Source organism: Zootoca vivipara, chromosome 6, assembly GCF_963506605.1.
Source record: "Zootoca vivipara chromosome 6, rZooViv1.1, whole genome shotgun sequence".
NCBI classification, from domain to species: Eukaryota; Metazoa; Chordata; class Lepidosauria; order Squamata; family Lacertidae; genus Zootoca; species Zootoca vivipara.
In genome coordinates, this window is record NC_083281.1 from 50,092,769 (window position 1) to 50,375,473 (window position 282,705).

At 43.4% G+C, this 282,705-nt stretch overlaps 3 protein-coding genes and 1 long non-coding RNA gene across 6 annotated transcripts; all 4 read right to left on the reverse strand.

The window, feature by feature from the left end:
- Positions 1 to 14,080: 14,080 nt before the first annotated feature.
- CMIP (c-Maf inducing protein) lies at positions 14,081 to 175,662 on the reverse strand. Of its 2 annotated transcripts, XM_035120939.2 has the most exons (21): positions 174,447 to 175,662; positions 87,976 to 88,101; positions 75,399 to 75,449; positions 56,308 to 56,469; positions 52,888 to 52,929; positions 47,343 to 47,405; positions 46,063 to 46,143; positions 36,872 to 36,975; positions 36,212 to 36,316; positions 34,325 to 34,678; positions 29,677 to 29,742; positions 27,068 to 27,094; positions 26,104 to 26,152; positions 25,035 to 25,142; positions 24,097 to 24,213; positions 22,291 to 22,431; positions 21,619 to 21,666; positions 20,012 to 20,158; positions 19,280 to 19,385; positions 17,365 to 17,435; positions 14,081 to 15,870 (listed from the first exon to the last, which is right to left on the reverse strand). In XM_035120939.2, exons 1-21 carry the CDS (start codon positions 174,741 to 174,743, stop codon positions 15,817 to 15,819), a joined length of 2,319 nt encoding a protein of 772 aa, XP_034976830.1. In that variant the 5' UTR covers positions 174,744 to 175,662; the 3' UTR covers positions 14,081 to 15,816. The 2 variants fall into 2 exon arrangements, with proteins under 2 accessions (XP_034976830.1, XP_060131944.1); XM_060275961.1 differs by lacking the exons at positions 75,399 to 75,449; positions 87,976 to 88,101; positions 174,447 to 175,662 and adding an exon at positions 66,709 to 67,481.
- Positions 127,027 to 151,607, reverse strand: LOC132592328 (uncharacterized). Its single transcript, XR_009557775.1, has 2 exons — positions 134,887 to 151,607; positions 127,027 to 134,676 (listed from the first exon to the last, which is right to left on the reverse strand). It is a non-coding gene; the product is annotated as an uncharacterized LOC132592328 (long non-coding RNA).
- A 19,936-nt stretch (positions 175,663 to 195,598) lies between the features above and the next one.
- On the reverse strand, positions 195,599 to 236,575 carry GAN (gigaxonin). The gene is made up of 11 exons (XM_035119938.2): positions 236,104 to 236,575; positions 222,551 to 222,665; positions 220,463 to 220,813; positions 219,320 to 219,537; positions 217,281 to 217,402; positions 215,869 to 215,981; positions 214,762 to 214,911; positions 214,197 to 214,333; positions 211,982 to 212,110; positions 210,370 to 210,479; positions 195,599 to 208,868 (listed from the first exon to the last, which is right to left on the reverse strand). Exons 1-11 carry the CDS (start codon positions 236,265 to 236,267, stop codon positions 208,687 to 208,689), a joined length of 1,791 nt encoding a protein of 596 aa, XP_034975829.1. The 5' UTR covers positions 236,268 to 236,575; the 3' UTR covers positions 195,599 to 208,686.
- Positions 236,576 to 244,322: 7,747 nt separating this feature from the next.
- Positions 244,323 to 277,841, reverse strand: BCO1 (beta-carotene oxygenase 1). 2 transcript variants are annotated; one of them, XM_035119380.2, is made up of 11 exons: positions 277,504 to 277,841; positions 273,009 to 273,137; positions 268,304 to 268,433; positions 263,900 to 264,047; positions 262,509 to 262,656; positions 261,397 to 261,623; positions 259,506 to 259,763; positions 254,357 to 254,462; positions 253,437 to 253,531; positions 251,274 to 251,385; positions 244,323 to 248,555 (listed from the first exon to the last, which is right to left on the reverse strand). In XM_035119380.2, exons 1-11 carry the CDS (start codon positions 277,586 to 277,588, stop codon positions 248,359 to 248,361), a joined length of 1,635 nt encoding a protein of 544 aa, XP_034975271.1. In that variant the 5' UTR covers positions 277,589 to 277,841; the 3' UTR covers positions 244,323 to 248,358. The 2 variants fall into 2 exon arrangements, with proteins under 2 accessions (XP_034975271.1, XP_034975272.1); XM_035119381.2 differs by lacking the exon at positions 277,504 to 277,841 and adding an exon at positions 272,353 to 272,424 and having other exon boundaries at positions 273,009 to 273,138.
- Between the last annotated feature and the right edge of the window lie 4,864 nt (positions 277,842 to 282,705).

Genomic DNA, 282,705 nt, shown 5'->3' on the forward strand with positions numbered 1-282,705 from the left:
CCTTTTCAGGGGAACTAAAAATGTCAAGAACACTGATATATATATTTGTACAAAGTCATGTTCAACATAAATTTGGAACAAGCTGACATTGTCTCCTGTCCCTGGTTGAAAGAAAGTGAACAACATCAGGTTGGGGATCCTAAAAGGCAGTACATTTGCTGTAGTATTGAAAGTACTACTGGACTATTTTTGTTGTTGTTGTTCTCTGCTGTAAGCCCTCCAGATGTTATTGAACTACAACTCCCATCAACCCTGGCCATGTTTGCTGGGCTGATGGGAAGCAACATCTGGAGGGCTACAGGTTCCTCGGCCATACTATAAAGCAGGCATGGCCAAACTCAGCCCTCCAGATGTTTTGGGACTACAATTCCCATCATCCCTGACCACTTAGATAGGGATGATGGGAGTTATAGTCCCAAAAACATATTGCGGGCCAAGTTTGGCCATGCCTGCTATAAAAGGTAGAAGGGAAAAACAGGACATACATATATATGTGTATGTGTGGCAGTGATATTCAAATTGATTCTGGTAAGCAAGGGAGGAGGAATTTTAGCATAGCTGGGCAATTCCCTACAGTGCCTGGAAAGTCCCACATTTGCCCAAATGCAGTGTTTTGCACCTGGGAAAATGCAATACAGCATCTAGAGAAGAGATACCGGTACTAGCAGTCAGTCAGTAAGTTGGATGAGGTCTCTGAGGCATACTCAACCATTTACCTCTAGAAGCGCAACCAGTTTTTAACAAATGTGTAATTAATTAACCCAAAGGTTTCCAAAAAACAGCGAGAGAGTCCATATATTTGTGGCTTCTCTCTCTTTTTCTCTCTTAGGGTGTTATGTCTAATATGGGTTAGCCAAATGCTCTACTCTGAGCAGCCATGAGATGCCACAATCACATTACATTGCTATCACATGGGTCCTGCCACCCACTCAGACAGTAATGATGTCATAGCCAGCTAGGAGTGGATGAATCTTTTGATTTTGGTTTTCCGCAGTTTCTCATTTTTCTAATCTTCACCACATTTCCACAAGTTGTTGTAATTTTTTTAAAAAAGTTCTTATGAAATCTCTTCAGCATATTAGGTCAATTTATCCCTAATATATACCCAGTTTCGGAAAGCAACCCCCCTTTTTCCCCCTCTATGCTATTTTCCAAAGCATATACCTTTTTGCAAACACTTTACCCTGGGATATGCATTTTTGTATATATATTACCTGACTGAAAAACTGCATTACAACATTCAGAGAGGTATGAATTTCCAAGGATGGCTTTGTTTCAGTTTGTATTTTGTTTCAGAAAGTTTGAATTAAGTAGCGTTGCTTTTAAATGCAAACTGAGTCAAATTTCTGCCCCATCGCTATAGCCAGCAAGCCCTTGTGTTCCATAATTGAAAATCACTTACTGCTAGACAGTGCTATTTTTCTAGTACAAGAGATGCTGGAACTCACCATGAACGCCTTCCCTGGTCTCTTATAATGGCAATGGCACCCACCTGAAAAATGAGGGAACTGAGTTCCGGCGAGTTCCGGCTGAAAAAGCCGTGCTGCTAGGGAGGATAAATGTTTGCTTTACAGCTTGATAATTTCCAAGGGGGTTGCATTGTGTGGCAAAATACCCTCCTAGTCCAATATCTGGGGAACAAAATGCTCCCCAATAATCAAAAGTGGCTTGCTGGGTGGGGCAGAGCCTCTACACTAGCTTCCTGGCAGGTGAGTCACCATGGTTAACCAGGAGGGTGATTGGCACCTCACCCCTCCTGCCAAGAAGCTAGTGTAGCAGCTGTGCCACACTCAACGAGCTGCTTCTGCCAAGAGTACAGAATATAGAAGAGCTTAATTGGGCAAGTATCTCAGTGAGTCGTTTCCCACATCCTCTTTCTAACCATTGCCTCTGCCTATTTGCTTTCCCCTCAGAGCAGGGCCTTGTCTATTGTGGCACCCCAGAAGTTGAATTCTCTCCATATGAAGATAAAGTTTCCCACATTGGCTGCTTTTTGGCATCAGAAGAACACACATTTTCTTTTCTTTTTTTCAGGCCTACCGTATGGAAATGATATGACACTGAAGTTGCTGCCCAGAGTTGTTGAGCTTTTTGGGGGGGAGATTGCCCACAGCAGCCAATCGCCAGCAGGCCTTGCTGCAGCAACCAATCACATGCCCAATCGTCGCTGCTGACAATCTCCTGCTCGCGGCTGCCACCAATCGCCAGTCCCCCCTCTGCACTATCCGTGTATAAGACGACCCCCAATTTTAAACATTTTATTATAATAAAAAACATCATCTTATACACAGAAAAATATGGTACTGTATGTTGGTTTGCTTATTTTGGTATTGAAAATGAGCTAGTGGAAAGGTTAAAAATATATGCTTTGGCTGATTGTGTGAAGGCTCTGTATTCCATAATGCAAAACTGTGTTTCGGTAAGCCCAGAGCTCATTTGTTTAGTTACATAGATCACCCATCAATAAGAAAGCAAGAACAATGCTAAATGATGTGGAGTATTTCACTTGCATACATGGGTAGTGTTTGTTGAGAATTTGAATATCAAATTTTCACACTAGATTCTTAGAGGCAATATCACTTCATGGAAAACATTTTATAAATAAATGAGCCCATATTTTGAATACCAAATTACTGTCACTGTCTACTGGAAGTTCAAGTTAAATTGCAAATTCGTTACCCAGTTTATAACAGTGCCACTTTAAACACATCAGGTTTTAACGTGACACAATTTGTGTATGGCATAAACATCTTATGTATTTATTTATGCCATTTGTATGGGTGCCCAATAACACTGCTCACTGGGTAGCTTTCAAACCTAAAACCATAAAATATAATTTAGAATGTTAAAATATTAAATACAAACCAAAGAAGCAGCAATTCCAAATGGAGGGGGGGAAACAGGGCTGGGGGAGAAATTGGATTGGTTTCCCCCCCCCCCCTGTATTGACCAATGTAATGTTTGGAGGTTCTTTGCAGAGTAATTTGTGTTTTAGCTAATATCATTTAACTTTAAATTTATTTAAACAGATTTGCAACCTCAATAATTCACCTGCAATTTGGATATGTTTTTTTCCCTAAAAGTGTGAATCAAACATATTTTTTCCACCTGTGGTAATATACATAAAGAGCTAATGTTTCATGGGAACGTGTGTCAAACTTTTGGTAATGGAAACTCTGGTGAAAGGGTTTTATGGCAAATTACCTATGACCAATGTAACTTGTGAAAATTCACTGACAGACCCCTCCAAAAAATGCCTCCAAAGCAAGACCCTGTGCATATGATACTTTAATAGGCATTCACAAGTTGCAGGTCAGTGTCAAGACCAAGTTGAAAAGCCCACTTAGCTATGGTAACACAATAATGACTTGCTTCTTTTCAACTCAACATTTATAATTTGCAGGGAAATCCCCATTTTTAAAAAGAGAATGTAGTACTAATTGCATCACCTGGCAAACCAATTTTATTTTCACTTTCCCAGTTTCAAACGCAACAATAACGAAGTTGCCCACTAACACCAGTGCTTCAGTGGTTATTTCTGCTTCTGCGCTTTCTTTCAGGCTAACCACCAATATAAGGTTCTACACTTAGGTAGGAAGAACCAGCTGCACTAATATAAGATAGAGAACATCTGGCTTACTAGCAGGACATGTGAAAAGGATCTAGGGGTCTCTGTAGACCACAAGCTTAATCATAAGCCAACAGTGTGATGCAGCAGCAAAAAAAAGCTAATGCTATTCTAGGCTGCATCAACAAAAGTATAGTGTCCAGATCAAGGGAAGTTATAGTACCACTCTATTCTGCTTTGGTCAAGGCAAGCGGCCTTCAGCTCCTGAGGTAAATTGTTGTATTTTGAAATCGGAGTGAGGAACCTCTGGCTTCTGGGCCAGCCTTGGCCTGCCTAACTTCCCAATTAGCTAACGAGGCCATTTTGGGCAAGTCATGGCCCCCCGCCATACACCTTATGTCATATAGGTAAAGGTGAGGCTTGACTATGAGGATGAGGCTTGCCCAAAGCTGCTTTGGTGCAGCTACCCAAGCTGGTTGCCAGGAGCCTTTGCATAAAGTGGGGCCACAGTGCTAAACAGGATTGCACCCCCTTCACACCAGCTGATGCAAGGAGCCATTGGGCCCACCCAAGCCCAGCACCAAGCAGGATCACTCTCTCCACATCATGAGAGCGGGGATGCTTCCTGGTACTGGCCTCAGAAAACCATCAGGTGTGCACAGGCTCCCTGCAGGGAGCTCTTGGGCCAACCCAAACTCAACACTAGAAAGGAAGGAAGGAAAAGCCTGATCTAGCTGCAGTCTTAAAGGGGAGGAGACTTGCAAATACTTTCTGTAGGTTGACATTTTTGTGGAATGGAATCCAATCTTTCTCCTATCGCCCACAGTCATTATTAATACCGTACATTTTCCACTACAGTACCTGAGAGGCTTCCTAGATGCTTCTTCCCATCTCCAGTTTGCCAGTCAAAATAACCAGCACCAGCAGGTCACAGCCCTATATATGGCTTTGAGTGCGTGGTAGAATCTTTTGCCCATTCCCCTCCCTCATTTTCCCTGTAAGGAAGCCATGGGGTGGGGGGGGGAGGGAACCTGGTGGCCCTCCTTGTCAATTAGCCCACCTTATACCAATCAGAGCCATGTGTGCTTCCTGCATTCACTAGCCAATCAGAACTATGCATTCTTCCTGCGTTCTGCAGTGCGTGGAGAAGAGAGAGATTTCACTCACAGTAGGAACCTTGTTTTACTTATATTTCATGTGTATTACGGGGGGGGGAGATAAGAGAGGAGTGTGAGCACGTTTCTTTTTCTTTGTTTTCTGGCTAGAATACTCATATCTCTTCCTGCCTTCCCCCATCACTTCTTTCTTTGGATTTCACCCCACCCCCAGCAGTCACTCCCCTCTTATTTCTCAAACATTAAAACTAAAAAGCACAGCCCAAACACTTTCCATGTTGCCCTGGTTTTAAGTACGTGCATATTCTGTTTGCAGAGTGTGTGTGTGTGTGCGCGCGCGCGCGCGTGCTAAAGTGGATTTTCTTGGAGAAGCCTTAACCTGAAATATACTTTTACTAACATTTTAAATTGAATACTGTGTTTTGATTTTAATTAAGTTTAAACTCTCGCTTTGGTTTGGGAGACACCCAATGAACTGTTTTGGGAGGTGATATGAATGCAATTAATAAACTAAGCTCTATTGAATTTCAGAGCAGAGAGGTAAGTCACCAGACCCAATAGAATTGGCTTGTTTTTGTTGCTACCTTCCCATAACCAGCTGGTCCGTCTTCAACCAATTAATACATGTGCCTGGTTTTCCTTTTGTGGCATTTATGATTCTCCTCTTCCACATTTTATCTTCACAACCTTAATAATAGTGACAACCACAAGGTCACCCAGGAAGCTTCACAGCCAGGTGGTGATTTTAACCTTGGTCTCTTACACCCTAGTCCCTTTAATATCCCTTCACATGCTGTAAAGAAGGCACGGAAGTAAATATGTTGGAGTGTGGGGATAATCTTTTCCCATAGTGCTGAAAGTTTAGGGAGAAGCCAAGGGATTCCTTTCACAACACAAGGGATGAGAAATTGCTCACTGAAATAAACTGCCTTCTGCTGCCCTCTTCAGACATAAAGCCAGAATACACAAATACTATTTTATTTTAATTTTGTTTGTGCTATTTATTTTTTATTTAAAAAGAAGCAGCTTAAAATAATAATGCAAAAATTGTTAAATAAATGAAACTATTATGGATTTGGACACATCCATAAAGGGACAATGGGAAAGAGATTTTGGATATGACCTATCACCAATTGGAAGTTGCTTTCGCAGAATGTCCCTCAGTAAACTTCTAGCCCCACCCTTATGGAAATAAGGCAGAGCAAGCAGCTTATGCTGGCAATATAAAATAATGAACACTGATATCTAGGTATATTTATTCGGCAGCGGGTTAGTGTAGACCACCCCAGCAAATGTTGTGAAATAAATAACAGTGTGTTGTCCCTTGTGCCCATGCTGCGCTGCCTTGCTACTGCCATGTAGGGAAATGCAAGCATAACTCTCTCCGAAGGCAGTCTACACCTCAGCATGCTTTTGGAAGAGCAGAGTGGGAAGTGCCATTACCTATTCATGCCCAATGAGGGCAGCAGAGATTGTGAAATGGAAATAAATTGCAGAGTCCAATTGGAGGGCTGCATCCAAGGTTAGTCCTACTCAGAGGAGACCCACCGAAATTAATGGTCATGATTTGTCCATTAATTTTAACGGGTCTATTCTGAGTAAAAATTAATGGGATGCAACCCAGAGGGCTTTTAAAAATTGTATTCAGCAAAGTCGACATTTAAAAAATGCAGAAGTGAGATTAATATTGATCACATTTGATGTTTAAATTGTAGATTTCTGCAGAAGTGCAAGTATTAGAGCCTTCCTCAAGAACACTGGGTTGTAACCAGCTAAATCCTACTCGAGGTAGGCCCATTGAAATTAATAAACCTGTTAGCCATGTCCATTAACTTTAATGGGTCTACTCTGAGTAGGCCTCATGTTCTATGCCAGGCACCCCCAAACTTGGCCCTCCAGCTGTTTTGGGACTACAGTTCCCACCATCCCTGACCATTGGTCCTGTTAGCTAGGGATGATGGGAGTTGTAGTCCCAAAACAGCTGGAGGGCCGAGTTTGGGGATCCCTGTTCTATGCCACTTTCTTTTCGGTAGCTCCCTTTCCATCGCAAGGGATGGCAATAGAGGGTGGCAGCAGAATTTGGCCTTCTCCAGCAGTAAGCTCTGCAGTAAGCTCTCCTTCTTGAACAGCAATGGGGAACCTTAGGCCTAGGGCCAGATGTGGCCCCCCAGTCCTCTCTGTATGGCCCTTTAGACTTTCCCAGAAGTAAACTGGTTGAACTGATTTCAGAATTGTCATTTTGCATTTGTGGTAGGTAACTAGGGATGTCTGATAATTTTGATGGAAACAGAAACAGGAGCAGAAATTGCTGACATTCGCTTATTTGTCCGATGTCTGGAACAGTCCACAAATTATTATTATTATTATTATTATTATTATTTATTTGTACCCTGCCCATATGACTGGGTTGCCCCAGCCACTCTGGATGACTAACGCCTCTGCCATAGGCGTTGAGTTTCCTTGGCATTGAAATTAACAGTGTGGAATAACATAATAACAGCGCAGTTAATTACATAAAATTCTGCCACAGTGAGACGAGTTCTGTCGTTTTAGTTGGAAGCTGAACTGGAACGGAAACAGCGCTGCGTGGAACGAACATGGGCCAGAACAGAAATCCAAGCCTTCTGACATCCTTCGTTGTAACCCACCCTGGGACCTTGTGGTGAAGGGCAGGTAAGAAATCCAGTTAAAAATAACACATAATAATGCCTTCAGTTTCTTGTATTTGCATTTATATACCTGTGATCTAGAGACACAGTGAATTCGTGCCCCTCAACATTCAACTGTGAAGAACAGGAAAGGGAACTGAACTAGGGTGAGTCCGTGTTCTCTACTTTACAGAGAACAGTCCTTTATTGAAGGGCTATCAGATGACTGTTCTCTGTGTGAAGGCATTTTCTATTAAAAGGACTGTTCAGTCAAAGTCCGGTTTAAAGATAAAGATTAGGAGCAGGGGGGCCCTTGAAGTTGCCCATCAACAGCGAACACCTGGACTGAATAGGCTGCCATCTGACCACAGTCTTCCCCATTATGACATTTTCTGTTACATTTCTGTTGTGTCACAACAATTTCTAAAAGTGCAACTATACACATAAATCAGCATACGACAATTTGATGAAATTGGATGAACCAGCATGTAAGTGGTTACCCTAGAAGGAACCTAAAAAACCCCTACTCTGTGCCCGCCCAGTGTCAACACTCAGAGCACTTGAGTAGCTGTCAGGACCCCAGGGTCCTGGCAGGGTTGGCTGGCAGTGGAGCCTGCACTGCATCCCTTGCTATGAGTTTGCCCAGATGTGATGGGCCACTTACATTTCCCACAAGGCCCTGGAGTGATGCTGTGTCAGGCGCTCTGGGATACTGTGGGGAGTGAAATGGCTGCAGCCACTGTCAGGTAAACCTCCATCTGGGGGCCCACTCTAGGAATTCATGTTAACATTTTTAAAAAGGCAGGCCCTGAAAACAAAAACGGGCAGAAATAAAGCCACTGGTTTTCTACAGGTAAAGGGACCCCTGACCATTAGGTCCAGTCGCGGACAACTCTGGGGTTGTGGCGCTCATCTCGCATTATCGGCCAAGGGAGCTGGCGTACAGCTTCCAGGTCATGTGGCCAGCATGACAAAGCCGCTTCTGGTGAACCAGAGCAGCACACGGAAACGCCGTTTACCTTCCCGCTTGGAGTGGTACCTATTTATCTTACTTGCACTTTGACGTGCTTTCGAACAGCTAGGTTGGCAGGAGCTGGGACTGAGCAACAAGAGCTCACCCCGTCGCGGGGATTCGAACCGCCGACCTTCTGATCAGCAAGCCCTAGGCTCTGTGGTTTAACCCACAGCGCCACCCGCGCCCCCTTTTCTACAGGTAGGGACTAGCAAAAAGATGCTATTCCCTGTGAAACAGGAGCAACTAGAAATTAATTTCTGAGGTTTAAGAAGGAAAAAAACAGTTTACAAATAGTGCCATTGCCAACACCAGGAAAGCTGACACACACACACACACAGAGAGAGAGAGAGAGAGAGAGAGAGAGAGAGAGAGAGAGAGAATTTTTCCTTGCAGCTGTGTGACTTAACTTATCTTTGCAGAGTCTTAACATGTTTTAGTCTCCTTAGATGGGGTGAGTCAGAGTTGAGGAGTCAAGAAGGCCAACAGAATCCCAGTCTGTTTCGCCACCATCCCCTGCTCCCTGCATATGATGCATCTGTTATGAGTCACTTGAAAGAGTGAGATTTCTTCCAAGGAAAAGTCATGCATGCAAGACCCTGAAGCTCGACAGCCGGGTTATATCAGAGTCACTCCACTCACTTTCCTAAACTGAAATCTCACTGTTCAGGCATTCCCCAGATTAGAACAATGGAGCAGAATGATAACAGGGTACTCAAGACTCCTGGCCTAGAAAGCTATCGTCTGTGGTGCAATCAGGATAGGACTTAAAGAACAGAAGGCCAAGGCCTCACTCCGAAGAATGAAGTGCCTCATATCTCAGGTTTTTACAAATACTAGAAACTTGCTTTTCTTTTTGAATGGAAGCTCAGAATTTAGGAATTAGGAATTATGGTTCATCGGGGGGGGGGAACTGCCCATCTTTATGAATCCTCATGCTAGATGCACAAATCTTTCAGGGGTTTTTGAAACCCCAAGCAAACCGAAATCATCAGAGAAAGGGTTGCAGTAGCACATCAAGCCAATTCATAAAGAGGCTGGGATACATTTGAATAGAGTTACTTGGTTTTCTGATTCAGGTCCATATACAGGGAATGGGAAGAAAGCCCCGACCTGTGCCAGGGGGCAATGTCTACATTGTCACTTACATTCATTCCCTTGGCAGCCAAGCAAGGGGGCCTAGGCCCTAGGTGAAAATGTGGTCGTTATGGCGACAGTGATGTCACGGCCTCTGAGGTGGAAAAGTGGAAGTATGACTTCCTCCCACACACACTGTGTTATAGTTTGGCTCAAAAATAGGGACGGTCCAAGCAGCAGCCTTGCAGGGGCAGTTTAGCTGATAAGTCCCATGCATTGCTGTATACAATACCCCTGGTTATGGGAATCCTGAACAGAGTGGTGGATTACAAATGCAGCACTGCAGGAGCTCTGTTTGGGAATGGGTACGAATGCAATGTGCCATTTAGTGGCAGGGACCACCTCCCCACCCTCAATTTCAAATCTCACGTGATTATCAAGGAATATTTTGTACCTCTAGAGAATTTGTGTTGGTAGTCAAAATATAGTAGAAATACACCGTCCGTTCATGATGTTTTGTACTGTTCCCAGGGACAGATTAGTGGCACACCGTGGCTGGCTGACTCTGACATAGGGTGGCCAACTGTCCTACTGTGAAGAGAACAGTCCTCTAGCTGAGGACACCTTCTCTTCCAGGATGAGGAACCTCTGGCCCACAGGCCGACTTTGGCCTGCCAAGCCATTCTTGGCAAACCACTCCCCACACCTGATGTCGTATGTGATGTCAGGTGCGAAACAGGTACTAGCATGACTCCAAAGGAACAACTGAGAGCTTAAAGAGAAACAATTGGGAGCTTAAAGTGATTCCGATCAGCTGATGGGCGGTGGGAGCATCCCTAGCTCCAGAATAAGGAAGGGGCTTGCCTTGACCCCCCTGCCAAAATGGAGGAAATAACATGTACCTTAGCAGTGGTTGCAATGCAAACCCCTTTGTGATCTCAGAGCAAAGCCCTCTTAAGGCATGCTCAAAGAGGCTTGTTACCTCCATTGTAATGTCAGATGATTGACCCTGTGTGGGGTGGGGTGGGGTGGATGCAGATCTGGCCTGCTTGCAGGGGAGTGGGAAAAGTTCAGGGTTCCAGCCAGCCAGCCATACCCTTTTTCAGGGCACTCTTTCCATTCCCATTCTCCCCTCCCACATCAAGTTAGGCAGCCACTGACCATGTAGTTTGGGGTTTTTCTCCCTCCTTAGGAATTCCTCCCCTTAAGTTTTTGTTTGTTTGTTTTTACTTCTTCACAACTTGGGGTTTCCCCAAACCAGCCACTATTTCCCATTTTTGTGTAATGGTCCTGCTTTAGCTGCCTTAAGGATCATCAGGTGGAGAATTGAGCTTGCTCTTAAGATTGTGCAATGACAGAATTGTCACTTTTGCCATTTTGTTTTCCTCATTGAATCTCTTATAGGTTTTGTGCAGCCCCTTGTTTTCAGAACAATTAATGATTGACCTTGTGATGCTTTACAAGTTAACATCTCCGGGTACCTACCTGAATCTCACTCCGGTTATTTTTAAGGCTCATGCACTCAGACAGGCCCTATATCATTTATCTAGATGGCAAAATTCACTGGGCATTTTGGTGGCAAAGTCAATAATTTATTCCAGCGTCTCCGACTGCCTTTTGAACTGGATCACTTGAGCAGCTGGTACTTGATCATGGCCTTCTGTTCAACACATTTAGGACCTTCCTCCAGAATAGGTTTGCAAATTTATAATTGAACTAGTGCCATTCAGCCCGTTTAATAAACGGGCGCTAGAACATTCAGCCTTTTTCGGTGGCAGCGGCGCGTGGGGGGCTTTTATTCCTTGTCTAATTGATTGTTCCTCCCCCTCCCTTTGATCCTTAAGTCATCCCTAATTCCCCCCCCCCCCGTTCCCAAACCCCAAGCCAAAGTCCCCCCTTTTTACCTTTACAGCCCGGGCTCGGCGGGGGGGTTGTGGGGGTATTTCTTCCTTTACCCCCTCTGAAGCTTGTGTTTGGAGTGCGGATCCCTCCCCACCCTGTTTTCACGCACTTTTTGCGCCTGCCGTTTGGTTCCTAATTTTTCCCCGTCAATAGCGCTGCTGCTGCCAGGGCCCAGTGGCCGAATTCTGGCTCCTGGACGGCCCGGACGGCTGCTCCGGGGTGTACACCCAGTTTTTTGGGGGGTGGGGGTGGCTCCTGCTACTTTTGTTGGCCTCCGCGGCTGTTTTTCAGTCGCCTGCTGCGTCCGGGAGGGAGCTTTGCCGTCCGGGGGGCTTGCGCCCACCCCGGCGCTTTCTGAGGGTCCCGCGGTTGGCGCTGAGCATTCGGTGGCCTCCCCGCGCCTTTCCTGGCCGTTCCGGCCCAGCGGGGGGTCTCCCGGTTGCTTGCGCTGTTTGGGCCTCAATTTTGGGCCCGTTAGTGAGAAGCCGGGGCCTCGATTTTTTGGTCGTCCCGGCTTCCTCCTCAGGCCCTTGGGCACGTTGAGAGAGGGCCTGCCCTGCTTAGGAACCTTGCTGCCTGCTCCTGCCTCCCACCTGGTGGCCTCTGTTTTAACTGCTTAGTGAGCCAGTGCAGGGCAGAGGGGTGGGGAGTGTGTGTGCGTGCAGTCTCTGCGTCCAATCCCTGTGTCCCTGGGGCACATGCTCAGTAGCGCGGAAAACGGGACACAGGGAATCTGGACACAGAGACACTTGCATATTATTATATAGGATATATAGCAATAATAAGAACTCTAAGCCTAACCTGCCTCACAGGGTTATTATGAGGATAATATGGAGAGGGGGAGAGCCATGTTCATGCCACTTTGCGCTCCTAGGATGAAAGATAGGGCATAAATGCAATAATTAAACATCTAGAGAAGTACTGTGCCAGTGTGGTGTAGTGGTTAAGAGCGGTAGTCTCATAAACTGGTGAACCGGGTTCGTGTCTCCGCTCCTCCACATGCAGCTGCTGGGTAACCTTGGGCTAGTCACACTTCTTTGAAGTCTCTCAGCCCCACTCACCTCATAGAGTGTTTGTTGTGGGGGAGGTAGGGAAAGGAGATTGTTAGCCACTTTGAGACTCCTTAAGGGTAGTGATAAAGCGGGATACCAAATCCAAACTCCTCCTCCTCCTCTTCTTCTACTTTGGAATAGAATTTTAAAAGAGTTAGAAAAGATGGTACTTACTGTAAACAAGTTCTCACCAGAGTATTCTGTCTCTTGTGCATAAACCAATGATCAAGAGAACCACAATACTGGTAGTTTAATTGTACTATTAGATAACTCTGAAGTCCAATGAACCCTTTCCATAAACACATTACCTGTTCTGTAGCAAACATGACGATCTACCTCCCTTTCTCACTCTGAATAAAGCCAATTCCACATATTCTGTCACTCTCTTTCATGACAGGAAAGAGGGTAGAGTTCTGCAGAATGGGAAAAAATGTGGCTTCCAGTTGCACCAATTCTTTTTTAAAAAATGGTTTTTATTAAGAATTTATTGGGTTACAAAAGTACATACAGCGCCTCTGCTTTCCATTCCTACAGATCAGTTATATTTGATGTGGGACACTAATGTTAATAGACAGTATGAGGTTGGGGGAGAAGAGAGGTGGGAATAGAGAAGAGGGGTAGCAAACTTTCATTCTTTTGCATAGTGTACGTGCAAGGTTTTTGTGTCAGCGTCTTGTGGGTAGGTTCTCTTTCTATTCATTTATTAGTTTTCATTGGTGGCAAGATAGGTGGGGGGGCCTAGGGCATGGTTGGTTGCCTTCAGTGGAGCGCAGTGAATTTTGTTTGTAAGGGGGAGGTGTTGTTAGGTCAAGTTAGCCGTATCGATTTGTATGCTGCCCACATTTGCCCCTGGCCTTGCCTGCCAGGGGTGTGTTACTCCCAGAAGGGAATTAGCCATCTTGGCTGAAAAAGGTTCCCTACCCCTACCCTCCAGGAAACATGGGCCAGGGCTAGGCCTTGAAAAGCAGGCCTAGCTCTACCTAAGGAGCTCAGATTGGTCCCTGTACCATTTCCAAGCAGCTTCCCTTCCAGAGCATTTACAAAGCTGATCCAATGTGCTATTCCCCTCAAGCAGCATAAGCCTTCCAATTGTTCTCTCAGCCATCTTGTAACATTCCCACAAACTGTACCAGGAAAAAATAATAATGATGCAATTACACAAAAAGAAAGGACAATGCACGCCACTAAAAGATATTCACTTACAGTTTATTTATTACCCCACCCCACCCCGCGCCTGAAATTATTTCACATCTTTTTTTTCTTTTTCTTTTTTTTACACAGCTACAGAACAGTAGTAGTAAACCATCGGTAGAAGCAACAGTGCTAAGGATAAAACGTTGGCGTAAGTTTCATCTCCGTTTTCTTTCGTTTCCCCTCACTGAGTTTATCAGACAGCTTGGGATATAAGGCAGAAACAAAACAAAAGCAAAAGCAAAACACAACCCCTGGCACCCTACATGAATTAAGACTTGAACCAACCATTGTTGTTGTTTTGTGAGTGTTTACAAAAAGTGGCAAAGGGAGAGATGACAGAGACTTGAAGTGTGAAGAAGCTACCTTAGCAACATTTTAAAAAAACAAACAGAAAAAGACAACCAGAACTGCAAAAAGCATCGCTTCCCATTTAATACAATTAAAATATGCATGCATGCATGTATGTGTATGTATATGTATATACATGTACATACATACATGTGTGTATAAGCACATTGCCTGGGTGTTAAATCTCTTCAGGTGCTCCAAGAACTGAACAAACATCTGCTAGTAAATTCAAAAAAGATAAACACATAAAATGCTTCTTTTCTTTTTATTTTAAAAAGCTGCTCCGTTCCAAGAATGCTTATTGTGAAAGAGAGAGAAAATAACCCAAAAGCATATTTATAAAAGAAAGCTTATTTATAAGGGTTTTTTAAAAAATAAAATAAAATAATAATATTAATAATATTTTTTCTGAGCATTTGTGTAGGACCCACCTCATCATCCTAGTGCCCTCCAGATGTTTTTGGCCCCCAGCTCCTAGGGCTGATGAGAGCTGCAGTCCCAAATATCTGGCGGGCATTGGATTGGCAAAGGCTGGTGCAGGAGGATCAGGGATATGGATAGTGGTCATACATATTTTGAGGAGCAGCTTAGCAACTGATCGTGGAATAATCTGCATCTCATGAAAATAAGAAGAATAGTAATAGTAATATGGCAAGTGATCTTTGTATGCATGGAACATAAGCGAAGCTCTTGGGGGGAAGGGAAGGAGGAGTGAAAGTAAAGAAAAATGCACAACACGGTGGCTGTGAGGATGAACTTGCCCTTGAAATATAGGACGTAAACAGAAAACCAAACAGGCACACCTTGGCAAATCTAACACAAATGGTTGACAGCTCAACTTAAGTCTAATCTTGAACTTAAGTTTTTAAACTAACATTTTTCTTGATTACAACAAAAGGTAGTTTCCTTACCACTCCAATTTCCTAACCCCAGCACAGTTTGAAAATGTATCAGATAATATACACAACCTCTTCTTGACTGCGCACACATCTTTTTGCTCTTGTATTCATAGGCATATTTTTTCTTTTATCTGAAGAAACTTTTGAGCGATTTGTAAATCAGAAATTGGTGGAGTGATGGGGCTGGACAGAGACTACGTAATACAGTAAGCTTTACTAAAAGACAGTTATTCAAAGAGGGTTTTCTGTTCTTTAAAAAACAAAAACAGTAAGACCAACTAGTTCATACAGTCTATATGCAAATCAGAATGAAACAAACGAACGAAAAAGGTAAAAGAATTAACAATTCATAAATAAAAGACAGGTCCCAGACCTGTTATTTGTGAACCATTTTTTAAATAGGTGCATTATGTAAATTGTATGTACAACAAAATTACTTTGCATAACGATCGTAAGAACAGAACGAGAGGTGAAAATCATGGTTTTTTTCTTCTCTTGATTTCTCATACTTTTTTTTTTTTTAAAAAAGAGAGAGCAGGAAAGATGGTAAAGCACCTAAAGACTGAGGGTCCATCCAAGAAAAAGCTCTGATGTATAACCCCATATTTTTTTTCTTTCCATATGGCATTTTAAAAACAACAACACAAAAAAGCAAATGAAAATTGAAACAGATTTCCCCTCCCTTTTCTCTCCCCCCCCCCCCGCACAATCTTTCTTACCCAACCCCCAACCCCCTTCATTTAGATGATGTTGAATTTCAAAGGATGAAGCTCAAAGAATTTGGCAGGGCCTGGGGCATGCTCAGTTTCCCCTCCCACACGCAAAGCCACACTCTGCTACCTCACAAACACAACTCCTAAAATTGAAGTCCTCAGAACTTGCTGCTCTCTATAGGTAGAAGCCAAAAGTTTATTTCTTTGCTTTTATTTTGTTGCAAAAAATTCTCTTTTCCCTCCCTCCCTCTCTCCTTGTCAAATGCTACGAATGCAGCCCACGAGATTTCACCATGCCTCTGTGTAGCGGACATCCACTTCCTTCAGGTTGGGCAATTTAGCCTGGTTGAAAGAGAAAAGGGTGGGGGTGGGGGGGTAGAAAGAGAAAGAGATAAATAACGAGCCAGTCCTTAAAGGTCCTTTTCAGATTTCCACCAGAACCCAGTAAGATTCCTTGTGGACCATCGCTAGGCATTTAGGTTCTGCTTGTATATTTTGTATATTCATATTAAATGAAAGTTTGTGATTTAAAGTGCTTAAAGCCATGGTGGCTAGCGCCCATTGGGACTGGTAGGGCAGAAGACCAGGGGCCCAGCAGCAGGTGGCGCTGGAATCAACTAATTCTAGTTTTCTTCCCCGCCCCCTCCTCCTCTCTGAGTTCTACTAGGGCAAAACTCAGACTAATGAAGAAGCTGACAGGCAGTGTCACCCCTTGCACTGGTTAGCAGTAAGAAGGCAAGCAGGTGAGGGGCTGGCTTAGGGCACACAGACTGGTGTGGCAGTGCCCCATTTGCCCCAACAGATCAGCCTTCGCTGATGTAAAGGGAGGTGAGTGAAAGGCAGGGCTGTCTTAAGCACATCCGGCGCCGTGGTGCAAAGCTCTCTCCGGCGCCCTGCCCCCGTTTCCCAGGGTTTTTTTTAAGGGAGGACAGTGCTGCTGGCAGGGCTGGAGGAGGCAGGCAGTGGCTGGAGGGAGGCTCCTCCGGCAGGGAAGAGGCAGAGGCTGGACCCGGCACCTCCTGGCTCAGCTGGCCGCTTCGTGCCACGGTGGCCACAGCAGACGGAGGTGGACATGGGCGGCAGCTGATGCCAGGAGGCGCCACGTCCAGCCTCTGCCTCTTCCCTGGTGCCCTCCAGAGCTTGGTGCCCTCCAGAACTTGGACGCCCCTGATGAAAGGAGCAGCTGCTGTCCAACTGCAGGTTTAAAGAGCTTCTCTGCCCTAGGCGGAGTTGGAGAAGATGTGGGACGATGATCGTAGCATAAGAAGGGGACATAGCTCAGTGGGGGAGCACGCAGAAGGTCCCCAGTTCAATCTCTGGCAGCTTCTCCAGGTTAAAGGATGGCAGCTGGCAGGTGATGGGGATCCTGGAATGCGGCTGCCAGTCAGTGTGAACAGCACTAGGCTAGGTGGACCAATGGTCTGACCTGGCAGACAGCAGCTTCCCACATTCCTGTAAGCTCATTTCGTTGAGTTCAGATTTAAAATTCTTAGGAATAAATTATTTCAGAGGTGGTGACACTGTTTGCTCTTTCAGATCTTGAACAGGATGGGGAATCTCTGGCTGTGCAGATGATCCCTGACCATTGGTGATGCTGGTTGGGGTTGATGGGAGATGGAGCCCAGCAAGCACCTCAACAGCCACAGACTCCCTGTCCTTGTCTTAGGTGCATCACATGATCACCACCTGGCCAGTGGCAGAGATACAAGCCATATGGGTTTCCTGGCAATTCTGCGACATCGTAAGAAGAGCTAAGTGTTTTACACGGGATGACCTGCTCCCTTGCCACTGGGCTCTTTTCCAGACATGTCCTGTAGCTTCAAAACTTTGACATACCTTGAGATCTTCATAGGTGTCTGCCGTAAGTTTCGTGCTATTCATATTTAAGCTACACAGGCTTTTCATGGCTAGGAAATAAATAAGCAATATGTTACACAAAATGCAAATGCTGCCATGTTGATATATAAGGGGGGGGGGAATCTCAAAACTCCATTAGGGCATTTGGCCAAACAAAATGCCACTAAATTGTGTGCAAGCTTTTTGAATTCTGGAGAACTCAAAAGCTTGCACATGATTTTATGATATTTTAGTAAGCCAAATAAAAACATTGTTCTAATAGGATTTTTTTATACAACATGTTGGTTGTACACACATGCTTCTGCATATTGAAAGATGGTGTGATAATGTCTGAGGGGTCAATACGTTATGGAGGCTGCTATGTTGCAGACCTTGCTTAACTAAAAACTTAACTGACTGGACTTTGGGTCACTGCTTAGCAATATTTTCTCTGCAAATATGAGAGCTAGAATCTTGCTCCCCCCAATCCCCCAAAACAAAGCTTTAGATTCTGAACATGAAGGGTGGGAGACTGATGTATTTTGCACTAGGAAAGTACTTTGAAATATTTTGTATGACACAGTGCAAATGAGCCATACTCATAATTCTTGCCATTTTTGCACTATTTTTCTTTCTTTTTTGATAAATGAGAATACAAAAAAACACCCCAAATAAAGAGTGTAGGCCTTCTGAAGCCTATAATCAGCAACCCAGTGATATCTCCCTTAGCTATGCTAAATGTGCAAAGCCCTACAGATAAACTGTAGCTGTCAGTCACACCTTGTCGCACCCAGCCAGTATCAATCCCTCACTGTCTATAGGAGGGATCCTGATGTACTCATATCATTTGAAAGCCTTGTAAAATCCATAGAGCACCCTCTCTGCTGCAGACAGTCATTCTCTAACTAGTGGAGCACAACCAGAAATGTGATGGAGTGGGTGGGAACATAACATGGAAGAACAAATGCCTGAATGGGGCTAATATGGTGCATCAAAGTGGGTTGTAAAATCATATTCACTACATATAAAATAGTTTGGTCTTTCCAAGGGAAAATAGGATCAACTGAAGAAGGGTTAGATCAATTAAGAAAAATGAAATGTGGATCTAACTAATGGAGACAGTTCTGATTACTGTATAGGTTATAAAAAAAGAATGGATGCTATAAAGGAAAAATTGGTATTACAAACTATAGTAGATTGGGCCATTACATTAAACAGAAGGTTCTCAATTTTATTAGTAGAATATATAGTGCTTTTAAGAAATGTAATCTGAATCCTGACATAATGTTCGGGGGGGGGGAGGCTAATTTTTATTTATATTAATACTTTAATCAATATTACTTTGGTATGGAAAAAATAAACGCCTTAAAACAAATGTTCACACAATGGCCTCATTTGCACTTTAGGTCAGGGCACAAAACCTGGGCACCTGTCCCAGCCCACCAAAGGAATGAGTTTTATGCCAACCTCATCCCTGACAGGTAGGAGGGCGAATCACTGCAAGGGAAGCAGATCTGAGAGGCTGGTTACAAAATAGATTTTAACCTGGATGAATCTATCTGGAACAGTTGCCCTCCCTGCAGACTGCAATCCCCATCCCCACTTCACTCATCAACATGGATTGAAGCAGGTATGCAAGTCACTGGAATTTGCAGTTCTCAAGTATGAGTACACCAAGGAACCTGTGGCTTCCCATATAAGATATTGTACTCCTGTCATTCCTGACTGCAGGCTATGCTGGCTGGGGCTGGTGGGAGTCCAACCACACCTGAAGGGCCACAGTACAAAAAGGGTGCAACACTGGGAGAATAAGCCCCCTTTCAAAGGGGTTCAAAACAGTCCTGAGGCAATAAAGTCTGAGCCCAGATGAATCCCCTCCCTGCCCTGTCATCGGCCTGCTTCTTTGCTTACTTACAGCTCAGTGCCAGCAGCCCAGCGTCGGTGACAGGCGTCTCACATAAGTTGAGCACTTGCAGCATTGTGAGGTGTTCAGAGAGAAGCCGCAAACCTGCATCTCCAAACTGGAGGGGGTGGAGTGGGGGAGACATGGAAATACTATACATGAGCAGAGCATTATGGGAAAAGGAAGAAGCCTTGCAAACACAGGGGACTGTTTATCTTTCTGCACTAGTTTACATCCCAGCCATGAAAAAGTCAGATTTTCACACCCACCTAGGCAAGCAAGAAGCATGTTTGTTGTAAGAATCATAGTATTGTAGAATTGGAAGGGATCCAAAGGGTCATCTGGCCAAACCCCCTGCAGTGCGGGAATCACAGCTAATGAAGCAAACTTAGTTGAAGGACACAATCCAGTATGGACAGCATGGATGAGAGATGTGCCCTGAAGAGTGGGGTGTGTGGCCTGAGCCATGAAGGCTATATGTGACCCACAGGGTGGAGGTTCCCTACCCCTTTGCTACCTGCAAAGCAGGTACTGTCCCCCAGAGCTGGACTCTTGCAGTCAGGCTAACAATTTTGGCTGGAAGCAGAAAAATTGGGGGAGGGAAGCAGCCTGCTTATAAATTTGTGGGGGGTTCTTTTGCAGGCAACTTGCACTGTCAGAAAACCTCCTCATATTGAGAAGGGCAATCTTGGGCATGTCTCAGCTCAAGCGACTCCTCTCTGCTGCTGCTTCCTGAGCTCGTACCTGAGTTGACCACAAGTTCAACTGCTTGAGCGAAGGCAGCTTGATGAGATGCTCTGCGCAGGCACTCGTGACGTTAGTGAAGGCCAGGCTGAGGTTCTCCAGGTTGCCGAAGGAACCTGAGCTTAACAACCGGGCTAGGTCTGCGTCCTGAGGGAGGAAAACAACATCAGATTGGCACAGAAACTGCTGTAGATATTGACAGGAACTTTCAAACCCAAAGCTCTTGCAACACAGGCCTTAGTTCCTGTGTTGCAAAAGTTGGCTAAATCCTGGGGGCAGCACCACTTAATTCACACCTATCTGAGCATTCTACTGCAGCCTTCGCCAACCTGGTGCCTTCCAGGTATTTTGGGCTACAACTCCCATGTGCCCCAGCCGGCATGAGAAGGGCGTGTATGGTGTGAGATGATCTTTTAAATATGCAGGTCCCAAGCTGTATAGGGTTTTATGCACCAGTAGCAGCACCTTGAATTCAGCCTGGTAGCTAACTTAAGGTTACCAGACACCCTCGTTTCCTGGGGACAGCCCCCGGATTTACAAATCAGTCCCCATAGAAAAATCCATTGAAGTTGAAGTGTCCCCTGATTCATTGAAAAATATCTGGTGACCTTAAGCTAACTTGTCAGCCAGTGGCAATTCTTTCAGCTGCTGAGTAATTTGATGGTGGTAGTCTGTCCTAGTGAGCAGTTGAACTGCCTCCTTTTGCACTAGCTGCATTATGGGAAATTTTAATGATGGCTCCAAACCAGATGGCGTGAGGCTCCTAGGACAGGCTGCAGTGCAGGGCTCGGACCTGGAACTCCAGCAGCTTCCTGCAGATGCCTTGTGCTGATGCCGGGCCTGTTCCACATACATAATGTAGACCAGGGATGTGCAACACATAGATCGCGATCTACTGGTCAATCCCTGCGATGTTATTGTAGATCGCGGTCGATCGCTGGCCCCCATCCAGCTCCGCCCCCTCTCTGTGTGCTTAGAAATGGAGGCTGTTATCTGGCCAGTGATCGTAATGTAAGTGTCTGCTTTTGTTCCTCCCTCTGAACCCCTAAAAATGGGGCACTTTCCCTCCCTAAGAAAAGCTAAACAACTGTGGCCTGAACCCCTAAAAACAGGGCTTTTCGCCTCCCAAAAAAAGGTCAACAACTGAACCCAAAAAAACCGGGGGTAGATCACTGCCAGATTTTAATTTTGAAAGTAATCGCAGTCACCCCTGATCTAGACAATCCATACAACCCCATAAAGTAGGGATAAAGTAGCTTTAACTCCTGAATAGCAAGAGTGAGAGTACAACCACAGGCATCCTGTTTTGCAGCTCAGACACTTAGTACTATGCTACATAAGAGAATGGCCACGGTCAAATTAGACTTTCAGCCATTCTCCAGAAGCAGTCATTCTCCAGAACCCAACTGTAGATTACTTGGCCTAATTCATAATCCGGTTCTGGCTCAATGTAAAATTCAGTGCCCTCCAATAACCCATGGTACCCTCCAGATGCTGTTGGACTACAACTCCCATCAACCACAGCATGCATGACCAATGGTCAGGGTTGATGGGAATTAGAGGAACAAGAAATGCTTTTCTGCTGTAACTGGAAAGCTAAAACTTACTGTGGATTTTGATGGCAGTGTTAACCTGGTAGGACCGCCTTTCCTTTGCTGTAAAAAATAACAACATGCTGATTACAAACAGGGGTGTTGCTTCTGTGTCAGAGCACACACTTTGCTGGTGGGATGCCCAAGGCTGAAATCCCCTCATTTCCAGATAAAAGGGCCTCAGGTGGCAAGGCAGGGCAGGACCTCTTGGTATTCCACATCCAAAGGCAGAACACTGCTGCTTATTTGAGTAAGTTGGTAAGTTGATGCAAGGGAAAGGATGAGGTCACAGGAGCATGGAGGGGGTTGGACGAGGAGATTCAGGTGCAGAGTGGCACTTTTTGGAACTTCAGAGAATGGGGGTGGGGTGGGTGGATTATATATACCATTGGCTCACTGCAATAACTATTGTATCACTTTCTATTTCACAGTGTTTTAAATATATTGTAGCCCCCCTCCAAGAACACTGGTTGGTAAGTGGGGTATAAATACTCCAAAATAAAGAAACAGAGCAGTACATCTTCCTTTGGGAAGTCCAGGCTTGTTAAAGTGCAGTCTGAAGAGCACTGTAACTTTCTGTGCAGAGCCGAGCCCCTCTTTAAATATCCGTTGTGCCTTAGGCCCCACCTGAATCTCCTCTGGTGCCTGTTTTTGAATAGTGACGGGGCTGTCAATACAGAGACTCACCAGTTCTTTCAACTCCCTCTGCCTGTCACAGAGCTGCTCGTACATTTTTTTCCCCACGTCGGTGCTCTCGAGGGTTGAGATGATCTGAAGCTGGGTGTCTTTGTTGTCAATGATGTTGTATTCAAGCATCAGGCAAAGAATCTGACAGTGGAAAGATAAGTAACATTTACTCTACAGCTTGTTCACTGGGGACGTCTGGATAGCTTGGCACAACATACCCCTCTCTCTTCTTTTTGAATGCTTGTTAAGAAGCAACTTTGGCCTGAGTTTTCTGCACTAAATGGTTCATCCCTCTTGTTTCTTGCAAATGCCCTGTTTGGTTGGTTGGGCTGTGGGATAGTGACTGGTTCAGCAAGCTCTGTGGCTGGGCGGAGATTTGAACCCAGGTCTCGAACATTCTTGTCTCCAACATTCTATTCATTCAGTTATGCTGGCTCTAAGAGGGCAAATACCTTATTCACTCCTTCATCTTGTTTTTCCTCGCCCTCCTCTGTGAAATCAGTAGGGCTGTCACTTAATTTAAAAAAAATTAGGCAGCTATCTGAAGCACACTTGCTGGAGACGATAAGCCCCACTGAGTAACCACGTGATTGCATTGTTAACCATAGAAGTTTTATTCAGTTAATTAATCAATTACACCTGAATACATCTGTGCGAGAATGGGCTCACCATTCTGAAGGGGTGGGTGGGAGCCCACTTCTTTTATTTTGAAAGGATGCAGGGACATATTGAAAGAAGCAGAACTATCAATGGGGCATTCCACAGGACAGTTTCCCTTAACATGCTGCCCTCCAGATATTTTGCACTCCAACTCCCATTATCCCCAACCATTAGTCAAGCTGGCTGGGGAGGATAGGAGCTGTGGTCCAAAACAGCTAGACTGGAAACAGGTTGGTGGAGTCTGCTGTTAAATTTGTTACTTAATGGACCATAATGGCTTCCTCCAAGAAAATCTGGGACTGCAGTCACATGCAGGGAATGAGAATTCTTTGTCCTTAATCATGGCAGGGAACTATTAGTTTTCAGGGTTCTTCTGTTGGAAAGGATTATCGTTAAAATAGCTTATGAAATTACTTTCAAAATGTAAAAATGTGCGCTTGGCTTTAGTTTAGCTTAATCTTTGCAGCTGCATTTCTGTTTTGTTTTGCTGTTTTTTGCTGCATTTTGATACATTTTCATTTGGAGTGTTTCAGAAAGACACTTTGGGTAGTCTTTGGGGCAAGGTGGGGAAGCATATACAGTTTCCAAATAAATACATTTCTTTATCTTTGTTTATTTTATTTTATTAAATTAAATTAATGTCACCTTTCCCTTTCAAAGGAGCCCAGGGTGGCTGGCACACAAGAGATGAAACTTCTAAAATCAATTAAATACCAAAAAAGGCTGGGAAGCATCTCTTCTTAGAAGACTTCAGTAGGCACCAAAAAGACAACGGGGTGGCACCTGTCTAATATTTAAAAGGAGGCAATTCCAAAGAGTAGGTGCCACAGTACTAAATTCCCAATTCCTATATTCTGCAGAATGGACCTCCTGATAAAATGGAATCTGCAGCAAGCCCTCACCTGCAGGGCATGCTGATCAACTGGGTATAGAAGGGGTAAGACAACCTTTTTGGCAACCTGATCCCAAACTGTATGCGGCTTTATACACCAAAACCAATACTCTGAACTTAGCAGTGTAGCTAATGGGCAACCAGTGTTGGAATGAAATACCGGGTTCCTAGTTTCTAGGCTATGTGACAGATTAAGGGGTTTGGCACCACTCAGTTCAACAAAAGGAAAAGAGCCTCATTATTTGATGCATTACCTCCACCATGGTTTGGTTGCCTCTCAAAGCTAGCAGCATGCAGGGCCCAAGTTTGTTCTCAGCCAGTGAAAGCAGGAACTTTTTTGTCTTATAGCAGGAGCCCATTAAAATGTGAACCTGTGAAAGCAAGAGAGAGAGAGAGAGAACCTGGTTAGAGGTGCAGGCATGAAGGAAGAATGCGGCACTCTTTAAACCAGTCATGTAAATCAGCCAACAAAATTAACAAATCTGTACATTATATATCAGAAAGAGGTGTAGTCTCCAAGCATCAGAGGAAATCCTTCTTTCAAAAATAAAAATAAAAATCCTGTTTGGTCATTCACTTTCCCCCGGAGTCAGGAGTGAGCCTACCAGCACAGGCCAGAGCCCTGGCCTCAAATCAATCCTCCGACAATCCAGGAGAGAGGTGGGGAAAATGAGTGAATTGGCTCAAAGAGCCGAAATGGATGCACATACGATTTTCACACATGGGGGTTCCCATGCACATATATCTACTTCCTATCCACAGTTATAAAAACCTTACGGGACTGGACTTTCAAATTCAAAGAAAGGATCTGGATTTTGCAAAGAAAAGATAGGGCAGTGTATATAGGGGGGGGGCATGCTTCAAAATTAGTCAGACAACCTTGATTCATAGCAACAGCAAGATATGTCACTCCATATATTTCAACACAGCGATTTCAAATATTCACAGTGCTACTGACATTGGAGAGTTTCGACTAAGGCTGTAGCAAAATGGCCCTATCCCATTTTTGTAGCTCCATTTACAGGCTGCGTCTGTAGGATACATTTTGGGCATCTTCAGGAGAGTGGGATGACCAAAGGCATGTGTATATCCGTGTGTGCAAAAACTCACCAGCACTCCTACTCCTACTCCAAACTTCTGAATATATGTTCAACCCATTCCCAGTTTATTCAGAGTTACAGCTGGCACATACCATGCTGGCAAACAACTCTCCATCATCATCACAGGCTACGCCACCAGGGCTGTAGAGCTGGAACCAGCCGTCTTTGCCAGCCCGCACACTCAGCAGACACGAGTGGACCTGCCAAGCAAGACACAAAGGCAATGAGGTGTTGAGGCTCTCTGCAGCACCACCTCTCCACTAGTCCACAGAGAAGCAAGTTAGCAAGGAAAGAAAATAGCAAACAGCTTCGGAAGCACCTCCAGGACTAACTAACTAATTTAATGTAGCATAAATTATTGTCAACTAAAGTCTACTTCCCTGGATGCAAGAGAGGTTTTTCCATATACATTTGGGAACACAGGGAGCTGTCTTAGGCTACATCAGACCATTGGTCATTCTAGCTCAGTGTCATCTTCAGTCACTGGCAGTTCTTTAGGGTTTCTGGCCAGAGTCTCTCCCAGCCCTACCTGGAGAGGTCAGAGACCTTCTGCATGCAAAACAGATGCTCTTCCATTGATAGAGAAGAAACAAAATAAGAACTCAGGATATGTGCATGTGGAACCTTTCCCTTGCTCTCAATTTGGTGTTGAAAATAATAGAAATCTACAGAGATCTACAAGTTGCAGTGTGGGACACAGCAAATGTGCTGTGTGCTTTTGCCTTGTGCCCCTGCAATATACAGACCCTGTACCCTTACAAACACCCTGCCTATAGTAACAATGGGAGCTTTGCTAGTGGTGTTGTGACATGAAGACTCCAGTGTGTCTGTCTTAGCTATTTCAACAGATGTGGAGAGGGGGAATTTATTTGCGGCATTTATTTAGCACAGGAAATTAATTCTTGCCGGTTGCAGTTCTCCCTGCTGAAGGGACATCAGCAACAGATTCTAGACATCCAGGGTGGGGCGGCATGTTTACGTAGGAGGAAAGAAGCCATTCATACTAAGGCTTATGCCCCCAAGCATTCTGGGGACAAACTCAAGGCAGACAGGCAGAGAGAGGCTGACAGTGCTTTGGAACGCAAAACTACTTAAAAGCCAGAAGTTTCTGACAAGCAAGTCTCCCTGTCCCTTTGATCATGATGCTGGAAAGGGACTCACTTCTTGTCTTGGATCTTCCGCGAATCTTTGAATGACGTACTTCAGCTCCCTTGAAAGGGCAAAAGAGAAAACAAAAAAGCAGAATGATGAGTGGCTATTGGTCGGTTCCAAAATTTACACAGCTGCAGCATTTCATTTTGGTTACGCTTTAAGTGATTGATGCCCCTCTTCTGGAGAGGGTGCAGGGAAACGAGAGGAGAAAACATTTCACAGGAAGGAATTATGAGGGCTTAAGGAGTTGCCAAGGTGGTGCATATAGACTAGGAAGCGGGTTTGCAAATGCCTGCAGGCAGTCCATCTTAAAACAACCCAAGCATTCAAGTCATCCCAGTCTTATAACTATTATTTGAGCAAGGCAGAATATGTACTGTTAGCTTTACAGATAAATGGTAATAACCCCTTGGTACAGACCTGCTTGGACTGTACCACTTCATACTGCAAGTAGGGGGTTTGCATGTTTAAATGCTCCTGCCTCACCATGTAAAAATCCTCACTGCATGTAGAAAATCAGCACTTCTCCTTAAAGGACCAAGCTCGAGCATCTCTTGCTAACCTGCTAGGTTTCTATATGCAGGGAATACAAGTTGCTTTTTTAATCGGTGGGTGGTAGTGGTGGAAAGATTCAAATGTGCAATTTCTCATAGCTGCGATCTAAAGTGGTGCAGCTGTCATGTGGAATAAGTGACTGGGAGAAGGTTTAATGGAGAAGTGCTTTCACACTGACTGGCCTAGAAGAGATTTCTCCAGTGACGGTGGGTTTTGCTCCACTTCCTCATTTTTATTAAGAATGTTTGTGACTCTTGTGGTGTGTGCGTGTGTGGCTCTAAGCCCTACCATTCTGATTCTATCAGCAGCTTTCAAAACCTCAGTGGTGAAGGATAAGAGGAACACAGACACATTAGCCTTTGCTTAGATCTGGCTTATTTATATCACAGGAAATAGCTTTAACCAAACAAGCACTTACTTTGTGAACTTCTCGTGCGCAAGAGCCCTGAAAATTAGACACAGAGAATTATTAATGATTCTCCTTTTTTCATGCGGTTCTTTTATTCCAAAATAACTGTGAGTATGTGGATTTGATAAGTCTAAAGAGGAGAGCTATAGTCTACATGACATCAACACATACATGAATGCAGCCTTTGCCAACCTGGTGGTGCCCATGGGTTCCAGGTTGGCAAAGGCTGCAGCAATGGACGGCCCTTGTGGTCTCTTCCAACTCTATGATTCTATTTACAAAACAAAAAGGGTGGGAGAGGGCCACGTTTTAATTATGTTGAATAATGATGGAACAAAAATAAATTAAGATTGGGGGTGGGTGGGCTCTGGATGAAAGATATCTAATGAGATGGCCCTCCATTTTGATGATTATTTTAATTTGTTTGTTTGTTTTTAATTCTGCCTTTCCTCAGGATGGAACGTGAGGTGAAGTTCACGGGGTTCCTAGCCCCTCATCCAGATGTGCTTAGTTTAGCTGTGTTGCAGGCCTTCATATCACTCTATGTATTGTTGCAACATCATCCTGTGATCCCTGACTGGGTGGGGTAACCCATGCAAAGAAAGGAAGGGAGGAAACCTGGCTGTGTGAGTAATCAATGCTGCAACTCACTTCAGAAATTTGTTTTAAGATCAATTGCCACTCAAGAATACCCCTGAAGAATAGTTTGGTTTGAAACATGTTGTGCTTTATTAAAAACACGTGGGTTTTTCTTCTTCTGCACTAGGAGATTTCTTCCCTTCTTTTCTCTGCGACTGGTAATCTTCCTGTTTCTCTTTGCAGGGAAACCCATGTGATCGAACCAGGAAGAAGGCAAAAGCCAATAGGGAGACAAACAGCACCGGAGCAGGAAGAGGCAACAGAAACAAGGCTGCTGAATGGGGACAAGAATGGGAATGTAAGCACTGCCTACATATTCCTTGCGGGAAATGTAAACCCCACCAAGTGCAAGTTTCTACATGAAGATTGACACTGTAAAGCATTTGGCTCAGCTCCAGATTAGGCAACTGACATTCTGTGTTCCAACAATGTGAGACAGATCGCTTCAAAAGAGGTCTCATGATAAGACAAACACATCTGACTTTCCAAGCTGTGCCCTCTTGATCAGGAGATCATACACAGCCCTGCTTTTCAGATGATGGACTTGAAGGAGCCTTACAAACCTGCTGTAAGTGTTGTTCATATCAAAACTGCTTTTATTCCTGCTTTCTGCCTAGCAAGAGAGCTGTGTGCTTCACCTAAGGATGGAGACTGAGCTGGGCAGCAGCTGGGTTTCTATATCCCCCCTTTCCTCCGAGGAGCTCAAGGTGGTGTATGTACATGGTTCTCCTCCTCCTAGCATTCTCACAACAGCCCTGTGAGGTAGGTTAGGCTCAGAGACTATGACTTGCCCAAAGTTATCCAGTGAGCTTCATGGGAGAGTGCAGATTTGAACCCCCAATCTCACAGGTCCAACACTCAAACCACTACACCACATTGGCTGCTAAAATATGAGGGACTGTCAGGCCAAGGCAAGATTAGACTGAGAAGGGTTTTCAGCAACAAAGAGCTCCTGCCAGAGGAAAAGTCAAAGCCAAAACTATTCTGCAGGGAAATTCTGTCATCAGTGAAGCAAATGGAAACTTTCAGGGCCCAGTGATAGAAACTGCACACTTTGTAAACAGGGTTTTTAGCTCCATCCTAAGTCCCAGGTGTGTTCATTAATTGCATTGCAATTAAGGCATGGCCACATCTAATTAGCATGGCACATTAGCGAAGCAATTAATGGTCACTCTCTCATACTGCATTGCATCATGATACAGATCTGCAATTCACCCCAGGGTCCTTTGCTAGAATCACCAACTCAGGTAAAAAGATGCCAGGTGTTGTTCTATCTCCCCAGCCGTTCCAAAGCACATGCAGTTTACGAAAGCGAACCCTTCCAAAGCACCCAGACACTGAAGGATGCGATAAGCTGGCAAATTGGACAATTATAGGCTGTAATGTTCACCCTCTGGGAACAGCATTTCATAAACAATGGTGTCATTAATAGGTTTCAGAGGGATGCCAATGCCAAACTCTTTCATTGCGTCCTAATACTGCTTATGGAACAATGTGCATTTTTGTAATTATTTCAATGGGTCACCTCAGCCCTTTATGCTTGCTGACACAAATGCTTGTTTTGCTATCTGATCCTATGAGATGACTGAACTTGTTCACTTCTTCTTCCAGGATGTAGCTAATAAACTCGGATGGCTTTAAAAAGAGGGCTAGAAAGGGATGGAGGATAAGGCTCAGAGTGTTATTTGAGGAATGCACTCTTTCTAAATATTTTGCACGATATATTTTGGTCCACTCCCGTGGAGACCTGCTACTCCAGCTGAAGTGTCCCCTTAAGCCCAGGTTTACTGTCCCAAAATATGTCTTTACTGGATATTTTCACTCCTTGAGTTTAATCAAAGTCCTTGGCATGCACTGCAACATTTCAAAACAAGTATTTTAAAATCTCCCATCCAACATCTTCTGGACTGTAAGAACCAACCAAAATTTCTCAAATTTTTTGCCACTAAAGGAGATAAAACTACCTGCCAAGAACTTACTCTTTAGGGAATGGGATGGGTTGAAGCAAACTGGCAAGAGCTGGTCTCCAATCGTCATAGTCTGATCTGAAATGAGAAAAGTGCTGTTAGTCCTGGACACAATGCATAATCCACTCTCGTTTATCAGCTGTGCATTTGTCCTTGTAGGTGACACATCCTAACACATCCACCACAGTATGTGTGAATGAGATCCATCTAGGGCTGGCTCTTGAACCACCTGGCGCCCCAGGTGCTGCTGAACTACAATTCCCACCAGTCTCAGATAGCATGCCCAGTGCTCAGAGGGGATGAGAGTTGTAGTTCAGCAACATTTGGAGGGCCACAGATTAGCCACTCCTGGTCTTGGCTAAATCCTCTCCCTATAGCAAGGAGCATTATTTGTGACCCCCCCTCCATTTGTTGTGACCTTTTCATTTTCTTCTATTGTTGTTATTGTTGTTGCTGCTGCTGCATCTATAGCCCATTGCATAACCTGGACACACAATTTGCATGCATGACTTATCCCTGTCTTTCAAGATGATATGATGTGAGAGGATCATAGATCTGATCACAAGAACACAGTTTTTGGAATGGGCGCCGATGTAAACTTCAAATTAAGGAAAGAAAACGGAAAAAAAAGGTAACCTAATACGGGCCATGCAAGTTAATCCACAGCATCTTCATGGGGTCACAGGCTGCAGGTTGTGGGAAAGAGCTCTTTCTTCCTGCCTGTGACCCTGGAGAGTGGCTGCCAGTCAGGATAGACCAGCATCTGCCAACCTGGTGCCCCTCAAATGTTGTTGGACTACAACTTCCTTCAGCCCCAGCCAGCACAGGTAATGGTGATGGGAGCAGCAGTCCAAAGCATCTGGAGAGCACCAACTTGGGGAAGGCTGCGATAAGCAAACACAACCAGAGCATTTTACATGCAAAAGAAGTTGTTCCTTGCCAACTGGAGTCCAAAACATCTGGAAGGCATCAGGTTGACAAAAGATTGGAACAGACAATACTGGGCTAAATGGACAAACAATCTGACCTGGTATCTCCCCGGTGCAAACAATATGACATTCAGAAGACATTTGGAACTCTTTATTTCCAAAATTAAGCTTGGCTCACCACTTACACAGGAAGCATCAATCAATCAACAGGCCAGCTAAGTGCTCCCCACCAAATCCCCTCCCAAATCTATTAGCAGTTGCAAATTCCTAATCATGCAAAACCCCCAAAACATACCCCCTGCCACCAGCAGCTGCACATCTCTGACTGTGCAAACCTTTCTGCCAAGGTCACAGAAAGCTCATGGCCAGCAGGGCCATCAGCTCCCTAAGACACAAAGGCTTACTGAGCTGCCGCGTGACACAGCCTGGTCAGTTCTCTTTCCCCACCTTCAAACCTGCAGCATGTCAGCCTGTAACTACAGTCAACTCAGCAAATCAAATAAGCCTCTGCCTGAACTGCATGTACATCCGTGTGTGTGTGTGTGTGTGTGTGTGTGTGTGTATGTGTACACCATGGGTTTCATTGCTCCATGGTCACCACCAGAGGCCTTTCCCCCTTTCCCAGTGTCGTCTTTCGGTTCAATAGAAAAAGCTGCCCTGCAGAGCCCATAGAGCCGAAACAATCCCAAAACATATTAGCAGCCAGGGGCAACCCCGATAAACATAACATCAGAGAATGCACACAGGGTATTTGAAGCATGCGGCTGACCTATAGGGGAATGTGGAGAAGGTGGGGCCAAGCTGAAAGAAGACCTAAGCGGCCGCCAATCTCCCCTACTTCAGTTTTCTCCTCCACAAAAGGAATCCGTTTGCAGTTTGGTCAACACCTTTTCATTGAAACCAGCCTAATTCTTTATTGATAGTTTTATATACCACTTTGTAGCACTGCACTCTTAAAGCAGCGCACAATTTAACAGTGGTACCATACCAAAACCTGTATATTCTGGGAGCCTGTAAAGGAAACCTGCCATTCAAAGACCTATATAAACTTCTTAGGCGTGATATCTATTCGATTTAAAAAAGAAAAAGAAACAAAACAGCAACGTATTAAAGGCGAAAGCATTACACTCAGTATCTCCTCTTCTACCTGGCTCTGCAAGTAAACACCGCAGCAGTCTCAGGATGAGCGAACCTGCAAATTTCAGTCTCTCAGTTTCTCAAATTTCCTTTGAAGTTCAGTTCCCCACATGAGTTTGTGATTTATTTATTTATTTTAAAAAGTCATCATGGAAGTTCATCAGCATTTTAATGTGAATTTCTCTGAATGTACCCAATTTTTGCAAAGCAGCTTTCCCTAATACAACACATTCTGTATGTTTTCCCACTAACATATGCATCTTTGCACACATTACCTGGCTGGATAACTGCATAGCAAAAGTTGGAGAAGCGCAGAGTTCAAAGGATGGCTGCGTTTCAGCTCACAAATTGCTTTAGAAAGTACAAATTGGATTGATTCACATATAAATACGAACTGGATTGAATTTCGCTCCCATTCCTATACCAGGCTTCAGTTTGAAAAGAAAGCCATTCCATCATGTGAACTACAGATCTCTGCAGTCAGTGGAGTTTAACTCTGCTCCTTATTAGAGACAGTGTTAAGGCAAACTTGTAGAAAGAACATCACAATCCATTTAATTGTTCTTTGAAGGATCTGACTCAGCACTCTCAAGCGTGATACAGGCAACAGAGACAGTGAGATTCTTTGTGCAATACTAAGCAGACAGCATATGATGGGAATAATTGCAATAATAAATTGTAATTATTCAAACCAAATCATGGATGCAGGACCCACCTATGGCTTTTTCGCTTTGTAAGCATTAGGCACTCCTATCAGAGAATAATGTGAATTATTCTTTGCCTACTCTGCAAGGTAACCGCCTTGCACTTGTAGTGCAATTCTATACATGTCTGCTCGAAAGTAAGTTATGCTGAGTTCAATGGAGTTAACTCCCAGGTATACATATAGAAGTGCAGCCTTGCAGCACAATCCTAGCCCTGTCTACTCATAAATTAAGTCCCATTGAATATAACAAGGCTTATTCCCAGTAGCGTTAGGACTGCATGCAGCCTTCGTCATTCTGAAGCCATGGTCATGAGGGATATCCAAAGATAATGCAGTAGCCTCAAACTTTTCGTCTTCCATTTATGGCTGCATCTCTTTTTATTTCTTTTGAAAGTGGATACAGAGAATTAGGTGGTGCCCAACTAAGTTCTACTTGGAGTAGATTCACTGAAATTAATGGACTTAAGTTAGTCATGACCATTGATTTCAGCCAGCCCACCCTGAGTAAGACTAATATATTTTCCTTCACTGATCAAACTGCTCCATCTGGTCCGGTGCTGTTGTCATTGACTGGCAGCTGCTCTCCAGGATTACAAACGGAGTCTTTCCATCTCAAAGGTAATAGGCAGGCCTATATATCCAAAGCCAGCTTAAGTTTTATTATCCACTGACAATTCGCACGCTCCCCTTCTGATCTATATAGAACTAGTATTCCTCCTCTTGGCTGCAGCGAGTGGCCATGTGCAAGAAAAGCCTGGAGGGTCCTCCACAGAGCAGGTGGTTTGACAAAATTTAGGAAATGTTTTTGACTGAAAAACTAACCCAATGCAGAAGACTGGTGGAGGGGACGGACGGACAGTGAAGCATGGCACATTTGACATTACATGCTTTCCTTTTCTCAGCTAGGTGATCATAAATGCTGCCTTTCCCTGCTCTCTGGGCACCCAGTCTCTTTATGGAGGGTGTACACACAGGCGACTTTTTACTTTGGAACTCTTTGCGACACTGTTGTAACTTAATAGTGCTGTTTATACTCCACATTTCTGTTGTAACTTTCAGGTTGTTTGAGTGTTTCCCAGACCTACCTGGAGATGCTGGAGACTGGACCTGTGATATTCTCTAATGCAAATCAAATGCTCTACCACTGAGCCACAACACTTCCTCTATCTAGCCCAGTACTGTCTACTAAGACGAGGTCTCGGCCAGAGAGGTGTCTTTCCCATCACCTGATCCCCTTTTAACAACTGGAGATGCTAGTGATTGAGTTTAGCACCTCCTCCTCCTCCTCCATGCCATGCAGGTGCTTTACCTCGGTCCAATGGCCTTGAGCACTACTGGGATGAGGGAGGAGTGGGGGAATCCACCCAAGATCAGCAGGGGGAGCTGAGAGAGCTGTGGTGAATTAGTGCACACGAGCTCCACCACACTCTCGAACCCCTGCACCTGTGCCTTCCGCTACACTGATCAAAGGAACATTCCGTTTTCTTCTTTGGCTGGCCCCTTATGAAGCCAGCCCAGTCTGAGAGCAAACTTGTCAGGATCTAATCCTCAAATGGAAGAAGCAAAGGGGTGACTGGCAGGCAAGGAGCAACCCAGAAAATCAGGCAGTGACATCGCTATCTTGTAAAATATCCTCAGGGGTCAACGGGCAAACAGAAACTGGCCATTTTCATTCGCTGGATGCTATTTGTGGCGCTCCGCTGGCCAGGCCAGATGCCTATTGCAGACATTAATGCCGGCATTAGATTTATTGCTCTGCTATTTGCATATCTCGCTGGATGCCTGCAGATGTGGAAGAGAAGAAGCCGGGAAGATATGCACCCCCCTCTCCCCTCCCCACCTGCACAGTTCAAGAGAGGCAGCTTCGAAAGGCATGGAAACTACTCACAGCATCTTGAGTATTTCCACGTAGCAACCGAGGATGCGATCCGCCTGGGCGCTGAGCTCAATGCTCATGGTGCTACAAGTGGGGCTGACCATCAAGCAGTCTATCAGGTTGGGCTCACTGTCGTTGCCGACGTTGGCCGTCATCTTCTGGTTGGCTGTGTTGTTGCGCTCAACTTCCACGTGGATTTCATTCGACGTGACGATGACCGACTTGAGGCGGGAGTCAGTCAGTGTGGCCTCTTGGGACACCAAGTCAGGACTCGTGTGGAGCAGCCGGAGAGGCAAATTGGGCTTACGGTCACAGGGCTGCTGGCAACCATTACGAATTTCCTTCAGGCTTGGAGAATTGTCCCGGCTGTGTTTCAAAAACATTTTTTTTTTAGTCTAAAAAAGCAACCTTTACTAGCCAGGCACAACAGAAATTAGTAAGGAGGAGGGGTAGCCTAACTGTCTTGCAATAGATGCCCAGCTTTCATCTTGGCCCCTTTGCAACTGCCACTGTCCTATTTATACCAGAGAAAAACAAACATCTCCCCAAAGAATTTACAGTATGGGCCGTATTTTTCTGAAGGCCTGTGAACTCGTTGCTAATGGGGAGGAATGTGGTTCTCTCTTCCAAATGACGCAAAAACTGTGATGAAATTCATACTCCAGTGGACAGCTGTCCAGCTTTGCTGGAGAGTTTACTTGAGGAAGGGGTAGAGTGTGGAGGCATCACCCCCAACACTCTCCCAGCCCAGTGGAAAGCTAGAAAATCCTACAGCTCTTGCCACCGCTCCCTGAACATCCTTTTCGTACCTCTGGGGGAGGCAGGGAGGAAATGGTTCACTTGGGGATGATAGTGAACTTGGCCTGGGACTTGTGTAAATATTAGCAAGCTTCCTACACTCCTGAGTCAGACCACTGTTCCATCTGCATTCAGAACCACCTACACTAATGGTTTTTCCAGGGATTCACACAGGCCATATTTGGTGATACAAGGGATTGAACTTGGGACCCACTGCATCAAGTCTGTGCTCTACCACAGAACTATGACTCCTTCCTACAGGAATCTGCCCTGGGCTGCTGTGTGGACCTTCTGTGTGTGCTCATTGGTTGGTGACAATTCATGAATCTGGGACAGTACAGAAGCTATACTGTGGTTAACTGCCATCCGCTACCACTTCAGGTTAAAATGGGGAAGGTGTGTGACGGGATGCAACCAGGCTGCACTCACACTGCAGGGCTCAGTTCCTCCGAGCATGTGTGGAGTCCCTTCCCACATACATACTTAAGAGTTAAGGCGAAGAGATTTCTGGGGCACATGACATATAGCTCTGAGGCCGGCCTCAATTCTGGACCTGGGCTTGAAGGGTGGGACAGAAGAATGTCTTACTTAGACTAAGAGGTTGGAAGTACTCTTGCAGTGCAGGTGTAAGGAATGTGGTGTTGACAGACCACAACTCCCATCATCCTTTATGACTGGCCTTGGTGGCCAGGGCTGATGGGAATCGCAGTCCTGCATCACCTGACACCATGTTGGCTACCCCTGATGCCATGTAAATTCAAACACAATTTAAATTGAACTTCATATCTGAAATGCACAAAGAAAATGCGCTGGTATTTAGGGAAAGGATATCAATGTAATGAAATAAGGTGCAGGAACCAGAATATACAAAGATACATGAATCACGCACATGTGCTTCAAAGGCCGCACAATAAACACGAAAGTGGCAATCCGATTTTTCTCCAATTGCCACTGTGAAAAAGCTGAGCCACGAACCTTTTGTGACTGGCAATGTACCAAATGAATTTTGTGATTACTCAGGCATCCAAAACCAAAGTACAAGTGAACTGTCAACCAAATGCCAAAGAGAAGACCTTCACTCCAGAGGCAGTGACTACTAACCTGTTGATGAATTCTTCGTAGCACGAATAAATGGCAGCTAAACAGACGGCCACGAGATTTGGCAGGACCCTGGGGTGGGGGCACTGTCCGGTAGGGCCATGCATGCTGGAAAGACAACACAAAGGTAGCAGCATGAGGGCACAACACAAGGCAACAGTGCTGTAGCAAATCAGAAGTGGGGAACCCTTTTCCCCAAAGGCTGCATTCTGCCAGGGGTAATTTGCTGGGGGGCTGCATGCTGGAGGGGGTAGAGTCAGAGCTACAAGTAGACAGGGCCATGTCCCAAGATGAGTACAGCCAGAACCAAAAGTAAGAGGGGCCATCCCATTTTCCCGTGTTTCCGCTATCCCACTTCCCTTCTCTCTTCCTAGCCTCTCCCACCAGAAAGTTGCTTGCAGATTGTAAGCCTGTAGCCTGAATCTATGGACACAAAATGCAGTGTAGGACTAGAATGTTGAGAAAGGGTTGCTCAGCGTATGCCCATGCACAAGGTATTTTTTTCCGCGGGAGAGCAAGGGGCCTAGATGTTTGGCAGTAAAAGAGAAGCAGCTCTGAAACTTACTACTGGCAACTCTACTGTGGAGATGAAGAAGAGAGAGGAGAATTAAAGGATTAACACCCTAGAAGGGCAGAGTGTTTGAGAGGGAACAAGCCACTGACCTGTGAATAAACTTCTTCACTACTTCCATGCCAGCGTTCAGTTCGTTCAAGGCCAGAATGTACTCCTGAGTAAAAAGCCTCAACCTAGGGCACTTCCCAAAATCCTGCCCAAAACAGGGGAGAGAGGGAGAGAGCATGAGTGCAAATAATGTCACAGAAGACTGGATAAAAGGCTTCATTCAAGCTGTGGATTTTAAGTGAGGAAATGTTCATCTGGACCTGTTTAACAATGTGAGGCAGCGTTAGTCACCACTTATAACCCCCACTTTCATTCATACAAACATAAGAAAAGTGCAGCTGGTATCAGGCTAAAGGCCTATTTAGTCCAGCATCCTGTTCAAACATTGGCCAACCAGAAGCCTAGGGGAAGCCCACAAGCAGCACCTGAGTATAGCAGCACACTCCCCACTTGTGAGTCCCAGCAAGTGGTATTCAGGGACATACGGCTTGCAAGAGTGTTGTTAGAACAGAGCCAACCAGATGGTCATTACATTTTCCATTCAAACAAGGCACAGATAACATTCTCCAGCCTATCTTTCTGCTTGTTGACTTCTGTCATGAGGCATTTTTTTTTCACATTTACACGTTGTGACGACCCTGGTCCCGCTCTCCCTTTCTATCACCGCGACCCAGGAATCTAGAGGGGAAAACACCCACCCTCTTCTCCTGCCGCCTCAAAACCAAACCCCTTTAACTAATGGGTTTCTTGGTAAGGAGAGCACTCCAGCCTGCGTGACCGGGTACCTCAAGGAACTCTAGGCTGTCCCACGGAATAACCTCTTGCCTCAGGGTCTCCCTCAGTTGGATTCCCCTACTGTAAAAGTTTGCCCTACACACTCTGGCAACTTCTTGGCGCCTCAGGTTACCCTTCTAAGCCTCCTCCGTGTGACTTCAGGACACCAACTACCACCTCCCTGCCTGAGGTGAGTTTTGTCCTCTCTTAAACCAGCACGGTTGTGAGTCCTGGTACCTCGCTGGAAAAATAAAGACGGACCTCTTTTTGACAAAAACAGAGATGAAGATTTATTGTGTTAAAAACATAAGGGTTTCTTTAACGTGTCATTTATTAATTAGCTTTGTTCCAGTTGTACAAAATAAACTCAGTTCAACATTTAACTTTAAGTTTTCCTAGCCTCTTCACTTTCTTCAAACAAACCACCACATCAAAAACCACATCCACACCCTCCTCCCTCACCCTCCTAACTCACTCAACAGACCTTCCCTCCTTTCCAACCGGGCACAGTCCCGCCCCCATCAGAGTTCTATGTCAGTCAGGCTGGAGGTGGGTTAACTCTTTGCCAGCCAGGCAGAAATAAACATTTTAAAAGTGTTTCAATTTGTCACATATCTCCCCCACCACAAAGACATTGCGTCGGCTTGCTCTTAAATAACTAGAGCAATGCCAAAGCAATGGGCTTGGGGTTAAAAATACTTCAATGCATTCTTATAACATTCATATTACAAAGTCAACTAAATTAACATCTCATAAACTTGTACACAGATAAACCATGTTTGGCATGTGTCAAATTATAACGCCTAAGCACAAATGTTCTGCTAGGGCTACCACTGTTTCATATAATAATTTGCACCATTCTATACCTCTCAAAAATACCTGGATAAAGCGTCCGCTATGATGTTTTCCTTCCCACTTATGTGCTCACCCTGTGTCTAATACATGAGTTGCTGGGCTGGTCCTCCCTGGGATGTTTGAGAAGATCTGAGCAAACTGAGCAAGGACTAATTTTAACTGTTCCTTTTGCTCTGGGGTCAGACTTTCACCGAATGACACCTCGGCTAGAGTTGTGCCCTTACTCAGCTCTCCCCACCCAGTTAAATGAATTCCTTGGGTCACCTTCCCCTTTACTTGCAACACCAACTTATTTCGGTCAAAATAAGGCTTAAGTAAGTTTACATGAAAGTTTTTACATCGGTTCCCTTCCCCATCTAACTCTACCAAATAGTTCACCGCCGATATCCTCTCGACCACTTTGAAGGGACCGTCCCACGACATCTCCAACTTCTTCCGACGTCCTGTTCTTAACACGAGCACACTGGCACCGGGCTGGAAAGTTCTGTCTCTTGCGTGTGCATCATACCACTGCTTCTGTCGACGCTGTGCCTGCTGCAAGTTGTGAGCAGCTTGCTCCCGTAGCTCTTGAAGGTCGCTCTGCAGCTCCTGTAGATACGTCACAACATCAGGGCTGTCGATCTGCTCCTCCCCCGACCACGCTGCTTTCATCAAGTCTAGGGGTCCTCGTGGCTGTCGTCCAAATAGGAGTTCAAAAGGACTGAACCCTGTGCTCTCCTGCGGCACTTCGCGATAACCAAATAGGAAGTGTTGCAGCCTCTCATCCCAGTCGTTAGGATGATTGATGGAATAGGTTTTTAGCATCCGGCTCAGGGTCGAATTAAATTTCTCCGTCAAGCCGTTCGACTGTGGATGATAAGCCGTAGTTTTAACATGTTTAACTCCACAAAGAGTTAAAAGCTCTTCCATGGTCTTGGACGCGAAGGATGTCCCTAAATCTGTTATAATTTCTTTGGGGAATCCCAGCCTTAAGAACACCGACATGAGGGCTTTTGCTACAGTCTTTGAGTCAATGTCCTTTAGAGGTATTGCTTCTGGATAGCGCGTAGCATAATCCACGAGGCATAAAATAAATTTATTCCCCCTTTTTGTAACTCTGGAGATAGGCCCAAGGATGTCCACTCCTACTCTGGAAAAGGGCTCAGTAATTACCGGAATAGACTGTAACAAGCCTCGCGTTTTGTCCGCTCTTTTGCCTGCTTTCTGGCAGATCACACAGGACTTGCAATACTCTTTGATGTCCTTGCCCATCCCAGGCCAGTAAAATCTTGCTTGGATCCTATCACTAGTCTTTCTAATGCCTAGATGCGCTGCTGAGGGTGCGTCGTGTGCCATTTGTAGCACTTGCAACCGGTAAGCTCTTGGCAACACTAACTGTTTCTTCCTTTCCCAAACCGCAGCAGTTTTCCTCCTCCTAGAAATTCTATACAGTCTTCCCTCAATGGTGGTAAATAAGCAGGGGTTCTCCACAGTTACTTCTGCAGTAGGACTTTGTGCTTTATCCCACAGCTCTTTTATAGTTTCACCCTCTTTTTGATCAGTCAAGAATTGGGCACCGTGCTCCTGGACCACTGGCACGCTAATCAGCCCTTCATCCTCACCAGGCTCTATGGGTGACTCTATAACTGCAGGAGGATTACTCTCAGTGACTTGAGACTGTGACCTAGTTATCACTTGAATACGGTGCTTCTGACTAGCTAGGTCATTCCCTATTAAAAAGGGTACCTCCAATTCATTTAGGATTCCTACTCTCCACTTGCCACAAAATCCTTTGTAGGTAATATCAACTTCAGCTAATGGTACTTCAAAATGTGGGCCCCATATGCCTTTTAAACTATAGGACTGACCCTTGAGGTACTGCTCCTTTGGAACAAATTGTGATTTGACCAGTGAGACTTCTGCTCCTGTGTCCCTCAAACCTAAAAAAAACTGACCATTTAATTCAATTGGCTCCATGTAATCTTGGTTGCACTCCTGCTCAGCCCTCCAGACCTGCAAGACCTTAGAAGTAGTCTCAGCTGGACTGTCTGCTTTCTCTGAGCCTTCTGTCTGAGGCGAGCTATTTTCCTGTGACTGCATTATCAATTTTACTTGTTTAGCTGCAGTAGGTGTAGTTTGCGACTTAACCAGCAGGGGGCACCTGGCACGTACATGGCCCTCACGATTACAGAAAAAACAAGTGATTTTCTTAGACCCTGTCTTGTCAGAAACTGATTCCCTGACAGGAAAATTTTCTTGCCTGTCTTTATTTTCTCTGTTTCTCCATGGATTACCCTTCTGTGAGTGTTTTGGGAATGCTATTTCATTGAAATCTCCTTGTAGTTCATCTAAGACCCCTGCAACCTCTGCCACAGTTTTCAGCTTTTTATCCCTTAAGAACCAACGTAAATTGCTAGGGATTTGCTTAAAAAATTGTTCTAAACAAATTAATTGTTTTAACTCATCAAAGTTCTTCACTCCACTCCCTTGAATCCATCTGTCAAGTAATTTATCTAAGCGGCTAGCTAGCTGGGCATAAGTCTCTTTATGTTCCTTTTTTGCCTCACGAAAAGCCTTTCTGCTTTGTTCAGCCGTGAGTCCACATCGAACCCTGACCCTTTGCTTAAATACTTGGTAAGATGACAGCTCTTCTTCCCTCAGGTCAGCATAAATTTCACTTAGTATCCCACAAATTTGAGGTCTTAAATAAAGCATCCAGTTCTCCTCAGGTATTTGAAATTCCACACAAACGCGTTCGAATGTGAATAGAAACGATTCGACATCATCGTCTTTTCCATATTTGGGGAACCTTTTTAAATTAATTGCGGTACTATCATTATTAACTGCACTCTGAGTTAATTCTGATCTCAAACGTATCTCCTCAAGCTTCATTCTGTCCTGTTCTAATTGAACCCTTAACCTCTCGGACTGCATTCTCTCCTCAGATGCCATCTTTTCCCTCTCAGCTTCAATTCTAGCTTTTCCCCTCTCACTTTCAGCTTCAATCTTTGCCCTCTCAGCTTCAATTCGGGCCATCTCAATTCGTAGTTTCATCAGTTCTACCTGAGAATCTGGGCTTCCCTCAGCCCCTTCCGTTCTTTCATCTCCTTTTGCCTCTCTGGGTTTTTTAACGTGAGTCATTTTCCTCACAGGAAAATCCTGACAGACTCAAACCAAACTAGGCGCGTGAGCTTTGAATTTCGATCCCACCGCTGCCACCAAAAATGTGACGACCCTGGTCCCGCTCTCCCTTTCTATCACCGCGACCCAGGAATCTAGAGGGGAAAACACCCACCCTCTTCTCCTGCCGCCTCAAAACCAAACCCCTTTAACTAATGGGTTTCTTGGTAAGGAGAGCACTCCAGCCTGCGTGACCGGGTACCTCAAGGAACTCTAGGCTGTCCCACGGAATAACCTCTTGCCTCAGGGTCTCCCTCAGTTGGATTCCCCTACTGTAAAAGTTTGCCCTACACACTCTGGCAACTTCTTGGCGCCTCAGGTTACCCTTCTAAGCCTCCTCCGTGTGACTTCAGGACACCAACTACCACCTCCCTGCCTGAGGTGAGTTTTGTCCTCTCTTAAACCAGCACGGTTGTGAGTCCTGGTACCTCGCTGGAAAAATAAAGACGGACCTCTTTTTGACAAAAACAGAGATGAAGATTTATTGTGTTAAAAACATAAGGGTTTCTTTAACGTGTCATTTATTAATTAGCTTTGTTCCAGTTGTACAAAATAAACTCAGTTCAACATTTAACTTTAAGTTTTCCTAGCCTCTTCACTTTCTTCAAACAAACCACCACATCAAAAACCACATCCACACCCTCCTCCCTCACCCTCCTAACTCACTCAACAGACCTTCCCTCCTTTCCAACCGGGCACAGTCCCGCCCCCATCAGAGTTCTATGTCAGTCAGGCTGGAGGTGGGTTAACTCTTTGCCAGCCAGGCAGAAATAAACATTTTAAAAGTGTTTCAATTTGTCACACACGTACATATAATTAATAAATTTATGGATTGGTCCCACCAACAGATCTCACAATAAAACTTATGCATCAATTAATGCACAAAAAAATAAGATACCAAATAATCAAACAATAAACAGGTAGGAAAACATGACTCTATTTGTTAAGATAAGATTTCTACTTGCAATCCTCATAGAATCATAGAATCATAGAGTTGGAAGAGACCACAAGGGCCATCCAGTCCAACCCCCTGCCAAGCAGGAAACACCATCAAAGCATTCCTGACAGATGGCTGTCAAGCCTCTGCTTAAAGACCTCCAAAGAAGGAGACTCCACCACACTCCTTGGCAGCAAATTCCACTGCCGAACAGCTCTTACTGTCAGGAAGTTCTTCCTAATGTTTAGGTGGAATTTTCTTTCTTGTAGTTTGAATCCGTTGCTCCGTGTCCGCTTCTCAATGCTCTCAACAAGAAATTAGTTGCAGTCTCTGTAACCATCTCATTTGTACCAATATTGATTTTAGGAGGTTTAAATGCCTTTACAAAATTGTTTTTTAAATAGTTTCATAAACGGCTTTGGGAATCTCAGAGCTGAAAAGCAGTATATTACTACTGGGTGATAATAAGCTAAATCATACTCAAGAGTAGACCCGCAGAAATTAACAGACATTCGTTACTAAAATCCATTGCTTGTCACAGACCTACTCTTCTTTGGCAATCACTCATAGATTGTCTTCCATACACGGTTTTAACAATGGGTCCGTAAGTGACTGTGGAGGCCAATTCTGGATCCACACGTCCTTCCACAGTGGAGACATTGGTTTCCAGGCAGGAGTGCCTTCCTCTTGGCACGTTTCTCCCTTGCATCCTGAGATCGAGCTTCTTTAAAGCCCATGACACCTTTGGTAAAGGCTGTTCTCCAACTGGAGCGCTCGCAGGCCAGGTTTTCCCAGTTGTCAGTGTTTATACTACATTTTTTAAAGTTTGCCTTGAGACACTGAGGATGACTGACACTGGGTACCACCCATTGCAAACAAAACAAACAAATATTCTAAACAATGTCAAGATCCAAGGATGGCAGTATCAAACAAGTAACTTGTTTGATACTGCCATCCTTGTTTAAAGTGTGGTGGGGTCAGCAGGGGACCAAGGGGTATGAGCGCTGGGGGGAGGGGGCAGGGAGCTTGTCACCTGCTGTGATTTGACTCTGTATGTGGCCTCTGCCTGGCAAAACACTTTGCTCTTGTTTCTCCATGAAATTCCTCAGTCTGTTGCCATTCAGTGCCTGACTATAAAGCCTCCTGGTTTGACTGCAAACAGAAGTGCATGAGATCATAAAAGGAATCTAGATTTATGCTTCCACTTATAACGCCATTAGAATAACAAATGCTCTTATGATGTCACGTGTGGCGGTGGTCCAATCCCGTCACAACTAATAAGGCAGATTGCAATAGCTGAGGCAGGCCTGAGCGAAGAAAAAAACATGGCCACTTGCACACAATAAATCCAGATTCTCATTATCTAGCCTGCCCACGTTGATCTTCTAGCCTGTAGCTAAAGAGCAATTTTACACCACACACACACACCCCAAGCCATTGCCAATTGTTTGCTCCAACCTTGAACTTAATTGCTACTTAATTGGGATTTTTAAAGGAATTGTTTCCTGCCACCCGTTCTCTAGCCTGTCTCCACCACCAAAACACCCAGGCTTGTAGGCCACAAAACCCCTGGCCTTCCACGCATTTAAAAACACGTGAATGAAAAATGAAATAAATCTGATATAGCGCTGGGTTCTTAACACACACATTGTTGGAGATTCCTGGTGCCAAGTGAGAAACTGACACCAGTGGCGTGAGCCTTTCCACACTGCAGTGACCTGCAAACAGCTGCAAGATCAGTCGATGTGCACTTTTTTGAAAATGGAAAAAAGGGGCGCGTCACTTACAAAGAAATTTGCTACATAGCATAACAAGGCAATAATTACATCCTGTGGTTTTGACAGCATTTATTCAGAGAAGGGCTGTCATCCAGTTAAAAAATAGTCATCATGTGTTGAGCAATCCATTGATTAACTCTGTATATGAGCAAAAATAATTACAAACCTAAGAGCCTGGCGGCTGGATCAGACCAAAGGCCTGTCTAGTCCAGCATCCTGTTCTCACAGTGGCTGCCCAGGTGCCTCTGGGAAGCCAGCAATCGGGGCCTGAGCACAAGAGCACTCTGCCCAACTGCAGTTTCAAGCAACTGGTATTCAGAGGCCTGCTGCCTCCAATAGGGAGGTAGAACACAGCCATCAGGATTAGTAGCCACTGACAGCATAAAGACATTGAGTAGCACAAGACAGTGTTTTATGTGGGAGGAAAGAAAGATAAGCACACGGCACATGTTATCACAAAGAGCCCTGCTGGGTCAGGCCATGAAAACATAAAAAGAACTCCCCTGGATCAGACCTTGAGACCAATCTAGTCCGATATCCTGTTTCCCGTAGTGGCCAACTAGATGCCCCTGAGCAGCCTACAAGCAGGACATGCAAGGGCACCAGCTCCCTCTGAAGCAAAAGGCGTCATTTCCTTTGTTTTTAGACAACACAAGCTTGTGCCGTAGGAGAAACACGAGCGCCAGAAGCTGCTTTTTAACAGGTCAGAGACTATTAGTCCATCTGACCAAGTATTGCCTACAGCGACATGCAGTTGCAACTCAGGGTTGTTCCCAGGCAGAAATCTTTCTGAACCTCTGCTACTGGATCCTTTTCACCAGGGATTCAAGTGATTGCACCTGGATCCTTCTGCATCCAAAGGATGCTCAGCCCCCTTTTTGTATTAAAAGAAGCAGTCTCTCCAGTTTGCAAGAGAGAGGGAGGCCTCTTTTAAGTTGGTGCCTGCTGTTTGTAATGACTTGCATTTGGGGGGGGGGGGGGAGACACGCCCCACAACTTTGGTTAAAAAAACCAGCAGCCCAATTAAACAGGAACATCTTTGTAGCTGATTAGACGTTTGGTGTTTGTTTGTTCGTATTTTTTTAAAAGGTGGAGATTGTTATTTCACTGTATCTGGGCTGGATTTGAAATGGTTTTTATATATGAAATGGATTTTGCAAATATAAGTATTTTGATTGTGTATGTTTGTATAGAATTTCTATCATTTTTTAATTTATTTTTTTAAAGATTTTAAATAGTCTTTATTTAAATTCTTTATTTAAATTATTTTGTTGTGTTGTGTTTTATGATGGGCGTAAAGCCGAATAAACATCCTGAATGTAAAAACAAATACACCATTTAAACAAATATTATAATAAAATTCAATAACAAACAAAGAAAACAAACTTCCCAATCCCTCCACATCACTTAACTAACACATTCTCGTTAATTTGCGTTACTATCTCCAAATATTACATCTCCAATCAAATTTATTCCCATTTAACTTATCTCTTTTATCTATTTCCCCATGACCACTTAATTTAAGCAAATCATCAGTTCCGTTTTTATACCTTTTTTCTTAAAATAATCTTCGACCAACCCCCATTCCAATTTAGACCTTTGTTTAGAAATATTCCTCATTTTTTAATTGTTGATGTTTTTATTGCTAAATCACTTTAAGAGATATTTTATAGGAAGCAGTCCATAAATGGAATAACATGAAATGAATAAAATAAGCAACTTGACTCACCATATTGTGTTTGAGGATTCTTTGTACAACCGGAGTGAACACTTCTATGACCACCATGGATCGAGGGCGTTCTCTGCAATGCTGCATTAAGAAAGCACACAGACACATATATTTGAAAAAAAAGAGTTGAGAAGAGGCAACTTGATCTCTCACCAATGATTATACAAAGCCATCAAATAAATCAACAAAAGAAAATTAGGTGCTCCCAAATTGGTTTTTCACATTGTGGGTTACAAGAATGCACCAAAATGGGGTATAACTGTGTGAAGAACTCTAAAAAGATAGCTCACTGGTAACTCTAAAAACAAATTTTGGCTATGGAAGATCTGAATATTATGAAACACGAGGGACAACCATAGTCGATACACGTTGAACTGTCACTGGGCAATTTGCCCTTTGTGACACAAAAACAATGCATGTATCAATAACGTAAGGAGAGCACTGCTGGCTCACACCAACAGTTTATTGTAACAACCCTGTGAGGCCAGTAGAGCTAAGATTGTATTCTTCAACCTTGGTACCCCAAATGTTGCCCCATCATCCCTGGCCGTTGGCTAAGCTGTCTGGGGACGATGGGCATTGCAGCCCAACAACATCAGGAGACCCAAAGTTGAAGAGCACTAGGTGAAAAGGGCAGTAGCTGGCCCAAGGTCACCTACTGAGCTTTCTGGCTGAGTGGGGTTCCAATCCTGGTTTCCCACTCTTAACCACTACATTGCTTTGTAGCTAGTTGTTACCCAGGGTTGCGAAATAACAAACTCCTCCACCAAGTTGCCTGCATGTACCAGTGAACTTGGGGAGGGTCAGTCTCTCACTCTGCACTAGGCTTTGAAGAAAAGCAGAGGCAGCTCAAGCCTATTTTGCTGCATCTGAAATTTCCCATGTATTCTGCCACTGGACTATGTCCCACTTCCTATTCCTGTATGTACAAGCTGTTTTTAAAAAATGTAATGGCTTTGCATTAGAATATCTGGAAAACATTGCCATAATTAAGTCCCCCAATACAACAGCTTCAATAAGCACATGGAGCCTGGCTATATGTGGAGGAAACCACCCATTTATTTCAACAGCAGGGAAAGATTCATGGTTATACTGGTGGCACCAGAAAGGAGCATGCCCAAACACTGAGGACAGGGAAGCTCTTGAATGCACAAAACATAGAGTGTATATTCAAACCTCCCGTGAAGGTTAAACCAGTTGAAGTCGGCAGCGTAGATGTGCACTGAGCATAGCAAAGTCTGGGGAATGTTTTAGAATACAAACACACATTTCAGAAATACCTTGCAGAAAAATTCACACAAGTCAGGAGGTGGGTGGTTGTTTTCCAGCAAAGGTGCAAGGGCCTAAAAATAGAGATAGGACAGGGTTATTCATAGATATTTGACTGTGTCAGGGACAGAAAGTTGCATTATTATTCTAAGTTAAAGGGGGGAAATCCAATTTGAACTCATATTGATATGCAATTCCTGTTTACATATTACATTAATATATTCTGTAAAATAAGTAAGTTCTCATTTGCCAATATCAATAAGTACATACAAATGTTGATTACTTATTATTTTTTCCATCATTCACACCAACATAATAAATTAGTTTTGACATTATTGCATAGCCCCATAATTTACTTAATCATTCATTCATCGTCTGTGTGTAATCTTCTTTCCAGTTTTCTTATAAAGTATCTATATGTAAAAGGCGAAAACCATTTAAATAATAATTAAAGCAGCATCTGCCTAGTATTTATTTGCTTGCAACCCAAAACAGAAAAACAAATGTTAGGGCTGTGGTACAGCAAACACTGTACAAACACTGTCAAGCCCCTAGACTAGGCATGGCCAAACTTGGCCCTCTAAATGTTTTGGGACTACAACTCCCATCATCCCTAGCTAACAGGACCAGTGGTCAGGGATGGTGGGAATTGTAGTCCCAAAACATCTGGAGGGCCAAGTTTGGCCATGCCTGCCCTAGACTCTGTCAAGCACCGAGGTAGACCATAGGGCCCAGAGATGGCAGGGGCCTGGGGTTAGGGTTCCAGCACCGGGAGAAAAGAATCCAAAGAGGCAGATAATGTAGACTAAGACAATAGTCAGGATACTAGGGAAACACACTAAAGTAAGGGGGGCCCCACACTGCTTACTTAGTTTGCTGGTTTGCCAAGGATGCTGGAGCACAAGTTAGTGGAGTAGAGGTAAGATGCTTGAGGCTGGATTCTGGAGGCTCTGGTTTGAAACCCCCACTTCTCCCCCTTTCTTGATGCCTTAGAAGCATCAACCCACTATAAAGTTTATAAAAAAAGCAAACAACTAATAACAAAACTGTGAGGGACAGAAGTTACAGGCAAGTCCCTCCCATCTTAAGTAGCAGCTTGTCTCCCAGCGCGAGTGCTAGTGGAGAGGGAGAGGTCTCCAGCGGAGACTCAGGAAGTGGTGACCGAGGCTCAGGCAAGGTAGCGGAGCCCATGTCCAGTGTGGGAAGGGAAGTGGGAGGCAAGGGAAGAAGGCCGATCCCGCCGACCCCGGAATTGCGCAGGAAACGACGGGGGCGGAGATTCAGGATGCCTAGACTACTTTGCTGGAAGAAAACGCGCGAATCTCCATTCGGAGGTTCTGACCCCTAACTGACAACATGTACATAGTACTGTTCTGCACTGTAAATAATCAGCACTAAATAAAAGAATGAAAAGACAACGCCTGGAGGAGTCGTTACTCTAGAGTAGCCGCTGCCGCGCCTGTGACAGCAAAGTAGTCTAGGCATACTGAATCTCCGCCCCCGTCGTTTCCTGCGCAATTCCGGGGTCGGCAGGATCGGCCTTCTTCCCTTGCCTCCCACTTCCCTTCCCACACTGGACATGGGCTCCGCTACCTTGCCTGAGCCTCGGTCACCACTTCCTGAGTCTCCGCTGGAGACCTCTCCCTCTCCACTAGCACTCGCGCTGGGAGACGAGCTGCTACTTAAGATGGGAGGGACTTGCCTGTAACTTCTGTCCCTCACAAAAACCATGTGACAGGCTGGTATTTAGGGTAGTTCTCCCTAATGCCTAACCACATTTGGTGCTACAAATTCATTTCTAACCTTCTGTGCTGCCAGTGCAAAGAAGGCTACCTGGCAAGGCACATTTGTGTAGGTGGATGATGAGACATTTTCACACAACATTTCACAAATGTTACTATGGCAAGTTAGAATTCCTGCTAGTTGAACATACAGAGGAAGCTGTAGTAAACTGGAAGCACACACAGGGATTTCCATCCCCTCTGCTTTCTAACTTTCACAAACTAACATTCGATAGAGGTAAGTAAGAAAATTTTCAGACTATTAACTTGCTAAGACTTATTTTCAAAGGCTGCTCAGGGATCCTTCTTGCAAAGCAGAACTGGGGGGGGGGGTTCAGCCTGGGGGCCACATGCTGCTGGTGAGCAGGACCAGAGGCAAAAGTGGGCAAAGCAAGAAATGCAAATTTTACCTTTATACAGTAGGCAAGTTTCTACACATGTTCTCACACACCCCTCTACACTACACCCAGGCAAGCAAAAGAGGCATTATCAGAGTTCAATGAATCCTTACAGCTAGGCAAAATCGGGGTATGAATCAGGGCCAGTGAGGGGTGTTGCCTACAGAGAGCCCCAAGGGCCAGGGAGAGAGCCCCAAGGAGCACACTTGGCCCCTAGACCTGGCATTCCCCACCCTGCTGCAAAAACAGCTAAACTCTCCATATTTTGTGCAGGGATAGTCTCAGAGCTTTGCTGCCTTTTGTGGAAATTACTCAGTCAAAACAAGATGTTTGCTGTACCCACACCCTGGGCCATCCTTTCTCTGCCCATCACTAAGCAACTCAATGTGGTTACATACAGTAAATATATTAAAGGTTTATAGCTGCTGTGGTGCATGTAATGACATTATGTCGCTGCTACCTTCATTGTAAATTACAGTGTTGCTGGAACAAAAGATTCTCAGTATCCGGGGAGGCCCTGAGGCCTTTCTATCCCTGAACTAAGGGATTCCTGGTATCAGTTTACAAAGTTGATCTCTTTAAGCACACAGCTGGGACAGTTTGTGTTAAACCTTTCAAACGCCAGAAGTTTCAGCACATTTATTTACCTAACAGAATTTGTATACGGCTTAAGAGTAAATGAAATCTCTAAGCAGCTTACAAAGAACGTACAATATGCGTGCATCTTTTTTCCTTTATTCTTGTTTTTGTATTTCAAATTATTAAAACAATAAAGAATGTATTAATAAAAAAGAACGTACAATATGCATCAAATTTGTCGTTAAGAGTCACAAGTTAAAAACAAGTATTTCTTTATATACTGTGATCCGTGCGGGAGGCCCGTTCGCAACCCACGTGCGGCTCGCAATTCGGCGCTTCTGCGCATGCACAAAGCGCGATTTAGCGCTTCTGCGGATGTGCGAGCACCAAAACCCGGAAGTAACCTGTTCCGGTACTTCCAGGTTCGGCGCAGTGCGCAACCTGAAAACACACAACCTAAAGCGTCTGTAACCCGAGGTGTGACTGTATATAAAAAAACCCAAAAACAGAAATAAACCCAACAAATTAAATACATACATTATAACCTAAAAATACACGTTGACTTTACATGTCTAAGTAGGCTTGCCTAAACGAAAAAAGCATTTTAGCAGGTGCTGAAAAGAGTACAGCAATGGTGCCTGGCTAATGTCAATGGGAAGGGAGTTCCAGAGGGCAGGAGGTATGACAGTGAGGGATCAGTTCCTTACAAGTGCAGAAGCAACACTGTGTGGCACAAACAGAAGAGGTCAAGTGGGCACAAATGGGTAACGGAATCCTTCAGGCAAACTGGCCCCAGGTTGTTAATGATTCTATAAGGAGGAGTAGATCTGAAGTTTGGGGGTGCTCCTGGATTCAAGCTTGTCACTGGAGGCTTAGGTGGCCTGGAGTGCCTTTTCCAGCTGTTCACACATCATTCTGTTTTATCAATTATTCTACATTGCCTCCCCCTATGTTACCATATTACTGCCACCTGGAGAGGCCCACTTGCACTATGGCACAATAAAAGCAGAACAGCACAATGTTTGTGGTATAAAAAGTTACACGATTTTTGCAGGAAACAATGGGGCAAGCGTCTTGAACCTCCATCCTGTTGCTGCTGAACTCCAAATCAGGACAGCAGAAAACATTTGCTCTTGTTTTTAACCCTCAAAGTAAGGTTACCAGACGTCCCCGTTTCCCGGGGACAGTCCCCGGATTTACAAATCAGTCCCCATACAAAAATCCATCGAAGTTGAAAAGTGTCCCCGGATTCATCGAAAAAATCTGGTAACCTTACCTCAAAGGGCATTCTGACTATACTGCTGCCAGGTAATAACAGTGAGTACAAATTAACCTATTTGGGATCGAAAGGAAATGTTAACTGTGGCTTTGGAAATGGATTGCCATGACAACCACCCAGCTCAACTGGTCTCCCGAGTGGTGGCTAAGTGCAAAATTCACACCTGGTTACAGCTGTGCTCCGCTGTCCTGCTGCTTTTGCTGGAAGATTTGCCGAGACATGATATGATCAGGTGATAGCAACATCCCATATTGGATTACCGAGTAAATCTCTTGGAAATCGCCAGTGGCCGAAATTAAATTAGAATGAGGGGAGGCAATTTTCACCTCTCTGACAAATTGCTAGCATCATTAGGGTCTGCTGTATTTAGTTATTTATTTATTTTTAAATGGCTCAGTGGAGAGGACAAATACTTACTTTTCCTCTTGTTTAACTAGCAAACCAGAAACATTTGGGATTAAGAGATTTATGCAGGAAACGGGTGAGGTCGGGAGTCAAAAATTGTGGATTTAGGTTTAGGCATGTTCACAATAGGAATGGAAGGAGCTGTCAATGTCAGTTCTCTCAGCATCTCATTGTTCCAATCTTAAATTCAGTTCTCCACATTTTGCAGCAAATTGCAAATTATTATTTTTTTAAATCCTCGTGAAAATTCACCAGCATTTTAGTGCGAATTTCTCCCAGCGAGCACATTTTTTATATGCAGTTTTGCCTAATGTAAACATTTTTGCAAGAAATTTTCCCTAATACAATGCATTATGCACACACCTTCCCCTAAAGTTTGCACTTTTTGCAAACATTGTTTGCCTGTGGTATGGTCTAGTGAGAGTTCCGAGGGCCAGACAGAGAGACTTGGAGGGCCACATGAGGTTCCCCACTGCTGTGCCGAGACAAGTCATGGCATAGCTTAGGGCAGTGTAGCATCAGAATGAAGAGCAAAGAGGCCACAATCCCCTCTCTGAGAGCCCACACATTTGCTTGCTTGAGTTCAGCCATCGCTTGTCTTAATGTTACATGTGAGGATGCTTTCAATGGGGTGCTATTTTTAAGAAATGTATTACATTTGCCCAACTGCAGCAGGTCAAGTCAGTAATAATGCAAAAACTGATAAATAAAAAAACTGCTTAATAAAGCCTGATGGAACAAACGCAAATTAACTAGGCAAAGTGAACATCTCATATGTATTTATGATCTGTCCCCATACCTGCTGGAACCAACAGTCGGGAGTGTGGCTTAGAGTAGAATTTATAACCATGGCTTCCTCAAACTTAGACCACTCCCATCAAGTGCCGTAATTTAGGAACTGCATTTTTGTTAGGATGTGCAGAAAACCTCTCATACGCTCATGAACCTACCATTCCAAATTTCTTTGTGGCAGTGAGGAGAAACCCTGAGAATGAAACCAGTTTTAGATCTATAGGAGAACAGTACAGAAAAATGAGCAGAAGAAAAAGAGATGGGGAAACGGTAAGCAAAACTAAATGAAGTTAACGACAAAAACATGTTACTCCATACTCACCACAATAATGTTTTCATGCTCTTGAGTGGTTAAGTTATTATTCTGAAAGGGGAAAACAAATAAGAAAATCAGCAAGCAAGCCTGCTTTGTTTTTGTTCTTTTTTAAAATCTGGGCAGGCTTACAAGTCCTTTCCCCTTAAGTGTCCTGTCTTGAAGAGTAGCCAATATAGCACAGTGTTAAAAGAGGGGCCCATCATCCCCCATACGTTCTAGCACCCACCCCTTTGTACATAGAGTTACAAGACAGGACCTGAAGAGCATCCTGTCCAAGCACAGGCCCCAGAGCAGGGGCTGGCAGAAGGTACCACAGCAGCACCTGGGTGATTTGCAGTGGATCTGTAAGTGATTCTAACTTCCAGTGTTCAGTGACAACCAAAAAGACTGTTTTCCACTAATTTTGGGCTGCTGGGGATAGGTGGGACCAATACTGGATTTTTGTGCGGAAGCAAAGACAGCGAGCTCAGCTTTGGTCCTGAATCTGTGGCCTGCAGGTGAAAATTTGCATGTGTATATGCAGGTCACCCTGGTCTTCATAACTGACTAATGTCTCCCATACCAAAGGTGTCTGCCCAAGTCAACAACCCACAATGAACATTTCTGGATCACCTATGCCCAGTCGAACCATGTAGCCAAGTACTCTGACTGACAAAAGCTTTCCAGTTATCCAAAGTTAGTTCTACTCAGAATAGACCCACTGAAATGAACAAGCATCACTAACTTAAGCCCATGGAACTATTCTGAGTACAGCATAGTTGCATACAGTCCCAGCGCTCTAGTAACCTTCCCCCTTACTATCCGAGATCTTTAACTGAGACTTTATGTCTAGGTTGAACATGCTCCACCACTAACCTATGGCAGGGATAGGCAACATGCTCCCCATCAGGTGTTGTTGGACTACAATTCCCATCATCCCCAACCACTAGGTTCATTTTGGCTGGGACTGGTGGAAGCTGTAGTTCAACAACAGCTGGAGGGGTGTTGGCTACCCCTGGGCTATGGCTTCTCCCCTTACACATTTTCCTAAGTGGGAGAAGAGGGAACACAGCTCAGCAGCAGAACCTGTGCTTTTAATGCAAAAGATCCCAGCTTCAACCCTTGGCAGCACTGGAGTTTACTCCCACAAGAAGCAGTGAAGGCCACCCACTTGGATGGATTTAAGAGAGGATAAGACGAATCCAGGGCGGATATGGCTACCAATGACTACTAGCCATTATAGCTATGTTCTGCCTCTGCTGTCGGAGGCAATTTGTCTCTGAGTACCAGTTGCTAAGAATCACAAGTGGGGTGAGTGCTCTTGTGCTCAGGTCTACCTGCTTTCAGGCTTCCCACGAGCACCTGGTTGGCCACTGTGAGAACAAGAAGCTGGACCAGATGGGTCATTGGCCTGATCCAGCAGGGCCCTTATTGAGTCCTTATTTCTATGGAAAAACGGGTCTCGAGTAAGATCTTGGGTAGCAGCTGACAGAAAAGGCCTCTGCCTAAGACCCTGGAGAGCCACTGCCACAGAGTACGTAGTCACTATTTATTTGTTTGGACATTTATATCTCACCTTCCAAAGATAAAATCGTACTCAAGGCAGCTCGCAATAAATATATCACAACAAAATTAAAAGCAAACCTGGCAGTAAAGCAAACTGCAGTAGCGCAGCATCATAAAATACCACCGTAAAAAAAGCAGCAGGCCAAAGCACTGAGCTAGATGGACCAAGAGTCTGACCTGGTATAAGGCAGCTTTTGGTATCTGACTACTCTGTGTGCATCTGCTCCCACACAGAAACACAGAAAATTGCCTTATACCAAGTTATGTCATTGGGCATCTAGCTTAGGATTGTCAACACTGACTGGTAGCAGCTCTCCAGAGTTTCAGACAGAGGGCGTTCCCAGCCCTACCTGGAGATGCCGGGGATTGAACCTGGGACCTTTTGCATACAAGGCAGATGCTCTGCAGTTGAGCTGCAGATCTTGCTATATTTCTATCAACCAAGTTTGGTCTATAGTGGCACAAAACCCACCTGCACATCTCATAGACAAATTTCATACTCAGAACGCTACCATGTTGCATGGCTGATAGTATGGGAGCAGGGACTTTCTCGTGACTCTCTGGAATCAGTTGGTCTAATGAGACCTGCTCCATCCTAACATTAACCATTTTTAGGAAAAGGTGGAAGACCTGTTTTTCTTTGCTCAAGCTCTGAATAGTTGCTTTTTCCCAAAAAAAGGGCATTTTTCCTTATAGCATGGACACGATCTCATTTATTTCAAAGGAGAGAGCCCGGCAATGAACCATAATCCCGATTCCCAGGCCTCGTTTTAAAAGAGGACTGGTTCCTGGCATTTGCAGAACCTGAGATGCAAGGCAAAATGTACAGACACTGCCCTTCTCATGCCTATTTCCCCCATTCAATGTTTCAGTCCCTCGCCAGTTCCCCTGGAAAAAGTCCTGTGGACACTCCTGCTTCAAAGTGCTTCCCTTTGGCTAGAACACGCCCCATATATCAGGGATGGGCAACTTTGGAGTTGTAGTTGACTCTTACTCTGAGAATATATACCAAAATGAATGAACTTAAGTTAGCCATGCCCATTAATTTCAGTGGGTCTACTCTGAGTAGGAGTATTACGGAACACCACCCACTGGCCCTGTGGTCACATGCAGCCCTCAGCTGAATCCCACGTGGCTCTTGTTTAATTTCAAAAGCCCTCTGTTTCTTTCCTGGCAGCCCACTAGTTGGGGATGAAGGGGGGCAGATGGGAGGATGGTCACCCACACAAATCTGGCCATCAGCCTACATGTGGCCCCCAAAAGACCACCCTCAAGATAGTGTGTCCCTCAACAGTTGCCCTATATATTTTATGCATCTGACTATATGAGCTGCAGTCTACAAAAGCCTGCAAGACAATAAATCTTTACGTCTATGGTTCTTTGTTTTCTCACTATTGCAGACTAACATTGTTTTTCCTCTGGAAGTTCGCATTTTGAAGGAATTGCCATTTATATTTATATAAATATAAACTGATTGCGCATTTACTAGTTTTATAGGTTTATTTGGAGCTTTGAGAGAGGAGGCAGGAGTATACGGCATTCAAAAAACAAATAAATGCCCAACATCTTTCAGCAGCTGTTCACATAGTCTGCTTTTCAAATCATTTCTTATCCTCTGCATGATTTGCCTCTGTTGTTCTAACCTTCCCACCTCCCTCCACCCAGCTCGTTAATGAATATGGCAAAACAGTGCAAAGATGCTCCATGTGTGCCTGCCTGCCTGCAAATTTTGGGTGACCCAACAAATTGGGAGTCCTGGTTTGGACAAGGTAAACAGCTGCATGCAATCACTTCTCCAAAGCTATTGTTTGGCATTGGATATCCAGGTACACATTTGAGACTTAACATTTTTTAAACAGAAAAGAGCAGCACAAAGTTTACCTCTGAGAGCAACTTGGAAACAATCTCCAGTGGAGCCTGATGAATTGATTCATCCTGCAAAGGTGATGTTAGCGCCATGTCCACCAAGGTCCGGATCTCCTTCAGAACCACCTCCAAGCGGCTTGGGTTACTCAGAACCTTCTTATACTTGTAGATCTTTTTCTAGGAGAATAAATAAAATAAAAGCCACACAAGTTCAGGTGTAAGGTTATAAAAAAAACACACGGGGAGACTGCAAGATAAACAACTTTCGACATCCCATATGGTCAAAAGAGACTTTTGCATTTGCTCTACGCTTCCTGCTTCTAGCTCTGCAGGTGGGGGGGACCCCTAAAAATGTTTAAGAACTAAGGAAAGAGGAAGCCATCTTTTACTCTGTGGTGGAAAATTACATTATTATTTTTCTGTTTTGGGGTTTTGCTTGTTTTGTTTCTCTTTAGGGTTTTAGAAACCAGATACATGATGGCCTGATTCACGCAACAAATATTTGGCTCAATAAACCCAAATTAAAGGTAACTAATGTGCATAGGGAATTCCACCCCGCCCCCTTTACATCAAGGATGGGAAACTTGGACTCCAAATGCTGTTAGACTCCAACTCCCATCAGGCCCATAAAGTGTGGGCAATGGTCAGGGATGATGGGAACTGTAGTCCAACAGCATCTTACAGGCCGAAGGTTCTCCATCCCTGCTTTACATTAAAATACAGATCAGGAATTAAATGCAATAGAAGGGTTCTGTTATTATGATTGTGATTACATTGTTCTGTATTTTGTGGCTTTAAATGTTGGACACCATGGGAAAATAGGGTATTTTGAATGGCTAGTAAATCCACTAAACAAACAAACAAACAAACAAATGAATAATCAAGTGTATGGTCCTCCAAACAGTTTTCCATACATTCCCCCCCCCCACACACATTGTACTAGTTTAGCTTGATGTAATCAGAAAACCAGGATTCTTAATGGATGTCATAGCTATTAGAAATTATAGGTAAATGTAGCCTCCCGTTTTCATAGACAGTATGCCTCCAACAAACATTTGCAGTAGGAAACTGTATTTTAGGAACAGCTTTGACATTTCTGATGCCCTTGAAGCAGCCATGGTGTCATATGGGTTTCACCATCATTTCTTAAAGCTTTCTGGTTTACCTGGGAGCATCTGATGCGGCAATATTCTTAGAACTGGGCAGGGATAGACCTGATCAGAAAGTTGGATGGTAGATCACTGAAGGCCCCATGTGTTAGAATTGGGGTAAAAATGAAACAAATTAGCCATGTTCAAAATGGGTTTTTTATATCCCAGCCACTGAGGCCCTTTTCAGAGATGGAAAACTGCTCAGCATAATAAATGTAAGCAATAATCTCTTCCATACCCACTCTTCTGAGGTGCCCACTTTTATGGTTCCGTTTTATCATTTACAGAGCAGAGAGCATTACAGCCTTTATCTTGTTCATCTTACCGTCTGATGTGATGAGTTTTCCATTGGCTAATGCAGCTTGGTTGATTTCGAGAACTGTGGATGCCTGATCTATGTTTATTTGCTCATCAATCAATATCCCCCCCCCCCAAAGATGGCATCTCGGTTTATGCTTAATAATAATAATATAAAAAGCGAGGCCATTTCTCTATCCCAAAGGCAGCAGAAAAACAAAAGAGGGAGGAGGGGAGGAGTCTGTGTAGCCTATGCCGCAGGTTTTCACTTTTATAGGTTTGGTCTTCGAAAACAACCAAGCTTGAAAAACCATGCCAACGGCTGATTTAATTAGAGTTGGCCTTTGAAATAAAATTCTATGCAAATTTTAAAAAGCACCATTTTAACCATCAGGCTGAAGGCCAGAAAACAACACCACAATAACAAAACCACACAAAGGCCTTCATGTTTACATACTGCACACCACCAAATGCAACCTTCAAGTTACATTGACCAGGTTTTGCAAAATTATTGGGATAGCTCAGTTGGTAAAGCATGAGACTCTTCATCTCAGGGTCGTGCGTTCAAGCCCTACGTTGCACAAAAGATTCCTACACTGCAGGGAGTTGGACACTAAATGATCCTCAAGGACCTTTCCAACTCTACAATTACAGAATATGATTCTAAGAGATCCCCTTACAGCAGCCTCCCCATATCTGGTGTCCTCCCAATGGTCTGGCCTACAGCTCCCATCAACCCCAGTCAGTACCACCTGGAACTGATGTGAGTTGTAGACTAAAACATCTAGAGGGCACCAGGTTGGGAGAGCTTTCTTTAAAGAACACAACTCTTTTACCCTGGCCTCTGACAACTGATATGTATATTTTCAGGACCTAACTTATATTCTAACTTATATTTTGTTACTGTATTTTTTTGCAATGTAAAGTTTTTAAAACTGGCTTCAATGTTTTATTTTAAATTGTTGTAACCTGCCCTGGGACCTTGGGATGAAGGGCGTGTAATAAACAGCAGCAGCAGCAGCAGCAACAACAACTATTGGACAGGTGGATGGAAATGTAAATTAGTGAAGATGCCGACCTCTTAGCCTTGTTTCTTTATCATCTCCCTTGCTTCCGGACAATTGTCTCCCTGTAATGTTCGCCATCCTGCCCTGAACTTCCCATATTTCTCTCACGCATGCATTATTGAGTCCTACAGACCAGCTCAGTGGATCTTGCTCTGAATAAGTTAGAAATTTGCCTTTTAGACTGCATCAAATCAGTGATCCTATGCAAAGCCATCCATCTATTAATGTATGCATTTATTTAGTCAAATGATTTACAAACCTTTTATTGTTTGCCAATACCAAAACAGTATATAATGTAAAAACTACAACAAAATGGAGATTTAAAATAAACAAAAAATAAATCAGTGAGCAATGAACAACAACGCTATATAGGGTGGGTGCCGTGTGCACGGTTATGAACAGGATTGGAACTAAACAAACAAAAACCATAACCTAGGATCAAACAGAAAAAGATATGAGTATTAGAGGTGACCTGCCCCGCTTTTGTAGTCTCCCCTTCAGAAGGTTGAATGCTTCTTCTGGTGTGTCCTTCACCTGCCCTGTAATGCCTCCTATTTACCCATTTGTTTGCCACCCCTCAGATTCCTCAATAGAATTCCCAGGGTACATTTCTATCTTCCCTTTTTCCCCACTCTTGAGGACAAGAGGAAATCACTTTTGGGATATCACAACAACAAACAACAACAACAACAACAACAACAACAACAACAACAACAGTAAAGATAAAATGCTATTTATTAATGCTGGAGGTATCAGTGTTAAGTCTTTTGCACCCAATGCAACTGTGTTGCATCTGAAAGACTGGCAAATGTGCTAGACATTTGTGGGGGGTCAGAGACCACTTTGCAGACAGCCCCTGGCCCAGAAAAGGCTGTGCCCCAATGAATTTCTTTGCCTTTAAAAGCTTCTACTTTAAGGCTGTTCTTAACACTATTAAATGTACTTAAATCACATTCTTCCATATCAGCTAAAAACACGATTCCTTTGACAATAAAGCAGAAATTGTCACTGCAATCCTGCAACAAGCAGTCACAATTTTCAATCAGTGCATCTATTCAACAGCTATTTCTGTGGTTACCCCATGCCCGAATTTTCTTTCCCAAACTCTTTCTAGGTTTTCCATAAAGCACCGAATAAAAGCAAATGGGTTTTCAGATTTGCAGGCTGTATATTTCTGCCTGATTGGAGTCTGGGGGAAGAAAAAGGCCCCAACAGATTCTCATCCTGTATACGCTCCCTGGTTCAGAAAGTGAAGCAGAACGAGAAAAGCTAAAACAGAAAAACAGACAATATATCTATAAAGCCAGTCCAGGCCCCCAACACTCCTCACCCCCAAATCCCCACCCCTTGCACCTCAGAATCCATTTGCGAAGCCGACCTCAAGCGCTGAATTTTCTAATCTGGCAGAGATCTGCTCAGGCAGAACTACTGGCACTGGGCGATGCTGGCCGTTTGGAAGCAGATGCCAAATTTATCCTTTGCAACTCTTTTTCTTTCTTTCTTTTTTTTTAAAAATGTTTGTTTGTTTTTAAAGGCCTGCACAAAGTTCTCTGCACAGCCTTACAAAAAATAACAATCCTCAGAGACTTGAAAACAAAACACCAAACCCTCTGGAGCTGCAGTTCAAAGGAAGAAGTGAACAAAACTGTCTGCTGTTGAAGAAAGACCTGGAATGACTGGTTGGCGATGCCCAAAAGATATTGTTTGAAGCAGAGCTTAGAGAGCTTCAGGGTTAATCTCGCTAGACTCCCACTGTGGAAGAGTCACAAGGAGAGGAAGATCAATTTCTCTCCCTCCCTTCTCTTTCCATTTCAGCTCTTGGGGCCAGAGGAGTTTAAATATGTTTGCACATTGCACTGTTATCTTTTACAAAATGTGGGCGGAAATACACAACAGCCCTCTAGAGACCTCAACCCCAGTATCTTGGATTTGCTCCTTGATGCAATTCTGCTTTTCTCAGCAGAAACACTTGAGGCACTCGGTGGCACTCAATTGCTATCTTGTACTCGCAATGTGCGAATACAGACAACCATTTACCAACTTCAGTTTACGCCGGGGGTTACATTCCAGGGATAGCATAAAAAATTGCATATAGTCAAAGCAAACCATTTAAAAAACGGAAAATGGCCCGTAAAAAGCAATGTAGACTCTTCATGCACCTACAAACACTCGCCCAAGGCTGCTCTCACTCTCCGATTACCCCTCCAAACACACTTCCAGGATGAGTGCAATGATGGGTGGGATTGCTGATTCCACCCCCTGCTCTCCCGCCCCCTGCCCCCTTTTTTCCTGGATGTCTGCCCCCCACCCCACTTAAGAAACTGGCACTAAGGCAGCAATTCTACATGTATGTCTCACTCTTGAGTAAACTCACCTAGGATTGCACTGCCAGCCTGATACTACATATGCAATGTTTGGGAAAGTATGTTATTAAAAAAACAAAAACAAAATAACCAATATTATTTAACATTTGACACTAGCTTCCAAAATGTACGTCCTTTAATTTCTCCCTTGTTATTAAAAAGGAATAAGTCAATCTCACCTTTCTGCCTTCTGGAAGGACTGAATAGAGCGTAAGATAGGTAAAAATTTCTGCAAGGCATATAATAATATAGAAGCACCACATGACCCTTCGTCCCTTATCTCCAAGCCTATTTTGTCAAGATGTGTGCCCAGGTCACTAGAGTATTGAATGACATCAGCAAAACCCTTGCCATGATTTCAATGCAGTGGGATGGGACTTGAAATGCACACAGATGGGAAGAACACTGTCATCTAGAGATTTGCCCTGTCCCCTGTGAAGTCACCAGGCCCTCCCATAAAGACGCACAGATCCTGACCTCTTTCCATTCCCTTTTCTGTCCCAAATCCTTTTTTTCCATTCGCTGCCAATCTCGCGTCCTACATTCTGTGTGTATGTGTGTGTCCTATATTCTCTCTCTCTCTGTGTGTGTGTGTGTGTGTGTGTGTGCGCGCACACACACACACACACACACACACACCCCATGTCCCAAACAAATTTCACCCAAGAGACTGAAGCATTTTTCCATGACTTCAGTATAACAATCTAAACATATCCTCTTCCCTGATAGAAAATCTTTGCCCACCCCAGCTTCCAACCATGACAGGATTTCTGCTGGGACCACTTCTCCTAGCAGTGATTCACTCGTTTTCTAGCAGACACGCTAATGCTACATCTGAAATGTGAGTCGCCTTCCCACGGGCTGTGTGTGCCAGAAATTATTGATTTATTACTGAGCACAGAGGAAATCAAGCTCCAGCAAAACGAGAAAATGCCAAGGGTTCTGCAGGGGGATTCCTTCTTCTCTTGCTGCAAGGCAAGCCTTAACTTGACAAGGTTCACTCGCAGCATCTTTAATTTCTTCATTGAGCTCTGCTAAGACCCAGTCTTCCATAATTTCACACAATATGATGTTACCAGTTTACAAACTTCTCACATTCCCAATAACATATACAAGCAACATATATACAAGGAGACTCCCATTTGTAGCTATGAGTTCAAACTGGGGAGCCAACACAATACATCCTTTTAAATAAACTTCTAGATCAGGCATAAGCAAACTCGGCCCTCCAGATGTTTTGGGACTACAACTCCCATCATCCCTAGCCAACAGGACCAGTGGTCAGGGATGATGGGAGTTGTAGTCCCAAAACATCTGGAGGGCAGAGTTTGCCTATGCCTGTTCTATATGGACTTTCGCACTACTACTGCATGTATAGCTTTGTAAAGACACACAGCTTTCTAGTATATGGTCCTGGCACATAGCTTGCCGCATCTAGAATCTGGATTGACCTTCCTACTTCCATGTGTTTGAAGACTGAATGACTTGTAAAGAATACCATTTCTGGTTCCAGCTGTGCTTTGCACTAGAAAATGCATTTCCTGGCATAGCCAGATCTGTCACAGAAGACAGACAATGGCCAAGTTCACTAAACCATGGTTTAGTGCATTCTGTTCCTCCTTTCCCTTCAACACGGCCAGGGTGAGATTGGAAGTTAATCTTTAGATTGACTGCAGTTTAGTAAATTCTCTGAACCCTAATCTATGGTTAATCTTAAATATGACTCGTGGAAACAAGTAAGCTTTAGACCAGAGATAGGCAACCTCAGGCCCGTGGTCCGGATGCGGCCCAATCGCCTTATCAATCCGGCCCACGGACGGTCCAGGAATCAGCGTGTTTTTACATGACTATAATGTGTCCTTTTATTTAAAATGCATCTCTGGGTTATTTGTGGGACCTGCCTGGTGTTTTTCATGAGTAGAATGTGTGCTTTTATTTAAAATGCATGCTATGGGGCATAGGAAGTTGTTCTCCCCCCCCCTCCAAAATATAGTCCGGCCCACCGCATGGTCTGAGGGACGGTAGACCGGCCCACAGCTGAAAAAGGTTGCTGATCCCTGCTTTAGAGTAACTACATTTGTCTAAATTTGGACAACACAAGCTGCAAGCTGCATAAAACAGAAGCGAAACCTTCCGAACCCTCATAATGCTAAACCATGGTTTAATTTTAAGTATGGACACAACCAGTGTGGAACAAAAACCAACCTAGCTATATTCCTTCAAACCTTCCATTCCTGTTTTCATTTCCTTCTGACAAACTTTCTTCAGATCCTGGCTTTTATGCTTTTGGTTGGCAAAACGTAAGCTCTTATCCGACTTATATCAAGAACACTTCCATATTTTTCCGATTATTATTATTTGGGAAATGGAATTTTTTCCTGTTACTGTTGAATGTCTCCAGCAAAAACCACAGCTGGGACCTTCTGCATAGAAAGCAGATGCTCTGTTGTTGTTTAGTCGTTTAGTCGTGTCCAACTCTTCGTGACCCCATGGACCATAGCACGCCAGGCACTCCTGTCTTGCACTGCCTCCCGCAGTTTGGTCAAACTCATGTTGGTAGCTTCGAGAACACTGTCCAACCATCTCGTCCTCTGTTGTCCCCTTCTCCTAGTGCCCTCAATCTTTCCCAACATCAGGGGCTTATCCAAGGATTCTTCTCTTCTCATGAGGTGGCCAAAGTATTGGAGCCTTCCAGTGAGCACTCAGGGCTGATTTCCTTAAGAATGGATAGGTTTGATCTTCTAGCAGTCCATGGGACTCTCAAGAGTCTCCTCCAGCACCATAATTCAAAAGCATCAATTCTTCGGCGATCAGCCTTCTTTATGTTCCAGCTCTCACTTCCATACATCACTACTGGGAAAACCATAGCTTTAACTATACGGACCTTTGTCGGCAAGGTGATATCTCTGCTTTTTAAGATGCTGTCTAGGTTTGTCATTGCTTTTCTCCCAAGAAGCAGGCGTCTTTTAATTTCGTGACTGCTGTCACCATCTGCAGTGATCAAGGAGCCCAAGAAAGTAAAATCTCTCACTGCCTCCATTTCTTCCCCTTCTATTTGCCAGGAGGTGATGGGACCAGTGGCCATGATCTTGGTTTTTTTTGATGTTGAGCTTCAGACCATATTTTGCGCTCTCCTCTTTCACCCTCATTAAAAGGTTCTTTAATTCCTCCTCACTTTCTGCCATCAAGGTTGTGTCATCTGCATATCTGAGGTTGTTGATATTTCTTTGTCCATGGAGTTTTCTTGGCAGGGATACTGGAGTGGCTTGCCAGTTCCTTCTCCAGGTGGATCACGTTTAGTCAAAACTCTCCACTATGACCTGTCCATCTTGGGTGGCCCTGCATGGCATAGCTCATAGCTTCTCTGAGTTATTCAAGCCCCTTCGCCACGACAAGGCATTGATCCATGAAGATGCTCTACCACTGAGCTATGACCCTTACACTAAACTGGGGAGTTATAGTTCAACATCATCTGAAGGGCGACCCCTGCTTTACTGCCATATGTTGTGAATTCCTGAACCTCTGAACAATCTACTCATCCACACCTGTTAATGTAGGATCTTAAACAGTGTTGGAGAGCATGCAAAGGTGTGATACTCCAAATAAGTCTCCCCCAACCTGGCACCCTCCACATATTGTCTCAACCAGAATGGTCAATGGTCAAGGACCATGGGAGCAACACTCTGGAAACAGACTCTGTAGGACCACAGGGAAATCAGTCCTGATATTACAATTTCACATTATGTAAGTATCACACACACATTTCCAGCTATGGCTGGTATGCCAGCTAAAGTTCCTTTGGAACAGAGATGACTTGGCCACAGTAATCTGTGCTCTGGGAACTTCCAGACTGGATTAGCGCAATGCCCTCTATGTGGGGTTGCCCTTGAAAACAACTCAGAAAAGTAAAGTCCAAAATGCAGTGGTCAGGTTATTGGCTGGGGGGAGGAAAGGTGGGATAAAAATGGCAATAAAGCTCATATAACCCCTGTTCCAGGGACCCAGGTGGCGCTGTGGGTTAAACCACAGAGCCCAGGGCTTGCCGATCAGAAGGTCAGCGGTTCGAATCCCTGCAACGGGGTGAGCTCCCGTTGCTTGGTCCCAGCTCCTGCCAACCTAGCAGTTCGAAAGCACGTCAAAATGCAAGTAGATAAATAGGAACCGCTACAGCGGGAAGGTAAACGGCGTTTCCGTGTGCTGCTCTGGTTCGCCAGAAGTGGCTTTGTCATGCTGGCCACATGACCTGGAAGCTATACGCAGGCTCCCTCGGCCAATAATGTGAGATGAGTGCGCAACCCCAGAGTCGGTCACAACTGGACCTAATGGTCAGGGATCCCTTTACCTTTACCTTTTAACCCCTGTTCCAAAACAGCTGGATAGTTTGTTTCCAGGCCCACTTCAAGGTACTTATTTTAGTGTTTAAAATCCTAAACAACTAGCACCTTAGGCCCCCAAATAGCTGAGGGATTTTCACTTTCTCTGCAGACCCTTTCAGGTTAATAATCAGAGGACAGGACCCTCTTGGTAGATCTCTACTGCCCTCAGAAGTTTAGGGTGCAGTGGCCTGGGAATTCTTTACAGCAGTCCCTGATGTGTGGAATTCTTTCCCAACAGAGTAGATCTGTCTTCTTCACTATAGAGCTTTCAGCAAATGCTGAAGACGCACATCTTTACCCTAGCTTTTGACACCTGAGATGTGTGTTTCCAAGGCCCATCCTATTCCTGTGACTGTAATCTGTTTTAACTGGTTTTAACCCTGAATTTTAAATGGCTGCAACCTGCTGGGAAAGGGCAAGTAATAAATCTAATAATAATAACAATACTTTGACTACATCTGAAACTAATTTATAGATGGTGGTTCTCCTTCTTTGAGTCATTGATGTTTGTTAGCTACCTCCTGGGCCTAAGTGCTTGTTAACTCTGTTAAAAGCAGGTACCAGCTCTGGCAAGCAGGGCCTTATCTTTTTGTACTTTGACCTGTTATTCATAGGAAAGGAGAGCTCATGGAGATTGCATAGCCACAAAGCATCCCGTTGCAGAGAAATCAGGCCCAATCTGCCTGTTGCCCAGGTAACCGGCCTCCTGTCTCAGCCACAAGGCTGAAAAATAAATGCATATATCTATCCACACACACACACCATTCCCTATAACTAAGAGGCTGGCTCTGAATAAAAGCAGAGATGTCTCGGCAAAGGAGCTTCCTTCTATTAGTTCTAGCTAATCTCAAAAAATCAGCACCTGATTAGCCAACAATGAACATTCATCTCCTAAGGGGACTCCTTTTCAGATCAATTTCTAATTTAGCAAAGACCATTTCACCACTGAGCATCATTCAAGGCAATTACATTTCCAAATCAGATTAAAAGGGATGCTTGTCAGTCCTGATTTTTTTTCCATTTTATTCTCCACTTTTTGCTATTGTTTTCCTAGCCTCCCCACCCCCCCATTCTCTGTTCCTGCCCCCACCCTTCTCCTTCCTTCCCAGAAGGTCTTTCAAGCACTGGGAAACGTGTTAAAAATATACATCTGTTTACCTACCTATTTTATCCTCCCTTCCTTGGAAAAACGTGCTATTTTGCTGTGCCTTTAACCCAGCTTCGCCAGCCATAAATGGCTGTAAAATGGACTACTCTTCCCTGTGCACCTGCATCATCAGTGTCGTCAGCAAGATTGCTCCAGAAACGTGTTTGCTTCGGAGAACTGCTTCTGCTGCAGGACCCTCAGGGATGCCGAAATTTGCAGATCCGATGCACTACAGCAGCTTTAAAAAAGACTTGAGAGCTGGCGGGGAGGGGAATAGGAGCTGCTGAAAGCAGAACTTCGCAGCTCTCAACACCCTTATTTTGCAAGGAAGTGTCACATTGCAAGAGGGCTGTTTTCAACCAAAATGATTTATATCCGCGCATCTTGATGCCAAGGAGCATCAACAGAGCACCAAAACAGATTCCTGTACACCAGCCGTTGAAATAAGCCAAACATTCTCCTCCTCTTCTTTTTCTCAAAGCAGTTGTAGGTTTTAAAGAGCAGCTTGCTCAGCTGCTGAGAGGAAGAGGCTCATTTGCTCTGGGGCTCTTACTGTGTTTGCATTCTTCCCCTTCCTTCCTTTGTGGTGCTGACAGTGGCCAGCTAAAATCTCTGGATTCCTGCTCTAGAGGCATCCATGTTTCAGGACCGGCTACATGCATATGCAGTATAGAGAGAGAGATTATATAGAATATCCTTAGGCGGCAAGATAAAATACAATCTGCCCCTGTTAGCAATCTCCCAGAGACCCTTTTTCAATGACATGTCCTCCATTATATACATACTTACTGGTTAATAATAATAATAATAATAATAATAATAATAATAATAATAATAATAATTATTATTTATACCCCGCCCATCTGGCCGGGTTCCCCCAGCCACTCTGGGCGGCTTCCAAAAAAACAGAAATTCTAAAATACAGAAATCCATCAAACATTAAAAGCTTCCCTAAACAGGGCTGCCTTGAGATGCCTTCTAAAGGTCTGGTAATTGTTCTCTTTGACCTCTAGTGGGAGGGCATTCCACAGGGTGGGTGCCACTACCGAGAAGGCCCTCTGCCTGGTTCCCTGTAACTTGGCTTCTCGTAATGAGGGAACCGCCAGAAGGCCCTCGGAGCTGGACCTCAGTGTCCGGGCAGAACGATGGGGGTGGAGACGCTCCTTCAGGTATACCGGACCGAGGCCGTTTAGGGCTTTAAAGGTCAACACCAATACTTTGAATTGTGCTCGGAAACGTACTGGGAGCCAATGTAGGTCTTTTAGGACCGGTGTTATGTGATCTCGGCGGCCGCTCCCAGTCACCAGTCTAGCTGCCGCATTCTGGATTAGTTGTAGTTTCAAAGGTAGCCCCACGTAGAGCGCATTGCAGTAGTCCAAGCGAGAGATAACTAGAGCATGCACCACTTTGGAGAGACAGTCACTGGGCAGGTAGGGACTCAGCCTGTGTACCAGATGGAGCTGATAAACAGCTGCCCTGGACACGGAGTTGACCTGTGCCTCCATGGACAGCTGTGAGTCTAAAATGACTCCCAGGCTGTGCACCTGGTCTTTCAGGGGCACAGTTACCCCATTCAGGACCAGGGAGTCCTCCACACCCGCCCGCCTCCTGTCCCCCACAAACAGTACTTCTGTCTTGTCAGGATTCAATCTCAATCTGTTAGCCGCCATCCATCCTCCAACCGCCTCCAAGCACTCACACAGGACCTTCACCGCCTTCACTGGTTCTGATTTAAAAGAGAGGTAGAGCTGGGTATCATCAGCATACTGATGGACACCCAGCCCAAACCCCCTGATGATCTCTCCCAGCGGCTGCATATAGATGTTAAAAAGCATGGGGGAGAGGACAGAACCCTGAGGCACCCCACAAGTGAGCGCCCAGGGGTCTGAACACTCATCCCCCACCACCACTTTCTGAACACGGCCCAGGAGGAAGGAGCGGAACCACTGCATGACAGTGCCCCCAGCTCCCAAGCCCTCTAGACGGTCCAGAAGGATGTTATGGTCGATGGTGTCAAAAGCCGCTGAGAGATCCAGCAGAACAAGGAAACAGCTCTTACCTTTGTCCCTAGCCCGCCGGAGATCATCGACCAGTGCGACCAAGGCAGTTTCAGTCCCATGATGAGGCCTGAATCCTGACTGGAAGGGATCCAAATGGTCCGCTTCTTCCAGGCGTGCCTGGAGTTGTTCCGCAACCACTCGCTCAATCACCTTGCCCAAGAATGGAAGATTTGAGACTGGGCGATAGTTGGCCATATTGGCCGGATCTAAAGATGGTTTTTTAAGAAGCGGTTTAATAACCGCCTCTTTCAGCGGGTCTGGGAAGGCTCCCTCATGGAGAGAAGCATTTACCAACCCGCGAAGCCCATCGCCCAGCCCTTCCTGGCTAGCTTTTATAAGCCAGGATGGGCAAGGATCAAGGAGACAGGTGGTTGGTTTCATTCGTCTAAGCAGCCTGTCCACATCCTCGGAGGTAACAGATTGAAATTGATCCCACAAAACTTGACTAGACAGGACTCTAGCACTCCCCCGCCCCGGCCCTGCTCCCACGGTGGAGTCTACCTCTTCCCGAATCTGAGCGACTTTATCTGCAAAAAACTTTGCAAAATCATTGCAGGAGATCATGTGGCCCGTACTGGGCCCGGATGGAGCAGGTGGTTCCGCTAAATTACGAACCACCTGGAAGAGTCTCCTGCTGCTGTTTTCTGCAGATGCGATGGAGACGGTGAAGAAGGTCCTCTTCGCCGTCGCCATTGCCACTTGGTAGGCTCGAAGTTGAGCTCTAGCCCGTGTCCGGTCTGATTCAAAATGAGTTTTCCGCCACCGGCGCTCTAGCCGTCTCAACGACTGTTTCATTGCCCTCAGCGCCGGGGAAAACCACGGGGCTGTCCGGGCTCCATGCAATCTGAGAGGGCGCTTCGGAGCCAGACAGTCAATAGCGCTGGTTAACTCCGCATTCCAGCGGGCCACCAGGGAATCAGCTGAAAGGCCATCGACATGGGATAAAACATCCCCTACCACTCTTTGGAAGCCAATTGGATCCATTAAGTAGCGGGGGCGGACCATCCGAATCGGTCCCACCTCCCTGCAGAGGGGAAGGGTTGCGGAGAAGTCCAGTTGCACCAGAAAGTGATCTGACCATTTATCTGTGTTTAATGTTTTTTAATTGTTTTGTGAGTTTTAGCTGTGTTCTATCTACGTTGCTTTATTTGAACACCCCTTGGTAAAGAGCTCCTGTTGAAAAAAAATTCTAAAAAAAAATCTAAGTAAGTGATTTGCAGCGGGGTAACCGCGTTGCTCTCTTGCAGCAAAACAAGGAAGGCACCTCAAAGACTGAAGGTGGTATCACAACATAGAGTCAGCCTTTGCCACTCTGGTGCCCTCCAGATATATGGGGCTACATTTCCCATCAGCCCCAGCCAGCATGAGACTTGTTTGTTGGGGATGATGGGAGTAGCAGGCCCGAAACATCTACAGGTCACCAGACTGGCAAAGATTGGACTCAGTCCAACTCAATGTAGATCAACTGAAATCAATGGATTTAAGTTAGTCACGCCATAATGCTTATGCCACAACACATTTGTCAAGTTCCCTACCCTCCTTTCTTAGGATACTTTATTTCTTTGAATAGAGGACTGTAGGACACATGACCATCGTAAGGATAGGCCCTATCAGTCATGCAAACTATTTTCTGGTCGTATCTGCACCATACATATGAAGGCGACTTACATCCTTTTAACAGTCATGGCTTCCACTTCTCTGAAGAATCTTGGGAACTGTAGCTTAAAGGTACTGGGAATTGTAGCTCTGTGAGGAGTTCCCAGGATACTTTGGGGGAAGCCATGGCTGTCAAAGTGGTATAAATGTGCTTTCAATGTAAGGTGCACCCTCTGTTAGGAAGACAGTCTGTGATTCAGGAAATAAAGGAGCGTTGTTTTCTCAGCAGATAAAAGTTTAAGAAGTGATGTCTCACGGGGCTCTGTCATGTGTTTTCCTGCCACTCAAAAAGCTCCTTGGCCCTGACATAAACCAAAGCTGCCCAATATTCAGCAGTAGAGTGCAGAAGCATTAGAACGTTATTTCCATGACAAAACAGTCACATCAGGCCACATCTTCTGATCCCAAGAATTTTGAAAACGTGTTCCTGCACAGATTTAAAGGCCGCAAATGCCTTTAAATGTTGTTTTGTTTTTGTTTTCAAATACAAAACTTTGTTCACTCAACAGCCCTATTTTTAAACCAGCACCATGGCAACAATTCAGTAAGGTGCATCACACGAGGCTTCACCGCGGCCTCCATCCACTTACCCTTGCCGCCTTGCAAGGTAGAGAAACAAACATACTGAATTTCTTGCTTACGCTGCTGAGCATCTTCCTCCCTGCAAGTCTATCAGAGCATCTTGTGGCTGGCTGGCCCTGCCCTGTCACATGAGCCAGGATGGGGTTTGTGCAATGTATATAAAGGGAAGAGGGTGCCTAAGCTTTCGCTCTGTACATTTCTGAAAACCAGAAATTGTTTTTTGAGAATAACGAAACTGAAAGTGCATATAACACTATACAAGCAGCAGTATTGTTACAGAGACGTTTAGGCTCTGGAATTAAGGGGTCTCACCTTTTTAGATGGCAATGTGTATTACAGGGTTGGGGACCTCAGGCCTGGGGACTGAATGTCTCTCTACATGGCCCTCAAGACTCTTTCCAGGCAACACCTCCTACAGGCCCAGCACATCCTCTTGTGTGTTTTTGCCTGGCTGGAATGTACCCTTAAACTCTGCTAGTGCATCTTGCAGAGAGGTGTGTGTGTGACTCTGTATAGAAACTAGCCTCATGTACAAAGGGAACATTCACATTCAGTGCTCCTGTAGCCCTGAAAAAAATTACCAACCCTTGTTATTACTTCCTTTCAAAATGTGGCAAGCCAGACCAGCTGAGCCTGGGGCCACCACTGCCCATTCTGTTGAGGGGGAGCCTGGACATCGGCCCCAAAGTCCTACCCTGACAGCACCATTGTGTAAAACTAATCTTGCCCCGACATGCCAAGCTGAGTAACTGAGAACCTTTAAAAATTGCTTTGCTTCTTTCCCAGCACATACCCATCATGGTCTCCAATATTTAGCAGAAGGCACAGTGAATCTTTAAGTAAATATTAGGGAAGCTCATAATACGGCAATGAGAAATGTGTGATGACCGAATCACTTCAACGTGGTCCAGCGTCCTGCCAAAGAACCTCAGATACACGTTCGTAACTGGACTCAAGGGGTTCCGATTTGCTATCCTTCTCCATCCTCCCAGCAAACATAAATGTAAAAATATAAACACTGCTTATCTCCCAGTGGTACTGCCCATAGCATAATGCCTGGTGCTCTAAGTACTGGAAACATAATGAGATGTAGAGCCAAGATCAGCAGGAAGGGCAGAACTTCCTCTTTGCAGAAGCCTGTTTGCTTAAAAGCCTGCCACTGCTTCTGGCCTCAACAGCAAAGTGATCCAATCTTAAGCCATTTTGTGCAGGAGAGACTCTGTTGGTTGCAAACACCTCAAAGCCCAGCAATTAGAAGTGGTCTATGACTTTTTTTCTTCTTCATGGAACGGTAGTGTGATCTTTTTCACACATTCATGGTCAACACTTTACTGGCAAGGTGCAATTACTTGCAAAGTCACATGCCTCAGGTAAGAATACAGTGGTACCTTGGGTTACAGGTTACAGACACTTCAGGTTACAGACTCCGCTAACCCAGAAATGGTACCTCGGGTTAAGAACTTTGCTTCAGGATGAGAACAGAAATCACGTGGTGGCAGCGGGAGGCCCCATTAGCTAAAGTGGTACCTCAGGTTAAGAACAGTTTCAAGTTAAGAATGGACCTCCGGAACGAATTAAGTTCTTAACCCGAGGTACCACTGTAAGCTACAAGGCATTCATTGGTGCTGGACAATTACCTGTGGAAATCAGACCCAGCCTCTGATTACCCATGTTCTAGTCTCTTCTAGGCTGGATTACTGCCATGTGCATTGCATAGGGCTGCCCTTGAAGACAGTCCAGATTTTTCAGATTGGTTCAGAAAGCTGTCAACAGACTTAATGGGGAGGCATTGTTCATGTTTGCTACTATGTTATGAATTTTTGTGTTTTTATACCGTAAACCATCCTGTGATCCTCAGATGAAGGGCAGTATAGAAATTTTATTAAAAAAGAAATTAGAAGAAGTAGAACAAATAATAAAGCCAATGTTGTCTTTATTTATCAGCTCCATTTACTACCTATTTATTTCCTTCTTCAATTTTTCCTAATCTGATGGCACCACTGCTCTAAGTGGCCTAGAAACAGCATCTCTCAATAATCACCTCCACCTACAAGGATGAGCTCAGAATATTCCCATGGCTTCTGAGGACCTTCTTGTTTCTCCCTACCAGCCAAAGAACAGCTGGTTAGAATAAGAGAAAGGGCCCTTTCACCTGCGGTGCCTGAATACGTTTGTTTGTTTAACAAATTTTTATATGCCACCAGATTGTAACCTCTAAGTGGTTTACAAAAATATAAAATAAAACATTATCAATAAAAACAGGTATTTAACAATATTCAAAATATGATTAAAATAAACAGCATGCTCTGGTCCATGGAGTCATGAAGAGTCGGACACAACAAAAAGACTAAACAACAAAAAAGAAATATAACACATGTAACTTCTACATGTCTGGATAGGCTTGCCTAAACAGGTACTGAAAAAAGTACAAATGCGTTTCCTGATGTCAGTATGCAGGGAGTTTTAAAGTGCAGGCGCTGCCACACTTAAATATGGATTTATTACCAATGTGAAAGAGCGTCCCTAGAGAAGTTTGTTTGGCCCCTCCTTTGCCCTGTTTTTAAACAGGGTCTTAAGACTGTTTATTTGAGTTAGCATTTTGCAGCCTCCAGAGCAGCCTCTGCCAACCTGCTAGTTGGGCTGATGGGAGTTGTAGTTCAAATCATCTGGATGATAAGGTTGTTGTTGTTTTTTAAAAAAAATGCTGTTCCTGGTATTTTTCATGATGCTGTTTTATTGCTGCTGTGGATATTTTTTACTGCTGCATTCTAAGGTCAAACTATATGTGACTATTATCATGTAGTTTGGTACTTTCTTTAAACAGCAACCAGTGCAAGCAAGGGAAGAGCTGTGCTGGCAGAGTGCTGAACCTCTTCTGGTATCGAATAAATGAGTTACTGGTTAACCTATACCAGTTGCTGACATCTGCAAGTGGGGAGAGCTGCTGCTGCTGCTTTCAGGTTCTGCTTGACGACTTCCTGGAGACATTGAGTTGGCCACTAAGAGAACAGGATGGTCTTACTCCCAGGTAAATGGGGTTTGGATCGCAACCAGAGTCTCCTGAAAGGGGCTGAGCTCCTGATGCAGTCTAAGCCAGGAGTGAGCAAACACTTATGGGGACTGTAGTTTGGTAAGGGGACTGGGGATCGTAGCTCTTTCAGGGGTAAACTAAATTTCCCAGGATTCCCAGGAGTGGGGTGGAGTGCAGAAATGCTTCCAATGTATGAGGTGATATTTAACCATGTTTTACAGAGAATGTAGCCACTGAAATTAATGAACCTGTCACCATTTTCTCTTCCAACTTCAAGCAGCTCAGTGTTTAGCGGAGGATGGAGGCTGCCTGGAAGACTTAAGGAAAGGACCACTTTCGTTCCCCTGGACGTTGTCCGTGGGCTGATGCCTTAAGACACATTCTCTGGAAATTCTCAGATTAATGTCCTGGCTGTGACGCTGCCCCCTGCTCTCTGAAACATGCCAGCCCTCTGCCAAGATAAACAGCTCAACCTTAACAACTCTTTGCTGGCAATAAAATGCCCAGATATAAAATACATTGGTCTTGATTTAAGGGGGCATGGGGGCGGGGCACAAACTTGCAATGTTTTCTCCTATTATTAAATTAAAAGGGGGCAGGCAGAGGCAATTTAGGAAGCTTCGATGGAAGACCCAGTTCCTATTACATGGATAATGTCTACAATATAGGAGGATTAGTCTCCAAAAACAAGTGCCTCATCTGTGAAAAATGTCAAGCCTTTCCCCCCCTTTGGGGGGGGGGGCTGTGCATCACTAAAATAATGCTCTCTTCCTCCTGAGTGACAGGAAGTTACAAGGGAGGAGCCACTGATGGGGGTCAGGTTCACAATGGAAACATATGGAGTCTTGTGACATCTGTGCATTTACTACAGGCCTGGTGCCAACAGTTGACAAGGTCAGGCACTGTCCAAGGGCCCTAGAAGGACCCTTCACTGACATGACCTGGCTGCACCACCACTCACCATCCTCCCTCCTGAGTTCTCCTGGGTAGATGTTTTAGCAGTGGGGCAGGTGCTACTGCTTTTGAATGGGAAAAGAGTGCAGCTCCCAACCACAGTGGCTGACTGCCTGGCTGCCATTTTTATTTACCCAACATCCAATGCCTTGCCCTGCATATATATAAACCTCTGCCTGTAGTTCCATAAAATATTTACATTTCACAAATCTACAGATAGATGGAATGATCAGAATTTTAAAAACACCACAGAATTCCCGCCATTACTTGAATAATACCTTACACTACCAAATAATAATAATAATAATAATAATAATAATAATAATAATACATTCTCAGTTTTGACTAGCAGAAGTGTTTTGCTGCCCAACTTTGTTTTTGCATTAGTCCCTTATTCAGTTTACAGAATACAAAGAGCTTACCTTCCATTGCAATGAATGAAACCACTGATCCCTCAGGTAACTGTTTGCAGCCTACAATATAAGGAGAGAGAGAAAAAAAACCAATATAAATGCAAGCTTTAGATTCTACTAATGCCACACACCATTAAACCAAAGCACAAGCTAATCACTCACAGAGTTGTTAAAAGCTGGAAGCCACCCCATCCTTTCATTTGGTTGGAACAATTACCCTTGCACATCCACTCCTGGATTTCTGCTAGCTTCACAACATGTCCTTTGCGTGCAGGAAAGACTGTTCTCTAAAAGCTCTGAGAGGGGACAACTCCTGCTTTGCGTGTGATCACTTTCAAAGCCAGCAGTAAAGGCGGAACTGCAGCACCAGCCTTTGCTAAAGTTGTAAAACACTTCCCAGGCCTTCCACAGCCACACTTACCCTTTCTAAAGAGCTGGCTACCATGAAATGCAGCTAATGCCCTTCTACCTCAACCCATAATGCTTCCAATCCAATGGAGCATAATTGTTTCTCAGCTGCAATTCCAAGTACAACAGCTGTGGCGGTAATAGTGAGGCAACATGCTGGGGTTATATTCAATGACAGCCTGCTAGTCCTACTCAGCGAGGAAACCCATTGAAGCTAATGGACACAACTAAGATAGGTTTATCAACTTCGATGGGTCTATTCTGAGTAGAACTTAGGAACACTGTAAATGTTGGGAGTTAAAGGGAAATGAAATGAAAAAAGCGCATCTATCGCAATTTAATTTCAAACTTAAATGTATGCTAAATAAGCACAGCGACTCTTCACACAAGTGCTAACACCACAATCATCTTAGGATTGCTGAGTTTAGTGAACCACTGGCTCTATTAGGGCGCATATAAGTAGAATTAAACTTATTGCATCTAAAATACATCAAATAATAAAAGCAAAGTGAGAACAGCAGCCAAGAAATCATCAGCTATAAACCCCACCCTACTGCTTAAAAACAGTAAGGACTTGTCCAAACCAGAGTATGCTATGTGTTTACAGCTGTTTGCATCCCCATTTAATTTGCACAGCCCACATGATGCTACCCTCAAACAACAAAAGATTATGTGCTTTCCCCCTGTAAATTTGGTTGCAGCCAATACTGGCACAGTCCCTAAGGGTGTTGCCCACGGCAAAGAGGAACTGAACAGGAAGGCTGGGGTGTGAGAGAGGAGGCAGGTGAAAAGACTGCCTGGGAGCACAGAGCAGCAGTCTTAGCACCCCCAGGATTGAGCTAGGCAGACTGAAAGTACATAACAGATACAGAAGGAAATGTTAGCTCTCTGGGAACAGCTGGCTACAGGATCAGGAAGAGCATGGCCCATGGTGGTAGTATCCTGGCTTGAAATGTGATGCAGGGAGTAGGAAACTGGCACAGTACGATCACATCTTACAAACATTTCATTTGCGCGATCTCAACCATATGCAGTTGAAGGCCGCCTGGTTGAAATCCTGCAAGCAAAGCGGAAAGCTTAAAAGCTCTTTTTGTGCCGGGTTTCCCCAAGTATGAAAAGAGCTCTCTGCCTTGCGTGGGGGTAGGCAAAGCCCGCACAGAGTGCAAGCTCTGGAAAGCTAGGGATGCTCACACAGGGACAGTTTGCATATGTACTCATTTTCCTGTATGCACGGAGCCCTTGGAACTGAACCTCTGCATAAGTTGATGCGGCTGTACTGTAGCTAACCTGATGCATCCCTGGGCCTGAGCGTTGTAGCAACCGACATCAGGAAATTCTGTGGAGAAGTGGGCTGGCTTGTGCAGACTTGGTGGGAAGCAGACCAAGAGAGCATGGCATGCTACAGGCCCTCTGACAGATGAGGCGCATTGCTAGACTCCGCACTCCCACCGTGCTGCAGCGTCAACCTCTGTTGACATCTGTATTACTCAAGAGGACTGCGAGGAATGGTTTGTGTAGGGAATAAATTGTTACAAAGAACACAGTCATCTTTGCTACAGCGCCCTTTGCGTAAACCATCTCAACAGTCGCAGTCTTCAGCATCAACTAAAAGAGGGATGGGAGAGGGAGGGAAATCTGTTAGGAATCAGCAATACATTTCTGCACACAAGCTGCCTTTCTTTTGGTGTGTGGCCCGTTTGCCACGTTTGCTGTAGCAACACTAATGTGGCTGTTTGTCCCACCACACACTAGATTAGAAGTGCGCAGACATCAGGCTTGTGGGGTCTACATTTAGGCTTAAAGAACTCTGAGCACAGGGACTTGTCTTGAGTACCAGACCAGAATGGAGCTCCCAATCCTTCCACACACAAACTTCCACTGCAGGTTAGCCCAAGCTTTCCTCATTTACACTGGAGATTTGTCCACCAGGGAAAATAAGGCACTGCCCTTCCAAGCTCAGTCTGCTCTCAGCCAGCCCCCCACATGCCTGCCTGCCTGCCTTCTCCTTACAATCACTCCAAGGGGTGATACCGGCTGTCAGCTTCCTGCTCTTTCTGTGTTGCCTTTGTCGAATTCAGCAGAGAGCAAGAAAACCAGAATTAGCTGACTCTGCCTGTCATTAGCTCTGGTTCCCCTACTGTTGGTCTCCCTGTCTTCTGCCCTATCAGTCCCAATGGGGACTGATCTCCCCAGCTCATTTCAGCACTGTAATTTCTTGCCATTGTCTGAAATCCACGCTGCCCTACTTGAAATCATCCAAGAATCTGAGTTATATTCATATCTACCTCCCTCCTACTCCTGTATTAAATTATGGACAAGTTTAATCTGTGCAGCCTAAAAAATTCCAAAGGGATGTGCAGCAATGAATTTATTCAATTTTCTTCTTCTATCATCATCATCAATATCTTAGGTTTCCACCTCTTCAGTTTCCCCACCAATATAATATTTCACCTGCCATCAGTCAGACATCGTGGCAGTAACGTCACAGGAGATAACACGCAAGGCCAAGTATACTATGATAAGGACCAGATGGACCTCCTATCTTCAATGGATAACAACTACTCAACCAGAAGACATTCAGTGGAAATTAAAGACATTGTGCCCGTGGCTGAGGACAACTGTTTGAACCCTTCCAATGGATATTGGGTGGGGGGGTGGGAAGGGAAAGGAAAGGAAAGGAAAAATGGTACGGGAAATTAAAAATTGGAAGGAGAGAATATAATGTATGTAAAAATTCTCGTACTTCAATAAAAAAATCTAATATTTCACCTGCCAGTTCCTACATTTGCCAATTCTGTGTTGGTTTGTATTTGTGACCTGCCTTAAGCTTGTTGGTAGCAAAGCAACACATTAACAGAAAAAAACAAAAGTCTTCAATCTAAAAAATGCCAGAAGCAATGTTTGATCATGATCCGTATGCAATTATTATTCTGTTTTGCCTATGAAACCTGAAAAACTACAAAAAGGGGAAAACCAAACTTTCAAGAGCAAGAAATAGACCCCTATATTTAGCAAACTATGCATCTCCTCTGACCTGTTTGCTTGGGCAAGCAGTGGTGCACTAACAGGTTTTGCACAACCCTTGTAATATAGCACTGTAAAGCATATTTACTATGCAAAGGAGCAAAGGAAGGAAATTCTGAAAGGTGGATATCAGGACTAGGACCTAAAATAGAAAACAGGAGCAAAAATAAGGGGACACGGAGATGGAAGGGACATGCACGTAATTGTATTCCTAATCTAGATAAACCTTTTCCCTGAATTTCCCCTGGAAGATTCTTTTGAAAAAATAATAAATAAATAAATAAAATTGCCATGGTGTTCAAAAACCGATGAACTGCGTATTATCTGCAGCTATTGTTATGCTTATCAGGAATTTCTGTTCTGTTTATTTTTCCTTCTGGGTATACTTGATTACCAGGAATAGACTTTTTTTTTTAAAAAAAAAAAAAGCAACACCATAGGGTATAACTGAGCCAAATTTAGAACCCAGTTTAAGCAAACACCCAAAAGGGGAAAAACTGCAGGTTTGGTTTCTTTAAGCCCAGTTTTCTTCCTAAACAGCCCTGAAGCAAAAAGGTAAGCTGAATCACAACAACAGCTACAAATCCTTAACATTTATGCAGGTTTTTCAAGTGTTCAAAATGAACCATATATATTATTTACAACAACCCTGCATGGTAAGTCGGATGTATTACGCCTATACTGCAAATGGGATGCACACTCATCTCAGAATAGTGACTATTCTGTGACTATTTTCCATGTCCCAGGCACTTCCTCACCACAAGTTTCTACCTCCCTGTGCAAGGTACATTTGATAGAGAGAGGTATACTTTACATAGTCATAGGAACCTAGGAAGTTGCCTTAATAGCTACCATGTTTCTCCAAAAATAAGACAACGTCTTATATTTATTTTTCCTCAAAAAAAAAAAAAAACAGTGGCTTATTTTCAGAGGATGTCTTATTTTTTTAATTAAGTATGGTAAGTAAGTAAGTATTTTTAAATAAGCCTATCACTATAGCTTATTTTCGAGGTATGGCTTATTTTCAGAGTATGGCATAATTTCGGGATAGGGTTTATTTTGGGGGTATGGCTTATTTTCAGAGAAACACGGTAGTCATACCTTCGGTCTTTCCAGCTCAGTGTTCTCTAACTGGCAGTGGTTCTCCTGGCTTTCAGAAAGGGAACACTCCCAGTCCTAGCTAGAAATGCTGGAGATTGAATTTAGGACCATCTGCATGTAAAGCAGATGCTCCTACCATTGAGATAACACCCTTCCCGGGAGTCAGAACCCACCCCTAATGCCATGTAAACTCACTATGTAGTGGAATGTCATGTGGCATTTGTGAGGTCCATGGAGCAGCTTGCCAAGCTCCCTTATATATGGGGAGGGTGTTATGACAGGAATGGCTGAAGAAGAGGGGAGACTGAGTTCTGTTGCACTCAGGTCCTGTTTGGGAGCTTATGCAACAGGCACCTGATTGGCTACTCTGAGAATAGGATGTGGGACAAGATGGGCCTTTAGCGATCCAGTAGCCAAGCTCTTCTTAAGCTCTTACTGAGTAAGGAGTAAAGGTGGCTGGTTCCCTTGAGCTAGAGGGCCCAGTTCTCAGGCGTAATAGACTGCTGGGGACAAAGTGCTTACCCGTGAGCAAGGCAAGGGAGGCAAGAAGTGGATATGACTAGAAACTTGCATATGATGGGCAAAGGGAGAGGTGATCAAGCCTGATCAACAGAGAACCAGTAACACAACGTGGAGAAGGAACAATACCAAACATCTGAGGTTAATGTTCCTGAGGTCATTTTATACCTATACTTGTGCCTAAGCTTCAATAGCAAACCAAATTCTATCAAGCCAGACTACAGTGGTGCCTCGCTAGACAAATTTAATTCGTTCCACGGGTCTTTTCTTATAACGAAAAATTCGTCTAGCGAATCCCATAGGAATGCATTGAATTTTTTTATTATTTTTTTGTGCCCATAGGAACGCATTAATTGAATTTCAATGCATTCCTATGGGAAACCGTGATTCACTAGACGAATTTTTCGTAAAACAAATTCGTCTAGCGAGGCAACCTCCGCTAGAAAAAACATTTCGTTCAGCGGAAATTCCGTTAAGCAGGGCATTCGTTAAGCGAGGCACCACTGTATTGGTTCATCTAGGTCACGCATAGGCAACCGCGGCCCACCAGATGTTTGGGGACTACAATTCCCATCATCCCTGACCACTAGCCCTGTTACCTAAGAATCATGGGAGTTGTAGTCCCAAAACACCTGACGAGCCGAGGTTGCCTATGCCTGATCTAGGTCATTAATACCTGCATTGGCTAGCAGTGACTTACCAGGGTTTCAGGCAGGAGTCATTTCCCCAGCCCTACCTGGAGATGCTGAGGATTGAACCTGGGAACATTTGCATGCTAAGCAGATGCTCTACCACTGAGCTATGCTTCTTCCTCAAAAAGATTTTGTCAATTGTTTAAAAACAACAACAACATTGCAATAGTCTAGTCCTTGAATCTGAAGTCTGATGTTTGTATTGTGTTACCACATCTTTAAATACAAATTAATTTCTTAAAAATTTGACCTCCCAAGTGTTTTAACACCACTATGTGTTAATCAGGCCACATGGACACAACTAACTTAGGCCCATTAATTTTAATGGGTCTACTCTGAGTAGAAATCAGTTGGCCTCAACCCAAAGCTTCTCTTTCTCTATCTCAGGGGTGAACCTCTTCCACCCCAAGGGCCTCATTCCCTTCCCAGCAACCTTCTGCAGTTGACATGACAATGGTGAGCAGAGCCAGAGGGAACAGTACCAAGAGCAAGGCATGAAAATTGTGCCTCAAAAGCCAGAAAGAAAGACCTGGAGGGCCTGAGGCTCCCAGTTCTTGAGATACATAGCGCATACACACTGTGATGTGTAGAGGAGCACAGAATTCTGACCTGACGTCCAGAGTCTCACCCTTACCTTCCATTTTGCCACACAGAAAGAGAAGCTGTTGCATTCCTTGTCTAACATACCTTTGTGTAATTGCCTTCTTCAATGTGTCATGGCTTAAATATAGCTTTTCCATCTGAATTCCCCAAGTAATTGGCTTCTATTTTAGTGTTCTACTCCTGGCTTGTCAAGCACCGGGATTCTATCCAGCAGAACCCACTTGCAAAGGGAAAACCCATTCTTTTAGCTGCATCCGCAGACGGTCACGCATCACAGATCCAGACGCAACAGCTCTGAGTGAAAACATACGGGAGCAATTGTGTCTGCGCTGCGACGCCAGCTATTCTGTATGGGAGCCCCATTCAGCCTCTGCTAGAGGAGTCCAACATAAACATTCATGGCAGCCCAGAATCCATTCAGTTCCATTATCGGTGCTGATGAAACAATATTATGACCTCAGGTCCCCAAGAGGAAAACATATCAGCAAATCATTCCTTTTCTGATGCCCATTTCTCACGACTGCTATTAATTTGCTTTCAGAACAACAGCAACAAAACACGGCCGTCCGCAGCAGATAAAAATCTACCAGGCCTGCCAAACTCCCTTTATACTTGGCCAGAGGCTTTGAATTAAAGGTTGTTTTATCGTTTTTCACCATAAACAGTCCCCTCCTTATCCCAACTCCCCTTAAAAAAAAAAATCAAACTAGGGGAAAAAATGAGAATGTAGAGGGATAAGGATTTTTTTAAAAAAGTGTGAAATCATTATATAATCATTTTTTAAAAGTTATTTCCAAGTTATTATGGAAATAACTTGGAGCAGATCTGGAATTTTAGCTCTTGACTACAATTGATATGTGAATGGTATTGAATGAGATGTTAAGAACTTAAGAGGTCTGCAGGATCAGGCCAGTGGCCCATCTAATCCAGCATCGTCTTCTCACAGTGGCCAATCAGATGGCTATGGGGTAAGCCAGGGGTAGGCAACTTAAGGCCCGTGGGCTGGATGCGGCCCAATCGCCTTATCAATCCGGCCCACGGACAGTCCAGGAATCAGTGTGTTTTTACATGAGTAGAATGTGTCCTCTTATTTAAACTGCATCTCTGGGTTATTTGTGGGACCTGCCTGGTGTTTTTACATGAGTAGAATGTGTGCTTTTATTTAAAATGCATCTCTGGGTTATTTGTGGGGCATAGGAATTTGTTCATTTTTTTTCTTCCAAAATATAATCCGGCCCACCACATGGTCTGAGGGGCGGTTGACCGGCCCACGGATGAAAAAGGTTGCTGACTCCTGGGGTAAGCTCACAAGCAGGACCTGAGCACAAGAGCAGTCTCCCCTCCTTCAATTTCCAGTGACTGCTCTTCATAAGCAGGGTCGTCAAACTAAGGCCCACAGGATCCGCCGACGGTCCGGGAATTGCTGTGTGGATTGGCGTGAATCTGATTCTGATCGGGCTGCGCCATTCCCCCCCCCTCCCTCACACACACCGCGGCGGCGCCTCCTCTCTCCCTCCTCCTGGCTTCTCCCCGCCCTGCCTAGAGGAGGAAGGCTTTGTTCAGCTGCAGTTGGCTAAGTGCCATTTTAAGCAGCCCCTCTCAGAGCCAGCCCTTTCACGCCGCCCATCATCCCGCTACCGCTGCCGCCGTCCACCCTTGCCACTTGCAAGAGACACAGGTAAGCAGTCACCAGGGCTCGTCTGGTGCTGTGGAGAAGGGAGGGGAGAGTTGGTCGGGTGGCGGCGGCTTACGTTTTAAAATTAAAAATGCATCTCTGTGTTATAGGTTTGGCCTGCCTGGTGCTTTTACATGTGTCCTTGCTTGATAGTTTATGTTGATTAAAATCATTCTTCATTTTAAATATTGTATTGTTTTAATAATAATAATAATAATAATAATAATAATAATAATAATTTATTTATACCCCGCCCATCTGGCTGGGTTTCCCCAGCCACTCTGGGCAGCTTCCAACAGAAAAATAAAATACAGTAATCTATTAAACATTAAAAGCCTCCCTAAAGAGGCAGAACCTCGTGCCTCATTCCCCCAAGCCCAGGAAGCCCTGGGACAGAGGCTCTGACAGGGTCCAAATGCCCTCCAGTTTCCTTTTTAAAGCCCGTCCGCCTGGCTTTTGGAAGGAGACAGTAGGGCACCAGGATGCTGACAGAACCTCGTGCCCAGGAAGCGCTTGCCAAGCTTGGGAATGAGGCACAAGACACAAGGCTCTGTCAGGATCCTGGTGTCCCACTCCCTCCCTCCCAAAGCCAGGCAGGTGCGGGGAGGGAGCAAGCAAGCGAGCAAGCAAGCGGGGGGTGGGGGTGGGCTAGCGGCAGCAGTGGCAAGATGGTGGCTGGGAAACAGAGATCGTGGTATGCTGTACTGGAACATGCCACCTCAAAAAAAAAAACCACTGGGTAGGAGTATTAGGAATACTTTTAACTCCCATTGTATTTGTGGCAAGAGGGCTTTTGCAAGAGGTTCTGGAGGTTGAACCTTTACACATTGCTAGTGGAGACCCTGCATGGGCGGATTCACTGCATTCACTACAAAGGAGCAAGAATGCAGTCTTTCCCGTTTTTTTGTGCACTACAAATACAATGTGCAGTGTGTATAGGAATTCTTCTTTTCCAAAATGTAGTCTGCCCCCCCCCCCCAAGGTCTGAGGGACAGTGGACCGGCCCCCTGCTGATAAAGTTTGCCAGCCTAAGCCTACTGCCTCCAACAGTGGAGGCAGAACACAGCCATCAGGGTTTGCAGCTTTTAAAGGCAACCAAGTTAGCAGCCATCACTCCCTCTTGTGGGAGCAAATCCCATGGCTTAACTCTGCACTCTGTGTCCTGAATCTTTCAAAGTTCAGTGCTGCTGCTTTCTGTTACATCTTGTGACACCCATGCATTTGATTTCCCTGTTTAACCTCTAACAGCTGATATTTTGCAGTACTGTACACTGGTACCTTGGTTGTCGAACTTAATCCGTTCTGGGAGTCTGTTCGACTCCCGAAACTGTTTGAAAACCAAGGTGTGGCTTCTGATTGGCTGCAGAAGCTTCCCGCACTCAATCGGTAGCCACGGAAGGTGCATCAAACGTTTGGCTTCTGAAAAACGTTCGCAAACTGGAACACTCACTCCTGGGTTTGTGCCGTTGGGGAGCCAATTTGTTCGGGAGCCAAGCTGTTCAAGTACCAAGGTACCACTGTATTTGATGCTGACATGCAAAGAAGCATTTAGCATTGTGTAATTCTAAAAGCCGATACTTGACGGTCAATCACAGTACTTGCAAAGTTTTATACCTTTATCTATGTGCGCCCGATGGACACATTGGCTTTGTCATTGGAATAAATGTTCATTGCAAAGGGAGATCAGCTAGCTGTGGGGGCCAAGCTGTCTATCACCTGTCTATGACTACTGAGTTACCCCTGATAAGCTCCCAAAGATGCTTCTCTTGCTTCCCCAGAAGATAGTTCAGAACACCAAGTATATGATCCTTGACAGTATTTGATTAATGGTATGCAGTATTAACTAATATTAGGTAACTTTTGGTAATTGAAACTTAATAGTTATAGCATTCGACATGTTGAAGGGTGGAGATATTTAGACTGTCTGTGTGGGATGAGACAAATTTTGAGGGTAGGTAGGAGTAGGTAGGAGTGTTACATTTCCCTGGCACTCCATTGACTCTGAGCATGTCAAGGAGAAGGTCCCATCCTAACCTTATTTAACTACTATTCCTGCATATTCTGCGATATCCATTTTTGTCAGCTCTCCAATTTTACATCTTATTAGTTAAACTGTTGAATTTATCTTAATGTTACCAGCATTTTCAAATGTGTACAGCTATTTCCCATATAATCAGCAAAGGTTTTCATTCCTCTTTAAATGTATATTCTTCTTGTTCTCTTAATTATTTGTTAAACCTGCTAGGTCCATATATTCTATCAATTTAAGGTGCCAATCCTCCTTACTCAGGACCACTCTCACTTTTCATTTTTGGGCTAACAGAACACGAGCTGCCATTGTTGCATACATAAATAAGTTTTGCTGATACCAGGGAACTTCCGACTGTACTATCCCTAACAAAAATGCCTCCGGCCCTTTTGGGAAAGTTGTTTTAAACATTTTCTTCATATAATTGTAAATAATTTCACTATATTCTTTAACCTTTTTGCATGCCCACCACATATGAAAAAAGTTCCTTCCCTTTTATTACATTTCCAACACAGATCTGATTCTGCTTAACCAACCTACTTGGTGTTAGATACCACCTATGAATCATTTCATATACTGTGTTTCTCCAAAAATAAGACACCGCCTTATATTTATTTTTCCTCAAAAAACCACACGGTGGCTTATTTTCAGGGGATGTCTTATTATTATTATTAAGTATGGTACAGTTTAACCTACAAGGTTAAACTGCCTATCAGTATGGCTTATTTTCGGGGTGTGGCTTATTTTCGGAGTATGGCTTATTTTCGGAGAAACACAGCATTTCTTTTTCAATGTATAGCATGCAGTAAATTTCAAATCATTCTTCCAAAGTTTCTCCTAAGATTTAGGTCTATGTTGTGCCCTATATCCATTGCCCAGTGTGTCACTGAAGCTTTAACCAGTTCATCTTTTGTTTCCCATTCCAGTAATAATTTATACATTTTAGACAATGATTTATCCTTATTCTGTATTAACTCTCTTTCAAATTGTGAGCTTTGGTCCAAAAACCCATATTTCCTATCCAATTTAAACATATGGTGTAACTGGTGGTATTGTAACCAATCTGTAACTTGGCTCCTTAAATCTTCCATTGGTTTCAATTTGGGATCACTCCCTGTAAAGTCCAACAAGTCTCTATACATGGCCCATTGTCTATCCATGTTGATTCACTTAATTGTAATTGCCTCAATCTGGGATAACCATAAAGGTGTTTTCCTTTCTAACAAATAGTTATGTTTCTCCCAGACTCGATACAAATTTCTCCTAATGACGTGGTTTATAAAACTTTTATAAATTTTAGCTTTCCCATACCAAATACATGCATGCAAGCCAAAGTTTAGATCATTACCTTCCAAATCTAAAATGTGTGCATTTTCCAACACAATACATTCCCTTAACCAACACAAACAGGATGCCTCATAATTGCAGTCGGGCAGGGCAAAACATCCTCTTTCTTTTGTATACAGTGGTACCTCGCAAGACAGAATTAATTCGTTCCACGAGTCGCTTCGTCTTGCGATAATTTCGTCTTGCGAAGCGCGGTTTGCCGCGGCAAAAAAAAAACCCGCAAAAAATTGTCTTGCGAAGCACGGCCATAGAAAACTTCGTCTTGCGAGTCACCAAAAACATCGCAAAACGCTTTCGTCTTGCACATTTTTCATTGCGCAGGGCATTCGTCTTGCAAGGTACCACTGTATATATAGAGATATCTTTTTTCCCCATTCTTAGAAGCAGCTAATCAATCAGGATTGAATGAAATAAAAACAACATTTTAAGAAGTATATTCATTTTGATGGCTGAAATTCTGCCAAGTAGGGAAAGCTTCATCCTGTGGTCTGTGGACCAGTTACTGGCAGGAGGGCATCCCTACCTGGCCCACAGCTTCCCTACCTGTCCCTGCCCTTGCTCAGCAATGAGACCTGAAAAAAAATCCAGAGAGTCCAATGGAAGGATTTCTGCAAGGGTAATTGCTACACATGTAGGTAGTGGTGTAACAGTCTTCTTGGAGACTGCAGCTGGGCAGGAAAAGCAAAAGTCTGTGTGAATGAATAGGTGTATGTGTGCTTGCGTGCAAAAGAGAGCGACTAGTGTGTGTGTGAGAGAGAGAGGGGGGGGGGACGACGACGACAAATGGGTGTGTGTCTTGTGTATGAAACACATGTGCAGATGTGTATGACTATATGGATATGTGCTGTGTAAGGGATGGGGTGCATATCCCAACTCTGTTCACCTTCACACTACCCTCTTCATCAATTTAGGAATTCAAACTGAATGGTCGAAACCATCTCTGTTTAATGGCAAACTCTTTCCCCACCAGCCACAGATAGATGTTTACTTGGCACTATTATCTCAGGGCAACCTCAGGGTCAAAACGCTTTCTCATCCTGGCACAAATCTGTTAGTAAATAACAAAAGCCAATCACAGGCAATGATCATCAGTTCATCCTCGCGTTCACCAAACAGAGAAATTGAATTCAGTACTGGAAAGCAGGGAGCAGGGTTTGTTTTTGTTTTGTTTTTTTGCGGTTACTGTACCTGCAACAAGACTGTGCCTCCGGGGATCGTGAGCTGTAAACAATACTTAGGGGCATTCTCCCAAGAGAGCAGCTGAACATCTTCAATTGAGCTGTAGGAAATTGAGTTTTCCATGTACCCGGTTGGCTGCAGGAAAAACAAATGACATAAAAGATATTTAGCTTAGCACATCAGGAAGAAGAAGAAGAAGAAGAAGAAGAAGAAGAAGAAGAAGAAGAAGAAGAAGAAGAAGAAGAAGAAGAAGAAGAAGAAGAAGAAGAAGAAGAAGAAGAAGTTCCCAATAAGGGTTTAGTCATGAAAAATACAGTTCTTTTGCAAAAAACCATTTGCCCAAATCGATGTGAAAGAGAAACATAAGAAAAGGTTTATGAAGTATTCTACTACTGTATTTTATATTTGTTGGGGGAGGGGATGAACAAAGTTGCCCCAATCTGTGCTAACCAAGCAACAAACACAGACCTACGTACTTGCTAAGTTTAGTTAGGGGCAGCACTGGTGAAGCAACACAGCCTGTCTTCATTTACAAGCAGGGTACGAAAAGAACAGGAAGGACTATGTGTCAGTGCTAAGAAATCATTGATTTCTTACGAGTATGAATCTTAGCAATATTTAAAAAGCCCCAAGACTCACAAACACATCCTGAATCTCAAAGGCGGGGGGGGGGGGGGGAAATCATTTGATGTTTATTTGGGATTAGCAAGTAAGTGGTAGAAGGTGTCCTGTACATGTCACACTGGATCTCTTCCCTCCTGTTTTTGTTCCACCATTACAAAGCAGCAGGGTCAAACACACACCAGGTAGCCAAACATTAAAGTTGTCAGCAAATCTTAGGCCTCCGAAGATGAATCCCACCCACTTGGCAGAGATCGGCATTTGCACATGTGGCAGGCAGCTTCACGATTTCTGGTATATAGGGAAGTCAAGGCAGCCCGGGTGCAAGCTGCAGCCCCTTCTCTATCAGTGCAAACCTCCACTCCTTGCAGGGGTCTCCATGACATCTTTGCAAGCAGGTGTGAGTCACAATTGTTAAAAATAAAATGCAGGTCACAGTTAAACTTAAAAGTAGGACCTTGGTGTGCAAGCAAGGCTTAGGCTGCCAGGAAGGTGGTAAGAAATGCACAGATCCCTTCCAAATTCCTCCAATGTATACATACAGTTGCCATCACAGTGCCCATGGATGCCCATGTGCCCCCAGAGGCCTTCCCTACTGCCCATAGGGTCGCATCCCCCACCATGGTTAATTCCACCCCAATACACTCTGCACATTAGCATTGGAAGAAAGTGCAAACACTTTCCTCACCAACCATAGTCAGTGCCAGCTAGACATACCTATCCTGTGAGAAACTCACCAACCAAAAGCTATAGTGTTGGACACCATTCTAACTCCAGGCAGAAATCCTGCAGCAGAATAAGGTGATAGGATCTTGAAGTGTGCAAGATGGACTGTACAACAGGTGGGAGATGTCATTGCTTAATGAAGCAGTTTCATTGGCAACAGAAAGCTAGCATACCAGGATGAAAAGTTATAGCCTAGAACTCAACTGGGAACTGTAGTGTAAAAATCCGGAGGGCACCAGGCTGCGCTATGGTATGTTGTCATGGCATGCATATAAAATCCCTGCTGAAATACCACTAATATTTAAAGACACACAACACAGTATTATATTTTTACTTTTGAGAGGCTGTGGTAGTTTTTAGTTTGGGGGTGGATTTTTTGTTTTTCTGCAATCACATAATTTCTTCCTGGCTTGGGAACCTCTTAAGTGGTATTTCCTAAATAATATTTTGTGTGTGTTATAATTTCCTTATTTGCACAATGTATGGGAAAAAGGGGGGGAGAAGAAAGACACCTATTTTCCCCACTTCCTTCAAACAAAGGCAACTGTTTTGCAGGAAGCTGGAAAACCTTCTGTTTATTCATTTACCCACAATATCATTCCACACTTGCAATTGAAGTCCCAGGGGTTTCTCCTGATAACTAACGTCATATACAACCTGCTAGAGGGCAATTATCTCGTTCTCACAGGAAGCCAGAGACCCAAGATCCTTTGGTGATCAACGGTTGCAACATTACAAACACTGAAGAATATAAAAGCAGCATGCTTAGGGTCTGCTTTGCTCAGGAGATGTTATCTAAAAACGTAAGAGCACCAGGAGGCAATAAATACCAGTGGAACATTTCTGGGAGGGGGAGCGTTTTTCCTTTCGTCTAATGAGTGCCTCGAATGATACCCACTCTCTCAAACGTTAAAAAGTAATTTAGGCTGCCAGGAGTTTGTTGAACAAGTTGGTCCCAAGACTGCAAAGTCCATATAGAATGCTCAAGATGAGAAGTGATTTGCATTTGCAGCATTTAGAAAACAAAGGAGATATATACTTCAGAGTAGCTGTCTTAAACCACCACCTCTGATGCATTTTCATGGGGTCCCATAGAGACCATGATGAAAAACACAGGGAATTGTCAAAGAACTGGAGTTTTCTTATAGGTTTCAACTGTGAGGTGACACGGCAGGTTGTTTTGTTTGTTTGTTTGTTTGCTTGCTTACTTATTGCAGACACTTTACTGCTCCCCTATCATTTTGCTGCTGCGCTGCACTGAGCTAAACTATGGTTGAGCTCATCATTTAGCTCTCCCAAATAAACCATAAGATGTAAACTACAGAAGAAACCTATGGGTTGAATCTCATGCTAGTCCTACTCAAGAGTAGACCCACTAAACTTAATAGACATGTCTAACTTAATTTCAGTGCGTCTACAGACCTCTCAGAGTCAAGAACAAAACCACCTTTGATGTACACACACAACCCTTCAATAAGGGGCATGAGTGGTAGTGATTCAAACCACTCTCCAACTCCTATGTACTTGTTGAGCAGTGCCTAAGATGGATCCTGTGCCAGAAACAGTTCGAGCTAAAGGAAAACCTGTGGATCTGAATCAAGCACAAACTAGTTCTGATGCCTAGGAATGGCAACGCCAATCAGCATGAATCATTGTGCTTTCATAAACAAGCAATCCAGGCAGTAAGCAGTTAGTGTGTGCGTGCTTTCCTTAAGTAGATGCAACAAATGAAAAAGCCACTGTAGGGCTAAGAAACTACAAAAGATAATAGAATGAAAGAGGTAGAAGGGAGCTTCCAGACCATTTGCTACATGCAGAAAATGCAGAACACTCCTAACAAATGGGCTTAACCAGCTTCTGCTTGAAGACTTCCAGTGAAGGAAAGCAAAAGACAGGGTAAAATTTTAAAGGGAGTTTCCCACTCACAAGATTAACTGGCAGCTAGTGTGCTATGATGAGCAGGCTGTCAACCTGCAACTGAATTCTGGGTTCATATCTCAGCCATGACGCTTACTACCGGTAGGTGGTCTTGCCCAAGTCTCTGTCTCTGTCTCTGTCTCTGTCTCTCTCTCTCTCTCTCTCTCTCTCTCTCTCTCACTCACTCACTCACTCACACACAGAGAGAGCATGTTAAGTATGCATTTTAACCACTGAGAAATGGTCTCCTTCCTTTTTAATAAGCTAATGTATTTTCCACATAATGTTTAGTTTAGTTCACTGTGTTTGCTTGTTTTTTAAAAGCAACACTTGCATTTCTTTCAGTTTCAGAGAGATTTATAAATTGTTGACATATAAATCTTTGTTGCTGTGAGGCCAAGGGATGTCTTTGGCTCATGACAACCGCAATGCCAAAAGACTGCGTAAATCATAGACTTGGAATCTGTGTGATGTGCTTGATACCCAAGTGGAACAGCCAGCCTCTTTTTCCTTAGAATTATTCCAGGAAGTAGCAACAGTATAGAGAGTTACACAGCAATTTTGTCCAGTTGTTTCCATGGAAAGTTAAAGAAATTAAGAAACAGGATATCTGATATGAATGAGTCCCCCACAGTAGTGATTTCAACCTTTCCAGATCAATGACCTGCCTCTAACTCCATCCGGAACCCACATTTATTTATTTATGTTATCTATCTATCTTGCTCTCCAAACACACACACAGCCTCGCATACAGATAGACAGATATTCAGTGCTCTCTTTTTTGGTAAAAACAAAAATGAGGTACAACCAGTAGTACTCCTTTCCTGTTCAAAGTTTTCTGGGTGCCAGCACAAGAAGGCTGCCAGGGGGAAGCAAAAATAAAATAAATGAATTATATATACAAGAGGTGACCATTTTGTGGGCAGCTTCCAATCCTGGCTCATGTGCAAGTCAGTGGAGCATGCCTAAGCCCACCCAAACCCATTACACCCCCCCCATTGTGCCCTCATCTGGATCCAAAAGGACCCATGTGTTAATTGGATGTGCACAAAATGGTTGCCACCTGCAATTATATCTCTCGGCCGGTCTACAAATCTTGTTCTATCTCTGTCTCTTCTCAGTCTTCCATTTATTAATTTGCAGTATTTATAGCCTGCCCTGAAACAAAAGTGCTAAGCATAGGACACAACAAGAAATAAAACAGTATTTAAAATTTGGTTAACAACAAATGTGTAAAATACAGAACAAGAAGAGCTGCAAGGATTAAAAGAGAAAGACATTGTAAAAGGCCTTGTATATTTTTAAAAAATTACTGTATTTTAAAAGATTTTTTAAATATTAAACACCTTTTTTTTAAAAAAAAAAGGTCTCCCCAATCCAAATCCAGTGCTGTGCTGTAGCACTAAAACAGGGAATCTCAAGCTTGCGGCGGAATGTGGCCTTCCATGCCTCTCAATATTTAGCCTTCGGGACTCTTCCCAAGCCATGCTGCTTCCCAGGACACACCTCTGTACCTTCCCAGGCCCTGCTCCGCATCCTCCTCAAGTGCTTTTGCCTAGCTGTTATGCTTTGCTGAATGGAGAGGTGTGCTTACGTAGAAACCTCTGGCTTTTGCATGGCGGGAAAGTAGCTACTGTAGGTACACACGCATTACTCTGCCCACTTTTGCCCCTGGTGCCAGCCACCCTTGGCATGTGGCCCCTGGAAGGTTGCTCCTGAGGGCCCTCAGGCTGAAAAGGGTCCCCCAACCCACGCCCTAATGGCTCCTGTGACCACACTGGTTTTCAGGAAGAGCTGAATAGAGACAAAGACATTCCTGGAAAAACCAAGGTCTCCAGAAATTCAATATTGAATTAAGAAATCAAAATCATACCCATCACATTTAAAGTGGTTACAAATGTGCATGTCTATTCCACCATAAAGCCCAAGAAACCCCAGTTAATTACATAGCCATGTCCACAAGTGGGATATGTGTCTATGTAACTTCTTGAACCAGTAGGGAACCAGTAGGTCTGGGAGTAATGTAGCAGTTAAGGTACCTTAAAACCATACAGAAAGGTGGAATTTGATACACATATTGTCCAAGTCATCCTGTAGTCTGGGGTAGCCAACATGCGCCCCCCCCCCCCGATGCTGTTGGACTGGAACTGCCAACATCCCTGACCATTTGCCAATGGTGTTTCAAATATATGCATTTTCACTTAAATGTGCAGTGCCTTGAAACATAACCCTTGTGTAAACTGGAAGTTGCCTGTATACCTGTTTAATATTTTAGCTCCATCTTTTAAAAGAGAAAAAGTGCTTAAGTTTATGCTGATTGTTATAGACTACCTTTGGCCTATGTTTTTCAGGCACAGGGCCTTCTCGGTAGTGGCGCCCGGCCTGTGAAATGTCCTCCCATCAGATGTCAAGGAAATAAACAACTATCTGACTTTTAGAAGACATCTGAAAACAGCCCTGTTTAGGGAAGTTTTTAATGTTTGGTGTTTTGTCGCATTATTATTATTATTATTAATAATTCTGTTGTGAGCCACCCAGAGTGGCAGGGGAAACTCAGCCAGAAGGGCGGGGTATAAATAATAAATTATTATTATTATATCATCACCATCATTTTATCATTTATACCCCACCCATCTGACTGAGTTTCCCCAGCCACTGTGGGCGGCTTTAAACTTTAAACATTTTAAAATTTCCCAATCACCACACCATACTTATGGGCTTTATAGGATGCCAAGGCTGCTGGAATTCCATGTACAGTATCATGTTGGGTGGCTGGGTCTAAATATATGGGAGCTATATTCAAGCTACTATTCTGTACCCATTTGATTGTCTCTTCCCTTCCCCTCTCCTCTTGCTGATCTTAGTCATAGTTTCCCGATGACTTGTTCAGATACTAAGGAAGTTGAGATGTTTGTTCAAGAGTCTAGAAGATCACTGCATCACAGAATGTCTGCCCCACGCAGGAGTTGAAAGAAAATAAAAAATCTAGACAAGGAAATTGGACAGCCAGTCCCAGAAATGTGCATGTTCAGAAATACAGATGATGCAACAGGATTTCAACCTGATGTTGTAAGGGTTCTTTCAAATGGAGAAACTCTATGACCATGAGCATTGATGATGCAAACAATTATTGGATCCAGACTAACTCGCTTTCACTTAGTTCCAAATGAACTCAATGGGGCTTCAGCTAAGCCATGGCTGACTTGTCCCATTAATTTCAATGGGGCCTAAGTTCAATGGCCTTAGCCAGTTTCCAACCCAATTCCTGTAGACGCAATAGGGCTAACATTAAGAGCTGTGGATAAACCTCTCCGACCTCAGTGAATTAGTCTAATCTCTTGGGAAGTCACCTGTACCAATGGCCATCACAACGTTTAGTGGTAGTGTGTTCCAGAAGACAATTATGTATTGAATATAGGAAGACACTCCGAACCCGGCTGAATCTCTTACCCATCAGTTTTGCCAGATGTTCCAGAATTATTAGGCATTATGGGGACAGGGGGAGCCTCCCTTGCCCATTTCCTTTAATATTGTGTCTATTACAGTATAAGCCTGCAGGCAGGCTCTGTCTTATGCTTTTATCAAGGGATAGGCAATTTCACTCACAGACACACCAATGTTATTGGACGACAACTTCCGCCATTGATGAACAATGGCCATACCAGTTGGGGCTGATGAAAGATACAGTCCAAAAACACCTGGGTGCAAAATCGAAGGGCCAACTGGCCTGGCATTCCTTCTGCTGCCTCCTTCACCAGAACGAAGGAGACAGGCAGCTTGGAAATCCAACCTCCGAATGGAGCCAGCTGACCCATTTTGTTCACTTTCATCTCTATATACAGCCTCATTCATTTTTAGGCACTTGATAAGGTGGTAACTGAAAAAATACCCAGAATATCCCTCGCAGAGGTAGTCCTTGCCAAAGCCCTGTATTCCCCGGGAAAGAAAACAAGGGAGCGGGAGAGAGAGACAGCTCTTTATCCTCACTCTCAAATTGTACAGTAACAAGAGGAGTGAAAACAAACAAGAGTTAGGCTTGATTCCCATGGCGACAACGGGCTATTTCATCTGCTTTGTTCTTGGGGGCTTCTGTGGCAACAAATGCAAAAAAGCTGAGGCCAGCAAACCTTTGCTTGCTTGGGAGTTATCTGCCTTAATATCATCCCGGATGAAAGAGGGATATGAAATATGGAATGCCACCATTATTTTCATTCCTTGCAAAACTGACAAAAGCCAAGGATTAGGGATGGGGAAGTAGGTTGCTTTTGCTTCCTGTTTCTCATCTAAATGGTTTGATTCTGAGAAGGGACTTAAATTCAGTTCTCCACACTTCTGCATCAGTTTAGAAATTATTATTATTATTATTATTATTATTATTCAAAGTCCTTATGGAAATTTATCAGACAATTATACACATTTTTGCAAAGCAATTTTGCAAAGCAATATAATGCATTTTTGAATGTTGTTTCTACTACTATATGAATGTATATGCACACTTTACGTCAGGAAATTTCTTGACCAGAAATTTGCTATGCAAAATTAAGAGAAGTGTGAATTTGGAAGAATGGCTATGTTTCAGTTCTTGTATTGCATCAGAAAGTGTTAATTAAGTAGGTTGGTCTTTATTTATTAACTGAATTGAATTCCCCCCGCCCCCATCCCTAGCTGAGCCCAGCTGCCTAATTCTATACCAAGGGTTGCCAATGTGGTGCCCCCCCCCCCATGTCGATAGACATTAGCTCTCATAAGACCCAGCTAGCATGGGTGTCTGTAAGGGATCATGGGAGCGATATCTGGACAGCACCCCATTGGCTACCCCGATCGACACCATTCTACATATGGTGATCAAAACTGCAGCTGCTCTTTTGAATGCTTGGAAACAAAACTTAGGAAGAACAGAAACTGTATCTTACACCTCTTGCCACATTTTTTTTTATTCTGAGGAGGAGAAGAAAAACCCCTACATTTTGGAGAAAAGATGTACTGTACAACAATGTCCTAAATCTGCTTCCAACCCTGCCCTACATATTTTGAAATTGTAATTGCAAAGCAATTCCAGTGGCATATGTTGCCAGACATCATTTCTGGTTCTTCTGCTTGCCTAACACACATATTTTATTTGTTTCATCTCATTGCTGCATTTCCTGGAAAGGAGTTCAAGGTGATGAGGTTATTCCATGTTTATCCTCACATCACCCCTGTGTGGTAGGCTATGTTTACAGCCAGTTGTCCAAGGCCAAAAAACAAGCTACATTTATCTATCTTGTATGCTGCTTTTTGTCAGATGCATGAGGTAAGCCAATACTGCCCTCATCTTCTGTCCTTCCCCTCTCTCTTTACTTGTAATATTTGGCTGCTGCTAATGCAGCAAACCTCTCCTCCCCTCTGCCTTGCTCTGAGGAATGGAAGGAGGTTCCTTCCTCAGAGTGAGGCATTTGTGAGAGGAAGCCTGGGAGGATGCCTAAGCCCACCACAGTTTTCCCCCAGGGTGGCTAGATGTTTCTTTTAAAAATTATTTAAAAACTATTAAATCACCACCTCAGCACCTGCCACCTGAGGCAATCGCCTCATTTTGCTTAGCGACTACACCAGCCCTGGTTTTGAATCAAAGTCTCTGTTGGGGCGCCCTGTGTAACACCAAAATTTGGTGCTAATTGCCTCTTGCGTTCCATTCTACATCAAAGTTGTGGTGTCCCTGAGGCACTGTGCCCAGTGCAACTGAACTGGTTGGACTCTGCTTCTAGCACTATCCTGCTAGTGAACTCCTTGGTTCACTACAGTCGTACCTCGGAAGTCGAATTGAATCCGTTCCGGAAGTCCATTCGACTTCCAAAACATTCAGAAACCAAGGCGCGGAACCCACATCGGACGTTCAGGTTCCAAAGAACATTCGCAAACATTCACTCACTTCCAGGTTTGCAGTTTTTGGGAGCCAAAACATTCAAGTCACAAGGCGTTCGACTTCCAAGGTATGACTGTATTTACATTACCCCAAGCACCTTGCAGAACTTGGGAGTATAAATTATTAAATTTATATAAATTATAATTATTAATTTTATAACCAACCTTTCATTTCAAGAGGAAAGAAATGAAAGCCAATGGCAAAATAACAAATTAGGTATCTGTAGAAGTGTGCATGCACACAAAAGCTTATACCAGAACAAATTTACAGTAGTTGGTCTGTAAGGTGCTACTGGACAATTTATTTTATTTTATTTTTATTTCGACTGTGTCAGACCAACATGGCTACCTACCTGAAGCAAAATAGCAAGTATAATAAAACAAATGATAATTTTTTTTGGATACGTGCAATTATAATGCATAGTAAAACAACTACATTAAATAATTAAAATATATGTAATAAACCAGCTTATGGAAACAGCATAACAGTTAAAACAACAGTCAAAGCAGGAGATCAGAGAAAGGCTTATCTAAACAGGGTGTGTCTACCAAAAAATGACAGAATGCTAATAGTGATGTGGGGCCTCCCATATTTAAGCAGGGAGTGCATTCCGCAATACTGGTGCCACTATGAAAAAGCTGGTTCCCATTTAACACAAGCTGATAATAACCAGGCCATGGCAATATACCACCTGGTCCAAGTTCTGAAGATGGGGTGGATTCAAAATCTAGGCTAGCAGTAGAACACCTACATTGCATGCAAAATATCCCAGGTTCAAGCCCTGGTATCTCCAGCTGGAGTGAGAGAAAATTCTTCTCCAACCTGCAAAGCAAATCAGTGTGTAGACAAATAGTGAACAAGATGGAATTAATTGACTCAGTAGAAGGCAGCTGCCTATGTTCTGAAATCTAAAGAAAAATGAGTGATTTGTTGTTGTTTTAAGGAAGTTGGAACTAATATCCTCTGTGCTACACCCTGACTTCTGGCACAGTGTAGTTAATATGCTTTTAGAGCCGAAAATGTAAGAATAATCAATGAACATTCCTGGCTTTGCTAATTGCCAGAATGAAGGCCAACAGGCAAGCATCCCACTGGCTTCAACCTAAGAAAAATCACAAGCAGTTTGGGTCACAAACGGCCACTCTTCTGTGTGTATATACATATAATATATATTTTTATATTCTGAGAATGTTGCAAAACAAGTTTAGTCCATTTCCCTCCCACTCTCAATAATCTGTGGTTTGGCATTAACTGCAGTGGGAGGGAAAGAAAGATTTGCAGATGATGACGATGATGATGATGATTATTATTATTATTATTATTGGATGACCCGTTTCTATCAATTAATCGCAAGGATCAAATGCCCAGTTGTTGTATATTTAGGATGTGTGGATTAGCATGTACTTGCAAGCCAACCCAAAATCAAATTGCATCAGCTAAATAAGCTAAATAAGCTCAAGCTGGGTCAGCAATGGGTTGGGAAAATAAATTGGGAAGGTGTGGGCAACAGTCTCTCAGATTTCAATACAGTATAGCGAGTCATTACGATGGCACATCTGTCTTGAAACCTGCGCTGTCATGATCGGTGCTGGCAAAATCATATTTACAGTATATAGGGTGTATTAAAGCCATGCTAGATGCCTGCAACCAACATCCCCACCCCACCCCGCACACACAAATAACTGGGCTGGTTATTCTTTACTGCAGTAATAATTATATGAGAAGATGGTACAGAGTTATGGGATAAGAGAATAAGCTGTCAGCTAGGAAGTCCCCAACTCAAAGGCTACCCCTGCCATTAACTCTTGAGGTGGACTTATGCTAACTGTTCTCTTTTAGCCTCCATCCCTCCCCATTTGCAATATGCAGGGACATACCGGTAATACTGACTTACACTCCAGGGTTGCCGTAAGGATTACAACTAGGTAATGTACATTAAAGGAACTAGTTAAGAACATTAAATATTCCTAGACACAGCAGAGTGCTTTCAACAACTAGGTGTCTCAATGTTCTGCCATCTGTGGTTATGGAAAGTTGATCTACAGTACCAGGTTGCCTTCGCATTGGAGGGTTTGCCTTGCAGAAGTTAAAAATCTTGCCCATGCTCTTCTGCATCAGCCTTTGTCAACCTGGTGCCCTCCAGATATTTTGGGCTATAAGCTGTCTGGGGCTAATGAGAGTTGTAGTCCAAGGTATATGGAGGGCACCAGGTTGTTGGAAGCTGTTCTACATTATAATTTTTGTCGTGCTATAGCAGCCTGATTTATTTCCCCAGGATTTCCTTTACACTTTGGGAACTCAAAGGACAATTCCTCCAGTGTCCCTATTTTCCAGGGACAATACTGGATTTACAGAAGTTGTCCTGGTCCTTTGATCCCAGAATGTCCTGCTTTTCCTTAGGATGTCCCTATTTTCATCAGAGAAATGTTGGAGGATATGGAGTAATGCGATCCCCAAACCAAGGAGATAAGTAGCTATACAACCTTTAGAAGACACCTGAAGGCAGTCCTGTACTGTATAGGGATTTTTAAAATGTTTAATGTTTTACTATGTTTATATATCTTCTTCTTCTTTGGCGATCACTCGTAGCCGAGTAAGATTGTCTTCCATAAACATGATTTTAACAATGGGTCCGTAAGCGACTGTGGAGGCCAATTCTGGATCCACATGTCCTTCCACAGTGGGGACATTGGTTTCTGGGTGGGAGTTGATCACGTGGTTTCCGGGTGGGAGTTGATCACGTGGGAGTTGATCACTTGGATTTGCCAAGCGTGCCTTCCTCTTAGCACGTTTTTCCCTTGCGTCCTGAGATAGAGTTTCTTCAAAGCCCATGACACCTTTGGTAAAGGCTGTTCTCCAACTGGAGCGCTCGCAGGCCAGGGTTTCCCAGTTGTCAGTGTTTATACTACATTTTTTAAGATTTGCCTTGAGACAGTCTTTAAACCTCTTTTGTTTTTATATATGTTGGAAGCCGCCCAGAGTGGCTGGGGCAGCCAAGTCAAATGGGCAGGGTATAAATAATAAAATTATTATTATTATGGAACAGGAAATCCCTATTTTCATTGGAGAAATGTTGGAGGGTATGAAAAAAAATTGCATTTCAGTTTTAATGGCAGACTCCAATACTTAGTTTACAAAATATACAGCAAAGTTCCTTGCTGTAGCTTTCACAGCTAGGACACAATTGTTAAAAGGAAAATGAGTTCTGAGTCAAAATTGTCTCTATTTTTTAAACTCTTTTTGATTGTGGATTGTGTGTACTTTGTGTTTCCACCCCTGCTGTGTTGTCTTGATAACTCTGTACTGTATCTGATGTTTATGGTCTGTAGACCAAATAAACTAAACTACTGGATAACTAGATATTGCATGTGAATTGCTCTTAATACTTGAAATTTGCTATAAGTACCATTTTACTTTTAATCTGCTTTTCAGACAAGATTGACTCACAATGTAGCTCACGGCTGCCCTCCCAACAAATAAAAATCAATCAGAAAATCCAGATTTATTAGCAGTAGAAAGCTAATATATAAAAAGTATAGACACGTGAGGATGATGAAAGTAGAAAATAATAGACTAAACTATCTCGTTCTCAGAATGTCTCAAAGTCTAATATGTGAAATGACCTTAGCTCCCTATCTTTTCTGCCCACTTCAACCTTCTCGCCTTACCCTATTCCCTACCTTTAGTTTCCTGTTTCTCAGGACACCACATTATTTGAACCCTTCCTTCCTTCATCCTCTGGGCTCCCTGCTTATATAGTTTATCTAGCTCCTGGAATTCTTTCCTAGTTCTTGGCCTTTGCCAAAAGTGAGAGGGTTTTGATCCCATCCAAACAGGCAACTTCCCCTTCCTTCATAGAAGCTGCACTGCAAACATTCTGGCAATAAGAAGTTTGAATATTGACAATGGAGCAGTTTGTGCATGATGCTAAACAATGGTTCGGGGCTAGCTGGACAAGCCTCCACGAGCCCATGGGAAGTGATGGACTCATGTGCTCCATCCTCCCCCTTCTTTCTCCTATAGAACTAAAAGGATGCCTTCTGCCGAGTTTAGTTTCACTTTCAAAGAATCTCAGTTTAGCCTTTTGTATGAACCAAGGATCCTGGTTTAAAACAAACAATGCTTAGTGAAACAAGCCAGCCCCATTACCCATGCTTTGAAGTTGGCTTATTTAGAAAATGACCCAAGTTTGTTTTAAACCAGGATCCCTGGTAGGTATGTAAACTAAGCGAAGATTCTCTGAAGTTGAAAATAATCTTGGGAACCAGGGATAGGAGAAGTACACATGAGAGCTCAAAGTTTTGCTCAGGCTCAAGGAAGCTAGCCCATGTATCAGTAAACCATAGAATTATCAATACTGTATGTGTGAATGCATCCAATATAAATTACTAGCTCCCAGAGTCACATCATTAATTGGCAAATGTTCATTATTTCAGATTGAAGCAGCCTCATAAATCACAAAACCAATGCAGACAGATTTTCAAGGTTTTCTTCAAGTTCTTTTCTGTTTTATTTATTTTGCTATACAAACTAACATGGATCCACATTAAAAAGGAGTAGCTACCACCACTGTCATTTCCATGTGGCCCTTCTTCAGAAATGAAATGTTCACATGAGCAGGCAATGAGAGCAGGGCCACCTGGTGTAACCTCTCTCCCCAAATGACTCATCAACACACGGAGGAGGTGAAAATAATACTTGGATGCCCTGATTCGGGCAATACAGCCTTGCTTCCTCCACATACACCAGCTGTCCAATGGACTTGGCTTAGAGCAGGGGGGGGGGCAACCCTTTGTATCTGCAAACCGGAGAAACTGTTGTAGGCACCGCACCACAACCATGTGCATATCACAACTACTCTGTTGGCTACAATAGGATGCTTCTTCCAAGCCTAATTTCAGGAGAGGCAGGGGAACCTCTGGGTGCCAGGGATGGTTATTGCAGGCACATTTCTGCCCACAGGCACCATGTTGGCAACCTAGCAAGTGAGGAGGTAGATGCAAGACTGACAGCCTTCTTGTTTCTTTGACTCCCCTTCTCATTCTGGCCTGCTCCAACCTTGTGTCTTCCAGATGTCAGGTGCTTATGGGAATCCAAGTCCTAAATACCCGAGTAAGAAATTTTGTCTCACCTAGTCTTTGCCCACTTGAGATCCGTGCATGGTCTTTTAACCCTCCCAACACTTAGTGCACCTTCCTCAGCTGTATTATTGGGAATGGGACTGTGCAAGTGTCACAGCTCCCTACTGGATAGTAGCTATGCCTTCATCAAGAATGAAACACCAGCACCAGCCTTCCCCTACTTGGGGTTGTACTCTAAAATGTCTAAGGAAGGATGGTCCCATCTGCACTGTGCATATCAAGCCCTATTGCACCATTTTAAACAGTCATGGCGTCCCTCAAAGAACCCTGGGAACTGTAGTTTGTTGAGGCTGCTGAGAGCTGTTAGGAGACACACAGACACACCAAAAATCCGCTCCTAGAGCTACAATTCCCTGAGTTTCCTGGAAAGAGAGGTTAATTGTTAAACCACTCTGAAAACTGTGGCTCTGTGAAGGGAATAGCTGAGTTGTGTCTGTGTTTGTTTGTGTTTTATTTTTATCAGCTGATGAGTGGGAGAATTGTAGAATTGTAAAATAATTAAACTCCTTGGGTGCCCTTGCAAGAAGCGATATGATATTGCTTTATATGTATAGTACAGATGGAACCTAAATTAAACAAAAAACCATCAAACAACAACAACAAAATCAAGCAAATCTCCTGCAGCACCCAGTACTTTAAAGAACAGTCAAGACTAGAGTTTAATGCATTGATCAAAGAGATCGATCTATCAGCTTATCAATCCAAAACACAATACTGTTCTCTCTTGCATGAGCACGTACACACAAATAATTCAGAAAACTCATAATTGTAGCACCCCGTGCCAGACGCCAAAAAAGAAAAGCTGTCCATTGTACAGTATAAGAACTAGGTTTGAAACAGTTCCCTGGGGAGGACTTTGAATCCCTTCCCCATGAATCGCAGTGTTCACACAATGATATAATGAATTAGAAACCTGTCTCGCAGATACACTAACTCATTCATTCCCTTGTAACAAAGAGATGCTGTTTGTTTTGCCTCTCTTTGTGGTGTTTTCTTCCAAAACAACCACCATTGCTTCAGTCTTCTAAGTGTTTTTCCTCTACTCCACAACTCAGTGTTGAAATTCTAGATTATTAACCTCGAGTTAAGAACTTAATTCATTCTGGAGGTCCGTTCTTAACCTGAAACTGTTCTTAACCTGAGGTACCACTTTAGCTAATGGGGCCTCCTGCTGCCGCCGCCGCATGATTTCTGTTCTCATCCTGAAGAAAAGTTCTTAACCCGAGGTACTATTTCTGGGTTAGCGGAGTCTGTAACCTGAAGCGTCTGTAACCCGAGGTACCACTGTAATGCTTCTGACATTCTTATGGGGTTGACTGTATGATCCGACTGACAGACTGGATTCCAAAATCTCACTGAGAAGCTGTAGGTACATGCCAAGAGGTGTTCAGATTAGGGACTGTGCATATGTAGATGTGGACAATCTGGGTGGAGGGAGGGTTGTATTATTTCAGTCTGCTTTAAGCCACCTTAATAGGATCCAGGGTTCCACTTGCTAGTCCTCCCCTCCTCCAGCTGGCCATTACATTCCCTTGATCCCCAGTTTTTTTTCCCAACTGAAAGTTAACATTCTGTAGCTGTTGAGAATGCTCATTTTTATAGGACCATTTACAAGAAGGGTCCTTTTCCTCTTAAAGTTCTTTGAACTTCTGCAAATCTCAGTTTTGTGGGAACATACTGATACCCTGCTCTTGTTTCTCAGTGGCTTAAGTCTTGTGGGCACTCAACACCTGAGACTGCTGATAGGAGGAGGAATGCCACCAGCTCTCAAACAATGAGATCCTCAGGATTCAAAGTTAAGACACTCAAATGCTTTATAGGCAACTATATTTTGCAGCAGAAATCACCATTCGAAGTTGTGCAGCATTTCCCAGCCTTTTTTTTATGCTCATTACCATCAACCAAATTAAGCCATCTCAATGTTGGTGGCCCTCTGAACTCCAGCCACGCTTTTAGCTACTGCCGTTCATAATCCCACAAAGAACAAAGTATTTCCAAACACATTTGAAAAAAAGAAGCCACTGTCCATTTTTCTTTGCTGGGAGGATAACTCTGAAGAACTGCAATCTAAAAGCATCCAAATGCCAGAGCTAGCAACTCTTGTGTGTTTTTCACAATCCTTGGAATGGAAAAAAGGGGCCTGTGGTTTCACGCTTTGTTTTCCACTTCAAACTAAACACTTCAGCTGTAGTTTTATTATTTGATATACGAAGCCAATTTTATTCCATCCTGCTGACAATTTCCGTGGAGAGGAGCTGCTAGGTTCATTTTTTAAAAAAAAGCACTCAAAAGAAAAATGCAACTTTCCCTCTTCAAATGGATGTAATTACATTTCTTCATTATGAAGAAGAATGTTACAGCAAGTTAGGAACACAGGGAGCTGCCTTGTGCCAAAACACACCATCTAGCTCAATACTGTCTACACTGTCTGGCAGCTGGTCTCCAGAGTCTCAGGCACAGCATCTGCTTTGCATGCAGAAAGCCCCAGGTTCAATCCCCAGCGTCTCAAGGTAGGGCAGGGAATGTCCTGCTTGAAAACCTAGAAAGATGTTGCCAGTCAGTGACAATACCAAACTAGATGGATCTTGGTATAAGGCAGCTTCCTAGGTCCCTGTGTTCCTTCAGAAATGCATTTTCTAGCTCCACAGAAACTGTTGGCCTCCATAATCTAAAGGTCCACATTAGGAATGTATCAAGGAAGACCAGTTGTGGCAATTGCCAAAAACGGAAACCACATCTCCATCATAGTGAAATCCAGCCTCATATCCCACTTTAAAAACATCCTGTTCGTGCAGGCGTTTGATAGCTGAAAGATATTGTTCTGGGCAACCTTGAAATTATTGATTGTGAGGGTATGTGATTGTTTAAAAAAAAATTAAATGTGCTTTTATCTTCTTCTTCTTTTAACATTCTTGTTTTAACATTCTGATGTTAGCCACCCTCAGCTCCTTTGGGAGGAAAGGTGAAATAGAATTTTTTTAAAAAATCACTGTAGTCATCCTCATCAGTAGGCTCTAATGCCTAGTAGGCAGAGACCCATGAAAGATGAGGGCTGAGGGCAAGGAATGCCACTTGAACAATCGCAGCACCAAAGGGCACTAAGTTATTTCTCTTCTTGATACCAGGCCTCGGTCCTGTATACCTGAAGGAGCGTCTCCACCCCCATTGTTCTGCCCAGACGCTGAGATCCAGCGCCGAGGGCCTTCTGGCGGTCCCCTCACTGCAAGAAGCAAAGCTACAGGGAACCAAGGCAGAGGGCCTTCTCGGTAGTGGCGCCCGCCCTGTGGAACGCCCTCCCATTGGAGGTCAAGGAGATAAACAACTACCTGACATTTAGAAAATACCTAAAGGCAATCCTGTTTAGGGAAGTTTGTGGGAAGTAAAATACCTGTGATATTTTAATATATTTTAATGTGTGTTGGAAGCCGCCCACAGTGGCGGGGGGGGGGGGGGAACCGGCCAGCTAGTGAACTTTGCCCCGGAAAACAAACGCAAGCCGACCAGTGGAAGGGCACCGGTGGCGGGAAGCCTCATTGGGGAAAGCGCACCTCGGTTTAAGAACATTTTCGGTGTAAGAACGGACTTCTAGAATGAATTAAGTTCGTAAACAGAGGTACTTATTAAGTGTATTTGGTTAATATTGCATTTTATTTATATGAGTGAAAAATATATATACGATTGAACATCATCTTGGAATTCTACAATCCAGTTAACAAATTGCCTCCATTTCCAAATAAGTTAACCTATATTTTAAATCAATCATTTAAAAAGATTTAAACAATTTTCAATACTTAGCTGAGAAAGGAATAGGTTTAAAATGGAGAGTTGTTTCTACCTGTGCCCATTTCCCTGAAGTACTTATTCCAGAAGTTATCTGTTGCTTGATAAGAAAGGGAAGGGAAGGTATCCTGCTTATGTTTTTCAGCATCTGAAGGGTGCTTACTGTAAGGACCATGAGACCCCTGCCTACCCACAACAGTGGAAATAAATATTTTTGACTTTTCACAGTTCCTTCCTATTTGCCCACCCCTCCATATACACTTTGGTCTCCAGAGTCCCAGAGGGAAAGCATGGGTGCAGATGAATTTCGCCATTAACATTCCCTAATGACTTTTGCAGAAACCAAAAGACACACATGCTGCCTTCCTTTTTCCACTGGAAGACAGAGTTGTAAGATGGTTTTTGTTTCTGAAACTGCAGCAAAAGTCAAATGTTTAATGCAAAGGGATAGTGAACACATCTTTCAGGGCAGATTCCTAAGATCAGCATTTCTCAACCGCTGTTCCGCGGCACACTAGTGTGCCGCGAGATGCTGGCTGGTGTGCCGCGACGTGCGGCGACGAGAAGGGTAATTTGCATTGTCACGTGCCTGGCGGCCGCCAATATACAGCACTAACCCGCCGGAAAGCAATATTTCTCCTCCTCTTTCCCAAAGCTCAGTGCAAACGAGCCTGGTGGCCGCCAATACACAGCACTGACCCGCCGGAAAGCAATATTTCTCCTCCTCTTTCCCAAAGCTCAGTGCAAACGAGCCTGGCGGCCGCTAATACACATCACTGACCCGCCGGAAAGCAATATTTGGCAAGTGTTTCTTACAGTCATAATTATAATATAGGGCGGCACAGAGTTAAATTTTTTAACTTTTTTAATGGTGGTGTGCCTCGTGATTTTTTTCACGGAACAAGTGAAACACTGCCTAAGATCACAGCTTTAGCAAAGCAGGGACTGTGGCCAATTCACCCTTGTTTCACCACAAAAGATGCAAGGAACCCATGCAGAGGGGGGCTACTGAATAAGCTTGACAGGAACTTAGGTCTGAATGCAGCTGGAGTGATCACCTGTCGACATCCCTTGGCAACAAGGTAGCCGAACTGATGAAATGCAGCAGCTTTCTCCCACCTTTATAGCTGACAGTGGCACAGGATTGGTTGACTGGAGTCACCTGATTCTGAGTACCAGGAGGACTCTGGGCTATGGTGCAAGCATCCAGGACCGAACTGCCTGCAGTTACTTCCTACAATCAGTAGGCTGTGCTGCAGGGAAAAGGCATCAACGCACAGCACTCCTGGTATGATCCCAGCAACACATGACTAATCCAAACTGTTGACCGCAATGTATCACTTCTGATGTAGTTCTTCCTGTCCTTATACATGGCGAGTCTGTGATGCAAGACTACATTATGATGAGAAAGCCTGCTGTTTGACTGCAAACCTATGCCCACATGCTTGAGAGTAATTTAAGTCAAGCTTTACATCTGAGTAAAGGTGGCAGGGGTCTGGGCTGTTCTATTTTAGTATCTTAACCATGCTCTTCCATTCAGAGTTAAAATTTTAAATTCCTTCTCAGGGCTGGCCCTACGTGCAGGCTGGGTGGCGCAGGGTACCATGACGCCGGCCCGCCAGGAGGGCGCCGCGAGCTGCACCTGCCCGCTGGCCAGCCGGCCCGCCGGTCCGCCACGCAGCTGCACGCTGCACCCACCCGCCCACCGCGCTGGGAAATGGGGCGGGAGGGCACCGGAGAGATCCGGCACACCACGGCGCCAGGGGCGCTTAAGACGGCCCTGTTCCTTCTTTTTTGAGAAAGTTTTGGTTATTTTCTCATGGTGAATGCTTTTTAGCTTCAGTATGGCCTTTTAGTTTGTGTTCGATATGCATCCTGAGCTCTCCTATTCATAGAGCACCCAAGGAGCCTTCAAAAAGAAAACAAAATGGGTTGAATTGAATTTTGCACCAGTAGACATTTTTTCTTAGAGGGCGGAGGGAAGGCGATATTTGCCAATTGCTCATTTTAAAATCTGCTCCAGTAGGTTTTGGAACTAGGCAGAATAGCATGGCATGGACCAGGGGTAGGTAGCCTCAGGCCCGTGGGCTGGATGCGGCCCAATCACCTTCTCAATCCGGCCCACGGACGGCCCAGGAATCAGTGTGTTTTTACATGAATAGAATGTGTCCTTTTATTTAAATTGCATCTCTGGGTTATTTGTGGGGCCTGCCTGGTGTTTTTACATGAGTAGAATGTGTGCTTTTATTTAAAATGCATCTCTGGGTTATTTGTGGGGCATAGGAATTCGTTCATTTCCCCCCCAAAAAATATAGTCCAGCCCACCACATGGCCTGAGGGACGGTGGACCGGCCCACAGCTGAAAAAGGTTGCTGACCTCTGGCATGGACTATGGGACAGGAGCTGGAAGGGGAAATGGGGGGTGGGGGGTTGCCTCCCCTCCTTTTCCATTAACTGTGGCATCTACTGAATCAAAAGCGCTTCCACAAATGGAACAGCGCAACTGAATTCAATCCAAAGCAATTAAAAACATTCATATCCGTCCAATATAAATTTTAAACAAAAAAGTCTAAAAGCAGCAATAATTAAAAAAACAACAACACCTGAAAGCAGCCAAGGAGATGGCACATTAAAAGCCTGTTGAAATAAACATGCCTTCAATTTCCAAGATATAGCAAAGCCAGTGTGTTCCACAGCTATGGGTGAGGCAGCCCTGATATATTCTGCTGCCCGGGGTGAGGACAAGATGGAGCCACCTCCCATTTCCACGTACAGAAGCAATTGAATCTGACTTCAACACAGTTCACAGGGCAACATTCCCCATCACATTTAAGGCAGCAGACCAGATTAAGAGGGTGAAGAGACAGAATTAGGGGGCCCCAAAGAGATCATGGGCAACAGAGGGAAATAGCAGAGGACTCTGAAAGAAACAGCCAGGGGCGGTGGTGGTTGCCCTCCAGCATTCGTTACCCAAGGCAGATGTTTCACTCTGTCTAATGATAGGGCCAGCCCTGGCTATTGGGTTTTCAAGGCAAACCTTCATGCCTAGGCAGGTCTATATAAGACAGGAGAGATGCACCCCTAGCCTGATGGACAAAATGCCTCCAGGACTCTCCTTGACTTGGACTGTGTTTCTCTACTGCTGCTGTTGTTTCTATGATGTATTATTATTATTATTATTATTATTATTATTATTATTATTATTATTATTTTACTGTTTGTACTTCCGTGTATGCAATTATGTCTCCTTAGCTCTTTGTACTCCCACTGGGGATACAGTACAGTACAGAAGAAGAGAATAAATAAAGACCAACACTTCAAATTGAACCTGGAAATAAACAAGTAATTTGTTAGCAAAAAGAGAGAGAAAGCTTTAATGCTATGTCATATGGTGTAGTTTTTTTTACCTTCAATTTAGGCCTTTGGGCTACAGTTGATATGAATTCAGAGCTGCAATCATTTTGCAGTCTTTCTGTTCATGCTTCAAACTTTTAAAAAGTTGTTGTTGTTGGCAACTGGGCAGCACTTAAAAGTTACTGCAGCCTAAAGACTGGTCTGGAAATGTCTATGTCTATGTCAATGCTACTGGGAACAAGAAAGTATTCATGTGTTTAAACTCTTCTGTGCTATGAAATGTATATATTTTATGTATGCCAGGCCGATCTCTCCCCCCCCCCCCGCCCACCAAGGGCAGGTTCACACCTCTCACGGACAAATAAAGTCCTTTGTGTTGAGACTGCATCCATTGGAAGAAATGCAACCAACTCCCAAACAATGTTAACGGTCAATCTAATTCAACAGCAACCAAGCCATAAATTGTGCTTTTGTCCCATTTTCACTGAGAACAGGATACTGCACCCTTGGCTCAAGAGGAGATTAATGTTCCGAAATACACAATACTCAGGGTTGACTGCCAGGGGTGTGTTTGTGTGTTTGTACAGCTTTTCAAGAAGCTTTTCAAACTGCGCTTCACAGAAACCCCGGAATTCCTTGGAATTGGTAAAAAAAAAAATGGCAGATTTCCTCAAAAATAAAATACAACACAGAAAAGCAATTTACACCCAGGGGTGAGGAAGATGCAAAACAACACAAAATACATAAAATGCTCAGCTAGCTTAATAAGAACTACGCAAACTAAGAGAACTAAGCAAACTAAGAGGACATATTAATAAGAACTAAGAACCACAATACCGTAGGAGGCAACATCAATTAGCCAAAGGCCTGGGTAAAGTCTTAGCTTGGTGCCTAAAAAACCAACAAAGATGGGCACCACACATGTCCCCCTAGCAAGATAATTCCACAGACAGGGGCCACCCCTGAAAAGGCCCATACTCTTGTGGCTATCCCTCTGCACCTCCCTTGGGCAGGGCACATAGATAAGATTATCTTATGAAGACCGCAGAGTCTAGGCTGGTTCATACAGGGAGAGACGGCCCTAGCAAGAACAAATAAAAATGCATTCTCCCCCCCCCCCTTTCTAAATCAGGTTTCTGAGGTGAGGAGTGGATGTAAAATTGTATAACTGTATAAAAACCATATTGTAAACCACTCCATACTTTAATAAATAAATTATTATAAATAACAAATTTTAAAATGCATGATGGATTTCAAATAAGGAGTGGATTTAAAAATTAAAACAGTGTGCAACAGCACTGTGAACTCAGTTCTGGTACTGAAAACAAATTCCTGGGCTGAGCATGTGCTGAGTGAGAACCTGGTCCTTAATTTCTAAGAGGATGTTCTGGGAGGGGCTGTATGTAGCTTAGTGATATAGCATCTGCTTTGTACTGACCGGCAAAGGCTCTCCAGGGTTTCAGGTAACAGCCTCTCCTAGCCCTACCTGGAGAGCACATACACATGCAGAAGATCCCTGGTTCAATCCCAGTAATCACCACGCAATAAAATCTCAGGTAACAGTGCTGGGGGAGGACCTCTGCTTAGAAAGTTGCTGCCAATCAGAACAGGCAACACTCAGCTAGATACACGATGGACTGTCGTACTGAGACAGGTCAGCATTAGATTACCTTTCCAGAAATAGCAGTGCAGGTGCGCAGAGTACAGAGCTGCATGGAGCAGAACCTACGACCCATACATTTCCAAACCAAGCCTATGTTCTTCTTGGCTAGAAAGGTCGGGTGTGTGGTTTAAGCAATTAAGACAGGTACAGAGTGTTCAATATGCCAAGCACACATAAAGGGTTGTATCCAATGGTGGCTCTACCCAAAGTAGCCCCACTGGAACATGACTATAGTAATTTAGATGAATTACTTTTAATGGGTCTACTCTCAATAGAACAATGGGTGGGTGGGTGTGATTTCAAGTTCCTCCCAACTGCATGCAAGGAACTAGTCAACAGCAAGTCTCTAACTGTCCAAATGACAACATGGCTATTCCTTTCTGTAAAACTGGTGCTTGAGAGTAGGGGAACAGGGAAAAGAGTGATTGAAGTAATGAGAAACTTTCTAAATATCATGTGAATTGCAGAAATTGAGTGTGCATATTTTTTTTATAAAAAATAATAATACCCTCTTTCAGTCTGTAACCTTTAATCTCATATTCCAGGAATTTGCTTCCTTTCTAGTAAATGTCACTATTTAAAATTAAAGAGGAAGCGTAGAGAATACAGCTTGGGTCTACATAATTTCCTGTAAGCTATGATTTGCTTTACCAAAAACCTTCGTTTGTGCTAACACATTTTTCCTCTCGCTTTAACCACGCAATGAGCAAACCTTAAGAAGAAGAACATTTTCTTTAAAAAGTTTCTTTCAGGAAATGATATTTGACAATAGTAAGTTCGGTCATTTTATTTCCAGATCTCAAAAGTGCAAGTACTTCCAGGGATTGTTGATTCTCACAAATTCAGTATAGTAGTTCAATATAATGGTTAACAATTTGATATTGGACAAGTGAAACCAGGGTTAGAAGCTTGGCTTGGGTCTGAGCCTCCCACCCTACCTCAGGTGGTTGTTCTGAGGGAAAAGCAACATAGGAAACATGTCCTGAGCTCCTTGCCATAAGGGTGGGATATAAACGTGAGTAATGAATGAGTATGTTTGTGCACAGAGCACATGTTTTTATGCCTGTAATTCTAGCTTCAACCCTGGCCACCACGGGGTGGTTTGGCTCTTTCGTTTCTATCTTTCACCGGAGATTGGCTCTTTCATTTGCAATCACATATGAGCCTGAGAGGAGATGGCTGGTCCAAGGCCATTTAGGGAACTTCGTAGCCGAGAGAGGAATCAAACCCTGGTTGCCCAGGTCCTAGTCTGGTGCTCTAACCACTGCACCACCACTGAGCAGGGAGGTATAACTATTAGGGTGGGTCATAAAAAACTTTTTTGGGAAAGTGTTTCCTCCCTTGATCTTATTTCAGGCGTATGGTATAAACATGGTCAAATTTCAAATTTGGGACAAATCGGTTAATATTTAGACCCTGCTCCTACAGATTGAAATTTTGCCTCACTACGAGTGATGAAAACATAGGAATTTGACTCATTTATTCTCAGTATGTTAAATTGTGAACTAATAAACAAAAATTTTAGACTTTATGTAGAGCAATAATAGTTGCATACTATTATTTTCTGCAATATTTATTTATTTAAGATAAAACATGTTGATAATTTACATGAAAAACCAATGGTTTTGAACAAATTATATGGAACAATTAAGCAAACGGTGTACTAAACAAGTAAACATAAACATTAAACAATAAAACACCACTCATATTATGTGTTGCATCAAAACATCACATTATACTTAATTACTTAGGTATAAATTGTACTAAATGCTTACATTTTGTGTAATTAATAAAATTATGCCTTATGCAATATTATACATTGTACATGTACACCATATTATATCATGCAAAAAATATGCTTTTATGCCTTACACCAGGGGTCCCCAGACTTACCGTGCGGCGGGCCGGTGCCCGCCGCGCCGACCACGCGGCGGGCCGGAGGGCAGGGGAGTGTGCGCGCAGCGGGCCGGAGGGCGGGGGAGTGCGCGCCTGTGCGCATGCGCACACGCACACGGGCGGGGGAAAAACCGCCAAAAATCGCTTGTGCGCATGCGTATGGGCCTCCCCCGACCCGGAAGTGCACCAGAAATGACCTCTTCCGGGTCGGGAGAGGCCCATACGCATGCGCACAAAGGATTTTCGCCGATTTTTTGCCGATTTTTTAGATCGTCGCTGCGCCGCGCACCGTGAGAGCGGGCGGCGGCAGCGGGCGGCGGGGGTCGTCGCGGGCCGGATTGGAAGGCCGATTGGGCCGCATCCGGCCCGGGGGCCGTAGTTTGGGCACCCCTGCCTTACACTAAACATCTATTTTGGTGCAAAGTCCTTATTTGTCTCTTGTTTTGGGAATTCAGAACGATTGTTCATTGTTTTGATGGTAGCATCACTCTTTTCTCTCCAATAACTATCCTAGATGCTCTAGTAAGCTCCTTCACTGCACGTTCAACCATTTGCGAATGGCACTTGAATTTTGGAATTGTTAATGGAGTGGTCACAATATTTAACAGTTCATTGTTTGTCATGTTCCTGATTATTGGTGGCTCGTATGTGTCAGTTTCCGACCATTTTATCATTTGTTCCATACAGCCGGCAGTTACGACAGGCACTAGTGAGCCACCTGCTATGGCTGCATGGGCCAATTCTGAGTAGCTGTAAGTCACTGCTGAATTCTCCAGAGATGAGTGCAGGTGTAACTTGCCAGAAATACTTTTTGTCAGTAGATAGATTTTTCCAAACTACTTATGGCATTTCTGGGATTGAATCTGATCGTGCAAAGCATTTATATTCAACAACTGGCAAATTGGTGACACTGGGCAGTAATTTCCCAATATGCCCTGAAAAGGTGTTAGCCCCAGATGTGGGTCCATCTAGTTCAATGATGAGATGTTGTAGAGGCAGTTCATTGGCAGGAAGGAGGCAAATATTCCATTGCAATGGCCGGCCAATGTCTATTTCAATAAGATTTCCTCCCGGGGCACCTATATTTGTGTTTGTCCCATCACAAGCAACTGCTGCAAGTCTACTCACACATTTCTCTGAGAAATGAGATAAGAGAATTTGCAATAGATTTCACCTTGCTATCAACCGGTGTAACATGACCACCAATGTAATTTCCATCAGGCAATGAAACAATTGAAATATGCTCATTTGTTAAATTTTATTAATTACACAAAATGTAAGCATTTAGTACAATTTATACCTAAGTAATTAAGTATAATGTGATGTTTTGATGCAACACATAATATGAGTGGTGTTTTATTGTTTAATGTTTATGTTTACTTGTTTAGTACACCGTTTGCTTAATTGTTCCATATAATTTGTTCAAAACCATTGGTTTTTCATGTAAATTATCAACATGTTTTATCTTAAATAAATAAATATTGCAGAAAATAATAGTATGCAACTATTATTGCTCTACATAAAGTCTAAAATTTTTGTTTATTAGTTCACAATTTAACATACTGAGAATAAATGAGTCAAATTCCTATGTTTTCATCACTCGTAGTGAGGCAAAATTTCAATCTGTAGGAGCAGGGTCTAAATATTAACCGATTTGTCCCAAATTTGAAATTTGACTATGTTTATACCATACGCCTGATATAAGATCAAGGGAGGAAACATTTTCCCAAAAAAAGTTTTTTATGACCCACCCTAATTATACCCCTCACAGAGGTTTAATTTCCAGAGCTCCCTGGGAAGTGCTTTGAATTTATACTGCAGATGCAGCTATAGTCTCCAAGATAGGCAGAGGAAAACAGGCAGAAGGAACCTGAATATGGCAAATGTTCACATGCAGCGAGTGTTTTGTTCCAACTTTCCCATGTTCTAATCAGCAGAACTACCATGACAAAGCTTAAGTAAACATTTGCTCCCCCTCTGAAGCCAGACTTTACTCCTTTCTTGTTTGCATAAAAGCTTGACTGGATTCCATACCCAGTGACAAAGAGACCTCAAGGAAAACAGAGCTGGGGTCGAGTGTGTGCACATGGATGATTAACCAACAGTTTGTCAATGGGTGCCAGAGCCAAGCCAAGGGCATGGCTGCAAAGAAGCAAGCTGTGGGCAGATCACTTTAAAAGCCCATCCTGTTTAGGGCCACCATCCTCCCCACTTGTGAATCCCAGGAACTGGCATTTGGAGACATAATGCCTCCAGTAGTGCCTAGCTCTGCTTTTAAATCTGCTGCAGGGATTTTTAGCAGGTGTTCACGAGAAACTGTGTGGGTTCAAACTGTATAGGGTGTTCACCATTCCTGCTCCCAACACAAACATTTTAAATGTACACTCATACATACTCACACAAGAAGAGCCCAGCGGTTGCATCTGAGCAAAGGCCCATTTAGTTCAGCATCCTGTTCTCACTGTGACTAATGAGATGCCTATTTTGTGAAGCAAATAACTAGGACCTTAGTGTAGCAGCCCTCTCCTCACTTGCGCTTCCTAGCACCTGGTGCCTAGGGACATATACAGTGGTACCTTGGTTTACAAACTTAATCCTTTCCGGAAGTCCGTTCTTAAAACAAAGCGTTCTTAAACCAAGGCGTGCTTTCCCATAGCAGCGGAGGACTCAATTTACAAATGGAACACACTCAACAGGAAGCGGAACATGTTCTTATTCCAAGGCAAGGTTCACAAACCAAAACACCTACTTCCGGGTTTGCAGCGTTCTTAATCCAAGTTGTTCATAAACTAAGCTGTTCTTAAACCAAGGTACCACTGTACTGCCTTTGGCCGTGGAGGCACGGCATAGCTGTCACAGCTAGTAGTCACTGACCTTCCATGAATTTGTCTACATCCTTCTAAAGCCATCCAAGTTAGTGGCCATTATTACATCTTGTGGAAGTGAGTTCCAAAGTTCGATCCTTCTGCAGTCAGCAGGATGGGGACGAGGAGAACTCAGAAAAGTGAGGGGGCAGGAACAAGGAGGATTTGAAGCAAAGTAACAGAAGAGGCTGTCAAGATAAAGAATAAGAAGCAAAGATGCACCAAATGAATATATTCACCCACTTGGTAACAGTCTCTTTCTGCTTCCTTTTGCAGGGTGGTGGGAAGTGGAGCCAAGAGAAAACATGGAAGTTTATGTGGCCTCAGATGAACCTGCCTCTCAAAGTAGGAAGGGGCTGGGGAGTTTGTGTGGGAACGGCTGTAGCTCAGTCATAAAGCATTTGCTGAGCGCAGATAGAAGGAACGCCACGGCACACCTGTAGCAGCAAAACCCAGACACCTTCCTCTGCCCCACCTGCAATAAAACATGTCTCTCCCATCTTGGTCTCTGCATCCACAGCAGGCACTGTAACTCTCCAACAGTTTAACTCCACCCCCAAAGCTGCACTCTTCCATTATCTCCCAAGACAGATGGATGCTAACAGCGGGGGGGGGGGGGGGTCAGCAAGTTGCATGAGAACCCGATTCCACTTTAACTGCACAACCTGAATTCACTGGTATGCACTTGAGTCCCACCCACAAACAGTAAAAGTTTGGAAGCACCCAAAATTAAATATTCCATCTAAACCTCACTATTATTTCCTGTACCACATCAACAACATTCAGTGTGAGACACTGCGAGCAAAGAGAGCTAAATTGGGATCTAGATCTCAGACTCTTTTGGTTCAACTCCCACCTACAACTTTTAAGATTTTCAGCAATTGACAGCTCAGTAATTAGCACCATGGGTTTTAAAAAGAGTTTTTTTAGTTAATTTAGATCTGCCCCCCCCCCCACACAATACAATTCCTTTTGGGGAAAAGTGAAATATGTCTTGTGTTTACGTGACTGTACAATACTGAACATAGCAAAACATGTTCAGTTCAGAAAGAAAAAGTGTCAGAAATAATTTGTGGGCTGTCCTGAAGGCACTAATCATGTGAAACAAGAAGACTAAACATGGGAATTGATATATATTTCAGCTGCAGTTCTAAAACACAATTACACAGGTGGAACATGGAAACATGCATAAGTCCGCAAAGTTAAACACATATTCCATGTCTGCATTCAATTCCTGGCACCTCCTGTTAGCACAGCTTGGAAGGACTCCCTTATGAGAGTTGCTCCCAGCCAGATAAGCTAGGAAGATCAGTTATCAGATTCAGTATGAAAACCACTGTTACAAACACCAGCACATTTTGTGCTAAAAAGCTTCTCTTAGAAAAAAAGGGAAAAGAAATCACAGCTTGTCCTAGAAGGCTTTCTGTGGCTGCACTATAACATAATGAAAATGAGCATATCCATTTTAACAGGGCCAATAACTCCTATTGCTGTTTCACACAATAGATTGGAAGACCAGTTTTTAAACTACAGTACAACCCCAGAGTCGGTCACGATTAGACCTAATGGTCAGGGGTCCCTTTACCTTTACCTTTACTCCACTTGGGGTTGGGCATTTTAAAAAAACAACACTTTAATATAATAGTTGCAATGCAAGTGTAGAATTGCTTTTGTGAATCCACAACATCAGAGAGATAAAGAGGTGTTGTTGTTGTTTTTAAAAAAGATACAGTTAATTTCACATTCTGTATGCAAGAGGGAAGGAAATGGAAAAGTAGTAATAAGAGTTTCTTCTGATCTATCACAGAATTCCCATCAAGTTATATACTTGCACACCATCTTGTTCATACTTATTGAAATATATAACAAACAATGGTAATTTTAAAATAAAGATTTTACTCCCTTGCCATTCTTCTCTAATAGTAGCCTCAAGCCTGTGGGCAGATATTCTCTACAACGACCCTGTTAGATAGGTTAGGAAACTATGATTGGTCCAAGGTGAGCTTCGTGACTGAGTGGGGATTTGAACCCTGATTGTCCAGGCCCTAGTCCAACACTCTGCACACTGGCTTGAGTATTTCTGCTATAGGGCAACTCTATAAATTATGTAGGTAAATAAATATGGGGAAAGCAAAATGTCATTTAGGGAAGGATCTGAAATATTTTCCTTGAAACTTTTATTTGCTTTATTCTGGATTGCTTTTTCTGATGTTTTAATGTGTTTTGTAAATCACTTTGAGGTTTTAAATATATATATATAAAGTGGTATATAAATTAAAGTAATATTATTTTTCTTCTTTTGTTACTGTTATTTGTTACTTGTTTGTATGTCATAAATGTTTGTCAGCATATGAATAAACTTAATAAAAAATTTAAAAAGAAAAGAAGTAAAAGTAATAATAATAAAGTTTGGGGGAGAGGGGGACAGTGCCTAGACTTACTGTTGTGGTGACCGCAACCCAGCTTTAAGGTGCCATTTGGCAACTAGCTTATATATCTGAGTTTTGAACACTGGTTGGAAACAACGAACCACATAAATTGACTCAAGAGTTAATTCTGTTTGTGTTAAAGTCAACCAGCCAAGGAGAGGATCGGTGGAGGTGTTGCTTAGCAGCCACCGAGCAAAGTGGCATGGTGTTTACTGAGGTAGCATGTGCCCTGATTGGCTGTGTAGTTCTGAGAGGGTTTTTTTATGCTGTATGTTTGGTTGACTGTCTCCCTCTTATGCAAAAGACCTGAATAAAAAGACAAAACCTCTCTGCGTTTTTCTCCTCAAATGTACACGGTTTTTGTTTGGTTTCCTCAATAAAGTGTTATCAGGATTTCTTTTCAATCTATCAGGACTCCGTCTGCATTATTTAAGTGGCATTACTAACATGAGTAAACATTCCCCCCCCCCAAAAAAAAATATTTCTCACAATGACTTATTTCTTAAGCAGTGGTCCTGATACTCTTTCATGCATTCTATATTTGCCCAGACATAAATCAGACCAATTCCACATTTGGCACTGTCTTGTTGTTGTAACTGACAAATTTAAACAGAGGCCTGAGACAGGCATTCCATTTTCAAGTGAACCCAAGTTGATGTAGCAGAAGTGATGGTGTGCGCACTAAATTTCCTTCTGCTTTTGCAAGTTTTTGAAGTACCACCAAGCAAATATGCTGCAATGGACATGTAGCCTATACTGCTGGTCTCATACTGAATTACTCCTTCATTTTTCTGGAGAGCCCATAATTTGTCTCCCGCAACAGATCACTCCCTCTGACAGCGAACTCAGGTTGTGACTACTGACAGATACGCTGCCACTAAGAAATGAGAGGGACATACTCAGGGGCAAGGCCTTTTTTCAACTGGAACCAGTTCCAGCACCTCTCAGGTAGACGCCATTGCCATTGTAAGAGAATAAGAGAGGTGTTCATGGTGAGTCCCAGCACCTGTTTTTTCTAGAAAAATAGCACTGCTCAAGGGAACCCCAAGGTTTGCTGGGGTACAGAAAATATCCCTCCCACCAAAAAAATAGCTAAGGGAGCAAAAATATCAGAACAGAGCCCAGTGAGGACTAAGCATCCTTGGTAGCCACAGAGCATTGATTGTTGACTAGAAAATAAATTTTAAAAAAAAAACAGGAAGAAAATGCAGTCAGAGAATTAAAAACATGGAATGCCTAGCTGGAATCCTGAACAGGAGCACTGCTGCTTTTGGGTGGTTTTTCTTTTGTTTGTTTGTTTGTTTTTTGGAGGCGGTACGCCATAACACAGATTTGAAAAACCTTTGTCCCTCCTGAACCCATCAACCCCAGCAAGCACAGAAAATGGCCAGGGATAATGGGAGTTGCAGTTCAACAACTGAAGGCACAGAGGTTCCCTACACCTTCTATAACATGTCACTGCAGGTCCCAGATGTTACTCTAATAAACTGAGACTATGCTTATTGTTACTCTATGCTACTGAGACCTTTGAGCTATTTACTAGTGATTACTAGGGAAAGGATAGGAGGAATAGCTAGCAGACATAGGTTCCCAGACTTGGTGCGTGAGAGGGTTTCAATGCACAAGGAAGTCCACACTTCAGAGCATTTGGCAGGTCTAAGTGATCTGGGGCTGGGGACTGCGCTGGTTGAGTGCCTTTTTCAGAATAGCTGCATGAGGGAGACAAACATTGAGGAAAACCTGACAGATTACACATCAGGGACCATCTGGCGCAGAGGGGGTGGGTTTTGGCAGTGCACGGCAGAAAGCGAGTTAGCAGGAGCACAGAAACCCTACTCTTTTGTTGTGGCTAAAGAGACTACACATCAGCAGAAGATGTAATTTTTCATGATGTAGTATGCAGAAATCCTTTGAATCTATGCACATCTTGGAGAGGTTTTGCAGTACTTCCCTTGCAACAATGAATATATTTTTTTTGTCACAGCTGTTCTGCAAAAGCTAGAGATTACCAGGGCATTAACCCCTACCCCCAGAGATGTGGGTGGCGCTGTGGTCTAAATCACAGAGCCTAGGGCTTGCCAATCAGAAGGTCGGCGGTTCGAATCCCCGTGACAGGGTGAGCTCCCGTTGTTCGGTCCCTGCTCCTGCCAACCTAGCAGTTTGAAAGCACGTCAAAGTGCAAGTAGATAAATAGGTACCGCTACAGCAGGAAGGTAAACAGCGTTTCCGTGTGCTGCTCTGGTTCACCAGAAGTGGCTTAGTCATGCTGGCCACATGACCTGGAAGCTGTACGCCGGCTCCCTCGGCCGGTAAAGCGAGATGAGCGCCACAACCCCAGAGTCATCTGCAACTGGACCTAACGGTCAGGGGTCCCTTTATCTTTACCTTTAACCCCCCCCCCTATCAAAAAATGGAAATGGCAACCACAGGGAGACAGCAACTTAAACGGGCCATGCTGTGACTCTGCCAATGTCAATTTAATTCTTCCCAAATGAGTGCATTTAACAATCAAGCCCACTTCCCAGGAAACTCTAAAACTGTAGCTCTGTGATAACTCTCAGCACCCTTATCAAACTACAGTTCCCATGCTCCTTTGGGGGAAGCCATAACAAAGTGGTATAACACTGCTGGCGGGGGGGGGGGGGGTGGCAAGAACGGCCCATCTAGTGCAGCATCCTGTTCTCACAGTGGCCAACCAGATGCCTGAGGGCAACAGTGCTCTCCCCACTTGCAATATCCTCTGATCTGCTTATCCTCCATGAATTTATCTCAGCCTGCTATAAAGCCATCCATGTGGGTGAGCCGTCAGCACCTCCTCTACTTCCTTCTCCACTCCTATATGCTCAAAGCCAGTATTATCTAGTGCAGTGTTTCTCAACCAGTGTGCCTCCAGATGTTTTGGGACTACAACTCCCATCATCCCTAGCTAGCAAGACCAGTGGTCAGGAATGATGGGAGTTGTAGTCCCAAAACATCTGGAGGCACACTGGTTGAGAAACACTGATCTAGTGAAGTAGCAACAGTGGGCAAGGAGATTTACTGTATTCTCCTTCCCAAGCTTTAGAAGAGAGGTTCTCTTCCCCACCCCACCCACCAACCAAAAATGAACTCTTGTAGGTTCTGGCAAATCACTGCAACAGTTGCCTACCCTACAGGAAGCACCTCTGCCAATTTTGCACCACAGAAATAGGAAAAAGGGCGAGCCAGTGCTATTTTTCTAGAAAAAGAGGTACCGGAACTCACCATGAATACCTTCCTTGTTCTCTTACAATGGCCCACCTGAAGAGGTGCCGGAACTGAGTTCCTGTGAGTTCCCCCTGAAGAAACCACAACCCTGGGCAGACTGAGGCTGCCTCATTGCTAGGGGGGAGATGGGAATCATTCATAAACATGGCTGACAGGTAGAGGGGGACCTAGGGTTTCTCAATTAAAAAAAGGAGGGTGGCAAGGATTTTGCTAAGGCTTAGTTTCTCAAGCAGCACAGACAGACACTGGAGGGAAAGCTCATGGAAAAAGTAATTTGCTTGCAATTTACAGAGAGAAAGCTTTTAACGACTGTTGACTTCAGAAGGAAAGGCCAAGGATGTTTTGTTTTTATACCAAGGCAACTTTCAGAGCAGTTCTTTAGGGGAGACGACCTCAATGTTATTTTGGATCATTCACTTATATTTAAATATTTACATTTACAAGCGCCAGTGAGGTGTAGTGGTTAGAGCAGCCTTTCCCAACCTGGTGCCACCCTGATGTTTTAGACTACTGTAGTCCAAGGCATCTGGAGACCTCCAGGTTGGGAAAGGCTGGGTTAGTGTCGGACTAGGATCTGGGAGACCAGGGTTCAAATCCTGGCTCGGCCATGACGCTTACTGGGTGACCTTGGGCCGATCACTGCCTTCCAACCTAACCTACCTCACAGGGCTGTTGTGGGGATTAAATGAGAAGGGGGGGGGGAAGAGCCATGTACACCACCCTGAGCTCCCTGGAATAAAAGGTGGAATATAAATGTACTAAATAAATAATCAATCAATCTCTCACTTTTCCTCCAATGAGCTCAAAATGGCTTCTTCCCTACTCCATTTTATATTCACAACAACCTTGTGAGGTAGGCTAGATATAGTCACTGGCCTGTGGTCACCCAGTGAGCTTCATGACTGAGTTGGGAGATTTGAACCCTGGTCGGACACTCCAACCTCTACACCACACTCAAATGAACACTTCTCACATCTGACTACCTGCAGAATGGAGGGCAGTGGAGGTGCTATTTGCAAGAATAAATGGAGCAATGTATGTGACGGAGGAGTTAAGTGGGCTTTCCTGCAGAGCCAACATCAGCACCAGCATCCTTTGGAATCAGCTGGAGCTCAAGCGGTCCAGCAGGAACCACCAGTGCGGCCAAGCTGGTTTATTTCTTTGCCTGAAGGCTTATTTGATAGCACCAGCTGGGTCCAGGAAGCCGCTGGCTGCTTTAAAATTCCTCTGTGGTGCCCCAAGGGACCCATCAAACGTCACTCTGGGACCTTGTTGGGAATTATTATTTATTTAGAGCCTCTTCAGCCATAAAGGCTCCTATTGTAGCTTACATGCAGTCAATTAAAACAAGGGAGCATCTTGTAATATAAAATGCGTGACAAACAAGGGAAAAGGTACAGGGTGGGCAGAGGGGCGGGAAGCAACATGGCTACCTGGACAGGTTCCTCCAGTGTATGATTCCATGCAACTTAAAATAGACATCTTATTATGGGCTCAGTTTGAACATCACCCCTGCATGTTGTTTTGCTAACCTTAGTTAAGAACCCACACTTCCAGATGTACAACAGGAAAGCCACGGTTTAAAGCTTTCACCCTCCAGTTTCCTAAATTCATATCCATCTTCATGGTACAGCAGCTTCTTGAGGCTGTAGAGCAGCAATTCAGTTAGCACAAACTGTGGCCAGCAAACCAGCTTCAAACCATGGTTAATAATAATAATAATAATAATAATAATAATAATAATATTAATATTAATAATAATTTGAACAGCTGGTTTAGCAGCCCTTCATAAACCATAGGTTCAGAGAGGTATCAAAAAAACAGTCTATATTTACAAACCATGGTCTGGTGTTCTGTTTGAATGCAGTCTATTACGTTGGCCTACAGCAGATCTGACCCACCAACCTAAATGCAGCTCACCGGGCTTGAATCCCAACCTGCCATGTATTTGCCAACTCCCTAGTTTTTGCAATCCTGGGCACGCAGCAAAAACAGTAGGGTTTACTGAGCTGCTGCCAAGCTGCCATGCAGGACGAACAGGCTGTTCTTCTGCTTCTCGGCCAACAGAAACCTGAAGTAGCATTACACGCTTCCCGCTGCAGCTGCTCGCAAGAGATACCAGAGAACAACATCTATTGCAATGGAGAGAGATGCTGAAGTTTCTGCTTTTGTTGCATTAAGTCAAGGTGCATTCGCTGTGAAATGCTGTGGTCGCTCCAGAAGGAAGAGGTTAACAAAAAGGGAGAGCAGGCCGAAGTTTAGTGTTGTTTATTTAGGAGCAAGAGAGAGAACAAGATGAGAACACAGGCTCACGTTAACCAGCAACCTTGCAGTGTTACTGTACTGGGTCAGAGGGATTAGGGAAATAAACTGCGTGTTTGATTTGAGAGCTGGTTAATGTACAATACTGGGATTGCACAGGGGGGTCAGTGGCTAATTCCCAGCCACCCTCTTCCAGCTGCTATCAGAGCTGTTAATGACTGCCAAGTACATTTCCATACATGCCCTTACTGTACTTCTAGGCATCAAAGATATATTTCGCAGTTGTAGCTAGCAGTCAATTGATTTATTTTTAAGCAGAGGAAACACATTAACCACATGGGTATCATACAAAAGGTAAGCCAGTTCAACTCCAAGCTGTGCCTCTTCAATGTCCCCATGCATTTGCAGAAGTTAGAGAAGTTGGCGGCAACCAGTGAGTGGGGGAAAAGATCTCTGACCACTTTCTCACTGCTCACTCCTAGCTGAACAGCTCAAATAGCTGGCATGGCACACTGACTGAACTCTACATGCCTCCTCAGGCTAAGATTGCATGGGAAGACAGTCTGAACTACAAATCAGGCAGCCCTGAGTTCAAGGGCTACCTCTGACAAGGGCTACCCCTCAACTACTTCTGCTACCCCTAGATATGCGACTCTCCCTCTCTCAGTCTCATCCCCACCCATCTGCAATGTGGGGATAATAGTATTCCGCTCCCTTATAGGGTTGTGATAAGGGTGAAAGGCACCAAAGTATTTGAATTGGGGGCCTCCCAAGTAGCAGGGCTCAGGCACTGACTCCCTGCTCGAGAGAAGCACTTGAGGGCTGAAGGAGTTTCAGACCTGATATCCCATGTGTTATAGCACCATCCTTACAAATGGCCAGAGAAGGTACTGCAGTTCATCACAGTTCAGTCAAGGCCAGGTGACCTGAGGAACCTGAGTAGCTTGTCACTGAGTCCTTGCCTACATAATCCAGAACCTGATGTTTCTGGCTGTCTTCCAGCACATGATCTACCTCAGACCCTTTAGACCAGGCACTCCCAAACTCTGCCCTCCAGATGTTTTGGGACTACAATTCCCACCATCCCTGACCACTGGTCCTGTTAACTAGGGATGATGGGAGTTGTGGTCCCAAAACATCTGGAGGGCCAAGTTTGTGGGTGCCTGCTTTAGACCCTGGGCTGCCTGTATAAGACCTGGTCCCTCCATCTGTGGCCTCAATCTTTCCCCCTTTATGTTTTGGCTACATACTGAGTTTGCAAGGATAGAATAAGTAGAAAGTTGTCTGTTGCGTAACCACAGAAGCAGAATCCACAGACCCCCCTAAAGTGAGATATCCCCAGAGAACGCAACCAGGGCTGCAATAAGGGAATTTGCAGCAACAGCTGTCTAGGGCAGGCATCCCCAAACTGCGGCCCTCCAGATGTTTTGGCCTACAACTCCCATGATCCCTAGCTAACAGGATCAGTGGTTGGGGAAGATGGGAATTGTAGTCCAAAACATCTGGAGGGCCGAAGTTTGGGGGTGCCTGGTCTAGGGTTTCTCAGGGGAGAAGAGAGACAGGCCACATTCCTGTTTGCCATACAGTTTTCGATACGCGGTTTAGAAGTTCCTGTTCCAAGCACAGAACAGAAAACATGCCAGTGCTTCACAGCAACAAAGCGGTCTCGAAATTTGCTTGTTATTCTTCAATGCAACTCCAATTTCCTAGACCCTGTTGCTACCATTTTAATGAATTGCCTAAATGCCCATCTTCACCCATATCAGTCTGCCCATGAGTTAAAACCATGACTAGAGGCCCTTCAACAGAGGCTAGCAATGACTAGTCATGATGGCTATGTTCTACCTGCACTGTCAGGAGGCAGTATGCCTCTGAATACATGTTGCCAGGAAACACAGGTGGGGAGAGTGGTGCTGCGCTCAGGTTCTTCTTGCAAGCTTCCCCATTGGGGCATCAGGTTGGCCACGGTGAGAACAGGATGATGAACTGGATTGGCTTTTGACCTGATTTAGCAGGACTCTTCTAACATCCTTATGTTCTCACAGGTCTGCCTGTGACAACAGTCAGGTTGGCAGGCACAGGGGAGAGGGCCTTTTCTGTGGTGGCCCTACAACTTTCAAATGCATTGCCACTGGGGTTCCACTAGATTTCATAACTACAGGCATTCTCAAAAGCCTTCTTCCAGGTTGGAAAAGGCAATTCCTACTGTATCACTGAGGGTTCTCAGTTGTATTGAATTTTTGTAGATTTGGGGCTAGTGGGGTCTTTTAACTATTAGTGGGTTTTAGTATGCCTTTTCAAATCATGATAGGATTGCATTTTACCTTTTACCCCAAAAAAGGAGGCCCAAAAGTTATTCTAAGTAAATAAATAAAAAACATTTTTGCCAAGTAGAGAAGTTTTCCCCCCTCTGCCTTATGTACGTGTCTGGCCTGTTCATAAACACAAAATGGGCATAGCATACAAAGAAGAACTGATTTTCTCCTCTGTTAAGAGGAGCAAGGAAAAGAGGCCAACCACAGGCTGTTCATAGTCAAACATTACCAGAAAGGCAAGGAGTGTCAAGTTCTGCTTAAGCTATTTATCTGCTTGCTATTTATCCAGCAAATACTGTAAAGGTATACTGCCACCCCACCCAAACAACTTTGTCAGTGTCATAAATGTAGGGAGAGTGAAGCCATAAACTTTGCTAGGACACAAAGCTTAAGGCGCCACATTATACACATTATGCATTTCTAAGAACTCAATCATTTAGTGCAGCAGCTGTACTTTGGAATTCCCTGCCTATTGAGACCAAGCAGGCAGCTCCACTGTACTCTTTTCAGCGACTGCTAAAAACATTCTTGCTTTAGACAAGCCCACCCAGATGCTTAGATAATTTAAACTGATAATTTAAATCTGTTTTAGTGTTTTAACTTCTGCATATTTTAAAGTATGGTTGTGAATTTTTCTGGCTTTTATTGTTTTATCTTTGAGGGTTTTGTTGTTGGTTTTTATGGTACAATCAAGTGGTGTATACATTTTATGAATGAGTTACATACAGGTAGGTAGCAGTGTTGGTCTGCCGTAGTCGAAACAAAATATATTTAAAAAACCCTCCAGTAGCACCTTAGAGACCAACTAAGTTTGTCATTGGTATGAGCTTTCAGCCAGACTGATACCCAGAGAGAACTTGCTGCAAGACAGGCCCAAAAAAGAAAATAACAGAACACCACTAGTAATCACATACAGCTCCTAAGTTAAAACAGTACAACACATCATCAGAGATCTACAACATCTCCTAGACAATGACGGCTCTCTTTCTCAAGCTCTGAGAGGAAGACCTTTCATTGCCTACAGGCAGCCACCCAATATTGAACAACTCATCACCCACAATAATACAACCACCAGACTTAACATGGACACTGGTACCAGAGCCTGCAATAAACCCAGATGCCGACTTTGCTGCCACATACACCCGGACAATACCACTACTGGCCCCAACAACAGCAACAGGACTATTTAATTGCTCATCTTCTAACATTGTGTATGCCATCAAATGCCAACAGTGCCCTTCAGCTCTCTATATTGGACAAACAGGCCAAACACTAGGATAAATGGACATAAATCTGACATCAGGAACCACAAGACAGAGAAACCAGTAGGAGAACACTTCAATCTCCCAGGACATTCTATACAAGATCTCAAAGTCTTATTACAAAAGAATTTCAGAAATAGACTGGAAAGAGAAGTTGCTGAATTGCAACTTATTACCAAACTTAAAACCATGGAGAGACCTGGTCTAAATAGAGACATTGGATTCTTATCTCATTACACATTATAAAGCTACTTTTAGCCATCTCACCCCTTGCTTTTTCCTGTAAAACCAATTGCAGTCGTCAGCAGGATTATCACACCTATCAGCCAATCACCCATTCCCACCACCCTTCTGAGTAATACCCCTCCCTACCCTCTCACTATATATAAGGGTCTGGTGACTTCTGTTTCAGTGTATCTGAAGAAGTGTGCATGCACACGAAAGCTCATACCGATAGCAAACTTAGTTGGTCTCTAAGGTGTTACTGGAAGGATTTTTTTTATTTTATGAATGAGTGAGTGAATGAATGAGTAAGTAAGTAAGTAAATTGCTGCATAATCCCTGTACATGTTCTGAGGCCTAATTCACATGCACAGGTCGGAATGTATTGGGGGGCACAAAGGACCTGCTGCAATTTGATTCACACTTCATGATGTTCCACATTTGAAAGCAAAACCAGCAGTACAGATCGAAATCACTATCACTCAGCTGTGCATCACGTTCCCTCTTTCCAAGGCACAGACAAGCAACACGGATCTGAAAAACTGTTGCACACCGCATGCATAATTGGCGTAATTGCACACTGTGTTCCTTGTTCAAAAGCACAGCCAGCAGTGCCGATCCAAATCACTGCTCCATATTACATGCACAATTGGCTTAGCTGCACACCATATTCCCGGTTCTGTAAGAAACAGAACATCACCAATCTAAATCACAATTATGTGTCATGTTTCCCATTCAAAAGCAGAAATTCGTGGAAATTGCTGGTTGCCACCTGAGGATCTTGGTGACAACATGAATCCAGTTCACCACACTTCTCCCACCTTCAAATACTGTACCCAATACTGTACTAACATTCTCAAACTTTATGCCTGTTTAGGAAACTTAACCCCAGCAAAAATTAGCAGTTTTTGCACCAAGAGTGACTGTTACTCCTGTTTAGCATTTTCCACTAACTGCAACCCCCCACAGCGCACATTACAGTAATCCAATCTAGAGTGCTCTGGAAACTAGAAATGTAGGAAGCTGCCTTGTATTGAGTCAGTGGTCTAAACCACTGAGCCTCTTGGGCTCGCCGATTGGAAGTTTGGCGGTTTGAATCCCCACAACAGGGTGAGCTCCCATTGTTCGGTCCCTGCTCCTGCCAACCTAGCAGTTTTGAAAGCACACCAAAAAGTTCAAGTAGATAAATAGCTAGCACTGTGGTGGAAAGGTAAACGGCATTTCCATGCACTGTGGCACTCGTCACAGTGTCCCATTGTGCCAGAAGTGGTTTAGTCATGCCAGCCACATGATCTGGAAAGCTGTCTGTGGACAAATACTGGCTCCCTCGGCCTGAAAAGCAAGATAAGCACTACAACCTCAGTCACCTTTGATTGGACTTAACCATCCAGGGGTCCTTTACCATTACCATTACCATGGGTTCATCCAGCTTAGTATTGCCTACACTGATTAGAAGACACTCCAAGATTTCAGAAGTTTTCTACCAGCCCTACCTAGAAATACCAGAGATTGAACCAGGCATCTCCTTTTATTTTATACAGTATATGTATTTTAAACAAATGCTTGTAATGCTTCCACCAATTTACAAAAACAACCTTTAAAAACTTTGTGCATCATCCAAAAGATACCGAATTCAATACACATTGACACATTGAACATGTAACTTAAATGTTTACAAGGCATCCCTTATAACAACAACAATTCCTCCTATTCCCTGTTCTTTCTTAACATACCGTATTCTTAACCGGGTTCCATTTGTTTAATACTTCATTGGAGGTTTTAGCTTAATCACTCCCGACTGCTCTCATGATTTCCAGATTAATTCCTGTTAACTTGGTGGACCAACTTTGCTTCCTAGTCCTGGTATATAATATTCTAGCTAGGGTTAACAACACTGGGATCTGAATCTTCTTAAGAACTTCTGTACCTTGCACAAAATTTTAAAAGGGCTGCAATTGATTGGCAATTACATTAACCGGGAAGAGTTCTTTAAATTGTGGCTCTAACCATTAACCAAAAACTTTTGGTCTTCTAGCATTGCCACCAAATATGAAGACCATCTTCCTTTATTTCTTAGCAGAAGGAACATTTATTCTGTTGCTTTCCCAGTCCTCTTACTCTCCGTAGGTGTACAATACCATCTGCATTATAATATAATAATAATTGTCATTTAAATGCAATTCTACATATAGTTTGTAGCCAAAAAGTTTATTTCTTGAATAAAACTCCCATGCCACTTTTGGCACACCTTCTTATAAGTTCTTGCTCTATTTTTACTTATAACCATGCTGATTGGTGAAAAGTTGGGAGTCGTCCCCCCCCCATCATTAAACAAACAAAACACCCTCTCTAGGCACAGAACATACACACACACACACACACACACACACACACACACACACACACACACCCCTTCCATGACAGACTCCCACTTCTGAAGTGGCAATAATCTGAAAAGGTCCACAACACAAGATCCTGAACATGCTGGTCAGCTCTTGTGTCTGTCTGTCTGTCTGTCTGTCTGTTTACATAACTCTGTGTCTCGTTGCAGCACAAAGGACATTTTCACAGAGCCAGATAATTACTTCTGATTTTCTTGGAGCAAATATCTGTGGCAATTTGCCCTAGCAGTTTCACATCTGATCAAGGGACAGCTGAACTCATGGACAACCTCCACTTAATCTGACAAGACTCATTTTCAGATTAAAGTACTCCCAGGAGAAAGTATTGAGACCAAACAAAAAATACCGTCATTATCCAAACAGGACATTATAGTGTTGCTGTTTTGTTTGTTTGTAGAAAAAAAAGTAGATTGAGATTTTAAAATTCACCCAAAAGAGGTAGTTCTCCACTGTCTATGTCATTGTGACTTGTAACCATAGAAACCACATCCTGCACTGAAACTATGGTAACATTGCAGTAGCCTTTTCTATCTTTTCCTTTGCAAATAATGATCCAAAGAGACAAACTATTTTGGAGGCTTTTGGGGAGAGTGGCAGGAGGGGGAACAAGAGAGACCTAAAAGTCTGATTTAGATAATAAAATCCCACAGCCTTTTAACCTTAACACAGGCATCCCCAAACTGCGGCCCTCCAGATGTTTTGGCCTACAACTCCCATGATCCCTAGCTAGCAGGACCAGTGGTCAGGGAATATGGGAATTGTAGTCCAAAACATCTGGAGGGCCGGAGATTGGGGGTGCCTGCCTTAACACATAGTCACAACACAATGAGCATGTAATCTGGCGAGGCTTCTTAAAATAATAAAATAAGAGTGGGGTATACTCAACTGTGCTGCCCACAACAGTTTCTTCAGTTTGCAGATGTGCCCTCGAGCCCCAAAAGGATGGCAACTCCTGCACAAGATCGTGATGCCTCATGCGGTAGATCTGCAAGGGTTTCTAGACTCTGGTTTAACAGCAGCAACACAAAAAGGCTTCCCTGGCCCCTAAATTAGGTGACCTACAGTAACCCAGATGTAGATTTGTGCTTGTAGAGGTACGTCATCCCAGTGCATGACTCATGAGGTGCTGTAGGTATTTGGCACCATTTCCTCAGCACCATTTTGAATCTGGCTCTGCCCTGTACTGTACTCATGACACTACTGGGTGGACCTCAGTTTTCAAAGGAAAAAGAAAAGCTCCACAAAGTACTGTATATCCCTTGGCTCAAGGAAAAGTAGGGATTAAGTTTGCTGGTTCATAAGGGTTTTTTAAAAAAACAACAACTATCAAGTGGTATATAAATTTTGAGAAATAAATAACCCAGAGACCACCTGCTGAAATTGCTATGGGGTGGTAAGACTGCGAACTGTGTTCTGGGGAATCCTGGGTTCACCTGTAAGTACGTCAGAGCCTCAATGAGAAAATCAGTTCTGGTGGACTGAAGTGGCATAATTCATGCTTGCCCCAGGTATGACCTGAAGGCACATGGTAACACCAACAGCTTTGCTGACACTGAACAAGTCTGAATCTGGCAAGAGCGTAGATAGGGACGGCCTGGGAACCCTCAGCACACCTCCCTGGATTTCCATGACAGAAGAAATGTGGAATGTAAATATATACACTTTGGACTCAATATCTTTCGACACTTCCTTTTTTTAAAAAAAAAAGTGGTTACCACTTAATTAATTCCAACATCATCCCATCCAGTAAAATTCAAGACCTGAAGATGAATACATGGCCTCCTTGCTTATGTTCATGAGCACTAGGCATGTGATCCATGTGCACAAATGCAAACAGCTGCCAATGAGTGGAAGGCAGGCTCTGCCTTTTTCTGACTTAGGAGGGCTTCTGCTGCTGGAGTTCTGAGTGCACTCTGCCCAGCAGAAAGCATAGCCAATTCCATCAATAACACAAAGCAATCTGTGACAGTGGACCAGACCATGGACCAATGGCATGAGAGCTAGAAACATGGTGGCATCAGTCTTCTAACTGTCTCATGTCTTTTAGCTGAAGAATGCCACAGGGTCTGTTGTTGACTGGACTTGATGTTCATTTGCCTTTGACGGGCAGTGCCTGACTTGCAAGCAAATATATTGGGGATGAAATCATCGCTCTTGTGCATGAAAATTCCACCAGAACTAGTGTTGTGTTTTGCATGATTCACATAACACATACAAAGTTCAGTCTGGCGAAAGTAGACGAAATTGCTTTTTATCCAAAAGCAGTATTGACAAAAAAAAAAAAAACCTCTACAGATTCTGCTTCTGCCTGCTGCCATTAACGACTCAGAGTTTAAATGCCTAATTGTTTTAAATGCCCTCTCCGTGGCACACTAAGTTCAAGCTTTGGTCATTATGCTTTGCTAATGACTCATAAATTCCAAAACCATGTTGTTCTTGGCATGCACTTTTGCATAATTAATTCTTTTTGTGAAAATGCACTCAGCTTGGTAGAGATTTCTGGGCACCTTGCAAACACCACTTCAGCAAACACGCCCCCCCTCCACTAAAGGGTGTAGATTCCACGTTTGCTCAGCCATGCAGACACCAGACCTTCTCACCAATTGGCACCCCCATGCAAGCACAGCAGTGTATTAAGGCACAGGGCAAGACAAGGGCAAATTCACAGAGCAGAGGGAAAGCCAGGAGAGTTTTGGTGAAACATTTCCAAGGCGACCTTCAGAAGGGAGAGGGTGTTTCCCAACCCCCCATTCCATCCTACGCTACAAGAGAGATGAATGTTTGTTTTAATTTCCCTCATGGCTCTTCTATGCAACATGGTACTGCTGTGTCAATAACAATGGCAGATAAGATGACAGAACTGTGTTAGCTTTGGGTATCAATTTACTACTGGAATCAGCAGTTCTAAAAGCAAGCAAAAGGCAAAGTGCCTTTTCTTTGTAAGATGGGATCTTCTCCACAGCTTGATGCCCCGAGGAGAGAATTTTGCTTCATATCTTTTGAAAATCCCCTCAAAAGAGCAATTTATCCTTATTAATAAATTCCTAGCTCTGTATCCGCTGCCTGAGACCTGGTATAATGTACTGCACATTCAGATCCTATTACAAAACCAGGTCAGAACAAATGTATGGACCACGAAGCCAAAAACAGCCCATCAACCACATAGGTTTGCATCAGTTTATTGAGCCACGCGTGGGTCACATTCAGATGATTAGATTGCAAATTACTCCAAGTCTGTTCCAAAAACAAGTACCCCAAAATGTCTCCATACTGCCATACTTGTAAGGCAGAACAGCTCATTGGCAATCTAATTTAATGCTGGCATTATACATCAAAGCAGAGCTCCAAAGCTAAGAATGACTTTGCTAAACATGAACTGCCATATAGTTCAAACCTGCAGTCCTGAAAGCAGTTCACAGACCACCTTTGTACCTCTGACTGCCAGCTAATTGAAAGATAAGGTAAAGGTAAAGGGACCCCTGACCATTAGGTCCAGTCGTGACCGACTCTGGGGTTGCGCGCTCATCTCGCATTATTGGCCGAGGGAGCCGGCGTATAGCTTCCAGGTCATGTGGCCAGCATGACAAAGCCGCTTCTGGCGAACCAGAGCAGCACATGGAAACGCCGTTTACCTTCCCGCTGTAGCGGTACCTATTTATCTACTTGCATTTTGACGTGCTTTCGAACTGCTAGGTTGGCAGGAGCTGGGACCAAGCAACGGGAGCTCATCCCGTTGCAGGGATTCGAACCGCCGACCTTCTGATCAGCAAGCCCTAGGCTCAGTGGTTTAACCACAGCGCCACCTGGGTCCCTCAATTGAAAGATACCAAGATGAAAATCCGCAACAGTGGATGAAGACTGAACTCTGTTGCATTTCAGAGAACGTTTCCTGATGTGTAAAAGACAGAAGTAAGCTGTGATATATACCTCTTCAAACAGAGAGAGTGACTAGATCTGGTGGGCAAGTCATAGGACAGGCATAGGCGAATTCGGCCCTCCAGATGTTTTGGGACTACAACTCCCATCATCCCTAGCTAACAGGGATGATGGGAATTGTAGTCTCAAAACATCTGAAGGGCCGAGTTTGCCTATGCCTGTCATAGGATATAGGGGAGAGAGTGAGTGACACAGCAGCAACCTGGCATTAGTGTAGCACTGGGCAGTGGGGGGTGGGGAGGATGGCATGGACAGATAACACTAACCTTGAGATGGACCACTGAACCAGGGTCAATGGCAAATTCTTTTTGCAAGGTTTTGCAAACAGTTTCTTAAACTGAGAGAAGGAAAGGGCAAGTGAAACTCTGAAGAGTATATCTGGGGTGTGACTTTTTTATATATATATACTCTTCCTGGTCCATTTTCTTGGCCCACAGAAAGGTGCACTAGCAGGGCCCCAATTTTATTGGCTATAAAAATGTTGGATTTGAATCCATTTACATATAATTCCCAGAGCCTGCATTTGGCTCAAACTAGCTAGTGTAATGGGAGCAGCTCTGCTCTTAATCTTTAGAACATCAAGATATCCCAAGTGTTTAGAAATGAGCAGGAACATACCATATAGATGGGAGGTGCCAAACAATACAGGGCAAAAAAAATAAACCTGGAATTTTCCGTGCACAAGCGTTCTTGAAACAGATTTTGGGGTTTCGTGCAGCTTCTATACATTCCAAAAGGCCTCATACAGCAAAGGACCCCAGGTAACTGTCACCTGTTGTTGTTGTTTAGTCGTTTAGTCGTGTCCGACTCTTCGTGACCCCATGACTAAACGACTAAACAACAACAACAACAACAGGTGACAGTTACCTGGGGTCCTTTGCTGTATGAGGCCTTTTGGAATGTATAGAAGCTGCACGAAACCCCAAAATCTGTTTCAAGAACGCTTGTGCATGGAAAATTCCAGGTTTTTTGATGCATTCACCTGTAGAATGCATCAAGTCTCAAGGAGACCTGGATACATCTTCAGGTTTCAAGAAAGTACAGTATAGTACATTTGGTTTTGGTTAAGATAAATTCTGCAGCTCACTGCTGCATGCAGAGAAATTCAAAATTTACACGCTTTGGAAGCCATCTTCAAACATCAAGATAGAAACCCTACCCCCTAAAAAAAAGGGAAAGATTTTATTAAGTATTTTATTGCCCAGCATTGTATTTTCACATGAGTGTGCCAAAAGGGATTGCCACAGCCTGCTTTTAAGGGAACAACATGACACATTTCCCTACTCTCTTTGGACATCTCTTTGCTCAATCAAATGCAACACACGCATAAGCGTCCAACTTATCCTTTGTTCACAGTACAGTATGTCCCTTTCATGTACTCTTAATGATATACTGAGTTGGATTTCTGTTTATCTGTAGTATTTGAGTCAGGATGGGCTGTGCAGGTCCTGAACCAGTGTCCGGATGCTGTGGTGGGTTGAGAAAGGTCTAATAAGGAAGGAGGCTATATTTCAGTTAAAGGTAAAGGTAAAGGGCCCCCTGACCATCAGGTCCAGTCGTGTCCGACTCTGGGGTTGCGGCGCTCATCTTGCTCTATAGGCTGAGGGAGCCGGCGTTTGTCCGCAGACAGCTTCCAGGTCATGTGGCCAGCATGACAAAGCTGCTTCTGGCGAACCAGAGCAGCGATGGAAACGCCGTTTACCTTCCCGCCGGAGCGGTCCCTATTTATCTACTTGCACTTTGACATGCTTTCGAACTGCTAGGTTGGCAGGAGCTGGGACCGAGCAACGGGAGCTCACCCCGTTGCAGGGATTCGTACCGCCAACCTTCTGATCAGCAAGCCCTAGACTCTGTGGTTTAACCCACAGTGCCACCTGGGTCCCTATATTTCAGTTATTTGGGGCCTAAGTCGTTTAAACAATAATGTTGGGCCCCAAGAAGAACTGGCAACCAATTACAGAAGTGGCCTGATCTGGACAGGGCTGCATTCTCTGTGAAGGGGCAGGTGCAGAGTCTCTGAGCAGGTGGGTATGGGTGCGGGTGCTCCTAGATCCCCCACTGCCAATACAGACACAAAAGTGGCTTTTACCAGCTACTGCTGCTGCACAAGTTACACCCATTCTAGGACAGGTATAGCCTGACTGCTATGGTCCAAACCGGTTAAGTTAAAATAAAAGTGAACGCTTTCCAACACCTGCTTCTAACTACACAAAAGGAAAAGAGGAACATGGCATGCAAACATAGACAGCGTCAGTGTTAGAAACTGGGGTAGAAAAGCTAGGAGCCAAGTGGCTTCTGGGACCTAGGTTGTGGGCGCCAAAACAGAATGTCTAGTTGCCACTGGGGGAGGGGACGGTCAGCAACACTTTTTATTTATTATTTTGATGAGCATGAATTAGAACGCAATTCACATAAGTGACACATTGTTATTATCACCTTTATTTAGCAGAAATCGTTAATACCTGTTTAATTTGGTGTTTACAATAAAAACGTTGGTACCATACTTCAGTTTTCAAAACACACTACACTTTATTGTTAAACTCCTTAACATATTGTCTAAACATACACATTGAGGCTTCAAAGCACGTATTCAATTCAGTAATGCTTGAATGGCAGCCAGGCACAAAAAATGGCACCCAGACTTTTTGAGGTGCTGGCAAATGGAGAGTCTTAAGGCGCAAAATGTGCCTGGCGCCCTGCTAATTTCAAACCCTGGCCAGTGTACTCATGTAGCACTAAACCATGGTTTAGCAGGACACACAAACATGCCCAGTGCTTCTGTGCTACACTCCCTCACTGCCTGATCTCTGCAAGTGCATCCAGTTCCCAATAATTCCAAGTGGCACCTGAGGACACATAGCATCCCTTAGTACTGCTCGGGATCCTTCTAGATCAAGTCTTCCTCACCCAAAATAGGCAGACAGACAGCATTTCTGACATAAACCTGTATGCCAATTAATCTGTTCAGTTGTTTTATGCAGAGTAATGGCCTTGCGCTTTAATCCTATGCCAAATACTAAGCATGGAGTATTTGTAGGATTGTATTACATGACGGACCTCTGAGACAGGAATATATTGGATGCAGCTGATTTTTTTTTTATCCTAGCTATTTGGCACACAGGCTGAGGCACGGACCATGCTCCAACACTCAAGTGCTAAAATAACACTGGTGGTCTCCACATTAAGCAAAAAAGGTTGCAATCCTTGGTTGCAACAACAGTTAAGCGTTAAGATCAGATGTATACCATCTCTGAAAGCAGCGTGGTTTATGTCAAATAGTTTGATTAAATGACTGAGGGCTGTATTAAACTTTAGGCTAACTCAATGAACAGTCATTGAAATTAATGGACCTAAGATAGTCATGCCCATTAGTTTCAATGAGTCTGTACTGCTACTTCCAAGTATGACTAACAATGGATACAACCCAAAATTTCCTTTTTGCTTTTGCACTATCAAAAAAATGGAAAAGATCCTTCCAGGAACAATTCCTTGTAATAAAAACTGAAAACCAACAAAGTGGATTTTGCACAGCGTTCTAACTAGGCCACCTCAAGCTTCTGCTTCTCCCTGGGATCATGGTGTGTGTTTGTGTGTCTGCGCGCACGTGCACACAAACACACACACACACACTTACTTGCATGTATCACTTAATTAAGTTCTGCTGAAACTGAACAACTGTCTATTATCCAGCAATGAAGGATGTGAAAAGCCAAATTACTAAGGGCACAGAACATTTCTTTATGCAGTGTTCCAGATTTCTGCGGTTAGGAAAGTGACAGGGAAATGCATCTTAAAAGTGTGGGGGTGAACGAATGATTAGCAAGGGTAGTGAATACATATGCACAACCCTACAGGTCTGCCCCAGATGTAGACAGCACTGAGCTAAATGGATCAGACAAAGTAGCTTCCTATGTTCCTGTTCATTCAAATGGTATAGCAGGCCTATTTCAAATATTACCTTTTTTAATGGTTACACATAAAACAGATTATATTGCTCTCCATAAAACTGTAATGTGTGCACACTGCGACGTGATCTCATAGAGACATGTACCCTGCAAGTACATGTGCCAGGATGTCAAAACTGCTTGAAACACCTCCCTGTTGCATGTACTGTACACACAATAGCAAATGGGTGTTGGCTGCCGGAGGACGAATAAAGCGTCCCCAAGACTGAAATAAGATGCAAGGTGGGGTTTGTGTGTGCAAGAAATTCATGCCGCCACCAAGCCCCATGAAAACATTAGCCACGGGCAGCATAAGCACCCATCTTTGCAGACAGCGACAGAGAATGTGCACATCAGATGCAAGTGGCAAACAAAACAGAACTGGTGTGCATTTTGATCAACTGGTTTTAAAACATGCAGCACAGCCTAATGGAAGGAAAACTCAGTTGTAAAAGGGCACCAAAGAAAAGGCACCCAAGCTTCCTCCTCAATGATTCTAAAATTATTGACGTTTTTTCTCAATCCTCACTCTCTCCCTTGGGGTTCACTATTTATAAATTTGGGCTGGTTTCTCCCACAAGAGTGCCCCTGTCAGTCAGTGTAGACAATACCGAGCTACAATACCGAGCCACGTACCAATAGTCTGACTCAGTATAAGGCAACTTCCCATGTTCCAGTGCCACAGGATACCTCCCAAAAGAAAAAAAAAAACAAGAACAAGAAGAACCTAAAGGAGCTGGCTAACAGCAGTGGAGGACAGACTTCAGTTCCTTGGATCTACTAGAACACAAAGACCTACCAACCAGAGCTGGGGGCAAGTGACACACAGAATGAAAGTACAGTATAGGGTTTCTCTGAGAATATGCTGAGACCAGGAATTTGCTTTCAGTACCAGAACTGAACTTTTATAAACTTTTAATGATATAGAATCATAGAATCATAGAGTTGGAAGAGACCACAAGGGCCATCCAGTCCAACCCCCTGCCAAGCAGGAAACACCATCAAAGCATTCCTGACAGATGGCTGTCAAGCCTCTGCTTAAAGACCTCCAAAGAAGGAGACTCCACCTCACTCCTTGGCAGCAAATTCGACTGTCGAACAGCTCTTACTGTCAGGAAGTTCTTCCTAATGTTTAGGTGGAATCTTCTTTCTTGTAGTTTGAATCCCTTGCTCCGTGCCCGCTTCTCTGGAGCAGCAGAAAACAACCTTTCTCCCTCCTCTATATGACATCCTTTTATATATTTGAACATGGCTATCATATCACCCCTTAACCTTCTCTTCTCCAGGCTAAACATGCCCAGCTCCCTAAGCCGTTCCTCATAAGGCATCATTTCCAGGCCTTTGACCATTTTGGTGGCCCTCTTCTGGACACGTTCCAGCTTGTCAGTATCCTTCTTAAACTGTGACACAGTACTCCAGGTGAGGTCTGACCAGAGCAGAATACAGTGGTACTATTACTTCCCTTGATCTAGATGCGATACTCCTATTGATGCAGTCCAGAATTGCATTGGCTTTTTTAGCTGCTACATCACACTGTTGACTCATGTCAAGTTTGTGGTCTACCGGGACTCCTAGATCCTTTTCACATGTACTGCTCTCAAGCCAGGTGTCTCCCATCCTGTATTTGTGCCTTTCATTTCTTTTTTTGCCCCCAAGTGTACTACTTTACATTTCTCCCTGTTAAAACTGATCTTGTTTGCTTTGACCCAGTTCTCTAACCTGTTAAGGTTAGCAGTATACAAATATTTTACAAGGGGATATATTGATTGGAAATGTATTGTAACTGTATTATAACTTTTGAATAAATGTTTTATTTAAAATAAATATAATAATAATAATCAATCATCATCATCATCATCATCATCATCATCATCATCAATATATTGGCTCATGAAGTCCTTATTTCACAAACATCCACTCCTGGTTAGCTTTCCTCATTTCAGCAGTCCTAGTTTAGGTGGAAGAAGCGATTTTGGCATTGCTGTTGTCAAAACAATCTGGTTGTCAGAAACCTTTTCCGGATCTGCAGCAAATCAACCTGAGATCTGACCCTAACATAGCAACAGGGATAAGGGCTGGTGGGTTTTCTTTTACTGCAGGTATCGGATCACAGCAGAGTAAAAACCAACACACACACAGGAAGGGGACCCGCTGCTTTGAACCTGAGCAAGACACACGTGATCACATTTCAGTCGGCCTTGGAGAAAGTATCTGCTTGACCCTCCAACTCAGATTCTGAACTCTACTGCAGCTCTGACGTCGGAAGGTGTCACTCAATTCCCCCCCCCCCCTCCAAGTTACCACCACCTCCAATTAATCAAAGAATCCATCTGGTAGAGCAGGCGTCTCTCAAGAATCCTCAAGATTTCTTGGCGAAGGACTCGCCAACCAACTCATCTCGTTTCTGGCCAGGGAGGGGGCAGAGGAGAACAACCCAAAAGACAGATAAGAAGCTTGATTCAAGAAAGAGCTTCAGGAGGGCCTCTGCCTAAAAGAACAGGGTGCCTCTGAGCACATTCTGAGCCTGGGGAATTACTGAAAGCTGAGATACTGCTGAAAACAACTATTTTAAAATATCTGAGTCCATATGGGTGAAATGATATACTTGAGAGTGTGCAGACAATACCTACTGAAACCTCAGAAGCCTGAAATCTCAGAAGTCTAAGTAAGATTTCTAGTGGTTAAGGATCAGGTCTCAGTATCATATCCTTGCTCTTTCTCTCATGACTAGCAGTACAAAATTATTTGAGGGGGAAACCATAAAAATTGCAGAATATATTATGCAAAACATCAGGAAAGTTTGCCAAATTTACATCAATTATAGAGAAAGGAAATCTAGATTGCCTAGAAGCACATTACTTTTTAAAAATGCACCCAGGCCTCCTAATTCAAAAATGTATCAGGCTTTTTTTGATCAGGCACCACCACATGATCCACACCACCAGATGATGCCCAAATGCCCAAACCATGCCTTTAATACACAAACCAACTCTTGGATTCTAGGCATGGCCACCTGCCAGTCTTCTTTTTTACCTTGGCTGCATTACACCACATTAAATGTTGAAAGGATTTACACACCACCAGTACAAATTGTCACTGCTCATCCCACTGTTGGTGTGCAAAATAAATAGGTAATTAAATACTGTTCCTGGTTAACATTTTGGATCCGAGTACAGCTAGAATCGCACATCCATGGCAGGGGGTGGGGTGGGGTGCATGTCTGCAAACAGCAGGAAGAGATGCTATTTCCAATAAACAAATTTAGGCTCACACAAGATGGCATCAACTCTGCTGCTATTTCACCTCAGCACACAATGTGGTACAGGGAAGAGTGAAGAGCATGAGAATTTCAGGTTTGGGAGCTGCCATTTTGGTTTTTAAAAAGCAAGCTTCTTGCCTTGCTGGAGATAAGAAGAAAATCAAAGTATGCAGAAAGTGCCCGATGAGAACCCAAAAAATACTTACCCAAGTCTATCTCAATTTAAAATTTTTTAAAAAAACTGTGTATTTTTAAATGCTGTTGAATTTGTTTAGGAACTGTTTTTGAGTACAGTAATTTGTTTTACCCAAAAAAAGTCGTTTTAAACAAATTTGTCCTACTGGTTGCAATTTATACATATTGATTTTTCTTAAGCAAAAGCTGCCTAGAGGGCCTGTTGACCAAATCAAGGACAGAAAGTCTAGAAAAAAAGAAAATCTAAACAAAATGCAAGCATCTCCCGCCTTCCGTACTGCACAGCATGCTTGGTGGAGGGAGTTTGCGGCAGGTGACAATTGACCATTTCATCAGCAAACACGAGCACATGCCCTCAGAGTCCAAGGTGGTGGGAAGACTTCTCCCCAAACGTATTTCTCAACCTTGGCTGAGAAGGCTTTGCAAGGCAGTGCCACCCACAAAGGCAATAGAAAAAATGGGACATTCTCTACACGAAAAGCTTCTTACAGCATTCAAATAACCCAAGAGCCAGAACACACCAGGAATTGGGAAGGATAATTGCTGTATGTGCGTCATTCCTTCTAGGTTCCTCTTTTTTTCCTTCTTCTTTTGTTGTCGAATTGCTTCAACTCGCACACTGTTAGGACTTTCCTTAGTCTCAAAACAACAGTGTCATTCTCCAAATCCACTAAGCTGAAGAGTTATCATCATCCCCCATGGAATTCCACTAAACAACTGGTTTTGATTTGGGGTGGGGGTGAGGGGGTTGAAACAGAAGTACTATAGTAGCTGGCACAGGGGAACACGCCTGTTTTTTAAAAGTTAGGCTGATAAGCCCCTGCTTATAGCATTAAGACCATGTGGTTCAGTTTTCTGAAGTGGATCCGTCAAGGCAGCCAATTGCTGCTTTGAATCTCAACCCCTGCCTGGCTTTGACTGCATCCAGTCCTACTGACCTTTGTTTGATGCTCCAGAGTTTAGAACTTATATGTTTTTTGACTCATTCAAACTGGTACCGAGTTTCGCCATGTTATGGAGCTTTATGGCATGGAACCTAAACTTTGCAGGTGCCCAGAACCATCTCAATATTAGAGAGATGCTCTTAACAAAAAGTGCTCTTTGCTGGTCCCCTAACCATGGGGCTGACTTGGCATCAGTGTCCATCTACAAGCTACCATTATATATTTCTCACAATGCCCTGCAGCAATGCTATATCAGGGGCATTGTGGGAAATTATTAAGTGACAGTTCGCAGACCTAGGCCAGGCATCACATGGGTCCACTGCCCAAGCGTGTCCGACAACAATGGCAGGCAGCCTTGCCGAGAGGCAGCAAACAACGGTACTTTGTCCTACAGTGAGGTAAGATCTAAATCAGGTAAGGTCACCAAGCTATTTGACAGTGGAATGGACTCCCTTGGGAAGTGGTGCACTATTGTTCCTTGGAGGTTTCTCAGCAGAGGTTGGATGGCCATCTGTCATGTATGCTTTAGTTGAGATTCCTCCATTGCAGGGGGTTGGCCCTGGGTCCTGGCCCAGGGCCCCTTCCAACTCTACAATTTGGAATTTTGAGAAACTGTTGTAAACACCAGTCACAAAACGGCTGCCACGTGAAAAAAAGACAGGACAAAATGGTGTAGCCATGCCCCCATCCATCATTAAGTAAAAGGTGCCTCCTGTGCTCCGAGAGAGGTTATTTGCATCTCATTTCTGTTCAAAATAGAATGAAAAGTACATGTCCAATCCTGACACCCAGTTACATGGGGGGCATAATTATTTGTGTTTGTTTAATGCAAGAGACCAAGCAAGTGCAAACAGAACTGGGCAGGAACAGCATACAGTGGTCCCTCGACTTACGAATTTAATCTGTTCCGAATGCACATTCGGAGGTCGGAAAATTTGTAAGTTGAAAAAAGTGGTTTCCCATAGGAATGCATTGGAAACAGAAACATTCGTAAGTCAAGTAAACCGCATCTAAAATTCATAAGTCAAGTAAACCGCATCTAAAATTCGTAAGTCAAGTAAACCGCATCTAAACCGCAATGGTTTTCCTTTCGGATGTCAAAAAAAATGTAAGCGTGTGGCCATTTTTTTTTCATTCGTAACTCGAAATTTCGTAAGTTGAGTACTTCGTAAGTCGAGGGACCACTGTATAGTATTTGGTGCAATTGTGGTTTGTTGAGGGGATACTTACTGAGACCTATCATGAGTTCCATGTAAAGTATTGATGAGAACTCTGACAACCATGGGTGTCATGTTGGTGACCCCGGAATTGTAACGCAGCAGAACTGCAGAGCTGCAAACATTATTTCCAAGTCACAGGCATACTTCCAGATAATGTATGGGTTTATTTAGCTTTGCAGTCATGCAATGTTAAAATGTATCACATTCAAAACAATCAAGCTAAAATTATATATGTTAAAAAATAAAGGGGGAAAAAGCCACCCCCTTTTGCAGACATATATGAGAAAGTAATAAATAGCAGGATTTCAATTTGGGAAACATATAAAAGGCTAGGTGAATAATTCAGAGCAAAAAAAAATGTAGGGACCAAATGATGTTCCAGGGATTTTGGCAGAGCTCAAAAGTTCCTATTTAAAAAGCCACTTGCATGAGAATCATAAGGGCTATGACCTAGAACAGGTGATAATCCCTTAAAACAATGGTATATAAAATGGAAGGCACAGGAGAAGGCTCGGCTGGGGCCTGCCCTTCTTCTCTTTCTCAGATCTTTGTTGCTCCCATAATGCTGTGTGGCAGACACACATAAACAAGAGGAGGCAGTTGATTAAAATGGAGCACACAGGGGGATTTAATGCAGGACGGGCACCCACAGCAATTGCACGGGGAGACGGTGGATGTTATGAATCACTCACATTTGCAGCAGTGTTTTAGACTTCCTGCAACAGGCAATAAAAGTTACAGATCAAATAATGAGGCTAAAGTTGATAATGCCATATTCTTGCACGTCAAAGAGGTAAAACAATATTAAATCTTCATTGATACTGACCTATTTTCCTCCTGCCTCTATTCTATATTAATGTCTGCAGCAAAGAAATGCGGGATTTCTTCAGAAACACACTTTTTCTGTTAATGAGAGCAAGCTGAAGAACCTCTAAGTAATCGTCATTTATAGACATATGCCAGAACTTCGAACTATGCACCTCATAAAACAGAACATCAGTTTCAGCGATGCCTTGCCTCTTGCAAAAAAAATCATTTTCAATGAACAAAACAATGTAAAAGATGATGGAACTCTGAAATGCATTGCCACTCCTTGTGTTTCGCAACACACCTCAAAAGGAACAGTCTGGGACTATGGCTAAGGAACCCAGGCTGGGCTTTCCTTGAACCACCCACATTCCTCAACCTCATCCTTCATGCGGACTCATGAAAAATGTTCCTGCTCAGTTGCATACCAGATATAGATCAGGTGTGAGCAGCCTATTTTCAGTCCAGGGGCCACATTCCTCCATGGGTAGCCTTCCAAGGGCCACATGCCAGTGGCAGATGAGGTCAGGCTGTTGCTCTAACCTCTGTACAGCAGGCTACATTCCACACACACACACCTCTATCCAGACAAATAAGAGGCAGTATTGCAGCACAAGGGCACATTGCAAGCAGGCAAGTACTTGAGAAAGGCACAGAGCTGGTGAGGGGCTGTGGCCCAGGGAGTCCTTAGGGCTTGATTGAGAGATCTCGAGGGTCACATTCAGACCCCCAGGTCTGAGGTTCCCCTACCTCCTAGATGATCAGAACTGGGGTCACCAACCTGGCACCCATATGTACCATGGCACCCACAAAGGATTTCTCTGGTGTCTCCTCTTCTCCAGGTGAAATATATCCCATTCCCTCAACCATTCCTCATAAGGCTTGGTTTCCAGGCCCTTTATCATCTTGGTCGCCCTTCTCTGCACATGTTCCAGCTAGTCAATATCCTTCCTTACTGTGGTGCTCAGAACGGGATGCAAGACTCCATCCAGGTGGGGGTCTGGCCAAGGCTGAATAGAGAACTATTATTATAACTTTCCATTATCTAGATATTGTATTTTGCTGCTGCAAAAGTCTTCTGTGCATTTCAATGAACTCAAGATCCAGAATGACAGGCCTGTGAAACACCACCTGTGTTTTCACATGCATAATAATCCACAACAGGTTCCATGATTTAGTCCTTAGTACGTCATGGCTTAGATCAAGCCCTAAAGTATTTGTTGCTACAGTTTACTATCATGGCCATGACGGGGTGCAGAAGAAACACATTCCTCCTACTACTTAAGGGACCTGAAAGAGGAACCTGTTGTGTGTTTGGCATTAAGCGGACATGCTATCCGTTTTCCCACATTCACATTTTCAAATAAAAATCCTACTGCCAGTGAAGCTTCCTAGAGGCTTGGCTGCAAAACGGAGAAATTAAACCCAAACCTCAAAATATGTTTATCACACTACTAATATGCAAAGGTATATTGAGCTTCCTATGGTTGGCCAAAGCCAAAGCCTAAAAAAAAAAAAAACCAGCAGGAACTCTCCAAAATATTGTAATCTGTAACCTGACAGAAACATTGAAATTACAACCCTCAACCTATGGAAGAATTCTTTTACTCAGTTGATCAATCAGTTAAAAGGCCAACAATTATTCAAATTAAACAACAAAGAATCTTGTGGCACTTTACAAGACTAACAAACTTATTATACCATAAGCTTTGCTGGGCAACATCATAAAACTGTTGGTCTTTAAAACCTCAACATGGGTGCCTTTCTGATATACTGAAGGAAGCGCAAAATTTACAAACAAAAGCTGCCACATTATGAGAAAGAAAGGTCCTTTTTAAATGTTCTCCCCTTCTTTGCACTCTCTAACACAGTAGTATGCCAGAATAAAATACTGTCAAAAATTAAAACTGTGCCCTTCATTCTCAGCACCACCAGTTAAAACTGATCCCCTTGACCTGCGCCAACAGACTCCTATGCTTATATGTTAACAGCATCCAGAGAACAGATTTGCACGTGGGTTCTGCAGAAATTCTGGGGCAAGGGGAAAGGCATCACAGGAAAGAACAGATGCATGCAAACCGGAAAAGTGATGAAAGAATTACAGGAAGGGCCTTGGGCTCTCACATCATCTGTTTCCCAAGCATTTTATGGGTTGTTGGGAGTTTTTTGTGTAAATGATTCAGTTTATCAACATCCTTGTTACTGCATAATGGGTTCCATAGCTGTCGCTGGGCTGTTGTCACACACCCTGCTAGCCAGTATGCTTGCGTGGAAAGATTCCATTCCCAGCTAAGACCAAGCATATCTGTAACTGGGAGGAACAAGAGACCATTTCCTCATGCATAGAACATACGGCTTTAGGGAAGAACAAGTTTTACTCAGAGTAAACCCACTAACGTTAATCATGCCCATTAATTTCAATGGGTCTACCCTATTATTGGATGCAGTGGTGCCTCGCTTAACGAATTCCCTGCTTAACGAAATTTCCGCTTAACGAAAGGTTTTTTTTAATGGAGGTTGCCTCGCTAGACGAATTCATTTTATGAAAAATTCATCTAGCGAATCGTGGTTTCCCATAGGAATGCATTGAAATTCAATTAATGTGTTCCTATGGGCAAAAAAAAATTCAATGCATTCCTATGGCATTCGCTAGACGAATTTTTCGTTATAAGAAAAGACCCGTGGAACGAATTAAATTCGTCTAGCGAGGCACCACTGTATAACCCATTTACACTTCCTAGGGAGGGTAGGTGATTATCATAGCCTGAACCGCTCTGCCACACACACACACACCATGCAATGCAGAGATGGGATGAAAATCTGAATGCTGTTTACCTTGACATTTACAAGAAAAAAATCATAATGACACATGAGCTGCACAGAACATGATCCTTCCCCACCCACCCCTTTTTTTTTTGCATAATGTTGGCACAGGAGTATCTGGACTTTGCTGGATCTCACACACATAGAATGAAATCCAAAATGGCACACTTGGCAAGAACAGGCGGTTGCTTCACTGATTCCTGGTTCTGGCAAAGCAGTGGCAAGACTTGTATCCATGGGTACAAGAGGAGTTTCCTGCAATAAAGTGCTTCAATCACTTCTACATTGTTCATGCTGCCAGCGCTGTTTACTCCCCGCTAAGTCAACAGCGTGGGTATGTCAGAAGTGCTGCAGAAGTGGCAACGTATGGTAGCCAGCCCAAACGCGTGCTTTCCTTTCTTTATTATTTTTCTTTTCAAAAAATATACACTGCTTTTTGAGAACCCTCTTCCACAAAGCAGCTTACAATCTCCAATAAAAAACAACAACAACAAAATACAAATATACAGAATACAGTAAAACTAAAGCATAAAACCTAGAGCTGGAAAAAATGGGAGTATGGAAACAAAACATAATGCAGAACATGCCAACCATTGATACTGTTAAGACATTTTTAAAAAGTAAAAACTGTGAAGATAAAATGTGTTGGAAAAGTTTGGGAGAAATGAAAAGTTTTCAGCCAGCATGGAAAAACATGATGAATGTAGGGACTTGCTTCACTTCTAAGTGGAGAGAATTCCAGAGAACTGGCCCCACAATGCTTAAAGCACAGGCCCAAGTCTTTTACCTCAGGAGTGTGTGGCACCACCAACAGGTCTTGCCATGATTTACTCCTTCAACACTGAGGGTAAAGGGAGAGGTAGGTCTCCACTGTCAGTGGTGGCTGGTGTCCTCTGTGACTGGTAGGGTGGAAGGCAAGGAGGCCAACAGTAGGTGGAGCCAGAGCCAATGACAGGCGAAATCAGACGCAGTGACAGGCAAAACTAATTCTAGTTTCCCCCAATCCTCATCCCTTTTGAGTTCTACAAATGCCAAGAATGAGACTAAGGGGGTGGAGCCTGACTGCCACTGCAGTCCCCCGGATTGGTTATAAGTTAGAAGGCAGGCAGGTGGAGATTGGCTAAGGACAGGTAGTTGCCTGGACAGTGCCCCAATCGCCCTAATGGACAAGCCTCCACTATTTTATTGCCATATTACTGTGCTAAAGGTTTAGGGTGAGCAGCACACTGTCAGGCAGAATCTCCACTCTTATCCAGGTTCAGGAGTCAAGACAAATGCAACAATACTCTCCACGGCTGTGCTTGTTAGGTCAGTAGGCAGCTGGCGACAGCAAACAATGATGGGGAATCCTGAGTTTCATATGGACGCCATCCCCTCTTCCCCAGGAATGTTTTGCCTGCTGTGAACTGCTGCCCCAAGGGATGCAATTGCTTGAGCTGCATTGGCTATTGCACAAGCCGTCTGTTTAAATACCACAAAGTGGCTATCTCCGGCCATTTGCTGCTTTTGAGGCAAAGGAAACTATTTGAACATGCAGGCCTGAGGTTAGACCAAAAGTTTGATTTGGGTTGCTCTGGATTAGGGGAAGGCGTCCAAGAACAACTTGCTGATTTACTTTATTTCAGGACTTGCAATACCAACTGGACAGAGTTCAAAACCAAATTACACTTTGGCCAAAGGAAGATCTAGCAAGAGGAGACATCTGGATAGCATTTGGAAAAGTCAGAATCAGAGAGTTCTTCAGAATACTCTTGCTTCAAGTGAGGATGTTTCTTGCTTTTATTTCAAACAGCTGGAATGCCCAGGCTGCATTTCGCACTAACCTTTTTTAACTCTACCCCTTCCCTCCCCTCCCCAACACACACACACACACACACACACACACACACACACACACACACCCCTCAGATGACCAACCAGAAGACTCTTGTGAAAACACACTCAATTTATAAACCAAGAACAATGGCATGACAACTACTCTGTAGAGGGAGCTATGTAGATGATCTTACACTGAACCTGTTCCCTTTCCAATTAATTTCGGCCTTTAAAGCCAAGCGCTATTTTTCTCACAGAGCACTACACTCAAGGCTCCAACACAGTTTAGCAACATTTTACTTCTCCTCTCTACACTTCCCAAATAATGACTGGGACTCCCCCAGATGACCCATTTCTTGAGCATCAGTCCTGTCTTAACTAAGCATTTATTCTGATTTGTTTGGGGAAAAGTTATATGGCAATGAACATCCATCCGGATTTGGTTGTGGGATGTTTATACACCTTCCCACTAATCATTCATTCATCCCACACTTTTGAGTGCATTTCCCCATCACTTTCTTAACTGCAAAAGCCCAGGTGTTGTCATTTTTAGTTGATTTGAGTGCTTTAAAGCACTTTAACTGCACAAACCTACATTTCTGGTATGAGCCAGAATACGTCCCACAAAATGATGACAGTCTGGATGTGACCTAAAAATGCTGACCAACTGAAATTACAACTTATAGAACAGTCAAGTTTTGCACAGTGTTGTTCAAGAGAAGTCAAATGGCTATTATTGACTACATTACTATTTACCACGGCAGTTTGTTTGGACAGGGAAAAGTGGGGTTCGCTTCTCCATCTCATGCTACAAACACCAAGGAGTAACTGTGCTATCAAAGGCCAACAGACGTGAGGTATTTTCCATTTCTTACAAAAAATATGCACACAGAAACACACACATATGGAAGTAAGAGCAGGCCACCAGCATAGTTATATACAAACATTAGAAAATGAATTATTAGATCAGAAAAGGAACTATTACATTAAAATGTAAGCCACAGCCCTCATTTCCTGAGAATCACATGTAGTCATATGAAACAACATTCAGGAGGACTGTGAGTATTGTTGTTCATAGGCCTTTCCTACAAAGGAGGCCCAAAACATTAAGAGAGACAAAAAAAAGTGTGACACTCAATGTAATACAACTTAATAACACACTTATTTTTGTTTCACAAATTTATGCCCTGCCTATCTTTCAAAGAAACTGGAGGAGGCATATAGTCCAAAACACCAAACCAATAATAAAAATGCTAATTCTAGTTTTGTCTCCATCCTCTTCCTTGATGAGTTCTATAAGAGTAATATTAGTAGGTGTGCACATTTGAGATATAGATTTGCAAGCAGCACTATAGTGATAACAAAACAAGGGACAATAAAGGCATATTGATCAAGTGGCCATGGCACACCTGCAGGTGATAATGAAGTGGGCATAGCCCTAGGCCAATGACAAAAACCACGTCTGTCACCATCACTTTTCTCTGTGGGGCTCATGATGTGTACGTTGAACCACTCTCTTCTATTTGGGGGAATGTTTTGTCCGCACAGTGGAGATTTCCAGTTACACTGGCCATGTCTCCAGCTCTCCTTTTTGCAGCGGAGAAAACTGCCAACAGATAAGCAAATGTTTAATATTCTTCCTCCGGTCACTGTCTGGCTTCTAACCTTTCCCCAAACATTTATTTGAGGAATTCCTCAATGACCAATTCTAAATTCTTCCACCCCAGCCATCCACTATGAGGAAATGCGTCTTCTCTGCATGCAACCGAACTACCCAGAGCAGTTTCCAAACACATTGGACAGGCAAAAATAATAAAATAAACTGGAGTTCTCAGAGCACATCTCCTTCCTTGCTACAACCTCCCACACCAAAGAGTTCGGCTTCCAGTGAAATTTCCTAACAGTGCACTCAAGGCAAAAGAAACAAGTAAAAACTCAGATCAACAGCAAAGCCAGCACAGATGTGTTTAATGCTAGGGCTTAGCAGCATTCAAAACAGACCTAGGTGGAAGTCTTAAAAGCAGCTTCATCAACAAGAACCTCCCAGAGCATCACTTCTAATGGCCTCATTTGCCACAGGCTCAGACAGGTCTCTTAAGGTCTGCCCCCACCCACAAGTCTGTTCAATTCAGCCTGGATATAGATTGTTTCAAACATTCTGCGTTGCATACTCAGGATTGCTATAATATGGATCCTGTAGCATCCTTCAACCTCTTCGTGTGCTCATTATCAGGATGGTAAACACACACACACACAACAATTTTCCAGCCGCAACAAGTGAAATGGAGATACTGTAGTATGTTTTTTGGCCTCATCCTGAAGACCTTGGTGCATGTAACAAAAGAAACCCCAAACTGGTAACTATTCTTCCTTCACAGACACCCTGGTGTTGTAGCGGCACTGAGACCTCTGTTCTGATTGAGCATAAATGCTGCAGCTGAAACAAGACCCACATCCCCGCTTAGCCACCCTTTCTATTGAATTCATCTGAGAAAAACACAGACTGGCACATTTCCATGACAACCAACAGGGGAAGGGGAGGGAAAGAGGAAACTTGGTACAAAGTTACACCATAGATGCCAAGTCTCCCGCTGAAAAATGCGGGATCAGCAGTGGCGCAGCACCGGAAATCGCTTCTATGCATGTCCAGACATGCGTAGAAGCAACTTCCGGTGCCGCTCTGCCCAATTTTTGGTGCCCAGGCATGGGCAGAGCAGCACCGGAAGTTGCTTCTATGCATGTCCGGACATGCGTAGAAGCGACTTCCGGTGCCGCGCTAGGACCCAAAATGGAGCCTCCCTGGCAGGTAGAAAATCTGGGGGATTTACGGGATTTTTCCCAATCCGGACTGCCAGCCGGAAACAGTTTAAAATACGGGGGTTTCCCACGAAAAACGGGAGACTTGGCAGCCATGAGTTACACAACTTCTTCCAGTCCCCTGACCCTCACTATTTCTGAGGGACAAGAGTTAACTTTCCTTTATACATACATGCTGCCAGCATTTTGAACAAACATGACACCCCCTTCACAAAATACATCATTATCCATTCAAAACAACACAGATTATGGGCTTCCAAACAACTTTTATGCAGAGTAGACCCATTAAAGTTAATCGCCATAACTATCTTAGCTCCATAAAATTCAGTGGGTCTACTCTGCATAAAGGGAGATCCTGGGGGAGGGGAGAGAGAGAGAGATGAGATGTAAACCAACAACTTGAGATATTTACACTACATAATTATGTTCTTTAAAATGTGGAATCAATTATTATTAGCAGCTGCTTAATTATGTTACCCCAAATGTGAATTCGTTTCAAAGTGTCTAATCCAGTTGATTATGGGGGGGGGGGGAAACAACCCTCAAATTCATTTACAGAAATAAAACAATGGTATTCTTAATAAAAACAGTTAAAGCAACTGAACAAAAGCAAAGAACAAAAAACAAAATCAGCAAATCAGCAAAAAGCTAAAAACAAAATTAAAGCACATGCCAATATTCTACATACCTGGGTAGGCTTGCCTAGACAAAAAAGTTTTTAGTAGGCTCCAAAATAAGTACAGTGAGGGTGCCTGCCTATGTCAATAGACAGGGAGTTCCAAAGTGTAGGTTCTAGCATACTAAAATAAAAATTTCTTGCAAATGAAGAATGTGTATAATGTGCCACCTGTAACAGTGCCAGTTCCACAGACTGAAGCAGTTGATATGCGGTAAAGACAATGCCTGGTTGATACAAAACTCTCACCTATCATATTTGATCTGCAACAGGTCTGCAAGTTAACGTTCTGCAAGTGACAAGTATGTATAATGGGAACTGGCCCAAAATTGTGCACAGTTCACTTCAAAGGAGGATTTTTATATATACACAGCCATGCAAACTCGTGGAATTAATTGGTCCCTTGATACTTGCTTATTTGCTAAAGAAAAACTCACATGCATGGTTGATGTTGTTGTTTATGTTATGATGTTCCTGCGGCGCACACCCCACTAACGAAAGCGAGACCCTTGGGGATTTTCAAATTCCCTGTCTCATATTCCCAGGTCAACAATAGCCAGCTACCAGATTCCTTCATTCACAAGCAGATAGCCAGGGCAGCAGAGATGAGGGCAGATTTATTAGTGGGGTTAAGACATCTGATTACCAGTGGTGGAAGATGGATTCCCAACAACAGCAGCAAAAGGGATGAATGCTGTCAGCAAAAACAATGGAGAGGTCTGCCAAGCCACAAGTGCTGCCAGACACATATTTTTAGCCATCCCTTCCTATTTCTTTCCCCAAAATTCCACTCCAACTCATCCTGATTTAGCAATGCAAAACAAACAAACAAACAAAGCAAAGTTTGACACAGTATTTTGCTTTGCAATCTCCACAGGCTGCATCCCATGTGACTACAGAAACAATAAGGCACCCTAGAAGAAGCAGAAGTACAATGGTATCTCTCCCCCTCCCTTATTATTATTTTGCAAAAGGCCACTGAAATCCCCAGAGCATCAATAGCATCCAGCTCTCCACGTGGTCCAGTCTTGGTCTGTTTTTCCTCCTTTCACGAGGCTCTCCGATTTACGAGCACTGTACCCATCAGCTCAAAAAGGATTTTTTCATGTTGACAGTGTTTTGACGTGTTCTTTTAACTGACAATTCGTTTACTTTGGGGGCCTAATCAGTTTAAGACTTTTTTTTTAACACACACAACTTGAAGCACTTCAGCTGCCTATGATTTAATGCAGCCCAACCCCCTTATAGGACACATAAAGGCCAAATACGTACGCGGGGAGAGGCTTAAAAACATTTTTAAAGCTTTAATAAAAGGGGCAAGTAAGAATCAGCAAAAAGAAGAAAAAATATTTTTTTTAAGCTGGAAGCAGCATGGAAACAACAATGCACAGGGGAGAGGACATTGCTAATGCTAGAGCACAGGCATTTGCTGAGAGAAGGTCCTATGCTGGGTCTTCTGACATCTCCAATCAGGAGGATTTCTGGCAGCAACTGCAAAGGAAGACCTCATTCCCTAGGAGCCATTGTCAATCAAAACAGGCCAGAGGTTCTCAAACTACAGTCCACAAGTTCCATTCAGGTAGTCTGCAGAGCAGCATACATGTCCCTGCATTTGATTTATTTATTTTTCTAACACGAACACTTTCACCAGGGCTGGATTATCAAACAGCCTTGAAGGCCCTGGCCTAAAGCCTGTGTTTTTTGTAAAACAGAACTAATTTGCCAGTGGAAAGGGTCTTCTCGGCAGCCAATAGTTTGCATAGTATGATACTGCTTTTGATCATTATGCCAAAGCTGATGGGGAAAATGTGCTATGTAAATGTGTTGTTCTGTAGAGCGCATTAAAAAAAAAAAGTATTAATCAATCTGGTGATTTTCAAATCCTTCACCCTTTCACCCCCTGAAAAATTATGAGAAGGCAGCTTTTAGATTATGTTATATACAGTATGGTCTCGTTTTGCAAGTGTGGGGTGCAGAACCTTAGTTATCATTCCACATAATTTAGGGGGTTGGAATGGTGAAGACCATGTACATGTCCAGTGACAAATGATTGTAAATCAGTTTGGATTACTACTTCTTTTTAAAAGAACCACCAGTTGCAAAAATCCTAAGATTCGGTTATTACAACGTTGTTGTTGTTTTGCAACAATGCTGCATGGCATGTCTGTGCAAGCAAAGCAAAAGTTCCACAGAACTCAAAAGCCTCCCTTACTCAGCCATTGCTCAAGCTAGGCTTCCCTCACTCTCACAGGGATCTTGCACTCCATTTCAAGCAAACTGTGCTGGTTGCTTAAAGCGAAAACAAAAATGAAGCCAAAAAGTTGTATTGCACACGCACTTCCCCTTTCACCCCTCTGACTGACACTCCCATCTGACATTCCAGTTATTTACTTGCAAACCAGACATCACCCCCCACCACAACCACCCCAGTTCAGTCAAGACTCCATTTAAACTACTAGGGGAAGGAGGAAGTGAGAGAGTCTCTCTCAATTTCACGGTGCCACTGTCTCAGTTTCATCATGATAAAGCAGGCAGGAATCATAATGAGCATTAGCCAGTAGAGCCACTGGTAGAATTCTACAGAAGTCACAGAGGAAACGGCAAAAACAGCAAACACTGCTGGCATTGCCCCACCATCAAGACAGGTTATTTGAAGGCCACTTCAGGGTGGGACCAAGGAAACATCAAGAATCACGGGGCACTGCTATCAAAGAACTGCAGTTGTTCATATGACAGTTATGGCAAGACAAACCACTGGTGGCTTCTTCCTTGCAACCCTTTAAGCAAGCATTAGAGACTCGTAAGTTTCAGGTGGCTGGCTTTCTTGTACAGAGATACAGTCTAGTGTATATGGCTTTAACCTATGCTGGCCTTGTTTGCACATCATGCTAAGCCAAACCATGGCTTATTGTGAGTGTGCCAGCACAGAAGAGCAGACTGCAACCAACCGGTAGTGGTGTCCGCTCTTTGGAATGCCCTCCCATCAGATGTCAAGGTAAAAACCACTATCTGGCTTTTAGAAGACATATGAAGGCAGTCCAGTATTGGGAAATTTTTTATATCTGGTGCTTTACAATTTTTTATATATACTGTAAGCCATGCAGAGTGGCTGGGGAAACCCAGCCAGATGGGTGGGGTATAAATAATAATGTTGTATTATTATTATTATTATTAAGCTCCTCCTCTGTCTTTCTGCTTCTGCAAAGAGCTACGCCAGGGGTCCCCAAACTAAGGCCCGGGGGCCAGATGCGGCCCAATCACCTTCTAAATCTGGCCCGCAGACAGTCCAGGGAATCAGCATGTTTTTACATGAGTAGAATGTGTTGTTTTATTTAAAATGCATCTCTGGGTTTTTTGTGGGGCATAGGAATTCTTTTATTCCCCCCCCTCCAAAATATAGTCCGCCCCCCCCCCACAAGGTCTGAGGGACAGTGGACCGGCCCCTTGCTGAAAAAGTTTGCTGACCCCTGAGCTAAGCCATGATTTAGCATATCAAATCATAGCTCTTGCTTTAGCTGTCTCCAGACCAGGGTCAGCCTAGCCATGATGTGAGGTGAAGCACCCGCCTCAGGCGGTAGAAGTGCAAGAAGCGGCACTCTGGCCCCACCACCATCACTGCCACCACTGAGAGAGAGAGGTGTTCCATCTTCCCCGACCTTGGACAGAGAAACCAAGTGAGCAGCAATACTATGAGGAGTGGGGTAGCTCCCACAGAGTGTACCGATTGCCGCTAGGAGGTAGGGAAACTGATCGGCAATGGTCTAAGGATCACCCCAGCACAGCAGGCTAGGATGCAGAACCCCCTATTTCGCCTCAGGTGGCAACCTGCTCCAGACTAAGCACGAGCTATGAGCAAGGTTTGTCCAATAGCAGGGGTAGGCAACCTAAGGTCCATGGGCCACAAGCGGCCCATGCGGGTCGTTTAATCAGCCCACAAGCCGCTCGCTTGGTGAGTTCCCGCGCGCCGCGCTAAATGTGCGCAGCACGGTGCGGGGACTCGGTTCCATGGAGCCGAAAACCACATCTGCACAGATGCAGATGCCGGAAATCACATCTGCGCAGGCGCCAGAAATTGTGAGCACACACACAATCCAGAGGGCTCTCCACTGGAGGGAACTAGCCTAGGCGAGGTAAACCTTGCTGACCCCTGTCCTATAGCTTATGGCACAAAGTATCACAGGTATTCTGTCTCTCTCCCAAGTATTTAATTTGTATTACCTTTCTGTTCCCTTTTGGAAGACCAGGGGCTCCCACATACCGTATTTACTGTACTTCTTTAGAGACTGCCCACCCTCCAAAAGGAGTTCCAGGAGACATCCAACTAATGTAAATACAAAAGTACATCAAACATCAATAACCATATATACGAACTAAACATTTTAAACAGCAAAACATTAAAACAATGACTCACATATTGCTTCTTGGGATTAAACCTCAGAAAAAGTCCTTCATGTATCTGTTCACAGGGAACACAAAGTCCCCACCGCCATCTTAAGGAACAAACTGCCTGTAACAGGAAGAGGTGCTCCTGCAGATATATGGGCCCAAGGGCTCTTGAGGCCTTTTCTAACTATTGCCATAATTTTTTAAGGCTGTAATCTTTTATGCTTGCCATGTGGCCAGGAAAACAAGTAGACTGCTTCTGTGCCTTTAACAGCAGCTAGGTATTCAGGACTCAGCAGTACTCAGGCATACAAGCATTATCACCTGCATGTCAAAGGTGCTATGAAGTGGTACACGGAAAAGCTACTAAAAAGAAGCTGGAAACCTATTTAATTTTCCATCCAGTTACTGGTCAAACTAAGACATCTGCACCAACTGGTTTAATAAGCATTCTTTCTCTCTCTCTAATAAATTTATAAATCTACAGGGAACTCTGTACTTTTTTGTTGGGAGGAGGTGTTAGGAAACTTTGGTGGAGAATTCTCAGAAACAATAAGGCCCACAAAATCAATTTCAGCACTTTGATTAAATATTTATATGACACTTTTCCAACAGCCAAGTTGAGCTGAAAGTTAGAATAAAAAGCGTTGAAGCTCAATAAGACTGTAGCATAGACAGCGCCTTTCTTAGCTTTAAGGAATGCAAACAAAATCCCTTGCTGAGTTCCAAGTCACATCTTTCCATTGCTGTACACACCAGAGAAATGGCAAGGATGTCTCCATCTGGTGTTTATTACCTGATTTGTTTCCCCACAACATACACACCTCAACCTCCTATTCAATGAAGCTGTCAGCTGCGCATGTGCAACAGATGCTTCAAATGCACACACCCCAGCTTAGCCATGGCTTACATTTTCAAACTGGATGGAAGCTGGCTTAAAGGAAAATGCATCAAACAGCTGTGCTTCTCAAGAAAATACAGGGTACATATGGACCATGGGTAATGCCTTGGGTAAAAAGGTAAAGGTAAAGGGACCCCTCACCATTAGGTCCAGTCGTGACCGACTCTGGGGTTGCGCGCTCATCTCGCATTATTGGCTGAGGGAGCCGGCGTATAGCTTCCAGGTCATGTGGCCAGCATGACAAAGCCACTTCTGGCAAACCAGAGCAGCACAACTCGGTTTCAAATACTAGTGGCAGGAGCACACTGGAGACAGTGTAAATGGTAATGCGTACACAGCCTTGGGACATGGGACACTACATTACACCAGGCCAGGATATTTATTTATCTAACCCAGTATTGTGATCTGGCTGGCAATGGTTTTCTGGGGGCCTCAGGCAGACTTCTTCATCTACATCATCTGCCACCTGGTTCTTTAGCTGGAGAAGATGCAGACTGAAACTGGGATCTTCGCATGCCAAGCATGTACTCTTCCACTGAGCCGTGGAATGTCTACCGAATTCTCTAGGTCAGAGTGACCCTCATTCGATTATAAAGGGGATAGATTCGGCTCTGCCCTTTACAACATCGCTTATTGTTTAAAGGTTACCTTGACTGTGACTTCACCCCACTGCTCACAGCTCTGACTGTGCACAGGTTTGGTCACATGGTTAAGTGTCTCACTGAACATACATTCAGTTGCAAAGCAGAAAAGCTACCCATCCTCATCCATTTACTGCATTTCCTTTACAAACATTTCCTACATTTGAGCCTTATGAGCAACAATGAGAACAGAAAGAGAGGTGCTCAACTTGAGTCAAACCAATGACACATTTGGAACGGTATTGTTTGCCCATGAGCAACCTTGAGATCTCAAAGCCAGCTCTCAAAAAGAACTCTTGCCCAAACTCGCTAGCTAGGAATCATTGCAATGTGAGTGCTAGGGAATGAACACATTCTGTTTCTCTCTCCCCACAATCTTACCACTGAACTAGGGTAAAAAGATGCTCCAATCCTTCCACAATTTTATGCTCTAAAATGAAACTATTGAACAGATTGATGGTTGGTGATTTGTTCATGACTTATTGTAATGAAGGTGGAATCTGGAGGGGGCTATAAATCATTAGCCTCTTGCTGCATTTTCTAATTAGAAACTAAGTCTCGGCTGCATAATACAAAGGTTCAACAAGGCTGCTCCACTCCTTTTTTGAGAGGGGAAATAATGTTAAAAGTTTAGTGATAAAGTTGGGACATCTCATCGTAACAAATCATTGTGGTGGTGGTGGTGGGTGTTAAAAATTGTATACTACCCTTCATTTGCAGATCTTAGGGCGGTTCCCAACATAACATTCAGTTAATGTTTTGCAAACTCCTGGTTTGGACAGGCAACATCCCAACTTAACCCACCTTTCACAGTTGTTGCATGCTGACAACAGTTATAAAGCACTCTGTAGAGGGGAAATTGGTATTAAACCAATAAACCAATATAAAACAAATTGGGACCCAGTTTCTCTCCAGAGATGTTGCTGAACTACAACTCTCATCATCCCTGACCATTGGCCATGCTGGCTGAGGGTGCTGGGAGATGGAGTCCAGCAACATCTAGGACAGCCACAAGTTCCTCCTCCCTGCCAAAAAACAAATATGACTGCAAGCTTCAATCAATCTACCTGACAGATTAGCCAACTTGAACTTTAGTTGATTAATCAGGTGGGAGCAGTTTAATATCAGGATGGCCAAGAATCTAGGGCTTGGGGTTAGTTTGCTTTTAGATTGTCTGGGTTGGTGTGCTGTTGCAATAAAGAAAGCTTTCATCTAGCAATGCATGGTGGCTGTTTTAAGACTCCCATACTGTACTTTCAACATCTCAAAAAGTCACCTACCCTGAGATTTCAGTAACATGGCAATATATTTTAGTGTCAATAAATTAAAGGCAGATATTTCCCAATTACAATTTGTTAAAATAAAGAATAGAATAGAAAAATGTACAGAGCAGACCTAGGAAGTGTGGAGTAGCAGTCATCACACTCTGGATTGGGGGGTACCTGTTAATTTATCAATACTTTCATCACAAGTGCTTGCCAAATATTTTTTTCAAGCCACCCCAAAAATATATCAAACCTTTCCCCTAATTCTGAGGGATCAGCTCAAATCAATTCATTTTAGAGCAACCTGAAGTCTTTTTACTTCCTCCTTCTTTTGCAGGAAAACAAAACCCAGAAGGAAAACAAAACAATAACTTGGATGATTACCACACATTTCCTACCATATATTTAGTAAAGGAACATAGTCTATCATCTCCTGTCTCTACTACCTTCGGGCATTGTTTATTGTATTAAGTGTGATGTTCTAGTACACCAGGTTTTACAAACCCCAATTCCTAGAGAAACAGTTCAAGGGGTTGGTTTTCCAGTTTGAAAGAGAGCTTTGATTTGCTATCTTCAATTACACACCAGCTTTTGTAGCAGCATTAAAAAACACCCAGACCATCTTCTGAACGTTTGGTGCTAGGCAGGCGCATGAAGCAGGAAAGCAAACTAACCAGTTTAGGTTTCATAATCTGGACAGAAGGAAACATAGAGGCAATATTTCACTGGTGATTAATCCTGACAAACCAACAACAACTCTTTTCCAACTTACGCAGATCTTCATATGTACTCCCCACCCCCTACATTCCACCTCCGAGGATGGCATACACAATAAAGTAATAAAAACTCACGATTAGGGCAATCACAACAACCCAAAGCGAAACAGCAGCATTAAAACTGAAATGGCAAACACAGCTTGTGTCAGACGAGTCTCCCCGGGCCGTCAGGTAATCTGTAAATGGGGTATAACCACCCAAAAGGTGGACATACCTTTTTTGAGATGGGGATTGAAAGGTTGGGACAGAGGAGAATCCCAGGAGATGGATGCAGGCTCATGTTGTATTAGATATTGTCGTAGGTTTATTTATTTGATAAGTTGAGATGGGTTACCATATGATCCTGGGGCCAATGACAGCAGCATAATATATACGGTAGTTATAAAAACAGACAGAACAGTTAACTACTATAAAAACAAGTAAAGCTGTTCAAAACGGAACAGAACAATTGCAAATTCAGCAAAAGAGGTAGATTCCTCCAAACGAAATATTTTAACTGATTAAAGCCAGGGTTAAGAAATGCATCTAGCATACAGTGAAAGCTGAACAATAATGCTACTAGACACACATCTGTGGGGAAGGAGATCCATAGCTTGTGGGCTGCCACTCTCTGTATTTCTGTTTGTTAAGGGTGCTGAGAATTGTTAGGAGATCCTCTCAGAGCAACAATTCCTAGAGTGGTTTAACAATCACTTCCCAGGGAATTCTAGAATAGGCTAGAGCAGGCATCCCCAAACTGCGACCCTCCAGATGTTTTGGCCTACAACTCCCATGATCCCTAGCTAAGAGGACCAGTGGCCAAGGATGATGGGAATTGTAGTCCAAAACATCTGGAGGGCCAAAGTTTGGGGATGCCAGGGCTAGAGCGTGAAATCCCAAGGGCCATCTCATATGCCCATCATGAGTCTGAAACCAGGAGAGAACCTGTGCAGTTGATGCCTACATAGGCACAAGGTTTTCAGAGGAAGCTGCAGCCCTCCAGGGTTTGGGGCAGGGAGTCTATCCCAGCCCTACCTGGACATGCCAGGGATTGAGTCTGGGACCATCTGTGTGTAAAGGAGAAGTTCTGCCATGAGCTATGGTCCCTCGCCTAACTTGACACCTGCAAGAGAGCAGCAGGAGGACGTTGGCTGCCACTGGTAAACATGAGACCCTTCTGTGGTGCCACACGAGCCGCAAACCTTTGGCTCTCTGCCTTGCAGAGCGTCTCGTTTTCAGGAAACAATCCCTGGCTTGCTGGGATATGCAAGGGGTCCTCTTTCGCCAGCTGAGTATTTCAGCCAGCTGAAGTGGACGGGTGTCCCCAGCTACTAACCCCAGTAGGCTCAGATATTTTTGAAAAAGTTTCTTCTCGAAACAACTAAAACTAACAATGCAATCAGATATCCTTTTCTAACTCCTCCCCAGACTTCTACCATCACACCTGCTTGTTTTCATTCCCTACCTCAACCTTGGGGATGGTGGCGGAATAGAGAAACAAAAGAGGTTCTCAACATCCCTCCAAAGCAGAAACACTTGAAGTCACAAATACCTGATGCAGGTTTCCACATCCTCACACATCTCTCCAGTGAAAGGATTCCCTCTTACTCCGGACTGAATTTTGGGAAGACTGGCTAATGAGTCCAGAGGATGACTACAGTCTCCTTAGCATGTAACTTAGCCCACTAGCTCAACTGATTGACAGGTGGGCACAGTTTTGAGGAAATACCTCACAGGCGAAATTGCAACCGGGGGCAGGGGCATTAGTTCCAGAGGTTCCCTTTCCGATTTACAGAATGAAAGAGAAGATACAAGCACCCCTCAACCATCTCAAAAGTAAGGTAAATGCAACAAAAACATGGCACCCCACCACGCATGAGAATTTCACCAAATTTTCTGGGGGGGTGGAATGCAGAAGAAATGTTCAGCACAGCACTAAATCTAAACCATCAAACCCAAGGGGATAATGCAGCACAAGCCACAACTCCCTGGAGTTAATAGAAATCATGAAATGTTTTGCATATGTCCCACAATCAATCTAAATCCTGGACTAGATGAGCTAATGCTTCCCTACCCCCACCCCCTTTGAGCTGCTTTGCTAAGAAAAAGCAAACAAATGAGCTCACCATCCTGGAGACCAGACCCTGCGAGGTGCAGCTTGATTCCTGCTCCCTCCATCTGCCAGACACACGACAATTGGCATAGGAACCATCATTACAGTTCAACGCCTGGGCCTGGATGTTCACTCCCATGCCAAATAAGGTTTAAAAGCATATATAAATGTCTCCTATGCAGGGAAATTATACTGAGCAGTATCGTCTGAATTTGTACACTTTGGATACAAGTCATTCTTACTTTACTTGGTTTCTTCCAGGGAGCATTTTCCTCCTGTGCCATGTAGTTATTTCCAATCATTTTTTTCTGAAAGCCGACCAAGGCTGCTCTTATAATTAAGAGAGCAGCTATGCTGACAAGGCACAGGCTGAACTGACAAGGGAAGACTGTGGCTCAATGACAGAGCACAAGCTCTGCATGCAAAAGGTTCAAGGATCCATACCCAGCAGGCAGGGCTTGAAAACTCACCCACCTAATATCTTGGAGAGGTCTTGCTAGACATAGACAATGCTGAGCAAGATGCAAGATGCAAAGCATTTCCTGTTACATATTTTGCACAGTGATAAACACAAAAGGTCCCAGGTCCAACCCCTAGCATCTCCAGGTAGGGCTGGGGGAAATCTCCTGTCTGAAACCCTGGAGATCTGCTTCCAGTCAGTGTGGACAGTACTGAGCTAGATGATCAGCAGTCTGACTCATTATAAGGCAGCTTCCTATGTTCCTAGGACCAGAACCCACTCAAATATAAATTTCACTCCTTTGTCAACAATCTGCTAGCTGGACCAATGCCTGATGAAGCAGATCATACTCCACAAAAGCTCGTTCTATTAAAAAAAAACTGTTATAGTCTTTTAAGGTACCACAAACTTGTTTTTTTGTATGAACAGACTAATGCAGCTGCCCCCTCTAGAATTAGACCCAGGTTAGTGGCCCGCTGTTGCTGCTAACAAGAATTACTTCTCAGAAGAATTATCTCCAGCTTTGCCTCCCACAACTTCAGAAGTGAAACTAGAGACAATGTATCAACATCCACTTTTCGCTTCCTTGATGGAGGTTAATTGGCAACTTCGTTGTTATTGTGCAATCACACCCCGTCCTTATTAATCACAGGCAGAGAGTTGACCAGATTCCTGCGAGTAAAAATATACTGTATATGCTTTTTCACCCTCTCAATTTTTCCCAAGCTGTCAGCATATACATGCATGCAAGGACTAAAAGCACACAGCGTTGCAGCATTGCTGAAGCCAAGCAGATCTGGGTTTGGGCTAGTATTGGGATGGGAAACTAGGGCATAAAGAGAGCCCTACTCGATCAAGCAAAAGCCCCAGCTGGTACACCAGCCTGTTCTCGCAGTGGTCTATCAGATGGTGCAAGCAAAATTTGAGCACAGCAGCCCTCTCACTCAGAACCCCATGAGCTTCACCTGGAGTTTAATGGCAGAAGAGAAGCAGGAGAGAAAGCTATACTATTCAGCACTTTGGGAGAACTCTGAAACTTTTAACTGGAAAACAGTTCATGGCAGCTGCTGCTCTGTACTATTAGATAATTCTCTTTTGCAAGAGAGACCACCAATTTAAACTTTTATATGCATATGATTTACATATACAAAAAAGCAACTCATGTCAAGTGTGAAAAGGGGGTGATTCTGTCAAAATTCATGGCGGAGGTAGGGATGGCTGGATCAGTCTAATTCCAATGTGTGTCAGTTCTGCATGTGTCTATTCACACTTCTTATATTGTATTTTTGCTTTAATCTGCCATTTAAAAAAATATATACAGAAAAAATATTTCAAACCTATTTTTTACTTTTAAAAACCTGCATTTTTAATCAATTATTTTATCTCATCAAATACATCTAAATTTACTTTAAAATATTAATTTTGGTACATGTTTTGAGCCAAAACCTTTAACACAAAATTATAAGACTGCACAATATGAAGCATAATTACATTCTGATCCACACAATAGACCAAGAAAACATCAGGTCAGGTTGCATCGGAATCCATAGAAATTGAATCCCTAGGTGGATAAGAGAGAACTAAACAAATGCCGCGTGTATTTTGAGCCATATTTTGTCTAATTATATGTAGACCTTAAGAAAGATTCATATACAGTGGTACCTCGGGTTAAAGTATCTGTAACCCGAGGTACCACTGTATATAGCAACACGGGAAGCTGTGTTATACTGAGTCAGTATTGTTTACACCAGGGGTCCCCAAACTAAGGCCCGAGGGCCGGATGTGGCCCAATCACCTTCTAAATCCGGCCCGCGGACGGTCCAGGAATCCACATGTTTTTCATTAGTAGAATGTGTTTTTTTTAATTTAAAATGCATCTCTGGGTTATTTGTGGGGCCTGCCTGGTGTTTTTACATGAGTAGAATGTGTCCTTTTGTTTAAAATGCATCTCTGGGTTTATTTGTGGGGCATAGGAATTCGTTCATATTTTTTTTCAAAATATAGTCCGGCCCCCCACAAGGTCTGAGGGACAGTGGACCGGCCCCCTGCTGAAAAAGTTTGCTGACCCCTGGTTTACACTAATGGCAGCAGCTCTCCAGGGTTTCAGGTCAAGACTCTTTCCCCAACCCTACGTGGTGGGGGTTAAACCTGGGAACTTTTGCATGCAAAGCAGATCCTCTACCCACTGAGCTACAGCCCTTCCTTGCACTTGATCACAGTACTGACCAGAGGAGGCTTACAACTCTGGTTTAGCGCCATATGCTCCAACTGCTCCTATTTAATAGGGGACAGTCCCTATTTTTCAAGTCCTTGTGCTTGCTAATTCAGTCAATGTGAATTGCTAACATCACCATTCTTTAGAGTTCAACCTCCCTCCCTGAGGCTCCCAGTGATTACTAAATCACTGGGGTGTGTGTGAGCACATGGACACGAAGGCACCAAACGTCTATCCAAAGAGCAACCTCGCTCTTGGCTTTTTAAGTCACAGAAGCACAGGGTCACTGTAGAATAAATGAACGCTTCACACAAAAACAAAGAGCTTCAAGTTACAGGTAGGTAGCCGTGTTGGTCTGGATCGAAGTAAAATAAAAAAATTCCTTCAGTAGCACCTTAAAGACCAACTAAGTTTTTATTTTGGTATGAGCTTTCGTGTGCATGCTATCTGAAGAAGTATCTGAAGAAGTATCTGAAGAAGTGTGCATGCACACGAAAGCTCATACCAAAATAAAAACTTAGTTGGTCTTTAAGGTGCTACTGAAGGAATTTTTTTAAAGAGCTTCAACTATGTGTAAAGAGGGCTCGGGAAATCATTGCTGGTGGGAGAACAGAGATTATAAGCCTGTCTTCCTTTTCATCTGCGGGGTGGTAGAAGGTATGCATCACTCAATGCTGCCTCAATTGGACACCAGATGATTTCCATTCTCACCACTCAATCACTCACAATATGAGGAGTCACAGTAGAGAATGTGAATCAACACCATTGAAAGGAGTCTATATAGTGTCTCTTCTGCTGTAGCTCATTCAGCAGTTAAAATCCTCCATATATCCAGCACACATGAACCAGCCTTTAGCTGCCATTCACAAAGTGCTGAGTTCATCAAGTGACCTCCATACCTGTGTGAACCAGCCGTAGCTCAGTAGCCACAGAACACATGCTTTGCATGCAGAAGGTCCCAGGTGCAACTCCTGACATCTCCAGGTTTTGTTTCTATGGATTAGATAGCAAGTGATGGAAAAGAACCAGGCCAGAGATCCTGAAGAGCTGCTGCCAGTATTAGCCAGGCATGGCCAAACTTGGCCCTCCAGCTGTTTTGGGACTACAACTCCCATCATCCCTAGCTAACAGGACTGGTGGTCAGGGATGATGGGGATTGTAGTCCCAAAACAGCTGGAGGGCCATGTTTGGCCATGCCTGGCAAGATGAACAAACTGTGTGCCTTGCTCTAGGGCAGCATCCTATATTTCAACATTTACAACAGTGGTAGGAAACCTTCTTCAGCTTGAGGGCCACATTCCCTTCAGGCAACATTCCAGGAGCCAAATGCCAGTGCTAGGAGGAGTCAGAGGGAAAGGTAGGTGGAACACTTAATGTAATCCAGGCATCCCCAAACTTCGGCCCTCCAGATGTTTTGGACTACAATTCCCATGATCCCTGACAATTGCCCCTGTTAGCTAGGCCAAAACATCTGAAGGGCCGCAGTTTGGGGATGCCTGATGTAATCCATGAATTTTCCCTCTATACAGCAGGCACACACAAACCCTTTCTATTCTCCATCCAGGCAGGAAAACAGGCACTATCAGAGTTCAAGAACACATTCCTGCCAGGCACTCAAGGAGGGTGAGAACCAGGGCCAGTGAGGGGTGTGAACTGGGGGGGGGAAGAGTCCTGAGGGCCAGATCCAGAGGTCTGGAGGTCTGCAATCAGCCCCTCCACCCCCACCCAGACTGAGGTTCCCCATCCCTGCTTTACAAGCAGAGTACAATACATGAATGTTTCTATCAAACTGGTAAAAGAGACCACTTGACTTGGCCATTTTCATTTCACAGCAGTGGGGATTTAAAGCTACTAAGCTGGGCACAGGAATAACATAGTAAAAGCAAAGGAAAGAAAGAAGAAACAGAAGTATGTAAAGAATCTAAAAATATCAAAGAAGGGGCAAATCGGGGAGCAATACCGTAAATCTCTGGAATCCTAGTGACGCTGCTACCTGGCCTGTTACTGGAATATAATCTACACGGATCTGAAAATAAATGTTGGCAACTTTTCCAATGAAAATGAGACAATTTCACCAATTAAATAGAAGGGAAATACAGATTAGTGTACATATCTGACACCCGTTCTTGGATTCTTCATGCCTTGTCTCTGAGACACACACACTATAGCACAGGATAACTCTACTGAATGAATGAGTAAATATATAAATAAAGGTGATACCGAGTGTGGGTTTTCTTTTACAGATTTGTGTGCAACACACCCAGCTCATATGTACCAAGAATTCCTGAAGTCTGAGCTGGCTTCCTAGATGCAGGAGCTAACCGCTGCATCAAATGACTGAACCAGGCTTTCAGGTTCTGATCCTTGGGAATATTTGGCTTTTAAAAATGCATCTCTACACTTGTGAGGGCTAGGAAATGGTTTCAAACAATCTAAACTGGAAGCTTTCTATTTGCATTTGCCGGACCGAAAAGTACCTTGGGTAGAGAAAGCCTACTGCCATCCCCATATTAAGTGCAGACTCAAAAATGAAAATATTAGGCAGCAAGGCAGAAGCAGGAGTATTTGCATGAAGTTTTTATTAATTTTGTTGTATTTTAGTTTATTAGTTTGCTACATTGGTTGAGGTGCTGCTGCTGCAAGGAATATGAACACTATAGCATGTGCACGAATGCCGTAATGGATTTTAGAAATAAACAAATACTTAAGACTCCTCTGGTGTTTGCTTTATAAACTTCATCTGGCCCAGAGGAGAAAATTTGTCTATGTCCCTGAGCAACCAGTTATACAGAAAACAAAAGTTTGTAAATATTAAATTGTTCTATTGGGACATTAGGCAGTGGAGCCAATAAAAAAAAACACAACATGTTTCTGCTCATTGGCACAAAATGAATTTATTATTATGAATTATCTTCCTGCATGACAGAAAAGCAACCCACCCAGGAGTCGTGCATGCCTTGCAAACCTGCATCTTGTTTGAAGTGTCTTGCACAATGAGAAAAAACAGATAATAATGCAGATCAGGAGAACACACACTATAATAATTTATATCCCATGCCGATAACCACATTCTGAAAAACCAGTTCTCATGGAATAGTTGAACGGGCTATTCACTAAATCAGTGGCAAAACTATGATGGGTTCTAACAGAAGTTATCTGTATCCAATACAGTCATATCTCATGTTACGGACGCTTCAGGTTATGTGTTTTCGGGTTGTGGACCATAGGAAACCTGGAAGTACCGGAATGTGTTACTTCCGGGTTTCGCCGCTCACGTATGCGCAGAAGCACCAAATTGTGCCGGCGCCTGTGCAGACGTGGCGCTTCAGGATGCGAACGATCCAGGTTGCGGACTTACCTCCATCACAGATTATGTCCGCAACCCAAGGTTCCACTGTATACAATGGTACCTCTACATACGAATAACTCTACTTACGAATGTTTCTACTTACGAACGGAGCTCCGTCCGCCATCTTGGATGCGGTTTAGATAGGATTTTTTCCTACTTACAAATTTTTAGATAGGGTTGCTTCGACTTACGCTTTTTTTCTCCCAATGCATTCCTGTGGGATTCGACTTACAAATTTTTTCGACTTATGAATGTGCGTTCGGAACGCATTAAATTCGTAAGTAGAGGTACCACTGTATATGAAATACTGGATACAGGTAGTTTTAGGCCAGCCTTCCCTAACCTGCTACCCTGCATATGTTTTGGACTATAACTCCCATCAGCCCCATGGGAGTTGTAGTCCATAACATTTGCAGAGCACCAGCTTAGGAAAGTCAGGCCATTGGGTCCATCTAGCAAAACAACCTCTAATAATGACTACAGCAATTCAGGATTCTCCCCATTGAACTGGAGATACCAGGGATGGAACTACAAATCTTCTGCATGCAAAGCATGCACTCTACCACTGAGTGATGGCCCCGCTGTGTAGCGCTATATTTTCTGTGTCATTCACCCAATACAAAGAAAAATATTCTGGTAACTAATGTACATGGATGTAAATGTATTAATTCTCCGTCATGGATGTGGGTCAGAGTGGGAGGGGAAAGAGGTGGCTAGTATCCATCAAAACAGTTTGGATAGTCAACATCACTTTCAACTGAAATAGGTATGGCATGGGAAAATATATTGGAAGGAAGCAAACAGTCCAACAGATAACCCTGAAAGACAAGAAAGAACAAAATCTAAAAAGTTGCTAGTTTATTGCCTGTGTTTGTTGAGAGCTGGGTGCACCTCAGAGGTAATTGCACAGCTTCCAAGAGGCCTCTGGTTGGCCTCTGTGGGGAACAGGATGGAGAACTATACAGTGGAACCTCGGGTTACGTACCGTCCTCCAACGCTTCGGGTAACAAGCTCTGATAACTCAGAAGTAAATGCCCCTAGTTGCGAACTTTGCCCTGGGATGCGAGCGGAAGTCGCGCAGGAGCGGCGCAATAGCAGCAAGAGGGGGCTGCTAGCGAAAGCACGCCTCATGTTAAGAACTGTTTCGGCTTAAGAACGGACCTCCGGAACGAATTAAGTTCATAACCGGAGGTACCACTGTATAGGCCCCTTCTCAAGAGTCACCTTAAGAAATTTCTGTCTAACAAGCCATTGTTAAGAAGAGGCACCTAATCTGGCCATCTCCTGTTAACAGGCCTACTGTCTTTTTAATGCTGTACGTTGATGTAATGCTTTTGCATCCAAAAGATCATGCAGTGAACATTTTAGTTTCAATACACTGTCATGGACCTGTCAGGGCCCACACCCTGCAAGGGGCCTCACTGCCGATCCCAGGGCCTCCTACCCAGCTTCTTCTCACCATGCAGTGGAGGTAGAAGACACCCTCACACCCCATTTGCCTGACACTCGCCTTCTGGGTGGTTCTGCTGGCTGGACAAGCAAAGAAGCAGAAATGACATGAGTGAGGAAGATGAGGGTCCAGTAAGGGCATCTTACCCAAGGTCCCCACCCCCACCCCCAAACCTGGAAACTCTAATACTGGAAGTGAACCAAACCAAGAGAAAAGAACTTGGGAAGACAAGCTGTGAGGACATCAGCAGCAGGTAAAATGGAAAACACTGGACACTCTTGACTGACTAGGAATAGATGGACCAGGCATTGCAGGGAGTTGGGACTACCCACTGGCAATCCCCAGCAGCTGGTATTCTGCTGCAAAATGCTTCTGACACTGGAGGAAGAACATAGCCATAGTGGCTAACCTTCGTGAATTTGTCTATTCTCCTTTTAAAGCCATACAAGCTAGTGGCCATCTATATCTCTTGTGGGAGAAAATTCCACAGTTTAACCATGCATGGTATGAAGATGAAGATGATCAATATTAAGACTGCTTCCATCCTGCTTCAACCAGCATTTGTGCGCTTTAAACAAAAATAAAAACCATGCAAAAAAAAACATTTTAAGAACTTCTTCAGACAATTTGTGGGCTGCCACTGAATTTTTAATTTTACTTTTTAAGGAGGAGAGGGGGGAAGTTCTACCAACTGAGTTGAGCTGGGACCAGAAATGCCCAGAGAATGATGGGACACGATTGTGTGCTGTTCCTCACGGGGGGGGGGGGAGATTGTCCCCATACTTACATGAGGGCAGCCATCTTGTGCCCCCCCCAAATGATGTCCCTGTGAGGAACAGCATGGTCCCACTTCTAGCAACTCCAAGCTGTAATGTCAGGGGGTGGGGAGCATTTTTATTTTAAAAAAACAAACAGGTGTCAGAGGATTCACAGTTGTGCAGATTCGACAGCAGACCATGTTCTGATCCACAAATAAAATCAATGGCTACAGATCAGGTGAGTTCACTGCTGAATTGTCTCCCACACAAATTCCTCCTGGGATCGAGTAATATGAAGCCATTGGACTGGCCAGGTCTGGAATAAATATTAGGAGTTTGGCCTTTCTCCCTCTCCTGGTCAAGTTCTGCCCACTATAGCTTTAGCCATGGCAATTCACTGCATGCACCCTGGGTTGCATCCTACCTCAGATTCAGACTCATGCAGGGCTTCTCTAAGGCCCGGGACAGGAGTCTCCACTTGGTTGGGAGGCACAGGGCATTCTTGGCATGACAGCATAAGTCCAGCAGACTCCTAACGGAGGGCCTCAACCAACCTCCAAGACCCGGGACAAGTGTACCTAACTGCCCTTGACTCTGCATGGGCCTGCCCACATCTGCTTCCTGGCATGACTGATTTTGGCCTTGGCCTGGCCCTATTTCTTATTAAATCTTATTAAAATGATGCCCAATGTTATAGGTGCTGGAATGGCTGACAAAATGGCAGTAAACAATGACATCACCCACAGCTGCTTATTTGGCATGACATTAAATCAGGAAATGTATTCAAGAAACATCTTATCCATGCTCCATCTCTAGACCTAGAACAGGGCTGGGGGACTCGTGGCCCTCCTCCCATCAACCAGCTATCAGGGATGATGGAAACTGTAGTCCAAAAACATCCGGAGTGACATAAGATTTCCCACCCAACTTAAAATTATGGGGTTATTTCGAAGTCAGTTGTACTCAAGAGTAAGTTAACTCCATTGGGTCTACTCCAAGTAGGACTAGCATTCCATATAATCCAGAAATTTGGGAGGGGGCTTGCAGGCCATCCAGTCCGTGTGCTTTATGCCATAGTAAAACTATTACTATGTAATAGTAATAACTATTTCTAAACCACCTGTTGGTCTTAATAACATAAGAATAAGCCTGTGGGATCATGCCACCAGCCCATTCTAGCCCAGCTTCCTGTTCTCACACCAACCCACCAGATGCCCACAAGCAGGACCCCAAGAACTGGTTTTAATATGCCCCCCCTCCAAAGCAGCATGCAACCATAACAAAGCATTTTGTGAAGAAAAAAAAGGGGGGAGAGCTTAGAGGCTTTGACAACTAAGTGGTATAAAAATACTGCGAAATAAATGTAAAGACCTGTCACACAACCACCAAGAGAAAGAAGTCTTCCTAAAAAATCATGGAAGGAAAATTCAAAATCATGTTTCAATGTCAAGAGAAACCAAGGCCTGCACAGATGTTCTACACTGTATACAAAACTGGGGAGTGGGAGAAATAAGCAAAGCTTTGATAAAGCAACCAATGTGAATTCACCCATGTTTGCAGTTCTACGTTGTAAACATGTCAAAGGTCACTACAATTTGATAAGCTTGTATCATTTACACGTTGTGCCAGCTTGTCATTTAAAATATATCTTTACATTCAACTGGTAGGGGTCACAATCCTCAAACTGGGTTTCAACTTGAACTGAAGATGGGCTGTAACCATATTTTGTAGGCAGAGAAAAAAATGGATGGGGGAAAACACACAGATGGAAGGGAAAGGGTGACATGGGACACAGACTGCGACACACACAGTAAAGGTAAAAACAACAAGGAGAAAATGAGGACTGCATCTATGCACACTTGCTTAGAAGGAAGCCAATTGATTTTTAGGAGACTCCAGGGCTGTAAAAGTGGCTTTCATACTGCTTGTGCGAGTCAGAAGTGGAAATGAAAAGCCAGTGTGACTGTAGTGGCTAGAGTGCTAGGCCTAGGAAGACCCAGGGTCACTTTTCCACTCAGCCACAAAGCTCACTGGGACTGCATACACATTGTACATTTAAAGCACATTACTTCCCCCAAAGAATCCTGGGAGCTGTGGTTTAAGGGTGCTGGGGGGCTGTAACTCTGATACACGGCAGCTCCCTTCGTGACCTACCACCAGTCACTGTCTCTCGGCCTAACCTACCTCACAGGGTTGTTGTGAGCATAAAATAGGGAGGGAACCATGTGCATCACCTAGAGCTCCTTGGAGGGAAGGTGGGCAAAATAATAATATTTTAATAATAAAGAAAAGTTGAATGGCATGGATTTACAATGTTGGCTTAGCTGTATGGAATATGCACCAAAAATTTTACATTACTTACAATCTACAGCATGCCATGTTATAAAAATGGGAAAGGGCTTCTTGGACTCACAGTTAGGCAAGCTTTGTTCTAATGAATGGGAGAGGCTCCATTCTTCCATTCATCTCAATGGAGCATGTGCAGCAGAAGGAAGTTTTGGAGGCGAAATGCACCTTTCTGTTGTAGTTTCTCTTCCTTTTCCTGACTAATCCTCAATGAAAGATGGGGAGAGGGAGGGAGGTGGTGATTTAAATTCCTGCGCTATATCTCATAATGGGAATGGGTCGGAGACAGAATACACACAAGGGGGGGGGCTAGAACCAAAGTCAAGGCCCAAATCACTTTTACCACTCATCATAAAAGTACTGCACAGCACAGCAACATTACAAAAGTCCTATCAATCCATTCAAACTATACTATGCCTTTCCACATTCAATATACATTATTTTCAGCTGCCACTGCTACTCACATTTATCTGGGAGTAAGTCCCATTGAAAATAATGAGGCTTACGTATAAACAGACATATAAAGGCTTGCAGTTCTCCTCTACAGGTTATTTGTTTGGTTTTCAAGTCAACTTTTAATTTCACATCACAGTTCTAAACCAATGCACACTTTATTATTTCAAAGGTTAAGACCTTTTACAAAAGAAAAATAGATGCAGTACTTTTTTTGGGGGGGGGGGGTTAGACCAAAAACACAACCTCCCACCATGAGATGTTACTTTGGGCTAATTCTCATTAACAAATATGCTCAGGAAAAAGAGAGTCATTAAAAGACAAGACCTCATCAACCTACAGTAACATCAGATATCCCAGTTGCTCAAGGGCAGGAAGAGTTCTGTAAGATTTTATTTTATTAACTTGGCCTAAGGTAGAAACAATCTTCAGCTAAGTGCTGCCTCTTATGTTTTGGTCTTTAGATAAGATCAGACAGATTTCTGCATGCATATGCACTCGCAGATTTTTAAATTTTGCATTATTTTAAAAATTCGGCGTGCAATATACAAAAACAGATTTTAAAAAGAAAAAAACTGCATTATTATTTTGAGATTCCCACATTTACAAGCCCCATGGACAGATAGCCAAAACCACTTAGAGCAGCTTCCTAACCAAGGCTGCATGGCAACGTTTCCTCTATAAAAGAAAGGTTTGCACAACCTTCCGATACACAACCCAATAATCATTCGTGTGGGTGGGTGGGTGGACATCCGTTGCTACCATTTTCGCCTGGCACCACATCTCTGGCTTGTATTAAGGGGGAGAACGAAGTCGACGCTTCAATATCGAGATTGTGAATACGGTACACACAGACAGAGATCCCTCCCTTCCCAGAAAGGAGGGAATCCTATTCTTTTAAAGCAGGGGGGAGGGGGAGCTCTCACATAGGAGGAGAGAAACGTGTTACTTACTGTTGCTGACGTGAGGCTGTTATCCGCCAGGGTCAAGTGATGAGGTTCCCACCTCCTCAAAAATTTGGAGGTGAGGATCTTGCTGAGGAATGTCCGGGGGTGCCTGATGACACAAACCTGGATATCTCCTTCTTGAAGCAGTTTATATCTCATCCCACTGCAGTGGACGCCTCGCCTGCACAGCGCGGCCCCCATTTTATTCCCTTCCGTTGCAGACATTTCGCCCAGCAAAGGCTTGCTCTCCTCGATCTGTCTATGGTCGCTTCCTCCACCACCGCAGCTGCTACTGAAATCCATCACAGCTTAAGAGGGAGACGGTCCGCTCGGCTTCTTTATTTTATTATTATTATTATTACCCTCGGGGGTATTTTTTGGCTCCCCACCCCTCCCCACCACTCGCTTGCTTGCTCTCCCCCCCACCTCCTCCCCCGAAATCGTCCAGGAAATTTAAAAACGTAGAAAAACACACACACATATACAAAATCCAGGGGTTTTTCTCCCCCCTACAAAAGAGCAAGAGAGAGGAGGAGGGGAGAGAAAAGCAACACCCCCCTTTAAAACACACACACACACACCACCAAACAAACCCAATAGACAGACGCAAAGAGGAAGCGACCAGAGGGGAGAGAAATCCTTATTGGAAACTTCAAAAATTAAAGCTTCTTTCTTTCCTTGCGTCGCTGTTGCTGCCGCTTTGATCCTCGCCTCCCTTTTCTGTTTTCTGACTGTGGTCTGTGGGGCTGCGGGGGTGGGGAAGGGGGTGGCGGAGGATCTTGTTGCTCAGTTTCCCAAATCCATGCTGGAAAGGAAAGGTCGATCCCGACGCACAGGAAGCCGGAGACAAAAGGCAGGCTTCATCCAAAAGGCAGGCGAGGAGAGGGAGGGTGTGGGAATCCTCTTTTGTGCGAGTGGACGCAGCGGAAGGGAGGCGCGGGGGGGGGGAGAGAAATGGGGGAAAGGTTTCTTTCTCCCCGGCTCCTTCCTTGTTCTTGCCGTGCACGTCTGAACGGGCTCCACAGACGCGCGTTGCGGGGGACGGAGGGAAGAGCTGGCTGGGCGTGCGTCGGGATAGACGGGTGGATGGGTGCGCGTGGTGTGGGAAAGGGAGGAAGGCGCGTGGAGCCGCCGCCGCCTCTTCCTCCTCCTCCTCCTCGCCGCCGCCTCTCCTGCAGCTGGGCAAGGAAGAGACACGAGCTTCGCTGAAAGATTGTTGCGGGAGCAGCTCCGGAGCCTCGCCTGATTGGTCCCCTCGGTCATGTGCGGCCCGCTCTGACGTCAATGCCAGCTGGAAGAGCCGCTTTGCAGGGCTGCTTCTCTCTCTCTCTCTCTCTCTCTCAAGGCAGACTGTGGGCGAAAGGGGGGTCAGCGCCGCGGGGGTGCGCGGAAGCTCTGTGGCACGCGCGCCGCAAAGTGTGTGGGGCGGGGGGTTCAGCTCAGGGGCATAGATGGAGAACATTGCTCTGGGAGGAAAAAAAGGAAGGCGCGGCGGGGGGGAGGGGTATAATGAATCGTGGTCTTCTTCTTTTCGTTATTATTGTTGTTGAATCATAATAAAATGTAAATTATAATTAAAAGAAGAAGGTATCTCACCTTGTTTGGGAGGGTGCTTTTTAATGTGAGTTTCTTTTCTTTTGTTACTGTTGTAATAATCAGCTTGATTGTTTGAATGGAAAGGTGGGTTTTAAATATTTTATATGAAATCAGCAAGCATTATTATCAGTCATATTATTAATCACTATAACTATTGGCCATATTAAATGCTAGTCCTACTCAGAATAGACCCACTGAAGTTCACTAAACGTGACTAACTTAGGTTCATTATTTCAGCAGGTCTACTTGGAGTAGGACTTAGCTGAATGCAACCCATTAGTACTAATAGTGGTACTACTACCGGTACTACTACTATTTATTACCCTTTTTTTTTTACTTAAGTGCACAAGGCAGTTTAAAAAATAATACAATACCAAATAAGCTCCATGTAAAAATCAAAATATTATATTTTATACCCTGCCTTTTGTAGAAAGCACACAAGGCAGCTTACATTAATCTAATGTAATACCAAATAAATATGTAAAATAATAATTATTATTATCTCCCACATTTTTGCAAAAATATACATGGCAGCTTACATAAAATAAATAGAATTCCAAATTCATGTCATGTTGGATTTTAAAATATCATTTAAGATTTCTTTTTAAAAAAAACCAACCTAAAACAAATGCAGACTAACAAGCAAAACTAAGGTTGTATACACACCAAGGTGTTAATGCAAACATGGATAATACAGATCCACTGTCCAATATGGTTTAAATTTGGGGTGGGTAACCTGTGGGCCTCCAGGTGTTGTTAGACTACAACTCCCATCATCCTCAACTATTGGCCATGCTAGAAGGGGCTGATGGGAATTGGAATCCAACAGCATTTGGGGTGCCAGAGGTTCCCCAACTCTGATTTACATGTTATAGTCAAAACAAATTCAGAACTCTTCATGGGAACTATTTTTAGGACATGACAACTCATTACAACTTCCCCTTTTTAAAGGAAAAAAAGCACGAAGACAATGAAAGCTGTTAACATACTGATGTTAGCATGAATGAAGAGCAGTGCATATAAATATCACAGCTGCCAAATTTGACTTGAATTTTGCTCAATCATTTTGCTACTGATCAATTTTATGAAATAACTAGCTGGCCCTGCCACACATTGCTGTGGCTCAGTCTGTTAAATGGAGCCTCGGAGTCCTCCTTCAGACTCCCCTCACCTTCAGAGTCCCCCTGTTTTACGTGTGTTATGTTTACACAGGCACATCCCTGTGACTCCCCCCACCCTGTCCTGACCCATGACCTATCCCGCCCATCCCCCATCCCCCACCTAAGCAAGCCCCCACCTCCATAGCTGCCAAGTTTTCCCTTTTCTCGCGAGGAAGCCTATTCAGCATAAGGGAAAATCCCTTTAAAAAAGGGATAACTTGGCAGCTATGCACCTCCACTCAGCCTAGTCTGGAAAGCAGTCTAGTCTGCAAAGCCAAGCCAAGATACTGTGGAGAGAGAAGCTTTCGTAGGTGCAGTACCAGTGTAGCCGTCGCTAGAGGGTGCTGTTGTGCAATCTCTCCTGTGCTCCCAGCATGCACTTTCATATGATTTGTGAGTTCTGAAACACTGGGTTTGGGGGTTTTTACCTGGCGTAGGTAACAAATCTGTCTTTGAAAACGGTATGGGGTCACTCGGGTAGTCACATTTGACTTTACGTCCAAATTTCAACGCTATCGGTCAAGTGGTTTTGTTGCACATTGGAGACGAAGGAACATACCCAGTTTACATTATATATATATATATATATATAAAGAGAGAGAGAGAGAGAGAGAGAGAGAGAGAGATGCATTTCCAAAACTTAACATGTTTCCAGGGAAAAGGATGTAGTGTGGGGGGGGATGTTTTGGCAAGAATGATTGTCAATTCATATCAGCCTTCTACAACCTGTTGCCCTCTGATCTGTTTCTTTAGGCTTGGTCAGGGTGGTGGAAGTTGTAGCCTAGCAACATTTAGAGGACGTCATGTTTTCTACCTGTGACCTAGTTACTTTGGGTTGAGAAAATGCTCACCTGAGACAGTTTAGACATCTGTGTGGGTTTGCTGAAATGCAGTAACCACGCAAAAATCCCAGCCTCACAAGCTGATTTTCTTACATTTTGCATCAGGGTATGTCACAACCATTGCAGAAAAAGGCATAGGAAGCCGGTATCTGTGGTGAGCCTTTTGACCACTGTTCTTCCTCTAAATATTGCCTTACTGAAATACTGGAAACAAAAATACCACTCAACGTGTGTAACTCATCTTCCAGCCATGTGCGACCCTGTCACCTCTTGATTTGGTAAATTAAAATATTTTTACTATCTTTTGTATTGATTTCAGAATAATATAAACTGTATTACACAAAGAAAAAGGAGAGGAGGAAGAAAACAAAAACCCAGTAGGAGCTACAGGAATGATGGATGGCACAAATCAGATGTCGTATTTTGTAATAAAATAATAATAATTACTCAAGCATTCCAGATTTTACAGGATTCCAGTGTAAGTTGCTGTTGTAAGTGCTGTTTGTTCATGTACAAAATAAAATTTCACCAATTACATAATAAATATCCAGTGTAGCTGTGCCTAGCAATGTTCAAAGATGGAGTGTAACTTTTTCCAAAATAGAAATATTCAAAATGTTCTTGTACCAAATCATAAGGCCCAAGTCATGAATTTCCCACCATGTTTTTATGATGGATAAGGATGCAGCAACCAATAAAAATATTACTAAATATTTTAATATTACCATATTATTATAGGAGGGCAAGAAGGGGAAATGATTGAATTGACTCCTTAACAATTGCAACAATTTCTTTGGAAACCAGGGACCAAAATTATTTTGTATACTAAATTTGTGTTGATATCACTTAAGCACATGACTGGAAAATTTGGAAAACATCTGAATGCATGACCCAACTCCATGTAGTGGGGGAAGAAGAAGAAAAACACATGTTTGAACTGTTTGTGTAACAATTGGGGTTTATGTTGTAAAAAATGGGGATCAGCCACTGTGTCTACAAGTCAGTGTGCAACCTCCAGCTTAATGGGAACTGAAGCTATGGGGAGGTAAATTGTGCATGTGGGGAAGCCCTTCTCTCTTCACCTGCAAACTTCTTTTCCCGTTAAAGCCAGACCACCAACACCACCCACTTATGATCTAAGTGAGCTGGGACACTTCTGCATTTAACCACAGAGAAATGTCGCTGTCACTTTTGTCTTTGGTTCTTAACTTGCTGGAAATGTATTCTGCATTGCAGGTTACATGCTGGGGTGGAATTCTGACTAAATAATAAGGCTGGTCCCTCACATATAATACAAGGCACCCAACACCTTACAAAATATGGCTTCTTGAGAGTCCATGCCAAATGGTGAGCCAAAGGAACATGGAACAGAGAATCTGGTGCATTCTGTAGCACCAATAGATCCCAATAGCTTAAGATCATTTCAGAAGGTTTGATTCCAATCAAAACAAAATCTTTGGATGAAGGAGGAGGAAGTGGTGGGGCTGGATGGTTTATTTAAGTTATTCAGAGTTTGCAGACTCTTAGGTCAAAGCCAGAAGGATAATAAAGTACTGTACTTCACACTCCCATAAGCCCTCTTGACTAATGGAGACTCCTGTGATCAACCTTTCAAGGCAATTGTGGTTGAGCCTTTCCACCCTTTGTGCTTGGCCTTTAGTGCCTATTTCCTCCTTCCAACAGGAAGTCCTATGGCATCTTCCTTGCAAAGCGATGGTACGGGTGTTTTTGTTACTAGACGCAGGTCCTGCTATGTGCACATACAGTAATTGGTTTCTAAGAGATGGTTCATAAGGCAAGCATTTGTATAGTGAGCTGGCAAATTCCATTATTTCCTATGGAGAAAATGCCAAGGCGTTCCTGTTAATTAATGCTCGCTCTCTGACTGCGCTTCCCAAGATTGCACTAAGTTGGAGAATGTTTCCAGGTGCTGAAAAACTGCTCACTGATTTGTGTTCAGATACCCGAATCAGAAACTTTTGTAGTGATTCAATTGTGTATTGGGGGGTGGGGGGTTGTGTTATGTTGTAAATAAAATTCCAATAATTTTTTTTTTAAAAAAATAAACTTTTGTAGTGATAATAGGGTAGAAATCCTTTACGTGCAGAAAACTGAAGTTTTGTATGCATAGCATAGCAGAACCTTTGTGTATTTGTTTTAGGGTGCTTCCAGATGACATTCCTATCTGGTTTTCTCTGTGTGCATGTTTGGTGCATTCGCTTCCACATATATTCCCATTCTTTCAGCCATAACATTCATTGCAGTGGGCGGAGCTTGATGGAATGTATCTGGGTGGTTTGGGGCTCCCTACCTGCCAGCTTCTTCTCTCAATCACTCCTACCTTTAAAAAGGAAAAAAAATCCAGGTACTCTGCAATAATACATGTTACCAACATGGTTTCACATCAGGCAAGTCAGAAGTGACCCGCCAGGTAGAGTGGAGCCACTACGATAGCTTCATGGCAACTGGGTCACTGGTGGAATCTACATACATATAAAAAAAGCGCTGTGAAAATGCTTTTTAAAAAAAGTTTTGAAAAATATATTGAGTTTGCCATAGCTCACCGTCACCATCTAGTGTCACATTAGTATATTGCACTTTACAACACACTTTAAAAGCTTTTATTAGCAGCTGTATAGCTGAATCCACTGTTACTTACCGGTACACTGGGGAGGTTAACATGGTGCATAGGGCTCTTTTTCAGGGTTCTCTAGTCGCCTGAAGCCATTAGCACTGGCTCCTTTGACACATTTTAAAGACAGATCACTACTGATAGTACAGTTTCTGGCCCAGGTCCAAAAAGCCCAAAGTGCATCGTGTAATTTAAGGACAGGCTTGGGGCAGGTCCCGGAAGAAGCAGAGGGAAACTGAAGGATATTATAAAACAAAGGTAACCAAAATGGTGCCCTCCATAAAGTGTCATGGTAGAGAGCGTGGCTTGCTGTCTGCAACCCTAAGCAAGAAAAGCAGGGGTGGGGGAGAGTTGTACATGAAATGCTGTTGCAGGTCACTCTTTGTAGTAATCTTTGCCAATTTTTCTCAGCACATCATTTGCATCTTCACTTCTCTGGAATCCGCGTCCGTTGTTCATCCACTTTTTGCTGAGAGTCATATAACATCCTTGCCAAATTTCTACAGTCCATTGTTTTCTGTGTGGCCCTCTTGTGTTCTTTTCAGACCTGACTTGTGGTGATTGGTGGGGTTGTAAAAAAATACAACCAGAGCAGTTTGTCCAGTGTCAACAAGCAAAGTGCTATTGAAGCTTTTAAGGGCTACTCCGCCTGTAACCCAAAGCTTTCTGTTTGCAGGTTGGGCCTGTTTTATTGTTTATTGATTAGTACAGCTGCAGGTTTAGTGATGAATTGTCCCTTAATTAGTCAGCTGCTGTTCCCCCTCAGTCTTCCTGTGTGTGCTTTAGTTACTGGCTTCCTTGCTTTGCCCCCCTTTTCCCCTGAAACAAAATTATGCTCTTTCACTATATAAGAAATAAAAGGAGGGAAATAATGAAAGAAAGCAAGTGATTAAAGCACACACACCCGTTACAAAAGACGTCAGTTGACTAATTACAGTAGAGGGCAATTCACTCCTAAGTACCCCAGCCACATTGAACATGGAGCAATAACATGAACCGAAGATGCAAAGAGAAAACATTTAATTAGCATTTCAGGGGGACTTTGCTGAATAGATGTCTTTAATAATAAATATGGCAGAAGGGTTTTGACCATAAAGAAAGGCATTGCTGGATAATAAAGGGCATCCATAGAACAGCCATTTGAATGCCACTTCGTTCTACTGAGAAAAGCATAATTGTTTCTAGTGAAAAACAAGCCAATATCAGGAATATTGCACAGGCACAACAAAATGATATTAAAATAAAGAAACATGGCACAAATATTTAACAAGTGACATCCTTGAAGAGGAAGTTTTCCATCCTCCTTTGGAAGGTAAGCAAAATCAAATGAGTCTCTTTAGGGATGGAATTTCATGACTGTGGTGCTATAACAAAAAGGTTTGCCACTCCTCACAGCTTCCAGCTTAGCTTTACAAGATGATGTCACACTGTGGAGTGTGGCCTCCATAGAAGACCTGAGATCGTGAGGAGGTTTAGTTGCTGTGAAATAGCTTAACAGAGATCAGCTGAATCTCACTGGGATAATAGAAGAATGAGCTGAGCCAGATAGATATTTCTTCTCAAAAAGGAGAGACTCCTGTTCACACTGGTTCAGCCTCTCCTAAATTGGACACCCCACCTTAAACAGGCCCACATTTCATTGGATCCCAAGACTGGACACCCACTTTCCTATCTGCCCTACACAGAGGAGAGGTTATCTCAGTGAGTGAGTGTGCAGTGACTGACATAGGTGTCATCCCCACCCCCCACTTTGATAGGGCAGCTGAGTGTGGGCATTCTCCTCAATTGTGTCATACTGCCTCTTTTAGATGTGGCAGCCATCATGCCACGCACCCATGGCAGCCATTTTGTAACTGCCCCCATGGCAGCCATTTTGTAACTGGCTCTCACAGCACTTCCTCAAAATTCCAAATGTGCCCACTGGCTCAGAAAGTTCAGCAATCCCTGGTCTACAGAATAGTTGTGAACCCATTTGCCGAATGTGGATCTTTATGTAGCAAAAATGGCACTACCCATGTACAAAATAGGTATCAGCAGGGTCAGGGGAACACAAAGTACAAGCAATATTTTGGGGCAAAGCCCTAAGGGGGCAGGGGCAAGACTCAAAAATAGCACAACGAAGACTAAAAGTGCTCTGTGGGCATGGAATGCTGGATGACTGGGTGGGTGGGAAAACTGAGAAGGAGGAAAATGGAATAAGGTATGTTGGAAAAGGTCGTGGCTGGCTGGAACCCTGAACAGGGGCACTCTAGGCTATACAACAAAATTTTGCTGCAGCCCTTATTTGTGTTCAAATAAGAACAGATACAGGTATAAGTAAAACATTAGCCTAACATATGTTGATTCTTTCATTTGCAATGCACAATTAACAAACGAAGGGAGTATGCATCTTTGACCCTGTGCTGTCAACTGTGATAGAATGGCGGGACAGCAGGACCTGTCTGTGGGGAGGGCCCCAGGATTGGAGTTTAGGCAGTGAGAGGGATGGGGCTCTGTCCTGCCATCACAGAACACCATGAGGGAAAAGTTGGTTGAGTCAGTCTCTACCCTGCCTTCAGAGAATGACCTTCCCAAGGGAGCTGAAAAGCTGGTTGGCCAATGGATGGAGGCAGCTAGAGGACTGGTCCGGTCTGGACTCAAGACCCTGTTGCTGTTCTTTGCACTAATGTGAACAGATCTAACAACCGCCAAAGAAGCACTTGCTCACAGCTTAGTCTTTTTGCTTAGCATAAGAACCATACAAATAATGTACTCTGCCCCACTCTTTAAAAGTGGGTGTGTCAGCTGTTGGGAAGATGTCCTATAGCTCTGCATGTGTCCGCGCTCTGAGCAGAGGTTCAGACCGTGTGCTGATTTCTGAAGTAAAGCTTTCAGGTTTCCTTGAGCCGGGAGTCCAAGTACTGTGTCTCTGAGGGCAGGAGCCAGAACAGCATGTTTCTTTCTCCTGGGAAGAGTCGGAGCGTCTCCCTCGTGTTGCCTTGCTCTAGCGAAGGATCCAAACAGCACACACATTCTCTGAGCCTTCCTGCTTTTTGACAAAGAGGCGGGTGATTCCCATTAAACCAATTCCAGCTCTGGCTGATATGTATGCCAGGCAGAACTCGGAAAGACCTAACAGAAACCAGATCAGTTTCTTTCTGGTGGGGAAGTAGCGTGGAAATCCCGAGAGGATTAGCAACCTAGAGATGAAAGTCTGTCGAGTGCGTTTCTGGACATTGCATAATGATTCCTGGACTCTGATCTCAGCGACGAGCATGGCAGGAGTATATTTTTTTTCTGGAAAGCTCCATAACCTTTTGCTCATCTCTGGCACTTACATGTTGCTTAGTATGAATGATTAATACCAGTTGCTGGGAATTGCAGGTGGGCAGAGGGCCGTTGTGCTCATCTCCTGCTTGCAGGCTTCCTGCAGACATCTGGTCAGCCACTGTGAGAACAGGATGCTGGGCTAGGTGGGACATTAGCCTGATGCAGCAGGCTCACTTTAGGTTCTTATGCTGCCAGCTTTCATCACTGCATCTCCAAGATCCCTTTGCTTTGCTAATTGGGCATGGGAAGGAAACAATATTTCATCCCATATAAATTGTGGGTTCCTTTTAAACATAATAACTGACTTTCTTGGATGATTCCAAGGACTAGAAAGCCCAGCATTTTCTTTCCAACTTCTTTCTCACAAGGGAGGCTTAAGAATCATAGGATAACATCTGCTCCATCAGTAGACATAGCCTTATGCATCAATAGGATAGAATGTACACTTCCAATATCCATCAATTTCACTATAAAAATCAATATCTGCAAATATCTGCACTAACATAACATACATGTTAAATTCTTAAAGCAAAGTACTTTTGCTCCCACCTCCCAATGCGAGTAAAAGGGTATAGTAGCTAGGGGCACTTTTAGAATGCAAAGGGTGGAATATTTAGAAGTGCAATTAGTCACTGTAATAAATACATGATCATAGTGATTAACTGCATCCTTCTGGGATCTAGAACAAACTTGTCTGAAGTGCTGCCTGATGCTTAAATATATATACGTATATATCCACCAACTTGGATGCCTTTAAAATCAGATAAATTTAATGGATGATAGATTATCACAGGCTAACAGCCATGATGGCTGTGTTTTACCTCCACTGTCAGAAATGGTATGGCAGTTGCTTGGGAACCACAGGATAGGGACAGACCAACTTGTAGATGGAGCCAGATCCAGTGACAAGCAGAGCCAACTAGAAACAAAATCACAGGGCCTCTTGAGTTACCGTTGCTCCTTTCACAGCTCCTGTGCAACAGGGTTTCCCTCCAGATGCCGCTGGACTACAACTCCCATCATCCTTGACCACTGGCCATGCCAGCTAGGGTTGATAGGTGTTGGAGTCCTACAACAACTTTTGTAAGACTACAGGTTTCCCTTCTCCGACCTAGAAGCTAAGAGATTTAGTGGGAGGACGGAGGCCTTTTGTCTGTACCACACATCCATGGCAATACATGCACGTGAACACACATAAACCCCAAGGAATCATGCAGTGCACAGCCTGCCATTTCACACACTCCACAGCTGGCTGCTAAGGTACATTTTGAACTGTGGGTAAAAGATTGTATGACAATTGCCACACACACTCACCACCGCCAAGATATCATTTCCCAGATGAACAGACACCCTCTGAGCTTTGAAATCAGTGGAGGATACGTGTTGACAAAGTATAATGCAGGTGGGACAGAACCTTCTGCAACTTGTAATAGTGGCCATGCTTGCTGGGTTCAGCAACATCTAGAGGGTCAAAGGTTCCCCGCACCTAGCTTGGGGGAACTGACAGGGTTTAAGGGAGGAAAATAGGAGTGAGTGGTGCAATAGAATTCCTGGAAAGCAGGAGCACTTCATACTGCAACATTATGTTGCAGCTCTCACTTATTGCACCTGCTTCCGTATACGAAATGTCAGAAGTCAAGGTATACAACAGGTTTAGGGAACCTCCAATCCTCTCTGTCTAGCTCTCAGGAGTCCCCTCAGTCAACAGCCCCTCCTCAGCCACACCTTCTGTTGACCTTGCTTTGCATCTTCTTTTAGAGTTTTTGCCTGGCTGCAATTGGTCCTTGAACTCTGACACAGCTTTTTGCTTATCTAGATGGAGGATAGAGTATAGAGTGCAGTCTGTAGAAACTAGCCTACTGTACAACAGTAACATGTGCATTTGTTGCTCCGCCCACTTTTGCCTCCAGCCCATAGCTGCCAAGTTATCCCTTTTTTTAAGGGATATTCCATTATGCTGAATAGGCTTCCTCGCGAGAAAAGGGAAAACTTGGCAGCTATGCTCCAGCCCCACCCAGCACTGGCATATTACCCCTGGAAAGGAATGCAGCCCTTGAGCTGAAGGGGGTCCCTGGTATACTTGTAACCCATCTAGATGCAAAGGCTGGGAGGTGGACTGATATGCAAGTAAGAAACACCCCCACCCCCAGGGCTTTCGCTTTGCTGTTGCTTCAGAAGTATGATTCAGAGCATTGTTTTCAACAGGAAACAAGTTTGGCCACTGAAGCTTAGATTGTGGGAGAGGGGAAGGAGGGGTGTGGTGTTACGCATGTAAGGCAAACATATCCAGCCCAGGCTAACAGTTCTTTGCAGTACCCAAATTCACTTTCAGGCGTATTTAAGGGGTCCAAACTTCTTTGAAAACTCAGCCACGGTAAACACAACTACCGTGTTTCTCATATTATAAGACACGTCTTATATGTATTTTTTCCTCAAAAAAAACACACTATGGCTTATTTTCAAGGGATGTCTTATTTTTTTCCTCCTCCTCCTGCCGCGGCCGGCATTGCTGCTGCACCTACCACTATGTCTTATTTTCGGGGTATGGCTTATATTCCTTGAATGCTTAAAAATCCTGCTATGGCTTATTTTGTGGTTATGTCTTAAAATATGAGAAACAGGGTAGCATACCAACCAAGGTTTGGTGTTGGTTTGCTAGTTGTATTTAAGGGGTCAGCATGATCTAATGGGACGACATAAGGTTGCTCAATGCTGCCCATCAACACTAAGGGGAAGATTTTAGCTTTTGCACAACCAGCGGCAGGACTATGGTGGTATAGTCAGCTATGATGGTACAGTCAGATTTTTAATCTTTAAAATGCATCTCCTATGTTTCTGTGCTTGGTATAAAGACATGAGAGTGGTGCAGTGGTTAGAGTAACAGGCTGGGAGCTGAGAGGGCAGGGTTTGAATTCCCAGCTGGCCACGAAACTCGCTGGGTGACCCTGGGCCAGTCACTGCCTCTCAGCTCAATCCTACCTCACAGGGTTGTTTGTGGGGATTAAATGAGGAGGGAGAGAACCATGTATGCCAACTTGAGCTCTTTGGAGAAAAAAAGGGTAGGGGTGTAAATGCAATTATAAATCAATAAATAAGAAGAGCCTGACTGATCAGGCCAGTGACCCATCTAGTCCAGCATCCTGTTCTCACAGTTGCCAACCAGATGCCTATGGGATGCCAGCAAGCAGAGCCTGAGCACAGCACCACTCTCCCCTCCCGTGGTTTCCAATGACCTACAACAACAAAGGGAGAACGCAGTTGTCAAGGTTAGCAGTCCATGGTGTTTCTGTTCTCCCTCCACAGTTGGAGATAGTGATAGTATGCTTCTGAATGTCATTTGTTGGAAACTACAGCCAACAGCAATTGTTCTGTGGTAGTTTCACATTCAGTTTTCAGCTGGTTTTGGTCTTATTGGTTTGACTCTGGGGCACCTTTAAAATCATTCTGTAGGCCTCTCCCCTCCCTCCCTCCCTCCCTCTCTGTGCATCAAGAGAAGAGACTTTATCAGGCATTATCTTCAAAGCCTCTCCCGCTTATCGTGATCATGGGGTTTTATGCTTCTCACAGCATCAGAAAAGCGTAAATACTAATTGGCCATGGACAATAGTAACGAGTGCATCAGGGTTGATAACTATGAAGGCTACAGAGAGCAAGCCAGCAGAGAGAGAAACTTGTTTTGACTTGCAAAGGGAGTAAACATGTCAAAGGAATGATGGCAGTCATACAGGCCAGCAAGCCTCCGTAACTCTTCGTGGCCAGAAGACAGTAAACGCAAATCATTCATCTGGAACTAAGTCAGTTTCGCAACTGGCTTTTGAAGGAAGAGGTACAAAGGGATTGGGCTGGGGGACTGGAGGAAGGCAGGATCAGAAACCCTTTTGAGAAATTCTGCAACAACTTGCCAGGCATGGTCTACTAAAGCCGCAAAGAGACTGGGCTGCAAATCAGGCTGTCACTGGTTCCAATCTTAGACCCAGCAGACAAACAACGCACCTCCCCAATTTGCTAAATGATAATATTAGGAGAATATTTCCAACTGGTAGTTGCCGCATCACTGGGGCTACATAATTTACTGGCAGGGCACTCTAGTCCAGAGCTGGGGAACCTTTTGTGGTCCTAGGGCCAGATTTTTATCTGGCCAACCTTTCAAGAGCCAAGTGGACAGGCCCAATGGAAGGCAATTTAAGTAACACACACCATATTCTTGAACTACTCTCCCACGCCATTGCTGTGTTTGTGTACAGGATTTATGCCTTTGGGATAGTAATGGATAGTGTACTTTACTGCAGTTTGTTTAAACTTGAGGTGGACAAAGAACTCCCCACCACCAATAAAAAGAAGACAGACCCTACCCACAGACCTATGGAACTTAATGGACACAACTAACTTGTGCCCGCTTCTTTCAACAGGTCAATTCTGAGTAGAGCTTACAACCCACTGGTTTCAGAAAATTTGGTCTATTGTGACATTGATTGAATTAACTTATTAAAGGAGAGCACAGATTTTCTAGCGAAACAAATTCATGGAAAGATTGTCTATACTCCTCCAAGAAACTCAGAGCTGCATGTGTTTTTCCTTCCCATTTTATTCCCACAAAAAGCTGTGTAAGGTAGGTTAGCCTATAAGAGTGACCAGCTCAGTGAGATTTGTGGCTGAGAAGGGATTTGAACCTTGTTCCTGCTACCTAAAGCCTACTATTGAAACTTTTTGTCAAAAGCAGATGCTTGGCCTCAGCCCCCAGTTCAAATGAAATCTTGAGAGGTTCACATAAGGTGTCATGCTAATCTTCCTTCTTACCTCATCTGAAACAATCAGGCGCGATAAATGGTTAAAAGGAGAGGTGAGTTTCCAGGTAAGCAGCTCACCATTCATCAACATGGATTAAGGATGATGGAGTTTCAGCCATAATTTCCACCGATAAAGTTATGGGGGTCATAAAGATACCTTGTGATTAGAACACACCTGAATCATTAACCTAGAGAACCATGTGGGTGTGGTTCTGAAACTGACTGGCATTGCGTACGGAGGGCTGGAATGCAAGTGGATAAAGGTGCTGTGTCTCTGATTCATAAAACGTCCCGGGGCTGATGCAATGTCATGAGTTGTGCTAGGATGCAATGAGCAGATAGCGCAGCATATTTCTCCCCAGTGAAAAGTGCTTGCCCTAATAATAATAATTTATTATTAATACCCCGCCCATCTGGCTGAGTTTCCCCAGCCACTCTGGGCAGCTCCCAATTGAGTGTTAAAAACAATAGAGCATTAAATATTAAAAACTTTCCTAAACAGGGCTGCCTTCAGATGTCTTTTAAAAATAGGATAGCTGCTTATTTCCTTGACATTGAATGGGAGGGTGTTCCACAGGGCAGGCGCCACTACCGAGAAGGCCCTCTGTCTGGTTCCCTGTAACCTCACATATCGCAATGAGGGAACCGCCAGAAGGCCCTCGGTGCTGGATCTCAGTGTCCAGGCTGAACGATGGGGGTGGAGATGCTCCTTCAGGTATACTGGGCCGAGGCTGTTTAGGGCTTTAAAGGTCAGCACCAACACTCTGAATTGTGCTAATAAATGTACTGGGAGCCAGTGAAGATCCTGTAGGACTGGTGTTATACTGTCCCGGCGGCCACTCCAAGTCACCAGTCTAGCTGCCGCATTCTGGATTAATTGCAGTTTCAAAGGTAGCTGCACGTAGAGCGCATTGCAGTAGTCCAAGCGGGAGATAACTAGAGCCCTTAGCCCTTAGCAACCTACACCTGAAGGGGTATTGCAGAATGCTCCCTTGTGCTGCTCTCGCTTCTAAAAATGTGGGCAGTTACACAATACACAGCAATCTGAGTTTTGCTTCTGTTTCACTTAAACAAGCCATCTATACTCTGTCTCTCTGGCTGGAGGCACTGCATTCTGCTGCCGAATACCAGTTGCTGGAAGCTGCAGGAGGGGATGGGGTTCCTGTGCTTAGGTCCTGCTGGCACGCTTCCTATGGGCATCTGGTTGGCCACTGTGAGGACAGGATGCTGGACTAGATGGGTCATCAGCCTGATCCATCAGGCTCTTATGTGGTTTAGTGGTAAGAGTGTTGGACCAAGACCTGGGAGAAACAGGGTTCAAATCCCCACTTGGCCATGAAGCTCATTGGGTGACCCTGGGCCAGTCACAGTCTCTCAGCCTAATGTTGAGATTAAAATGAGAAAGAGAGAAACCATGTACTTGAGCTTCTTGGAGAAAATATTGGGATAGAAATGCAATAGGTAAGTAAGTAGGTAAGTAAGTAAATCAGTAAGTAAAATTTTCTTATCTTACCATTTGGATTTCCATTTGTAATACGAAGTTTTTAAAAGGAGCCAGGGACATGCTGATATTTCTGCTCTAGTGATCATTTTATCACCGAGTTTTTCTCCTTTTCTCTTTCAAGATGATCAAAGGAAGAACATGGAACGACGTGGGGGTGGGGAAGGATCACACAAGGATCACACACACACACACACACACACGGAACTACAAACTTGATCATTGCTGCTATTATTGGACCCCAAAGGAAAGGGTTGCATTATTTTTCACTCACTGTTTTTGTGTATGTGTGATTTAATAAAAAAGAAAATCAATGTTTTCCCCCCTTTAAAAATGAAATAATGCAATTTAAGCATTGGTCAGATCCCAGGAAAAGATAATCAACAGCCAAATAATGAACCAATTTCCAAAGAAATAGGGTAACATCCTAGCCAGCTGTGCTCGCTCCAAACTTCCTGTATATGTCCCAAGAAGTAACATGTTCTGCAGCCTCTCTCCCAGTTTGGGGCTTTAGGAGTAACATAAAGATGTCTCCTCAGGCAATGGATGCCAAAGGGTTGCCATCAGTGTCGGATCTGTGCACAAGCTACCTAAGTAAGCTACCATGGAGAACAAAAATATCCTAGCCAGATGGATGGCAAAAGTCAGGTCTGTTTTACTGTTGCCACCTTCCAAACATATTGGGTGTGGGGCGGCACACAGAGAAGGGCTTATGGGGGGAAAGGGACGCATAAAGACTTTGTTTGACTAAAAATAAGAAGGAAATTTGTCTCGCGGTCCGTTAAAAAATGGCACCGATTTGTGAATGAGGTCTCTTTGTGAATGAGACGTTTGTAAGTAGAGCACATCCATTTACAAAAGGGACACCTCACTGAGAAAATGTTAGAAGCTTATGGTTTTGGCAGCCTCTCTTTCTGAGGAATTTCACAAGACCTAAGTGAAAGGAAGGCCAAAGAGTTTACCCCTCACCGTCTCTGACCTGCAGTCCTCTGTCTAAAAAGATGCTGAGGAGAAGATGCACAAGCCAAAACCTCAAAACCACCCCATCATTTCCTATACAGGCTGTTGGAACTGAGAGAAGGGGAGTGGGGGAAAGGGTTTCTCCCCCACTCCCTGCCATGCAATCCCTATCAGGATACCCAAGCAGAATAGCTGTGTGGCTTCTATAAATAACCATAAAGCTATTTTTAAGCCTCTGGCGGGACTTGCAATTCAACACTGTGCTTTGAAATGCTAAATCCTGTCAGAATGAGGATCTGGGCTACAGGGAGTGCATCGCTCTAGCTGCAGCAACTCCGCGTGCAGAGGACTGTGGCCCACTTCCTCACATGTCGAAAGGAAGCTCAGACGCAGCTTGCCTGTCCTTAGACAACTCCCAAGTCTCTCTCATTCATGTCAAAAGGAGCTTTGCCTCGTTTCTTTCCATTCATCCCCTTCATTCACATTTCTTCTTCACTTGTCTGGAGAGGCAGAGAAGGCGAGAGGGGTGGAGGGAAGAGGGAGAAATCATTTCTCCATCACGACCCACGGGCAATTTCCACACCAGCGGTTTCACAAAGCTCTTCGTGGGCACATCACATTCCTTCAAGCTTGTCTGTCTCGTGCAACTTTCACCTCATATGTTATGGACAAAAGGGTTGCTTTTGCCCAAAGGGAAGAGGGTGGCTATGCTTTTAACTAGTGCCTGGTGATCTGGGCAAATGACAGATGCATAGTCTAAGGTAGAGTTACCAGACGTCCACAGTTCCCGGGGACAGTCCCTGGATTTGCAAATCTGTCCCCGGACAAATTCCGTCCCCAGAATTGCAAAACTGTCCCCGGGAAATGTGGCAGCGGCAGCCCTAGCAGCCCAGAGCCAGCCTGGTAGCGCAGTTGGCTCTGGCAGGCTTCAGGAGCTGCTTGCTGCCATGGCGCCCGCCATTTTTCCTCATTGGAAGTCCCCATATGAAGTGTCTTGTGCACAACACATCATATGGGGACTTCCGGTGAGGAAAAATGGCAAGCGCCACAGCCGTGATCAGCTCCTGAAGCCAGCCAGAGCCAACTGTGCTACCAGGCTGGCTCTGGGCCGCTGACTGCTGCTGCCGCTGCCAAAGAGGAACCGGGGACGTCTGGCGGTACAGATCTCCTTCCCCCTTTGTTTTGACTGATTGGGGGAGGCTCAGGAGTTGCGGCCGGCCGGCCAATGCCCAGTTTTTTTTAAAAAAACTGCACATTTATGTTTCACAGGGTGCGAAAGAAGGGCTTTGCACCTTGCCTGGCAGAGAAACCGCTCACCTTGCGCCCCTCCTGGGCAACGCCCACCCGCCCCGAGCCTCCCTCGATCTGTCACAGGGTGCGAAAGAAGGGCTTTGCACCTTTATACAATATACATGTGTGCTTGGGCCCTGGGTCTTTTGCCTCACCATCCCCACTACTGACACCCTGTTGCTACTCAGTTTCAAAAAAGAAGAAGAAGAAAAGTGTGTCCCAGGATTCACTGAAAAAAAAATCTGGTAACCATAGGGTGTGGTGGAAGCTCAGTGGTACACACATGCATTACATGCAAAAGGTTTCAATCTCCATGTAGAGTTGGGAAAAGACTCCTGTGTGAAACCTTGGAGAGCCACTGGCAGTCGGTGTTGGCAACATTGAGCTACGTGGAAAAATGGACTGCCTTGGTATAAAGCAGTTTCCTATGTTCCAGTTAGGACACACCTTTGCAGCATTCAAAGGCATTTGTTTTTTTTTTCTCGAGAGGCATTTGTTTTAAGGAGAAAGCATGCACATTTAACAGAGTTCCATTGCATTACAAAAAGGTTTGTTGCCACCATTCAATTACCTTTATTTTGTTGTTGTTTAGATTTTGAGTGCAAAAAGATTTAGATTTGAAAGACCCCGGAGTCTCTGGAGATCCCAAATATGGAGATCTAGGCAGACTTCAGTATGTGTACATCCTTGGCTGAAACCAACTGCATCATAATTCTTATGCAGTCTGTCCCTCCAGCATTTCAATGTGTACCTCCACATTCTTACTCAACTAGCCACATATTTTACAGGTGGAAACAGATACCAATTGTTCACACATGTGCAGAATGAACACGTGGCAAACAATGCAGTATTTTAACCCTCAAATTCCATGAAAACTTTTTGTAACGAAATAAGAGGCCTTGGAAACATGGTTCCTGATACCATATCTGGGACATCTGAATGCTTGAAAGGTGTTCAGGGGTAATTACTATCATGAGTCTTTGTGCTTCCACAAATATCAATATGGGGAGCTTCTTGGGCCAAACTAGCCACCAGAATTGTGCATGTGGTACCCTAGCCATCATTTCTAAATTGAGAAGCAAAAGGTAAGCATGGTAGAACAACTTCTGCGGCAATGCCACCTGGCGGCAGACCACTCTGTGGCTGGGCAAGGGGCCATGTTCTGCAAGCTTCCGCTTCCTTGTCAAAGCAAGCCACAGGCAAAATCAGTTGCTGACTGAGATCTCACAGGTATACACTAACCCAGGCGAGGTCAATGCAGTGGTCTCTGTGTGTTGTTGGGCTCCAACTCCCATCAGCCTCAGCCAACATGGCCAAAGGTCTGGTCCGATATGACCTGTAGGCCAACATCATTTGGAGGGCACATGTTGGCTACCCCTGCACTAACCATTCATTGAAAGGAAACCTCCTGCTAAACACCTGACATGCCAAACAACCCTATCTATTCAAAATCCACATGTAATCCCCAGATTATTCTCATCTCATTTCTACAGCAGAGTAATGGCTGCTTGGGTCCCAGGTTTGCACTCAGTGATGCTGAGCTCTGGTGCCATCTTGAGGAGACGAAATCAATAGGCCCAGTTCAATGGAACAAAGCACAGTAATGGAAGAAAAGGCACAGCCTTTTTACGGTCTTAATTGCCACAACATTTTTAAATTGTTTTAACTGCTATGCAAAAGAATTCAGGATTGGTTCTGGATCACAGGAACTAATAACAAAAGAATAGTAAGAGATATACACTCTGAGAATGCCCAGATTTAAATATTTCTGGTATCATGTGAACGCACAGAGCTTACTACTCCTGTAATTTCCTGTGAAGTGAGGTGAAAGGAGGTTTCTGTTCAAGAAGCAAGGATCTTTGTGGGATTGAGCATCATAGAATTGTAGCGTCAGAAGAGACCCTGAGGGCCATCTAGTCCAACCCTCTGCAATGCAACAATCCTGCCCCCAGTTTTCCCTGGGTTGGCTCGTACAACCAAATGTTCTGGTTAACAGCCAGATGCACTGACCCTTTGGGCCACTATTACTTCTCTCCCTCACCATTACACACACACACATTACACACACAACTCTCCCTCACCATTACACACATTACACACACAACTGTGGACACACAAAGCAACAGTACTGTATGTATCAAACTGTGTGGGTATGGAGAGTTGAGATATCAGTGGAAATCAGCACTAAACATTAGTGTCGTAATTCTATTGAATATCCTGCATATCAATGCTGCTTCACACAGGTTATTTCAGGAACTCGGTTTGAGGGGGGGGGGGGAAGAACTGTGACAACTTTTATTGGTAAAACCTTTATTTTGCTTACAAGTGTAAGCAAGACACAACCACACTCCATTTTCCTAAAATAATCCAGCTGTACTGTAACAGGAAAGCTGTGCCAGTGGGAATTTCAGATCTGGGGAATGGACTCTTACCCTTTTCCCAAGATATAATGTTCAGCCTTTCCTGCTGATAAAAAGCATCCTGATGGATAAACATCAGTGCAGCAGTTTCTTTTGCTCTTAAATGATTATTGACCATTTCCCCATCTTTACCCACAACTGACTGCAGGGTGCTCCTTATAAATTGATTAATCTGCAAGTTTTCTATGTAATGCTGTGGCCAGGCCTGAGCACGTGTGCTCCTCAACTATGACATGCCTATAATTAGTGGTGCTGACTTGATTATACAGGTTTTAGGACAGGTTGGGGAAGCTGTAGCCCTCCAGATGTTGCTGGACTCCAACTCCCACCACTAATGCCATGATGGCGGATGCCAATGGGAGCTTGAATCTATTAACATCTGGAAGGCCACAGGTTCCCCAGTCCTGCTTTAGGAGATTGAGAGGCAAAACACACTTCCGTTTCCCGGAGCAAGTAATTGAAAATATCAAAACTGGTCTCCAAGAAGATAGATGCTGGCCATCTCTGCACCAAATTATGGGAAAAACTGATTCTACAACCACTCTTTTCTTGATCAGGGTGGCTCTCTACATAACTTCAGCTTCATTTCAAGACCATTTAAACTGTATCCTTATTTTTTTAGTAAAAGAAAGAAAATATTTAATGCAAGAGACAATAAATGTACGCAAACCATAAAATGTTTATTTGGTTAGTTCAACTTTAAGACAATTCAATTTTGGTCTGCACCCTTCTATAAAATAGTTCAAGTTTTCAACAAACCTCCAATACATAAAGCAAAGTGACTTTACCGTACACAGATTTCAGGTCAAAATACAACACTCTTTTTCTTACATTTTATAAAACCCGGTCAATACAAACTACATTAAAAAATATCACACACTTTCACCTGTCCTTAAAACATCATTATACCAAATTTACACACAGTGGCTACAAAGCCCCTGGAGCACAATTTATGTGCTTTAAATTAAAATAAAAAAAATAAAAGACCCTTACTTGCCCAACATTATACTGAACATGTAAACAAAGTGCTACTTAATCCAAGAACTGTTTTGTATCCCTTTTTTGCATCTTTACAATATGTAAACCTCAAAAGTATTACCAACAAGAATTAAGGAATTTTAATTTTTAAATGGCTGCCATGCAAAGCTATCCATGAAAACAGATTGATGGACAAAGGACATGTGAAAATGATCCTAAAGCAAATAAGCTCAGATATTCAGCATGATCCAACACCCCATAAACTCTGATTCACAGACAGGATTCTCTTTGATGACTGAAGGCTGACATAAACTTTGCAGAGCAACAAGCATGTGTATTTATCAGTTTAAGGCTATCGATGGCTACTAGCCCTGATGGCTATATTCTATCTCCACTGTTGGAGGCAGTATTGCTCTGAATACCAGTTGCAGGGGTACACAGGTAGGAGAGTGCATCACACTCATGTCCTGCTTACAGATTTCCCATTGGGTGGCCACTGTGAGAACAGGCTGCTGGATTAGATGGGCCTTTGGCCTGATCTAACATGGGAGGAGGGTTGGGAGCATCCGAACAATCCAAGCATAAAATTTTCCGTCCCAGGGCAGGTGCACACAGAAAAGTCCTAGGTGAACAGTGCCAACTGGCTAGTACTTGAGATGTCACCAACACACTCCTTTCTTCCCCACAAATTCACTGTAGCAATACTGCAGCTGTTCATGAAATATTTGTAGTTTTGCTTTAGATAAGATTAAGATATGGGTGAAAGACCTTTTGTGACCTTAGTTCAAATGTTACATCTATATTTATTCTAGGAAGAGAAACACATTACGAGTATAAGGCAATTTCCCACTGGGAGCAGAGAATTCCACTGGTCAAAGAATGGGAGAAACCCCTGTACTTAAGTGTTACGTGTGCGCATCACATTGAATCACAGCCACTGTTTTTTCTCAGCTAATTAACAAAGTTGAACACGATTTCTTAGAAGCACAACATTTTAAAAAAAGAGGCATTGACAAAACACTTGAGAAGGATATACAGATACGGTAGCAAAGACAACACTACTTATTAATTAATTACGCATTAATATCATATGTTCCATTGCAAAGCCCATTTTTCATAAACTGATCACAAAGTGCCTTCAGAATTGCACGTTTTTCTTCTTCTTCAAACATAACCGTACAAGTTAGCATGCTTAACATTCAAATTAGCCCAACTTCAGCTGTTCTTACATTTTGTTTTTTTAAAAAAATAACCCCCCTCCTCAACTAGCAAGAGATGTGGGATCCCTTACACAACAAAATCACGAAAAAACAAGCCATGCATACTTAACGATGGATTTGTTCAGATGCCATATGAGTTTACCAAGAACCTGCTGGAAGCTTAAAATCACAGCCAGCAGCATTCCACTAACTTTTTTTAAAAAAAAAATTTTTAAAGCAACTTCTTCTGCCTGGCTTTGTACTATGTAGATGCAGATGTGGTATGGTGGAATGTTGGCTAGTGAGGCTAGGGGGAAAAAAAAACTGACCCCGAGGTGATGGGAAAGTTGCTAGTGGTCCAAGTCTGGAGCACTGGGCCTGCTAGCTCAGGATTAACTCCACCCAACAGCTTTCAATGTAGTTTCTAGCCATATCTGCACATATTGGTTTGGATCTTCTTTGCCATCTATTCAGCACAGGAGAGGGTTCCTCGGAGTGTCTTGTGGAGACATATGATATCTGAACAAACCCAGTTGACCGAGCAGACAAAACAATGATCTTGGAGGTCCACTAGTAAACACTGACTTCCCTTATGGTTTGCAGAGAATTGTGAATTAGCATCGACAACATCAAGGATATTAATATTATTACTGCTATTATTTTCCGCAATCTAAAGGCCTTACTTAGCATTGCAAACACTCCAGTGGAACTGCATAAATAACTTAAGGGACATTTACATCCCATTTAAAAATCTAACCCAGAAACCTATTCTTGTATGACTCTTCCAATTATTCAGTTTGCCAACATTTCCCCTAATGCTATCTAGTAGAATCCATAGACGAAAGCAAACTGAGCACTAACCAACAGAATATATGCATAGATAATTTTGTGTGATTCCAATTCTCATACCATTAAAATTTCTGGATTTTTCATGTTAACTGTCAAGATGGCAAGTACAAGCAGCAGCTATAGCAAGAAAAATAAAGTTTTTGGAAATGCAGCAGGTCAGCCATAAACATCAAGAACCAAGTATCATGAATTTTAAAAAGGATAGAAAAACATTTGTTAAATACATCCCCCCCCCAATTATACTCAATTCCTATTTCTGGTGCCTTATTCTGTTTTTGCGTATTATCAATTTTATTTTATTTTTATGGCCAGGGGTCTCAAAAGCTGGGAGTGGTCTGCATCCCCCAGGCTGGTTATGTGTAGTGATAACGTCTTATTTTTGCAAATTGCTTGCGTCTGACAACTCTGAAGCTTCTCTCTTCTTCCCCCAATGGAAGACATCATACATTTATGAGATAGTTCTGTACATCTAGGGTCTTAAAGCTGCACTTCATGTCTACGATTCACTACCTTAATATTGTAAATATACAAACTAAGTGGATGGAGTTAACAGCCTTCTCATAGACATCTAACAGCCCTGATACTTTGCAAGTCTCATATTGCATGGGAGGAAGGAGCTGGTCCATTCCCTTCACTACTAGGGAATAGTCTGTAGAGGATACACATGCCACTGTAGGCTGTGGGGTGCCCATAACATATACAGAGCCAAGCAAAATATATAATGATGGGAATTGTGGAATGGACTATTTTGGATTTTGCCCATTATGTCTACACACTTCTAAACAAAAGAGCATATTATTTTGAAAAATGTATACAAATTCTGTCAATACAATACGAAAAAAGTTCCTCTGCAATTATACAGCTACACAACGTTAATCAATGTACTGTGTGCTTCCTCTAAAAAGGCCACTTTGACAAAGTACAAAAATTGCATGTTTCCTTAAATAACCTGCATTTCTGTTAACACACACTGTGGATGTGTCGGAAGAGTAAGAAATGTATAATTACCTTTTGGCTTGGCTATACAGAGTCAAACTACATTTAAAATCCTAGTATCTAATGCATTTTTCAATTAAGAAAAGAAACATGGTATTTAAATCTAAGTTCTCTTTGAGATCATTGAAAGAAAGCTGTGAGCACAATCCACAGAAAATTAGCTGCACTGAAGTCCTGTTGAAACAAATGATGCTATAAATACAGGGTTAAAAACAGTGCTCTCCCATTTATTTCAACAAAGCTTATATGCATACAACTTTCTCTGGAACGCAATTTTTAGATTAACAAGAGACAACAAAAAAACAATTAATTTCATTTGTGCTAAGTGAAACAGTGAAGCAGCTCAAACACCACAAATGACGTGAAATACTTGCTCATGAAATACTTGCTCAGAGGTAAATGGAACACAAAAAACCACTAGCCAGTCTGCCTGCCTGCCCCTCTGCATTTCTGAATGCATTTCAGCTGAAACAAGAAACCAACTCCCTTCCAAATCTGGACTAATCACTTTGACTGGAGATGCTAAATAGCCAAATGAGGTGAGGCAGAAGGCATTTCTTAGCACAGGTATTTAGAGAGAAGTTAGAGGTTGTTGCTCTCTTTTGTCTGCGTAGCCCTTTCAGAAGAGCATACAAACAAAAGTTGCATAGCTGAGCTGAACAAGAAGGTGGAGAGGTGGTTATGGTTTACTAACTTCCTCTTCACAGAAATGCATACAGTTCTTCACAGAAATGCATACAGATACACTATGGATCTGTATAGGAAAAAAGAGATTTACCTGAATTTGCTATAAGCTGGCATTAGCTTATAAAGATAACATACGTAGGTCTTTCTAAAGTTGAATAAACATCTTAAGTTCCAACTGGAAAAGAGAGGGTTGAATTAGATGCTGCATTTAAAACACATGCAACAGACACCCAATAACCCCCCCCCCAAATACACAGCTGCCTGGCAGAGGCCTACTAAACCGTTTTTCTCTGAAAATGGGTGGGGTGGAGATCTATTGGAGGTTTGTTACATGCATGTTTATTTATCATTAAATTGGGCCCATATTCTTTATTAAAAAAATTAAACCACACAATCTGTCTTTTTGCTATGATGTCCTCAGACTTTTCTAGTATTCAGGATATTTCATTTTTGTATCCAGTGGTTGGATGGATGCAAATGTGTAGCTCAGAATAGCAGGCAGCCTTACAGCACAGAGCAAACCAAACCTACACTGATGAAATACAGATCTGATGGGAAACATCCTGCCAAAGTATGAACCAGCCTCCAACTGGTGGGGTTTCCTGTGCCAACCAGGAATGTATCTGTGCTTGAAGAAGACAAACTATAATTGTTATTGATAAAAACAAAGTTTCAAATCCCGGTGTAAAAACAAAAAACAAAAACCTAGTCAGAGAGGTGTCAATAAATGAGAGGTCCCACTAAGAGGGTTCAGAACACATGAACAAATTATTGATCCATGTTAAGTTCTAGTTCTTTCTCTCCCTTATCAGGCAATGATAAGAAAGTTACTAAAATAGCAGCCTTGCCTTGATGCAGTGAAATTGCAAGGACAACCTGAGGACAAAGAAGGAATCAATTTAACTGTATTGTGTTTTTCACCCCGATGGTTATAACATCTGGTTAAAATAATAATAATAACGAATGACTGAAAGGTTTTCCCCACACCGAGCCTACCCGGGGAGATCATAAATGGCATGGAAGATTAAATTCATGTTTCTCCACTGTCACCAAAATTGGGAAGGGAACCTAAAGTACTGCTGCCTGCTTTTATCTTACCTCTACAAAAGCCTCCCTCTTCCTCAACTAGGCATAACAGGCACAACTTCCACTCAACTTCCTCCAAAAGAGACAAGTCACTGTTGGCCTGCCCTTTCTCCTTTTTAAGAAGAGCAGCTACAGGTAGGCTTCAATCCAGAGTGGGACCATTATGCAAACAGGGGGAAGTGGGTGGGGAATAATTTTGCCACCAAAAATCAACCTGCCTAAAACTGCTCTGGACACGTTCCTTCCCCCATTGAATAACTTCAGAAAACTTGACGAACTTTCAATTTTCCACGCATTAATATCCTACCTTCACTGTATTTGGGGATGGGCAGCTTAACTTTCCATCATTAATTTGGTGAAATGGTATAGGACTTCTCAAAAGCCTACAAGAGGAAGGTACTGTGCATTCAAAGTACCAGTAACTTTTTTTTTTTTTTAAGAATCCATCAGGTAAATGTTTCATACTTATCTGACACCTCCTGGGAACTGGATGCATCTCAAGAAAACTATTTCACAGGAATGAAATACATGAGGAAAGATTCCTCATGTAAATTGAACACTTCAACATTTTACAGCAATACTTAGATAAAAGCCTATTGTTCAGTAAAGGGCAGCTATTTTATTCCATGAAGAGTGTAAGTATGGACAGTATAGAGGCTGTTCACAGAGAAAAGTTGTACATTAAATATGGACAATTTCCCTGACCTCAACTAAGAAAGAACAAAGGAGCAACCGCTCACCATCAACTGATAGCTAACATTCAAGTAAAGGATCAATTCAATTTTTTTCAAGCACAGTGTTAAAGAATTCAATAGTTATGTCAAAATAGCACCTTTAAAGAATAGAACAAGGCTCTTGGTATCAAGCAGAACAAAAACACAACTGACTGTACCACACAGGGTAAGCAAAGGTTATCTTTGCACACATGTTAAGCAATCGTTCTGCTTTTCCTGAGAAGCAAAGGCTGGAAATTCCTGCTTTAGCCTGTTGGTTGTTTTATTTTGCTATAGTTAATAGTAAAAATTAAAGCTATGACATAACACTAGTAATTTTTACTTCAGTGCAGTTGAAGTCAAAACATGATATGGAGCAGAATGCTGAATTTCATTTTTACACTGTACAGCTAACTATAGCTTTTCAGCTTACCGAGTTATATTTATACCCAACCACTTTTCAGTCTCAGTTGATTAACAAACTAGATATAACACAACTGGGTTAATGGAAACGGAAGGGGTCTTGCTCTCTCCCCTTTTTGCAGAGGGGTTGGTAAGTGATGGAGACTCAGAGAAGAAGGTCTGGATGGCAGCTGGAGCAGAGAAGTAGAAGAGGATAATGGCACAGTAACACCAAGACCTCTCTTCTGGGTGTCCTGCACACTGTATTCCTGGCAGGATTCAACATCTATGTGGTTCTGCACCCTTTGGAATATGCAAAGCCTACTTTCACACACACACCACCACCACTATAATGACGGGCCTTCTGCTAGCTTCTAAAGAAAGAAGAAAAAATGCCACTCCTCAATCTTCTTCCTGTTAAGCTAAGTAGCTGTTCCTTTTTGTGTTACTAAGAGTATTAAAGGGAACCCACAGGCCGCCTATAGAGAAATACCCAATTAACACATTAACTATCCAGCAAGAATACTTACAGTGCAATTCTATGCATGTCAACTCAGGTGTAAGGCCCACTGTGTTCAAGGAGGCTTACTCCCTGGTAAGGGCTTATGGGACTGCAGTGTTAAATGCCAATGATAACTGGCATTGCCAAGCTTGTCCCAGGTGATTCAAACACACTAAATGGTTACATTAGCCAAAGCAGTATTAAAATGGTGAATTCTAGCAAAGAGGATAAGGAATGTTTTATTTGGAGAATCTAGTGTGCATTAGGTATGGAATCTGAAGGGACAGCTAAACTTTCATTCCTAGTTAACAAACTTTCAAAACCAACCAAGACTTTAAAATCAGTCAGTATGATTTTACAATAAAAAGGGAAAGACCACAACATTAAAATCCTATGCATATCAAGTTGATGGTCAAACGGAAGACCGACTTTAATGACTCTGGATTGCACCCACATCAAGTAAAACATTTGTAATTTAAGCAACCAGACAACAGATCCATCTGGTACTTTTATACCAGATAAGTTGGATATAGACCACTTGATAAAATAAGTTAAGTAACAGTTAAAAAACCTACCTTCCTGTTTACTATTGAGCCTTCTTTAGAAGAAAAATACCTCAAAACTATTTTAAATGTTGACAATTTCATAATGTTAACAAGTTAATAACAGGCTAATTTAGGATTAAGAACAAATTGCAGTTCTTTTCAGTTCCTCATTTCTGCTCATACTGATATTGCAGTGGAAAACCAAGGCCAATAAATAAATAAAATAAATAAATAAAATCAAGACACGACCCCATCTCCAAATATGCCAGAACTCTCTGGAAGCATTTTCAACGTCTGACAATCAGGCTAGGGGAGAAGCACAATGATGCATACTCATTATGAGGTCCATGAATCTTATAGTTGATCCGTTCTTCGTGCCCCTTTATGGTAACTCACATTTAGGGTTACAGAACCTGAGATGCGCAACTTTCCTTCTGTAAGCAAAATCAGTTAAAATAAATTGCACTGGACATGATCTGTTGCCCAGTGGAAAGAGCTGCAGATTCAGGAGGGGACTGACATGGGGATCAAGAAAGGACTCTCTTCTTTTTCGCTCTTCCTTGGCGTATGTGGACTGCTGCTCTCAGCCATAACTTGCAACGAGAGTCCTGTATGCAGCTCTCACATACACATCCAGCCACACCTCTCTTCTTCCAAGGGCCCTGGCCAATGAAATACTCATTGCGAGTAACAGGCTCTCATTAAGAGCAATTGCTGGCATGCCGCAGAGCACATGGAAAGGAGATGGAGAGAAGCAGGCTGCACTGAGCCCTATGATGAAGCCTTCCCATGAGTCCAGATACACCCACAGGGAATGGATCATGTTCACACTTTTAAATATTTATACGAAGTTAAAAATAAAAATGGTCAGCTGCCATTTACTATTTAAATGCATGGCACTAGAATACCAATGGGGCAGTAGAGTGCCCATAGGCAGCGATGTTTTCTGAGGCAGTTTTGGAGTATAAATTAAGACAAAATAATAAGACCCTGCTGAACTTTGATTTGAACAGTTCTAAGATGTGCAAAGTTTCTTCACTAAAGAATTCCACCATTCTTTTTGTCTTAAACATCCCTGCACTCTAATGGATGAGATCCACAATACCTGCATAGAAAGAGGGCTCTTGGCACTTATTTTCGTTATTGCATACTGCATTATGTGCAACTAATGCTTTCAGAAGCTTTATATTGACAAATGTATCAAGGAGAGAAGCTGTAACAAACAAATAAATAAATGTTTGTACCACTGGCTGTCTCTTTAAGGATTCTGACATACATCCCATTCTTTGCAGATTGCGGCTCATATTCTCTCCACGCTTAACTTTTAAAATTGTGAAGATAAAATTGATTATAACTGTATTTTAAATCAGGATTCAGAGGTGATTCCAATCAGATTTTTAACAGGCTTTGATTGCTCTTTCCAAACTGAACATAAAGCAGTTTGCATAAGATAAACAAGTAGTTTTGATTTACATCCAGAAGCACACCTATTGTACGATGCTAACTAAGGCTTACTTCACAATCAAAATGAAGCATAAATAGTTGCTATGCAACCAAAGCACAGATCAAGCCATCATTGTTAGTGCAGGCAACATATGCTAAACTCAAAACCAAGGATTGGATATTATTCTGTGCAGGGTCCAGTGGAATAAACAGAACCTGCACCCTAGTCTTTAAGGGACCAAAACTAGTACCACAAGTAGAAAACCAACCCCTTTTCCAATGCCTTTCTCCTTGAAATTGCTTCTCCCTAGGAGAAAAACACACAGAGAGAGATGATGGGGGGAGAAAAGGTGGGGGCAGGTTACTTTCTGCCCTCACTCCCACCAGCTTTAAGTCACTGCTACAATACCACTTTATGAGGCAGCAATCCAATTCCAAAACACAGGTCTGCTGTCACAACATCTAGTTTGGCTCCAAGATCCAAGGTGGCAAAATGTTTCTACATATTGACATGGCCATGATGGTAGACAGAGAAGCTTTTCCTTGTGTAGCTAACTGTAGGATCCCAAGGCTGGCAAATGAGACCAGTTAGTCGTACTATACTAACTCATCAGCTGGAAGTTCCTCTAGAAAAGCTCAAAACCAAATATTAGGTACCTAAAATTGAACTGACTTAATTGCTCTGCAGTGACTGTCAATGGTACCCGTGTATGCAACTCATTACTAGTCATTTCCCAATCAGACGCTGCCTCTTTGTTCAACTACATGCACCCAACAACAGCTTTTTGTCAACACTGGTTTGAGTGATTGCAGTCTGCAGTTACGGTAAGTGTGCTTTAACAATGCAATACATAGCAGTAGCAGCATCTCACCCTAAATATTTCCTGTGCAGCAGCTCAAAAGCAAGAAGACTAAGATATCTTCCTTAGGTATAAATTATGTTTTCTGTTTCTCTTTCAACAAGAACCTTGCATTTATTTTAAAAAGAAAACCAACACTCTGAAATGTTAGCGAAATCAAAATGAGATTCCTCCTCACAACATCATTAGATTCACCGTATGGAATTTTGTTCCTTAGTAAGGTGCAATAGCATTTCACTAGGGTACACATGGACAGGGCAAGGACAGCCTCTCCAAACAATTAGCAACCCCTCTCTCCAACCTGATGCCCTCCAGATTTTTAAACTTCCAACTCCCATCAGCCTGTGGCAGCTAGTCAAGGATGATGGGAGTGTAGGTCAAAACAGTTCCAAGGATGGCACTGGAAGGCTGAATTAGGATGTTCCCTGCTGCTTGGGGAAACTGGCAGCCTTGGGCCATGGAAAGGAGACTTCTTGGGGTGGTTTGGCCACTCCTGCACTCTTCCCAGTTTTTAACTTCCAAAGGGACAGACATGCAGAAAGCAAATTTAAGAGGGCAGAGCTGCAAACACACCAAAAACTCCACCCAAAAGAGCATGAACGAAAACGGGAAGTACCCTTAATCACCTCTAATGAACCAGCTTCTCACGAGCTAAGCAAACAATACACACATCTCTGCCTTTGTCAGTTGTCTCCCTCTTACTTGTACATAAACTGGTCTTCTTTGGTCCAGATGTTTAGACTGGAGTGCATCTCAGTTAACTCCAAAGGGAGGACAACACACAGGTAAGTTGGAAACTGTCTGCTAAGTTCCCTATGCTGCCACTCCAATAGGATCATAAGCAACTCAAGATTATCCATCACTAGTCCTTTGTTCTGCCTGAAAATGTTTGAAGAAGCCCTCAACACAAAAGCACAAAGCATAACAGGGTGGGGAATAGCGGCCTGTAAGGTATAAGTAGCTGCTACAGAAGAAGTTGGCCACTTGCTGATGAGGGGGGAAATTGGGAGACTGTAAAAGAGGGTGGATTACTCAAGAATGGCAGCCTTTGGATTCTCTGCTAAACTTCTTAAGTTGACGAGAAAATAGTTTATAGTACAGGGGTTCCCAAACTAAGGCCCGGGGGCCGGATGCGGTCCAATCGTCTTCTAAATCTGGCCCCCGGATGGTCTAGGAATCAGCATGTTTTTACATGAGTAGAATGTGTCCTTTTATTTAAAATGCATCTCTGGGTTATTTGTGGGGCCTGCCTGGTGTTTTTACATGAGCAGAATGTGTCCTTTTATTTAAAATACATCTCTGGGTTATTTGTGGGGCATAGGAATTTGTTCATATTTTTTTCCAAAATATAGTCTGGCCCCCCGCGAGGTCTGAAGGACAGCCCCCTGCTGAAAAAGTTTGCTGACCCCTGCTATAGTATTATATGAATGCACTTAGAAGCATCTCTCAGCTCCCACTGGGGCAGAGTTGTGGTTCCATTGCTTGCGTGAGTCAAGCCAAATGTTATTCTCGATTGTAACCTCTGAGCAGAGTCAGAATTCTGATACTTCAATTTCTGAATTGTATCCCCAATGGCACAAATGCATAGAATACACTCTATGTGTAAGTGTGACATGATTGACCTATCTTATTAAAAACGAATGCCATGATCAAGCTAACATGCAGTGGACATATTGCGCATGTGCTTAGGGCTGCAATTTTTAACACAGTTACTGAAGAGCAAGACCTACTGAACTTAATGGGACTTATTTCACAATAGACATGCACAAAATTGTGTGGTAAATCTCTTCTCTTGAACTAAATGAGGCTTAAAGGGTAAAGGTAAAGGGACCCCTGACCGTGACCGACTCTGGGGTTGCGGCTTAAGATGTGCTTAATCTTGTCAAAACTTCCTAGATTCTGGAGTGTCTCTTCCAACAGAATTAATACAGCATTGTTGTGTGGTACTAGTTGTCACTTCTCTTTCAATGTTACCAGAACAACAGGCACCCCTCTGGGTTCATGGTAGCGTAAACAAGAGCAACATCTGGCCCTGCAACACTGCAGTGCAACAGGCACAACTGAGGTCCTACAATTTTCCAAAGTGGAAAGCACTAAATCTTATAAGGATATAGTTTGCAAAGGTTGTAGTGCAAGACTGTGCCCTTTTCCATTTCGTGTTTTTTTAAATTATTGTGTTTCACTAACAAAGTAACAAAATAAAGTTTAAGTAGTGAGGTAAACAGTGTTCTACCAGCAAAAAATTGCTATCAATTAAATATTATTATTTGTGAGCAAAAAGTTACAAAAAAAACCCAGAAAAAAAATCTTCACTATAACTGCACTCTAAAGTTCAACAGTACTCAGTAAAACTATATCTTAGAAATAGGTCATTTGTACACCAGCTTTTGATCCCAATATAATTCTCCAGAGCAAGTCTGAAATGTATTACTGCTTAATAGTTCCACCCTCCCCACAAGTTAAAAATCAGTCTTTTACATTCCTCACTTTTTGCACTAGTATAGGTATTAAAGTTTTCAGCCCTGTAAACCTGCAGCAACTTTCAAGTTGTTTGGAAAAATACTCCTTATTGTATTTCTCTTAAAAAAAAGAAAAAAAGAATCAGAATCAGATTTGTGTGCTGCGTAAACTGGCTGATAGTAATAGCATGGCAATTCTGGAAAGCCCAGCCTTCACCTACCCACCCACCCACCCAACCTCACTCACTGTTTTTCAAGTGAGCGGTTACTGCAGCATGTGGCTTTGTGCTGGTCCACATATGACACATCATCTTAGATCATTTGACATACACAAGGTTTACAAAAAAAATCTGTATCTCTCAGTTCTCTACTGTACCGAAATCTTTAGCTCAGTTTAGTCCATTTTAAACATGTTTTTAAAAAGATTATTAGGAGTGAAAACACACTGAAAAGTGACATATGTACAATTCTATCCTTTCAGGCACAGGCCTTAAATTGTCAGGAAGGCCTTGAAGTAAAAGGTGCAACTGCCCATCTTTCTCCACAGTAGAGTTAACAGTCTCTTTTGGCATACTAGTGAGATCGGTTTTCATACAGGATTTCCTGTGTTATCAATGTCATCTAATGTCAACACACCATAGTTATTCATAACAATTCTCCTTGATGAAAATGTCCCTTACTGATTCCCCCACTGTCCCAATTTCAATAGGTTTCATTTTTTAAAAAATCCACTCCTCCTGATTTGAAGCAAAGGAACTGCTTCAATAGCATGTTTTAGTATCTTTAGAAAAACTGAACTTAAGATACCTCCTCAACCATGTTTCTCAATGTACAATGACTTGCCCCAAAGCAAATGCTGAGGCTTAAGCATTTAAGCAGTTAAGAAAAACAGGACAGATACCATACCAAAGCCGAGCATACAGTTTAAGTTTCTGCCGCAAGATGTTTGTTTCTCCTTTATATAAAGCTACATTGTAATGGTGGAGTGCCTCTCAAATTCTTCCCATCTCCTCTGTTTTCTGAAGTTCTCTCAAGGAGAAGGAACACGGATGCGGAACAATCCTTGCTGGAGCTGGAGCCGGAAAAGCTTGCAGTTTGCTATACGCAAAGCTGCACATCCAGTACGGCGAAGATCCGATGGAAAGAGCGGCTTAGTATGGTGCCAAGTTCCGGTGCTTCTTTTAAATTCTCGAACATAATCATAATTGGTACCTATTAGGAAATATATTTTTAGCTTTAGGATTTAAACAACACATGGGAAAAGATTTACTCAATAGCATCAGTGGAATTTGAAATGGAAACCTGTTGCCAAACTGGGTTCCCCGCACTTTAAAAAATTGCAAAGCAATAGCAAGTTCAGAAACAAATGCATTTTGCATCTCACACTATTATTATATGGGAAGGCTCTATTGCAAATATGCAGATTAAGGTTATATTTATTTCTGACATTTTTACCCGACCCCCTCCCCTACTCGCTGTGCCCTAAACACACCAAGAAAGAAATAGTTGTTAATTGTAAAGTGATATTTGAGAAGAGAATACAGAATGTGGTATTTCAATGATGGACTATTTAAGAACAGGAGCTACCAACATATAAACTATTCAAATCCTAAGGACAACCCCTCCCCATTCAAGTTTGTATAGCACAGGTCTGAAAAGGTTTTATAGCAAAATGTTAAAAGGCTAAGATGCAACAAATGCAACTCTTGAGATGACATTTGGGCTTGTCTTTTGGGAAGAAGCCAGACAAGTGGTTTAGCAGTGATACTGCAGAAGGCTTCAAGATTTCCTTTTATGTCATAGTTTTCAGTGACTGTTTTTAAAGACGTGAGGAAAACACTGGATGGATGAGTAAGGCTGAACATGACCAACAGATGGTTTTTGGAGCCTATGTTGACTCCCTTGCCAAGCTGATGAGAGAATCCTGATATCCTAATCCTTTGGCCAGATTAACTGCTCTGAATATACAAAAAAAAGGCCTTGGCCAAAACAGATAAATGAATGAGGCAGATAAATGCAATTCAAGTAGTACATGGTGCTTTCAAATCCCAGAATATGCATTATTGTGCAATGAGTTTTCATTGACCAGAACCAACTTTATCACATGAGTCTTTTGTGAACTACAAGTGACAAAAGCTCATGCCATAACAAATTACTTAGGCTTTAAGAAGTCACAGAATGGTCATTTTTTGCTGAAGTGAACTAACTATTTTTTCAAATAGACTCAGGGCAGAGATTAGTAGCAAAAGTGAATTACCCTGTTTGGTTGAACAAGTCAAGCTTATTAGAACAAAATGCATGATAGAATAGAAAGAAAGCTAGGTTATGCTTATTTTAAATAAATGAAAACAAGATAATTTGCTTTCCCAGCTATAATTTCACATCAACAATGTTCATGAAAGTGAAACACTTAGCATGGTTGCTCTCCAAAAGGCACTCAGATGGAAAGGTGATGAATGAAGTCTCCTCCCCTAATCTGCCTTATATATATTAAATGTGGGATGTAATTTTAAGCAAGTGGAACAAGTTACAAAAGAACTAAAGAATTAAACATGGAATCACAAAGAGTTTCATACTATCAGTACTCCAAAAATGTAAGTAGCAAAACTCTTGAGGAGCATATTAGCAACCTCTGCCTTACAGAATGTCCTCTGAGAAACAAATACATACAATAAAGGGAAACAAACACAAGATATATTGTTTAGAATCTAACCTGTATCAAGATCCCCAATCACATAGATACTAGCCCCAATGGGCACAGCTCCATACACAAATGAAGAACTGGCTGGGATGCATAAGTTCTGATCATTCAAGTAGATCCACCTGCAAGAAAAGGCAACCTTTAAAACATAATTTGTAGAGGGCGTTTCACAACCAAGAGACACATAGATGCCAAAGATATTTGCCTCACAAATTTACTCACCCCGGGCAAAAAAAATTGAATGCAAGTCCATGGATATCTTAAGAATATGATTTCTAACCTAATGTTGTGCTACACCTCAAGGCGTACCTCCCTACTCATCTAGGTTGGACCTTGAATGCATACCAGAATCCTTTTCAAGGATAAAGCAGGTGGATGTCAAAATGTCCATACAAGCTGTCTTTTGTACAATTAGTACCTGAAATACACACTGTTTCCTGTGTCCTGCCCTTGTCAGTGCTCCACTTTTTTAGTGCAAATATTAGCAACTTATCTAACAGGTGTCAACCTTTACATGATGGGAGGCTTCATTACTCAGAGGATTCCAAAGGTCCTAGGTGCAATCTCATCTTCAAATGAAAGGATTTCAGGTGGTATGACAACTCCATCTGAGAGCTGCCACCTGTCAGAGCAGACAATGTGTTAGGCTGACCAGCAACTCAAACAAAATCTAAATATAGGATGATTCAAATATTTGTATTCATTAATTTCTTGCAATGTCTCTAAGCCTCACTGTTGAGCCACTCTTCCTCCTCTGCTATATTCACTCCAGCAAGTTTGTTGGCATTTGTTTAAGAGCAGAGAGCTGCTTGAGTAACTTTAAAGATGTGCACGAACAAAAGAGCAGCTTGCAGTTCCAGTATAGGAAGAAAGCAGGGACACAGAAATTGTTATCTGGCACACAATTATACCAAGAGAAAAGAGAGCGGCACATCGAAAAAACAGTCCATCCTTGTAAAATAGCACCATCTTCTGGTTAACAGATGTAAACAAGTAGAACCACATGTCTAGAAATATTTACTGAATGCAGACATGCTCCCAGAACAGGAAGATTAACATTACACAATTAGTATGGCACCACTGCTAAGTATTCAGTCTTGCTTATTATTTCAGGCATAACCCACAGAAGCAAGAACTTCGAACCAGTTCTCATGAAAACTATGCAGACGCAGCTTGCAGGTCAAGTTAAGATTTAAATGAAAAACCAAACAAGGCTGGCATACACTAATACTTCATGAAAATAAATCTATTATTCTATTTGGAAAAAATGCCAGCGGTTAGATTTACTCATGCAATAGGGCACAGTTTTTTTTCCCAAAGGGGAGAGACCATAACTCAACAATGGAGCCCATGCACTGCATGCAGATTGTCCCTCCCTGGAATTTCAAGCTAAATAATATCAGGTTACAGCGTTGGAAAATATATATGTCTGGCAGCACCTCTGCAAACTCTCAGTCAGAGCAGACTGTGCTGGGCCTGACTCAGAAAAAGACAGCCTCTACAGGGCACCTCTGCACGTGCAGTCGCATTACAACTATTCAATTAAACTGTAAGTGATAAAAAGGTCAACAGCTATTTTAGAGGCTGTAAGATCATGTTAGTGAGCTATCTTAGCAGTTGTTACCTTTTAAATTCATCGTGATAGAATTCTGATTTACACGTCACCATCTCACTGGATTGATTGTCATCACGACTTCTCACTCCACCAAAGACATAAAGTTCTGAAGCAACTCCACAGGCCACAGCCCCAAACCTTTAAAAAAAAGATAGAAGAGGAATCTTGGGTGTCCAGGTTACCTCAGAATTCCTGCTCTCTTGACATTAAGCAGAATTTGACAGAGCTATTAACATTTTGAACTGGCACTTGAGGAGTGATTTAAAACAAACAAACTATGGCCTAATGCAGGGGTTCCCAACAAAATTTTCTCAAGGACCCCTCATCGAGCCGCTATTGTGACAAGGACCCCCATTAATTCCTAATCCTAAAATTAAAAAGTGAGAGCCAAATTAACAGTCTTTTATATTTTATATTTATACGTTTTTTACAGTTCTTCCTCTTCATCTGTAGGCCTTTGTCGTTTTAACAAACCACTTTTTAACCAACGGTCCATTTTTAACTACGCGAACTGTAGCTTCCGCGAAAAACAACGCTTTGTTTACAAACACTACTGTTTTGCAAAGAGGCAGCGCGCGCCAGGGAGGAGGGAGGGGAATGGAGAAGACAGGGTACCTGCGCAGTAGCGCACAAATGAATCGGACGCGCGCAAAGCATCTTGGGGAGGTGAGCGTTAGTAGAATGCGTGCACTGCCTCTTTGCAAAACAGTAGTGTTTGTAAAGCGCCACCTAACGGCATATAGCAGAACTACTGCCTCTATCTAATTCTAGTTTTGCGCTAGACTCTGCTCATGCAGGAAGCGGCCAAAACAAAAAATCTGTTATCATACGAAATATATTTAATATATTTTTTATTCTAATAGCATCTTGCGGACCCCTCTGGCATAGCTCAGGTCCGCGGACCACCTGTTGGGAACCACTGGCCTAATGTAATGAAATATATTCTAAAAAAGAGAGAGACCCCATCACTCGGAAAATAAAAGCAACATGAAGTCAAGGAAAATAATACATGCTGTATAGGTGAAGGCATGAAAACCAAAGAGGACAGTATGATCTCAATATCACACACATGTAAAAGCCACAACACCAGCTACCTGAGCTGACAAACCTTTCGCACTTGCTCGTCACCATTATTTTAATCTTAAAAGTTTACTGATTTTTTAGAAAAATATAACTATTTGTTAACAATACAACACTGTGGTTCTAAGCTGCCTTGCCATCCCCATTGTTCATCTGTCTCAATCTCATACCCACTGAAACCTACCATAACTCCTGAGACCTAACAAGTTCCTCCTTTGGTAGCAGCAACTTAAACACTAAGAATTATTTGCAAAGATGAAATTCAGTTTTCCAAAAAGGGAATAATCAACTACAAAAACTACGGACAACATCCCACAGATATAATCTACAACCATAACTGCCCATCAATAGACAGTGTTTTGAGTTGCAGCTTACACTCTGAAATCCATTAGTTCTTATGATGTTGCTGTTATGAGACTCTGTATTTTATTACATATTTCTTGTTATAATAATTTATATAATTGTTTTGATTTTCACATTGTATAGCTATCATGTTATGAACTTTCATTTGCATTCCATGTTGTAAACTACCCTGTTTGATGGACGGTATATAAATGTAAATTAGTAACAAAAACAACATCAAAAACAATACTGTGGTCAGTTAGGTAGACCATGCAAAGAGGAGGAGCCTTCAGCAATTGGGGAGATGTAGCATCTCAGGAAACTATCCTTGGTGCAAGAAATAAGGGTGGTTTATAAATACATATAAAGGTAAACGTAAAGGGACCCCTGACCACCAACTCTGGGGTTGCGGCGCTCATCTCGTGTTATTGGCTGAGGGAGCTGACGTACAGCTTCCAGGTCATGTGGCCAGCATGACAAAGCCACTTCTGGCGAACCAGAGCGGCACATGGAAACGCTGTTTACCTTCCCGCTTGGAGCAGTACCTATTTATCTACTTGCACTTTGACTTGCTTTCGAACTGCTAAGTTGGCAGGAGCTGGGACCGAGCAATGGGAGCTCACTCCATCGCAGGGATTCGAACCACCGACCTTCTGATAACCAAGCCCTAGGTTCTGTGGTCTAACCCACAGCGCCACCCGGGTCCCTATAAACACATATATGTGCCTCTATTTTCACCTGTGGAGCACTGGATGGTATGCAGGATTAAGGCAATGATACGTGTTACTAGTAATTTACTAACCTCCTCTCTTTTAGCGGACAGATAGCTGTCCACTGCTGGATCCTTGGGTCGTAACATTCAACAGACTCAAAAAGCTTGCCATACGAACCCCCGCCCATTGCATAGATCTTCTTTTTCATAGCCGCATAGCAACCAATCTTAAAAAAACAAAATCCGAAGCTATCATGCACCGTTTGTCACCTGGTTAATGTATATGTCACACAGTAATAATAGTAAGAAAACAAATAAAGTGAAGCACGAGCCATTTAAAATCAACATACTTCTGGGGGGGAGGGAGTTCTCTCACACATTAACCAACATATAATAAGTTTACCGTTCCTAATGCAATTTAAACAGAAAATACAACAGTTGGTGAGGTTAATGTTTTGAGCCATTATCTGGCTCAAGATTGCTCTTCTGGAATTCAACCTTGCTCTGTATCAGCTTGAGATTTAGCCACCTTTCTGAACTTAGGAACATGGGAAAGAAGTGTAGAAATGAGCAACCCAGTCAAGCAACATTAAACCAAATGCAGCAGTTTAGAAACAGTCTGAAAAATACCACCCTGTTTTTGCTTAGTTCCTACCTTCCTAATCATTGTCAGGTCTGGTTGCTTCGTCCAAGTCCTATTATAAATGTCATAGCACTCCATAGAGATGAGTTCCCGTTCTCCATCCTCGCCTCCCAGAACATATAACACTCCATCAATCTCTACCAAGCCAAAGTTGTGCCGTGCCTATTAGAAATAAGTAGAGTAAGATGAGGAGGTCAAATCGGTCATGATTAAATAGGCGCAAGATAGAGGATTGGAAAAACTGTGGAAAATATATTTGAAATTTACAGATTGTTCCCTTTTGAAGGAAAATTATATGAAAATGATTTACAGATGGTACATCACACCAGTAAAAATGGCAAAAATGTACAAAACTGGGTCAAATATATGTTGGAAATGCAAGGAAAAAGAAGGTACTTTGTATCATATGTGGTGGGAATGTAGAGAAGTGAATTGAAAAAAATGTTTAAAATTACATTTGTAAAAAAAACCAGAAGCATTTTTGTTAGGGATTTTAGGAAAAGACCTGCCAAGGAAAACAAAGAACTTATTTATGTATGCTACAACAAAGATGGAAGACTGATGAAATCCCAACAAAAGAACAATGGCAAGAAAGACTGATGAGTTATGCGGAACTGGCAAAGTTAACATACAAACTACGGGAGAAGGACAACCGTGACTTCAGGGAAGAATGGGAACTTTTTACAAATTATTTAAAAAGACAACAGAAATATTTTGACTCCTTGGCAGGTTTTGAATAAACATCCACAACTTTATTACTAAAATAGATGATAGATAGGTTAATGATATGTACAAATTTATAACATGCAGAGAACAATATGTATAAACAAACCAGAGAGGGGAGCTGAGGGAAGTCCATGGAGGGTGGGAGAGGGAGGGGTGGGAGGGAATAAAGGGGGGAATGTGATTGGATATATTGATTGTGAAATTGCTTTGGTAAATTTATTTTAATAAAAATATTTTTTTAAAAAGAAATAAGTAGAGTAGCATTTATTAAATTTACTTACAAAAGAAACTGAAGAATTTAACAGAAATAACTATCCTACAAAGATCTGATCATAACAAAACTGCAGAAATTGGGGTGGGTGGGGGCGACGGCTAATAAAAAGGCAGACTTGCCTCATTCATTGGTGGTAAAGAACTCCATGAATTGGTATCTGGATCATACTTTTCTCCAGAGTTTAAAGTGGCTTTATCTTCATCTTGCCCTCCAAGTACAAACAGGAACCCTTCTGAAAAACAGACCACAAAATGATTTGGAAATGCAAGTTGCACTGGTGGCACATCTAGCTGGTATTCATGAGAACTAGGAGCCTAGCTGGATCAGACCTGAGGTCTATCACCCACAGATGCCCACAACAAGGACATGGACGGCCATAGCCCTCTTCTGTGGTTGCTTCCCACCAAGTATTCATACTCCCTTGGAACATGGAGGTTCCAGAAAGCCATAATCACGAATGACCATCATGACCTTTTACCAGGTATCCAGAATTAGGGCAGTTACAGGTCCAAATCAGTGTTGATATTTCTTTCTTTTTGCTGCTTAGTATTTATACCTTATAATATATGTATTGCAACAGGTGAAAGGTGGCTTTATGCTTTATTTATTCTAGAACACTAGTTTGTGGTAATTATATTCCAATGAACATATAAAAATAAAAATGTTAAACTGGGAGCAGTTTTATTCTTCCATTTAGGAGATAACACACAGCAAGATTCCAGTTGTTTTAAAGCAGAACATTCTTGTAAGAACATGTTTAACAAGTTTCTACCAGATACCGAACAGGACTTCTAAGCTTATAAGAATACTTCAAAGCCATGGGTTTTGATACCAATTTTAAACCAATTAAATTCTTTCTTTCGATGCTTGAATATGTGGTGCAACACAGAAAGTCTGGCATGAGTGTAGTTTTCCTATTGCCAAGTTTGACAAATTTTATTTTATTTGTATACAGTATATACTATATGAGGAAGTTCCAAAGAAGTTGATAAAGATATGTTGTTGTTGTTTTGCCAATGTTATCTTTTGGTGCCAACACTTTGTCTCTCATGGAAAGTTCCCTGAGCTTTGGGGGGGGGGGACAAACGATAGATGCAGGGTCTACCAAATGTGTCACCAATCTTGACTTTAACTGAGTCTCCACCCTTTGGTTGTCCTCCAAAATACTTGAGAACATTGAGTATTTCACAGGTTATTATTCTCCACGGCTGTGATCCAAAGAAGCAAAACAAACAAACAAACAATAAATAAATATTGGCTTTGAAAACACATGGGTAGGCAAACTAAGGCCCGGGGGCCAGATCCAGCCCAATCGCCTTCTAAATCCAGCCTGTGGACGGTCCGGGAATCAGCGTGTTTTAATATGAGTAGAATGTGTCCTTTTATTTAAAATGCATCTCTGGGTTATTTGTGGGGCACAGGAATTCATTCATCCTCCCCCCCCCCCATATAGTCTGAGGGACAGTGGACCGGCCCCCTGCTGAAAAAGTTTGCTGACCCCTGAGTTAACAGAAACAAATAACTTTCCTACCTGCTGAAAGCACACCATGATTTATCCTAGGTGTACTTAAAGGAGCCAGTTCTATCCATAGCTGTCTGTTAGGGTCATAAAGAGGGCACATACACCTCATTACTGCTGATGGTTTCCGGGATCTGAACAGGAGAAAAAGGATAAATTAACTTAGCAACCTTGCCCATACAGCAAATCTTGATTGGAACCCAGCAATGCAGAGGAGATGGGGTTTCTACTTCAGTGTAGAAGCATCCATTTGGTTTGTATGCTTTATGCTGACTTTTGTGTGAGATTTAAATCCTTTTTGTGTGTGTGGCAGGAGGGTGGCACAATAGGTCAGGCAAGTCAGGAGAAGCTCAGTGGTAGAGCACATAGGTTGCACACAGATGTTGTAAGTTCAATCCTTGGCACTTCCAGGCCCAGCTAGGAATGTCCCCAGTTGGAAACCCTGGAGAACCTTGAGCCAGATGTTATGACCTGCTAGAAAAATGCAACCTGTGCTGTTGATAAAGATAGTGCAATTCGTACAGCACGTTGGCAACAAATATTCACAGTTGTTCAGAAATAATTTTACACCATTTATGTAAGCACTATGTTAGCACTAGTAGACGCATCAATGGCTCGAGACTAGACTGTTGAAGAAGCCCAGAAAACTGTGCTCAGGGAGTGTGCTATCCGCCAACCCCAACAAATCAGCCCCACCGGGGGCGAAACAGCAGCCTCTAAACTGCATGGACGGCTAGGGCGAAACGGGGATAGAAGGCTGGCACCCTGTGGTTCCTGACTTCTTTATAACTTCATCCGCTGGTTCATCAGCACCTCACAGCTGCTGGGAACAATGCTGAACTTTCCTTTTTCTTGAATCTTCTTGAACTTATTTAAAAAACAAGAAAAATGAAAAACTGAGTCAAGAATTTGTAAGAACCTAGTAAAATCTGATATTACAAGTTCACTTTATTTTAGGTAGTTTGTAAGTTTTCATGGCACTTTGTAAGTAATTGTCTCTTTCTCACAAATTTGATAAATGGTGTAAAATTATTTCCTGAACAACTGTGTGAATTTTGTTGCCAACGTGCTGTACGAGTTGCACTACAGATGTGATGACCTGGCATATCTATTCTGTCAAGCATGCATGTTTAGACCAGGTTTGTAGAGAGCCATAAGTCACTTGTGGTAAGTGACAAATGCCTCTAAGCAACAAGTCACAGAAGCTGCACATTTCCCTTCTCTTTTTTAGGCTACTGTACGTACAAGTACAGTGAGCAGGCAGTTTTTGTAGACATGGTTGCAAGGCTATCTGGTACTCCAGCACGGTGAGATATGGGTTATGCAGTATTCCTATAGAAATAAAACATGATTTGTTCCCTCTTAGTGTTTTGAGGAGGTGGTTTTCCACAGGGCTTCATACATTAGTGACTTAGAGAATAATTCGTCCAAATATATGAACTCTGAATAAGTCAGTCACCTTCCATGTTTTTCAGCTCACATACCTCTGTCTTTGGCCAGTTTACAAGTTCTTTGTGTTGAATGGATGTTATAAACATCTAAATGGTAGTATGTGTAGTATGCATGTCAAAGGCATATGACCCTTTGCTTCAGAAGAAAAATGCCCGTTTCCTTGCACTGGTAACACTGCTAATGGGCAGGATTCAAGGAACAGTGGGCAAGAAGGATAATAGGTGCTAACCCTGTTGCACAAACATTTGCACATTAACTTGCGTAAGAGTGCACAGCACTGTAGCAGGTAGGCTTTTGAGTAGTTTTCATGCATCCACTTGTGCAAGAGGTGGCATAACAGAAGAACATATCTGGAATTGGTTTATTTATTTTCCTTGGTCCAACCACGAAACTGCTCTTTTGGTGAACAGAAGAAACCTCCCACAAATGGAAGTGCATCTTTGGACACAACCCATAGTTATGAGGCATACAATAAAAATTAAAGCACAATGTAGTTTTGCAGCTTAATCTCAAATATAACCAGCAATAGGACACTTACTCGAGTATCATCCCTCTCCAACCCCCATCCACTTCTGAAATAGCATGCCTGAGCCACTTACACTCTTTCTTCACCACCAACAGTGACAATGCACTCCGAGTATCCTCTGGGTTTAAAAGAAGCTAGCATTGCCTCCCCCTGCTGTGGCGGAGTGAGTGGAATGTTGCTACATTCTTTGACAATCTCCCGTACCAGTGGGTCATTCATCATTTGCTCACGCAAGTAGGTAGCATCTAGCCCAGATACCCACACAGCTGACATTACATCCTTCATGTGAACCTGAAGAGGCAGAAAGATATTTCAGGCAAACAAACAAGCCGAATCATAAAAAAGCGACAAGAGCATATGGCTTTGTGGAAAGCTTATTTCTCAGAATCACTGCTTATACAACACCAGGATATACTGACTTGGAAGAGGAAGCACTGACATGAAAATGCTACAGCATATGCATTACTTTGGTAATAGTGGTACCTCGGGTTACAAACACCTCGGGTTACAGACTCCACTAATCTGGAAGTAGTACCTCGGGTTAAGAACTTTACCTCAGGATGAGAACAGAAATCGCATGCTGGCGGTGCGGCGGCAGTGGGAGGCCTCATTAGCTAAAGTGGTACCTCAAGTTAAGAACGGTTTCAGGTTAAAAACGGATCTCCGGAATGAATTAAGTTCGTAACCAGAGGTACCACTGTATAGAGGGCTGTCTCTATTCTGCAATAGCACATAATATCACTAGGTGCACCAATCAGCTTCCTTTAATCTAATTTTTCATTTTAAAACAAGTTCATAGTCCTTATGACTGAGAAAATAGGCTAGAACGTGAGTGAAGAATACCTTCCTACATCTCAGAATGCCAAGGGGCAGCTGAATAGTTGGGGCAGGACAGGAGTCCTCTATGCAGCAACTTGCTCCTCTCTATGACTAGGCATTGATAGAATTATACAAATTACTAAAATGTAGAATGAATTAAGGAAAATAATGTAAATAAAATATGTAAAGTTCATTGGCCAGCTTAATCTATATATGCTGCAGAATCCAGCTTTTCTTGGTGCAGAATGTCTGGGTACAGACAGAATGATGCTGGTAACATCAGTAGTCTACAACATGGACCCAAATCCCACAATGCATTGCAATTTGAAGCACCCAAGTACAATGAAGTGCTGATTATTTTTTCTGAAGCAGCATTACATAACTTCAAATTCTGTACCTTTCTTAACTCAGGGTCATGGGAGATCCATCTAATAACTGCTTCAAAAACATGTCTTTCATTCCCAACATTCAGCTTCTCCAAGGACAGTACTTCTTTTGCTCTCTGAGGACTCAGTTCCAGAAACTCCTCCGTACTGCTAACATCCCGGAAGTGTGTTTCCAGATATTCGGAGGCAAGATAATGAACATGACGCAGACAATAGTGTAGTGCAAAGTCCCGGATTCCAATACAGTTCTCAGCAGCAATGCAACCTTCCAGAAACTCACAGCACAGAGTTTTCAGGTCTGTGAGAAGCAATAAATCAGCAGCCTGCACAACGTCCTGGATGGTGTCTTCACTTAGTTTGATCTGCAAAAGGTTTATTTTGGAGGAGAGGAAATTACAACTAGTTCAGTTTCAAGTATGAAAGTGCATCACTAGTGTCCATTACTGCAGCGTTTCTCAACCACTGTTGAGAAACGCTGGCTGGTGTGCGGCGACGTGCGGCGACGAGAAGGGCGATTTGCACAGCGCTGACCCACCGGAAAGCAATATTTCTCCTCCTCCTCTTTCCCAAAGCTCAGTGCAAACGAGCCTGGCGGCCGCCAATACACCACACTAGCCCGCAGGAAAGCAATATTTGGCAAGTGTTTCTTACAGTCATAATTATAATATAGGGCGGCACAGAGTTAAATTTTTTAACTTTTTTAATGGTGGTGTGCCTCGTGATTTTTTTCACGGAACAAGTGTGCCGTGGCCCAAAAAAGGTTGAGAAACACTGCATTACTGCAACTAACTGTCTTCCCCCTTCATAGCTTGGTGGAGTTTTGCCTCTACTTTAGTGAGAAGGTTAACAGCACAGCACTGGAGAGGGAAGTAGAAGTGTATGCCATACTTATGCCATGGGCCTTCTTTCCTCCACCTTCAGTATACTGCCTGTGTCACTTGTCACACATTTACATATTGATCTCTGATATAAAGTGACTCCTGGAGTCAGAGGTAGGATGACTTCAGTATGATACTGAAATTTGCTTGTTGCAATATGTGGTGAGAGCCACTTCCTTACATGGCTTTAAGACGGGGATCAGAAATGTTCATGGAGGATATGTCTGTCAAAAGACACTAGCCATGACACCTAACCAAAACCTGCAGGTTGATAGGTGGAATACTTTTGCATACTAGTCATGGGGGAAGAAACATGAGAAGGCATTTGCATTCACATCCAGGATTTGGACTTCCTAAAAGCTTCTAGCTAGCCACTACGAGAAACAAGATGTTACACTAGTTGGATCCGTGGTCTCATCCAGCAGTCTTCTTGTGCCTTTACTGTATGTAAGAGCATGTTCACAATGTCTCAACTGTTAAAACACAGCAATGTGCCCTCTTGATAAATAACGTATGGATCAGCTTCCACCTCATTTAGCAAATTTTGCAAGAATCTCAGCAAGCAGCAGGGATGAGATGGTCCATGGGAAACTAGTCTGCAATCCACTACAAGTCCACTTCAGGAGTAAGGAACCTCCGGCCTGTGGACCAAATTAGGCCTGACGATTTGGTTAACAATTTGGCCTGCAAGGCTATTTCCCCCAAACAACACCCACCCACCATATTTGACATTAGGTGTGGGAAAGAGGCAGATGCAGAGGAACCATCAGGAGGCTTGAAGTGTCCTCTTAATTGCAAGTGAGGCTTGTTATCGATGTGGCTGATTGGCAGTGAAAGCAAACCCCATGGGATTGGCTGTGTTATTTTGGATCACCTGCAATTAGGAACTTTGTAGCACAGATCATCTCTGCCCAAAGCAGGGCTTCTTATTACCATTGACCTGCTGATTGGAGTTTACAGGAAGCCCCACTGGGATCAGCAAACCCCAAAGCTTGGACTGAAGCTGGCGATATAAAGGAACTCTTTCTGTTAGAACAGCTCAAGCTGCACTTGTCTTGCATGAGAATTTTTTTACTTTGGCTGGGATCTGACCTGCCACTCAGATAATACGTCCTGCCCCAATCTACTTTCTGCCCATTCTACTTAAAGGGTTTTTTGAAGGTGTAGATTATGATTAGAACTGACGTACAGATATGTAGGAATAACCTTGGAAACACAAACCTGACCACTGAAGATGTAGTCCAAAATCTCTTTCATAATATCAACAGATATCCCTTCAAGTTCAATTTTATATGTGGAGCCATCATCCTTTGGAGGATTATAGTTCAGCTTTGTTCTGAAATCAGAAAACATAGCTGTTTTTACAAAACGATTAGAACAAGACATAAACAAAGGAAGATCACATACGAAAAATTCTCAGCTTTCAGAATAGGTTTTTCAATTACACATGAACACACACTACTAAAGAGAGGTACTAAGAAAAGGAGAAAGCAGCTGTTTAAGTCTGTAGTATCACTTAATGGTATCAGCCTCTGGATGTTTAGTGCACAGCATAAAATTATTTCATGCCAGCTGTTAAATATAGGAATTTAACTCTGTTTTCTTATCAGGAATTTTGATCACACATTATTTCTTATTTGCTATGCATATACTCCCTAAATCTGCTCAGTTCACAGCACAGGATTTGTACCAAATTATTTCAAGTGATAAAAAGATAAAGTTTCCCAAATCCAATCAGATATAAACCTAAGGTTGCAAAACAATTCACACATTTCCTGGGAAACAACATTAATTAAATCTGCTACAGTGGAAATGACCACACACTAATCTGGATGCCTAAGGGAGACCTCACTTTGCCAGACACGATGAAAGGACTGGAATAGGGAAAGGCGTAAGTTGTACTGGAGCAGATATAAGGGATAGCCAGAACAAGAACATAATATACTTAGCAATGCCTGAATTGAATAGTCTTGATATATGCTATACTGAGACATTATTATCCATCCATTAGGGGCATGTGAAGCCTTAGGTCTGTGAGCTGCTGGCTGCAACTGGGTGTGGGTGTGTGCATTGTGAATCAGTTGGTCCTTGATTTAACCCAGAAAATCAATGCTCATTCCCACATGTCCTTTTTGATCTGGAGACAATGTCATTTTATTACATTCATATCTCATCTCTCTTCCATGGAACTCAAGGTGCACATGTGTTGTCTCACTATGTGGTCCTCACAGCAACCCTGTGACGTAGGGTAGGCTGAGAGGCAGTGACTGGCTCAAGGTCACGCAGTAAGCTTCAAGGCTGAGTGGTGGTTACAACCCCAGTCTCCCAGGTTTCAGTCCAATACTGTCTCTCAGTCATGTTGCAAGTTCCATCTTATCACAATGTTGAATCTTGGACAGTTTATGACAGGGCCTTTGAGGTTTTATGCCAACAGGCCTCAGCAGTAATGAAGTAATCATCTCTGCCTGAAGAGGCCCATGTAAGCCTATTCTCAAGGAGCTTTCAATGGCAACTGAAAACAGCTCAGGAAAACAAAACAGCAAGGAGAAAGAAATGCACAGCAGGAAGAGTTTCCCCCTAATTTATTCCCATTTCATTTCTTTTAGGAGTAAAACTGACTTGAAGGTTTCCAGATTTAAACAATAGGCTTGGTTGCCTACTGGCCAGTAGATCAACTCACAAGTAATGACCTGCATTCCACTTCAAGCAGAAAGCTTACAGAGGGTATGGTCACAAAGTTAAATCCATGCAATCATTTTGCTGAAAGTTTAACAAGTCTTGTTCAAAATGGCCTTTGTTTAATATTTAACCTTTAGTGTCTGTATATATAACATGAAGTGGGATTTGCGTAACACAGAGCTACAGGTGGTCTGTGAAGTATCTTTAGGAATCTCTCTCTTTAGCTATCTCTCTGTGTGTATGCATATAGGAAGAGTAAGCTATACAGGTATACTTCTGAAATTATATCTCCTTATTAAGGAAAGATCAGTTACCAGGCAGGATATCAAAACACAAAGTAAAAATATCAGATATACAAATCTATTACAAATCACTCAAGTAAACATTGAGTCAGCAGAATGCTACTGCTTAAGGTTGAACAAAAGAATGGTATCTTTTTCAGTAAACACTGTAAACAGTAAACAGGCACAAATAGGACCTGGAATGAAGATCTCATGCCTATATTCAAAGGCAGCATTAGCCACTTTTGGAAACACCTCAGGGTCTGTTTAGGTGTTGCAATTTAAAGAGAAGTCTCAGTCTGATTTGCGTCTCAGGCACACATACACCCCACTCCTTTACCACAGGGAAGAGGTAATTAATAATCCTGCTCTGTATCACGTGTTATCTTACTAATGATAAAGTTCAGGGCCCAACTACACTTGATGACAGAAGATACACAGCTTTAAATGACAACCTGCCTCAATTACAGTATACGTAAAACAATGGACAGGTATGGAATCGAAACTACAAAAGGAACACAAAGATTGAGGTGCTAAGCTTTCTCCACTTATGCCACTTTTACCTCCCCCTGCCACCTACTGTCCAAGGTCTCCCCCCCCTCCCCAAAAAACTAAGAATACAGGAAATTATCCTAGTCTGAAGAAAATCACCTTGAGGGGGCTGAAGGAGGGGCGTGAATAGCACTCTGTGCCAATGTTAGCCTTTTGCACTTTATATCTCACCCCCTCAGTTATTATGGGGGCAGATCCACATTGACACACACAGATCCAAAGCCATCAGGTACCCTTTGCTGCAAGTCAATGTAAATGACTGCAGATTTCTCTACTGCTGAAGTCTTTATGGTAGCTTTTGGTCTCAACCAACATGGCACCAAGACACAGTTAGGTTAACTTATTTCTATGAAGATTTGTGATCTGCCAGAAAACCATCCCCATGTTAACCTAATGAAGTATTGCTTAATTGTATTATATAAAAGATGACGAGCCATCATTATTGTTTTTATACCTGTAATGCTTCCTTGCTGTAAATTCTGCCTTTGGCTCATGAAAATGTTTCAGGGAGTATTATACCGTTATTCCACATCAACATGATACAGCACTTTAAGGTTAAACCCCTTCCCCATAAAGTTTTGTTCAACAAATTAACAAGGGTTTCTGTCTCCCCTCACCTTCTGTTCCAGGTCACACCCTAGCCCTTTGGCAGCGCACATTAAAGATATCAACTTTCACCACACCCTGCTCTGAGTGGCAATTTTCCCAAAAAAATTGCTTACGTATTTGTTTTCAGGTGCTCTGTACATGATGAGCAACTTCAGAACTCAAAGGAAATAAAAATAAATCCTTGCAACATCTCTGTATAAAAACCAGGGTACTGTGTCTCTATTTCTTCTCCCTCTCCATCCCTATGCTTCACTGAATGCATTGAGTTGATAATGGAATATTAAAAACCAAAATGCATGCAAAAAAGCCCTTTCTCCCTCCCCTTTTCAAAATTCAAAATGTAGCAGCTTGGTTGCTCTAAGGTGCAACCTATTATAAATATGTGACACCTTTGCTGAAATAATTGAATAGGGTGCCTATATGCTACTGGGCCAAGTCTAGGGTTTTACTTTATACAGTTATTAACAACTTGGATCTTGGCCTCTACATCCGTGGTTGTCTCTGCACTCAGCTGGTGGGGCCTTCCTGGCAGTGCCATATGTTCAGTATGGTGTCGTCAGAATTATCTTTTTTTTCTTCCCACTCGGCCCTTTCCAAGCTGAATTACTGTTTTAGTTTGCAGCTGATAACATATATGATGGATTTTTATTATGTTTTGTCATTCTGCTTCATTATTGATTTTATGTATTTTGTATACTCTTGTTAACTGCTTAGTTTATACTAAACAGCTTACAAATTCTTAAAATAAGGAATAAAAAAAATGGTTTTCAACTGGTGGAAAGCCAGCTTTTTAATCTTTCAGAATTTGTGAAGTCAAACAAGGTACTGTATTACTGTATAAAGTTTGCAATTTGTAGCATTTAATAGGCCAGAGCATGATGGCAACTTCACCTGGCAGCATATAATGGGTGAGACTTGCTTGCGCCTTACCTTTCTCCTCCTGCTTCCTCCCTTTGCACACTGGGTGCTGACAGCAGAGGGAACTGCAGCGGTTTCACCCAGCACCTCATGGGGCCAGGGCAATCCTCGTTGTTCCACCCTCCATGTGCTGGGCGCTGGCAGTGGAGGGAGGAGGCTGCCAAACTGAACAGGTATGGTCAGCACCCCACATGAATGACCACCCTGCAACATTCATCTAACCCCAGAATCCTCTGCCATGGAGCCCCCTGCATATTGCAGACACTAAAGGCATGAACTTGGAAAACCTGTTGTGTTCACAGCATGAAAATATGGTTATAGCAAATTAGGGTAAGAGCAACAGAGAATTTCTATCAAGGCCACGGGGTACATTCAGTGCAGCTAATGCACTTTCAATGTCATAAGAAAATGGGACTAGGAATTCCGCACAATTAAATGCACAACAAACACAAGACCTGCTTTTCTAGCAGGGCAGGATAAAACAAGAGAGATCAGCTAACACCTTCCTAAATTGACATTCCTTCCATTTGTATGCTGTAATTTCAGGGGCCACCCTGGACATTTTTCACAACTGAAACTGTATATATTACATGCAGGTCTCCCTTTCTGAACACAATGAAATTCCCAGGAAATCAATCATTAGGCAACTGTTCACATAATGAGCTGGCAATTTCCATTATTTCCTGTGGAGACATTTCTAATCCGTTATTTGTCCAATCTCTCCCTCTTTCATGGTTTCTTTCTGAAAAGGCTGCCGCTGACCAGCAAGGAACAAAAGTTTATGTTCAAAAGTAATCTTGAACAAATGTTCTTAGCTATATTTAAAGGATAAATAGGGGGAGATAAGTTTGTCTTTCAGATATTAATGCAAATTTGGATAACTAGCTCAAATAAAAAGGGTCTGTCTTCATTAAACAAACCACCACACAAAACCTCTGATCTATTAAGTTTTTTAAAAGTAATTATGCTATTTGGGGGTTTCAACTGCAACAGCCTACAAATCACATTAAAAAACCAAAATACAACCTAGTATGCCAAGATGTAACAGAAATGGTAATTCCACATATAAAGACAGAAGGGAATGTGCTAACCCATGTTGCCTAACACTTCCATTAGCCAAAAACACTCAAAGTAACAGCACGACTACCATTATTACTCACCCAGTTATGTTCTTACATAATCTCCAGAACTGAATTTAAATCTCACTCAGTCATTAAAATTAGGAGCCAAGTGATGCACACCACCAAATTTATGCAATGACTAAGGAGCTTTAGTCATCTGTCTTCTCACAAGCTTCAATAAAAACCAATCAAAATGCTATAAAAATCAGACAATGCCAAGTAGAAAGAAGAAAGAAGTCTGAGACAGAATAGGCAGGCCCACACCCTCTTTCAGGCACAGCAGATAGCAACAACTTTAGATCTATTTATGGTGCTTTTATGTTAGTATGTTTTTAATCAAGTCTTCTAGGAAGACATTTGTACATCAGAAATAACAAGTTTACAGCACAATTACGGTACTCAAGAATCATTTGAGCATTTTGGGCTAATAACAGGACAAAAACATTACATTAAGATGTAGAAATATTAAATCTATCTTTTAAGTATCAAGCACCTGTAAAAAGGCTATTTTAGGATCTTGGCAATAGGAATTTCACTAAAGAAGATATTTCCCTGACCCTGCAAACAGCAGCATTGTTAACTGTGACACTTGTGTCTTGAATGTAATCATAGTGTATTTGTAAACCTGATCTGGAAGAAGTAGAGGCATGCTAAAATTGTTATCACCTCTTTGCAGAACAATGCAGTTAGCAAGTGGGTTATCTGCAAATTATAAGCTACCACTTGGGCAATGATCATGAAGTAATTAATTGATATCATTTTTAACACACATGCTCTGTAGAAATGCTGGTTGTTTAATCATTCAGTTCTTGAAACATCAGATTTTAGAATTGTAATCCAAACAGTCTTACTGTACAACAAATCAGTGGGAACCCATGTTACTCTGCTCTACAGACCCACACCTAACAGAAATAGGCCAAGTAAAAAGAAAAAATGAAAGTCACCCACCCACCCCCCTCAGACAAGGCTCTCTATGGATATGCTAATATGCCGACTCATTGGCACACTCAGTGGTATCCAAGTCATATCAAACATATTTCCAATTTCTCAGAATACTTGAAGCACTGATTTAATATATGGCTAGATGTCTTATAAAATGAAAGAAAATTATTCTTATTATATCTTGGATATCTGAATAGTTTACACAGGATAAAAATAGCCTGAATTGTATTCTATTTGCCAACCACTAAACTCATACCTGCCCCTTTAGGATGTATGACAATACTAATAATTAGCATCCGTATAGCACATTTGAATGTTCAAAGCACTCTTTGCACATTAGTTTCTTATAATTCTTACCACCCAGGGTGGTCCATTTGCCGCCTAAGGAAAAAGGGAAAGGTGCCCCCCCCCACTCCTCCTAAGACTTGCTTACTGGGGTCACACAGCTGTGGCTTCTGGCAAGACTCATGGAACTCTTGTGAGATCTCATTGGAAGCCACCACTGCAGCTGCAGAACCATAGTAGAGGTGGGAGGACACCACCCCACAGGTGGCAGAGATGAAACTAGAACCTGGCTGGGACTTACTCACTGGCTGTGTTTGTACCTTCACACTAAGCCTAACCATGGAGTAGTACAAACATGCTGGTTCCTGAAAAGGAGATCACATTTGTTTTACCCCTCCCTGGGCTTTTTAGGCCAGCATAACACAACAACTAAGCCCAAGTATTGTTTGAACCCAAGATCATGGTGATGAACTTTCATCTTTAACCACTATCTGTAGCCAAGATTTGTTCTATGGTTAAGCAGGAGAGAAAACCCCCAGCTTTGGACAGCACACTAAACCAAACTGCGCTCACCTGTTGTCTTGCACTGACCTAGAGTCCAGGGAGAAACAAAGTTGGTGTGAGCTCTTCTCTGGGAGCCAACACATTAGCACAGTCATGGTAAGCCACATTCTATCTTATTGCAATATATGAACCAGGACTGTTATTTTGGGTTGGATGATATGGTCATATTATCTTGGATATAAAGGGAGGCTGTTATAGCCATAAAGAAAATAATGAAATTATAATGACAACTAGGCTGAGATTATCTTGCAAACAAATATGGCTTGCTTACTCAATCTAGATCCAGCATTAATCGCAGAAGGAGCATCCATAGGTGACTAATCCATACATCATTTTGCTGACTATTCCAAGTCATTCACAGGTACACATACTTCTCTACAAAACTGTGAGCTACATCAACCTTTCCCTTTGTTTTTTTCAAAAACAGTAACAAACACACATTCCAAAGTTCACTGATCTTGGGATGAAGAGAAGGTGTTCTTAAAAAAAAAAAGTCATTGCCAGGGGTTCTTGATTCTCTTTTGATTCACTTCCCTTTCTGAATCAAAATTTTAAAATGTAAACAAATCCAAGCTTGAAGTAAATTAAGGGGTGTTGTCCCAGGATGCCTAACTGTATAAACAAGTGCTTCAATTAAAAATTATAATGTCTTATTACTGTTGTTGTTGTTAATAATAATAATAATAATAATAATAATAACAACAACATAGAAAACCAATCACTGAAACAGTAAAATGTTAATAGAATTAAAACTATATGCATATATAAAATCTGTTTAAAACATACAAATAATTACAATAAAAACAGTATGGCACCAGTCCTTTCATTAAAAGCAGTCAATTCTTCCCAGCTGAATCTGAAAACTGTTGTTCTGCATCTTTTACCAGCATCTTTGCAAACCTAGCCATTACAGTATCATAGGTACAGACATATCTCTATCAAGTCCTTATGATTTCTAGCAACTGTGCAGCTGGGATTTGTTCTCAGGCAATTTTAATTCTCATTCTTGTCCCCTTGCTTCAGGCAACAGGCTTTTTGTCTGGTTCTGGCCTCTCCCTTTCTTAATTAGACATGTGGGCTGACATTCATTTTTCATCCATCAGCATTTCCATTTCCCCATTATGTCCAGGGGCACATTACATATACTTTAGCAAAATGCCCTATTATAAAACATATCTTCAGGAGGAAAAGTTTCCTTACACAGAATCCTGATGCATTAGTAGGAAACCCTTTTGGTTTCAAATATGCATAATGGATTTCACTGCAAAAATACCCTCTAAATTATGCACAGTTATCCTTATTAAACCAGCGCTACCAGAATACAATAACCTTCTAAATAAAACCCTTCCTTATAATTTAGTAATATCTATAAAACACTAGTTTTAATAATCTAGCTAAATTTAAATCTTATTTCTGAAATGGGAAAACAAAACTCTGAACTAACTTGAAAATGCAGGGGTTTTCTTCTAGCCTGGGTCCTTTGCAGATAGAATCATAGAACTGTAGAGCTGGAATGGACCTTGAGGGTCATCTAGTCCAACCCCCTGCAATGCAGGAATCTCAACTAAAACATCCATGGCAGATGGCAATCCAACCTCTGCTTAAAAACCTCCAAGAAAGGAGAGACCACAAGCTTCCAAGGGAGTCTGTTCTTCGCCTTTAAAGGACATTGTAAATATAAATGATATACAGTAAAGTAAAACTTAAAATAAATAAATAATTCATATGCTGCATTTCTGTTTGCCACAAACAATTAAAGGAATAGGTCCTCTGCTAGGCCAAAATACTATTTACTGTTCAATGAAATTTGCTTTAGTTTAGCTACTTTCCATGTTTACAGCAGGTAAAATCACATGTTATGATAAGCAGCTATTTTTAGAAAAAGTAGCTACACAGGTCCTAGATCTGGGCTGGGACTGCAGCCCATGATAAAGGGGTTAATCCTTTCCTCTCACATAATTTCCATCTGAAAATCCCAGCCCAGCCGCACAACTACATGCAGTAGAAAGCACTTTCAGGAGAAGTAGCAGAGGTGAATGTGGTTTTGTAAAGGTGTGGCACGGAGAGGAACAGGGTTGAAAGCTCTTCTCTGCATTCCTGATTAGGTTCCCCAACAGCTCCTTTTCTTACACTACAGGCAGTGCTAAAACACTTTAAAAATGTACACCTGGCATCAACTAACATGCAGTCTGACTAAAAATATGCATTTCTGTTCCCTTTCCAGTTACCATTCCAACAAATTAAAAAAACAAACCCTATGCATTAAAAAACACTTGCACACTCCTGCACCCACAATAACTTATTCAATAAAAGATCTTATCTTGTCCTTCTCGAATTCTCTGGAACAAATGTAGATACAGATGCCTACAACCATCTACAAATATTTTATTTGTTGTTCCTATTGTTGTCCCTAAAACTACTGTGTGTGTTGTGCCAATAAAAAACTACAGAACTCTTTATTTCACTAGGCATCAATACTTTAGCTCACTAAGGCTAAAGCTGAACAAGTCCCACTAGATAAACTAACTTTTCATGTTTCTGGACCGATACTGATTATAGTGAAATGTTTTTATATATTGTTATAATCAATTACTGGCTCATTTCTATCTGATGCTAAAATACTGTCAATTAAAAGACTGCCTATGCTAGGCATAATGTTTTTGATTTCTCCTGTGAACTCAAGCTACAGACTACCACAGTGGTTAAGGATTACTAACTGAGGCTTTAGAAGACACCCAAATACTGTTTAAGGTCAACACTAGTGCATTTTAGAGCATTTAAAACGCAGCAAGGTTGTTTCCTCCTGCTTAATTTCAAGTCTCATTGACATGCTGCTGTACACACCAGAGAGGGGGCAGGGATGTCTTCACCTAATGCGTATTACCCATTTATTTCTCCATGCCTGCAACACCCCCCCCCACCCTCCTATTCATGAAGCTGTCATCTGTGCATGCACAATGGCTGTCACAAATGTACACACCTCAGCTTAACAGCTGGTTTGAGTGGAAATGCATCAAACAGCAGTATTTCTCAAGAATCTACAAAACAGATACGTATTGTGACTGATGTCATATGTCAAGGTAAAGGGACCCCTGACCATTAGGTCCAGTCGTGACCGACTCTGGGGTTGCGGTACTCATCTCGCGTTATTGGCCGAGGGAGCCGGCGTATGTCATATGTACACAGCTTTAAACACTGGCAGTGGGAATGCACTAGAGCAGGGGTCCCCAAACTACGGCCCCCGGGCCGGATGCGGCCCAATCGGCCTTCCAATCCGGCCCGCGACGACCCCCGCCGCCCGCTGCCGCCGCCCGCTCTCACGGCGCGCGGCGCAGCGACGATCTAAAAAATCGGCAAAAAATCGCCGAAAATCCTTTGTGCGCATGTGTATGGGCCTCTCCCGACCCGGAAGAGGTCATTTCTGGTGCACTTCCGGGTCGGGGGAGGCCCATACGCATGCGCACAAGCGATTTTCGGCGATTTTTTCCCCGCCCGTGTGCGTGTGCGCATGGGCGCGCACTCCCCCGCCCTCCGGCCCGCTGCGCGCGCACTCCCCTGCCCTCCGCGCGGTCGGCGCGGCGGGCACCGGCCCGCCACACGGTAAGTCTGGGGACCCCTGCACTAGAGGCAGAATTATCGGTAATGTGCACATGGCCTCAGTATCTAGGCTGCATATTCATTGGCAATCAGCATAACATGACATCAAATGTGTTGGGAACAAATTTAAATACAGTAATTTTAAAGCAAGCTTCTTCTTTTTCTACACTTAAACCAATAAAGGAGGATAGTAACTGCCCTACAAGCTGCCAGAACCATAAACTATGTGATGAAATGTCAGTTGTCAAAATACCAATATTTAACAAAGCTTATTTGTCATAACACTTCAAAAAGAGGCAAAGTGGCCTCAATGCAAATTATGCAAAGAGTGATCATTAAATATTCAGCATGCATTTGATCTGAAACTACTTCCCTACTATCAAAGTAGGGAAAGCAGAGAACAATCTAATGCTGAAAATGTTGCGGACAGGCCTTTCCTGCTGGGTCAGGCAGCTGATGATGATGAGCTTATTTATTATTTCCTCACAAGAAGGAAATAACAAAGCACCACACACTCTCTCTAAGGGTGTCACTGTATTGTGTAAACACCAAGTTGCATATTATAATGAAGGATATCATTTTAAAGTAAAAATGTCCAGTCAGCTTTTAGACAGGTGTGTGTTGTTGTTTTTAAAGCATATTTAAAACATGTATTTAAAATGAAGCACAGGAAGTACATAGTTAAAATTATAAAGACAGCAACTTTAACCTTATGCATAAGTAGTGCATTTGCAAGATATATGCAACAAATTGTGAAACTCCCATCTCTACTATTTATTGTCATTCTTAATAATGTCAGTTTTCCCTTCTATAAGCATAACAGAACTTTTTAGCACACAAAGCATGAATCTCCCAGGTGGCTGCCTTTCAGTTAGTAATTTCAAAATCACCCCTCACCATGAAAACTGCCACTTTCTATTTTTGCAAGAATCTGTTTATCACATCAAACAGGGGATTGATGACAGTGATATCAATAAGTAATGCGCTAACTTCCTGTATACCTCTATAGCAAAAGGAAGCATACATGGCTTGTGAGCATGAATTTGGCAATAACCTCCCGACTGTGGCAAGCACTCACCCCCAGAAGGTACACACCTGTGGAATAGGTTCCATGACTATGCTTCTGCCTCCCTTTCTGAATCATAAAGTACATCTACATGCTTTCTCCTGTTTACAGCACAATGAGATTAATGTGCTTTTAAGTAGCTCAGAAATTTGTAAAAGGCATGAAACACAAGATGGGGTCAGAATGACAGCGCTGAGCTACCCAACTCTGTGTTTCTCTGTATGGATGTATTTGGTGTTTTATTAAAACAGTCAGGACTTTGTCTCTACTTTTTAATGTATTCTCTTTCTATTGTTGGGGAAATGTGTGGATAAGAGGAAAACAGCAGGCCAGGGCAGGGCTGGGGAGAGAAAAAGGGAGTGAGTAGCTAGGTTGTTAGCTAACCAACTGGGTGAAGAAGAAAGGAGAAAACCCATGAAAACTAATAAGGAGAAAGATTTGAATCCATAATGTGGTGGGTAGTTAATAGTCTTGTTCCTGTTACAGCTCCTTTTGCTGTTTTAATCATTCATATACTCTTTATCTAGTTTCCCATGGTCCCTGGGCATAGTTTGGAGGGAGACTGAGCAGTAATTTTGCAGAAGTTAAGCAGGTCTGGGCCTGGTCAGTGTCTGGATGAGAGAGAAAAAATAGGAACTGCAGGTCTCACTTTAGTTCTTTTGCAAAGCACTGTGACTCAGTGGGAGAGCATCTTCAGCGATCCCTACTTGAAACCCAATGGAGTTGCTGCCAGTCAGTGCAGACAATATTGAGCTATGGTCTGTCTAAGGCAGCTTCCTATGTTTTACAATGGAAGGAGGTAACAACATCCCAAGATTACTAAATATGGTCTGTTTATCTGTAAGGAGTATTAACTATCCAGAGTGGTTAAGAGAGTGTAAAAAAAATTCTTCCACCTTTTAAATGCATGCTTAAGGGAAAACAAGCCAGGAAACACTTTCTGTCTGTCATATAGCAGTTTAAAAAGAGAGAGAGAGCTGGCAATGCAGTTTCAAGAAGAAGTCTTTGTTCTGTCAAAAGATATGGGGCTCAGCCATGGGGTTCAAGCCATCTTGGAAGTCTTAGTTCTTCAATCCTGAAGATGTGTTTGTGGCAGGTTGCAATTCATCTGTGTTAAGAAAGGACACTGCATATTCTCAGGAAAACTTTCCTCATAGTCAGGCAGAATATTTTAAAAGTTGTTTATAATACCAATCATATCTAAAGGAGACCTCCGTTTTTCATAAAAAGTATGTTCTCAGCATGCACGCACACACACACACAATTAGAGATGGCCATCACTACCATCACCTACTTCTGAATTTCCCAGACAACTAACTGAAAGCTGTTGTCAACGGTGGTCAAGAAGCTACATGCCTCTGCGAAGCTCACAAGCAGGAACACATTTTAAGAAACCATGATGAATCCTGTCGGAAAGATCAGGACTTGCAGGTCAAGTTTCCAGAAGCATCTGGTTGTTACTGTTGGAAACAGGATGCTGGGGCTTGATAGACCCACCCTGGTTTCATCCAGCAAGGCTCTCCTGCTGTCCTTAGCAAGTACTGCCTTAAGCTACAATTGGAAGTCCTGGTCCAACAAACCAACTGTTTGATTCTTAAAACTAACAGTGTTTTTTAAACAACAGGTGCTACCTGGCAGGTTCCCAGAGACATCTCATCACCCCGTTGCTGACAGAGAGCAGGACCAAGGACTCCTAGGGCTCAAGTTCCTTACTGAGGAGCAGAAGGTTCGCTATGCATGTGTCCAAGGCAACCTTCCTCCTTTCATATTTCTTGTGTTTACATCTTAAACTTTCCTCCAAAGAGCTCACTGCGGCCTACATGGTTAAACCTCTCCTCAAAATTTATCCTCACCACCTTGTGAGATAGCTTCGACTGACTGCTCCAATGTCACCCGCGGTGCTTCGCGGCCAAATGTGGATCTGGACCCGGGTCCCGCCCCTACGCCCCCAATTTTAGGCGGCCGCTCTAACCGCTACAACGCGCTGCCTCGAGCCGAGCTTGCCAGTTAAGGCCGAGGTGGTGGTAACAACAACAACAACACGCGTGTCTTGCGCATGTGCAGCCAGGAAATGCTCTCCCCCTCCAAGCACACCCGCCTAGTGCACTCTGCACATGCTCGTGGGGTTAAGTGAGACCCAATGAAGAGGCCGTGCCTCACCTGATGTAAGGGCTGGCGGCCGCCAGGATGTTGGTCTGCACGGGGATCTCCTCGCCCTCCAGCACCAGATGGGCGTCGCAGAAGCGGCCCTCCTCGCGGAAGGAGCTCAGCGCCCTCAGGAGCCGGGCCGGGTGCTGGGGGTCCGACACGGCGCTGCTCGACATCGCGGCGTCCCCAACCGGACGGAGCCCAATTCTTAGCAGCAGGAGTTAAGGGGTGGTGGTCGCCGATGCCGCCTCCTCCTCCTCCTCTTCTCCCTTCGCGCCTTTTCCTTTTCTCCTCAGGGGCCTGACTCCGCCAGGCCAAGGCGGCCTTTCTCCCGCTCCTCTTCCTCCCGCGCCCAGCAGGCCGGAGCTGCCTCCGGCGCCTCGCGTCCTCTCTCTCGCCTCAGCCGCTCTCCGGCTCCTCGCATCCGAGCCGGTGCCCCACCATACATCCCAGCCCCGGCTCTGGCCTTGACATCATATCCTCGCGCCGGCCCATCCCGGCTCCGCCTGCCGGGGAGGAGGAGGAGGAGGAGCCGCCGGAGCCGCCGCCGGGATGGAGGGGAAGGAACTGGGCAGGCTGGACGAAACGGAACACCACGCGGGATGACCGCAACAACTACAAGGACATCATATACGCTTTATCCTCTCTACTGGCGCGGGCGCAAAGCAGGGCGGGCGCTCTGCTTATGGTCAGAGGCACCAGGGCGACTCTCCATCTGCCTTGCGCTAAGCTTGCTCGTTTAGGTTATGTGGGGGGAGCCATAACCTGTGGCCCTCCGGACGTTGCTGAATTACAATTGCCCAATTGACTAATTTTGGATATAATGTAAATGGAGATTTGGGATATACTGTAATATACAGTAAATGGAGATTTGTAAAAGATGCAGGAGGAAATGATTGACAATAGGACCCACAAAGGGGAGGAGGGAAGTCCAGGAGATTCTATGGAATATTGTCTTTGTGTTGTATGTTGTGATCGTAAAACTGTAATTTGAAAAAAACAAACAAACAAATATATACACAGTATATACACAGTGTGTGTGTGTGTGTGTGTGTGTGTATAAATTACAAATACGATTGCCCCTGAGGCCGTGTTCGTGAGATTGATGGAAGCCCAGCAACAACATCCGGAAAGCCATAGGCTATTATTTATTTATTGTAGTTGTTTCTAAACTGCTTAATATTCAGAATCTTTAAGGGGCATAAGATTAGCCAGCCATGCCCAAACTCCTGATGTGTGGAGTGAGTGGAAGATACACTCTGAACATGCTCATAGCATTAAGCAACAAATAATGTTCAGAGATTTGCAGCACAAACCTATGCATATTTACTTGTAAGTAATCCCCATTGAACTTAATAGGACATACTTCTAATTGTGCATAGGAGTGTGTTGTTATATGCTGAGACTATGCATGTATTCTTTGGAAGAATGCTGTTGTAAACATCAGACCTGGATTAAATGGTGCCTGGTGTCTTCAGCGCCTCCATCCATTTGCTCGACTTTATTTCAGAGTTGGATCAATGTTTTGTATGCATGATTTATCTTGCCATGTAAGACAATGATTTTTCATGCTAAAGTTATAAAAATCTGTATTGTGTAGCATGAACCACTCCATTTCATCACATGAACGGTGGTGAAAATTGCCGCGGAAAATTCACACTATTTCCCAGGTGAACAGGACTGCAAACAGATTTTTTAAACATAGAAATGAGTGCTAGTTCCATTCGATTCCACTAGATTCCCAGATGTGACTTTAGCATCATGTGAAAGATAAGATAAAATGCAGAAATTGTCAGGTAAGGAAATGTTGGAAAAAGGGAATAAAGTGCTGTCTGAATGCAGCCCAAGTAATTTCACAGTAGACTCATTGAAATGAATTAACAGGTTCATTCTTTTCAGTGGGTGCATTCTGCATGGGATGTAGTTGAATACAACCCAATTATTACACTGGCCCCAACCAGAAGTTGGGCATTTAGTATTGCTGATCCCATGCTGTGGAACACGCTTCAAAGAGACATTTGGCAGACATCTCTTAAGACTTTTTTTTAAAATGTGGACAGGCCTATGCAGCCAATTAAACTTTTCTTGAGTAGCCAGTCTTTTTAATGATTGTTTTCTGCTGCTTTTATTGGTTTTAAAAATGTTTTTACATTGCTGTACACCACCCTGATGTTTTATTAAAGGGTGGTACATATGTAAATAAAACCTGTGTTTGCATTTGGACATGTAGGCCCATACTGAAACTTGTACACATAAAGGAGGAGGGATGCAATCCTCACCCTCAGGCTCATTCCCAAACATCAAAAGCCAGGGGATATTGTTGTTGCCCAGGTGAAGTCAGAAAAGGAAGCCTTTTATTTCATATCTATAGCCAATGGCCTGCATGGGTGCATTGGAAGTTCAGGAAGCATTTGCTGCCCTGGGCATGCTGTAACTCACAGGCCTTATACCTTGCCACATGGGCAACAATGCAGAGATTTGCAAGTTCTTAGTGCTAGTTCTGGCAGCTATCACCATAGCGCACCTAGAAGTTGATGTGGAGTGATTTAAAGTTTTACATTTTGTACCATTTTTATCTTTTATTTTGCTTGTGAGCTCCTTTGGAAAGGCATTTGCCCAGAAAACCAGCCTAAAATATTTTAAATAAAAAGAACAATTAAATAAATCCTAAGGCTCATCCTATATCAGGGCAGGGGCTATTTTTTAGCCCAAGGGCCACATTTCATTATGGAAAACTTTTATGGGGGTCACAAAACTTTTGTGAGGCCAGTAACAAAAATGAGTAGATTAATGTAAATTTAGCTTTATACGGAAGGCTGGTTTCTACACACTCACACTCACCCCTCTATCTTCCATCCAAGCAAGCAAGAGCCATTATCAGAGATAGAGGACATGTTGCAGCTAACCAGAAACACCCAAGGATGGTGAGGGATGTAGCTGGGGAGTCAGTCCCAAAGGCCAGATAGAGAGGCCTATAGATTCCCCCACCTAGACCTGAGATTTCCCCACCTCTGTCCTAGATTCTGAGGCTGGGTGTTGGAGTTGACCAGCTTTTAGTATTCTAGTTCCCACCATAAAGCGCGAACTTTGATACTCTGCATCTGTCTATAACATTACAAGAAGCAGACATTAGGGGCAGGATTCGCCTAAAGAGCCCTGTGCAAAGATTTTGGCTTGTGAAATGGGGCTTTCCCCCTCTCCTTCCCCAAAATTGGCTCTGGGTGGTCAGGAAGACCCCCCCAGAACAGTATTTAGGGATTACAGAGAGGGGGAGGTAATTCGATCAGGCAAGCTGAAATGCTTGAGCAGATAGAACATTTGGCATAGCACAACACTGAATTACACCCTACATATGCAATGCAATGATTTCCTTTGGGGGTGGGATGGGGTGTGCTGCACTGAATATGATCTGTCCCAGTCAGCCTGGAAGAGAAAGAAATGTGGAACAACCCAATGCCTCGTGCTCAATAAACTCCCAAAGCTGAGGACGCTCAAGGAACTGGACCTCTAAGAAGGCCTGTGTGTTTCTCCATTAATACAGCTGCTTTGGAAATTTCATAACCAAGGGAGTTGTGCTTTGACTGCATGTAATGTGAAAGCCAGTAATTTGGGTGACCTTGTCTTAATTAATTCAAGTAATTTGTTTCTGCTGTCACCTGTTAATAATTATGATGTAAGGAGGCAGAACTGTGTTTTTGGTTTTCCCTTCAACTTGTAAACAATGACTTGGCTTCTCAAGTCACCTATCTAGGTCAACAAGGAAAGCAGGTGATGTAACAGATGGATCAAGGAAGAACAAACCTAGATGCAAAAAAATGGGAAAGAAGCCTGTTGAAAACAAAACAGGAAATGGCCCAGCCATCCTCTCTCCCTTCAACCCTCCCTCCAGGAGAAAAGAATGGAAGGGTGAGGACTGAAGGTAGGGATGGGAGAGAAATTCAGTTCACAGTTACAGGTTAGTCTGTCTAATTCTCACTTTCCAAAACTACTTGAACCAAAGCACAGCTATCCTTCCAAATTTGCACTTTTCCAAATTTTCTCCAAAATTTAGATAGCAGTTCTTAAAGGTTGACCAGCTGAGGTGGATATAGCTGAGAGAACTGTTTCTCAGTAGAGCTGATTGAATGGCCTGGATTCTTTTCTCTTATCTCATTCTGCTACAGCCTGATGGAGCTGCTTTTGCTAAGTGACCACTGAGGAAAAAGGCTTGTCTGCACTAACCTTTGCTACATGCTTTTTAGGCACAGGTCCAGGCTTTCCAGGTCCGTGTTTGAGCAGGGTTTGTCGTCCGTCTGTCCCCCGGTCACTTTCTCTTGGGAAACCAGCATTTTACAGCGGAATCGGAGCACATGACAATCTGCGGAAAACCCTATTGCCAACTCAGGTTTTCCTGGGGAAAGTGCCAGGACAAAACAAAACAAAACAAAAAACCCCACTGATCAAACCTGAATCTGGAAAGCCTGGACATGTGCCTAAAAATGCAGCCCATAAGCAAGTGTGGATGAGCCCAAAGGCTCTCAGTAGATCTGATGGAGTAGCTCTGCTTTCCTTCTCTCTCTTTGTAACAGCCTACTGCTGTAGGCTATTGCTAGGTGACAGCCGAGGAACAGGAAGTAGGTAGGTAGGCGAGGAAGCCACTGTCCATAATAAACCCCAGCATTACACTTTAAATGCAAGGATGGAGTTGGTAGGGAATGTGTGCGTGTTTTTTAATGACCCATGTGCAGGAAAAACATCACATGTGAAGTAGCTTGCACTGCAACATTTGGGTCAGAGGGGAAATAGAGTCGTCCTGTTTTATTCATGCAAATTAATGTCAAGATCACCTGACTTACCGTAACTTTAGGCTAGTCATTGCAGTGGCATAGATTTGGTGTTAAGCAGGTTGTCCTGACTAGCCTTTCCCTGCTCCACAAAAACATACACACCCTTTTATATTGCCTGCCTGCAAGTGACGGTATGTTTTCAGCTTCACCCTGATTTTAATCCTCTGCCTGAGATTTCTTCCAGGATATTGGTGTATGGTGCAACTCCTTAAGTGCTTGTATTGATTTCAAGAGCCCTAATTGTATGCTGAGCTTTATGTTCTGACCCGGCATCCCTAAAGACAAAGATCTGGCCATTTACTTCAGTGGCAATGGAATCAAGGCTCTAAAACAGACCCAAAGCAAGTTAGTCTGACAAAAGCTTTCAGTAGAAAGGGATGTTATTGGACTTAAGACTGTTTACATCAGCAGAGTGATTTGTGCTGAAAAGACATGACTTCCCCCAAAGAATGTTGGTGGAACTATAGTGTGTTAAGGATGCTGGGAATTGTAGTTCTGTGAGGGGTAAATTACAGTTCCCATGATTCTCTGGCATGTATGGATGTGACCTTGTGTTATGATGCAATCACTGATCTGAGGAAAGGCTGGATGTAGGGCTCTGGCTGTGATATAAGAGAGTAAAAGTCTGATGTTGCTGCAATACTGGCTTTCCACCAGGTGCCTTCAACCTGGATTTTCCAATTTCTTTATCTTATTACCCTACCTATCCTCTGCTTTCTATGGGAAATTGCTTCAGGACTGCCTTACCTGCTGTCCCAGCTCTTTATGCAGCCAAGGAGAGGAGAGGTTAAGAGCACACCAGCAGGAGTGGATTTAGGGCAGTGCAAGCGGTTGCACCGGGCATGCAACCAAGAAGGGCACCTTCTCAAAGCCTGGTCAGTGCTTGCCTGGTTTCAGGAAGGAGGCATGTGGGCTCTGACAGGGTCCAAGAGTGCTCCTTCTACCTTCCCAAAGCCATGCAAGTTCTTACTGGGCTTTGGGAAGGACATAGGTGGGCTCTAGGACCCTGTACCTCCTTCCCAAAGCCCAGCTTAAGCTGGTACTGTGAGTGCGTCAAATGGCCTTGCACAGGGTGGCATATTCCCAAGGTCTGCCCCTGACATCAGGTAGCCATCTGCCATAGAACACCACTTTTGGCCCACCAGTGTTGATTTCTAGTAGTACCTGCAATGGCACAGCTTCAAGGCCATGGTCGGCTGAGCTCAACTCCTCACACTTGCATTGAACCTGTTGGTTAGAGTAGCAGGTTTTCATGTTGCACAAGTAGAAAGCCCCAAAGGCCTGTAAGATCCAGCATATCCTATGGGTGTATGTTAATAGTCAGATCTGGGTAACTTGAATTCAAAGCCCTACTTAACCAATAACTCAGTGAGAATGATGTGGGGCAATGTCATCCATCCCTCTTTGGTCCAGTTTCCATTTCCAAAGCATGGAACTTCCAGGCAAACTGTTTATTGAGCATTATCTTTATTTGTTTGCAGGGGAATTAGATGGCACTGGCTATTTAATTAGCATTCATTCTGATTTGTTTGGAGGAAGTTAGACAATGTTGCATCAAGCAAATATTATCCCACATTTTCCTGTGCATTTCCCCATCACTTTACGTATTGCAAAAATTGAATCTTTCAGGAAAGCAGGTTTGTTGCATTAGATCTCCAAATTAGCTTCAATTGTGCAACCTACATTTTCCCAAATAGCATGTCTGGAAGTGCCCTATGTACCCAATTTTATCAATTAAAGGCTCACTCTCAGTATTAAGAACAAAATAAGACATTATTAACACTCAGGAGGAAATTAAAAACATTTCCTGATTACCCAGGATTTTGATGGTTGAAAGATAGTGGGTTGTCTCCAACTAAGTTTTACTCATAGCAAACCCATTGAAATTAATAGACCTAAATTAGTCATGGCCATTAATTACAATGGAACTACTCGGAGCAGGAGTAGTATTGGCTACAACTTACTGTTCTCACCAACCTTGAAATTATATGTGGCTATTTTAACATGTTTTAAGATATTCTTAATTGTATTTAATTGTTCACAACATGTTTTATCTTAATTGCATTGTTTTTACTATTTGACCAAACTGCGGGAGGCAGCGGAAGACAGGAGTGCCTGGCATGCTCTGGTCCATGGGGTCACGAAGAGTCGGACACGACTTAACGACTAAACAACAACAATTTGCCCATTGGGCTTCTTTGGGAGGAAGAAGAATGGGATAGTAAGAACCCTGCTGGACCAGAGCAAAAGTCTATCTAGTCCATAATCTAGTTTTTATTGTGATCAACCAGATGCTGGTTAGAAGCTCATAAGCTTTTTAGGGTGCTGTACACATGATGTCGCAGCAGTTTTTAGCCTTATGCTCCATGAATATTGCTAATTCCCTTTTAAAGTCATTAAGTTGGTAGCCATCACTACATCTTGTGGAAGCATAGTTTGTAATTTAACTATCCCTGCATGGTGAAAGTATTTCCCTTTGCCAGACCTGAATCTACCACCATTCAGCTTCTAGTATGATGGCAGGGGGAGCAAAATAGCTATCTGAGTGCTTCCACACAGCAGCTTATTGTGGATTCGGTGCTTCTCATGCATGAAAGTTTTACACAGCATTCACATGAAGTGATCCTCAGCAAAAATGCCATCCCATATGCTTTCCCCACTTAATCCAGATTTAACATAGACACATAAAATGCAGTAAGTCAAAACAAAACACATGGAAATGGTAAATCCAGAATGAATTGGGGAGGAAGGATGGGGTAGCGTTTTGAGAAAGACAATGTATTGTGGATACTGCAAAAAAGCTACCTGTGTGAGCAATGCAAACTCCACTATAAAATGCCCTGTGGAGGCATGCTCTATCCACTTCCTCCATAGTCCATGATGCTTAATTTATATACTTGTACAGTATTTCTATCATCATGACCCTTCATATTTGGCTTTCTTCCCCTATGAATAGGAAGGCTACCCCCAAAACTATAACCTTCTTGATCTGCATGTTAACTCCTCTATTCCATCTATGGTCACATCCAAAACATTTAAAGCACATTCAACACACATTTACAGCACATGGGTTCCCTCAAAGAATGTTGGGAACTACTGTATATTGCGTTCAGGGCCGTCTTTAGCAGATGCGGCACTGCGGTGCAAATATCCGCTCAGCGCCCCCAAATTACCACGGATAGTGCGGGGGAAGCTGCACACTGCCAGCCATGGGGGGCGCAACTCCCCCCCATGCCACTGCGGGCCACTGACGGCCTCCCCTTTCCCTGCATGCCTGTCATATGGCTGGCAGGCATGCAGCTTCCCTCCCAAGCCTCCTTAGGAGGAGAGCAATCCCCGTGGAGGCTTGGGAGAGAAGCTGCATGCCCGCCAGTCATATGGCAGTCATGCAGGGAAATGGGAGGCCGTCAGCATAGCCATGCAGCTCCCCCACTCGCTGGGGCGCTCCTGAGAGGCCGGCACCCTGGCGCGATGCACCATTAAACCCTATGCGAAAGACGTCTCTGATTGTGTTAAGGGTGCTGGAAATCATAGCTTTGTGAGTTCCCCAGGGTTCTTTAAATGGATGGTGTGGCTGTGACCATAGACTGTTTTTGTTTTATTTTTTTAAATCGTGCTCAACAACATCTTTTCTCTCTCCAAACTTTCCTCCCTTCCAAATTTGTTTTGTCACTTAAGAAAACACAAAAGCTTGCATACTACTTCATGTCTCCCCCACCATTGGCCATCATAATGAAATTATGCTGCAGTATCGATATATACATTTTCACCAAATGAACTGACATAATTATCTTCATTTTTTTAAAAAAGTCTTACTCATTTTAGTCATACTCCACAAGGAATTGTAAATCTTGATAAGTTATTCTGAGAAAAAGAGACCCAAGTGAAACGAGCTCAAGCTATGATGCTACCACAAGCTTAACAATGGTTAAGGCTGAGCATTGAAACTGGGACTCTGCGAGTCGGGGGAACACTTGCACAGACCTTTACCTTTGTCACGTGAAATTCTAATTTTGTTAAAAAGCATTGAAGGATTGTGCAAACTGCCCTCAGTTGCTAACAGTCTAAAATAAACATATTGGTTTCTATTGAACATACCTGGGATTTTAGCTTCCCACCAGAAATTCCCTTGGTAAAAATACCATGCCCCCTGGAGTTAATCAGAACAAATGAAGCAAGAACTGCGTGATATTTAACTTAATTTCAATGGGTCTGACAGCTTACTGTGTTTATACACATTACGGTGATTTCCCAAATCATCTCTGGTCTGAAACATTCTTCAGCTCCAAAGACGTTTATCGAATTCTAGGGGGAGCCAAAGTGAAAATTAAGCTAGCATGAGACAGAATAATGCAATGGCACCTGGACTGTAATCTCCTTGCACCATGCCAAGTTCCTTGTTAAGACAGAATTACTGTACGTTTGATTTCTGTCCATGAATGGCCACCCAGTTAGAATATAGTATCCGAATCACCCTCCTTTCCAGATTGAGGATTCATTTGTTATGATACAGGCAATGTGCTTTTATTTAAAAAAATTGGCACGCTACTCTTATGGATTGGTTTAGGAGCCGTAGTCCAAAAACACCTGGTGAGTGCCATGTTGAGGAAACCTGGTTTAAATTCCAACTGTATGCATTTTTGTGTATGCAGCAGTACTGAGAGAATGAAGATTTAATAACAGCAGGAGGAACCTTATCTGCCTTCCAGAGGCTGTTTGGGAACATAAGAAACTGCCAGATACACTCAGTACTTTCTACACTGAGTAGCTGTGGCTCTCCAGGATTTCCTATGGGGGTCTCCTCTAACTCTTCCTGGAGATGCCAGGGTATTGAACCTGGAGGAAGGAGAGAGTCAAAATATAAGAATGGCAACGACCCTGCCACAAAATGGTGGCTTTCAAATGAGAACAGGAAGAAGTGAGAGCTATGTGTCCCTCTGCTGTTTTCCAAGCTTTATGGCTGTCACTTTTTTTGCTATAGAAAATGGGCAGTGAGTTATTGAATTAATGTCCATAATTTCAAAGGATCGCAGACAAATCAACTGCTATGGTGGCAGAATGCTATTCTAAATGGCTGGATCTTGTATAGTGCTTAAGACTGTATCCTTCTGAAGGATCAAGTACACTGATTACAGTGAAATTTACTTCCAAGTAAACATGCATTGGATTGAGCTCTAAGGAGGGCAGCGGGCTGGAAGAAAGAGGCAAAGGCTATTTCTCTACTGTTTCACCCACCTTGAAATTGGCTGTTTTGTTTTGGTTACATTTCAGGGGCATGAGGTGAAATTCTGGTTGAGGGGGTGGGTGGGAATCGGAGCAGTCCCTGTATTGCTTCCCATAGAAAACTATTCTGAGGTGCTTTCTGAATTTGGGGGGGATTCAAAATGGCTGCCACCTTTAAAAATGGCAGCCTTTTTGCCACTCATTTGGGGTCGCTCTTACAGTGGACAGCTGTTGAAAGCCTTGCCAACTGGCTGCTTCAAGACTGGATTACTGCAATGCGCTCTATGTGGGGCTTCCCTCCCACTTCTGCAGTTAGTGCAGAATGCTGACAGGTACGAGGCCGTGTCAGCCCATAACATTTGTGCTCAGAGATCTTCACTGGCTATTGATTTGCTACTATGCCAAGTTCCAGGAGCCACTATTAGCATATAAAGCCCGTAACAACTTGGGACCAGTTTACCGATGAGATTGCCTTATCCCACATGTGCCCACTTGACCACTTCAGTCGGTGAAATTGGCACTACTACAGATGCCACATAGCCTACCTATTCTGCCTTTGCAAGAACTTGATTGTTTAGCGTTCTCCCTGCCTATCAAGATCAAGTAGGCGTCTTCACTATACTCTTTTAAGAACCTGCTAAAACAAGCCTATCCAGATGCTTAGAAAGTCGAGGTAATTCTAATGTGCTTTAGTAATTTAACTTACACAAAAGTTAAATTACTAAAGTTTTGAAGTATGGTTGTGAATTTCTCTCTCTCTCTCTCTCTCTCTCTGTCTCTCTTTTTGTAAACCGCTTTGAGGTTTTTCAGAGTATATAAATTTCATGAAGTAAATAAATAAAGCCCACAGAACAACACACACCCTTTTACAGAATGGGTGAATAGTTTTCCCAGCAGCTCATTTTCTTTAAGAGGTGCAGAGTTAAATGCTCTTCGAAAGAAAAGGCAGTGGTTGAACTGTAGGCGGTTTGTTGCAGAACAACTAGAAAAATGCTATTTATGTTTGGCTACGTATTTGAAAATAATAACAAAAAGACGTGCCAGGGGTGGGGTGCAGTTGGGGGTGAAGGGGGATCTGGGATTAATAGTGCAATGCTCTTTATATGTATTCAGAAGAAAGACTTCTGCATGAGTATTTTACAGCTCACAAAATAACAGAAGATGGCGTTTGTTAAGCATTTGTGGCAATACTTGCCTATCAGGACCTTTACTTTTTAAAATCAGACATATTTAAAGTTGAAGTCAAATCATATTCTGGTTTCTTTTGCCCTTGGCTTCAGAACAGTGTGTTTAGCTAAGGTTATCTTTATTATATTACAATATTTTGCTGAATATACCTTAGGGAATACCATATGAGACAAGTATTTCTGTCTGCGCATGTAAAATTACTTTTGTCACTACTAATTGTTAGGTTCTTTGGACACAGTGCTTAGTCTTAGCTTGGTTATATTTCTCTTAAACAGACAAAAATATACGAACACAATCTCGCTTCTGCTGAAATAGCAAAGTATAATTCACTTATGAGACAGTAAGGACAGTAAGCCCACTGAACTTGTATTAGAAGTTCTTAAAGAAAAGATCTAAAAATAAGTACATCTGAAGGATTCAAAGGAAAAAGGCTTGCTTTAAATATAATTACAATATAATTAAAAATAATATAAAAGCACTCTGGATTTAAACATTTTTTTCCACACAGGAAGGAGGATGAGCCTTGCCTTCTTTTGAAATAATACAGAATGTCAGGTCAAGAAATCGTTTAGCACCTTAACTTGACATTTCACTTTGGTCGTTGGATTTAGCAAATGAAGCACCAAAGTAATCAGCTGACAATGAATCACAAATGAATTGCGATCAAACACCAGAATTTCTGACAAACTCAGATTATCGGGGTTTTCTTCTTCTAATTATGTGCTGAACACAATCCTGGAAGATTTCAAACTTTGGAAAGTGTGATTCATGTTGCACACACCACATTGTAAACACACTTTGTTCAAGCAACTAAGTCATATGTTCATTGCACAGATATCTTGCAAAGCTTGGCAAAAGCACCCAGGAAATACTGCAGACAGCTTGCACCATATGCCAAGAACCAGGCCATTAGTCCAGCATTGCAGGTAAATATAGAGGTGCATGTGCTGAGGACTGGAGTATCACAGCATTTTTTTCAGCAGTGTGCAGCAAGACTTAATGTTCGGATTATAACATGAAACAGTCTATTTTATTCGTGTTCGTTGTCCGAATCTGCCTCAGGCTCCATTTTCAAATCTTTCTCAGGTATGAAGAGGCCATGTAAGTCCAGGTGCAGATCTGTCTTGACCATGGCCCGAGCTATTTCCTTTAACGTTTTGGCATCCAGTATCAGCAGGAAAGGTAGCTTCTGGGGATCTGACGTTACGATGGATGACAAGATGATACCTAAAGTTGCAACAGAATATATGCTAAAACAGATTTTCCTGAAATAAGGCTTTTTTTGAGAAGATGGGGCAGTGGGGGCATGGAATGGATATAAATTTATGCTTAAATTTTGGAGCTTGCCCTAGCACAGTGAGTTAATATTTTCCCACTAAACTGCAATGAAAATGAAAGCACTGTTGCTGCATGGAAGAAATAGCCTGCTGGCCACTTAAAAAGCTAAAGAATTAACTGGAAACAAGCCAACTTTTATTATGTTATTATGTTGATAAAATACGAGAAAGCCAACTACATCACCCTGGGCTTCTTGAAAGATGTGCAGGGCACACATGATAAATAAATGCAATGGGGACAGTTGACAAAGGAAAGTGACATGTGTCAAAAGCCACAATGTGTGGATGTCAAGATTCCCAATTAAGTCAGCATTACCACGAGTATATAATGGTTCCATGCAGCTTCTTGGAATGGTTTCTCAACATGTGTGCAAATGCTGAAGCACTCACGTAAGCAGGAATGTAGCCCTGATTATAAAGACTTGTTTTCAGACTACATTAGCCAACATGCCATGGACTAAGTGAGTCATCAACAAGCCTGCAAAGTTTAAATCCAAAGAGTTGCAGCCTGGGACATTATGGTGAAGGGTAGGAAAGAAATTGAATTAATAATAACAACAATAATACTTTATAATATTACTTAGGAGATTTGAACCCATGCAAAGTTAATGGCACACATTATTATTATTGTTGTTGTTGTTGTTGTTACTGTAGTGGTTTTCAAACTCTCTAGCTTCAGGGGCACTTTGTCTGGCAAAGAACCCCTTGCACATTCCAGGGTTTGTTCACCCTGATAAGCTTCCAAGGACCACCTTCAGTATTTCGCTTGAAAACTGAAGTTACTGAAATAGGTAGAGAAACTATTAACTATGACTTTTCCTTATAATCTTGAGCAGGAACTTTTGTTTATTAAACTGGATGTTCTCACATCTCCATCAAAAAGCTCCTATGTTGAGGTTTTGTTGGTTTTCAAACATTTACATGTAATCGGTTAAATGAATATATAACTTAAAAGGCAGATATTGTCAATTAAAATATATTCAATTAGTTAACAGCCTTAGTTACTTATAGCATATATTTATGTCTTGCTCCTATCGGCAGTTCTTCCAAAACAGAACTGGCGGAGTGTGATGAAACAACTGCTGTTGTGCTTGCTGACTCTGCTGTTTAGCTTAGACAAAACAGCCTTAATCTCCAGGACTCTATTACACAGTTTAAGACGGGGCCCTTTGATGATAAGCCATTCCAATAGGCTGCTTGAAAGATCCATTGTACACGCCTCTGTGCCTGTCAAGGCGAAAAGTAGCTTTGCTTTGTTCTGAGTTGTGCAATGTCAGTGGATAAGTGGGTTGCATTGTCGAGAAATTTCTACTGGTGATACAAACAAGGTTTAGGGGCTGTTATGGAAGGATGACATGTGCCAATCTAGTCATTAAAAATCAAATTCTCCATTTGGAGTAGGTACCTTAGTACAGTACAAGCTTTGGGGAACTGCTCATAAATTCAACACTTCCTATTTGAAAGAATATCAGCTAAATCCCTCTGCCTGAGTTTCCGGACACTCATTGACTTGCAAGACCGGAAGATAGATTCCCTCTCCTGCACCTAAGAGTTGGTGGCTACTCATCATGCTGGTCGTATGCTGCATCCAGGATCAGAGGCAACATGTCTCTGAGTACCAGGTCCTATCTGCACTATACCTTAATACAGTTTGTACTTTTGCCATGATGACCAACATATTTTAACAAATAAATCTGGCTCTTGAGTTGGGGTTTTGTTTAGGGTTTTCTTTTTTGGCAGGAGGTTGTTGCTGTTATTGATATTTAATTTTTTTGGTATCTTTATTTTTAGATCTTAGGATTTATGTGGAAATTATTTCAATTTGGTTTTGTACTTTTCGATGTGTTTTATTTATTGTTTATGACTATGTTTGTTAGATTTGTAATTTTTTCCCCCCATGTTGTAAGCCGCCTTGAGCATGGTCTTCAACTATAAAAAGGCAGCATACCGATAAAATGGTGTATGTATGCATTTGAGATTCCAGCAGAATTTGAGCAGTTTCTTCTCCCCCAACAAAACCAGAGAGATAGAAAGGGAGAGAGAAAGCTGGCTGTCTAGTCACTGGTTTTGCAGGTTTCCGTAATGCTTCCAAAGCCTCCCAAACTTGTTTGACCAGAGACAGCAGCAGGATAATAAATGAGCATCTACATCACAATAAGGTAAACAAGGCCTGTATTATACTGCCTTCAAATCCCTTTTTAAAAAAACTGTTTGCCTCCATTCTTGGGAAAGCAGCTTCTTAAAGCCTGTTCTCTTTGTGAAAGAGAAAGACTTTAAATAAAAACATTGGTTTTTTGCAACTAATGAAATCCCATTCCCTTTAAAATGTGTCTTAACTTTCGCAGCTCCTGCCGACCTAGCAGTTTGAAAGCATGTCAAAGTGCAAGTAGTTAAATAGGTACCGCTACAGCGGGAAGGTAAACAGCGTTTCCGTGCGCTGCTCTGGTTCGCCAGAAGCGGCTTTGTCATGCTGGCCACATGACCTGGAAGCTGTACGCCGGGTCCCTTGGCCAATAACGCAAGATGAGCGCTGTAGCGGTCCCTTTACTTTTACCTAACTTTCGCAAATCTTCACACTTTCCCTCATTAGAACCATTATGTCATTTACCATCATCTTCCTCTTTGGCATTAGGACTAGGAACGAAGATTGGTTCAGCTGGCCAGCAATGTTCTTCCTCCCAATGAAGTGCCGTCTTCGTCAGAGTGTCAACTTTAACTACCTAAGTGAACAAAGAAGAGGGGAAATGCATTCTTATGACAGAATTCTTCAAATGTTTTCCTGATTTTGATTTGCATGCCTCCTCAAAATAAAATTAATCCCCACTCCAACTGCCTGACTCAGAGGGAGAGATGCTACAGCAAATCCCCACCCCCTTCAGCGTGTCTGGGGACAACTGAGGGAGATGCGAGACAGCAATGACTTCTCAGTTGACCTGGCTGGAACCTACAGTTACTACCATTTTGTTCCTCCCCTTCCCAGATCAAGTATTTTTCTTTTTCTTTTTCCCATTTTTATTTTATATTGCGTCTATTAGATTATAAGTCATGATTTTAAACTGTGATCCACCCTGAGCAGAAATGGGGCATATACAAGTAGTAAATAAAAATATATAGTTTCTTTAAATATACTGTATTTATTATTGTTCTAATATTTCATTGTGAGTCACCTTGGAAAGATTTATATCCTGAAAGGTGAGATTAAAATTACGATTGTAAGAAATAATCAAACAACATAAACATTTAACTTTTCTGTCCAACATCCCCATTATTATTTTTTTATGTGTAGAAATATTGAGATTGATTCAGATTCACATTCAAAAGTGAACCTACCTAATTTGCACTTCCTGAAGCAATGCACAAACTGAAACATAAGCATCCTTCAAAGTTTGCACTTTTCTGAATTTTGCAGTGCAGTTCTCAAGCCAAGTAATGTGTAGAAAATACACATATTGGGGTAAAGTGTGCATGAAATTGCATATTTTACATACAAAATGCATTATATTTGGAAAAACCGCTTCCCAAAAATGTGTGTATTATTTTTATTAAGGCAAAATTGCATATAACGTGTCAATTCGATGAAATTTGAACTAAAATGCTGGTGAATTTTCATGAGGACTTTAAAAATACACACACTCACAATTGAAAATTGAGTTGGAAATGTGGGGAACTGAACTTAAGATTGGAAAAATGGGAAACTGAGAGAAATTGAAATTGACAGATTTGCCCATCCCTAGATATTATATCTGCCATATATCTGGATTTTCCCAGACATTACCAGGATTTCAAAGGCAGAATTGATGTTTGGGAGGAATTTCCGAAAGGCAGCGCTTTGTCCTGGATCTTAGGCAAGTCAATTGAAAAATGCTCAACAACTTTGGGGGTTGTCTTAAAAAGCTCAAAAATTTTGGGGGGTGTCCTGGTTCATACTTTTGGAAATATGGGAACCCTAAAATGGAGTCTAGAATACAGGATATGGTCCTGACATAAGGATATTACTTCATGGTCCCACTTCCGTATCTCTGACTTGATAAATAAATATAGAATGAAAGTCACATTTCATGTAACTTTCCAAAGTTGCCAAAATAACTTGGAAAACTTTTGAACTCTGGGTCAGATTTGCTGCTGAAAAAGGAAGTCTCTTCTCAGCTCTATTTTCACCCTATTGTCCTCCTACCTTGACCTTAACTCAGGAAGAAGCAACAACCTTAATTAAGGGTTAACAAAACATGCATGTCAAGCAAATTTAACTCAGGCCTCTTTGGTTGTTGCTAAAGCTGTGATCTATGCATATAATTGTGTTGGGTGGCATCATCCATTATAAGAGAAATAAAATAGGCCACGGACAATAGAAACGGACGTGATTCAGTAAAGCATCTAAAGCAAGGGTGGGGGACCTGTGGCCTTCCAGATGTTGTTGGACTACAGCTCTCATCATCCCTGACCAATAGCCATGCTTTCTGGGGCTGATGGGAGCTGGACTCCAAAATCTGAAGGGCCACAGGTTCCCAACCTTGAATCTAAAGCACTTCTGTGGAGAACCTGAAAGGAAGGAGGTGCCACCTCCTCTTTAGGCAGCTCATTTCAAACTCTGCTCTGCTTGTACTTAGCTCCCTGGCCTGCAAATGGCAATCGGAGTCTCTTGCGAAGTTGGAGGTCAGAGGAAAGGTAGCCTTGGCTTTAAACAGATTTTGTGTAATAAAGGTCAGTATAATGTTTATTGGCATTGCACAATGACATGTTATAAGAGGAAGTGTGCTTTTAGACAGCATACCTGTGTGGGAACTGGACTCCATTTAACTTGAGTGGCATAGATATATCTGTACTTTTTGCCATTGTAGTCATAATTGATGCGAGGCAGCTCTATTCCTGCAAGGGAAGTAGAACAATTTGTACTCATAAACAAACAAAAAAGAGGAAAACGGAATCACTGCTGATATAGGGGTAAATATATTTAAAGAGACTATAGTACTAAATACAGTAAGACTGACTTCCTGTGTAATCCCTCTGCAACTGTGATCATATATGGAGTCAAGTTCCTAGAGCAGGGGTATCAACATGGCACCCTCAAAATGTTGTTGGACTCCAACAGCCATTTCCCATGGCAACTGGCCACGCTGGCTGGAACTAATGGAAGGGCACTGTCAGGAGCCAGGCCCCGTGACTGGTAGGGCCTTGCAGGACTGGGGCCTTCCTGAGTTTGGCCTGGAAGGGCAATGCTTGACAGAAGACTCGTAGCTCCTGGTGGCAAGGGCCGGGAGGGGTATATAAGACCAGTAATTCTCTCTGGCTTTTTGCCACAGCAACACACTACCCACCTAGCCTTGCTTTGGCTTCCTAACCCCTGGTATCCTGACTTTGGACCCTTGGCTTCCCGACTCCTTGTTTCCTGACCCTCGGCTTCCTGACCCCTGGACTGCTGACCCTGGACTGCTGGTTCCTGCTTCCCAACCTCTACCCTGGTCCCAACGTACCAAGCCGGGACTCTGACTGCTTGTAACCCAGACCATGACAGGCACCATGTTAGCTACCCCTGTCCTATAAGGTCGCCAATCATTTCAATGGGCATTCCACAAGGTAGCTGGTGGGATATTTTCAAGCACAGTCATATTTTATAGATCCCTGAATAGAAGTTATGAGACTTAGAAGATGCAATGTGGCTCCCTCCCCACTGCCTAAACAATGTCCTCTCACCTTCATATATTAATTCAGGCTGACAGTAGATACTTCCATCTTTTTCCTTCACTGCAGTTGCAGTGGTGGATGGGAGCTGGACCAAATTCGAGCCTACTTCTGCCTCCTGAAAGACATAGTGCAAAGGGTGCATTTCCAGTGCCAAATGAATACATAGGAACCAAGGAAGCTGCCTTCTGCAGAGTCAGACCATTGGTCCATCTAGCTCACACTGACTGGCAGCATCTCTCCAGGATTTCAGACCAGAGTTTCTTTCAGCTTTACCTGGAGATGCTGAGGATAAAATTCGGGACCTCCTGCATGCAAAGCAGCTGTTCTACCATTAAACTAAATGTAAAATTTGCACTAGGGTGTATTTCATAATAGAAAACAGCTCACAAAATTATGAATCAATGGATGGGAAGCAACTTGGCTGCAACAATGCCAATTTCAAACACAGAGATGGGTTATTTTTAGTAAACCCAATGAGGACTGAGCATGCACAGTAACCCTGGAATGCTGAGTGTCACCTTAAAAAGAGAATATAAACTGACCTGAATCCTGTACACATAATCTGAAGCCATTATTCGTGTGCCCCCTCCACAAGAGGTCCTGAGAGTAGCAACATGAGAAAGGGCCTTTTCTGCAGTGGCTCCCCATTTGTGGAATGCTCTCTCCAGGGATGCTTGCCTGACACCATTATTACATATATTTACGTGCCAGACAAAACCCTTCCTCTATAACCAGACACCTGGCTTTAACTATTTAAGTGGGTGGGATGTTTTTAATGTATTTCTCTTTCCTTTTTGGTTTTAATGTACCTATGTAGGGTGTATTGTCTAGTTGGTTGGTTAGTTTTAAGTTGCTTTAGGACCTGGTTGTCCTAGGCAAGGTAAGTGACATAATAAATAATAATAATAGTGATGATGATGAAACTGGGTCAGGGATGGGGATGGAATGGCTTGCAGGAGGGAGGGGCCTGGCTGGCTAGCCAGCACCCTAAACAGGATTTTTATTGAGAGATGATAATACATTAAGACAATGTGCTGTAGGATCCACTTGCCATAGTATAAAAGATTTGAAGGCATTGAGATTTGCTATGCAGATTTTTAAAGGGAAAATACTAAAAACAGTTCACTTTTGCCAACCCCAACCCCCGCCCCCATGCCTTTCATTCTTTACAGTTCAGGAAGGAAGAAAATATTGAGGGAAACAACTGATGCAATCTCAGTTATTAGTACAGAGCTGTGTTTTCATAGCATTAGTATAACCCTGTTTCAAAGGCGTAGCAAGGAACACTTTCTCAGCCATTCCACAGTGTGGCAGGCCAAAACTTGCCAGACAGGTTGATGGGCAGAATGAGTTACCCCTACAAAAGTAAAGTGTAAAGACAAGACAGTTTCAGGGCTGCTTCAAATGTGGTGGGATTCTTGACAAAGGTAGCACTTCCCTGTTGGAAATCATGTGTATGTCACATGAGATCTGCCAGTTAAGACTGTGAACTGGGAAATGCCCAGGGCAAACCTCACTGCAGCTGTGAACTCAGTCGGTGACCTCAGTGGTGCCATTGGGGGTGGGGGTAGAAATCCAGGGCTCCACTCAGCAGAAAGAGCACGAGGGTCCCAAAACCCAGCTTGGGTGGCTTAGTAAATTTTAAAGAAAGAGAATAGAAACATAGAAAGCTGTCTTATATGATGTCAGGCCCATCTAGACTGGCAGTGCCTCACTAGGGTTTCAGACAGGGGACATTCCCAACACTGCCTGAAGAGTCTTTGGATTGATCCTGGATCTTTGTGTGCAAGGCAGATGTTGTATCAACATCTAAAGTGGGGTGGCAATAAGGCCATTAAGCCCTGAGTCTAAAATTTCCAAAATGCACCATCATTGTATATCCCTTGATAACAATGCTGGTTGACCTTACAGGGGTGTTTTGAAAGCTACATTAGATAGTGTTTCAGCGCTCTGCAATGTCCTCCCACTTTCAGCCCTAACCTAACTCCTCCTCTTGCTTGAAAGAGGAAGTGCTGCAACTCAGGAATAAGGCATCAGCTTTGTATGCAGAAGGTCCCAGCTTCAATCCTCATCTCCTGGTAGGCTGGGAATGCCCCCCATCTGTAATCCTGGAGAGATACTGTCAGCCAGTGTAGACAGAACTGAGCCAGATGGTTCAATGGTCTGATTTATACTGAATAGGACAGCTTCCTATGTTCTGATGAAATTGGTACTAGATGCATAGAGGAAAATGTACACTTCAGTGGGAGGGGATTTAATACGGGAAACCAGCTCAGAGGCAAAGGGTTAGACTTCTCTACTCCCACCTCAATCCATCAACCCCTGCCTGCAGATACTTTTTAAGAAACAAAGAAACACAAAATTGCAGGGCATTCCGGTCTTGCAACCACCACGCAACATGCAGTTTGATTCTGGCGATAATAAATGCTGATAAATTTTGGTGAAGTGTTTTGCACTCCCTCAAGTACTATAATAAATGCTACGTAGTATTACATCATCGGTATTTACTTTGCTTTTCAGCTGCACAGGCACATGTAATAGATGTTGCAGCCGCCCTTGTTTGCCACAGCCCACTGAGGTTCCCCAGCGCATATACATGCAGCTAAACAGGCACATGTGCATTTGTTATGTATGACACACAAGCCACTCCCATGCCAGTGCTCCACCCCCCATTCTTCAGAGACATGAAGAAATACATTTCAAGTTACCTTAGAATTAACCAAAATGTGATCTTATTCCCCCTCCTCATTCCCATACAAATGGAATCTGATTCTTAATAAACAATTTAGAAATAATGAGCAGTTTTTTTCATGAACATACCTCACATTGCATTCACTTAAACTCATGTTTTTAAAAATAAATCTGTTTTCTGGTGTTGCAGTGTGCAATGCAGCCGAGTTACCTCTCAGAAAATGTAATTCTCAAGCAAAGTAGAGAAAGGTCACATCCATATTATAAGACTGAAAGCACATGGCTTCCCCCAAAGAAACCTGGGAACTGTAGTCTACCACTCATGCAGCTATAATTTCCAGCATTTTTAACAAACTACAGTTGTCAGGAATGAGGGGAGGAATAATCTGCTTTGAATGTATGGCATGGATGTGACCTTGAAATAAAACATGGCACAATGGACCAGCCCTGTTAAACAGGGCAAGGCGGCTGCCTCGGGTGGTGGATGCTGAGTGGTGGAGGAAAGTGGCAACAGACTCCATCTATCCTTCCAGAGGCCCCTTCTTCCAGCCATCTGCCTCCATTGGGAGATGGAGCTATGTGGGTCACATTTTGCACCTTCTTAACTAGACTGCTGCCCTTAAGCACTGTGGTGGACATTGTCCCATTGCTAATGTTAGAGTAAGGTTCAACTACAAATCTGGTCAGCTTCTGAACATGCAGTGAAGTGCAGTGATGTCTGTGGCCCATTGGGACTGGTAGATCAACAGGCAAGGAAGCCAGCAGTAGGTGGAGCCAGAGCCACTGAAAGGCGGAGCCAACTATTTCTAGTTCTGTCCCCATCCTCCTCTCTGCTGAATTCTACAAGGGGCACCTTTGAGAGTAAGCTGCTAGGAAGTGCGGCCCACTGGACTGTGCACAAGTAAGAAGGCAGGCATATAGGGGTTGGCTGAGGGTAGTCTGAAATTAGGAGGTCAATGTCCCATTAACCCCAGTGGATCCGGCTCCAGTGATGGTGAGGCACTCTCTTCCCTTCTTGATCCACCCCTCCCTGCACCTGCAATTCACTTTTAAAAAACGGTTCACGCAGTTATGAATGTCATGGATCGTATGTTCCTTTGGTGCTTATGGTGTTGAGACCTGGGAAGTGGGACCTGGGACCTGGGGCAGGAGGGAGTGGGAAAGAGTGGAGCTAGGATTTTGTGGGAGAGAAAGCCAGGCAACAGAGACTGCATGGGGAAAGGATATTCTCCCAAGTTGGGCTGATGGGTATAGGTGTGATTTCCACGTAGATCAGCCAAAACATTGGCTGCCAGAGTTATACAAACACGTTGCGCAGTATAAGTAAATAATGCAATGAATTAATTTCATTATTTGGCTTACCTGGGTTGTGCCCAGGTCATTCAGAAGGCAATGTGCTTCTGACTGTTTTCTTTTGGCTGACCCAGAAAACAAGCCAGGTCAGCTGGAGATTGTGGAAAGAAATGCATACCGTTTCAGTGATTCACCCACAGAGCCCAGGTCTCAAAGCCAGCCCAATACATTTTGTTGCCTGAGGCAAAGGACAATATGGTTCACACATGCACCCATTCTACATATAGCAGCAAATCCTATTTCAGGACTAGCAACCGGGCACTGCTCTACCCTGGAGGGAGATTAAGCGGGGTGGAGGGCAAGCTTTGTGACACACAGCTCTCTTCTCCATCAGAAGGGTATGATCAGTGAGCTCAGGAGGAATAACTTGAGGGCCACCAACTGCCTCCCAGCATACTCACCTCACTCTGACTAATCATTGACCTGGCCCTGCCAGGTCTTAACTACCAATGATTTGGGGAAGAAGTGTAATGTAAGCATTATCAACTATGGTATATCAGGCATGCTGCCCCTTTAAGAGAAATAGCTATGGCCCAGAGTCCAGCTCCCAGAGAGCTGATTCAGAGGTGTGGCCTGGCTGGAGAAATTTGTCACTACTCTCTGCAGTGCCCCAGGCCTCATCAGATTTTTTTTTTTGGTGCTACTATTAATTCAGCTAATAGCGAGTTTCCATGTAAGCAGCAGAAGACATTGCAGGGAGCACCAGAAAGTTCTATATAAGACTGTTCCTGGGGAAACATGACATTCTAGAAGAGTACTGTTATCTAAGGTTGCATCCAGATAACCTGTTTATTGAGCATTCATCCTGATTTCTTTGCAGAGAGGTTAGATGACGTGTCAAGCAAAGATGCATTTTCCCATCACTTTGCTTATAAAATATGAATTTGTTGTGCAAGGACTCCAAAACAACTTTGATTTTGCAACCTGATTTTTACTGTATGCGATTGAATCCCATCCCAAAATAGCAATAGTCTGGAAATGTCCCTACTCAAACTATCCAACATTTAAGTTTTGCATTGCCTTGACAAAACTTGCACTCTCTGTTCTTATGCTTGTAGATGCTGTGTTCACCATTCACTATGTGAATCAGAACCAAAAGATAGTTTAGATTTACCTTGTCATACTGCAGAGGAATCACAAATCGCTTGCAGGCTGGTATAGAATTGAGTTTGGTGCTGTTTTCAAAGTTACCGCCCAGGTTTTTTAAATAAAACATCTGGTACAAGCTATTGTCTTTATAGGAGATGATGTCGAAAACCACATGGTCCTCCTCCTCGTAAGCATTCACGTGGTGAAAGAGGACCATGGCATCTGTGCAAAACTTGGCAGACACCGGTTTCTTGGTCCTTTTGTCAATAAGGTGGATCCAGGTCTACAAAATGGCAACACAACTTCTGGTTAAGAATGTTGCTGTCATAAAAAAATTGGAAATTACATTACTCAATCAGACTGAAAAATTCTGTATACAGTCATACCTCGGGTTACAGATGCTTCAGGTTGCGTCCTGCGCCAAACCTGGAAGTTCCCGAACGGGTTACTTCCGGGCTTCGGAGCTCGCACATGCACAGAAGCGCTAAATCGCTCTTTGCGCATCTGCAGAAGCGCTGAATTGCGACCTGCGCATGTGCAGACCTGGCGCTGCGGGTTGTGAACACTGCGGGTTGCGAACGTGCCTCCCGCACGGATCATGTTCGCAACCCGAGGGTCCACTGTATTCATTTTAGATATTTTGTTTTAAAAACTGTATATGGATTATATTATATTTTATGTTGTCTGCTGTTCTAACCCAACCTGGGACTGCTGTTTGAAAGGCAGCATATAAATCTCAATAGTTTTTATTTATTTATTACATTTATATCCCATCATTCCTCCAAGAAGCTGAAGATGTGTATATTGTTCTCCCCTCCCTGCTCTGTGCTTACCTTGTAAGGTAGGCTAGGCTGACAGACTGGGACAGGCCCAAGGTCATCCAATGAGCTCAATGGCTAAGTCAGAGTTTTAACACATGAAGAATAATGCCAGATTAAAGAGAGGAGTGGAATACAAGCTGACATTTTAATGCCAATGACATCAAGTCTTGGCTGGGGCTAATGGGAACTACAGTTAGGGATGGATGAAAGTGTCCATTTCAGCTTACCTCAGCTTCTCATTTTCCCAATCTTAAATTCACTTCTCTGTGTTCTCAGCCGTTTGTAATTATTATTTTAATCTTCATGAAAACTCACCAGCATATCTGATTTTTCTGGTAATATACACATTTTTGAATGCAGTTCTGAACATATACTGTATATATTTTTCATGAAAATGTGCATTTTAAATTGCACACTTTCCTGCAAATATATGCATTTTTAAAAAAAACATTACTGGGTTGGAGAACCGCATTGCAAAATTCATAGATATGTGCATTTTGAAGGATAATTGTGTTTCAGTTCATGTATTGGTTTGCAGAGTGCAAATTAGCTGACTTCCCATTAAAATGCAAACGGAATCAAATCTCTTCTCCATCCTAAGTTGTAGTCTAAAACATCTGAAGAACATAAGGTAAGGAAAGGCTGTTTTAGTCAGTGTTGGGCTTTTTATATTGTTAGCAGCTCTGGATATATAATTTTAAAAATAAAATAATGGAACCCAATGCAAGGAAATAAACTTCCAAATGTCAGTTAGACAACATGCAGATGTGACCACCTTATACTGCAGAGGTTACAGCCAAGATTGTGTGAATGTACTTCCAGAGGTTTGTTGATTTCCGAGTCATCACATCAAGAAAACTCACATAAGCAAACACCCTGCAAATTGTTGCTAGCCACGGTCTCATGAAAATATGGGCTTTGGCACCTGCAATTTAATGCGAGGTGTGGCATTCCAAAATAAATGTCCATGCTAATAACAATATGTTGGCTGGAGTAAGGGAGATGTATAAAACTAATAGCTAGTTACAGAAAATTCACTACTGTACTGCTGTACTCAGCAAGAAAGGAGGGGGTGGGGGAAAGGTGTATATATACCTTGTCATCCTTATGGAACACGAGGCAAGAGGCCCAGTTCACCCCTCTGATGTAGGCTGTCGCCATCTTGAGTATATCAAGTTTGAAGGGCTGCTCCATAAAGACGATGTAATTTTCCGAAAGGCCGAAGCTGTGGTAATAGCTCGGGTGGAGCAGGGAGCGAGAGGGGATGGAGCACATGACTTCCAGGTGTTTCAGGCACGACTTCTTTTTCCTCTTTTCACTTGCTAAGTAAATAAAAAGAACACATACACCGAGGGTCGTCAACATTTTGGGGCCTCTGAGCTCTTGTGCAAACCAGAGAACTGCCACACCAGTTCTTCCCTTACAACTGTACCCCCTGCCCTAATGAGACTTGAATAATGCTTTCTATCAGCTACAGAGGTTTTCTTTCAAGCATGAATTTGGGAGGGGAGGGGGCCAGGAAAACCACCCTTTAGTAGGGAAGGAAGAAATCCGTCAATTTTGGTTTCTCTCAGTTTCTTATTTCCCCCCAATCTTAAGTTCAATTTTGTATGTTGTTTTCACAATAGCATGCATTTTTAAGCATACTTGATCAAGCACGTGCATTTTTGTACACACAACAGCTGGAGAACTGCACTGGAGAATTCAATAAAGTGTGAATTCTTAAGGATGGCTTGGTTTGAGAAGTGCACATTAGGTAGTTTCCCTTTAAAATGCAGATTCAAATTCATCATTCACCCCCTACACCAGGCATCCCCAAACTGCGGCCCTCCAGATGTTTTGGCCTATAACTCCCATGATCCCTAGCTAACAGGACCAGTGGTCGGGGAAGATGGGAATTGTAGTCCAAAACATCTGGAGGGCCGCAGTTTGGGGATGCCTGCCCTACACACACACACACACACACACACACACACACCCTGCTCACCCACACATCATTTTTTATTCATAGACCACCTACCCATACAACATGGTTGTTCCCTTGCTATGATCCTGGTTAAAATCCCCTCCCCAAAGCTGCTATTTCTGTTAGGAGAAGAAGTGCCCCTGGTGTTCTCTAAGCACAACGTGTTGTACAAATCCACCTGATCCTGCTTTATTTTGCATTAATAAGGACCTCAGAGATTCCAGCTCCTTGTGCCTCTTACCTGGTGCTGAAGAAGGGATATTAAAGATAACATATTTTGTCTTCCCCTTATCCACAATGGAGGTACCCATATTGAGAACATTTCCAGCACTGTCATAATGGGGGTGGGATGTTGACAGATTGATGGCCACGTACTTGGTGTAGTCAACCTACCGCAGGACAGCAAAAGAAGACAGAAGGATGGAGGGCTGTGTTAATGATCATCATTCACATCCCAGAAAGTGCTGGTACCTTTGCTAAGGAATCTCTTCACGGGAGGCTGATCCACTAGGGCAAATGGAACAGTGCCCCACCAGACTCACGTCTACCCACATGCAACTCCCACCTGCCCCCCCCTACTTAACTAACAGTTCAGAGGGTGGCACTGGCTGCTGCCTTCCTCTTCCTTAGTCTCAGTGTTGCCCTTGTAGAACTCAGGAGGAATATATTAGCTCTAACATTGGCTTTAGCTCCACCTACTGTTTGCCTCCTTGCTTTCTGTCCTACCAGTCCTAATGAGCACCAGCCTCCACTGAACTTACTGAACTTAAGGGACGCGGGTTAACTCTGTGGGTTAAGCCAAAGAGCCTAGGGCTTGCTGATCAGAAGGTCGGCGGTTCGAATCCCCACAACGGGGTGAGCTCCCGTTGCTCGCTCCCTGCCCTGCCAACCTAGCAGTTCGAAAGCATGTCAAAGTGCAAGTAGATAAATAGGTAGCCCTCTGACGGGAAGGTAAACGGCGTTTCCGTGTGCTGCTCTGGTTCGCCAGAAGTGGCTTAGTCATGCTGGCCACATGACCCGGAAGCTGTATGCCGGCTCCCTCGGCCAATAATGCGAGATGAGCGCCGCAACCCCAGAGTCGGTCATGACTGGACCTAATGGCCAGGGGTCCCTTTACATTTACTGTTTGCCTCCTTGCTTTCTGTCCTACCAGTCCGAATGAGCACCAGCCTCCAATGAACTTACGGCTACCCTTGCCAAGGATTCTGTTGGGCAATTGACCAGGAAGAGCAAAGACTAAAATAATGGCATTTAACCGGTGGCCTAATTTCATGCAAGAGGAAAGGACGGGGGGGGGGGAGAAGGTGGGATGGGGGGGGAAGAGAAGGAATGGCCTATCCAATTTGGGCTTTGGCCTCATCTAATGCTAATAGCTAAAGCACCAGACATTTTACCCCCAAGGGAATGCAGAAGAGATAAGGTTGCCCACCCCAGACTAAAGCATTGGTTCAGAATTATACTTCATTCAGATCCTGCAAGTTTAAGAGTCTGCTGGTTTCTCTTTAAGGTTTCCAGACTCAAAAGAGAGCAGGGCAATTAAAGGCACAGAAGTCCTGTCCTCTATCGAGTCTGGCAACCCTATTTGCTGGCCTTTTGCCTTATGAGGTCTACTTGTAAGACACCAATGCTTACCTTCTCCAAGGTCTCCAGAGTCCGAGGATTGATTTTCCTAATGAAATTAACCTCACTTGTAGCGTAGTAATCGTCACCATTTTTCATTATGTTGATGAGACAGTTGTCTGTGAACTCAGGTATTGTGTGGGATAAATAACAGAATGCCCTGTGGTCAAGGGGAGGAGAAATTGCACCACAGTGATAGTCTTTCCTATCAGCTTCACCAGGATACATCTTTAAGTGCCAAGAAAATGTGAAAAACTGGTTTGGTACATATGCATACACATTATTTGTAGTTACAGGTAGGTAGCCATGTTGGTCTGCCGTAGTCAAAACAAAATTTTAAAAATCCTTCCAGTAGCACCTTAGAGACCAACTAAGTTTGTCATTGGTATGAGCTTTCATGTGTATCTGAAGAAGTGTGCATGCACACGAAAGCTCATACCAATGACAAACTTAGTTGGTCTCTAAGGTGCTACTGGAAGGATTTTTAAAAAGTTTGTTTGCACATTATTTGGTTAGACAATGTGTGTTAATCTGCAGCTGAACTTGTGAATACACCACATTCCATAGAATGGTACTTCAGGCAGCAACTAAATTCTACCTATGGCTCCAGCCTCATGCTGCTCAGATGTTTTGGACTATGATTCCCACCAAGGCCAATGGTCAGGGATGGTGCAGTTGTTTGTCCAAATCATCTTGAAGACACCAGGTTGGGGGGGAAGACACCTGTGATGGGTCATTCACACATGCAAGGCACCACTTGTGCAATACTCAAGGGATGGTGTATTTGTGAATTAGGCCTATTGGTGGATTAAATGTCATAGATTTTATTTATCATACAATTTTTACACTTAAAAAGTGTCAAATCGACTTGATAAAGTAAAAATACAACAAATAGAAGCAATTTAAGGCCAGAAAAAATGAGAAACACTGGCAATGTAATATACATAAGATGCTAATTCAAGGACCAAGGAGCACCACCATAGGAGGCAACATCAATTAACCAAAGGCCTGGGTAAACAGAGAGGGCTTAGCCTAGCACCTAAAAACTGACAAAGATGGCACCAAGTGTGTTGAGCTAAGAACAGCAATCAGTAGATACTCTTGTGTGTCCTGTCTGCCATGTTGCTAGTATCTACTAAATTTTTGAAATTCTGAATAATGGAGTGTTGGGTAGCTAGGATGTCACATTCCTCTACTAACAGCAGCAAAATGCATGTTGTAAAAAAGCACCCAGGTATCTTTGTAATGCTGAAACATAAACACATATTTCCCACTCTTCTTTATGTGTTATGTTACATGTACTTGTAGTCAAAGATAGGGGAGGGGTCAGGAACTTCTGGCTCAAGATGTGACCCAAAGGGTCTCCCCCTCCAACTCACAGCCACTTCCCAGGCCTGCTTCCTCTCCTCCATCTGCCTCCCCTCCTAGGCCCCCTTTTCCTTGCTGTTGAACTGTTTCCCTCTGATCAGCACAGGTGGATTAGTAGAGAAGGGAGCTGTAGACTTCTCCCCACCACTCAGCTGATTAGTGGCAAATAGTATTTGTATCTGACAGGTACGCAGGGCTTGCCTTACAATTTAATCATTGTGACCTGGGCAAAATTGCATACATACATACGCTCCGATTTATGCCAATGCTGGTTTTGCAAGTGATATGATTATGTTAATTTGACTAAACAAATTCCTGCATTTGCTTATGTATGCAGAGGGAGGTGGAGACCTCTGAGTCAATGAAGGTGGGAGAGGAATCCTGTTCTCACGTAGGTATTTTTAAGGTGTCTGGACAACAATTTCCTTCGTTAAACCTATAGCTAGCAGTTAATACCCCATAATGGTTCATTGTGGTTCACCGTCAACTGAAGGAGCAGTCTGTGTCTATGTGAAAAACAGCACTTTGTAAGGAGGCATTATACCGTGTTTCCCCCTTTTTAAGACACCGTCTTATAACTTTTTTTCCTCAAAAAAACACACAGTGTCTTATTTTCAGGGGATGTCTTTTTTTAAAAAAAATTATTACTGTTTTTATTACAGTACTTGTATAATACAGTATTACAACTTGTGGCGGGCTGGACCATGTGTGTGCGCGCACACACACATACACATACGCCCATGCCTTCCCTCCCCCCCCACGTTCAGATGGAGCAGGCTGGGCTGGGGAGGGGGCACCCCGTCGACACTGGGTCTCAGCTTGCGCTGAGGGGCCGCAGCCACCCTGTCAGGAAGGGCCCCTATCCCGGGGTGTCCATGACCGTGCTGCTAATGTGCCACCGCCAAGCAGCACAGAGGAGTCCTCCTCCTCCTTCTCTTACTGCTCCTTCTCCCTCCTCGCAGGCTCTCTGCTCCGCGGCGCTGCTGGGCTCTCCAAGCATTCTGCACTGCAGCAGCCGCCGGTTCTGGGCTGCGGATAGAGCAGGCAGGGCGAGCACGCGCAACCTGCGGGAATTGATGCGCTCCCGTCTGCAGCGCGTGCAAATGGCCCGGTAGGTCGGGTCTCCACACAAGGCGCCTTCGCCGCCGTAGCTGCAGGCTTCCCGCCGGGGCCGCCTGCAAAGCGCCGCACCAAGGCTCCCCGGGAGAAGGCGTGCAGGGGCTGAAGCCAGAGGCAGCGGGGGGCATATTCCGGCCCCGGTGATGTCAGGCCTCCCCATGGGACCGGGAACGGGACTGGGGGGGGGAATCTCGCTCAGCTTCGTCACTCTCCCGGACAGCAGCAGCAGCGAGAGGAGTGCACGCTCGTCCCTGGCGTCACGGCCTCAAGCGCAGGCTGGGGAAGAGGAGGCGAAGGAGGCGCGCTCAGTGCGGTGGGGGCTGAGGCATGCTGGAGTGCCCCGAGCCTCTGGGAGCCGGCAGGAGGAGGAGGCTTGCCGGGTCGTCATCCAGCAGCGCGCGCAGAGCACCCCGAGCCTCCGGCAGCCAGCAGCAACAACAACAATCCCAGAGGCTCGGGGCGCTCCACGCACGCTGCTGGGTGACGACCCGGCAAGCCTCCTCCTCCTCCTGCCGGCTCCCAGAGGCTCGGGGCACTCCACCATGCCTCAACCCCCACTGAGCGCGCCTCCTTCGCCTCCTCTTCCCCAGCCTGCGCTCGAGGCCACGGTGCATGCAGCCGCCTGCTGCCCAGCCTTTTTGTTCTCCTAACCCCTCCGTCTTGCCTACCTCGAGCCTCACATTGTTCGCCTCTTCGCCCGCAACTCCCTCCCGAGACGCGGAAAGCTGCTTCGCGCAGCGGCATCCGCCGAAAAGCAGTGTGACTCTCGCGCCCCCTCTCCTTCCCCCCCTCAGGAGTCCAGCGCAAGGTCCGACACTGAGCTCTGCCTGCGGGGGCCCCGGAGGATCCGCGCACACCCTTGCCTCCCCCTCGGTGGCCCTGTTCGGCGGCAGCCCACGCCGCTTGCCAGACATCCCTCTTTGCTGTGACTTCTTTCTCTGCGTCTCCTCCTCTTGCCAGCGTGCTGGGTCCCACTGGCTGGCTGGGGCACTCAGCGGTCTCGCTCCGCGGAGTATGGCTTATTTTCGGGGTATGGCTTATATTTCCTAAACGCTTAAAATCCTGCTATGGCTTATATTATGACTACGTCTAAAAATAGGGGAAACACGGTATTTATAAGTAAGTAGAATAGGGAGAGTAGGGACGAGTGTGCCAACTCTGTGCGGCGACAGTGTCCTGGTTCACATGTAATGCTAAGCCGTGGTTAATGGTTAATAAACAACAGTTTTACATAATGTTAAGCAATACTTTAATAAACCATAGTTTAGCATTAGGTGCAAACCAGGCTAGTGTCAACTTCCGTGAGTTGTGAAGTTGACCATCTGCAGCTTGCTGTAGCTCAGTGGCAGGGCATCTGCTTTGCAATGAAGAAGGTCCCAGGATCCATCTCCGGCATCTCCAGGTAGGCTGGGGAAAGACTATTTGCCTAAAACCCCGAAGAGCTGTGGCTAGTCAGTGTAGATCAGGGGTAGTCAATCTGGTCCCTACTGCCCACTAGTGGGCGTTTCAGGATTGCAGGTGGGTGGTAGGGGGTTCTAAGGCACATGTTACTGCAGCACTGGTGCGCCGTAAGGAAATTTTACCATCAAGAAAGATGCATTAGTGGGCGGTAGGTATAAAAAGGTTGACTACCTCTGGTGTAGATAATACTGACCTAGAAGTCTGTCTCAGTAAGGCACCTTCTTATCTTCCTATGAGCCTAGAAAATCAGGGTTCTATATTGCGTGGGGCGTTACCTTGAGTACAGGAGGCTCTGTGTTGCAGATGGCTGCCCTCCCACTCATGCCAGGTAATGGGGACAGTGACAAGGGGGTGGGCAGATGGCAACCCTGGTTTCTCCTGAAGGACCTGAGAGAAGCGGGACTGAGGAGCTAGGCCTCAAGGGAAGCAGGGAAGAGCATCACATTGTATATAGAAAGAATTGCTTACTTGGCAAATATATTTTTGCATGGATCTGGATAAGCCATTGTTCCAAATTCTGACACCACGATTCTGTTTGCCTCAATATTGCAATTGTATGTGTCGCTGCGGAGGTATTTACTTCGATAGAAAACTTCACCTGATAAGAAAAGAAAAAGCTTTATATGCACACGTAATCACACACATGGATCGATTAATTTCCCAATTTCCCACTTATTATGTGGACTGAATTTGCCTTTTGTATAAAAGGCACACCTTAGTTTGACATCAGCAGACATAGTTCTAAGCATGATTTTGGGACCACATATTAAGAACAGGAGAGGAACCCTGTTGGGTCAGGCCAAAGGGCCGTCTAATTCAGCATCCTGTCCTCACAGTGGCCAACCAGGTGGCCATGGGAAGCCTGCAAACAGTGCTTGAGCTAGTGGTAGGGGAGAGATTCAATGCACTTCACATTTAAAGGTGAGCCAGATGTTGTTGAACTCCAACTCCCCTCAACCCCAGCCAGTGTGGCCAATAGGAACTGCAGTCCAACAATATCTGGAAGGCCTCACATAGGCCAGGCATCCCCAAACTTCGGCCCTCCAGATGTTTTGGACTACAATTCCCATCTTCCCTGACCACTGGTCCTGTTAGCTAGGGATCATGCCTGACATATCCCAAATATTTGCCATGAAAAATACAAAACAAATCTCATGGTGCAGGACAAGGGTTAGAATCATAGAATTGTAGAGATGGAAGGGACCCTGAGAATCATCTAGTCCAACCTCCTGCAATTACAGGACTATGCAAATATCCCATATGGGGATTGAGCCTGCAACCTTAGCATCAGCACCATTGCATGTCAAGGCCCTGAGCCCTCCTCCATTTGCTGAATAATAAGACACACCGCCACCAGTATTTCAGGTTGATGGGATAATTAAGGCGACAACTTTATTGGTTACAGAATGTGAGTGGTATCGGCTTAAGCATTGGAATTGAACCGACTATACAGTCATACCTCGACATCCGAACGCTTCGACTTCCAAAGGTTTCAACTTCCAAAGTCGACAACTCCGGAAGTCTTTTCACCATGCGGGGGGCTGGCGCATGCGCAGAAGTGCAAAATTGCGCTTTGTGCATGCGCCGACCATGCGCTTTGACATCCGAAAACCTCGACTTACGAAGACGGCCGCGGAACGGATCATCTTCGTAAGTCGAGGTACCACTGTATCTGCCTCCTGCCCACCATGCAGGTAGTCTAGTAAGGGTCAACCACCAGTAGGGGGAGCCCTGTTGATGTACATCAACTGAGAGCTCTCCCAGGGTCCCAATGGGGTCGTGGCATGGCCCTAGCTCATACCCGGGCTTCGGAAAAGATCCACACCCCCGGATCCCTTTAATGGAATACCCTTAAAAAGGAGGGGCATGTGAAGGCCACAATCTCTCCTCCATAAACCAGGTTTGACCAATGCCTAACCGCAAGTTGCGAGCGAAGGCGACTGGCTGCTCCAGCACCCAAAAGAGGCAGAAACAAAGAAAACTACCACTTGTTTACGCAGTGAAGCGGGAAGCTAAGGCAAGCAGAGCAGGAGCAGCAGCAGAGATCCGATGGAGGAGGAGGTAAGAAGGGAGAACCCCCCAGCCTCGCAGCTGTTTAAAAATAGTAAGCCACATCCCCCAGTTGGCTGGATTGGTCGACCAGGGGGCATGACACAGCCGGTACTCCCTGTGATGCGGGCGGCATCACCACGTCCCCCGCTGTACTGTCTGCAACACCGCTCCCCTGGGAGGGGGAGCAGCCTACTCTAACCGACTGAGCTATCCAGGTTGTATAAGAAGGTACTGGGTCTAGAAAAGGTTAGAAGCTTTTATAATCAAAGCACACAAATGCATTTGTTTCAGAACAAGGGAGAAAACCCATAACAATTCCAGATCTGCTGGGCCTGCCAATGACCCTGATTAGAAAAATCAAACAAACTTCACTTCACTGGCTGCATTGTAAAAATGCAAATTGCTGAAACACTTTTGCAAACTAAAGAAAACACCAGAATAAGAATATGATAACAGTGAAATCCCAAATAAAGACAGCATCTGCTGTGCTGGAAACACACAAACTCTTCAAGCTTGTGCTGTGTTAAACAGAAAGCTCAGAGTGGTTACTTTTCAGGTGTTCAAGATGGTGGCAAAGTTCAGAGAAGAAGTAATTGGGAAGGCAGAGAAAAGGATCATGTGAACTATTTGCTCCTGACCAAGCCAAGGTCACTTTGTTTTGGCTGCTGCTACTCCCCGTATTGGGGTCATTCATTACTATATAATGAATAGGCTGAAGAGTGAAACCTGTTTCACAAGTGGCCTACTTTTGTGCTTGGCTTCAGAAGCTAAAAAAAAACTGCAGAAGAGCAGTTTAAATTGTTTAAGCCAGTATGGCCCAAGGTCAGGGATGATGGGCAGTATAGTCCCAAACAGCTGAAGAGCTGTTCAAGACTGGAAAATTAATGACCATTCCATCACCCCTCGGCCATGCTGGCTGTGGCTGATGGGACAGGGGTCCCACAACATCTGGAAGGACAAAGTTTCCACATCCCTGTTTAAAATATTGCACTGACTTTCAAACTAAAAGGCAAGAGCAGAGAAAATGCTGTGCCTCTTAACATATGCGGAGTTTCACTTCCCTTTATCACGCGGAAGTGAAAGTCACTAAGTACCTTCCCACCATCACATGTAGAGTTAGGAAGTTGTCTTATTCCAGGTCAGAATATTTGTCCTCTAGCCTAGCAGGCAATCCCCAGACCAGCCTTTGCCAACCTGGAGACTTTCAGGTGTTTTGGACTATAACTCCCATCAACCCCCAACTGATGGCTGGTAGGATCTCTCTAGGGTCTCAGGAAGAGGTCTTGCCCATCACTTGCTACCTGAGCAAATATCTGAAGATGCCAGGGATCGAACCTGGGCCCTTCTGCACCCAAACAAGCTGTTCTTCCACTGGGTTGCAGTTCCTCCTTTAAACTGCACCAGGGTGTAAGGAAACGGGATCTAAGTCGTGAGCCCAAACAGTGCTAGATATTTATAATATATGCTAAAGATAGGGAGATTGCTATCACTGGATCTGAAGTTGAGAAGCTGTCCCTTTGGATTAGATCTCAGCTTCTCCCCTAAGCTAGCATTCGCTGTCCAACAGTGGCTAGCCAATGCCTCTGAGAAACATCCATGCAGAGCTTGACAGAGATAGCCATGACCCACAAAAGCTTTAGCACATTAATTATGGCATGTCTCTGGCATCACAAATGACTAACGCATTTATCGTGGCATAAGACACCTTGCTGCTCATCTCCTGTGGTGTGTCTCCATCCTGTGGTAACTGGAGGTAAAATCTGCCTTTTGAGCACTCACTTTCCATTCAGGTGCATTGCACACTTGTTTGCAGAAGGGCTCAGTGACAGAGTATAAGCTTTGCATGCAATGTCCCAGGTTCAACCCCCAACATCTCCTGATTTGTCTCCTGTCTAGAATCCGGGAGAGCCCTTGTCTGTCAGTGCAGACAACACTGAGGTAGATGGACCAATGGTATGATTCAGTAGGAGACAGTTATGTCCCTCTTCAGTTTGACTATTAGCTGGTGGTGGGGAAGAAGGGGGCTTTATCCAACATCTGGTTGGACTTTGTTTTTGCAAAATCACTCAGTGGCACTCTGCCTATTTATTAGGGATAACAAAGATATTGTATTATACAGCAGGCTATGTTTTGTTAAAACTGGCATTAAATGTTTTTGTTGCTGAACTTGTATTTTGTGATATGGTGCAGAAATGTGGGATAACCCTAATAGAGGAATTCAGTTTAACCAAAAATAAGTTATGGTGTACACTAGTTATAGTCCCACACTGTACACCTGAGACATTATTCAGAATGGAAGTTGGCCTTCCTTCTTTAAAAGCACATGTTCATAAACCCATAAGTTATATACTGGACAAAACCCTTCTCCATGTCAGCCCAACACTTCACAAAACTGAATATTTTAAACCTGCAGAAAAGAGAAGGCTGGTCACAACCTTGTAGGCATTTGAGTTATTCAATTTTACCTGTATGGCATCTCAGGATCCCTCTGACTATAAGATCCACGACATAGTTTTAGTTGAAGATACGAAAATGGACTTTGAATAGATAAAGAAGGTGATACATGAAACCAGGGATAGTCAATAGGGTGCCCTCCATTTAATAATAATACTAATTAAACAACAACAATAATTATTATAATAATTATAAAATAGATTTTTGTACTGCTTCCGCCAGCCCAGAAAATACCAAGATAGATATGCCTTAAACTTATGCCAGAAAATACCAAAATAGCTTCACATAAATAAACAACACAAAATTCAATAAGAACAATATATTTTAGTAAACAACACAGTTACCAAAGGCAACAGGAACCCAGAGAAAGCCTGGATGGACAATAAAAAAATTCCTTCAGTAGCACCTTAAAGACCAACTAAGTTTTTATTTTGGTATGAGCTTTCGTGTGCATGCACACTTCTTCAGAACATAAGAAGTGTGCATGCACACGCAAGCTCATACCAAAATAAAAACTTAGTTGGTCTTTAAGGTGCTACTGAAGGAATTTTTTTATTTTACTTCGACCCAGACCAACACGGCTACCTACCTGTAACCTGGATGGACAGATAGGTTTTTACTATTATTATTACTACTACTAATAGATATGCAATACAAACAAGCTTACCATTTTTAATTGTAAAACTGTGCAACAAAGCCATGCCGTCGAACCAGTGATTGTATTGACTTTCCCCGATTGTATGCATGCCTGGACCGTTACGGAGAAGGATCCCCTCCATCCAGCTTGGGATCTCACCTGGAAAAGAAAGGGACTTTTTGCAGTTGGATATTCATTTCCACCTCAATGGAACTCCTGAAGTATTTCTGTTGAATGACCCCCAATTGCCCAGCCCTCACTCCTGCCAAATTAATTATGGCAGTCTGAGATCAATTTTGCAACATGTCAAGTTGTTTGGTGATCTTAGAAATGTAAGGATGCTACCAGACACATTAGGCATAAAAGGTGTATTAAGTCAGTAGGGTGGTGCCATCACAATAAAGAAACCATTCAAAAACCCCATACTACTCAAACTTCTGTTTCTCCCAACTGTTAGGATGGACCTACAAACTGCATATACTTCTGTAAGTATGTTTAGAGCCACTGGCAACACAGTCTGAAGTGGAAGATCACTGGAAGGGAGGCTTAACCCTTGAACCACTCTCATCCAGCTGCAGTCTGGGGATTAAAGCAGTTTGGCTGAGCAATTATCATGGATTACACAAATTTTTAGAGGGTAGGCCTATAATCTCTTCTATTTCTGATGTTGTGGTTGTGAGTGCCATTGCTTATATAGCCAACATGGCACCACCCACATGCAAGAGGGAGTTATCAGCAGAGTTGGAGAAGCCAGAACTTTGCAAGTGTAGCAAATAAATATTGAGAAATAACCTCAAGTGGGTGGGTGGGTGTTGGGGAACTATCTAAAGCGGACCAATGAGAACTCGGCAGCCACGGAATGCTGACTGGTGGCTGCAAGGCCAGGGGGCAGAAATGAAAAACCAGGGGGAACAGAATGAAGTGGCTGGAATCCTGAACTGTTTGTTGTAGGTCCTACTTGTTACCGTATTGGCCTGAATATAAGCTGCACTTCCCCCCCGAATTCTGACCATGAAAAGTTGAAGTGCGGCTTAAATTCGCTACCTTCCAAAAATTGACTTTTTTGATATCGCTGCTGAAACAGACATACGGTAAAACGTATGTGAGGGTGTGAGTGCCTGCAGAATTTTAAGGGAGCGGCTTATATTCGGGCCAATACGGTAACAAGTATGGATCATGCTGGCTCTATGAACTTTCCGTGTTTAGAGGCAGTGGTGGTGGACCATCCCTTATATATACCATTGGTCCACCATGAGAAACTGGATACTGGACTAGACAGGAACATAAGAAGCTGCCATATACTGAGTCAGAACCTTGGCCCATCTAGCTTAGTAATGTCTATACCAGGCATAGGCAACCTTGGCTCTCCAGATGTTTTGGAACTCCAACTCCCATGATCCCTAGCTAACAGGGCCAGTGGTCAGGGATCATGGGAGTTGTAGTTCCAAAACATCTGGAGAACCAAGGTTGCCTATGCCTGGTCTATACTAACTGGCAGCAGTTCTCCAGGGTTTCGGATGAAGGACATTCCCAGCCCTACATGGGATTAAACCTGGAACCTTCTGTATGTGAAACAGAGACTACCTCTGTAGATGTAGCTGACACCAGGAGCACTCCTCTTTACATCCTTACTTGAGTGGCAAATGGGGAATTCTCTCTTACTGTAAAGACAATCACACTGTCCATTTAAATCCACCTATATAATTTAGCTCTGTGTGCATCTGTAGAAGTGGATATCAACACATTTCACAAAGGCACTCATGCCGATGTGAATCCCAGATGAGCCAAGTCACAGTAATCATGCCAGGGCTAGACTTAGGATGCACTGACCATGGCAGAATTTATGACAGCAATATCTTCAAGCCGATGGTCATGTCAGAAAAAGGAAACCAGGATCCAAAGGCTCTGAAACTAGGCCAGTGAAACTCAAGGGAGCTTTAGATAATTCCCCTCCTTCAACAACCCTCTTCCTCATGCCACATTGCAAAGTGCTTTTGAAAATGATGGGGAACTTGGCTGTTCAAAGGAACAAGTAAAGAAGGAAAATAATCCAAGGGAGCTCGCTTCTTCTTGGATCTCACTCAGCCAGCCTTCAGCAGCCTGGTGCGCTCCAGATGGTTCAGACTACAACTCCCAGCAGCCCTCAGAAATACTACATATGCTTACTTATCCTGTCTGGGTTGCAAACATTTCCAATGATGTCAATCTCATAACTTGTGGGTCCCCCTAATTATTATTCCTTTTATAACTTGAGGCAACTTTTCTCTTACTTAACTATCCTTAGTGCCAAAATGTTTGCCCTAATATTTAACCCGAATCAAGCTACCCTCTTACAACAGCAACATATTTCTTATAAAATGGCTTCATCTAATCCAGTATAAATGCCTTACGAAAGAGCTAGGTTTATCTAACATGCTTATTTGCATTACATGATGATTGAAAGTGAAAGGCGCGCGCACACACACACACATACCAAGCAGGGAGACAGGAGGCAGGCAGGCAGAGAAGATGCTGTTCTTCTGTTTTTATATGGGGATTTTAGCCACATGCACAAGGCATTTATAGGGAAGGGCAGGTGGCGCTGTGGGTTAAACCACAGAGCTTAGGGCTTGCTGATCAGATGGTCGGCGGTTTGAATCCCCGCGACGGGGTGAGTTCCCATTGCTCAGTCCCAGCTCCTGCCAACCTAGCAGTTCGAAAGCAGATCAAAGTGCAAGTAGATAAATAGGTACCGCTCTGGCAGGAAGGTAAATGGCGTTTCCGTGTGCTGCTCTGGTTTGCCAGAAGCGGCTTTGTCACGCTGGCCACATACCCAGAAGCTGTACACTGGCTCCCTTGGCCAATAATGTGAGATGAACGCCGCAACCCCAGAGTTGGTCACGACTGGACCTAATGGTCAGGGGTCCCTTTACCTTTACCTAATGAAGTCCAGACTGCAGGATATGTTGGTGTTTCAAGTTTGAAATGCCAAACTTAGCTTTATTCTTGTGAGAGTCCCTGATGTGGATTGGTGCTACGGTTGGTGGGGTATCTAATACTTTCTCCCCACACCAGATTACCACCCCACCCCTATTAGCTATGGAGAGGAAGACACTCAATACAATATCAAAATTTACTAATATAATCCTGCCTACATAGCCTGCATGCAACCGCGTGTCATGATGCATGCGTCATGACACGCGACGCATGCACGCGACGTTCACCCCGCCCCCTGGCGGGGTGCCTTCGGGTTTGCCACCCCGGGCAGCCAGGCGGCTAGCTACGCCACTGCCTATACCTGTTGTCTAGTGTGTGTTGTTGGTTGTGTAAGCCAGTGCAGTGTACCAGTTGGCAAACCATGATGTGACTGAGGTTTACATCCCCAACTATATCTTTCACTGGGTGTCCTTGAGCCCCCCAGCCAGCCTCTCTCCCTCTCCCCCCCTCTCTCTGTGTACACAGCACACACAGAGAGCACACATTGAAAGCACATTACTTCCTCAAAGAATCTAGGATTCTCTTATCACAATGTGAGCATTACTAGCATCTTTAACAAACTACAGTTCCCAGAATTCTTATATATCAGCCTCATCTACCTCTCAGGTTTGTTGTTAGACAAGGATCACATCTGGATGGGTGAATAATCATGTATTCTGCCCTGAACTTCTTGGAGGAGCAGAGTGGTCTGGTTTTTTTGGGGGGGGGGCGGTAAAGAAAATGTAAGGAAGGAGAGACCTTTCACTTCAATCGTCTCGCTAAACTTCTGCACATGTGTAAAACGTCCTTAGTTATTCCAGCGGGAATTTGAAGGTGATGAATTTTTATTCTGTGTGGTTTATTTCATGTACATTGCTTAGGTATATAAATGACTTAGAAAAGCATTTAAAGAAAAATGGAAAAATGGAAGGGGTGGGTCTAAGGATCTCTAGGTGCAAGCTTTGAGGAAACGGCCACTTCCTGACTAGGCAGATGAAAGCTCAGAGAGGCGAGGGGGAGGAAGAACCACCACTAGGGAAAAGTGAAAGTCCGGTCCCCTCCCCCTATTTCGCTCCGAGGAAACCAACCTGCCCCCAGCTGTTTTGTTTTGTTTAAATGTATTTGGGCAAGAGTTACGCCACTTGTCCACCTCAGCCGGACCTTGAGGCACAAGCCCAAGGGCAGTGAAGCCACATTCCCTCCCAGATGGTGATAGGAAATGCTCACAAACAGGAAGTGGGGAGAGAAATGTTCTAATTTATCTACGATCCCTAAAGTGCAATCCGAGATCTGTTTACTAGGAGGTGGACCCTATTCAGCTCAGGCAGACTTGTCTCTAAGTAAACCCGTATAGGGAAAAAAAATGAAAAAATAATAATTCAGTAGCACCTTAAAGACCAACTAAGTTTTAATTTTGGTATGAGCTTTCGTGTGCCTGCACACTTCTTCAGATACACTTGAAACAGAAGTCGTATAGGAAAAAGAAGTCTTCTCTGGAGAAAGGCAACGGAACACGCCCCCCCCCCAAACTTAGTTCCTTCGCAATTGGCTAGCTGCCTGTTGCACTTACCCTGCACTTCTGCTCGGAGGGGCTCCGGGTGCTCCTCTTTATTTCTGGAAAATATCGCTTCCATCATCCCTACAGGTGTTGCCATCGTCCCAGCCGGCGTTACTGACGGTGCGATTTGCAGTTTTCCTTTCCCATCTAAGGGTCTGGAGAAGGAGGGGGGACCCGTCGGTTGTTCTGGTTATTTATATTTACGGGGTAAAAGAGTGAAGTCCGCCCCCAGGCGACTGCTAGTGGCTTAAGGGTGACCATGTGGTTTCTAAACGGCTGAGAATTAATCCGCAGGACTTTCTTTACTTTTCTGCTGAGCTTCACACTTTCTCTGGAAAGGCTAGTCTGGGCGCCCCGAAGTTTAGGACCACCTAATTTGGAGGAGAGGAAGTCCCTCCCAAATCGCCATTGGCTTCTCCTTAGCTTGCGAAGTTTGCTTCATTGGGCGTGTCTTGTCTCCACTGCTTCGATATTTAATAGATTACTACTTCTGCTATAATAATACTTTTATTTGGCAAGATTAATATACCACATAGTGGTTTACATAAAATGGTATTATTAATTGTTATTATTAGACGTGTTAGTTGCTTGTTGCATAAAGGTCTCCAAAGTTACCTGCAACACATTTAAAACAAATAAACATACATTATATGAGAAGAGAAGAATCCTTGGAAAAGACCCTGATGTTGGGCACAAGGAGAAGGGGACGACAGAGGACGAGATGGTTGGACAGTGTTCTCGAAGCTACGAACATGAGTTTGACCAAACTGTGGGAGGCAGTGGAAGACAGGAGTGCCTGGTGTGCTATGGTCCATGGGGTCACGAAGAGTCGGACACGACTAAACGACTAAACGACTAAACAACAACAACAACAATATACATTATACCACAACAATGGAACAAAACAAACCCCACAACAGCCACAGGAAGCTTTGGGAGTACACCAGTAACAACTTCATCCCCCAGCACCCCTTATCCTACTACTCTATGAAAAGCATTATTCAGTATAGCAATGTGCACAGCCCACTAAGGAATATAATAACACAATGAAATTCAAAACAGGAACCATTATTTGCACATATTCGAAATCCAATTAAAACTATGTACAATAGTTTAATTGATTCAATTAGTTTAATTGATTCAATTAAACTGATGAACTTGATCCAGGGATACCAGCTTTTCAAAGTTTGATGTCATTGACACCTCCAGCGCCCCATGCCGCCCGCTTACCTCTTAGCGCCTGCCTGGGTAATCCCACAGCACCACCAGTTTTGGGAACCGCTGTCTTATTGTATCAAAAGCCTTTGGGGGGAGTGTAAGCCTTTTCTTAGCACTGGAACAATGCCAACGATGGTGCCAGCTGGAGGAGAGCATTACACAGATAGGGGGGCCACCACACAAAGGGCGCTGCTGTCCCTTGTCACTACCCTCTGAGCCTCCCTAAGCAGCGCTGAGGCTGGAGAAGGGCCTCAGAATAAAATCTAAGGGTCTGAGTACATTATGTTCATATCAAGAGAGGCATATGAAATATCTATTTTAAAAATAGCAATAAAAACAGACTTTAAAAACAGCAGATAAAATCATCAAAACATAGATAAAATTAACAGTTTTAAATAAAAACACAAATGTAAAGAATTAAAGTACGCACCTGGGTAGGCAAGTTTTTAGCAGCCATTAAAAAAGTAGTGTACAATGAAGTTACCTGCCTAATATTCCAGTGTATCCCAGAGAATAGGAACTGCCACACTAAAATATCAGTTGCTTGCAACTGCACAGCAAGCATTATTTGACATTTATAAAATGCCTATTCTGCACATCAAAGTGGTGAAGTGGGAAACCTGTGGATGTCCAGATGTTCCTGAACAACAACTCTAATAATTGGCCATACTGGCCAGGGCCAGTAGAGTCCCACAGCATCTGCAGGAACCAGCCCTGCCTGGAGATGCCAGGGACTTGGTACCTTCAGCACGCAAAGCAGATGCTCTACCACTGAGTCAAGAACCTTTGGCTGCCTTCAGCTGGCAGTATTGCAGCCACACATTTGCCTGGCCCGTCCTCCTTAGTCTCTGTGCTTTGGCTATTGCTCAAGTCTGGGGTCATGAGACCAGATCCGTTCTACAAGGAAGGTACCAGCCTAAGTGGGTGAAAACAGACAGTTATGACAGGGAACAGGAAGCGGAGGGAGATGTAAGGGAAACTGAGGCAAATATGCGTACACTAACAACTTTTCAAAATTTGGCGCGGTCCCACCCCCATATCCATCCAACAGCGATTTACCAGTATTTTGTATCAGAAAATAGAAGATAGTCACAACAAAGGCTTTCAAATGATTAATAATAATAATAATAATAATAATAATAATAATAATAATTTAACTTTGAATGCTAGTCAAAGTAGCTCTTGTTGACACTTACACCTCCTTCTTTCCCTTCTGAACCTTCAACATCGCTAACTGTGAGGTTACATGCTCCACATGAAGACTCTTTGCACAACTCATTGCATCTCATGTGAATTAGACTTAGAAAATCAGAAGCTTATTAACCCCTGTCCCAGAATGTGTTTAAATCCCTCTTAATAACCAATTAAGCAATTAATATATATGTTTGCTAGAACTAAATGGCAATTTTTACTGAATAAGGCTCTTGCTGCATAAGTTTGAAACTAGGTCCAGGAATATTTTAGATCTGCAAAATTTGTTCCTATGTTGTTGAAGGGCAGAGCCACATATTATGCGAAAACCACAGGAGCCCTAATGCTGATCTTTTCCTTGGGCTGTAAAGTCAAGGCTAGGAAGATATGTTACTGTAGAAAATGAGCAAGTGGGAGCATCTCTGCCGTTTACAGAGAACCCAGGCAAATTTACTGTTAGTCTGTTGCATTTCTGCACTTTCTGTGTTGTCCTCCTGCTTTTTACACCCCCCCCCCCCCAATCTGTGGCAATGAATCAATATGTAAGATACACTCACAGCATCAGCCTCTCCAGTATAAACAAAACACTATTTAGGCTTTCACAAGTTATAGAATTCTGTCCATGGGAAGCTGACAGACTTTGTCTTTCTTTCCAATTTTATATGGTGTTCGAATATATTTTTATTCCAGGGGCAGGGGGGTGGGTGGTTTGCTGGTATTTAACACATCTGTACGTCTTTATTTTTTTGTTATTTCTATGCAATATTTTATTGTTATATTTTGGTTTTTGGTGGAAGTTGCTTTTGGGAAAAGCAGAGCACAGTGGTACCTCGGGTTAAGACCTTAATTCATTCTGGAGGTCTGTTCTTAACCTGAAACTGCTCTTAATCTGAGGTACCACTTTAGCTAATGGGGGCCTCCCGCTGCCACCACGCCATTTCTGTTCTCATCCTGAAGCAAAGTTCTTAACCTGAGGTACTATTTCTGGGTTAGTGGAGTCTCTAACCTGAAGCGTCTGTAACCCGAGGTACCACTGTAGACATAAAGCAAACAAGCAATGAACCTGGGACATTTTGCATGCCATATTTTAAAGTCGAGCTATCAGGACCAGTCAGTGTCTATAACAGCCTAATCCTAAAAATCATATCCAGAGCATGGCAAAGAAATGGAAAGCTGGCAACCTGTTTGGGTGCCAAAGGTGCACAGCCCTCTTCAGTGCAAAACACTGGTGGTCGGATGATGGAATGGAAAACGGAGTATCCTGTTTGGAGATCTGAGCAGGAGTACTCTACACTGCAACCTTTTTCTGCAGGTCTTACTTGTTCATTTCTTGTTCTATTTATCATAGTCAACAGCAGTTACATGACAACAGGTAACAGCTAGCTACCTTTGAACCTGCCATTTATCTCTGTTGCTGTATGGAGCAGAGGAGACTTAACTGTTTTAAACGTGGCTCTCTTATCAAGTGCACTTAAAACTGCATAATCCAGTAGTAAAAGCAGGGCCTGTGAATAAAAGTATTAGCAAGCTTGTTGCATATATGAATCTGCCTGGGCAGTGTGTTATGAGCCAGCAGATGCAACAGCAAAATTGGTAAGTTCAGAATATAGCAATATATTTACTGAATTGATTGGGAGTTGTTATCTCCTTGTGCCAGGAAATGCAAGGTCTAACCATTATCTTTGTTAGAGATTGCCTTGTGGACGTGATATCTGTTTGCAGTAAAGTAGAAGTTTATCTAATAGCTGGGGGCTGATCCAAGGTTCCTGATTTTGCTGAGGGGTTTCTGCGCGGACACTTAGGAACATCAGAAGACCCCTGCAGAATCAGACCAAAGACCATCCATGAGTCCAGCATCTTTTTCTCACAGTGGCCAAGCAGATGCCTATGGGGAGCCCGCAAGCAGGACCTGAATGCAACTCTCCCCATGGTCTTCAGGGCCATCCTGCCTTCAAGAGTGGAATGCTTGTACACACACAGGCTTTTTTTCAAACAAACCTTCAAACCTTCAAACAAACCCATGCAAAACCACTCTGCTCTCCAAGCATGCACTCATTCCACCCACAAGAGTCACCGGAACAGCTCTTTAGTAAACAGATCGTATATTTATGAGGCTCTTGAATCTTTCAATAGACAGCTAAGCAACATTTCTTTATTTATTAGCATTTATTTGCCACACTTTGAGGGTATGTGTCTAGGAGCTGGGAAACCACTCAGCCATTAAGTTCACTAGGTGGCCTCAGGTCTCAGCCACAGTCTTCCAGCCTAACCTACCGTTGCTAACTTTGGGTGCATGTACTGAGAATGTGTTGGTTTTTGTACCCAGTCAAGATAGCTTATCAACGGAAGGTTTATTACATCTTACCAATTAAGATAAACACCCCAATAACCTTGTGACAGCACTAGCTGGAGCAGCTGACTCAGCTTATACAATGCAGAAGAATGTATATTGTGAAACGAGCTTTGAGGAATCAAGGAAATCTCTTTGCTAGGGGGAAAAAAGGGACACGTTTCAGCACGGTGCCTTGGAAGTGGAGGGCAGGGGGGACATTTTGGGTGAATGGGAACGTGTAGAAATGAAAACGGCTACTACCAGTCCCCTTGGCTGTCTTTACCTTTTCTGATCCTCTCCTTAGGTGGGTGGATTAGCCTAGTTTCCTTTTGGTTAGCTAACATGGAAAGCTGCCTTATAGTGAGTCAGTCCATTGGAATAATTTAGCTCACTATTGTCTACAATGAATAACAGTGGTTCTTCAGGGTTTCAGACAGGACATTTCCAGCCCTGCCTGGAGATGCTGGAGAGTG

Excerpts from the sequence above, each read along its gene's own strand:
- BCO1 (XM_035119380.2), bottom strand. The coding sequence starts at position 277,588 with ATGGCAACACCTGTAGGGATGATGGAAGCGATATTTTCCAGAAATAAA. Across the intron at positions 268,434-273,008 it reads CAGTTTTACAATTAAAAATG|GTGAAGTTTTCTATCGAAGT; the intron begins GTAAGCTTGTTT and ends TTTTCTTATCAG. Across the intron at positions 262,657-263,899 it reads CTCTGGAGACCTTGGAGAAG|GTTGACTACACCAAGTACGT; the intron begins GTAAGCATTGGT and ends GTCCTGCGGTAG.
- GAN (XM_035119938.2), bottom strand. The coding sequence starts at position 236,267 with ATGTCGAGCAGCGCCGTGTCGGACCCCCAGCACCCGGCCCGGCTCCTG. Across the intron at positions 222,666-236,103 it reads GCCGCCAGCCCTTACATCAG|AACAAAGCTGAACTATAATC; the intron begins GTGAGGCACGGC and ends TTCTGATTTCAG. Across the intron at positions 220,814-222,550 it reads ACTACATCTTCAGTGGTCAG|ATCAAACTAAGTGAAGACAC; the intron begins GTTTGTGTTTCC and ends AACCTTTTGCAG.
- CMIP (XM_035120939.2), bottom strand. The coding sequence starts at position 174,743 with ATGGATTTCAGTAGCAGCTGCGGTGGTGGAGGAAGCGACCATAGACAG. Across the intron at positions 36,317-36,871 it reads GTGAAGAAGTTTATTCACAG|CATGCATGGCCCTACCGGAC; the intron begins GTCAGTGGCTTG and ends TTGTCTTTCCAG. Across the intron at positions 17,436-19,279 it reads TGGGCTGCTGGCACTGAGCT|CCATGAAAAGCCTGTGTAGC; the intron begins GTAAGTAAGCAA and ends TTTATTTCCTAG.